Source organism: Euprymna scolopes, chromosome 36 (genome assembly GCF_053919585.1).
Source record: "Euprymna scolopes isolate OS-2025 chromosome 36, ASM5391958v1, whole genome shotgun sequence".
NCBI classification, from domain to species: domain Eukaryota; kingdom Metazoa; phylum Mollusca; class Cephalopoda; order Sepiida; family Sepiolidae; genus Euprymna; species Euprymna scolopes.
In genome coordinates this window covers 44,635,637-44,923,994 of record NC_136517.1, presented here as the reverse complement: position 1 = coordinate 44,923,994, position 288,358 = coordinate 44,635,637, and the positions used below count along the sequence as shown (strand labels likewise).

Below are 288,358 nucleotides of genomic sequence, written 5' to 3'. Positions count from 1 at the left end.
TCCTCACACACACACACAGTCTCACTATTACAGATATATAGATAATGATGAGCATTTATTTCCCCGATATTATTTTAATTAGAACGTTTTTTGCAAGTCCACGCTTATCAAGTCCCGGAAGCCACTCAAGGATATGGGTTAATGAGTGACACGTGAGACAACACTGTGATGATTGGTGATGGTGGAAATTGGATGAGTTAATTTATTTTAGAGGACGGCTCACCAAGAACTTGTTTCTTTCTAGAAAGACATCAGGTACTTACAGGAGGGACCACATGAAGGTTGCAAACATCATAAGTGAAAGTGTTTCTGTAGAACAAACTGAATTCAAACTTGGCACACCCAGGTTGTCAGTTTGTGTCGTTAACCACTTAACCAACATGAGCTCCCTGATGTGACTTATGTAGGGAACACACCTAAAGATTATATTAAAATATACCATATATATATATATATATATATATATATATATATATATATATATATATATATATATATATATATATATCAATAAAAAATCAATACGAAAAATAAATAAATGTTTATATCTTTTCTGCATGCATTTCCTATGTATTGACATGTAGGAATACAACAAAGTCTTTCAAAAAAAAAAAAACGAAAATGTTTCTTTCAAAATCACATAATTTTCAATCAATCCTTTGGTCTTTTTCAGTATGAATTTTTATATATATCAAAAGGAGTGCACGTGGATACAAAATGTAATTCATATATATATATATATATATATATATATATATATATATATATATATACATACATATATATATATTAAAAAAGCTCCATGCGCAATAGAGAGTAGAGCTTATTATAAGAGAAAGAAAATTAAAACTGGAAGTTGAACTTTACAATCAAAATTTATTGTTCGACTGAATACTCCAAAAAAAGAATTTAAAAAGTTTTTATTCCGCAGAGTGTCAAAAAATGCTATTCTTATTATTCTTCTCATCAGAGGACGTAAAGAAATCAGCAAATTATATTTGTAGCAATGCTAGAATTTGCTAGTTAAGCCATTAAGTGAAACCGCAATTGTAGTTATAAATTGCCAAATAAAAAAATTGAAAAAATATTGGATATGTAAAAAAACTAATATAAAAACAAACCACGCATGATATTTCAGCTTGAATGAAACTCCTCTAGAGTTGAACCAAAATGAAAAATAATTCTTTAGATAGAATGTATTCCAAAATAAGTCCAGCATGGCGATGCATATAATCCGATTGGAAAGTTTTCAAAAATCCGATTGGAAAGTTTACAAAACAACTGAAATAATGAAAATTGTTTTTTTTTTCCGGGCAGTGCAGTAGTCCAAAGAGAAGTCTGTCCCTAGTCAAATGGTACCTGATAGTAAGAAGATCAACTCTAGAGGAGTTTCATTCAAGCTGAAATATCATGCGCGGTTTGTTTTTATATTAGTTTTTTACATATCCAATATTTTTTCATTTTTTTATTTGGCAATTTATAACTACAATAAATTGCGGTTTCACTTAATGCCTTAACTAGCAAATTCTAGCATTGCTACAAATATAATTTGCTGATTTCTTTATGTCCTCTGATGAGAAGAATGATAAGAATAGCATTCTTTGAAACTCTGCGGAATACGGACTTTGTAAATTGTTTTTGGAGTATTCAGTCGAACAATAAATTTTGATTGTAAAGTTCAACTTCCAGTTATAATTTTCTTTCTCTTATATATATATATATATATATATATATATATATATATATATATATATATGTACTAGCAGGTCGCTCGACTTTATATATATATATATATATATATATATATATATATATATATATATATATATATATATATACTAGCAGGCCGCTCGACGTTGCCGGTTGTAAAATAAGCATAAATATTATATTTTAATTATTGCATATACGCTCAAGAGCAACACTCCAGGAAGCATCTCACTTGTGACACAATTTCTCTGTCTGTAAAAGAGCCAGAGGAGTTCTAAAATGGAGTATTGTTGTCACATTTGAAGAAGTGCCACTCAGTGTACTTCTTTTTTTACCTTAATAAAGTATAAAATCGGCTTTGAAACCTAGTGGTAAGATGTCCTCTTCTTTTCTTTACTCGACATTACTCGTCTTTCTAATAATTTCTGCAATATGGTAATTCCAAACGATACAAAATTTAGGTTTACATTAGTAAACATTTCTAAAACAAACAAAAAAATTATTTTTTGTATTATTTGGACTCTTATTCTCATCTTTTTTTTTTTTTTTTTTTTTTTTGAAACGGCCGAAACGTTGTGGTAAAGAAGAAACCAACTTAAGATAAGAACAATAGTCCAAAAATTATCAAGCCTCATCTCAAAAATATACAAACATCATATAAAAAAAATATACTCGTTAAAAAAAAAAACAAAAAAAAACAGAAGAAAACTCTGCATGATATACGGTACGGTACACAATGAAATGAAAATATCGTATTTCAAAAATCACGTAAAGTGATTAAGTAGTTTTAAAATAGAGCCCTGGGATACGGTATTAAAAATTAGTAGCAAAATACAGTACAGTTATAATACACATGTATATAATCAAATAACATTATAAATAATACCATAAGGCAGGAAAAATACCGTAACCAAGGACTGGGAAGCATTGTATTCCACATCGTAACCTGAAAAAAAAAAAAAAAACAACAAAAAAAAATATTCTAGGGATTCTATTGCGTTTTTTAATAAGAAAATACAAACTTTATAGCTAACCGAGGAGCGACTGTCTTGCGTCCTTGCGACGCCATTTTGAAAATAATTTCAAGGAACAAGAGAAATAACCTTACATAATTCAAATTTGCGAGATTTTTGTTGTATTGATTACTGATTCCGGGACTCCTTGAGCGTTGAGTTCCATGGCGACCAACACGAAAAAATAATAGTCGTCCCTTAGTTCCCCTTCCTAGTCAAGCCTGACGCATGAGCACGTAACATTTTTTTTTATTGATGTTGCCCTAGTAATTAAACCATTATTTGTCACTTTTACAAACATTTATCTATTTATTCATTTATTTATTTGGAAAAAAGTTTTACTCTTTATGAATATTAAAAGAAAAAAGTTACTAAACATTTATTAACAATTTCTCACTTTTACAAACATTTGTTTTTAAATTTCTTTTTAAATGACGACTTTTATCGACTTTTTTTTTTAAATAGTATTTGCGGATGGGTATGCTGACAACAAATATCAGTTAAATTTTGCAAACCCGAAGTTTATTACAAAAACGTTTTGTTTTCGCACCATTCAACAATATGTTGTTCATTCACGCATGTAAATTAAAAATATTTGTAAAAGTGAGAAATTCTCAGTAAATGGTTTAGTTATTTTATTTATTTATTTATTTTTTTTACATTACGTCCACCTCCACAAATATTAAGAACGGCTTTCAGAATAAACACCCTCAACCTCATCATGTTAACAACGGATTTCGGAATAAACACCATTTTTTGGAGAGGGGATAATATTTACAAAATTTAACTGATATTTGTTGTCAGCATACCCATCCGCAAATACTATTTTTTAAAAAAGTCGATAAAGGTCGTCATTTAAAAAGAAATTTAAAATCAAATTTTTGTAAAAATGAGAAATTATTAATAAATGTTTAGTAACATTTTTCTTTTAATATTCATAAAGGGTAAAACCTTTTTCAAAATAAATAAATAAATGAATAATGTTTGTAAAAGTGACAAATAATCGTTTAGTTACTATGGCAACGTAAGTAAATAAAAAAATGTTACGTGCGGGAGAGGGGAACTAAGGGAGCGACCATTATTTTTTTCCTGTTGGTCGCCATGGAACTCAACGCCCAAGGAGTGCCCTGATTCCCATTAATCACTTAAAAAGTATTTTATTTATAAAAAAATACTTAATCAATTTATGTGATTTTTGGAATGTACTATTTTATTTCTATTACGGGTACGTACACCAAGCATCTTTTTTTTTCTCTCTCTCAGAAATTTTACTTAAACCTAAATTTTGCGTCGTTTGGACTTAGTATATCGCAGAAATTATTCTATTCATACAGAAATACCGTAATCTGTACATACATCACACAGATTTTTATTTTGTTTATTTATTTTTTATTTTATTACGAATTCTGGACGAGCACCAAATGTTATTTTATTTATTTTCTTTTTCTTTTAATGTTCACTCGATTTATTGAATGTTTTCGTACATCTGCCAAAAAAATTGTAATGCCATAAAATTTGGCAAAAATCAAATCTGGAGTTCATAAACTGTTTTAAGTAGAGACAATATTACAACCAGATGTGGAGATTAGGGTTTTCTTTTTGCGTGTGTCTGGTCTTTCTAATTTTTATACATTATTTTCATATGTATGTGCGTCTTATTTTATTAATAGAATTCTTCCATGTAAAAATGTCACAGCTTCCTTCCACCAATCAGTGCTTTAATTGTTCTAAAATATATCCAACAATGAACGTTTCGTTCACATTCTGGTCTCCTTAAGATTGCATTTAGGTAAGGTATGAACTTCTAGCCTCTCAAATGTGAATAACAAAAACGTGGTTAACATTAAGCTAACAACTGTAAAAAAAATGTTGTAAGCTCTATCTTCTTCTTCTTCTTCTTCTTCTTCTTCTTCTTCTTATTATTATTATTATTATTATTCTTATTCTTCTCTAATTTATAAGATAATTTTCTGGATTGTTAATGTTAGACCCAAGTAGCATTTAAGCTGAGAAATAAAACTTTGCTTCTGACTAGCCATTTTTTCATTTGTTATTGTTGTGCCATGTTATTAGTAATATAATGACGTATTTAGTTACAATTTACCCAAGGAGGGTATCTATTGATTGTTTTTGCAGTTAATCTAAATGTATAAAGTTATCTTGCCGGGTTGTCAGTTAGATCCAAGTAGCATTTAAGCTGACAAATAAAACTTTGTTCTAACTAGCCATTTTTCATTCATTATTGTTGTGTCATGTTATTGGCAATAATTTGCTATAATTTATATTTTTTTAAATACTTAGTCTGATCCAAATTACTTATAATATGAATTTTTTTAAAGTAATCACTAACAAATAAATATCAGCAAGGGAGAAAGCTCATTTTTTTTTCAATAATATAACAATAATTGTTTTCCTTAAAACTAAGATTGTTGAGGTTTCTTGCTTTATAATTTTTAAATATGTGTAAAACAATAGAAATTAAAAACTATAATGATTTTACTGCGTCTCAGGCAAAATAGGTAAAGCTAGTTTATTATATTCTATTGCAACGAAAAATAATATTTGAGAAATTCCAATAACTACAGGGTGACCCAAATGAAATGCCACCCATAAAATCTATAATATAAATCTCAACTGTCTGTTTAAATGTGTGTATGTATGTATGTAGGTATGTATGTATGTATGTATGTATGTATGTATGTATGTATGTATGTATGTATGTTTATATGTCTGCCTAGAACTTTCGACAGAGGCGACGGATTTTCACGAGATTGGTATTATATTGAAGCTCGATGCTTCGGACAACAATATAAAAAATTGGCCAAAAACATTAATTCCTTCACCCTCAACTGGGCACATTTCTACAGTGAGCGGTCACTTTTTTCGCCGATATTTTCGAAAGTCATCGTCTTCTTTTCGATAGACTAGCCTTAATTTAAACCTATGTCACTTCCGGTTTGGTGATGGGTGCAGCAGTAAAGACGTCACTCTTTTATTTCATGTTCTTTTCCTCCTTCGCGGTATGGGTTTGAGCCTGCTTGCCTACTACCACTATTTTTTTCTCAACACACCTTAAGAATGTCAGAGGTTACATTGACTGACACATGAAAATAACCCTCAAGATGAGAACACTAATCCAAACAATTCAAATAATATGAGTATTACAATTATCTGATGAGCCACAGCAAAGGAAAATATGAATAGCAAAAATACCAAGTATGACCAATAATTTGTATCCAGCTTCGAATTCAGCTAGAATATCTGTTGAAGAAATGCAACCTATTATATTCGCCATGCATATGAAACTCTCAACCAGAGACCAAGCATTAGCATCGCACACATCAACCAGTGACATAGAAGGAACAACAACAAACAGCAGCATCCACTTGATCAAAAACTCTCAACCAGACCCCATGATTAGGGAGGTGACAGTGACTAAGTGGTTACCGACATGGACTGACAACCTGGGTGTGCCAATTTTTAATTCAATTTTTTCTACAAAAATACTTTTACTTAGGGATGTTGACAAGCCATTAAATGGTTCCCTTATATAAATACCCGATGTCGTTCTACAAATACTTTTAACTAGAAAGATATTAAGGAAATGAATGCCAATAAAAATCATCTGATTCACACGAAATGGATAAATGATGCAGCAGCAGCAGCAGCAGCAAAAACAACAACAACAACAACAACAACAACAACAGCAGCAGTAGCAGCAGCAACAACAACAACAACAACAACAACAAAAACAACAACAACAATATATGTTGCTTTTGTAGCAATAAAAACGTTGAATCTGTTATTTTGGATTTTTTTATGCTAAAAGTTGGCAAAGAAAAACTCACTATCTTTTTATAAACTAGTCTGATTTCTCCTTTTTAAAAACTGGTTGTCCAATGAATGAGATAACCAGTTTTGAAGTTGAGTCTAATGTTTCGGCATGTTTCTCTGTCTCTCACTTCCATGTTGCAAAAGTACTTACCAGAATTGCACAGAAATCTGGCATTAGGCATCCTTAGGATAGCAAGTGTGCCATAAGGAGGATACGAATTGTACTATTACTACGGTTATTACTAAAAAATAATAAACGCACCTAGGCTTCAAGACTACTTGACGAAATTCCACCAAATCTATAAATGTGTCACTGCTGCTCAAATGCATGTTGGTGTCATGAAAAGATTGAATAAGTGACGACGAACGTTCGTGCTAACGTTTAAAAAGAACTTTCTTGATTATCTTCGTCTGTAAGAGTTGAGTAAAAGGAGAAGATGGTTAGTAGTGGATTGAGGCCATGTGTATGGAAAGAGATGAAAAGTTAGGCAGTCCTATTGAAGGAAAAAAGAACTAATGTGTGTGTGTTGAAGTTAGGATTCAGCGATAGCCATGATAGATTCTTTGTCTCCTCATCTTAGTCAATCCCTAGGTCCAAGGTCTGGGCAGGTTTCGTTGCACCCCAAGAGAGAAGTGTGTTGTCTGCACCAAGAGACAAAAAGGTAGAGAGAGTTGACGCACATCTAACTTTTTTTATAAACTCTGTCACGTGATCAGCTCACCTGAGAGATGACCTCTGATTGGGCAAGCCTGAAAGGAAGTTGACTGCTAGCACCAATCAGCACAGAGTTTACAGACCAAAGATATTAAAAATTTCTAACTGCAAAGTGTCGCTGCTGCTGCTGCTGCTGTTGCAAATGTATAAACCATTATATCCAAGTCTTGGTACATCTGTTGACAACACCACTTGGAAGCTGATATTAATTCATAAAACGGTTATTATAAAAAGATGACCTCAAGACGGAAGTCAATGAAATCACATGATTGGAAAGGGGAAAAAGGTATATTAAAAAGAGAAAAACAATCACAAAAAAAAAGTTTTAATCACAAGAGGGTCGCAACTTACCAAGGCTTAAAGGTCACTCGAGGATAAGGGTTAATGAGTATCAGGAGACCAGTGAGACCACACTGTGATGATTATTGGTGGAAATTGGGTGGAAATTGGGTAGAATTTGATTATTTTACAGGGCAGCCCAACAAGAACTTTTTTTACATTGGACTTGAAAATAACTATGTTATATTTAACTGGGAAACACCTCCTCAGTATTGTGTTCCACAGTTCTAGGAAAGAAACTTTGTTTGTGGAATTTTCGTTTAGTTTTAGGAAAAGATCGAGAGTGCAAGAAATAATTAGTGGTAGTAGATAGACGAGTGTTTGTTAAGAATTCTTTACCAATCACAAAAAACTTTCTCAACGAGCGATAGCTATGACAGATAACACACTACATGAGAGCACATGTTTCAACCTCCTCAGCTTAACATTCACAAGCAACATGAATTGGAGCAAATGAATTGAGAACACTGCAAAGACCGATGCAAAGAAAGTTGACTCCTACCGTGCCAGAAATTTACTCACACAAAAGCTCATCCTATATCTTTACAAAACCACAATTTGCCCATGCATGGAGTATTGTTGCCACGTCTGAGCTGGTACATCTATCACTAGTCTCACTCTTAGACAGTGTTCAAAAAAGAGTCTCTAATCTAACAGGCCTTGCACCGTCAGCCAAGCTCCAACCTCTGTCCCATCGCTGCAATATCGCATCTCTGCCGGTTTCACAAGTACTTTAATGAACTGTGCTCTGATGAACTCATAGCACTTGTGCCCCCTTGACGTACAAACTACCGACTAACCTGATGAGCAGCAAAATTCCACCCCATTGTTGAACTACTAGACAGAATTCCCTCCCTGTTTCCTCCTACTTCCCTGATTGTACTAACCTACTGAACTTTAAATGTAATGTGAACAGACATCTCGCTGCTCAATTCCCTATTGTCCCCTGTTAGACACGATCCTTACTAGTAACCCCTTATATTTCAAGTGTTTGAATGCCTTGTTTGGGGTGAAGGAGAATAAAAAGAAAATTATGTGGTAATTGACCAGGGAAACATTACTGGTAGTTGTTATTGTTGGGAGTTATTTAGACATTATCGAATGATTATTGTTGACATTCTTTTCCCTGGTATCTTTCTAGTTAGAATTCTTTCTAGAAAGACATTGGAAGGATCATGTGAAGGTTGCTTGAGTAAAAAATATTTCTGTGGAGTGAACTGAACTCGAACTTGGCACACCCAGATTGCCAATCCGTATTGTTAACCACCTTCTTTTTTTTTTCAAGGAAGTCACCACTTATCAAGGCCTGGAAGCCACTCGGCGATAAGGGTTATTGTGTGTACAATATGTTAGTATTGGAGATTTGATAAAGTGCTTTACTTAAGGAGGCGGTTCATCAGGAATTTGTTTACATTGCACTTGAAGACATCCAGGTTGTAGTCAGGTGGGAAACAGGCAACCGGAACAGAGTTCCACAGGCGTGCACTTCTAAGAAAGAAGTTTTGTTCATAGAATCTACGTTTTGATTTTGACCCAGATAAGGACTGGGTCAAATTTTGACAGTGGTTTCAGCTAGGCGGGTGTTTATCGTGAAAGATTGGCGAGGGGGTACCAGAGATTGGAGTTCAGACGAGCACCTGCCATGGTAGTAACAATAAAACAAAGACAGGCTTGCAACATCTCTCCTGTGGGAGAGATGTTGTAGGGAAGAGAAAACTAGGCCACGAAGTCTATTTTGTACTCTGTCAAGGCAGGATAGGCTGTTTTTAGCAGCTCCTACCCAGATGTGGCAGCAGTACTCCATCCTTGGACGTACTTGGCTTTTATACAGATAGAGAATTGCATCAGTAGTGAGATATCTTCTGGAGCGGTAGAAGGATCCCACCATCTTTCCAGCTACCTTGGCAACTGACTTGATGTATGTATTCCATTTCAGGTCAGGAGTAAAAGTCAAACCCAGAAATTTATCAAAACATGAAGCTTCCCCTAGACGAAAGCCACCCATTTCAGTTGATGCCAGATGAGGATCAGAGTGTTGATGATGTAAAGATAGGAGCTTGGTTTTAGATGCATTAAAAGTAACCAGTCACCTCCTCCCCCACTGTACCACGCGCTCAAGATCAGAGGAGAGAGAATCTGAGAGAACTTTGTCATTTACGGCCTTTAATGTGTTGCCATAGATGGTCGTGTCATCAGCATAGATGTCAACGAATGATTTAAGTATGTGTTTTGGGAGATCATTGATGTATATCAGGAAGAGAGTTGGGCCTAGGATGGACCTCTGAGGAACTCCAGCATTAATATTGAGAGCCTCTGATTTCTGTCCATCAACCACTACTCTTATGAGCCAATCAGAGAGAAATGATTTAATGATAGAGAAAACATTTCCAGTTATACTGTAGCTGGAAGTCTTGTGAAGTAGGCTCTTATGCCATACCTTATCGAAGGCCTTTGATATGTCAAGAGCAATTGCCCTAGAGAGGAAGCCTTTGTCGAGAGATTCGCTAATTGTATGAAATATGACAGTTAGCACATCTGCTGTAGATCTGGCAGAACGGAAACCATATTGCATGTCACTAAGAAGGTTATTTCTGCTGAGGTGGTTGACTACTTCTCTATTTAATATGCATTCCAGCAGCTTACTCATGACACACAGGAGACTTATTGGTCTGTACTGAGAGGGAGATGACATCACCTGAATTCTTAAATACAGGGCATACTGATGAGGTTTTCCAGGGTGTTGGGAAGCACTTCTCCTTAAGGCAACACTTAAAGAGTTTTGTAAGTATGGGGGCAAGTTCTAGTTGAAGCTTTTTCAGCACAATGATTGGAATGCTGTCAGGGCTAGTTGCTTTACTGGAATCAAGGTTCTTGATTAGCTTGGCGACCTCACACACAGATATTTGTATGTTGCAGAGTGTGTTGTCCATTATAGGAGGAAATACGGGGAGTTGATGGCCTTTGTCGCATAGGGTAGAATTAGCTGCAAAGTTCTTGGCAAATAGTCTGGCCTCATCTGATGCTGACGAGATGACCTCAGGTCCATTGATGATGGTTGGGATAGAACGCACGCTTCTGTTCAGGATCCTGTTTGCTATTTGCCAAAACTGGTGGGAACCAAGCCGTTGCTCAGCTACTTTGGATTTAACAGACTGAGCATATAGCTCTCTTGCATTTTTTTTACTCTTTTGCAGTGGTTGCTGGCAGTCCTGAAGGCAGCTTTAGTCTCAGTACATCTATTATGTTGGTAGTTTTGGAAAAAGTGATTTCTGTGCACGATGGCAGCAGCACATTCTGGGGAGAACCATGGCTGGCTGTTAGGTTTTTGTTGGAATTTTTAGGATGGTATGAATCGGTCTATGCCTACAATTAGCCATTATGTCAGGTCTGATACTATGAAGGGCACATCCTTTTTAAACATGGAATGCAGTGGTAGATCGGATATAAGTATACAGAAGCTATCCCAGTCAGCGGTAGAGTATCGATATACAGTACAGTAGAGAGATACATCTGAAGACTTATTGCATTTCGTTTTTATCTTAACTGATACAACCGCGTGGTCAGAAGATCCTAGAGGAGACAGAACGGAACTTAAACATAGCTCAGGGGAAGTTGTGAGAAAAAGGTTTAGAAGGCTAGCATACTGACCAGAAGTATCGGGCACTCGGGTGGGTTCGTGGACAATCTGGGTGAGGTTATAAGCAATAGCAAAATCATGAGAGAACCTCCCCTCATCATCTGTCTTGTTATAGTGGGTCAGCCATTCCGCATTGTGGACATTGAAGTCATCGCAAATGTGGATGTTAGCTGAAGGGTAAGCAGACAGGATGTGGTCAATTTTTTCAGATATGCTCTTAAGGATAGTAACTCCGCTATTGTGGGGGCAATAGAGAGCAAATATAAATGCAGTGGTGTAAACAAGTGCAAACCGGAAGCACATATAAGGTAAATTAGGGTCTTCTCTGAAGATATCCCTACCGCACGGTAGCCACCATATCCTCCCGTTGGTGTTAGTTAATCGGGATGGGGTTTCATAAAAAGAGTTAAAGAAAAAAGAAACAACTCTTAAAATGGAGACATTTTTCTTCAATCAACCAAACAGAATAAAGGGAAGTAATCGTGTTTAATAATATTTAGTTATCTCCCTGAAGTTCTTCATACATCGATAATTGTAAATTGTGTGATTTGTTACGTTTCAATATCACAGGTTTTAATTCTAAAAGCATTTATATTTCTTATGGTACTTGTGGAGATTAGTGATTTTTTTAACTAACGCATTTCAGGTGAAAACATTATTACGTACTTCGATGTCATGGCGAAATTAGAATTTTTTTTTTTAATTACGAAAAATGAGCTCGCATAAAATGTGCTAGATGTATTTTTAACATCATCATCATCATCATCATCATCATCATCATCATCATCATCATCTCAACAACAACAACATCAACAACAACAACAACATCATCAACAATATCAACAACAACAACACCACCACCATCAACAACAACAACAACAACAACAACAACAACAACAACAACAAAAGATCATCCACAATTACGTTCTGATATTTTTTTTGTTTAAAAATGGCGGACCTTTAATTTAAGCAGATTTAAATCAAGGGCAATAAGTCCGGTTGTTCATACTGAATTGGTTGCACAACTCTTCCACAATTTAAACATATGATAAAACTCGATAATTCAATAAATTCTATAATTATTTTTCTACTGAGTCATTTTTCGTAATTTTTTGAATTTATACTAATTTATGTACGTAATAATGTTTTCACCTGAAATGCGTTAGTTTAAAAGATCACCCATCTACACAAGTACCTTTCTAACATCATCTAACACTAATCTCTTGATTTTTAATTTCATATTTCAGTTTTGGTAATTTTTCAAGAGAGATTTAGGCTTTTGTGTAATAAAAATTGGGTGCAAGTTCAGAATCCAATTTAATTTAAAAAACAACAGCAAAAAAAAATAAATAAAATAAACACAGAAAAATCTTTATAATTTACTAGATTCTTAAATTTCCAGAATAGAATTCACGTTTTTTTAATTAATTTTTTATTTATTTATTTATTTATTTATTTATTTTTTAAGATTTTCAAATTATCTTATATATTTTTTTATATTAATTAAAAAAAAAAACTGTCAAATGCGACAATTTTATTCGGTAAATTCAAGGATTTTAATCGAATAAGTTATCTTAATTATTTCATTTCCGGGCAGGGGTAGTTTAATGAAAGTGTCTCTTGGTACACCCAAGTTTTCAGTCTGCATCGTTAACTACTTAGCTATCTTCACCATCAATCGGATAAAAGTTATTGATTGTCCTTGACAGCTTTTATGTAAATTATGGGTCGGAAGATTATCAAAAATTTCCTAACTTTTTGTAGAAAAAAAAAGGGGGGGGCAGGTTGACATAATCTAATAGTCTAATGTGTTAGGATAAATTGCTTTGACTCTTCTGGAAATAAAGGATCGTAGTTATTCCCCTTGGCTGGAATTAAGATTCCGCCATATTGATTTCTCGAAAACACGTGTATACTTTTAAGTTGAGGCATTCCTGTTTACTCTTCTTTTATCTTTACTTATCATTTAAATTTTATCAACTTAAAAAAAAAAATGGACAAAATACTGCGTCCGGACAGATTCAACGTAGAACCAACAGCTCTGAATTCGGAAAAAATCTATAAACACTGGAAATTGATGTTCGAATATTACTTACGCACTTTAAACAACGGGGAAATAGAAAATAATGCACAAAATCTCTTCGTCTTGATTAATTCAGTCTCAGCGACAATATTCGAAATTATAAACGACGCTGCAGATTAAAATGGCGCCATAGAAACGCTACTGTTCGCTGTTTACATAAAACCGGCGAACGTTATATTTAACCGACATCAACTTCTGACGAATAAACAGAAACTGGCACAAACTATCGACGATTTTTTTAATATTACTTCATAATAACAAAAAGGCATTATATAACATTACAAATAATTGTTATTCTAAGAACCAAAGAATGATTGAAGTTTAAGTTACTCTTGTCATTGGTCTGAGGGAGATAACTCCATTTTACTAAGAGATTTGTTCATTTTTCATAAAATCTAGGATGCGATCTGTTCAAGGGGGATAACTAGCATCGACTAAGGAAACATTTATGTTGCAAGAGATAATTTGACCCCCCCCCCCCATAATGCGATTAGGGAACAATATGTGATATGATTTTTTTTTTTTATTAATTAACAAGTTCATTTAATTTTTGTAGCTTTAACATAGTTTCATTGTAAATATATTTACTTTTGGTTTTGTGTGCGTTAATTAACAAGTTTAATTATTTTGTTCGTAGGTTGTGGGCGGTAGCATAACTATAGGTACGGGCAAAAATGGTGGAATAAAGATAGAGGGACATAGTTTTGAAAGCCAGTTTATCATATTTTTTTTTATTTTTTTTTTTTTTGTAGATTTCCAACTACTTTTTAATTGTATTTGAAAGATTAAAGACTAAAGTTAATTTCCAAAAAAAAAAAATATTTGGGGGGGGGGAGTTATAATGAAAAATGTTTTCACGGCGACACGGCGAGCTAACAAATTCAGTTAAATTTTAACGTTAAAAAATTCATTGTAAAAATCCCTTGAAGGATAAATATTTGTTTTGTGGGTCTATTTCAAAGATAATTAGTAAAGTAAAGTCCTAAGATATTGCATTAAATTTTAAAAAATACTTTGCTTGTACAAAAAAGTTTAAGTAGCCCTTAAAAGCGAGAGATTCTCGCTTCACTCAACCAAAACAAAATGGAAGTTGTTTAAACATGAATTATACGGAAGCCCAAAATGTCAGAAAGTCGAAGGTTGAAAATGACGCCAGGTAGCTAAAGAGAGGTAGGGAGTGCTAGTTTTGTTTTTATCCCCAGCCGTGCATCCGTACATTTCTATCGTGAACATTTGTATAATTTTTACCAGTTTTTAATTTAGTTATTTTTCTATGCTCTTGCTTTTAAATGTTAAAAAAGAATTTATTTTTCAAGATTACATAAAAAATTATGTTACGCCGAAAGTTTCACATTCATTCAAGCAAGAAAATTATTAGAATCTTGCATATAAAAATTATGCAAAACCTGTAATTTAAAAAACAAAGTAAAAATATTTTTTGCAATTATAATTTTTGGTGTAGAAATATTAAATAAACAATCTTTAATTCAATGATAATATCAGTAGTTTGAGAAATTAATTTTTCTTGGAGGTATATCGAATTCATTTATACAGATTTTAGGGACTTTTTTCGTAATGTTACTCCAAAAATTAATATTTTTTTGTTTTGTAATTGTTGCACTTTACAATGCTTTATTTTTATATAAAAAAAGCAAAAATGAATTCATTTATCCTTTTTTACTGCTGAAAATCATAACTTTAGTAAAGGTGTTTTTTTTTTTGTTTAAAGAAAATGATATATTTTCACTAAGATTCCAATAAAACTAATGGATTTATTATATTTAACGTCTCCTGCAGACGGAGGTATTCTGAATATTTGCTGCTCTTGAAAAATTGAAGAGGAAACTAATTTTATTTTTGGCAGGCAAATCTTTATATACAGGCTTTCTCGAACGTCCCAGCAGGTTCGCTGTATTTCTATGCAAGAGAGCATAACATAGTTCCTTTTGTTTTATGTGTGCAGTGGTTACATCACAACGTCATATACCTACGCATTCTTCATATGAGTGGGCATTGAAATGGTGATCGCTATGAAATGTTCCTTCTGGGAATTTATTCCAGCCTGGCATTGCGGTTGCTATATATTAATCACCATTGTTTGATTTTAAATTTGTTAATTAACTTGTTTCCTTTTCGACAGAGTAACTTTTTATAATTGTGTTACAAGAACAAGTCGCCTGTTCTTGTAAGTGAGTAAATATGCGATAGGATAGCCGAGGATTCGAACCTGCGAAGCTAGGATTGGAATTGAGAATTCCGATCATAAGTTAAAATAAATAATACAGAATGTTATTGAAAATGGAATGTAGAATTACCATTGTTTAGTTCACATAAAATAGTTAGATATCTTCAAAGAATGAGAGTTCCATATAGAAACGTTGTTTTAATTTGAATAAAATAAAATATTCATCAAGTACGCTTGAAAGCCAAATCACAACGTAATTTTAGGAAAATAAACAAATATTTTACTTGTTTGAAATTTATAACAAATATATTTCGGAGGTAGACTCCATCTTCAGTGTGTTTTGTTTCTTTTTTTTATCTTATTTTGGTTAATATTATATATTCTCTCTGCTTTTGACATTCTGAGCTGATTCGGCTGGTCATTTCTGGCAGTAAGGGCTTCATACTTCCGGCCTTTGGTCAATACATTGGCTGTGTTGTAGCCTCTGGATTGGCTACAGAGTTCGTTACAGAAAGCGTCATAGGGTGTTGAAAATATGATTTCTATAAGTTTCTTGCTCAGCTCCCCATCTGTTAAGTCACATTTTTGTGCTGATGTTCTGGCTTGTGTAATGAAGTCGTCTAATGATTCAGCCAGCTTTTGACAGTATTGCGTAAGGTGAAGTCTGTGAATCCTAAAATTGACATTCACTCTAAACTGGCTTTGGAAGAAGTACCATAGGTGTTTCAGTGATTTCTTTTGTGAGGGAGGCCACTTGCATTTAAGCGTCTGAGGTTTTGATCCTCTATACCATATCAACTTTTCCTGGCTTGTTTTCTTTGGTCAGTTATTTTTTCATTTTCTATATATAAATTTATTTTTTGCTTAAAAAGTACTATGGCTTCACTCAGATCTGAGTCAGACCAGTTCATCATTGGCAGGAGACGTTCCATAATGTTTTCCAAGTTTCACATTTAAGTGATATGAATGACAAAACAATATGAACTCACTGTTTGCAATATGGCATTGCATATATTATTCACCATGTGTTGTGTCGTATGCCGTTTTATTTTATTTTATTCATGCCGTTTGGTATTTCATGCTTTGTAATGACTTTGTGTGTGTGTGTGTGTGTGTGTGTGTGTGTGTGTGTGTGTGTATATATATATATATATATATATATATATATATATATATATATATACACCAGCAAAAGTACCCGTCGTTGACTGGGTTCAAAAACAGCCTACAGAAAATGGACTCTGATTTATGAACGTATGATAGGTTATGAAAAAGAAGGGTTGTAAAGAGATAGCTTCGAATTTGGGGGTATCAAAACCAAAGCAAATATGATGAAAGTAAAAATAAAATAGATGAGCCCAATAATTTATTATACCATATATGTTCACACTGAAACACTTATCACAATATTCTGTGGATCTATATTAAAAAACCTTGTTAAACTTTGTGACATATTTCCATTCTATGGAGGCCAGGCACAAACGAACACCCCATAATTTTATTATACCATATTTCTTCAAACTGAAACATAATTATCAAAGTATACTTACGCAGATAGATATAAAAAGTCTTTATTAAAGTTTGTGCCTATTTCAATTCTATGGAGGCCAGGTGCGAACGCAGACCCCACAATTTTATCATACCATCCCTATTTAAGTTAAGCATACTTATCAACGTATTATTATGTACCTCTATATCAAAAACACTTGTAAACGTTTTTTTTTTAAATTTTTTATTTCTATACTTTGTGGACCAGGCATGTACGCAGACCCCAAAATTTTAATGAATCATCATTATGCCAGATCAAACATACTCATTCCTGTGTCTCAATACATCTATCATTATATGTGATCAGTTTTCTATAATAGTCAACCATATAGGAGCCTATTCGTGACCAGACACACACACACAGACATTCAGCTTTATATTATAGATATATATATAATATTTTTATTTATATAGGAAATATTACATAGTCGCTACACTGAAGATGCTAATTTTCAGTTAATACTATATATTCTTTCTGGCTTTGAAAGAAATCAAAAGTCACTCAGGCGATGTAATAAAGTTCATTTGCAACCAAAGGCATCTGGCTCAAAAATTGAAGGAGTTAAATTTTTTTTTTTTTTTTTTATAAAAATAAAATATTAAAACGCTAAATTTAAGTGGGAGGGTTGACATTAAGTGACATTTTAGATTTAAAATGTAAGGCAATGGGAGAAAAGAGAATGTCAAGCTTAACAGGATAAATGGGAGGAGTAGAAAGGGATAGAAAAGGAAAAGGAAAGGACAACAAAAAAGAAAGAACAGAAAAGCGGAAGAAGGACAAAAGGATCAGCATGATTTCATTACATTACTATAAGGAATGGGATGGGGTATTTGTCTATATAAATAAAAATATTATATTTTGCTCTTTTTTTATTGAGCACTCTTAATAATCTCGTTTTAATTCCTGAGTTTTTTCTCCTGATTATCTTTAACTTGGAGTATATATATATATATATATATATATATATATATATATATATATATATATTCAGTGTAGCTTAATCGCCATATATATTTTATAAATTACTATATATATATATATATATATATATATATATATATATATATATATATATATATATATATATATATATAAGAGAATTCAATTCTTCAAATCTTTTCGGTTTAAATTATCTTCTGATACCATTTTTCATCTTATTGATAAATTTGCTGAATGATGAGAAAATCTCCATCCCAATCTCTTTCAAACTAAAATTGCTTCTTTCTCAAATGGATACAGCTGAAGACCTGCACGTTTTCTTTCTTGTGGCTGATCAACAAACTTAATTTATCGATCTCTGTTTTTCTTTTTTTTTTTTATGAATGATCTTTATCAAAAAGGAAATTATCGAAATTCTACTTTAAACAACTTTGGGTTTAAATTATTCTTCTAAGACTTTCGTGTCAGTTCTCTAGAATGAAGAGGGAACTTCTTTTCCTTCTATTTTCTTCAGAAAGGAAGTTGCTTCTTTACCAAATGAAGACAGCCGAAAACCTGCTTGTTCTTTTTTTTTTCTTTCTTCTGGCCGATCGACAAAGTCCAAAAAAATACAACCGCTCATCAGGTTGAAATATCTGGAACAAGTAGCTAACTTGCTCAAGTTAATACAAATTCTTGCTCCAATACTTTTTTATTCTCTTTCGGGGACTCTTGTCTCTTGATACTTTATCAAGGGAGTCACAAAAACGCAACCCATTTCTTTGGGTGTAATTTTGAAACTGATTAGAAATGAACGAAAAAGGGTGCAGAAATTTCATCCCCCACTCCTCCCTCCTTTGGCTGTCTACTCTACTCTGTCATGTTAATAGGGGACAAGAGGGAGGGATGAGTCACAGTTGAGCTCTGACAGGTAATAAGTGCAGATCTCACACCATCACTCAGATCTGCTTAATGTTTGGAAAGTGTTGATAAAAAGAAAATTCCTAAAAGGTTTTTAAAAATTCAGTTGTAAACATTACATTAAAACAAAAAGTAGTCGTGTTACATGATAAGGGCTGTCCCCTTTTCATGTAAGTATAAATAGAGAGATTACTTAAAATGAAAATAAAATGAGAGAAAGCAGAAATCGAACCTTGGATATAAGTTTTAAAGAACAATAGGTTTAAATGGAATGTCCAGTAAATTGCTAATTCTGATGAAATAAATAATAAATAAACTATTCAATTGTTAGAAAGAATGTGGATAATAAAATATGGGTTAAATAAATTAGATATGTAGGTTGAATTCCTTTGTAAAAACATCAAAGAAAAAAATAGGTTATTGGAAAATCATAATGTCGGAAACGTGCAAAGTCGCGCATGTTGAAACACGTGAATTTTGCTCACGAGGCCGGACATGCATGGATTTCTCAATATAGGAAGTGAGAGTTAGTTAGTTAGAGAGACAGTCAGTGAGAAACTCAGAGAGAGTCTGGAGTTTGAAATTCGAACGTCTAGAAGCGAGACGATCACTTTTAAACTTAATATGTGAAGCTTTGAATTCTTGATGAGAAAACCACGGCCGGTCGTGAAGAAATAAACCCATCATGTATTTTGATAAAGCTCGTCCTTGTGTTTCTGATTCTTACAAAAAGGTAAAGTGAATTATTATTATATGTCTGTGTTATAAAATGTCTTAACATACACATCTCATATCCCCAATGTGAATCTACATCTCATATCTACACTAAGACTGTCTGAACACTATCTCCTCACCCTAAGAGCTTCACATAGCAACACATCTATTAACCTAAGAATGAACATATATTTAATATATATGAATCGTCATAACACCAACACGAAACGAACAATCTCTCTGACAACATCCCTCTCTAGAACTCTCTCTCAACAGCATCAGTGATGCTGAGCCTCAGCATCACTTGTAATAAGACTCTCTCTCAACGACAAACACTCTAATAAGACTCTTCTAAGACTGCGCGTGTAATAAGACTCTTTCTAAGCATCACTTATAATAAGACTGTCTCTTCATCTATCCTAAGACTCTTACACTTCTTAACATGTAAACAAAAGAACATTCATCATCATAAGTATAATTAGAGACTCGGTAAAATATAACAGTCGGAACTTCCTTTTCTTTTGTAAACTCTTCATTCTTTGTTTTTTAAAGTTAACATTTATTTTAAAAAAATAAAAATATATAAAAATAAAAAGCTGTCGCATCTTTTTTCTTCTTACAATGGAGTTACGCTGGTTTTAGCATCTTAAATTCTCGTATGAAAAAAAAAATGAACGGAATCTCTTAGTAAAACGGAGTTATCTCCCTTTGATCAATAAGAGGCCTACCCTCTTAGGCTTCACTTTCTCTTTGAGGAGAGGTTAGTTTATTGTTTATTCAAATTGGCACTTATGGCGGCATTTAAAGAAAATACAGAAATGTCTTTAGAATGTACATACCAGTAACGGGATGAAGATGAAAAATTTTAAAAATCGCATAATTTGATCAAATAGTTGTGTTTTTTTTATTCAAGAAAATCAAATTTTACTCTGTTTCGATGAGGCTGAAAAAAAGCGTCCAACGACTAGGTGGACAAAAGCAGACAACCCAGATGCATGAAACAGTAAAAAATAATCACTGATTACCTCCCCTTATTATGTTCTCAAAATAAACATGGTCTCATCTGTCACTTATCGGTAAAAAAGCGGCAAATTTGTTTTTCATAAATAAATAAAAATATCTGTTTGATCAATTTTTGTGATTTTTGGAATATGCCATCTTCATTCCGTGACAAGTAGGTACAAAAAGTTTTTCTTCATTTGTGTTTATCGCTATGAGTGCCAATCCAATAAGTACTGGTTAGTTTAATGCTGATCGTCCAAGCCACCCCTCCTGAAGAATGCCAACGAGGTGGGTACTGGGTGGCTGAGGCATCTTTTCTTTTTTTTTTTTTTTTTTTTTTTTTGTAGATCAGATTGCACTTATCGTAGTGCTCTTTTTTTTTTTTTTTTTTTTTTTTTTTTTTAACGATTTTGTGTCTTGCGTCCTGGAGTGGAGGTAAATAAAATGAAATACATAAACAAAATAAGACGAGTGAAAGTAATTCTTCCGACCTTGTGGAGTGAGAGGGTGACGGTAACAAATTAAAAGAAATCAATGTGATAAACTACAGATGGTTCGTGCCCCACTGCAATGTTTAAATATCGTTCTGTGCTGCGGCTGAATGGACCAAACTCACGACGATATACATTCACATGAGACCAACTGCAAAATCACTAGGTACGGGCAAAAATGGTGGAAGTTTTGAGAGCCGATTTATCATAATTTCTTTTGTAGGTTTTCGACTACTTTTTGATTGTATTGAAAGATTAAAGACTAAACTTAATTTCCAAAAGGAAAAAATCTTTGTATACATGTACAAATGTTTTCACGGCGAGTTAACCCATTCAGCTACATTTTGAAATTAAATAAATTCATTGTAAAAATCCTTTAAACGATAAATTTTAGTTTTCTGGGTTTATTTCAAAGATAATTAGTAAAGTCTTAAGATATTTAATTAAATAAAAAAAAACACCTTGTTTGTATAAAAATAGCTTAATTAGCCCCCGAAAGAAAACAAAGTCCTCATCACATGGATTATATGGAATAATAATAAATACCTAAAATTTCATTAAAATTTCATTAAAATTGGTAAATTTCCTGATTTTTTGGTGAATTTTTAAGTAAAGAGAGGGGTCAAAATGTTTCTACATTTTGAGCATCAGCTTTCATTTTTGCACGTACCTAATATTCACACCAGTGTTTGTGTAACAGAGCTGCCGACGCTAGGTTAGCAGCAGTGGCAGTGGCTATATGCAAATGATCAATCCCGGATGCGATGTGACGTCACAGCAGGGATAAAATAAAGCAACACACGTGTTCAAAGAAGCAGTGTTCAGAGGAATAGTGTTTGAGACGTGGCGAGAGAAGAACGTGTTTGAGGAGTGTCCAGTGTTCAGAAAAGCATGTGTTTGAGACACATGCGGGATGTCATAGCAGGGATGAAAAGTCACACGCGGCCGGAAAAGGAGAAATGAACTGTTTAAATATTTAGAGAAAATTGCAAGGTGTTGGAAATACTAGATATAAAGGCTTTTGCTAAAAAAAAAAAGTGAGTTGAGTTTTTTACTTTTTTTCTATTTCTAGCAATGAATGTTTACAATGTTGTAATTGCTCAGAGATGTACCGGCGATTTCCTTTTTGCATTGTGTTCCGCAGTCCTGAACGTGTTGCCTCAGAACTATGTGAATGAACATGTATCATTGTCACATTTTTGGAGTTCTGTATTGTCTAACTATCATGATTTTCCTAAGTTTTATACATTCTCTAATTAGCTAGGTCGCCCCTGTCTATTGTTAACGGATTTTATGACCTGCCTAGTACTGGATGGGTGACCATTTTGAGAATGCTAAGCACCGTATGTATTGAAGAAAACTCCTGTATCTAGTATCATGCTTGGTCGTCTTAACCTTGTCTTGTCATCAGAACCAAGTGTTTCTGGACGAGAGAGTTTGATAGATGCAAATCTTCCACACTTTAAAGTAAGTCAACCGCAAGTCACAGCAAAAAGGAAAAAGGGGAGATAACACAGCTGTTTGTAAATACAAACAACTGTGTGTAAAACTTATGGTCTACCATAGGTGAGGCAATATAATGTAATAAAAAATTGCCTAAACAAATCATCGGATTTTTAGCAAAATGCGCAATTATCGATTTTTTTTCTTTTTTGGTATCGATTCTTCAAAGCATTTTCTATTTACTGATTTAATTAGCGATATTGGGCTCATTAAAAGAAAATTATTAATTTATTTTTCAAAGATTTAAAAGTAGTGTTTTTCATAAAATAATCTTATATATATATATATATATATATATATATATATATATATATATAAATGTGTGTGTGCGTGTTGCTAATCTGAAAGATAATAATTATTAACACATTCAACGAATTTCACACTTCAAAACACAAAAGATGAAAATTAAACACATTCAAAATTCAGATTTTCAACCTTAAAATCTGATATGTGCGCAGCTGTTTTTTTTATCTACAATCCTCCCCTCCCCACAATATAATATACTTTGTTCAGTTTCGGCTGATTATTTTATATCGCATAGGATTAGCAAATCTCTCGACGGTGGCAATCTTTCTAGGGCAATTGCTCTTGACATATCTAAAGCCTTTGATAGGGTATGGCATAAAGGTTTACTTCATAAGATCGCTAGCTATGGTATAGCTGGAAAAGTCTTCTCAATAATTAAATCATTTCTTTCTGATAGGTTCATAAGAGTAGTAGTTGAGGGGCAAAAATCAGAAGCTCACAGTATTAATGCCGGTGTCCCTCAGGGATCCATCCTGGGCCCAACTCTTTTCCTGATCTACATTAATGATCTTCCAAATCATATCCTTACATCATTTGTAGACATTTATGCTGACGACACTACCATTTATGGTACCACATCTAAGACAGTAAACGACCAAGTTCTCTCCAATTCTCTCTCCTCTGATCTTGAGCACGTAGTACAATGGGGAAAGGAGTGGCTGGTTACTTTTAATGCATCTAAAACCAAGCTTCTCTCTTTACATCATCAACATTCTAATTCACATTTGTCATCAATTGAAATGAATGGCTCTTGTCTTCAGGAGGCCTCAAGTTTTGACAAGCTTCTGGGCTTGACCATTACTCCTGATCTTAAATGGAACACGTATATCAAATCTGTTGCCAAGGCCGCTGGGAAAATGGTGGGATCTTTCTATCGATCCAGTAGATATCTCACTGCTGATGCTATTCTCTACCTATATAAGAGCCAGGTACGTCCAAGGATGGAATACTGTTGCCACATCTGGGCAGGAGCTGCTAGAAAGGACTTGTCCTGCCTTGATAGAGTTCAAAATAGACTTCGTAGCCTCGTAGGAGATGTCCTTTTCTCCTCCTTGCAACCTCTATCTCACAGAAGAGATGTTGCGAGTTTGTCTCTGATGTATCGTTATTTTCATGGAAAGTGTTCAACTGAGCTTCAATCTATGGTCCCCCCTCGCCAAACTTTCACAAGAAACACTCGTCTAGCTGTAAACACTATCAATAATTTCCCCCACTCTTTATCTGTGCCTAAACCTAAACGTAGATTCCATGAACAAAGCTTCTTTCTTAGAACTGCACGCCTGTGGAATCGTCTTCCTTTTTCCTGCTTTCCGGCTGACTACAATATGGTTGTGTTCAAGTCTAAAGTAAATAAGTTCTTGATGAGCCGTTCCATATAAGTTATTAAATTTACCAAATTTTCATTACTAATGATTACTATATTGACCAATTTCTACTGTACACTCTTTAACCCTTATCCTTGAGTGGCCTCTGGGCCTTGATAATGTGGTGATGCCTTTGTAAAAAAAAAAAAAAAAAAGCATATTTGTAAACACAAATAAAAAGGTGGAGGTTTGTAGGGGAAAAAATATATATATAAATATCGATTATGAAAAAAAAAGTGCAACATTATAAAGTTCATTCTTCATTTAATAATTGGTGAAAATTTCGTATTGATTGGATAATTACTTGATTTTTGGTAAAATTTTTTAGGAGACTCCATCAAAAAAATACTTACTCCCTCCTTCCGTTTTGACCCGTACCTAATTTAAACCACAGAAGTCAGAGTTTGTTCTTATAACTAAACTAAGAAGTCAGAATTTCTATTTCTTTCCTCATACAATGCACGACTCTTATGTATTTCTGTACATAGATATTTTCTACACAACGTTAAACAATGAAAGGTCGGCTAAGAGATACTTCATGGGTTTGATAGAATCAGATAGCGCTCACCCTGAAATTTTAGAAAATGGTAAAATTTAATATGCGAGTTTCAGGTGTTCTAAAGGTATTCAGCAACGGAAATCTGCCACTGATTTTAGTTTAGATTTGTGCAAGCCTGTTCCAGTCTCACACAAAACACGCATTCACATCTCAAGCCACTTTTCTTGTCATACACATACGCGAACACAAACATACGTGCGCACGTACACACATGTACATATATTCACGTTTATGTACATACACTCACATTCATGTGCATACATACACACGCTAACGTACACACATGTACGCACACATACGCGCACACGTAAGCAAACATGGGCAAAGTCACTTCCCTTTAAAGGAAATCCACACATGCGCAAAAGACCACCGGAAACAACTACAAAAGCAAGAGACCTAAGCTTTTTCTTTCTTTTCAATTCGGCTCCCGAGCTGAGCGGTCGACGGACCAACCGCTCCCTTTGTGGGGAAAGAGCCAACAGACAGTACGTACACTTTACACACTTTCTCTCTCCATGGCCTGGATTGACTTTCTCACTCTCTCTCTCTACAACAATAGACTTTCCCTCTTACCAGCTAACAGTGAAAGACCAAACTAAACACGTGCTGTATCCTTTCTTTTATTTGTTTCTTCACGAAATAAATTCTAGTTCGTTTATTTCAATAAACGCGTTGTTCGTTTCTTTCTCAACTCAATTAATTTTTCCTATTTTGTACGACTGGGGGATATATATAATATACCACCAGTCCACTACAGATTCTGAACGTTTTGTATTTACAAAGAAAAATGGTGACACGCAACGCAACACTATAGTGGTGTTAGAGCGATATAACATTACCGAAGGGAGCTAAATCCTTTTGGTGTTTTGAACAGAGTTATCTCCCTTGCTTTAACTCTGCCGTGGGAATTCTCATATGAAGACACGAGAACGGCATAAGGGTGACGCTGGCGAGCGATATTTTATAACAGCCTGATAACTTGTATGAGAAGGTAACGAAGAAAACTATCGAACTGAAGTTGAAGGCAATCATAAAGAAAAACCGATTTTTGTTTTAAAAAAAATGTCTTTTCAACTACTTTATTTAATGTAACAAAAAATATTTTTAAAGTAAATATAATATGTAATTTTATTGTTTTTTAACCTTTTTTTACATTTACTCGAATGTTTTCTTTAAGAAAAATTGGCGATCTTGCATTTTAGATAGACTAAAATATGAGGGAACATATTTGGGGCTTCACCGTCTGTAAGAATGTAATTTAATTGGCTACTGAAATTGACGTAATTATTGTAAAAGAATTTTTTTTTTAATTATTGTTAAAGAATTGAATTAGTGTTAATTACTTAATTATCATTATAAAAAAATTATTATTGTAAAAGATTTTTTTAAAAGTTTAAATAAAAGTCATATTTAAGTAAATCCATTTGATTAGCTATTGGAAGTTAAACATTTTACTTTATTTTAAAATTAGAAAAATTGAGTAAGATCTCATTAAATCATTAATAAGCAAAAAATCGAAAATGCAACATGCAAAAGGAGGCCTAGAACAAATTGTTGATCGTGTGTAAGGGATTGGTCGATATTCACGGATGCCTGGTATCACAGCCTTGGCGTCGCATAAATAAATATCTCCCAACCCTTAAAAAAAAAAAAAAAAAAAAAAAAAAGGTGTCAGTAATTAGCAATATGAAGACCGGTTTAAACATTTAATACACAAATTTATTAAAGGGAGCATCATTTTTTATGCATGTCCGGTTTGTCGTCGCACGAAAGAAGAAATGGTAAAGTTTGTTTTTTTATTCCGGAATTAAATGAGAGAGACTTTCTGGACTGAGGAAATAAAGAAATAAAGCTAAAAAAAAAAAAATAAAATAAATAAAAAAATAAATTTCTTCTTAGAATAAATCAGATCCAATTAAGGGTAAATCCTTTCCATGCAAATATGTCTGAGTCGATTGTCAGGTAGTTGTCCTGCTCGGTTCGAAAAAGTAAATTTGAGCAGTGAAAACATATTTTTCCTTTTAGACGGGTTGTACGTGTTTGCGCCATGTTGCTAGAATGACAGGAAAAGAGAAAAAGAGGCAGTTGATTTTTGTGCGGTGTCTTATATCCCTTGGGTGGCTCCAGTGAGGCTGTCAGAAAAGATTTGAGAAATGTGTTTTTCTTTGAGTGCTGATTGGACAGAAAGTGGATATCCTCTGTCACGTGATATGTTTTATTTTACGTCGGCATGAAAAGGCAAAGTTTTACTTTTTATCTCCACAAAATTTGCGTGGGTGTATATAGCAAATGTGTGCGTAACTGAAATGTTATTTATTCATTTATTTTAATGTATCTGGTGTACCGTTACACATGTATTAACGCCACAAGAATTACATGATCTAGAATGTTTCTCATATATTATGTATCCGAGAACAATATCATTTCTAATCATGTTTATTTACTTGTTTCTGTATTTAATAAAAACCATCGGTACCTGTGCATTTTTGTTACCGTGCTGCAATAATAACTTTATTATTTTGAAAGCCATTCTTAACATGAGGAAGGGAGGGTGTTTTGTAACTATTTTGTGCTTTCATCTTACTATTTAATAATAATAATAATAATAATAATAATAATAATAATAAAAAGATATCGTGAAACTTGAATTTAACCTGAAAAACTATTTAAAAATACTATGGTATCAAAAATGCATAAGCACCAAATCATTTAATAAAAAATTTCTGTATTTAATAAAATCATTTAATAAAAAATATTAATTTCTAATATTGTTTCACTTTAATGTTATTAAGTGAATTCCAGTATTGTTTCATTTTAATTTTAAAATTCTTTTACAATAGTTACGTCAATTTCAATAGCCAATCAAATTACATTCTTACAGGCGGTGTACCCTCAAATGTGTCCCAATATTTTCTTCATATTTTGGTTTATCTAAACTGCCAATGGGCCTAATCCTGAATCTTTGAAAAAAAAAATAGTTGCATCTTAATAAATTTATCTATTTTACTTACTTTTTAATTATTTTTTTTTTGTAGCATTAAAGAAAGTAGTAGAAAAAAAATCATATTCTTAGTTGAAACAAAAAAATGGTGGCACCTTTCATGATTGCCAGTACCTTAATTTTTCGGCCCTCTGCAAAAGTATTGTAAGTTTTTTAAACAAAACATTACAGTAAATGTAAGAAAAGAAACAATAAATTATCACATCTTTCTTTTTTACAATTAGCGTGCCAAATTATTCTATGAAAAATAAACTAATCTCTTAGTAAAAGTAGAATTACGTCCTTTAGACGAATCAGTCTTTCTTTGTGATTATCAACTTATTATAAAGAATTGATTTGGAAGGAGTGTATTTCTTACAATTTAAAAAGATCATTCATAACAAGTAGTATAGAAGTTTGGTCTGTGCATAAACTAAACTGTAAGATCAACTCCTATACTATAGAAGTGAGACGAACTTCTATGTATTAGTAGTATATAACGGAAACTGTTGGACGAAATAAAAACAAAAGCTTCTTTTTTTTTTTATCTCTACAACAACGAAAATATTTATCTAATTATCTATACTGTTCAGTATACAGTTGGAACAAAGTTGGACAGTGTTCAAATGAAGAAAATGAAAAGTAGAAAGTTCTTTAGGCTGTCAAAAAGTCTATCATCAATTATCTTCAGGCGAAGATAGTCGATGCTCGAGCGGCCAATGAGCAGAAGAGAGAGAGAGAGAGAGAGAGAGAGAGAGAGAGAGAGAGAGAGAGTTTTTGTTGTTGCTTTCAGGGTTCTCTCTGCTGACCGATCATGATACCCAAAGGGTCTGAAGTAGTCTTTTTTAAAGGGCAGGTGAAATCAATGCGCCTTCTTACGAACTGATTTGTCAGTGTGTAACCAAATCACCTAGCAGGGACAGTACTTTGTATGAGAAAATAAGTCTTTATTCATGACTGCTACATTTCTTTATCTCTTCTATTATTATTATTATTATTATTATTATTATTATTTTTATTTATTTTTTTTTAAATTAAGCATTTTATATTTGTATGTACAGGATTCAGTCCTAAACTAATTAACCGATCATTATGAATTTCAGAACACATATGCTAGTCATAATGGATGGTAATGTAAGCTATATTTAGTTAAATTTAGTTTTATGCAAATTGGGTAAAACGAGAGTTGGAAGCGGTTTGTGAAAATTCAGACACTTCCGATTTTGTGAAATTTTAACAGAAAGTATTTGACATTAATTAAGAAATATTCCTCAAATTCCACTTACTTTGGAATATTTTAAAGGTTTTTTGGGAGGAGGCACAATATGGGCACAACTTGCCATTTGAAAATCTACACATTTCAGATCCGCATTGAATTTGATCCACAGTCATTAGGTACCAAGATAATCTTCTTTTGTTTCTGTTAATTCATGAAGAAAAGCCGTGGCTTTGTGGTGCAGAGAGATGCAATTCAAAAGTGACTGGTTTGAATAGCCATCCTCTTTCTTGCTCTGTTTCCTTGAGACACACTTTCTGATGATTAATTGTAAATTCGAAGATCAATAAAATCAAAAGATACCATACCTTGTTTTAAGTAAAACTGATGTTCCACACTGGAAGCTAAATTCAATAAAACAATATAGACATGTTTTTCCTTAACACAGACACAAAGCGATCACTTTAACTACATCATGGATAGAGGCACAAGTAGTGGCGCTTCTACACTATCAGAACGAAATTTCGGAAATCGTAATACTGAATTTCACATGAAAACAGTGGTATCTACGTATTCCTTGTATTTTTAAGATGATTATATCAAAAAATTATGAAAATGGATAAGATTGTGCGAGCCTGTTCTAGTCTCACACAAAACACGTGTTCACATCTGAAGCCAATTTTCTTGTCATACACATACGCGCACACAAACATACGCATGCATGTACACACACGTACATATATTCACGTTCACGTACATACACTCACATTCATGTGCATACACACATGCTCTAATATACACACATGTACGCATACTTACGCGCACGCGTACGCACACATGGACAACGTCACTTCCCTTTAAAGAAAATCCACACATGCGCAAAAGACCACCGGAAACAACTACAAAAGCAAGAGACCTGAGCTGTTTCCTTCTTTTCGATTCGGCTCCCGAGCTGAGCGGTCGACAGACCAACCGTTCTCTTTCCCACGCCTCACATCCCCTGCTACTATGTGTGGGGCAAGAGCCAACAGACAGTACGTACACCTTACACACTTTCTCTCTCCATGTCCTGGATTGACTTTCTCTCTCACTCTCTACAACAATAGACTTTCCCTCTCACCAGCTAATAGTGAGAGACGCGCGCCAAACTGAATTGACTTTCTCACTCTCTATCTCTCTCTCTCTCTACAACAATAGACTTTCCCTCCCACCAGCTAACAGCGAGAGACACACACCAAACTAACACGTGCTGTACACTTTTCTTTCATTCATTTCTTCACGAAATAAATTCTAGTTCGTTTATTTCAATAAACGTGTTGTTCGTTCCTTTCTCAATTCAATTCATTTTTCCTATTTTGTATGACTGGGGGATATATATAACATATCCACCAGTCAACTACAAATTGGCGACCCGAACGTGAGATGAACATGCATTTCCTTCTATACCACAAATCTCGCAACAAACTGGCGACCACAATGAGACGTGAAATGAACACGCATGATGACTACTTTTTTTAAATGAATTGTTCCGAGCGAGACCCACGTTTTATTTGATAAACAAAAAACGAACTTTTCAACAAAGAAAAACAACAAGTAAACTATTACCGACAAGAATCTCAACAAGCAACAATGGCATTGAACCTCCCTTTTTCCTCTTCACACTAACGGACCTCATTTTTCCAGAACTCTTTTCCTTTTCAGACAACTGGCACATCACACCGTTATTTGACTAAACACAAGCAATGTTGGGTATACAGACGGCGAGGAAAAAGAGAATTTCTCCAGCAGTGGACGAACTACAATGACAAAACCCCTCGTCAGACTCGGCTAAGATAAATAAACACAGAGCTGTCGACTTCATACCAAATTTAAAAAAATGCGAGCTCGACAAATATTTTTCACGGTTTCCTGACATTATCCTGCAACAAACGCGAGGAGCAAAATCACATAGGCCTATATACATTCTCTCCCGCACAGCAGATGCAACAACAAAGAAACAATTACAGGACATCCCTATTAACACATAGGAAAAAGTTGAATCAACAATACGAGTTGAGATGTACCACGCACACTGATAAACTCAAAACTGGAAGTTTCGTTGACAGCCGGCAACTGGACACTCACCGTTCAACGCGAACGAATGCACAACAAACGCCCATACAGACAATGTACACACACTACCGCAGACTCACTTGCGAAGACTCATGTCAACACGAACAAAATTTTCCTTCCAAACAAACAATTCACTTCATTGTCCAAGCAACTCGTTGCACATGTCAGCACAAAAAAAAACAAACAAACAAATGTCAGCCAAAAAAAAAGAGTAAACGCCTTTTCCACGCGTAAGTAAATACTTTTTTTTATGAACACATTCCGTTTTTTTTTTAAACAACCACACCAACAGCAAAAAAACAGAACGAAAAGTCAATTGCCCAAAACATTACTTATAAAAAAAAAAAAATATATACACTGCATATTTTTTCTCCTGGGAATGGGGGAGTATTGTGCGAGCCTATTCTAGTCTCACACAAAACACGCGTTCACATCTGAAGCCAATTTTCTTGTCATACACATACGCGCCACAAACATACGCGCACACGTACACACACGTACATATATTCACATTCACGTACATACACTCACATTCATATGCATACACACACACACTAACATACACACATGTACGCACATATACGCGCACACGTACGCACACATGGACAACGTCACTTCCCTTTAAAGAAAATCCACACATGCGCAAAAGACCACCGGAAACAACTATAAAAGCAAGAGACCTGAGCTGTTTCCTTCTTTTTGATTCGGCTCCTGAGCTGAGCGGTCGACGGACCAACCACTCCCTTTCGGGGGCGCACGCGCCCGCGCGCCTCACATCCCCTGCTACTATGTGTGGGGCAAGGGCCAACAGACAGTACGTACACCTTACACACTTTCTCTCTCCATGTCCTGGATTGACTTTCTCTCTCACTCTCTACAACAATAGACTTTCCCTCTCACCAGCTAACAGTGAGAGACGCGCGCCAAACTGAATTGACTTCCTCACTCTCTCTCTCTCTACAACAATAGACTTTCCCTCCCACCAGCTAACAGCGAGAGACGCGCGCCAAACTAACATGTGGTGTACACTTTTCTTTCATTTGTTTCTTCACGAAATAAATTCTAGTTCGTTTATTTCAACTTAACGCGTTGTTCGTTTCTTTTTCAACTCAATTCATTTTTCCTATTTTATACGACTGGGGGATATATTATATATATCCCCCAGTCTACTACAAGGTAGAAAATAGAATTTGGAGAAAACGATCGTATTTGTTTATGTAAGACACAAAAGGAAGGTAATTTTCCGTTTCGATTTATTTTATAAAAATAAAATGGCTGCAATTTTTCACTTGTTAACACGATTAAAGTTTTTTGGGTTTTTTTAATAATTCAGTGACATTCAGTTAATTTCGATTGCATAATTTGGAAGTTAACGTTATAATTTATTAGAATTGACAAAAAAAAAATCAGTAGAAACCATTGTTTTTTATTATGTGAAAACTCCATTTATCGACTAGAAAATTTTGTTCCAATAGTGTAGAAGGGTCCAAATAGCTCCCCTACAGGGATTTACAACAAAAGCAACTACAACAAAAATGAACTAAGAACAGATAACTCTAATTCCTTACACTATAGAACAAGGACTATCTGATCCCATTTAAAAATATGGTACAAGGGAGATAATTCTTAGCAGACTGAGAGTCACCCAAGTCAGCGTTTTCATAGGAAGGTGTTAACTCAATATTTTTCAACTAATGAAAATCGTTATAAACCCAAAATATAATAATCCGATTCAAAACCCTTGTAAAAAAAAAAAAAAAAAATGGAGAAATAGTCAGGCAAAGGGGATCAAATCCGGTGCACCTTGAAGGATCCAATAACGCATGCTGACAACACCCCCTATGCTCTGAGACAGGAGAAGCGAAATGAAAAGTACACTTCACAACTCACTTATAAGCTTCATCATCTCATGCACCGATTCATTTGTGTTAACAAGAGGTTAGGCGAACAAAAGCAGATTGACACCCAATCACATGCACTAACAGAACAAGGTAGCAACCCTCACACATGCAGTGCCACACTACCTATTACTCACACACACACACACACACACACACACACACACACACACACATAATCACACTAGCAAATATATAGACGTATGCATTCTTAGCCCTTGTGTCCAATATTCACTCAACATTTTTCTATAAAAATATGAATTTGTGTAAACTTTCCTAAATGAGCATTTCTGACTAAGAAGTACTTTTACCTTTCTTGTAAAGTTATAGTTATATAAATGTTTGGTTATTTAATCATGTTTTCTTTGATTTTTTTTTTTTTTTACAAAATGCTGTTTGTGTTAAGGTTACACTTATTAGCTGATGACCATCGTACTCCATCAATATTTCATTTATTTCCATAAACGCCCATTTAGCATACTTCATTTTCTCCCTTCATCATCAGATGACATTTATAGACAATCTATATCAATTGTTGGCATAATTTTTGACAATACTCCAAGATGTTATCGTAATCTAAAATGGTCCTATCAAGACTACTAACCATGCCACATATTATCACATCTGGCTCACCATTTTTTTTTTTTTTTTGGCGCTACTCCTGGCTTCAGATAATATATTTTGCTGATTATAACATCTTTGAAAAGTGTCACAATAAATGCTAACACATGATATAAAAACAGAATTAACACGGAAAATGAAAACGATGGATAAAAACTTGAATGTTATGAATGAGTCACCATTCAGCAAATGCTAAATTTAATGAGTTGTCATTCAGCAAATGCTAATTTTAATGAGCTGCCATTAAGCAAATGCTAAATTTCATGAGTTGCCATTCAGCAAGTGCTAATTTTAATGTGTTGCCATTTAGCAAGTGCTAAATTTAATAAACTGCCATTTAGCAAGTGCTAAATTTAATAAACTGCCATTCAGCAAATGCTAAATTTAATATGAGTTGCCATTGAGCAAGTGCTAATTGTAATGAGTTACCATTTAGCAAATGCTAAATTTAATGAGTTGCCATTTAGCAAATGCTAAATTTAATGAGTTGCCATTCAGCAAGTGCTAAATTTAATGAGTTGCTATTTAGTAAGTGCTAAATTTAATAAACTGCCATTCAGCAAATGCTAAATTTAATATGAGTTGCCATTTAGCAAGTGCTAAATTTCATGAGTTGTCATTCAGCTGGTGCTAAATTTAATCAGCTGCAATTCAGCAAGTGCTTAATCTAATGAGTTTTCATTCACCAAGTGCACAATTTATGAGCTGCCATTCATTTGGTTCTAAATTTAATGAATTGTCATTCAGCAATTGCTAAATTTAAGTAGTTGCCATTCAGCAAGTGCTAAATTTAATGAGCTGCCATTCAACAATTGCTAAATTTAATGAGCTACCATTCAGCAAGTTCTAAATTTAATGAGCTGCCATTCAGCAAGTTCTAAATTTAATGAGTTGCCATTCAGCAAGTGCACAATTTAATGACTTGAAATTCAGCAAGTGCTAAATTTAACTGTGGTATTTTACGAAGGAACGTGAGAAAACATGAGTCAAGGAACAAAACCTGTTTATATATCATCAGTTTTACAGAGATGTAAAATATGCTTGGAAAAGCCTAAGTTTGCTGAGAAAGTTTAAGATTATTGGATAAGAATTAGACACAGGCATTAGAAAATTTGTTACAAAGTTTTGTTTTGTACATGAGAGAATTTACATTCTTGGTTGGGATGATTCTTGGGTGGATATTGTTGATCCTGAGAGTCAAGGCACGCTGCAGGTGTCACCCAAAAAAAAACTCTTGGCAACGATAACCGCCATCCAAGAAATATTGCCTAGAGTGCCTCAAGCTGTAGTTCCTTTAAACCTGCTGCTTCCTCTTAAATGACAACTCAACCGTCAAGAAAGGAAACTCTCTCCTAGACACCCACACCTACCAACACCTCCCACACACAATGAAACTTAACTATATTATATTAATTGTTAGTGCTGTTCTTGGCACTTTTCAAAGATCGTCAAAATAACTCTATCTGAAGCCAGGAACTGTGCCACAACATCCTACCTTGTTTGGAAATTGTTTGGAATTGGATGTTTCCATGAAAAAAAATTAAAATTAAACAAAATTTCTTGAATTTCAATTTCTTCTTAATACCCCTTTCCTCCATTTTTTTTTTTTTTTTTTTTGACCTTTATGTATTTTTAGGGAGTTGAGTTAATGCTTTTCGGGCACTCCCTAATAAAATAAATATTTCAACACAAGCTACTGAATAAACGAACAAACGACTTCGTAAAACTTGCAAGGAAAAGGTTTATTGAAGTAAGGCAAGATGCCATTTAGATATAGCTGGGATAGAACTCGTCTGCCTTTGCCCGGTAGTTATTCCCAAGTGGGGACCGTCGATACCGATGTAGGCAAAGAGAGAGAGAGAGAGAGAGAGAGAGAGAGAGAGAGAGAGAGAGAGAGAGAGAGAGTGAGGAAACAGGTCCGCTTTCTTTGACGTCTCGCTGGAAAAGGGAAGAGTTTTTCTTGTCCGGGACGGAAGCAGTTATAGTTCTTTAAGGGGGTAAGGAAGATCCCTGCATTATGCCTCTGATTGGTCAGTATGTGCAATATCGCACAGTCAGGGGAGGCACTGACGCACAAGAAAAGAGTTCTATTTGTTTCTGCTACATATTTCTCCATCTACCTCATAGAAAAACAAGAAGGTAAAAAAGAACTTTTTTATTGTTTAGGATTTTAGTTTTTGTATAAAAATAGTATTATACATTCGTAACATAAAAATAAAGAAAATCAAATAGAAAAATTCATTTGTATTACGTTTCATAGACATGACACAATCTGAAAATAAATAATTATTTTTAAATTATCAGCTACTTCAATTATTTACCCCTGACTATATAATTTTTTTTTTTTTTTTTTTTTTTCCCCAGGAGTAAATTTATCCTTGGTTGAGAATCTCTGTCTTAAGGTTAAATCTTAATTTTAAACATTTTCTAGAATCAAAATCATGCAACGAATTTGAGGCAAAATGATGACGTCATCGATTAAAACAATTGGACTTGATGAGAAATAAAAAGGAGAAATTGCCAAATGTGAAACGAAGTAAAAGAAAATGTCCTTATTCACTGAAATCGTCTAAGAAAAGACATCAAATATAAATCCTGCCTGTTGCAAATTTGGATTCCTTTTGGAAAGCTACCATTAGGGCCGAGAATAAACGAATTTAAATTGTAAGAACTACTGTAATGGTATGTCAAAACGATTCCAACAAATGCTAAAGTGCAAATGACTTGAACACTGTTCATCATTTTCCAAAAGCAAGTAAGTTTTCACACGAACGTAGTGACTCAAAGAGTTTCAACCAACTCTAAAAGTAACAAGTTTTTGTGAAAGTAACAAGCCAGTGCGAACTTAGAAACTCTTATAAAACCTGGTCAACAAAATGAGTTTTCTTCAGAATTCTCAAGCCAGCCACACCTGGAACAGGACTCCAGAATGTTTGTTCAACACCTTGCTCCATGTCTTTGGCCAGAGGAGCCAGAAAGAATTCACAACCAGCTTTCTTCATCTCATGCACGCATTCATACACACTTACAAGAGTCAAGTGAATAGAAACGAATTGCTATTCACAGCTATACATGCAGTAACAAGAACAAGGTAAACCAACGCACACACATACACAATGCCACGCTGCCAAATACTCACATTTGTATATTACTTATATATGATTTGTGGGAATGTGCTTAGGAGTGGGACTGTGGTTTGATTAGTTCAAGTGATAATAATTATCAGTCCTCATCACAATAACATTATCTTTAATTATTATTACTATTATTATCGGCTCACGAGGAGCTTTCACACAGATGATCAAAGATCTCATTGGATACAGCCTGTGGTGTTCTCTGGAAGCTGAGTGACAACAAGTCTCCCCAGGTTTTCCAGTACTCTCCACCTCTTTTGATTACATTTGCAAATAAATTTACATTATCGCAACAGCTGCTCGCCATTGATTTCTCATTGGCAGTGACCATTAGTCTTTACTGGAATTTGAGTGGCAATAAACCTCCCCAAGGTCCCAGTTCTCTTCACACTTATACAGTGCTCACTCTTTGGTCTTTCCTTCTTCCTTGACTACTTTGCTATTCGGTCTCACTCTTTGGGGGGGGTAGTGATGTGGTAATGAGGGGATGGGGGTAGGATTAGAGAACTTATAGGTATGCAGCTTCAATGTTCTTGGTTCCATGTAGCGCTTCATGTTTTGTCTCTGTAGCAGTTTGTCTGGTCTGCATTTGTGGTTCATGTGTGTTGGTTTCCACGTTCAAGGGTTTTCCTTAATATTTTAGCTGTTTTCATTATTGTTGTTTCTTGTATTTTCCCAGTCATTCTTATGATTCCAATTTCTCCCATTCTTTTTTCAAAGTTTTTCAAGATTGTTCCTAGTGCTCTTATTATTATAGGTATTATTTTGATTTTCTTCATCTTCCATATCCCTTTCAGCTCTCTGGCTAGCTCTGTGTACTTGCTCCATTTCTCCTTTTCTTTGATATTCACCCTGTGGTCAGCTGGAACAGCAAAGTCTATGATTTGACAGGATTTTTCTTTCTTATTAATTATTATGACATTCGGTCTTCTTGCTTGGATGAGGTTATCAGTTTGTATGTCCATGTCCCATAGGATTTTGTGATTCTCGTTTTCAAGTACTGTTGCTGGCTTATGTTTGTATCACTTGTCTGTGCGTTTGAGATGCAGTTGTTTGCATACTTCCCAGTGTACTGCTCTTCCCACTTGGTCGTGTCTGTTCTTGTATTCCTTTTGGGCCAATTTCCTTCATTCACTTACTATATGGTTTATCATTTTGTCTCTTTGTCCACAGAGTCTGCATTTACTGTTTTCTTGCGTTTTATCGATCTTTGCTTTAATGTGGTTGATTTTTATTAAGTTATCTAGTGCTGCAGTTATTAGGAATTCAGTTTCTCGGCTAATGTGTCCTTTTTGCATTCATGTCCAAGTGTGTTCATTAATCTCATCTTTTGTCATCCTTATGAATCTTCCATGTAGTTGTTTTTCTACTCATTTTTCTTCTCTCGTCTTATCCTTTATCTTTCTGTTTTCTGTTATGTCGATTTTTCAGTGTCTTTTGCTGCCATGATTATCCTTTCCATGTTCTACGTTATGTATTTTTTAAATTCTTTTTTTGTATCATGTACACAGTCTTCTATACAAACTAGTCTTCTCCCGCCTCCTTTTTTTTTTCATGTAGAGTTGGTCAACATCGTCCTTTGGGTGTAGTGCATTGTGCATGGTCATGAATTTCCTGGTCTTCTGATCGAGGTGTTTCAGTTCTTCTTTTGTCCGTCCTATGAACAGTCCTGAGTATCTTATTAGTGATACTGACCATGTATTTATACCTTTTATTATATTTCTGCTATATAATTTCGTTTCTAGAAGTTTTCTTTATTATTATTATTATTATTATTATTATTATTATTTTTATTATTATTATTATTATTATTATTATTATTATTATTATTATTATTATTTTCTCACTAGGAGTAGTCACACAGGCTATCATCAAAGATTTCTCTTTGAGGAGAATTTGTGGCATTCTCTGGAGTCTGAATGACAACAAATCTCCCCACAGTTCTGTACTCTCCACCTCTTTCGATAATCTTTGCAGGTGAATTTGCGTTATCACAATGGATACTTACCATTGATTTCTCGTTGGCAGCGACCATAGTCTTCACTGAAATTTGGGTGGCAATAAGCCTCCCCAAGGTCCCAGTCCTTTTTGTACCCATTCATTTTAGGTTTGGCTAATGTTTTCTCTCCTCAGTCTTTTCATCTTCCTTGATCCTTTTCACTTATTTGGTCTGGCGCCAGTTTATGTTGACACACACACAAAAAAAGGGAGGAATGGGAGTTAACTTACAATTATACAGTTTCAGTTTTCATGATTCCATGTGATGTTCCTTTGTAGTTTACATTTGTAGCAGTTTCTGTATGCCCGGCTTATTTCTGTAGCTCATGTGTGTTAGTCTCCGCATTCAAGGGTTTTCCTTAATATTGCAGTCGTTTTCATTATTCTTATACATTGTTTATTGTTTCGTCTCTTTCTCTACAGAGTCTGCATTTGCTGTTTTCTTGTGTTTTGTCGATCCTTGCTTTGATATGGTTGGGTCTAATTGCATTATCTAGTACGGCTGTCATTAAGAATTCAGTTTCTGTTTAGGTTTCCTTTTTGTAGGCATGTCTAAGTGTTTTCATTAGTTTCATCTTTTGTCATCCTTATGAATCGTCCAAGTAGCTGTTTATCTTCCCATTTTTTTCGTTTTATCCCTTGCCTCTCTTTTTTCTGTTTTGTTAATTTTTTCAGTGTCTCTTCCTGTGGTAATTATTCTTTCGGTATTCTGCATTACGTATTTTTCTAATTCTGTTTTGTGTTATTTACACTGTCTTCTATACAAACCAGTCGTCTTCCTCTGTGTTTCCTTTTCACATAGAGTCAGTATCATTCTTTGGGTATAATGCATTGTGCATTGTCATGAGTTTCCTGGTCTTCTGGTTGAGACGCCTCAGTTCTTCTTTGCTCCAACCTATAAACAGTTCAGAGTATCTTATTACTGACACTGCCAATGTGTTTATATCTTTAATTAGGTTTCTACTATATAGTTTAGTTTTAAGGAGTTTTCTTGTTCTTCTGAGGTATTCCTTCCTAATTTTCTCTTTTATTTCTGCTGCTTTGATGGTGTCTGCTTCCAGAACTCCCAAATATTTGTAGCTATCATGTTCACCTAATGCCCTCATCTCCATTTGGTTAGATAGTACAATACCTTCCGTATTTTCCAGTTTTTCCCTTCTCATGATCAGCAGTGCACATTTTTCCATACCGAATTCCATTTAGATATCCTGGCTGAAGATTCTGGTTGTGTTTATTAGTGTCTCTAGTTTCTTCTTGGGGTTTGCAAACAGTTTCAGGTCATCCATGTACATTAGGTGGTTCATTCTTTCATCTGTATTAGTGAATTTGGCATTTTCTTAGTATATTGTTCAGGGGCATCATGGTTATGATGAACAGTAGTGGTGATAGGGAATCACCTTGGAAGATACCTCTTTGTATTTTAACCTCAGTTATGTATTGATTGTCAGCTGTCAGTTCAAGTCACCATGTTCTCATTGCATTTTCTATCAAATTGATAATCTGGTATTTTGTACATTTTCAGGCACTCTATTATTGATGCTTGCGGGATCCTGTCGTATGCTTTCTTGTAGTCGATTCATCCCATGGCTATATCCTTTTTTCTACTTTTTACCTCTTTCATGATCCTTTGGTTTATGTATAATAGGTCATGTATTCCTCTTTTTTCTTTCTGGTACCCTTTCTGTTTCTTAAGGAGTACTCCATGATTATGAAAGGAATGATAAATTTGTTCCCTCAGTTTTGCACCAGTGTGGTTCTACATTTGGTCATGCATTCTGGCATGTCTGCTTCATAAATATATCTTTTCAGGTCTTTCATGTAGTGTTTTGAAATGTTTTGAATCAGTATGGCCTGGTGCTCTCTAGTCTGCCATTTTTTTGGAGGGTTGTCGAGGGTTTCCTTGCAATTTCTTTCTCTGTCCGTTTTTTGATTTGCTGTCACTCTTCTTCTATGTGTTTCAGCCATTTGTCATTTCTATTACTATTTTTTGCTTTAATTCTCCCTGTTTCTTGTTAAGCCTCTCCCTACTACATTTCTACATTTCCATCCTCTTCTAGATGCTTTCATCTTGTTTATCATTTTTACTTCGTTTTTACGTTTGTTGATCTGGGTTTCCAGCCTCACTTCCCATCCAGGTTTTGTTGGTTCATTTTCTTCCCCTGTCTATTTGTCTGCTTTAAACTTCATACTTACTGTCTTGACACCTGCATAAATTAAATTGTTTAATTCTGTAATAGTATCTGTTGGGATGTAAGGGAAAAGTTCGTTCACTCTCTCTGTTTCTGCTTTTAATTTCTTCCACACTTGGTTCCTTAAGGATGGGAGTTTTGTTTTTTCTTTGTTCATAAGTTGTTTGATGTTTTTTACTTCAGCTGCTTCATTCTTGTTAAGTTCTGTTGTTTCTTGTGTCTGAGTTTTGCAGGTTTTCAACATATGGAGTTTCTATGTTGTGGAGTTCCAGTGAGGGGTGATTCTCCGCTTGTTCCACCATTTTTCTTTTGTTGTATTTCCATTAATTCTGGATTTGTAAGTCAACCTCTGTCGAGAATAAGTTTCGCTTGGTCCGCAATTATTTGTTCCATTGTATGGTAGTCACTGGACATGTCCTATAACGCTTTCATCTGTTTCCGATATCCTTGGTCTTTGGGGTGACTTCCGTAATAGCATTCCATTACACGTCTATTTTCCTTTGTTATCCATTTCTTCCTTTGGGTTTTTGGTCTATGTTGGTTAATTTGGTTCTCCTGTGTTTGATCTGTACTATTTTGGTACTTGAAATTAGAGTGGGTATTTACCTGTTTTATGTTTGTGATATTCTTGTTTCTAAAATTAGAAAAGGAGCCAACATTCACAGGATGATGACCAAGTCCCTCATGCTGGCCACTGAGGGAGCATCTGTCATTCATTGCACCCAGATCTTTCTTTTTGGTACCACATATATTATTTATAGGTTGTATATTTCATGTTGTGGTGTTTGTGGCAACACCAAGCCCAGAATTGTTTTACCTGTGGTTCTGTCATAAGGATAATGTTTACCTCTCACTTTTTTTAAAAATTTTATTTTACTTCAGTTGAAGTTCTCAGAAATCAAGGGGCCCACTACCTGAGGCTAACATTTGAAGTCTGTATGAGATACAAAGATATTCAAATGTTCCGTTAAAGTTCTTTATCTCTCAAAAACTGGGGAGAGGAAAATTATGTTCTCAATTTCTTTACTAACTCAGTGTTTGAGAGATAAAGAATATGAAAATGGTTAATTGGGGAGAGGAAAATTATGTTCTCAATTTCTTCACTAACTCAATTAACCATTTTCATATTCTTTCTGGCACCCCTTATGTTCCTTAAGTAGTAGTCCGCGATTATGAAGGGAATGATAAATTTGTTCCCCCAGTTGTGCTGTAGATAAATATGTTATAGGCTATGTTATATCTTTCATTTTGGTCTCTTGGTCTTACTGGATTCCAGGACAAAAAATTATCTAGTCTGGTGGAGTATCCAGCTTCGTGCTATTACTTGAGATAACATCATTTGGAGAAGGTGCACCATTTCTTGTAAAAGCTAATGTGATTTAGCCATAGTGAGGAGATCATATTTAGTGATTTTGAATACTTGGTCAGGGTTTACTTCCAGGAAAAAGTATCCTCATGCCAGGTTGTTCTGACAAATCCTTGTACAGAGAGACCTTAGACACTCGAGGATAGTGTCTAGTAGGCATTCAAGTTCTCTCCAGTAGGCATTCAAATGTGAGGTAAGGTGCACTATCACACGTACATAAAGGACATGAAGAGACATATCCTCACAAACTAAAATACACAACTGCCGCTTGTTGCAATATAGTAGCATCTAGATTCCCTTGCCATTTTGTACTTCATCTTTATCTTTTTTTTTTTCTGTATGCGTATCCCTTTACTTTGATGTAAATGAATATTTCTATTCATTATGCAAGAAAGAGTTGACAGATAGAGTTTTGTAAATATGTCGTTTTAAGCAAAAACAATATTACATACGTAATTGTTATGTCGAAAATAGTAATATATTCAAAAAATTACAAAAATTCATTGAATAGAAAAGTGTTAATAGTTAAAAGCAATTTTTATTGAAAATTGGGTAAAATTAGATTTTTCTTAGATATTATAAAGTAAATGGGGGAGAGTTCAAACACAAGCAACATAACTTGGAACGCAAAATTTGGATTACACCGTAATGGCTTGCGAAATTTGTAGCCTATAGCATTGACATTACTTTTTTTTTTTACTTAAGACACAACAGCAGTTGTTCTACTTGATAAATTTTTGTACTGTTTGGATATATTATTATTTTCGACGTGACAATTAAGTATGTAATATTGTTTTTTGCTTACAATGATGTATTTAAAAAATTGATCCGTTGACCGTATTTTAGAAGTCGACACTCGCTACAAACAGGCAGAAGATGCTTCTCATGACTTCGAGATTTGAAATCAATTTTCTTCCTGGCTTGTTCAATCATAAGCCAGCTCTCTATCAAGTGACAGAGTATATAAAAGCCAAAATCTGAAATTCTCAATCCTATTTCTCGCTGGGCTGTCCAACAGCACACATCGAATGTGAGTACAACAAGCTAACAATGGCTCTCTCCTAACTACCATTTATTTCCACATGCTGTACCCACACGAACTTTATTTGTTATTCTACAGGACTACTCTCGTCAATACAACTCACATTCACCCACGATAACACGTCAACACACTGAAGACTTTGCCCTTTCTTTCTCTTTTAACCGGCTTATTTTGCCTCGGCAACTACTAGCAATAAACACTTGTGGACTGAACTATTCTCTCCTTCAGCCAGCCGGCATTACATTAATTCTATCTCTACACAAGAACACCTCAACCTACTAACCCGTTTCTGTCTTGTATTAACGCTACTAACGAGGATAACAAATAAAGTTGTTTATTACATGTTAACATGAGACTTCCTTTCGTTGTCTTCATAATTAATTAAAGTATCTTAACAAGCACCAAATTATAATTGTTGTATAGGGGTACATATTAAGCAGATGATGCGGGGGTTCATATTGCGGAGAGATGGGGACATATATAACTATGATGAGGGGGAGAGGAGATAGAGAGAGAGAGCAAGAGAGAGGGAGAGAGAGAGAAGACATTTATACATATTACTGTTCTGTTCTGAGATGTTTGGGACTTCATATATATACTGAGGGTGATAGGGTGATAGATGCACAGTTCTTATATTTCTTATAACACATATAGAGAGGAGGAGGAGAGATACATATAGAGAGGAAGAGGAGAGATGCATAATCCTCAAAGGGTTACGCAATGTTCATAATAAGATGTTTAACACATTACCTTCTGGGTGTTGAAAGATGGCATAACACATTTACCTTTCAGTCGGTAGAATGATGACACGAAGACAAACAATTACAAAATATCGATGGTGATTCTTTATTCATTGGACCGATCGAATGATGATGACGTCAGAAATTCATATTCGGGATCTACATAGATAACCTTCTACCCCTTCGCCTCTGAGGGGACCCTCCTCTGACCATGTCAACTCTTGGCCGATCAACTCTTTCCGACCGACTCTGCTGACTGTTCTGCCTCAACTGCCCTGATCTGACTAACTCTAGCTCCTATATTGAGAATCACCCATTTGCTATGACGTCAGAAGTGTGTTTTCCAAACGTGACCAATTCACGCGTCTATGCACACGTTTTTCCAAACACACTTTTGACAACAAAAAGAATTCTCAACATATACTCTAACCTATTTTTTAACCTAACCTATTTTTTAACAATGTATTTTTAATTTGTATTGTTCATTCCTTTTAGCTGACATTTTTAATATTCAGCTTTATAAAAGAATGAACAATCAATTCTTTTTACGATATAAACAATATCTAACTATTTATAATAGAATTTAACAATAGACTTTTTAACATTCCGATTTCTAACATTCTTTTTCTTAACCTTGCTTACAAGGTTCGAGTCTCGTCTGATCCTAATCTCATTTTCACTTATCTAATGTTCTTATTTACATGGAAAGAGACAGCCCTTTTTCCTGTAACATCCCTATCCTTCCTTATCCTTCCCATCCAAACAGGACGTTAAAATGTTGAAGTGAACTCGTCTAAGTTATCTGGTGGAGTTTATAATGTTGAAGTGATTGCATCTAAATTACCTGACAAATTTGTATCTTGCTGAGAGAAATCTACTTCAAATAAATCTAAGAAATCTGTCGAGGATTTGGCAGTTAAATATGTCAGAAAAATACCAGCTTGCAGAAGAGAAGACACATGAGGGAAATATTCTCACTAGGAAAGATTGAATTGGAAGTGTTTAGCACTATAAATAGATATTTTCTTCTAAGGCCCGAAGAAAATGGATATGTCTCAAGTTGCAGTTTTTCTAAGTCAAAAGAAAAGAACATTTCTATTCTGACTGGACTCAAAGAAAGAACGAGGAAGTTTTTATTACCAGACTTCTTGCTTCTTCAGAGAACTTTATTATATGAAGAACTATGTGTATTTTTTTGTTCCAGGTTATTCCTTCAGGAAAATGAGGAGATAAATTCCTTGCTCTAAAAGAACACTCTCGGAACATTATTTCAGATAATAAGTTATCTTTGTCTGCATATATTTAAACTAATCTACTCGAGAGGACTTTTATTTTAAAAAAGACAACATTATAAAGTGTAAGCTTAAATTGCAAACAAAGGGAGCAAACTCTTTTTAACTTTGCTAATATATTTCGACCTTTCTCTAAAAAAATCCTACGTTAGTTGAAATCTCATATCACGGTAGTAAGTAAAAAAAGCCTTCTCACCTCAATCCGTCTTTCTTTCTATCTTTCGTGATTGTTATGACACAAAGGACTTTCTTTGTAGCTGAGCATATAATCTTAGCAGCAAACCGCTCGTGAGTTTTCTTTTTGGTTTTAAGTTTCTTTTTTTCTTTTCCTAAAAGAATTGTTTGATTGTTTATTTCTATCCACTAAGTCTTTTTTCTTCTCATATTTTTGTTGCTTTTCTTTGTCTTTGTATTGGTAACATTTTTATACATCGAAGTAACCTTCATTAGAAATGATGATAATAATTTCGACAAAGTCTTTATATGCAACTATTTTTTTCTCACTTCTTTTGCATACCTTTCGCGAACATAAGAGTGGGACTTGACGTTTTTTTCCGTTGACTGACACTTCATGTCTTTGTCTAATAATCATTGCATAATTCATTTTTTCTCTCCTTTTTTCGCATGGCCATGATTTGTTGAGTGTCTATCCACTGTAGCTAGCAAGCTGGAATATCATAACTTTACTTATCGCAGAAAGTTAGGCAAGAGACAGTCGAGAGTTCCCAAAGTTTATTCATGGAGAGAAATCTCATACAAAAGAGAGGGAGGGAGGGAGAGAGAAAGAGAGAGAGGGTGGGAGAGAGAGTGAGTAAATTTCTCTTCACAAATCAGTTACTAAATTCTTAAGTTACAGATGGCATTCACTACAATGTTCTTTCAACTTTTGCAACTTCAAATTTTTAAACTTATTATGACAACATATTGGCTCGCATCTGCTTTACTATGCCTCCATATGGAATTCTCTTGAAACCTTCATATTTTTATTAACTGCAATTCTGTGACATCACATGCCACACCAACCAACGTCTTTTTTTTTTACCATATTTTGGCCTGTTTAACCTTACTCATCGTTTCTTCTTGTAATCCTATCGAGGGAACAGATTCAATTTCCCAAACCTTGTGTCACCTTGATTTGCACTTAGTGCGTCTATGTCCAAATTCATACTAGCTCATTTTATTCAATATTCAACATAGGAGGACCTGTCATAATGGGACACAATCAGATGGCTTTCTCCTTTCTTGAAAACAGTATTTGTAATTTTGCTCATATGTATTTCGCCGTGTTCCGTTTGCAAGCTTCCAATGAATCGTTAATGAGAGTAATTAATGACGAGAAGTGAGAACCTACTTTCACATGCATTGATAAGGTTGCAGTTTACAGATATGGCTACACTAGTCATGACTAGAATCTTAAATGATTTATTTATATTTTATTTTTTTTAGTCTCAGACGCTAATTTTAAATAATGAATTAAGCATTTTTATTGATAGAATTTTTTTTATATTGCACGCCATGAATTGTTGCAGCTGTCATTTCACTTTGAACTACTTATCCCTCGCCTCAATGAGCCGCCATTTATGAGGTGCCTTCAATAAGTTTCCAGATTTTTTTCGTATGGGCACTTTTATTGATAGTACACACATGAAACTCTAGTCCGCTTCGAAGTAATCTCCTCTGGCTGCAATGCACTTGTTCTACTGTTCCAACAACTTCTAGAAGGCCCAATGGAAGTCCTCTTGTCTGAGCTTGTCAATAACCTTTGCCTCTTTCATCTCCTCAGTTGTCTCATAATGATAGCCTCTAAAGTTTTCCTTGAGCTTAGGGAACAGCCAAAAGTCACAAGGAGCAAGGTCTGGACTATAGGCAGAGTGAGGAACTTTGATGCTCATCTTGGTCATGACAACTTTTTTCTTTTTGATGTTTTCTAGGACGAACTTTGTGCAAATTTTCTGCATTTTTAGTTCCTCATGAATAATTGTGTGTACAGTTCCCACACTGACATCAAACTGTGCCCTTATTGTCTCTATAGATACACAACGATGCTTATCCATGAAATTCTATATTTGGCCAATCATCTCTTGTATTCTGACTTTCTTACTCTTCCCACACTTCTCATTATCCCTCACAGACTCCCTGCCTTCCTTGAATCTTTTATGTCACTCAAAACCTGATGCTTGATTCATGCAAGATAATCCAAAAGCAGTCTGAAGCATTTCATACGTTTATACAGCATTTTTTCAAGTTTAAAACAGAATTTTATTGCATATCGTTCTTCTAAAGTGTCTTCACATCCAGATTGCATTTTTGGAATTCACCAGCTGTGACAATCAGGCTTTAGTAGGGTATATTCTAATTTCTACTGTAGCTCTTCATTTGAACCTGAAATCATAAAAATTGGTCAGTCATCACATAATATGCATAACAATAACATACTGAATTTTGGCTCCCAGGCAATGTGAGAAAAAAGGTTTGGAAAATAAAATCTTTCTCTGAGCGTTGATTGGCCGAGAAGTGCACTCTTTGGTCACGTGGTATGCTTTTAACTACGTCCACCAAACAAAACGCATTTTAAGTTTTGTTCCCTGCAGAATTTGCATGGGCGTATTTAAAAAAAAAAATCTTTGCACCTCTGAAATTTATCTTTTTTTGTTTGTGCGCGTATTTGTGTTACTATTTATTTGTTTGTTATTTTTAGAACAAGGAGTTAATGTTTTTTTTTTTTTTTTTTTTGCGTGTTTGACCGCACAGCGCACAGCTTACCCACTTTGGTAAATTTTCAGATTAGGTCTACCTCCACAATTTTCTTTTAAATGACGATTCTTTCAGGTTTTCGACTATGCTGAATACGGAAATCGCATGGAAATTTTGCAGAAATAAGTAGTTATCGAGATATAAAAAGTTGTTTTATGCATTATATTCTTTGGCGGCCATCTTTTTTACGCGCGTGCGCGCGCCATAAACAAATCTATGCGTGTAACAAAGATGGCCGCCAAAGAATATAATGCACAAAACCACTTTTTATATCTCGATAACTACTTATTTCTGCAAACTTGCAATGCGATTTCCGTATTCAGCATAGTCGAAAACCAATAAAAGTCGTCATTTAAAAGAAAATTGTGGGGGTGGACTGGACCAATCTAAAAAATACCCAAACGTTTCCTCCCTAGTATTTCGCATTTTTCTTTTTAAGAGATTAACTTTAGGCTTTATTCTGTCGAACACAATCAAAAACTAATCGGAAAATTATGATAAGGCGACTTTCTAAACCATGCCCCCCTATCAATTTGAGCTATATTAATGCGCGTACTAGTTCTTAAAATATACGCCTGCAAAACAAATTGATGCATGAACCAATCATATACAACACATACGTAGGATAGGATTTCGGCATGAAACGACGGTTGGCATCCATAAAACACAACGACCGACTATTCCTTTAATAAACCGACTAACAAGAAGCGTGTAACCGGTGTGTGACTGTGCATGTGTGTAAAATACAATGCAGCTACTACACACTTTATTTACTTGGCTCCACGTGTGTTTACAGTTGACGTCATCACTAGGGTAAACAACACTTTCGTCGAAGACCCGGATGACATTTGCAATTTGCATTTATTTTTTTTTTAATTTTGACCTGAAATAAAGTTTTAATCAAACAGTACTTGAAAACCGGCAAAAAGATCAACAGAAAGGTTATTTTTTTTTTAAAACTATCCAATATTTGTCAAATCTCGTCCGTTCGAGATCGGCAGTGAGCGACAGTACGACGCCATTTTTTCTGTGTTTGTTAATGACTTGGAGGAATAAGTCGAACGGGGAATTTTTTACTGGCGATAAAAATGTCTGAAACTTATGGTGAGTAAGGATTTTGTGAAAGTAATTTCACCATGGATCGTTGCCGTGAGACTTCAGCTCCGTGCTGGTGTGCTTTTTTGGGTGTGTCACTGTGTAGAACGTCATTTTTGATGGGTTATTTTTGTTTATTATTATTTTTGTTATGTTGTGAAATGGAATCTCATCGCTACTTCCTTAAAAAAGAAAAAAAAAAAAAGAATATGACAATTAGTGAAGATTTTTTTCTTTTTAGTTTATTTAACTTATTTTTGTTGTTGTTTTAATAACAATCTGCCTCTCATTCAGCTTTCTTCACTTGTTTATATATTCTTTCTATTGCCAGATTTATTTTACTTTAAGTAGATTTTATTTATTCAACTTATTCCATTATAATGAATGTCTTTCTCTTCTGTCTCGTGTCATTGTAATATTATATTAGCCTTTCTTTTTCAATTCTTTTATTTATGTATTTGGTCGTATTTTCAACAGAATGTCTACCTGTAGATATTATTAGATTTTTATTTCTTATTTATTTCTGAATTTAAGATTTTAATTATTTAAAATAAAACTTTAATTTAAAAAGAGGCAACAAAAACTAGCACACATATATATTTTTTTCTAAAGTGAAAACTTAAAAAAAAACAACTTTATTTCTGTACTCAAGTTTCCATGTACAAACAAAATGTTATCGAAACCCTTTCTTAAATTAAGAAGATAATATCTTATAGCATCCATGTGTGAATGATAAATCTGATGTATATCACAATAGAAAAAAGCCTGCTAGCCTGACGATTCATTCGATGGAATGAAACAGATGTTTATGTGAAATAACTCGCTTGCTATAAATAACCGTTTTTATGTTACTACTAAACTCTACTCGTATATTGAGCACTGTTGAATATAGTATACCAAAACAATATCTACATGCGTGTATATATGTAAACCATATACATGAACTTCATATAATGAAGTAATACAAAATAATATATATATATATATATATATATATATAATATTACGGAAAACTATGTGTGTGTTTGTGAAACTGAAACAATAATACAAAATTAATATACATTTGCAACAATACCAAGTGTGTGTGACAATAATACAATATAATGTGTAAATATATGTTAAACAATAATACGAAATAATATGCATATATATGAAAGGGGTTGGGATTTTGTAAAAGCAACACCTGCCTGATAATGTCTCTAAGTTATAACTAGTTGACTGAAACATACTCATGAATGTGTACTGTAGCGATACCTAAATGTTCATGCAAAAATAAATAAAAAAGTATATCTTGCTCTACCTTGTATTGAGAACTCTTGTATAAACCTCGTTAAATTCATCCCCTGAATGAGCGCGGATCAGTAAGTGCATTATGCATTGCAATAATGCACTTACTGATCCGCGCTATTTTTTAAAATCGTATTTCCAAGTTTGATTAAAGTTTTCTATGTTTGTTTTTTTTATTCAATTGTAAGGTTAAAGTATAGAATAGGTACAAAACACCCTCCCCACCTCCACCTCATGTTAAGAATGGCTTTTTAAATAATAACGTTATTATTTCAGCACGGATCAATAAGTGCATGACTACTGCAGTGTATGAGTATCCCCTGAATTAATCTGGAATTAAACAATATGCAAATATATATGAAATGGTGCTAATGCAGAGAGTGATCTGATCCGCGCTATTTTTTAAATCATATTTCCACGTTTAATTAAAGTTTTATATGCTTTTTTTTTTTTTTTTTTTTTTTTATTCAATTGTAAGGTACAGAATAGGTACAAAACATCCTCCCCTCCCCATGTTAAGAATGTTTTTTTTTTAAATAATAACGTTATTATTTCAGCACGGATCACTCTCTTCATGAGTACCTTGACTTTTGTTAGCACTGAATTTTCTTGGCCTTCGGGCCAAGATCGCAGCCAGCGTAGTATCGGTTCTGATGCTATTGCTGCCTGCATTTCACCTTTTCTGTCCTCAATCAGTGGAGTAGAAATCCTTCATGACTGAGACAATGTAAATTTTTGTTCCACTCCAGAGTTTTTGGAGGAACTGGATTTTCTCCACATTAAAAACCGACCTTGTGTCTAACTCTGCCCTCGTGAGGAGGCAAGTAACTAGAAACACTGAATAATTCCATTGTTATAATAGTCTGTCTTTTAACCACATTAATAAAATCAAGACAACTTCGTACGTGTGTTTATTTTTTTCGTGTCAACGTAACTTTGATGCCAACCAATAACCATCACAAATGTCATTGAATTATTTTTTTAATTTAATTTTTTTTGGGGGGGTGGGGTGTAAAAGAGAACCCATCTACTTGATGGCGGCTATTCTGAATTCATAACGGTAACCGTCCTCGATTAGATTGTTTTTTCCACGAAATTAAATTAACCTAAATGCATTTCGGTTTCTTCCTTTTCTCCCTCTCTCGCACACAAATAATGTAAAAATCACGATATGATTTGGGAATCTTTAGTAGGACGACTCCCGGTGTGCTTGCTTGAGGTATTATGGTGAATGAAAACTTTAGCTAGAATCAGCTTAGACAAGCAAAAGTACAGTGACGAGGAAGACACCCCCCTCCCCAATTTTGAGTGGCCTTGTGCCTAATTTTTTGTTTTTCGTTGTTTCTTGTACATTTCGGAAAATAAAGAATATATAACTCAACCAGAATTTTTTTCCAATGGTGGCGATTGATTTTGTTAATTAGGGATGCACAGCAAAACACAGTTCTTCCTTCGTGTATTCTCAGGTAACGTCCGGTATTCTTTCTATTAATTATAGGTACTTCTACAGAATTTTTTATTTTTATTTTTTTACCCTAACCCTAACTTAAAATTAGTTCGGCAAAAGCCTATCAGGTTTGCTTCAAATTCTGTAGAAGCACCTACTTATAAATTTAAAGACTAAAAAACAGCTTGGGCATGCAGACATTAGGTGGCTTAAAAGTATTTATGGGATTTAAATTTTAACATTACGTAAAAAAAAAAAAAAAAACAACAACAAAAAAAAAACGGTCGATTTTATTGGAAAACCAATTAACAAACAAAGAAATTCTTGTTTGAATCATCTTTCTAAAAATGAAAAATATTTCCTACCAGAAGTTAAACAAATAAATTTAAAAAAAAAAAAAAACGTGAGGCGGAATAATGAAAAGTAAAGACTCCCTGGCAACGCCATATAGGTACAGCTAAATGTAAATACTATGCAATGAATAAAAACGATGAGGTAAGTTATCAAAAATAAAAACGGTTGATGCAGGTCCGTAGTGTAACTAGTGATAAAAATAAGGATTATTTAAAAAAAATTTTTTTAACGAAACTTTTCTTTTTTTTCTTAAGTCTATCAAAAGCTATGTGGGTCATACTATGCATATGCATATATATATATATATATATATATATATAACGCGATTAATACAATTAGTCCTTTTGTCGCAACAGACGAAACTAGTTGAGAATATTTCACACACCAACCGCTCTCAAAAATGAGATAAAAGAACATGTGTCACTGACCATTGTCGGGTTGGTGATATTCTTTAAGCGAAGAAAATCGCGATTTTAAATCTGAGACACAAAAAACAGTAAATAAAAGGATTAAATGTATTTAGTTTCTTTTGCTAGGTCGGACGATGGGACTACTATGATGCGTTTTAAATGTTTCTATGCCATTTGAGCTGGGGTAAAAGTAAATCATATATATATATATATATATATAATATTTTAAAATAAATATTATGTCTCTTACACTGACAACAAATCTCAATCACAAAGCTTGCTGAAAACATTGGGGGTGTCATACTGGAAAATACTGCCACGGTAGATAATGAACCAGTAACACTGAAGAAAAAAAGAAAGAAAGAAAGAAATACATGTAAATCGAGATAGACACAAGAAAACAAGGATGGGAACCTAAAAAAGCAGGAAAGTTCCTGGAGGAGCTTAACCAGGAGTATATAGACAGGGATGCTTCACTCCAATGGCTCAAGAGCAGAAGAATTCCATTTGATGAAGAAAGATTCATTGTAGCCAGTCAAGATCAGGGCTTACTCAATTGATTAAAAAAAAAATGGTTGGCCTACAAGCAAATGGCCAATGCAGGTTTTGCAACTCTGTGGGTGAGAGCCCAAGCCACCTAATGTCTGGATACCCAATTTTATTGGCAGATGACCTTTACACTGTTCATCACAACAAAGTATGTAAATACCTTCATTGGAAGATGTGTGGAGAGATGCAACTTGACAACTCGAACATCTGAAAACATGAACCACCACCAATAACATAAAACGGAAAAGTGACCATGTTTTATGATAAAGATATACAGGCGGGCAGATACATAAAAGACAAGGCCATCAAGCTAGATATTGTAATATGAAACAAACCCTGTGCTCATTATCGATGTCACAGTCCCAAATGATTTGGGCCTGTGAACGGGAAAAGATCAGGACCTAAAAAATTATCTAAAAACGCTATGGTCTCTGAAAGAAATAAACATTATACCGGTTGTGATAGGAGCAAGTGGCTTAATAAAAAAGAATCTTCATAAATACTTAGAAGCAATCTCTGGAAGACCAAGCTGTAACGAAATACAGATAGCAGCCATAAAGGGAACAGCGTCTATTCTTAAAAAGAGCCCTTGGATATAAATTTAAACCATAATGGAATCAAGTGTTAGCTCCAGGAGAAGTTAGCTCCCTTGATCTCTTAAAACTAACTCAAGTAAAAAAAAAAAAAGAAAAAAAAAAGGATAATTGAGCACTCTGGTCAATTTAATTTAAAAAGAAATGTATATCCTCTCTCTTTCATATGTATGCATATGTAAAGTGTCAAGACGCATTGAAAAGAAATCAATCAAGTGCTCGATCATAAATGTGAGAGCTAAAGTATAAATTATTTATATAAAACCTATGTTACACATTTCAGAGACATACCATGGTTTTATTGTAATGGAAATGCCTTTTAAAAGGCTTTTAAAAATCCAAAAAATCATCAGCAACTAACGAAATGAAAAAAAAAAAAAAAAATCAAAGAATGTTGTTCAAAACGAAGTCACCGGTGATTTTTATTTTAAGAAAACACCATTGTGCTAACAGTTTTTCTTAGTACTTGACCTCATATTGCAAATGCTATTTTTAATTTTCAAATCAAACATTGTAAACTTGATTATATTGAAAATTATGGTCGCTACCAAATTTCTTCCCCAAATAAAGCTAGATTACATGTTTTTTTTTTTTTAGCTGATGTTTAACAAAACCTATCCTTTTCCTTGAAAATGACCATGCATTATTTTTATACTCGTTATTGCACCGAGATGACCAAGAATTTGTAATAATGTGGTGAATAGTGAACAATCAACAATCCCCCCTCCCCAGCTATCCAACCACAATGATGTCGTTTGCACAACAAATGATAAAGCTGACCTACTTGCCTAGCGGTTTGTCTTGAACTCCACTTAAGACTCTGGAAATCACTCCTTCCCAAATTTCCAATTTCGGTCCAAACCCACACTTGATGACCTGATCATTGCCTCTTCCCATGCTTGGGCTATCATGAAAAGTCTTGATACCTCCAAAGCATGTGGGCTTGATCTTATCTCAGTAATAATAATAAAGAAATGTTCTGCTGAGGTGGCCCCTATCCTCTCCATACTCTAAAACAAATGCTTTACAGAATCTTCTTTTCCTGGTGACTGGAAAATTATCTTTGTGGTACCAGTCTCCAAAAATTCTAGTAATCCATAAAAATCCACAAAATTAATGCCTCATTAGTTTGCTCCTGCTCTTTGCTAAAATCTTTAAGTCCTTAATAAATCTAGCGATATTCTGCAATTTCTCTCTGACCATTAGTATGGATTTAGGCAAGCATGCTCTACTGTGAATATCCTAATGGTCATCTTTGAATGCCTTTATCATACATTTGACAAGACAGGTGAAGCTAAAGCAGTAGTGCTTGATATATCCAAAGTCTTTGACAAGGTCTGGCATCAATGTCTTATGAAAATTAATTTGTAAGTATTACTAGACGAATAATTAGTATAATTAGATCCTTCCTATCTAAAAGGTTGTCCTCAATGGCCATACAAGATATTAATGCGAATGTTGATTCTTGGACCTTTACTGTTCTTAGATTTTCATGAATGACCTCCTTGATGCAATCGAGTTTAAGATGGATATATTTGCTGATGACATCACACTTGTGGATAAAAGGAGTGATCACATTTAAGGCAATGACTGAATCCTTAGAAAATGACCTCCAAATGGATGGTGGTATTTAATGCTACTAAGACAAAACTTGGAACATATAAACCTAAAAAACTGGGTTTTTTTCCGTTAGCAACTGCAAGAAATCTTTTCAATCACTGATTACCATAGCTAATACTATCTTACTCGTGAATCCAACATTCAAACTCCTTAGCTTCACACTCACAGATAGCATAAATTAGAACAAATATATAGAAGATACTGCCAAAGCTGCTGCAAGGAAAGTGAGCCCCTTCTACCGTGCTAGAAACCTAACACTAGCCAGTATCCTGTATCTCTACAAAACCACTATCTGCTCATGCGTTGAGTATTCGTGTACCATCTGATACACCATCCACTGATCTTTCCCTCATGGACAGCATCCAAAACAGTCTCTAATTTAATAGGTCTCACACTATCCACCAAGCTCCAACTCCTGTCCCATCCCTGTGTTTGTTTTACAAATACTTCAATGGAAAGTTCTTCGAATTTGCTTCTCTGGGCGATATCCCTTTGACACCTGACCAACCCGACAATCAGCTAACTTCCATCCATTCACTGTGAAGCTCCCCAGATGACCCTTCCTCAAACTGCTATTTTTTTAATTCAATCCCTGCTCCTTGTTTCCTTGACTGTAGCGGCATGTAGAAATTTAAATGTTATCTGAACAAACATTTCAATTTGGATGTCCCTATAAATATGGACTCCATGGATTCACAGTATTCTCTCATGTCTTTGTGGTAATGTGCCTTGAGGTAAAATAAAGTAAAAAAAAAAAAAAAAAAAAATTGACAAAAGGTCTACGAGTAATTTTCCTAAGAAAATACAACTCCCCCCACACACAAAAACAAGTGTAAATAAGTAAATAAATAAATGTATTGCACAATAAAATAAAAATCTTTCAACGAACAATTAAAAATTATTTTTCAAATTAAATATAGCTTAATTTATTTTGTATATTAAAATTAACGGTTAAAGTCAAGAGTGTCAGTGTTTTTTGATTTTCGGTTTCTGCGGAGCAGACCTGACACCAGTGATGACACAGATGTGATTCCTTCTGATTAATGATTTGCACAAAGTCTTCACCACAACATAAAATCTTTGTTTGGAGGGATGGATGAATGAATGAATGAATGAATGAATAACGCATACAGAAGTATGTCGGCAAGTTGATATGCAAAAATGTTCATTTCAACTTGCCAATATATTTTTGTTACTTTTGCGCATGTGCAAATTCATTCATAGTTTTAAGTGGTTTAATGTTAAATCTTATCTATCTCCCGATAGCTCGAATGGTAGAAAACGCAGCTGGAGCGCTAAATGTTTTGGTTTCGATTCTCGCTGATGACACCCAAGCCATTTTTTTTGTAAAATCTTCTGAAATCGATACTATATTTTAAGTACAATATCATATTCAATAGAGTATTGGCTGTGTAATAATAAATACGAAATCTGCATGAATTAAAATGAGTTTGTATTAGTGTACACATAGATTCGAAAAAGTTGTCAAAAAACAAATATATAACCAATGAATGTCATCAAAGGCAAGATAAGTTACTTTTCTACCAAACTGGATATATTTTTCGTGTTTTTATTCAATGTAACATGTTTATTCAGCTTGAAAACCATACAGTGTTTACCGATGTATTGGAAAATTCAAGATAGCGTCTGACTCTCTCTTTAACACGGTAAGTTTGGGAAAAGGTGTTATAAATAAAAAAACTGGATAAAATACTGTTAAAAACTCGCTCAATATATGTTACCGTGACATAGGTTGGCATATATTCGCCGGGGTTTTAATAGTATTTTGTCCAATTTTTTATTTATAACACCTTTTCCCAAACTTACCGTGTTAAAGAGAGAGTGAGGCGCCATCTTGAATTTTCCAATACATCGGTAAACACTGTATTTTTTTTCAAGCTGAATAAACATGTTACATTGAATAAAAACACGAAAAATATATCCAGTTAGGTAGAAAAGTAACTTATCTTGCCTTTGATAACATTTATTTGTTATATATTTGTTTCTTGACAACTTTTTCGAATTTATGTGTTCAGTAATACCACCCCAAAAATGTAATACTCAAACGAATACGTCTGTTTGTCAGAATTTATTTTTTAATGCATATTAATCGTCTTATTTTATTTATTTTTGTTTAAAATCAGATTTAGAATAAAATATTAGTATAAGGGCATATTGAGTGAGACAGTCGTCTTTCTCCTAATAAAGTTTCCCGCACTCACCGGTGTATCTTGAATTTATGACCCCTGTGAAAATTGTATGTTAATTTCACAATGCAAAACATACGAAAATAAGAAAATCGTAATCCCCCCCCCCTCCCCAAATATGAATTTTTATTAGAAATTTAGTATTTTTAATTTTATAAACGCGTTGGAACGTTTTCTTAAAATATTCGAATGAATGTTTATTAAACATAAATATATATCAACGAAAATTTGTTTTTGTCCACAAAATTTGAAAAATGATTATTCTTTTTTTAATGTTTATTTAGGAAATATTAATATGTAGGGAATAGTGATTAAAAAAAAATAAATAAAATAAACTTGATGGAATATTTTCCTTCTTAGAAATACTCAAAATGAATGCTTTCATTATACATATTTATTGAAAAACGTGTCCTTGCGAAAAATTATGATTAATCAAAAGGGACATTATCTGGGTAGTCACCAGCGTCCGAAACAGGAAGTTAAAAAGAGCAGACAATCTTGGCAAATAATCTTTTTTCAACGAACAATTTTAAAAATATATATTGACTTAAATATAACTTTGTGCTTCTATACAAACCAAACTAAACAAACTTTCGCCGAACTAAACCTAAAACTTTTTTCCCCGCTAGTTTTTTTCTAACTAAAAAAAAATCAAATCAGTCTGTGTGGGCTCTTCAAAGAGTGCACTGACTAACTTTTCAGATCAATAAAATCAAATATTGTAAAAATATAAAAAGAAACAAACAAAATATCAAATTTTGCAATGATTTTTTTTTTTTTAATGAAAAAAAAAAAAAAAAAAAGGACAGCTCTCATGAAAATGATTACACGTTTAACGTGTAATCATTTTCATTTTTATATAGTATAGCAAACCCAACTCTTAAATTAAAATATATTTTATTTATTAAAACAAAATCTAGAGTCGACGTGTAATTGTACGAAAAACAAAAATAACAAAAAAAATAATAAAATTACCTGACTAATGTTTTCACGCTATAAAAACTTATTTTTATTTCATAATGAATATTATATGTTGATTCTTACTCTTATAATAATAATAATAATAATAATAATAATAATAATAATGAACACATTCTTTAGTTGTGAATGAATGTTAAGTGTTTACGGGTGATTTATTCATTCAATGAAGTGATTATTCCTATTTACTTTCCTCCCCACGAGGGCAGAGTTAGACATAAGGTCGGTTTTTCATGTGGAGAAAATCCAGTTCTACAAAAGGCGCAATCTGGATAGGAATAAAAATAAAAATTGTTTCAGTCATGAACTATTTCTACTCCACTGACCGAGAACTGAAAAGATGAAACACGGCATCAGACACTACACTGGCAGTAACACTGTAAACACTGCGATCTTGACCCGAATGAAGGAAGCGATTATTATCCTAGGATGCTGGAGGGGTAGACATGATATTGAATATCATTGATATTCAAACTCCAGAAATCGCAGGTACAGATGGCTAGTCAACATATAATTGTTATTTAGTCATTTATAGGCGATCGTTTACGGCGTTTCACGACTCCTCCGTGAAGAAAATCAATCGATTCAAAACCCGGACATTAGGCCACTACCAACCATTGGTGTCGTATGTCTTACGTGTGTGTGTAACGAAAGGTGTTAAAATACCGATTTCCAAATATTTTGTACGCGTCGCGGTCGAGAAAAGCATGTGCACGATCACATGATTGCGTTAATCGTAATTGATCTCGCCGTAACATTAAAACAATAGAGACAGAAGTACATTTATTCCAGCTTTGAATTAATAAGATTTCATTTAAACCTTTTTCAGAGATCATCAATGTATATATTTTAAGCATTGTTCCCAAAATGAAGAGGAGTAAAAAGCTTTTAATTTTCTTTGTCTTTATATCGTAAACAACAAAAAAAAAAAAGTAGATAATAATCCGTAAAATATGCAATTTCTTCTTTGTTTCATTCAACAATTTTTTAACAAGTGCGTTTTGAGTTGAAAAGAAAGAAAAAATCTTAATTATCCTATTTAGTAATACATGAATAAATATCGAGATTTTTTTATGTACTTTTACGGAATCCATATCGATACGAATGTTTGCAATCCTTTCTGATTTACGGAACAGACCGCAAATGGCCGACATTAAATGAAGGAAGCACTTTTTATGCCCGCCACCAATCACAAGTGAGGATTTTTCTTGCGTCACTCAAATTGTTAAACATTTGAAATTGAAGAAAATCGTCTGCTTTAAATATTTAAAAATAAATAAATAAATAAAATAAACAATGTTTATTTTTACGTCTGCTCTGAATATTTGCCGATCTTATATCTTTTCCGGTTTGTTGTTATTTTTAATGTTTCAAAATAGAATTAGGTTTAAGTGTAGTAGCTGTTCTATTTTCGATCAGTGGTGGAGAAATCCTGTTAGACTGTGGCAATTTTTCTTATCTCAATTTAGACATTTTGTGGAATTGAAAAATACATATTGTCATTTTAAATAAATTTTTGATTAATTAACATACAAACTAATCCGTTCTTCTCATTTATATTTTGATTGCTTAAACAATTCAAATGTAAATATATATAGTTTTTATTTGTTCTACATGAGAATTTATATGTCGCTACACATTCAGTAGCATGTTTCGGTCAACCAGTTACAAGACGATACTGCTTATACAAGAATAGAGGCGGACCCTACTTGGAAACTTATTTAGGTTATAATAGACACAGGTAAAATATGCTACAAGTAGATAAATAGGAAGAAAATGTCACATGTAAAAAAAATATAGATGAAAATCTCACAAATTCATGAAAATCTAGGGGACAATACATAAAGAGAAACCATTACAAAGTTTGTCAAGTTAAAAAAATTTAGATCTACTTAAAAAACAAAAAAACAAAAGCAAAAACAAGTGAAGCGTGCACAGTGAACGAGGCATAAAAAAATGACTAAGTTCAACATTCCCCCCTCCCCCTATTTATCCCCAAAAGTCTCCAGGGAATGTCAAATCCTGGTGAAAACGAACAAACGGTGCAGTTTTAGGCCTTAACATATGTAAATTTGAGTTTGCACCATGCAAAAAAATAAATGACTAAGTCCCCCCTCCCCCATTTAGCCTCAAAAGTCCCCAAGTGTTTTCAAACACCCAGGAGGCACTGCCGGACCGTGTGTAGTTTTTTTCTTTGTTTTTCCGATTTTTTTTTTTTTTTTAGAAGTTTTAATATTGTTTTTTTTTTATAATATTTAAACAGGGTTATTACTTCGCTTTGTTTTGATTTTACCCCCCTCCCCCACACACACATACCTCTAAACACCTGGACAACGCCAGGTACCCCCCCCCCCCACTAGTTTTATAATAAAATGGAAAAAGTGGGTGTATTGGTTTTTGCAATAAATTCCATAGAACTCCTTACGAAATGTTGAAATTTAAATCCCTTAAATACTTTCAAGTTTTTTTTCTTCCAACAACAAAATGGACATGGTACAAAATAATATTATTTCAAACAACTTTTTCATACTGGTCCGTTTTTTATATTAGATTTTTGTGGAGCTTAATTTAATTATATGATCATAGCATTAGCTGAATAAAATTGTTTAAAATACTTTAAAAGTTAATTTTGAACATGAATTAATTAAAAAAGTTATATCGATGAATGGGAATTGCTACAGACAGACGGTATGTTGTCGAATAATTCTATCTTGAGTCTAAAGTCAAATTTCCTGCATTTCAAATTCTCATTTGATTCAGATTAAAATCTTATTAAAAGTTTTATTGGCCAAATCATGAAATTGTATCCGTGTTTATTATTCGAAAATGCTTTTTCGTAACTTTATCTCTTGTCGCTTTATTACGTTTTCTTCATTGATATCAGATTTTAAAAAATATTTGGTTTATTTTTGTCTTGTCTTGGAATGTTGTAACTTGACTTTTAACGGTTACTTGTGACATAGACTCGCATATTTTGAAATGTACTTACTGTGAAACATGCATATAATAATGTGTGTGTGTGATTCTAGAATAGAAAACAAATAAAAAAAGAACTATATAAATGGTTCGCTGCAAATGTCATTTTTCTTTTAACATGGTCATGCTTTTATTAACTAGCAAAGATACCCGGACTTTGCAGTACGCTCGGGTACCCGCTTTGTGGGCACCCTTGCAGTAAGTGGATGTTGTAACAGCAACTATTACTTGAGATGTTTAAAATTTTTTAACTATTTAAGAATCATGATTTAAATTTTGGCCTATGTAAGTGACCATTATCATGCCAAATTTCATCAAGATTGGTTGAGGGAGGATGGAAGTGGAGGAGGTTAATCTGATTAAAATTCACAAAGAAGTTGGTCAGTGTCATGGTGGCGGCCCTTGGGATGGTGGTGAACCCCAACTTGGTGTGCACCATCCCTGGGTGAGCGAGTTTATCAAAAGCCACACCAAATATGACCGTGACCTTGAAAAATGGTGTGCACTATGCCTAGGCGGGGGACCATCCTCATGCCAAGTGGTGTAGGCTGGAGGAATGTTGTGCACACACACACACACAAACACACACACACACACACACACACACATATATATTTTGTTGTTGATTTTTTTTTAAACGATATTGAGGTTAGCGTCTTCACCTTGAAGATCGGATGTTTTTTTTTCATTTTAGTGAAAGTGAAACGACATATTAAATCTATTAGAAGCATGACTCTGCATTACTGGTGCTACTAGATCAGGTTATCTGAAGATACTGGGCATCCTGATTTAAATTGTACCAAAAATTGTTCTGTTTTTTCTTTTCCTTTGCCAAACTCAATCATATTCTGCAAAGCCACAAAGAAACATATTCCTCTACAAAAATACCAACTTAAACCAAACCAAACATCATAAATAAATATTTGAAGATATAAAGAATTTGAAGCATAAAATCTTTTACCAAAATAAATGGATTTAGCATGAAGTACTCCAAAAAGGATTGATACGTCATTAAACAAAACAATTAAACCAAATATCATGAATAAATACTTGCAAATATAAAAAAACTTGAAGCATTAAAACTAACTAAAGATGCTGTAAAACAAAAAAGCCAACAAATACACTGTTCAATTATTGTTCTATACAGTTCTTTGCAAATTTCATTTTTATGTTGTATTTCAATACACGACTTTCAAACAAGCCTTCACATATAATAATACATAAACTGCATATTTTCTGTTTAAATTTAATCTAATTCAAATTTTATCTTTTCTTTCACTCGACGTGCATTTAGCAATGTCATACAGATTTCATATTCTTTCTCTAAAATATACACATTGATTATACACATTATATGTAATGTTATATACATTGCATATAATGCTGCACGTATGTATACGAATGTAATAAAAATTGTGCATTTTTTTATCTACATACACATACCATTGTAATACCAAATGTACGTTTACTTTCTACATACACATACCATTGTAATACCAAATGTATGTTCACTTTCTACATACACATACCATTGTAATACCAAATGTATGTTCATTTTTTACATACACATACCATTGTAATACCAAATACACATCATCTTCCTACATACACATCACATACCATTGTAATACCAAATGTATGTTCACTTTCTACTTACACATACCATTGTAGTACCAAATGTACGTTCATATACCATTGTAGTACCAAATGTACGTTCACATACCATTGTAGTACCAAATGTACGTTCACATACCGTTGTCATATCAAATGTACGTTCACATACCGTTGTCATACCAAATGTACGTTCACATACCGTTGTCATACCAAATGTACGTTCACATACCGTTGTCATACCAAATGTACATTCACATACCATTGTCATACCAAATGTACGTTCACATACCATTGTCATACCAAATGTACGTTCACATACCATTGTCATACCAAATGTACGTTCACATACCATTGTCATACCAAATGTACGTTCACATACCATTGTCATACCAAATGTACGTTCACATACCATTGTCATACCAAATGTACGTTCACATACCATTGTCATACCAAATGTACGTTCACATACCATTGTCATACCAAATGTACGTTCACATACCATTGTCATACCAAATGTACGTTCACATACCATTGTCATACCAAATGTACGTTCACATACCATTGTCATACCAAATGTACGTTCACATACCATTGTCATACCAAATGTACGTTCACATACCATTGTCATACCAAATGTATGTTCACTTTTTACATACACATACCATTGTTATACCAAATGTACATTCTCTTCCTACATACATATACCATTGTAATACCAAATACACATCACCTTCCTACATACACATCACATACCATTGTTATACCAAATGTACATTCTCTTCCTACATACATATACCATTGTAATACCAAATGTATGTTCACTTTTTATATACACATGCCATTGTAATACCAAATGTACGTTCACTTTCTACATACACATACCATTGTAATACCAAATGTACATTCACTTTCTACATACACATACCATTGTAATACCAAATATACGTTTACTTTTTACTTAGACATACCATTTTAATACCAAATGCACAGTCCTTCTCTACATACATATACTATTTTAATACAAAATATACATTCTCTACATACGTGTATCGATGTAGGACAAATTGCATATCTGCTCTAAATAGATTTTAATATTGGTTTAAATGGCTGAAAGGTAAAAGTGTGATTTTTGGCAACTGTTGCAATAATTCAGTTTTTTGTGTTTCATTACATTTTTTTTTTCATTGCACCCGGTTTAAAACTTGTAAAGCAAAAAACTATTTTTAACTTGTTCCAGCTGACCTGCTTTCTTGATCTTGCCATAATAATAGCACTGACGACAGCTTGAAATACAGCAAACATTCTATTCGATATACTATCGTGCCACGAAAAATGACTGCATATTTTTTTTTTCTTCACTATTTCCCAACTCACAACTTTTATGATTAAAGTACACTTGATAAAAAACAGTTGTCGTCTCGTTTATTTTAAATCGATTACTAATACTGAGTCATTTGCTAATTATGCCTACATTTGATTGAATATATATTATAGATTACTTCTCTCAGTGTTACATGCAAATGATAATCTATTTATACATAGAGATATTGTAACAAAATAAAACTTGTATTATTATATTGAGGAGACTGGTGGAAGTGATGTAACATTTATTAGTGCTGACTGGACTTGCCATACTTAGTGCAAGTTCTGTATTGAGTCTAATACTTTTAGTTTGTTTTTGTTTTTTTTACAAGCATTGTCCATGTTTTGTATTGGTGGTCCAGAAGACAAGGTGTATGCTGATTATTTAGTACTCCCTTGTAAAACAATGAAAGCTCAGCTTGTTAAGTTAAAGACTTGCAGGAATGCTATAGAGAGTAAAGATCTGAGAATGAATGTTGTAAAGACCGAAGTGATGGTCAATGGTTGTAGCGTTGGAAAGCCTGCAGAAAGAGGGAATTGACTTGCTCAGTTTGTGGAAAGAGTCTGGTGCAATTCAATTTTTTTACGGTACTTGTAAGCATCGGATAAAAAAAACAAATACAGTGGAATTTTAGGTTGAGTAGTGATAACCAGTTTGTGTGCAAGAAGTGTTAAACGAATTGAGTTGGGTGAGAACTCGGATGTGAACAAAGGAAATTTGGATGGTGAGGCTATTGAAGTTGTTCAGAAGTTTTGTTACCTTGGTGACGCTACTGTTTGAAGTGCTGATGTCATTGCAAGAATTAGGAGTTATTGCATGGAGAGAAATAATGAGAATAATATGAATCTAGAATGTGAGACTTGAAGACAGGCTTACATCTGATGACCTCTGAGGAAGATTAAATTGGGACAGTATAGGGAGATGTGTGCAGAACAGGGGATTTCATTGGTATGGCCATGTTAAAACATATGACAGGTTTTTGGTTGGTAGATGTAGAACAGCTGAAGTAGTAAATTCAACTCCAAGAAGATACAAGAAAATAAGAGTAGAAGTGATAAGGATGGACTTATAAATAATAAAGACCTGGCCAGAGATCAGTTAGTTTGGTAATCAATTCCTAAAAGATGTCCAACATATGCTAACTTGTAAAATGTATGTTAAACTAAATATGACTCTCACTTTCGTTAATAGCGTTGAGAAGGGCAGGAATCCTTCTATCCCCCCTCTTACTATGGGTGAAGTAGGATGGAAGACTACGAGGCCTGTCTAAAAAGTATCTGACCTTAGGCCAGAAAAAATATTCCACATACCCAACGGAGTTTGGACCTTAATCCCCTTCAAAGTAGGCCCCTTGTGCTTGCACACACTTAGCCCACTGATCATTCCATTGCCGGAAACACCTCTGGAAGTCTTCTTTTGGAATGGTGTTCATCTCTGCTGTCGCGTTTCGCATTATTTCTTCTCTACCCTCAAAACCAGATCCTTTCAGTTACATCCTCAATTTTGGAAACAACCAGAAGTCGTGATAACTGGAGATGAATCATGGATGTATAGGTATAACTCATGAACAAAAAGACAGTCGTCGCAATGGAAGCATCCCGAATCTCCAAGGCCGAGAAACCGCGACAGGAGCGAAGCAAAATCAAGGTAATGCTGTCTTCTTTGATATCCGTGGAATTGTGCATCATGAATACGTATCGGAAGGACAGACAGTTACAAAGAAGTACTATCAAAATGTTCTCCGGCATCTCTGTGACGCAGTTCGATGCAAAAGACCAGACATGTGGACTACGGAAATTTGGCAACTGCATGACGACAACACCCCCACACATTCATCCCGTTTGATCCAACATTTCTTTGCCAAACATGGAATTCCAGTTGTTCGCCAATCTCCATACTCTCCAAACATGACTCCTTGCTACTTCTGGTTGTTTCCAAAATTGAAAAGACACTGAAATACTTTAACAATTTTAGTGTAGCTCACAGTATTAATGCTGGAGTCCCTCAAGGGTCCATCCTGGTCTCAACTCTCTTCCCAAATCACATCCTAAGATTATTCATAGACATTTATGCTGACAACACTTCCATCTATGGCAACACTTCAAAGGCCGTAAATGACCAAGTTCTCTCTGATTATCCCTCCTCTGATCTTGAGCACATGATGCAATGGAGAAAAGGGTGGCTGGTTAATTTTAATGCATCTAAAACCAACATCATCAACTTTCTGATCCCCATCTGGCATCAACTGAAATGAATGGTTCTCGTCTTTGGGAGGCTCCATGTTTTGACAAGCTCCTGATCTGAAATGGAACATGTACATCAAATCTGTTGCCAAAGTCACTGGAAAAATGATGGAATCATTCTACTGCTCCAGTAGATATCTCACTGCTGATGCAATTCCCTACCTGTATAATAGCCAAGTATGTCAAAGGATGGAGTACTGTTGCCACATCTGGGCAGGAGCTGCTAGAAACAACTTATCCTGCCTTGACAGAGTTCAAAATAGACTTCATAGCTTAGTGGAGATGCCCTTTTCTCTTCCCTGCAACCTCTTTCCCACAGAAGAGATGTTACGAACCTATCTCTGCTTTATCGTTATTTTCATGGCAAGTGCTTGTCTGAGCTCCAATCTATTGTCCCCCTTGTCAAACTGTCACAAAAAACACTCATCTAGCTGAAACCACTATCAATAATTTCTCCTACTGATTATCTGTGCCTAAACCTAAACATAGATTCCATGAGCAAAGCTTCTTTCTTAGAACTGCACGCCTGTGGAACTCTTCCATTTCCCTGCTTTCCAACTGACTACAATTTGATCGTCTTCAAGTCCAATGTGAACAAGTTCTTGATGAGCCGTCCCCTTAAGTAATCCAATTTACCAAATTTCCACTACTAATGATTATTACAATATTTTCCCCATTGACTAGTGTACACTCATTAATCCTTATCCTCGAGTGGCCTCTAGGCCTTGATAAATGGTGACTTCTTTGTAAAAAAGAAAAAGAAAGGGAGCCCATATGCCCAAAATAGTATTCAAATTATAAATATTAAAAATTAATCTTTGTAATAAACCACATATTTGTGAAATAAAAATATTTTTCTGTGATTTTATTTTCATTTAAAGTTTGCCACCTTTTTACTTTTGTCTTGCAAATAGAGAGGTTTGCTCTGATTCGACCAAAATTTAAGTACCTAGAAATGATTCAAGAGAGATTACTTATGATCTTTATTTAGTAGAACTTTTTATTTATTTATTTTTTTTAAAGTTAAGATTTATCGAATACTTCTAACAACTTTAGTGTAGATCATTTTGTTAAGGAATCTGCTAATTTCTCATCCATCGAAGATACCTCAATTTCCCCTTTTTACACTATCTCTTTCAATCTTGCTATGTGTACTTTTAATCTCATATCGTAGTATTTGGTGTGTCCAAAGTACTTGTCGGTGATCTATTGTGTAGCATTTTACTGGTGACAATATGGCAATACCAAAAGTTTATTGCACTAAACATTAAGTCAAGAATACTGCGTTTACTGCCTCACTTAATCCCAAAGTTTCAGACTTTTTGCTAATCTAACATTTTAGATTGCTAACTAATAGGTGTCTACATGTGACTCTGGACCGCTTCTGAGTTTCGTACTCCCATGGAATTTCCTCCTTTGGAGGAAGCCGGTTAAACCCTTATAGGGTTAGTGCCATTTCAATCTTTTTTTTTTTTTTTTTTTTTTTTTTTTTTAATAGGTGTCACTTCTTTGGTCTCGCCTAGAATGAAAACAGTGCTACACTCTTGAGGTTACCAGAGTGCTTTGGCTTCTTAAAATCTCAACTGACCTTGTGTCTAACCTCCTAGGAGATAAACAAAACCACCCTGAGGTAACCCATCAGGCGAACATATGTAGAGTTTTAGTACAATTTTCCTTGTCTTCAGTGTGCCTCTTGTGGCGTTTTCATGGTTTGGTGTTTTCTTGTACTGCTCATAACACGTTTCACAGCTTAGATCAGGATTTGTTCGTGAAGCAACCCACAGCGTTTGTCCACATGCGTTTTAAGTTAGCTTTCTTTTCAGTATTCAATTCATCCATCTTCCTTGTACAACTTTCAGTTATGCTAATTAATGTTATTGTGAAAATGTAAGATTCTTATTTTATTTCCATTCCTTTTGTTGTTTGCACAACTTCCAATCTCAAATACTGAAATGAATGATTTTCATGCATGCTGAACTTAAGGTTCCATTCGATATCACTAAGGATTCATTTCTGTAAAATGCTGGTAGCCATAATGGAAACTAGTTTTTGAACTGGTGATTTCTCTTTAAGTGTGCATCATTTCAATCAAAAACGATTACTGAACGACACATGGTTATGAACACCTTTTTGAGTGTCAATAAGGACCACACCTCACCCATGTTTCACATTAAGCTCTCATGGGAAGGCAATTAAGTAGGACGTTTATGTCAAAAACTGTGGCAATATATAATCATCATATCCACTTTATCTTTATTTCCCTTCGTCAGTAATCCAACAGGTTACAACCCTCGTCTCCAAGCTTGGTGGTCTTGAGGATCAATTCTGTTTTGCTCCATCCCAACTATTATCAATGGACCTGAGGTAATCTCGTCAGCATCAGACAAAGCCAAACTCTTTGTCAAGAACTTTGCAGCTAATTCTACCCTTTGCGACCAAGACCGCCAACCCCCAATATTTCCTCCTGTATCAGAAAACACGCTATGTGATATACATATATCTGTACGTGATGTTGCCAAGCTAATCAAAAACCTTGATTCCAGTAAAGCAACTGGCCCGGACGGTATTCCAATTATAGTACTCAAAAAACTTCAACCTGAACTAGCGCCCATACTTACAAAACTGTTTAAACGTTGTCTTAAGGAGAATAGTTTCCCATCTCCCTGGAAAATCTCATCAGTATGCCCTGTATTTAAGAATTCAGGTGATCGCTCATCCCCCTCTCAGTACAGGCCAATAAGTCTCCTGTGCGTCATGAGTAAGTTGCTAGAATCTGTGTTAAATACAGAAGTAATCAACCATCTCAACAAAAATAACCTTCTTAGTGACACTCAATATGGTTTCCGTTCTGCTAGATCTACAGCAGATGTCCTTACAGTTATATCGCATAGGATTAGCAAATCTCTCGACGGTGGCAATCTTTCTAGGGCAATTGCTCTTGACATATCTAAAGCCTTTGATAGGGTATGGCATAAAGGTTTACTTCATAAGATCGCTAGCTATGGTATAGCTGGAAAAGTCTTTTCAATTATTAAATCATTTCTTTCTGATAGGTTCATAAGAGTAGTAGTTGAGGGGCAAAAATCAGAAGCTCACAGTATTAATGCCGGTGTCCCTCAGGGATCCATCCTGGGCCCAACTCTTTTCCTGATCTACATTAATGATCTTCCAAATCATATCCTTACATCATTTGTAGACATTTATGCTGACGACACTACCATTTATGGTACCACATCTAAGACAGTAAACGACCAAGTTCTCTCCAATTCTCTCTCCTCTGATCTTGAGCACGTAGTACAATGGGGAAAGGAGTGGCTGGTTACTTTTAATGCATCTAAAACCAAGCTTCTCTCTTTACATCATCAACATTCTAATCCATATTTGTCATCAATTGAAATGAATGGCTCTCGTCTTCAGGAGGCCTCAAGTTTTGACAAGCTTATGGGCTTGACCATTACTCCTGATCTTAAATGGAACACGTATATCAAATCTGTTGCCAAGGCCGCTGGAAAAATGGTGGGATCTTTCTATCGATCCGGTAGATATCTCACTGCTGATGCTATTCTCTATCTATATAAGAGCCAGGTACGTCCAAGGATGGAATACTGTTGCCACATCTGGGCAGGAGCTGCTAGAAAGGACTTGTCCTGCCTTGATAGAGTTCAAAATAGACTTCGTAGCCTCGTAGGAGATGTCCTTTTCTCCTCCTTGCAACCTCTATCTCACAGAAGAAATGTTGCGAGTTTGTCTCTGATGTATCGTTATTTTCATGGAAAGTGTTCAACTGAGCTTCAATCTATGGTCCCCCCTCGTCTAGCTGTAAACACTATCAATAATTTCCCCCACTCTTTATCTGTGCCTAAACCTAAACGTAGATTCCATGAACAAAGCTTCTTTCTTAGAACTGCACGCCTGTGGAATTGTCTTCCGTTTTCCTGCTTTCCGGCTGACTACAATATGGTTATCTTCAAGTCTAAAGTAAATAAGTTCTTGATGAGCCGTTCCATATAAGTTATCAAATTTACCAAATTTTCATTACTAATGATTACTATATTGTCCAATTTCTACTGTACACTCTTTAACCCTTATCCTTGAGTGGCCTCTGGGCCTTGATAATGTGGTGATGCCTATGTAAAAAAAAAAAAAAAAATTCCATTATTGAAGGTCCCTGCTGATGGCTTGTATCCAAGTTTTCTTGAGTCATCTTACTTTCCCCAGTCACATAAAGACATCTGCATTTTTTCGTCTAAGGATCCCTCTACATAACATAGTTGAACTAATGTAGCCAAATGACCACCTTCACCAACTGTGTCCACAGAGCTCATATGCTGAGTCTGATCTGATCCAACATTTGAGTATTACTGTCTCATTATTTTGAAGATGGGCTATTGGGGACAGAGCAGTATACAATGTCAGGCCAGATCAGATACCCTGTTGGCTAGGTTGAATTTACACGTGAGAAAATTTAATTGTATAGAAGGAATAACATGAAAATCTGTTGACTGGTTTGTCCTACTGTTTAAAATGGCATTTTTAAAAACATCCATAGATCTGTCATAGCAGACAGCTTCTTGAGATTTTTAATCATTAGGTTTTGTTTCAGTCTTTATTAGTAAGTTCCTTACATCAAGTGCTTTCATGCCTTGTGTGGAGCAATTTCCATAAAAAAAAGCATCAATAACGATGAGAAAAAAAAAAAAAAATGAAAATATGTTTTTTCTTGTGATAATGCTATTGATGTTCAAAAGTTTTGTTACCTTACTATTGTTGACACGTTTAAATATTGTATGCTTTTTATTAAATCGCCAGCAAAATTACCCGCCGTTGCCCAGCTGACAAATTTACAGAATTGAATATTATATAATTTAATTATCTTCATTATATGACCTTTGTTGAGGTATGCATTGCAAACGATTTCATTGAAAGAATCTACAGTGGAATACTAAATTTTCCTCTGGGATACACATGTCATGATTGGAATCCTTCCACAGGAGCAGAGGAGGAGAGTCTCAACACTTAACTTTTGCTATCATACCATGCTATCATATCTCCCCTATGTGCTTCAATGGCATCACCAAGGTAACAAAACATCTAAACAACCTCAGTAGCGATGTCATTCAATTATAGAGAGTAGAAAATGGACTTTATCAGCCTCATAATTCTCGTTTCCTTTATTTTATCCTTTAGTTAACATTCCATAATTGATGTTTCTGACAGGGAGGGTGGTGTTTTCAGGGTTCGAATCTATCCATATAACATTTATTGTTGACTAGTTTTTGATCTTGCAGTGATATTTTTTAGCTCCTTATATTAAGTGGCTTCATGCCTTGTATGTAATGATATCCATAATATATATATATATATATATATATATATATATATATATATATATATATACTTTCTCCACTTCTGATTTCTCATCCTTTTCTATTGTCTTAAAAAAAAAGAAAATTTGCATAGAAAAAATGTGTTACTGGAAAAATAGTTTTGATAAGGTTCTGTTCAATCAGAGTATTTCTGATACTATCTGAAAACTTGTTTGTATTTATTACATTTTTTTTTAAAGATATATTTTTGTATTAATCGGACTCTTCTACATGAATAACGTTTATAGAAATATTCCCCTCCCTGAATGCAAGCAGATGAAATAATTTCCGTTACTTAAAGCATTGTTAGGAATTTTTCCAGTTGACTGAACCCCATGAAAGAAAATGCCAATTTTGATAGGATGCTGAGGATGCACTTGAGCATAATCTGCAGAGATGATGCACACAAAAACGTGCTCTTACTAGTTTCATTTGCTTCTGAAAAGATCAACCTTGATTTGAGTCATTCAGTTATTTTATAGTATTGCTATACTTTTTGACTTTTGCACTTATATTTAGATATACTAGGTGCGTTCAATAAGTTTCCAGACTTTTTTCATATGGACACTTTTATTGATAGTACAAACATGAAACTCTAGTCTCCTTCGAAGTAATCTCTTCTGTACTTGTACCATTTCAACAACTTCTGAAAGATCCCTTCATAGTCCTTGTGTGAGCGTATCAGTGACCTTCTTTGATCTCCTCAATTATCTTATAATGATAGTCTCTAAGGTTTTCCTTGAGCTTGGGGAATAATCAAAAATCACAGGGAACAAGGTTTGAACTATAGGGAGGGTGAGGAACTGTCTTGATGCCCATCTTGGTCAAATAGTCTGTGACAAAGATGGAGCACCCTTTGGACAAACTTTGCGCAAATCTTCCTCATCTTCAGTTCCTTGCGAATAATTGTATGTGCAGTTCCCACACTGACATCAAACTACACTTATTGTCTCTATAGACACAAGACGGTCCTCATCCATGAAATTCTTTATTTGACCAATCAACTCTGGTGTTCTGACTTCCTTACTCCTTCCACATCTCTCATCACCACTCACAGGCTCCCTGCCTTCCTTGAATCTCTTATGCCACTCACAAATTGATGCTCATTTCATGCAAGATGGCCCAAAAGCAGTCTGAAGCATTTCATACGTTTCTGTGGCATTTTTTCAAGTTTAAAACAGAATTTTATTGCATATCGTTTTTCTAAAGTATCCTTAAGTCCAGATTGCATTTTTGAAATTCATCAGCTGTAAGAATTAAGCTTTAGTAGGGTGTATTCCAATTCCTGCTGTAGTTGTTCATTTGAACCTGAAATAAAAAAATAAAAAATTGGTCTCATAAGATGTATAGCAATAACATACTAAATTTTCAAGAGTCATGACAATTGTAAATTCTTGTACAAAAACAGTATGAAGACTTATTAAAAACACCTCATATATTACTGAGAAAAAGCATTTTGTAGCATTTACAATAGTGTATTGTGGATTCGGTGTGCTGGGTCCACGTTGTGTCAGGGCTATTGCATCACATTTTACTGATACGCCTGTGGAAGTATAAATTCATCCAGCTATGGATTAAATAGTAGGACAGACTAGACTATCAAGCCTTGGTTGTGCAACTATTGGAGAAGAAACAAAACGAACTAAAATAGCATCAGTTTTTCTCTGCTTATTGTTTCCAGTCCTGGACTTCTTTTTATCGCAGAACTTAAGCAATGCTGATTCAGAAGAGGTACAGTTAAGAGATTGCGTAATTCTTACTTCACTATAGATTCTCTGCTCAGATACCCTAACATGAGGTATTCATTATCTCTCAAGACTCAAATGAGGCTTTTTTTTTTTTTTTTAATTTCATCTTATTTATACATTACTAGCTGTACTTATCCGGCGTTACTTGGGAGTATTTGCACTTTCATTTTTATTTATTTATTTTTTTTAAACAGAGTCGTTATTTTCGTTTTTAAAAGTAAGATTTTGAAAGCTAAATTTAATTATTGCATTATCTTTTAGGCATGCAATTGTTAATTGAATCACATTCTAATAAAACTATAACTAATTTTAAGATAGTTTTTTTTTTTTTTTTTTTTTTTTTTTAATTTTTATTGTATCACTATTGTACAAAAGAACCTCCGTTGCATAATCATTATATTCAAACTGGATGGGAGAAATCAATTGAAGTTGGGTAGTTATCAAATTAAGAAGAAAGTGTCTATGGCTTGTTGGTTTTCGTAATTATTTTATATCAATTCAGACGTCTGACTCTGGTTGGCTGGGTTTTGAGAGGTTTCGTTTTTAAATTGCCACAGAAGAACTTTGTAACAACTTGAACAAGCGAAAATGGATTTTTTTTTTTTTACCCCACCTCCACTCATACATGCACTTGCGCTCTGCAATTACATGTCTGCCAAAACTCAACTACCAAATTTCAAATTTTCAACTGAAAAATTTGGTTACATAATAATAATGCCGACTCCACTCCACTTACATTTTTTCTGAACAGTAAATCTATTGACCCTCATGACACTGCCTATCACTCAAATCTGCAAGTGTATCCAAGAATACACGAATCTCAAAAGATTTGGCTACACTTTATTTAACATGCGATTGAAGGGTGAGGTGTTAGCGAACAGTAGTTTTGTACAAAGATTAGAATTGGGTGTGTAAAAAAATAATGTTAAAATCGGTATTTTTGCATAAGGTTAGAATAAGCAAGAAAGTGGAAATTTCCATTAGAAATTAAACGATTATAACTGAAGCTATCGGCCAGTCAGTCTGTCTCTTGATCTGTTGTTTAAATAGCAATTACTTCACTAAATACTTTTTATTCTCAGAAACGTCTGCACATCTTTGTAGGAGGCATCAGGCTGTGATCAAGTGTAGTATCTGTTCTGTCCACAGAAAAAGATAAGTCCTTCTGAACCAAAGCAAATTTTATTTTTTTCCCAATCCAGAGTAATCCTTTTGGGGAGCTGGATTTTCCTTTTATTGGAAACCAACCTTGTGTCTAGCTTTGCTCTCTTCTCTATAACCCATTTTTCACAGAAGAGATGTTGCTAATCCTTATTTACTTGCCTCTCCACGAGGGCAGAGTTAGACACAAGGTCAGTTTTGAATGTAAGGAAAATCAAATTCCTTAAAAAAGGAAAACTCTGTATTGGAATTAAAATAAGTTACCTCAGTCTAGAAGGATTTTTCATTTAATGATCGAGGACAGAATAGATGAAGTGTAGTATCAAAACAGATACTACACTTTTATCGTAGTCAAAGGGCCAACATTACTAGTCTTTCCCTCCTCCATGGAAGATGATCAATTGAGCTTCAATCAATGATCCCTCTTTGTAAATTTTAAGGGCAAGAACTCATGATACCACCACTAACTTTCCTTTCTTCCTCCATGTGCCTAATATCAAATGGAATTCTATAAATTTTATTTCTAAGAAGTTGCCATCTATGAAACACATTGCCACAAGAGTGCTTCCCTGAGAGCTACAACAGGGTTATTTTTAAATTTAATGTCAATAAGCACGTATTATAAACTGTTCTCATAAGTTAGGTATGGGCAATTATGACTACTTTGGTAGGGGGTATGGTTTTTAACGCTGGTTAATCATAATAATTTAAAAAATTTTTGAGTACTTTTTTTTATTGTATTTGAAAGATTATAGTTTAAAGTTAATTTCTCAAAGAAAAAAGTGTGTGAAATAAAAAAATACATGGAAAAATTTTATCTGAAATCTGAAAAACCGTAGATTTCACGTAAAAATTCATTATGACAAAAATCGCGTTTACATTTTTCTGGCAAGAAAAATATAAGTTTTCTGGAATTATTTCTAAGTTAAGTATTAAGTTTAAGTCTTACAATAATGAATTAATAGAATAAATGTACTTAACTTTTGCAAAAAAAAAAAAAAAGTAATTATCCAAAAATATATCACTGGTAACAACGAGTCGTTCATTGTATCAAAATAAAATCTGGCAAAAATGAAATATGTATGGAAGGACAAATTAGACATAATTTATGTCTTTATTCCGGCATACCAAGCGACTTTTTTTTTTTTTTTTTTTTTTTTTTAGTCAAAGACCCCCCTTCCTTAATTTAAAAATGCATAAAAGTTAATTAAATCCATTAATTATACTACTGACAATTTATTCTTTGTAAAAAAAAAGTTAGCACCATTATAGCAGTATTATTGGATTAATACAGAATTACAATTGGTTAAGAAAACAATTTATAATCATTGAAAAAATTACACACGAAAAAATACACACTTACGTCAAAATTTATCATAATGTTTACGTTAAATTTAAAGTTGATAAACACAAACAGGCATGTAGCTGAAAAGAGGAGGAGGGTGGGCAAAACAGACTGGTTTTCTTTTCAACTGTGCGCATCCGTACTTACCGAGATGGAACGTTCGTATAATTTTTGCCATTTTTAAATTAAATTATTTTTCTATGTTCCTGTTTTTTTTTTTTTTTACTTTATTTTCCAAGATTATATGAACATTATTTTACGTTGATAATTATGTTCTTGCGTGCAATCGAAATATTAGAATCTTACATGTAAAGATTACATTAAAAATGTAAGTGTAAAAAAAAAGTAGAAATACTTTTTGCAATTATAATTTTTTTTTGTGTGAAAATATTAAATAAACAATGTTGAATTCTATGATAATATTGGTAGTTCAAGAAATTAATTTTTCTTCGAGTTATATCATAATGTTCCTGTAAAAATTATTTTATTTTTATTTTATCGTTACAAATTACGATGCTTTATTTACATAAAAAAAAGCAAAAATAAATTCTTGCGTTTTTTATTTACTATGTAAAACCATAACTTTAGTAAAGGTATTTTTTGTTTAAACAAAATAATACATTTTCACTAAAATATAAATAAAAATAATTAGTTCATTATATTCCACGATCATTATTTGATAAATACTGACATTTTCATTAAAATTGGTTAATTTCCTGATTGTTGGTGAATTTTTAAGTAAAGGGAGGGGTCAAAATGTTTATACATTTTGAGCATCGGTGTTCATTTTGTCCGTACCTACATAAGTTATCAAATTTTATTCATTCCATTCATTATTTTCAGTCTTTTCATAATATTCGTTATCATTTAACTGTCGATCTAACCATCTTGCTAACCCTTATCCTTGAGTGACTTTTAACTTTTATAAGAGGTGATACCTGTGTTAAAAACAAAGCTATGTGTCAAAATATGATGTTATAGATATGAAATCCCAAGAAACATGGATTAATGAAGCGAGAAAAGTTCAACGAAGATGCTGCTTGAAACATATTTGTAACTGATGACTAATGGACAGAACCTCTTACAGAAATGCATGGATAGACACATCTAAAGTTTTATAAATCTTACGAAATCAATTGATCATTTTTATTTATTTTCTTTTCTACTTTGTTTCTTTTTCTCATTTAGTGGAGGACCAAGAAAACAGGTGCTTTTTAATTGTGATGTCTTGAAGTGTTGTTTTTGTTTTGTTATTGTTTCTTTTTGCTCTCTGTTTTGGCCTAAAGCCAAACCACTTGACCATCTAGGGCAAGGTTAAGTGTCTGTTTCTTTCCTCTGAAATATTTTTTTTTTTTTTTTTATAAACTATGTTCTAATCTTATACTTTATACTAGATCAAATGTTTGGTATTCGATATGACCATAAATTCCATCCAGTGGTGAAGCCTGAATTTGGGAGTTTTGGGGAGTATGGAGTCACTCCTTAATTGCCGTTACTCTCACGACATTTTGACTCTGGAGTAATAGTAGTTATCAGATTCCTATGAATGATATTGCAACAGCCTTCACCTTGGTTGCCTAAAGCAAGCATCTTCTCTCTTTTACCACATCCTGAACAATGGCTGATCATGTTCAATCCAAATCAATAGCTATCCCACTGTTAAAGGTTACCACTTGTGAATATGAAAGCTCAGCAAAGTCCTCTTTGATGGATATTGTTAGGGCCCTCGGTTGACCACAATACATTTGCAGCATCCAGGTAAAAAAAGTAAAAAGGATTGCATCGTAAATTATCCTTTATGAGTAGCTGCCGTTCATGTGAGAGTTCAGCTGAGGTCAACTTGGTGACATCAAGATTTAAATTGATAGTCTGCGGAAACAATAGAAATGAATATGGCATGACATGGCTTAAAGAGAGGGTGTAATAGAGAACAGCAGAGTCAATTTAGGAATACACAAAACAGGAACAGAAGTTACACTTACCCTAGGCGGGTTGAACTGGCTTCCTCCCAAAGAAGAAAGTTTTATGGGAATATGAAATTCACAAATAGTCTTCAATCACTTGTAGAACAAGTATATAACAATAATACACAGTGCATGAATGTATGTGGGTTGAAAAATATAATTAATTAGTAATTTCATTTTCTCTCTCTCTCTCTCTCTCTCTCTCTCTCTCTCTCTCTCTCTCTCCTCCACAAACACACTAGTCAGTTATTTGGAACAAAGATAAAGTTGAATAAATGTCTGTTGCCTTCTATCAGTTTTTTCTTTAGTTAGTTTCTTTTAAAGTTACAAAAGAGGCTTTAAGTAGCATTCCTTTGATCTGGAAGGATAATGCAGAAATGCATACGAGGAGAACATGCAACTATCTTAGTATGTATATAATTTGTGAACTTGAATGCTTCTGTAACGTGTTTTCTGCATCTGTTTCCTGTATCTGTTTGATAATTTGCAGCATACAGAATTTTTTTTTCTTTTACAAGAGAATCATTGCTTATTAAGCCCCAGAAGCCAATCGAGGATTAGGGTTAAGGAGAGAACACTGGGATAATTGGTAATGGTGGAAATTGGGTAGAAATTGAATATTTACAAGGATAGCTCAGCAAAAACTTGTTTACATTGGACTTGAAAATGGTTGTGTTATAGTCAGCTGGGAAACATTCTTGTGGTATTGTTTTACAGATGAGTAGCTCTAGGAAAAAAAAAATTTGCCCATGGAATATTTGTTTATTTTTACGGAGTAAGTGAAATTGTTGGCTAGGTGGGTGTTTGCTGTGAATGTTTCAAGTCATAGAGCAGAAATATACTCACTATGTCTCTTCTGTGATAAAGAAGTAGCAAGGAGGAGAAGAAACATCCACCACCAAATTTAGAAGCTGGTTTTGTACCCTTTGTTACAGAAAGATAGGCTCTTCGTTCAAATATATTGTCGAGATACTTCCAATCTATAAATTAGATTTCGATCATGTATGTTGAAATGTAGTAACGCTAAAAGTTAAATAGAATCTAATTTTTACAGCCTTTTTATTTACAAAATAATCTGATCTACAAATCATTTCTTTATGAAACATACATTTACAACATGAATAAATTTCTGAAAATATTCCAAATTTGGCCGCATAAAAAGTTTTCACCAAAATTATTTGATTCAGCATTAAATATCCTAAAAGGATTACAGTGTTGTAAAACAACCACAAATTTTCAAACTGAGTCTGTGAAAATTGTCTGACTCCGAAATGTTGCTCAATTGATGTCACAGGTGAGTAAAAGTAGCTTGAACACATTCTTGTCAATTAGACATTGGACAAAGTAAAGCCGCTGTATAAAAAGGGTGCTTGCAAAGCTCCCTAACTCAACAGGGTTGTGGGAGAGGTTGAAGTTGGGTAGGATAAATTGGCTGATTGAAAAAACACAAAATGTTTTCTCATGCCGGTGGATAATAAAGGAATTGAATCATCTATTGTGTTGAGTAGTGTTTAAGATTCTTTTGATTGATTTAACCACCTGATGATGAATGAAGATGTTATGATGCACATGATAGATCATCGAAGACTGCGTTGAGGGAAGCTGAGCAAAGAATATGCAATGGATGGAAAAAAAGGATGGAAATACCAGTGAAGTACTAAAAGACTTCAAACAATCTCAAAGGAAAAAGATGGTTTTCTTTTACTGATAACTATTATCTGTCTGAAACCGAAACTATACTATTAATTCTATTGATTGTACTATTTTTAATGCTCATTTCAGTTTACTATTACAGATTAATGTGCTATCTTTCAACGTTCAATTCCAGAGTGTGCCAGTATTGTCCCTCTAAGTGCAATTATTTGAATATCTCTTGCACTTTGTTCATCAAGTATATTTGCCAGGTGATTTTTTTAATTCTTTTTCATTAGTGCAGTCGCTCCTATGATTACTGGAAGGATAGAGATCTTCCTAAGATTCCAGTTTCTTTTCATATAAAAGTCAGTTGTGTATGTGTGTGTGTCCAGCTGCATGACATATCCACAAAGCTGATGTATTCTTTTACAGCATTTTCTCAGAATGTGGGTGCTTCTTTTTTTTTGGGGGGGGGGGGGTGCGGTGTGTGTGGGGGAGGGGTCACCAGGAACAAAATTAGTCAGTGGTAGTAGCGAGTCAACATTTATAGTGATCCCCCCCCCTCTTCTGTATCGACTTTTAGTCTTAAACTCAAACTAAAATATACTTTATTGGCTTTATTGGCTAAAATATACTTTATTGGCCTTTAGGCTAGAATAAAAGTGTATTATTTGTTTTATCTTCGGTTAGAGGAGTGGGGGGCCTTTTTGACTAGAGAGGGGTAGAGATAAAGAGAGAGAAAAAGAGATAGGTAAAGAAGAATTTTAAAAGAAAGATGTTACACTTTTTAACTTCTATTTTGTTGCTTATGCCCCCCTCCCCCCGGTCCAACACTGGGTAACCATGTTAGTATTAAATAGTCAATGATTTAAGTTTTAACTGCACAACGAAGCTAATATTTTGCTGTATAATTAAATTATTATTGGTGGAAAGAAACAGATCGTTATTATTGGTTAGAAGAAAGAATGTTTATTTTTTCATTGTGAAGAATTGTTAGTTTTCTTTAATTACTTCAACTTTAATTCTATTTCCAATCATAAGAAACTGAAATTGATCAACCATCGGCTGCACAAATATTCTACTCCAATTCTGGCTCCTAAAATTTATAAAAGTTGAAAATCTTTTTCTTTTTCACAAGTAATAATTTATATATAATGAAATTTGCTACAGAACAATAGCAAAAACTTCCTATGAAGAAAGCAGATAAAAAATATTGTGTTTTGAAAGAAACAACTTACATTGTAGGCTTGTATATGATTTTGTTTATCAGCTGTTTTCACTTGTGGAGTATTTCATTTTGGTTTCCAGATAATGTCGGGCCATCAGGAGAGCATAGTGACCCTTTTTTGACCTTTGATTCCGAACTGGACTATAAGTTGATATAGAAAACCCTTTGCTCCAATTTCAACAGCTTGAACAATTACAGTATAACTTTTGCGGCTCAGGTCTCTTTTTCGATCTTTGTATTTCTCTATCTTGCATTAATGTTGTTTTTTTTTTCTTACCCAACTCTCATAAGCTACTGTCTATTCAACCAAGATGAGCCTTGTGCTTGTTTTTGATGATAGAACAATATTTGGCTGTTGCCCTTTTTTCTTATCTTATGTATAGTAAAATGCGGAATACCCATGTTGTACAGTTCTATCAAAAAGCTACATATAAAAATCGACTTCATCACTTACGCCAATTACTGGTACATGTTTTTTGTTTTTTTCATTAAAATTTTTTGATTTTCATTTTTTTTTTTTTTAATCTGATCAGCAGTTTCTCCATTGATGCTAATGTCAGAGGAGATATCTCTCTGTCAGTCACAGGCCCTCTTATTGCAACTCTAGGATTCAAATGCTTTGTAGGCTACATAATGTTCCCTTCACCGCTTGCTATTATTTATAGCAGTTTTAATTTTAAAGTGTCATAAGTGTGTTTTTCAAGGCTTTATGAACAAAGTTTTTGTTTTTTTAATTTTTAGATGAGGATTTATAATTTGTATTATTTATTTTATTCAGACTAATGCTCTGGTCTTGGTTGTTGTTTTTGCAACGTTTCAGCTGATGTAACCTCTGAACATCATTTTGAACTTGCGAAGGTATACAGGATTTTGAAGTGAACCCTTTGTTTAATCTGTGAACTCACATTATAATGGTTCAAAGCTTTGATTAACAATCAATTTTAAGTGACAGTCTTTTGGAGATGAAAAATCCAGTTCTTACTACAAGCGATACAAATCAAAAAACATAATTAACACTCTTACATAGTTTTAGCTGACAAGACTAAAAGAATTTACTCTCATGAGTTAAATGAAGGGTTCAGTTTGTAATTCGGTATAGGTTCCCAAAGGCCCTAAAATATTATCCATATGGGCTCAAAAGAGTACTTTTCACAAATATTTCAAATTTTTTAAAAGCTTCATTTAAAATGCACCAAAAGTTATAATTAGGGCTATGACAACAGCATATTCTTTTCATTATTTTGACTCTCGAGTATATATCCAATGCAGTTAGACATAATTAATCAATCGAGAACCACATCAGTCTACATAAAAACACATAAGATATCAATGGAATCAGAGAATCAAAACAAGGAAAAGAATATGCTGTTGTCATAGCCCTAGTTATTATTAATAGTTATTCACATGAAACAAACAATGGTGAGCTCCCAGGAAAATTCTGTTTTTTCCCCTCATCCCCCAAAGATGGCTGAAAAATTACCCTCTACCAAACTAGCAGCAATTGCACTTTTTCACAAATATGTAACTCATGTTTTTTTTATATACACATAAGTATATAATATAAGTTTTCTTTTTTCTTTTCTCAAAACTAGTATTTATTTTGCTCATTCCAGATTTTGGTTCCCCATACTATGCTTTGAGGAATATCTCATTGATTGAAATATCAGTTATACAAGTCAATCAAGATGATTTTAAAATTTGAATAGTTTTTTCCCCCTTTTAATAGAATAGATATTCTATTACTGACCATATGTACCGTTTTAATTTCAAAGAAATTGTTCTGAATGAATATAGCGACTTCTCTAATTCCAACAACCTCCAGAATTCCTTCCTACACAGACTCTTGTAGCCTTGGTTGCTGTTACGTTGATTGACTGAAACGATTTTCCCTCGTTACCAATGCAACCAAAAGTAAAGTAAATTAGAATGAATATGAGAAGGACATCTTGTTTTGTCTCAATCTAATTGCTTAATCAGTGTAAAATTATCTGGAATCTTTTATTTGTAAACTAGCAGATGTCCAGAATAAAAGTGGTCATTTTTATATTAGACTAGATATACCTAACCGTCATTGCTAGAGAGTTTTTTTATTTTCATGTTTTTTTTTTTAAATTTCATAAATACTTTTTTTTTTTTTTTTTTTTTTTTACAGTATCTAAATGTATAAATAACTAGTGATAGAATCATTCCAATAGTTGTCCTGGATTCCGATAGTTACCAACTCTCTTCTAAATTCTCGATTCCGATACAATTACTAATTCCAATTCCATAAATATACCAAAGTAAAGATTAAATATTGAGCAGAACTAAATGTTAAAATTGAAATTTTTTGGAAAAGAAAAATGTTTCTTTTTCACAAAAATTCTATGAGCAAAGTTTCTTTTGTAGAACTCTCAGTATGTGGAACAAGATTCTGTGCGGCTGCTTCCCAGCTGACTACAATGTGGCTGTTTTCAAGTCTAATGTAAATAAGTTCTTATTGAGCCATACTCTAATATAATCAAACCCTACCCAGGTTCCACCATTACTAATCATCACAGTGCTGTTTCACCATCTTCCTAACATTCATTAACCCTTATCTGGACCTTGATAAGAGGTGACTCCCAACTTTAAAGAGAAACCAAAAAATCGACAAAAAATCAGGCAAACATTTTCAATTAAATTTGTTTCAATTTGTTTTACTCGTGGCCTTGATAAGTCGTGCCTCTCCCACCCCTGTAAAAAAAAAAAATAAATAATATATGGAGCAATATTTGACATATAAGTCTAACAAAAGAGATTGTTTTATCTACCTTGTGTTATTAAAGCTATTTCGGTCAATCAAATAGGTGAAAATCTCAGTTTACTTTATATATAACTAGCAAAAGTACCCGTCGTTGACTGGGTTCAAAAACAGCCTAAAGAAAATGGACTCTGATTTATGAAAGTACTAGCGGGGGGGGGGGGGTACCCGGCGATGCCCGGGTGTTTTGAGTAAATAAAAACTCCGGGGGGGGGGGGGGTTAAAATAATAAAAAAAAAAGTTTTTGTAGGTGAGTATGAAGATCGAACCTGAACCCTTGAGGCAAAGTTGGAAATTAAAGTGTGAAAAAAAGACATATGGACGACTGGGCCATGGAGACATACAAGAGAAAGATGTTTGAATTTATTTATTTAACTGTTGACAGATGGCAGCAATAAAAGTTAACTCTGCTGCTTCTATTTAACCTAATTATTGAGGTCAAATAGAAGTCATGCAGTTAACTTGGGTTTGTTTACCCAACTTTGACTGTTTTTTTTTCCCCAAGATGTTGGGCAGGGGGCCCCATTGTCCAGATTGATTAGCAATTGTCTGATATGAGAGGAGTTTGTCCCCACATTGATTAAAGCTGATTGCTTCTGGACGTTTCCCGGCGCGATGCTGAGAACAGTCTGTTAGCTTTTGAATTAGTTTCCCTTTTTATACGAAAAAGCCGAATCAACATGTGAGAAGCCAAAATAGCAATAATTTTGTAAAAGTCGATGTAAATAAATCTAGACGTGACGCGCTTTCCCAAATCCTAGATATTATTATCTAGGGCGTATATAAACACTTGTAAGCGATCGTTACCCCCCCCTCCTGGGACCATGTGCGAGAAAAGCCTTTGCGAAACATACACGAAATGGTCACACACATTTTGCCTTTTATATATATAGACTGGCCTGGGTGCTTGGCGTTGCTTGGGTTTTTGGAGATGTGTGTGGGAGAAAAAAAAAAAAAAGTGGTAATAAATAGGCAGTCTCGAAACCGTACCATGAAGGAGGAAAGGAATGTGAAAAAAAAACCCAAAAAACATGACGTCTTTGCCGTTGCGTCCATCGCCAAACCGGAAGTGGCGAAGGCTTAAATTAAGGCTAGTCAGTCGAAAAGAGGAGATGACTTTCGAAAATATTGGCGAAAAATGTGACCCCCTCCTTGTAGAAAAGTGCACAGTTGAGAGTGAAGGAATTGATGTTTTTAGTCAATTTTTCTATATATGTCGTCTGAAGGGTTGTATTTCAAGATGATACCAATCTCGTGAAAATCAGTCGCCTCTGTCGAAAGTTTTAAGTAGAGATACAAACATACATACATGCATACATTTAAACAGACAGGTGAGATTTATATTATAGATAAGAAGCCAGACGTGTCAAATAAGCAAGCAACTTAATAGACTAGTGCTAACTATTTGATGAATACAGGGAGGGTGAAATTGACTACACAGTATCAGCCTCTGAGGAGAGAAGATTGGATATTAATGAAGCTGGAAATCGGAATTTAAAATAAAATTTGTTTTATTACATTTTCGATTTGAATAAATAGTCAATTAATAGTAAACAAATGAAATAATAATTCAGTGCGTAATTATCAAAGTAACGTTAGGAGGAGAAAAACACAAGTGAAGTTGTCTGACAATGTTATTTGATATAGAGGAAGTCAGCCACAAGCTCGGAGTACTAAGCAGCTTTGCTTGCTATATGAAGTTTGAATCCTCTGATGTTGAGCAGAGTGATTTTGATGGAGCTGGACACAGTAAGCTACCTATGTGCAAACATGACCACTGATCGAACATTTATATTGAATCACAAATAGTCTATATAGACAGTAACTGTGTGTGTGTGTATACCTTCTTATTCAATAGATTTTTATGCAAATATGATTCAATTCATCTTTGTAGTTTCTTTTAATACACTAATCTGTAAAATTTATTGTATAATTTGCGAACCTCTTTCCTTTGATGAGAAGAATTATATTTTTCAAAACTCTGCGGAATAAGGTCTTTCCAGTTTATTTGTACTCCTTGTTGGATAATTAAAAATTCTGTATACCTTTTTTACAGGTTTTTAATGTTTTTTTTTTTTTTTTGTTGAGAATTTGAATTAATTTTCAATAAGATTTTTCTATGATATATGTATGTTTGCTCCGGCCGCATATTCATTTTTCCTTGCACGGGAGGGTGATATGGTGAATGCCTCTAAAAGAGGAGGTAATGACCAAGATGATGGTACCATGACAATCTCCTACCCTCAAAGGAGAAGTAAATGTCTGGGAGGATAATCATAACAGAACAGATAGTATGCTCCCCCAAACCCCGCAGAAGATGAGCATGAAAGAATGCTAGTATGAGGAACAAATATATATTTGCCTCCATCCCCAAAGGAGGAAGTAATATTTGTCGGGATCACTCCATAAAAGGAGAAGGTAATGCCTATGAGTATGGCATCATGGCAGCAGAACAGATATTATTATACCCCCCCCCAAGAAAAAAAGATGTTAGTCTCTGGGAAGATGGCTTTATGACAACAGAACAGACACTACATTACTTCCTCCTCTAACTGAGGATCCAATACCTGGTGGTGAGGGGGGGGGGGGTTACTCCGACCCCTTAAACAGGAGGAGGTAATTCCTAGGAGAACAGTCTTATGATAACAGAACCGATACTTCACTACTACACTATCCACCCTCTTAAAAGATAATACGATGACAGATTAAATTATTTTTTGTTATTCATTTAAAAATACCTAACCATAAAAACCTTATTTTTATGGTTCTTTGGCTTTTTGGCTAAGATAAAAAAAAAAAAAAAAAGAGAACGATTTGGAATTTTAAGTAGTAAATGTGGTATACTATCATGGTGATTGAGGATTCTAGCTAGGAACAGCATAGACAAATCTTAGGTAAAGTGACAAGGATGACCATAACCTTCCCCCTTCCCACACTTTTGAATGGCCTCATGCCTGATTTATTTCAACTGTATTATTCCTTCTAAAATAAATACATTTTTCAAAGTATAGTATCTTTTCTCAGCATCCCGGCAACATCAGACGTTTTGATATCGATAAAAATATTGTGTAGCTATAAGAAAATGCAAGATTGTAAATCGGACATATCTGAATTTTTATGAAGGGCTTCCAAACCCTTTTTACTTCCTTTGCATAAAGTTAAATTAAACTAGCCCAGATTTGGACTCCTAGCAGCTGCGTTCCAAAATCCATAACAATTTGTTAATTATTTCAAGCGTGAATATTGTATATACAAATATTAAAACACATAAACATACTTTACATAGATAGATTTGTGTGAATACTCGCAAAGTATATATTTTTTTTTCTTTCAGTTTTCTTATTTTGTTCTAGCTGGGTAATAGGGCATTCTATTAAATGTCGGACATTCACCTGATATCTCATGCATTCCATTTAAGATTCTTATTGTTCCTTTAAATGCAATTGTTTGTATCTCTCTTGCATTTGGTTCGTCGGGTATATTTGTTAGGTAGTTTTTGAAATTCTTTTTTCATAAGTCCGGTTGCTCCTATAATTACTGGAATGATGGAGATCTTCCTAAGATTCCGGTTTCGCTCCTTGTATATAAGACCTTGGTATTTTGTTATCTTTTTCCCCCTCAGCTCTGTTTAATGCAGCATCATTGGAGAAACTAACTTCTACTAAGGTTGCTTCTTTCTCCTCCTTGTCCCCTCATTTTTGATGGAGTTTGCGTTCGTAAATGCTAAAATATTACTATTGAAATTCATAGTTTAATTCATCTTTAGATCATTCTTATTATTTTTTTAATTTGGCACAAAGCTAAGCTTTTTATTGTGGTCTCTGATAAACAATGGAGTTTGTTGATTGTTTTGTTGAATGAGAGATTCTTGTCTACTTAATATTTTCATAGAAGAACCTTTGTTAGATGCATTTAGAACTCCTACTTCTCATCTCATTCTTACAACAATGGTTTGTATGTTGAGCTAATAAAAACAAAAAAATTATATAGAATCTCTCAAATGATGGAGAAAGTATATGTATTGACCATTAATAAGTATAAGTCTGTCACTCACAGGTGTTCTTTTAGTCTTGATGGTCTCGATAAAAACACTAGTCTCTCATTAGCTCATTGGGTTGGTGTCAGGAAGGGTGTTCAATTTACACAAATTTTGCCTCAATTAAGGAAATGATCTCCAAAGAAAAATTTATCAAACTTCTCAACTTTATTTTTAGGAACTCTGGAGTGTTTCATTTAAAACACCAAAGTTAATTAAAAAAAAAACAAAACACCATGCTGATTTTTTACTTCAGAGATGGGGAGTTGGCTAGGGGGGGGGGGAACATTTCTCATCTTCACAGTCCGTTTGTTTATTAAAAAAGAAAAAAAAGAAAAGAAAATACTCTGATCCATGACAAAATTTACAAAGGTAACTTTCCCCATCTCTGTGATGGACAGTCTGATAAAAATGGAATCTTAGAGAGATATCGATCATACCAGTTATTATAGTTGCCACAGGGCTTATGAAGAACCTGAAGTCCTACCTAACTAATATTCCTGGTGAACCAAATGCAAAAGAGATCCAGACAGTTGCACTTAAGGGAAGAACGAGGATACTAAAAAGAGCTCTCGGTTTGTTTCATTAAAAAGCAGGGGTATGGTTGGTAGCTGGTTTGGCTGCCCCATACCCAGCGTTACAATCTTCACAGGAAGAAAATTAATAAAATAAATAAATAAAAATTAAAAATAAAATAAATGTACTTCCAACTTTGAAGCTTCGGGCTGGAAAGTTGGACGAAAAAAGAAATATTATTTGGATTCTCATTTTGAATGTTGTTTTCACTTTCGGTTGATGTAACCTTTGACCGTCTTCAGGTTTATCTTGTCAAACTCAGAAATTTGCACAGAATTTCAAACGAAACCCTTTATTTAATCCACGGGGGTAACATGCTCTTGTTCCACCAGTCATGACTGGGCAGAAGTCTTAAATACTTTGCAATTGGATATTACAAAATACAATTACAAATTACTTGGGATTTAGGAACGAGAACAAGCTACCCCCGTGGATTAAATCAAGGTTTCTGTTTGAAATTCCGTGCAGGTTACCGAGTTCATCAGAAAGATTCCCGAGTTCGGCAAGATACGCATGAAGGTCAGAAGGTAGGTTGCTCGAAAAGTTAAAATATTACACAAAATGAGAACAGTAGTTTGAAGAGTCCAAATAATATAAATAATAAATCGTCATCTAAAAAATTCAGAAACATAATAAGACATCAATCTACTACCCCCCCCCCTTCCCTTAAAAAATGCACGGATTAAATGGACGCATGTTAAGAATATCCGGTCTTGTTTTAAGTTGATTTGCAAAACACCTCGTAGATAGTTACTTCAGCTAGTCTTCTATGTAATTGGTGTTGCATATTGTGATCTGAGACGTTCTCTATCATGTGATACAGGTGTCACATTTAATTCCAGATAACAGAGTATAAAGTTTTTTAAATTTTTTTTTTCTATTATTCTGCTGTATAATTTATATGCAATTTTTTCATTCTCAGTTTTGAATTATAGTTTTTATTTTTATTTTTAGACTTATCAATTATTGATAAGAATATTTTTGAAACCCGTATCTGAATTTAAAATTTTGTTAAATTAATCACATTTGTAATTTATTTAATTTTTTTTTTGTGTCTTTGAAATGTTATAGTTAAAAATTATTTTTAATTAATTTTTTTATAATTTACTAATCACTTATTATCAAGGCTAAAAGTCACTTGATAGATGAATTCTCAGTTGTATGCTCAAAAATATTTTCAGGCGATTGAATTAATTACTGCAATGAGAAAAATTTAATTACATATAAGGGCGATTTCTTACAAGTATTTGTTGACGTTGGATTTGACGACGACAGCGTTGTAATCTACAAGGTAGCAGCTTCATTGTAATGTGTTCTACAGAACGGAAGTTCTGTTTGAAGAAGAAAAAAGTTCTTAGTAGTTATGCTAAAAGAACTCGCCCTTTTAGCCAATCTCCTACAAAAAGGAAGTGGGGATTGAAGAAGGAAAACAAACGAAGCAGCATTCTATCCCAGGAATATTGATCTCCCTTTCTCCAAAGGAAGTTTCTAGGGAATATTAAATTCACAAGCAGTCCCCAGTCGCATGTATAACCAATTGAGCATCTTCCATAGAAATAACGAATTGAACACTTGTGTTAGGTGGTCCCTCTTAATATTTAATATTAATATTCAATTTTACATCAACCTATGTATCACTATTCACACTGAAAGCTCTGGAAATGCCGATAGCAGGTTTTCAGCTCGAGTCTAACAGGATTCTGGAGTTGGGAACCCAAACCTTAACTCTGATTCCGACTTCAGATATTAAAAAAAAAATTAAAACACTGATTAAGTTTTTCTCTTTTAGTAATAATTTATATTATTTGGATTATTAAGTTTTGAGACATTTATGTTGAACAAAGATGGCGGCGAAGTTTAGATCAGTAACCAAGATGGCGACCAAGAATCAAATGCGGTCCATCGCGTAGTTAACCTCTTAAGTTCTGAGATATTATGTTGAACAAAGATGGCGGCGTAGTTCAGATCAGTAACCAAGATGGCGGTGAAGAATTAAATGCTGTCCGTGACGTAGCAAATGGCGAACTGATTGAATCCAAAATTCGACGATTTTTATAATAATTTTGCGACGTTTTGATTGGTTGTTTAGTACAGCCGTTGGTTATAAAAATGATTGGCGAATCCATTCGTCTCATACCCCCCATCACAAGTCAAAAACATTTTACATTTCTTATCTTGAATATTATTCTCACAACGTTTTGGCTAATGGAAGCTCCAACCTTCTTCAGGTGTGCCTTTTTGAATTCTGGAATCAAGATGGAGTTTTAATTTTTTTTTTTTTTTTCTCGTTCTATATATTTATTAATTTATTATCTAAATACAAATACGTTTCATCCATGCAGAATCATCAGTGTAGGTATAATCTCCAAGCCAGTTGAATGATTCATACTCCGGGAACAAGAGTTACCATTAACTTGATTCTGAAGGCTATTTCAATGGCCATAGACGAGATGAGAAACAAACAAACAAACAAAAACACACACACACACACACACACACACACACACACACACACACACACACACACACACACACACACACACACACACACACATATAAAATTATAATTAAATAATAATTATTCTTTTATATCTACAAATATTAGTGTTTCATGCTTATGCAATCATCAGTGTAGGATAACAATTGATGGCAGTCGGAAGGTTTGAATCCAGCTACAAAGCCACCTTTGACTCCATTTACTCAGCCTCTACCTCCGGGCCACCAAACAATTGCCACGAGGACGAAGGGAATTAATAACTAAGAATAAATGCTCAATTCCGGTACTAATATTAGACAATCCAGAATCTTCAAACGATGGAAGTCATAAACGTTGCATAAACGCTAGTTGACTGCCTCTTAGTTTATACTTTCCAGACAATGCCCATCCTTGATAATTATAGTTAAATAATTCTTTCTTTTTTGCATTAAGGATATATATATATATATATATATATATATATATATATATATATATATATATATCTCCTTAATGCACAAGAATTTATTGAGAATTCTAAAGCCATAAATAAATTTTCTGTTTGATAGTTTAAATAAATGCTTTCAAATTTCGAAGGCTTATTCTCTTTTTTGTTCCTCCCACTATTAACACAAGATTTAAAATTTTAAATAGCTGACTTGTTTACGAGCAAACCAAAATGCATTCTGGTGGATTTAATTTTGTAATTAAATTAATTTTCAAAAATTATTTAAAAAAACAGTTTTGTACTTTACACTGTTGTTTTTTTAATTGCAATAAATATTCGATTAATAGTAAATAAAAATGTGTAAGTTATGTAGTTGTGTGAAACCACCCTCTCAGGCATTACTCTGGGGGGAGAATCATATGTTCATTCCTCATATATACACTAGCAGAAATATGCCACTGGAGGGAGCATATTTTTACTACTTTTATTATTAATATAGAGATATGTTGTATAATAATAATAATAATAATAATAATAATAATAAGCAACTTTGTGTGTGTATGAGTTCATTCCTTAAAGATGGCTGAGATGATATTTTTTTTAAATTTCACACGAACGTGCCTGATGTGTCTGGGAGTGTTCTTGCATAGGCTTTATATTGGAATGTGTCTGATAAGTATTGATAATCGAAAAAGTCCAATTACAGAAGGAAGTCCAATTTTGACCAAAGTTAACACTTTTATACAACCTAACATAACAAATGCATTTGAGAAGTTTCATAACCGCACAAGCAGAAAGGCCCAGCCTATAAAATCAACTGTAGATTTTTTTATAAGACAGAGATGCATTCGAAATTAATGTTTCTTTTTAGAGCACAATTGAACCATAATACTTAGCATTAACCATTAAACTTAGCAGTAGATTCTCTACAGTGCAATGTAGACTACAATGTGTTGTGGATTAAGTCACTGCAGGGAGGCAGGTGAAGCTTCCTCCTGGTACACTGAGAGGGGGGGAGTGTACCTAACTAGAGCAGGCAATCAATCGATTTGATTAAAAAATGGGCGATTTCACTGATTTTGATGACAAAAGTATGAGAGGGTGGAACATTTGTTGATCCTCATTCAGTCCCGGACAACATCAGGTCTCCCTGCTAGTAATATATATATATATATATATATATTTACAAAGGAGTCATCATATATCAAGGCCCGGAGGCCAATCGAGGATAAGGATTAATGAGTGTACAGTAGTCAGTGGGAAAATGTTTAGTTGTGAAAATTTGGTAAATTGTATTGCTTAAGGGGATGGCTCATCAAAAACTTGTTCATGTTAAATTTGAAGACAACCATATTATAGTCAGTTAGAAAGTAGGAAAACGGAATAGTTTCACAGGCATGAAGTCCTAAGAAAGAAGCTTTGTTTATGGAATCTATATTTAGGTTTATCTGTATAAAGACTGGGAAAAATTATTGATAGTGGTTTCAGCTAGACGAGTGTTTTTTGTGAAAATCAAGCCGGGGGGGGGGCATAGATTGGAGCTCAGATGAGCACTTGCCATGAAAATAACGAGAAAGCAGAAATAGGCTCTTTTGCGGGAAAAAGGTTGCAGGGAAGAGAAAAGGGCATCCCCCACTAGGCTACGAAGTCTATGTTGAACTTTGTCAAGGCAGGATAAGCTGCTTCTCACAGATCCTGCCCAGATATGGCAACAGTACATACACCCTTTTTTGTATCTGATTGTATTAATACTGCCTTTTTGCATCATATTAAAAAGCAAACGTCTTTCTTTTTTCCATATGTGAGCGATAAAATCAGCTGACTGCATTTGCCAATGTTTCTATATTGATATTGGTTGCTAGGATCACTCGCTCAGTTATTGACCACAAAACAAATATGTTAGGTCAACTATTTGAGGTTTTCAGTTTTATAATGGTTACTTAATAATAATGAGAAATATTGGTGAGTGGGAGGGACAGAAACAAGGCAACCTTTTCTTGTGTGTGTGTGTGTGTGTGTGTGTGTGTGTGTGTGTGTAGAAGATATGTACCTGTGACCCGTTGGATCACAACCACTTCCATTATTTTTTCCTACTTTGATTTTATTTTAAAAATAATAATTCTCTCTACTCTTATATTATTCTAATTATTTATTCACTAGGAGTTTGTCCAAGTTATCAGTTATTATTATCACTGACAATAAGTAGTGGTGTTTCCTGTAGTCTGAATGACAAGTCTACTAAGATTTCCAGTATTCTCCACCTCTTTTCAATAAGCAATGCAAATTATTTTGTGTTATCGCAACACCAATTTACCATTGATTTCTTGCTGATACTGATCATTGGTCTTATTTGGAATTTAAGTGGCAATAAACCTCCCTAAGCTTCTAGTAATCTTTGCAACATTTCAATGAAGGTCTGGTTGGTCCTCTTTCGCTTTGATTTTTCCGTTTTCCTAGAATCTTCATGACCATTTTGTGTGGTACCATCTGGAGCTCATGCTACCGTATGTGCTTATCGGAAAAGCTCAGTTTATGAGATTTTGAACAGTTTTAGTTTCCTTCGACTCGTGTTGTTGCTGTTATTATTATTACTTGTACCCATTAGGAGTTTTCACACAGACCATCATCAAAGATTACACTCTGTCAACAACCTGTGGTGTTCCCTGAAGTCTGGGTAACAGCAAGTCTCCCCAGATTTTCAGTATCTCCACCCCTTTTTATGTAAATGAATTTGTGCTATTGCAACAGCCTTTTTACTATTGATTTCTCACTGGCAAGGACCATTGGCCTTCATTAAAATTTAGATGGCAATAAGCCTCCCCAAGGTTCCAGTCTTCTTTGTACTTATCCAGTGAAGGTCTGGTTAGTGCTTTCTCTCCTCAGTCTTTCTCCTTGACCCTTCATGTGGTTCCAGTTGATGCAGACACTACAATTTTTTGGGTGGGGGTGGGGGTTAACTTACAATTATGTTTTCAGTTTTCTTGATTTCATATAGTACTCCTCTATCTTTTTGTTTTTAAAATTCTGTTGCAGTTTCTGTATATCCAGTTAGCATTTGTAGCTCATGTGTATTAGTCTCTGCATACAAGAGTTCTCCTTAATATTTCAGCCATTTTCATTATTGTTATTTATGGTATTTTCTCAGGCATTCCTCTGATTCCACTCTCTTCCATTTTTTTTTTTTTTTTCCAAAGTTTTTCGGGACTGTCCCTTGTGCTCCTGCTATTATTGGTGTTATCTTGATTGACTTCATCTTCTATATCACTTTCAGCTCTCTGGTCAGTTTCATATATTTGCTTTGCTTCTCCATCTCTTTGATATTTACTCTGTGGTTCACTGGAACAGTGAAATCTATGATCTAGCAGGACTTTTCCTTCTTGTTAACTATTATAATATTCGGTCTTCTAGCTTGGATAAGTTAATCTTTTTGTATGTCCATGTCCCATAGGATTGTGTGATTTCTATTTTTGAAGTACTGCTTCTGGTTTGTGCCTGTATCATTTGCTTGCGTGTACTGCCTTCCCGACTTAATTATGCTTGTTTATATTGTTTTTGAGTTAGTTTGCTGCATTCACTTATGTAGTTTATTGTTTCATCTCTTTGTCCACTGTCTGCATTTGCTCTTTTCTTGTATTTTGTCAATCTTTGCTTTGATATAGTTGGTTCCAATCATATTAACTTGTACAATTGTTATTAAGGATTCAGTTTTCCTGTTTAGGTGTCCTTTTTAGCCATGTCCAAGTATTTTCATGAATCTCTTCTTTTGTCATCCTGATGAATCATCCATATAGCTGTTTTTCTTCCCATTTTTCTTTTCTTGCCTTATCTATTGCCTCTCTGTTCTCCATATTTTTCATTTTTATAGTGTCTCTTGCTGTGGTTATTAACCTTTCCATGTTCTGCATGTTATGTATTTTTGTAGTTCATAGTCTTCTCTACAAACCAGTCCTCTTCCTCCATTTTTCTTTTTCATGTAGCATCATCCTTTGGGTGCAGTGCATTATGCATGATCATATGTTTCCTGGTCTTCTGGTTGAGATGTCTCGGTTCTTTGGAGGAATGGCCCAGAGTAACTTCCTAGTAACTTGATACTGTCGATGTGTTTATACCTTTTATTAGATTCCTACTATATAGTTTAGTTCCTACGAGTTTTCTTGTGAATTTCCATATTTTCTCTTTCATTTCTGTTGATTTGATGGTGTCTGCTTCCAAAATTCCCAAATATTTGTAGGTGTAATGTTCACCTAGTATCCCCATCTCCGCTTGGTTGAGTAGTTCTTTCCCTTCCATTGCATCCAGTTTTTCTCTTATAAGTAGCAGTGCACACTTTTCCATGCCAAATTCCATTCTTATATCCTAGCTGAAGATTCTGGTTTTGTTTTTTTATGACAGTAGACACTTATTTTGCCATGTAATTTACATACATGTTTGTGATGTGTACAGGCACACATATGTAAATTAGATAACTATGTTTAAAGAGTTATTCTCTAAATGCTCACAGAAACATTAAGAAATATTGGTGAGTAGTTGAATCAACATCGAAAGAGAGAGAAGGAGAAGGGATGAGAGAAATACATAGATAGCTAAGAGAGAGAGATGGCGGTCTTGTTCAGTTAGTTATGAATTATGGCTAATTAGAACAATTAAAATGTAATTTTTTTTCAAACGTAATTCCATCCTAGAACTAAGGTATATTTTAACATGCATTTTGTGTTATCTATAATATAAATCTCACCTGTCTGTTAAAATGTATGTATGTATGTATGTTTGTATGTCTACCTAAAACTTTCAACAGAGGCAACGGATTTTCACGAGATCGGTATCGTTTTAAAGCTTGACCCTTTGGATGACAGATATAGAAAAATTGGCTAAATAGTAATTCCTTCATCCTTAACTGGGCACTTTTATTCAAGGAGGGGGTCGCTTTTTTCACCAATATTTTCGAACGTGATCCCCTCTTTTCGATTGACTAGCCTTAATTTAAACCTTCACCACTTCTGATTTGGCGATGGATGCAACGGAAAAGATGTCATGTTTTTTTTTTCACATTCTTTTCCTCCTTTGTGGTACTTGCCTGCCTACTACAACTTTTTCTTTTTGCTTAACACAGCTCCAAACACCCGGGCACCCTGGCTAGTTAAATATATTAGAAAAAATGGCCCAATTCAAGTTAAGAAGAAGCATCTTCAATTATGTACAGCCCGTAAAAACAAGAAATCCTTTCTGCAATCTTACTATATTTGGTACAAATAAACTTCAGTATATGCCTGACTTGTCCACCAAGTTTCTGTTATAAATGTCCAACAATCTTTATTTATTGCCGTTTAACTCACATTTAGTATAATGATAGATATGCACATAAATCAGGTCTGAACTCTGATGTCAATATTTTTAATATGCATAATTATTTTATAGAAATTTTTAAATGAAACGTTTATTGGCTCAAATAGTTATTTACTCTTAATTTTTATTCCTGATGAGCGTGCATATGTTCACTTAAAATAATAACAGGTTTTCTTGGTCATTCAGTGGAGAAACTTTGTATGGATCAAATTGCATGTTGAGACAAAGTTGAAAATGTACAGTTTTTCATAATAGTTTCATATTCATTCAATTTTTATTTTAAAAAAATATAATTTTTGATAAAGAGCAAAGGACAGCTTGAAATATTTAAATTATAATAACACTTATAATTGATATATGTTCATGATTTCCATACAGCTATATTTTTTATTGAATGTGAATAACTTTTAAATTTTAAGCTAAGAAACCCATCCATCCATCGCCTTGAGCCCCTGGAGGGGCATAGGCCATCCACAACTTTGTAGATGCTTTTACAGCGAGGAGTTCTTTTTTCGAGGTGAGGATGCTGACCCCGTGCCCAACCTTCTCAGAAGGTATATACAGTGCTTAGCCTTCCCAAATAGTCACCCATCTGGTACTAGCCAGGCTCATCGTTGCTTAACTTCTGTGATCTGGCGAGAACCGGTGTGTCAACGTGATTGTACCATACTATATATATATATATATATATGTGTATATATATATGTATATATTATATATATATATATATACTAGCAAAAGTACCCGTCGTTGACTGGGTCCAAAAACTGCCTACAGAAAATGGACTCTGATTTATGAAAGTATGATAGGTTATGAAAAGGAAGGGTTGTAATGAGATAGCTTCGAATTTGGGGGTATCAAAATCAAAGCACAATATGATGAAAGTAAAAATGAAATAGATAAACCCCATAATTTATTATACCATACCTGTTCACACTGAAACACTTATCACAATATTCTGTGGATCTATATTAAAAAACCTTGTTAAACTTTGTGACATATTTCTATTCTATGGAGGTCAGGCGCGAACGAACACCCCATAATTTTATTATATCATATTTCTTCAAACTGAAACATAATTATCAAAGTATACTTATGTAGATAGATATAAAAAATCTTTATTAAAGTTTGTGCCTATTTTCATTCTATGGAGGCCAGGCGCGAACGCAGACCCACAATTTTATTATACCATCCCTATTTAAGTTAAAACATACTTATCAAAGTATTATGTACATCTATATCAAAAACACTTGTAAAGGTTTTTTTTTTATTTTAAAATTTTTTATTTCCATACTTTGTGGACCAGGCGCATAGGAAGACCCCACAATTTTAATGAATCATCATTATGCCAGATCAAACATACCCATTGCTGTGTCTCGATACATCTTCTATCATTATGTGATCAGTTTTCTATAATAGTCAACCATATAGGAGCCTATACGTGACCAGATACACACACAGACGTTCAGTTTTATATTATAGATAGATTATAGCCCGACGAATCCTCACGAGAATGAAACTTGGAAAATTCTGTGTAGCTTAATTGCAAAATATATTTTCAAACTTTCTATATATATATACACACACACACACACACATAATGTTATAAGGAGATATGGTGTGTAGATTTTCAATATTTACTTTAACAGTGCTACGTGAGTACGGCTAGCTAATTGGGTATGAAAATATTTTCATACCTTTCTCTCATTATACCGATGCTTCTATTGTAGTAAAATTAATCTCAGTATTTGTACATGCATACCAGTGCATCTCACTATGGCTATTGGACATTAAGAAACGGTTTCTTAAACAAAATTGGAGGAAATTGTTGATCTTCGGCTACGCTTTAAGATCTTGACAAAGATAAAAAAAAAAAAAAAAAAAAAAAAACTGTATCACATAAGAAAGGCTTGGATTAACAAAAAAAAAAAATATTTCATTTGTTTGAAAAAAATCCTGCATTGTGTTATCAGGCTTCTTAACGCATTTTTAAATTTGTCACTATACTATATCGTTAATAAATATATATATATATATATATATATATATATACATATACAGGGTGACCCCCCCCCCCAAGAAAAACGGGCCCCAACTCTATTTAGGCCCCGTTTCTTAGTGTTTTGTTCGAATGAAATGAAACTTTGGTCCTAACTAGTTTATTATATTCAAAACATAACATCAAAACACTAGGGTCTTTTGGCCTTTTTTTCTCTGTTCTACGGCATATGTTCTAGATATACTTTCTATGTTTTCTGGGTTTTTTTTTTGGGGGGGGGTCACCCTGTATATATATATATATATATATATATATATATATATTATAAGTGAATGGAAAAGGTAAATACACTGATATAATTCCAGCAAATCAACTCCTGCAGAGCTAAATATGTCGTCTTTATCATTCAAAAGACTTGGTCAGGAATTTGTTAAAATTTGAAATATTTACAAATCTGTAACAAAACGTAGGCATGAAAAAAAAAAAAAAAAAACTAAGGAGGGAGGAAAGTAGAATTTAATAAACACATAGATGTTTCAAAACGGTTTAAAAATTGTCTGATCATGTGTCGAGTGGAAAATCGATCATGTCGGAAGAAAGAAAGACAGGAAAATAGGAACGTTTTGTGTCACATGTCTGTTGATCTCGTAGACATCCGAGGGAAGCTATGAAATACTTTCCTCCTTCTTCGTTCTGTCTTTGTCACTTTCTTTCTATTTCTTCCTCCCTTGTCTTCTTGTGTCTGCATTTTTCAAATTTATAACTCATTTCTGATGAAGTAATAATGGCAAAATATTAAACAGTCCACATGCGCTAATTCGATTGTGTTGTGTCGGTAAATCTGATTGTTCTATTTATTGTCTTCATAGACAGGTCAATGCACCAACTGACACAAAAAAAATGGCAACATTTTCTTTTTTTAATGGTTTTTGGTTGGGTCTACTCTATATACATACCAGATTAACTGATTCAGATGATTCATTGCAACTGTTTGGAAGGGTGCAGTACCCTAAGGTGTACCTGCAGAAGACATAGACTAGAATGTATTAGTGCATGTGGACATTGCCAAGATGGCAACTGTGACAATGTGAAAAGTACTTCAGTCATAAATGATGAGGATGGGGAGGAAGAACAACTTTGAAGAAACATTATGACTTATGTGAAGCGGGGAGGGGTAGGGATAACCATAGATATAGTGTAAGGGGGGTATTCAACATTACTGGCAATCATTTCATGTGAAAGATGGACCCTGAAAATATAGATAAAAATACAAGATTTATTTGTTTATCCCCTTACACTATCATCATGGAATTTATCATGAAAACTGACCGTCGAGTTAGTGTTTTAAGACCTAATAGAAAAATAACTTGTAAGTCGAAAATGTTCAACTTCGAAATTTAAAACTTTCTCACGGTTAGTATGCTGTAGAGTTGATCCAACCTGACATAGAACCACAAAAAAAATGTTGCAATATTTTTGTGGTTGGTGTACTTTGGTGTTATATTGGCTAGCATATCGTACATACCTCAAGCGTGAATTTTAATGTGAATGGTTTTAATATGAACAAATTTTTTACAAACTGAAAAAAAATCTCACTTTAGAAAAATATTCTGTTAATGACGGTAATGAGAACATGATAGATGCATATGATAAAGAGTCGATATTAACAAGAAACTTTGTTCACGCGTACAGTTTCATTTGGGGTCAGGGTATATGTCTTGGCATGGGAAAACTGTCAAACGACAGTTGGAGATCTAGTTGGTCCTCATAGTTGAAAATGTTTAGTTTTTCATAAGTTTCATATTCATTTTTTTTTTTCTAAAAAATACATTTTTGATAAAGGGCAGAAGACTATCCAATAATTTAACAGTGAATGCTCCAACGAACTGTAAGCACTTGTGCCCTCTCGACATAAATACCCCGCCAAACCCGAAAAGCAGCTAAATCCCACCCTTTCCTAGCTGTAAGAGAGCCTTCTACTCCAGTAGTTTTTTTTCCCCAGAACCGCTAGACTTTGGAATTCCCTTCCAGGTCCCTGCTTTCTCAACTGTACTGACATGCAGAAGTTCAAGTGTGACATGAACCGACATCTTGCTGTCCAACTCCCTACATAGTACCCCTGTAGCTTATGCCCCTGATAGTAGCCCCCTACATCAAAGTGCCAATATGCTTTGTTTAAGGCGAAAATGTAATAAAAAAAAAAAAAAAAAAAAAACTTTGTTCAAGCATACAGTTTCATTTTAGGTCAGTGGATATGTCTTGGCATGGGAAAACTGCCAAACGACAGTTAGAGGTCTAGTTGGTCCTCCTAGTTGAAAATGTTTAGTTTTTCATAAGTGTCATATTTTTTTTTTTTTTTTTTTTCCTAAAGAATACATATTTTGATAAAGGGCAGGAGACTATCCAAAATATTACATATGTTAATATCTATAATTTACATGCTTTTATATTTTTCATGAGATTAATTTTTTACTTCTCAAATGTAAAGAAATTAAGGATTTTTTATCTGAGAAACACATTTATAACACTTGACACTAATTTTATTTGGCTGTAGCCTGGTGGTTAGGTTTTGTATTTTGGTGCAGATACAGCTGCTATATCTAACCACACTGAACAGTCAGCTTATGACGAAACAGCTGCCCATGGATAACTATATTAATGTTGATAGACTGTAATATAGACAAACCAAACTTTAGCTGTAACTTTATCACTGATTGCAAGTAGAGATCACAAAGGTTACCACAGATTGACACCCATGGATACAAGCCTCAACCCAACAACTGAAGTCAAGGAGGAGCTTCTTCAGCCATGTACAGCCTGTAAAAACAAAAAATCCTTTCTGCAGTTTAACTGTATTTGGTACAAATAAACTTCAGTCTATACCTGATTGTCCACCAAGTTTCTGTTATAAATGCCCAACAGTGTTTAACACGATCCAATGAGAAGCATATATAGATATGCCATGCAAAATTATCAATATGTCTGATACACTCCCCTCTTGGCACTACTCTGATTTGGTCTGTGAATGTCCTTTTCAGCAAACGAATGCTCTGGGGGCTATTTTGATAGACATTATCTTTGAGATCACCCCACCGGTAGAAATATTGAGATTTAAAGTCAAGTGAGAGTGAAGCCCATTTAGGATCACGCTTCCTACTGATGAAACAATCACTAAAGTGTCCCTGCAGCCACTCAAACAACTTATTTGAAGTATGGGAAATTGCTCCTTCTTGTTGAAAGCATTATTCATCCTTCACAACACTTTGTTCTGGCCAAACTTTCGTCATTGGTGGTATTTTTGTCAGATCACCGTGTATTATTGCTTGCAGAATAATATTTGTGTTTTTAATTATCAGCAAATTTCAAAGATAATTTTAATATTTTTATCTATTCGTAATTAAAATGCATTCAGAATTGAAGAAATTGAGCAACGAAAAATCTCAATATAAAATCATTTGTTCTTTGCTGTTTCTATTTTGTATATTTACAAAAGAAATATCAAAGTTTTAATGATGTTTTAATTAAAAATTCATGAAACAAAAGACTAACGGGGGGGGGGGAGTTAAACATTTGCTCTTGTATAATTAACAGAATAATGGTAATAATAATTAACAGAATAATGGTAATAATGATAAATAATAATGGTAATGAAATACAGATCTTGATTAAGGTTGTCACTCTATCGGAATTTTAAAGTCAATCTTATGTGACATATTAGACTACAGTAGTATATAAAAAAGTTCATTACTTGTTTATTATTAAAATATGCAGATTCTAATGTTGTTTATAACAGCGATTGTAATCTCTATCTTGCTGAGGTAGATTTTTGCTATTTAACAGATTTCAGCAACTTACTCATGACACTGGTCTATACTGAGGGGGAGATGACTAATCACCTGAATTTTTAAATACAGGGTGGACTGATGAGGTTTTCTAAGGTGTTGGGAAGCACTTCTTCTTAAGACAATGCTTAAACAGCTTTGTAAGTATGGGAGCTAGTTCTGGTTAAAGCTTTTTGAGCATTATAATAGGAATGCCATCAGGACCAGTTGCTTAACTGGAATCAAGGTTTTTGATCAGCTTGGCAACATCATGCACAGATATTTTTATGTCAATATAGCGTGTTTTCAATCAGGGGAGGGAATAGGGGGAGGGAGATAAATGACTTGGATCATAAAGAGTAGAATTTACTGCAAAGTGCTTAGCAAAGAGTTGGGCATATCAGATGCTGACGAGATTACCTCAGGTACATAGATGATGGTTGATACAGAGAACATGCCTCTGTTCAGGGCCCTGTTTGTTATTCGCCAAAACACGTGGGAACCCAACTGCCGCTCAGCTACTTTGAACATGACGGATTGAACATATAACTCTCTTGCATTCTTTATTACTTTTTTACAGTGGTTGCTGGAAGTCCTAAAGGTGGCTTTAGTCTCAGTACATCTATTTCATTGAAAGCAATGGTAAAAGTAGTTTCTGTGCGCAATGGTAGTGCCACATTCTGGAGAGAATCATGGCTGGCTGTTAGGATTTTGCTGAAATTTCTTGGAGAGTATGAAGTGGTCAATACTGACAGTAAAACCATTCAGTCAAGTCTGATACTACAGAGGACACATTTATTTTAAACATGGAATACAGAGGTATATCTGATATAAATGTATAGAAGCTATCTCAGTCAGCCATAGAGTATCGATATACTGTATGATAGAGAGGTACATTTGAGGAATTATTACATTTTGTTTTTATCTTAACTGAGACAACTTAGCAGTCAGAACATTCCAATAAGCACAGTTATGGGTAAGTTGTAAGAAAAAGGTCTAGGAGATTTGCATACTGTCCGTCAATGTCAGGCACATGTGTCTGTGTTAGGTCATAAGTAGGGCTATGACAAGAGAATATTCTTATCATTGTTTTGACTCTCTAGTATATATCCATCACAGTTAGACAGAATTAATCAATCGAGAACCACATCAGTCTATCTAAAAACATATAAGATATTAACTGATATATACTCGAGAGTCAAAATAATGAAAAGAATATTCTCTTGTCATAGCCCTAGTCATAAGCAATGAAGAAATAATGACAGAACTTCCCCTCATCATCCATTTTGTTTAAGTGGGCTAGCCATTCAACATTGTGAACATTGAAGTCTCTACATGAATGTTAACCGAGGGATGAGAAAACAGGATGTGGTCAATTTTTTCAGAGATGCTTTTAAAGATAGTAACTCTGTTGTTGTGGGAGCGATAGAGGACAAATATGAATGCGATGCTATTGAGAAAGTGCTACCCGGAAACACATATAGGGCAATGTTGAATCTTCTCTGGAGGTGTCCCTACCACATGGAAACCCACTGTTTTATGTAACAGTGATTCTCCTGCCGTATGTAATGGTAATTCTAGTGGCGTATATAACAGTGATATATATTAATATGGAAAAGCAAAAAAAGTGATAATAGACTTGAGAGAAAGAGAGATAAATAAAAGCCTGAACAGAGATAGGTTAGTTTGGAAGTTATTGTCTAAAAGCCGCCCAACACATGCCAGCATGTAAAATGAATATTGAACAAAATATGATGATGATATTTTTTTCTTTTCTTTTTTTTTTTTTTTTTTTTTTTGGTCTTTAGAAATCAGGATGTCTGAAGATACTAGCTTCATGACTTAAAATGCACCAAATATTGATGTTATTATTTTTTCCTTTCTCTTTGCAAACTCAAAACTAATTTTCCACTACAAAACAATCAAACCAAGCATTATGAATAAATATTTGAAGATATAAAGAACTTGAAGCATAAAATCTTTTTCAAAAATTACTGGATTCAACATTAAATAACCTGAAAAGGGTTGATATGCCATAACCCCCCCCCCCCCAAAAAAAAACAAAAAACAAACAAACATCTCTGCAATAAACTGTCAAAATTCAACTTCAGCAAGAAATACATAATTTGGTATTATAAGATGAGTCATTCTACTGGCAGATCTCATTCTATTTAATAATTCATTCTGGATAAAATGTGACCTTTTTCCTTCTCTCTGCGTTAGTGTATAAATGTATAATCTTTTTATAACACATACTGCCTTTTATCGGATTATCCTGTATTTTAGGTAAAACACAAATTAATGGGTTAGGTTATATCTTGTGCACACTTATTTAATTAGTTGAGCATTGTGCATAATATTCAACTCTGTGGGAAAGTGGGTTGCAGAGATGATGGAAATGACATATGTATTTTGTGTCAGGCATCACGTCAATGCAGATTTGCACAAATGAAGTGATGAGAAAAACAATACTCCGCATCATTTAACACTCTGGGAGATGTACTTTAGGTTTTGATTGCACAGGGGCTAGATGTGGCACTAGTTTGAGCTTAATATGAAGTGTAGCTATTATTGAATGCTAAAAGGGTGCTCATACTTGAATGCTGAATTTTTTTTTTTTTTTTTTTTTTGACAATTTAACATCATCATAGCTGTCAGAATGAGAACAATCTACCCATGTGTATTAAATAAAGGGATCTTTTAGAAATTCTTTGTTGGTTTCTAATTTGGACATAAAGATTCCCAAGTTAAAAAAAATGCATTTCAAGGTTATATTGCCTGAAATATTGTGAAAATAACAATCAAAATGAGAATAGTAGTCTGAATTTACGAATAATACAAGTTATCAATCATCATTTCAAAAATTCCAAAATGGAATATGTTTGTTTATCTAATTTATATCGAAGATAGCCAAAATCTCTGACTCATCACTATGTGATTATTTCAACTGATCTTACACAAAATAATAACAGTTAATTTCTTTTTTTTTTTCTTTTCTATTTACTCCAATGTCTGAGATTTGTTTTTATGTCTTTTATGTTTAATCATGCATAAAACGTAATTCTAAACTGGTTTCATGAGATTAGATTTCGGTCTTGGATTTCATTTTATTGCATGCGGATAAAAAATCTGTCGAGAAAATTGTGATGAGTGCGAAAATTACCTGCCTCAATGTATCTGCGTTTCTTGTAGGGTTCATCTGCTGAATAATAGGAAAAATCACAATGGTGAGCCTAGTTAATTTTATCTTCAACAATTGCACAAACTAACGCAAATTCTCACCATTCATATGCAAATGAGATGCTGCCGGTTTAAATTTAAAAAAAAAAAAAAAAGTTTATCAAAGACTGATCCTATTCAGATTTTGGAGTAGTGAGCTTTGCTACAGTGTATCAAATTTAATCCTAGACATCATTAGTTGAAAGTGCAGAATAGTTAACAATGGATAATTTGTACAGAGGTTCAAATGGAAGCATAATTCACAAGAGTTACTTAATCTCGTTCTGCCAAGCATGACCGGATAATCAATAATTGTATTTTTACTATTGCCCATACACCATCATGACTGATGGAATGAGAGCAGACTATCCCCATAGATTAAATAAAGAGTACCATTCGAAATTCTGTACAGATTACAGAGTTCAACAAGATGCACCTGAAGAAAGTCAGAGGTTACATTGGCTGAAACGTTATGAGAATAGTAATCCGAATAATCCAAATTATGAATCCTTATCTCAAAAATTCTGAAACACTATTTGTTATCACTTGATCATTACGAAATGAGCAAATGGCAAAGGAAGATATCTACTCTCATATGTGGAAATGCATGCCTGCCTACTGCTATCCCTATCAAAAAGTAACAATAAAGAAACAAGCAATACAACAATGTTCTGAATTCTGTTTATTCACTTTCATTAACAGTCACATGCCCACACACAATGTTTTTATAAAAAAAATATAAGAGCAATTAATACAGAAATACAAAACATATGTCCTAGATTTTGTTTATGAACGTTAAGAACAGTAAGACAAAATAAGAACATTAGAACAATAAGTAATCTGTTATATAAAGTGTAGTTCAGCTAAAACTACAAAACAAACAATCACAAAGTTGTTATTTTCTTGATTGGTGTTGCCCCGAATGAATAATATCTGAAATGTGAGAGAAATTATTCATTCTCTAAATTGGTGGAGATTTTGTCAGGGGGAGGAGGGGGGGGGTCCAACCATTTTATGTACTTACTAAAGGGAATTAACTGCGATCTTTTTCTTTTTTTTCTATAAATTATTTCTGCTACATCAACTTGTTACTTGAGTAATTTATGTGTATGTCCAGAGAGAGAGAGAGAGAGAGATGGGGAAATGGAGGAGAAAGAGATGGAAGTTTTAATAGAAGTATGTTACATTTTTGCACAGGAACAATGCTAAGTACCGTAATAGAAAAGAACATGTAATGAATTCATTTATTCACTTTTATTGACACAAAATGATGCAGCACTATGACCTTTGCGATATTTTACAAAGTTCTGCTTTGGTGGTTGTTGTTCTATTAATATTACATTTTTTTGTCGGGATAGCAAGACTATTTTACCATCCTGTCATCTCCAAATTGTCACCGATGCGATTATTTACTTAGCAAAACTCAATTCTTCAATCGGCACAAAACCATACCTTTTTTTATCATGGCTGTAGTGCATGTGTATTGCTTTCCTCCAATGATCGAATTTTGTTGTTCACTAAAACAAAGGCTACAGTGTACTTTTCACATTAGTTATAATTATGCAGTTAATTAATTGAACACAGGATCTATTAGAAGGTGAATGATTTATTCATATCTGTTGCACCTGATCGTCCAGTGAGTTGGAAAGTCAAGGAAAGGGAACAGAGCGAAAACGATGGAAACCCTAATTACTTATTTTATAAGTGTACACCTTACTTATTATCATTTTGTTAAACATATCTTGTTGATCCGAGCTCCCACACAAGACTCTCAAGATTAATCTCTTAATTATATCTAATGTCATTTCCAACCAATTATAACTTTTTGGAACCCTGACAGAAGGATGGTGGACCTGTAAATTCACCCTCGTCCGTTCGTCTGTCCGCACTTTTCTCAATAAGTATACCTTGGAATTTTTTGAAATTTTTCACAAACATTAAACATGATATGAGTAAAAAAGTAACAGAACGGATTTTTCGGGAAAACTTCAGTTGTGCCCCTAGGGGTGCCTTTCAGGTTAAAATGGCTAAAGTTGACACTTTTATACTTATTAAACAAAAAAAATTGATACCTTGGATTTTTATAAGACTTTCTGAAAATTTATGACTAACTGATTTCTATAGAATTTTGTTTGTCTATACTATGCGATAACTCTTGGGTGTGCCATAGGGGCTCTTTTAGGGCTAATAAAAACACTCCATTTTTGGGACTATTTTATCATATTTGTCCAAAGTTTTCTGTGTATGTCTATTTAGCAGTTTTGCATGGTGTTGAACTCAAATTTAAATACGTTAAGGCCTTGGGGACTTTGGGAGCTAAATGGTGTTGGTGTTGGGGGGCAAATGCTGAACTTAGTCATTTTTTTTATGCCTTGTTCACTGTGGACTCACAGGGGACCATGCATGCTTCACTTGTTTTCTCATGAATCCCAGCTTATTTCTGTGTGGGATTGATCCTGTAACCTCTTTATGATTTTTGGCTACAACATATGCTAGATCCATCTGAACAAATATATTTTAACTGATATTTATACTAGTAGCATTCTCACCAATATTTAACATCTGTACATTAGGCAGATATGCTTTTGAAATTTCCACGTCAAGAAGATATATTTAAAAAAAATGTCCACCATACTTAGAAGTGCCATTAATCAGTTTATAAAATTTCTAATTGATCGCATTTCATTCTTCTTTCTAGTAAAGTAGTTAATTCTAATTTTTCCAATTTTTCGTATGACTGTAATCTATATATATCTATAAAAGTGAGAATGTGTGTGTGTGAGAACACTTCTCAGCCTATATACTCAACAAATTTTTGATTTACAAACTTGAAATTTGGTATGTTGGATATTCAGATATGTGAACCCCTTTTTAATCGGTTTTCATCTGGAAAAAAGGGATACTGAGGGGTAAAAATTGAAAAAGATGGTACGTAATTGTCACCAGATTTTTATCTGTTTGTCAACTGTTCCACAAATGCGCATGCATGAATGGTTCACGTGACAGATTCCTTATATTAAGAATAAGTATGTTTGAAAACACTCTTTAAAGATCATGTCATGGTGGCCTGATGGTTATTGTACTTGACTCACTGTCTTTAGGTTTTGGTTTTGATCTCAGTTTGAATTTTTTTTTTTTTTTTTGAACTGACAAGAAGTGAACTGTTTAGAAAAACATAATACTCACATGCACATGTGTCAGTTTCTGTATGAATTAAAATATAATATTTATGCATATTTTACAACCGGGCAATGCTGGGTGGCCTGCTAATTGTTTTTATATTTCTAAATTTTTTACATGATTAGTTATTCGTATTATTATAAGGCTAGTAAAATTCTAAAACTAGAATTGTCTGCAAGGACCTGTGGCGCAGTGATTAAAATACTTTGAAAAGTTCCATTTTAAAATGACCTTCTCCTGAAGGTTAAAAGTTCAATCCTCAATGTTGGCGATCAAAAAATACAATTGCAAATTACTTAGGATCTCTGCCCAGTCATGGCTGACAGAACGAGAGCATGCTACTCCCGTGAAGTAAATAAATGGTTCCATTTGAAATTCTGTGCAGATTCCTGAGTTCGACAAGATACACCTGAAGAAAGTTGGAAGTTACATCGTCCGAAACGTTGTAAAAATGGCATTTAAAATGAGAACAGTAGTCTGAAGAATCCAAATAATATGTGTGATCTTTTTATTTTTTCTTATGATCCGACACTTACGACAATGGATTTTCTCCAGCTCTATCAAACCTGTTTGGATGAAACTTTTATCATTAGGTGTAACCTCTGTTATTGTAAAGATAACATTTTTTTAAATTTTTATTTTAAAGTTTTGGGTTTTGCAAAACTGTGCAATCATTAAGTATTTATGGTCTATTTAAAACGTGTATTAAAATTAATATTAATTTACAAAAAAAATGCAGTCGTTTGGGATTTTTTTTAATCAAAAATGTTATTGGTGTCTTTATTTTATTGTTTTTATTAAAAGATAATTATGTTTTGCTTAAGCCAATTGCTATTTTTAATTAAAGAAACATTTTTATTTAATTTATTTTTCATTTCAATTATATTCTATCCTTCAGCGATTGATGCATTCTTAATACGTTTTGTTGGCTTGAATCGATGGTTATAAAGGAAAACTTTTGAAGGTTAAAAAATGTTGACATTGAAAAGATTATTTTAAAATTCATTTTAGTTTTGTTTTGGTGCGGTATTCATCCCGGTTGGGTTGAGCCACCACCACCGAGAGAGTAGGCCAGTGAACATGACAGCGTAACGTCACTTCCTGATTAACTTGTAGGTATAGAAAGTTTCTGGTATTCAACCACGTGGTCACGCTAACAGGCATAAAAAAATATGGCTACCGATTGTGTTACCTATTGTCCATGGCTACCAATATGTGTTACCGATTGTCTATGTATGTTCTAAAGAGAAAGAACAATTCTCCATTTGGATAATAATTATTATGATTGCACATTGAGATAATTTTAATCTAACAAAAAATATAGTAAGTGAACTCGTTTTAAACCTTGTTTTCTATCGGAGAAAGTCGAATATTCTATTTATTTATTTTTTTTACTGCAAAACAAACAATTTTTATATAATATTTTCCAGTCCGTTCTTTTAATAATAAATAAAACTTTTCACTGAGTATTTCTAAATATTTTAAAGCTAGCATTTTTCATGGCAGTTTTTTTTTTTTTTTTTTTTTTTTTTTTACGGTCGGAGAATTTTCAATATTTTAGCACCGGGCGTAATTTATTTCTTTGAAATATATTTAAAACTTAAAGTTTTTGTTTTTTTATAACATTTTAACTATAAATAATTTACATGACAGGTTTGTTTTACTATACACATAAATTCGAAAAAGTTGTCAAAAAACAAATATATAACAAATAAATGTTATCCAAGGCAAGATAAGTTACTTTTCTACCAAACTGGATATTATTTTTTTATTTAATGTAAAGTGTTTATTCGGTTCAAAAAACATACAGTGTTTACCGATGTATTTGAAAAATGCAAATGGCAGCATGTTTGCTGTTGCACACGGTAAGTTTGGGAAAACGAGTTTAAACAAAAAAATTATACAAAATATTGTTAGAATCTCGCTCAATATATGTTACCGTGACATAGGCGGACATATATTTGGTGGGTTTCTAACAGTATTTTGTATAATTTGTTTGTTTTAACTCATTTTACCAAACTTAACAAGTTCAATAGCGAGCATGCCGACATTTTTCTTTTAAAAATATATCAATAAACATTGTATGATTTTTGAAGCGATTACATGTTTTAAAGTGAGTAAAATCACTAAAACCCTTTCCAGATAGGTAGAAGAGTAACTTATCTTTCCTTTGATAACATTTATTTATTATATATTTGTTTGTTGACCACTTTTTTGAATCTATGTATACAGTAATACAAACCCAAAATTTAATTTAACTTGGAAATAATATTTAAAATATACGTACGTACACTGCACAAGCACCCTTATTATTATCATAATAATAATAGTAATAATAATAAAAAACTGGCGTAGATGATATCGGCTGCCACCACACCAACTAGTTGTGAAAGGTCAGGGAGGATGGAAAGACCGAGGTGGGAGAGTACTAACCAAATCTCCACTGGAAGTGTGCAGTTCAAATCTGGTACCTTGGGGAGGCATTTTGTCACCCAAACCCCAGGAAACACCAATGACAACGAGAAATCAGTGACAACGGCTGTTGCGATAACATGTAATCATCTGCACAAGTGGTCAAGAGGTGGAGAACACCGGAAATCTGGGGAGACTTGTTGTCACTTGGTTTCCAGGGAACACTACAGGTTACTGCCAGTGAGCGATCACTGATGATGGCCTGTGAGACAACTAATATGCTACACATGAAAAACATGGGAAAAAAATGGACATAGAAGAACAGAAAACCAAAACTTTAAATACAATTTCTGTATTTAAAGTAATAGTTATTTAAATATTTCAACATATAATCTTGTGGGCAAACTCCAGCTTCCCAATAAGGAGCACTCTGGATAGGAACAAAAATAATCTTAGTCATGGAAGATTTCTCCTCCACCGACCGAGGACAGAAAAAGTAAAGTGTAGCATCAAAACAGATACTACACTGTGATCTTGTTCCGAAGGCCAAAAAATATTTGTGTTTAATGTTTCTTTAATTGTTTGTTCCCTAAATTCATAATTCAGTTTTATCAGTATTAAATTGTATATTGCTTTAAAATTACTTAATTTTACATAGATAATATTTATATTTTATAAAGTTCGGTTTCAGTATTAATCGAACTGTGTTTCTTTTTTTTTTTTTTTTTTTTTAAATGTTTTATTGCTCTTTTTCAAATGGCCCTCATATAGTACCAATAGTCTGACAAATCTTACTTACATTGCCTGCAGACATTTGTCAGTTAACAGACCTTCTTACTCTCGGTAACCGTGGTTGAGCTGGTTTCCTCATTTGCCCATACTCATCTCTCACTGTAGCAATCCATGCAAAGCACTACTGTGCAAGTTCTATGCTGAGATGACAAGCCAGTCCTTATTCTATCAACAAAGACCAACAACCTGCAGCTGATAGAAGTCCGAAGTAATTCGCAAGAACTCATGGTGCAGCGGATAAAATACTTGGTGAAATTCAATTGCAAATTACCTTCTTCTCGAGGTTAAAGGTTCAATCCTCAGTGTACCAACATTAAAACTTACAATTGCAAATTACTTAGGACTTCTATCTGGTCATGGTTCATCCATCATAATACCCAGGCATTACCAGTACATTTTGGGGGTGGTGGAGAATCCTCCCCGACTTTACCTACTTTTTTGGCCAAGATCAAAGTGTAGTATCTGTTCTTCGGATGCTGCACTTCAATTTCTCGTTCTCTCTCAGTGGAGAAGCAATCCTTTATGATTGAGACAATTTTTATTTTTGTTCCTTTCCTTCACGTTAAAAAACTACCTTGGTGTTCTAACTCTGTCATGTGGGGAGGCATTGTAAATAGTTACTCTTTTGGCATCGAGGGTCATAGCATAGTATATTTTCATTCATCATGATACATTCCACCCAAGCGTTTCCTCCTTTTTTTGAAGGGAAGGGGGCAGTATAGTAGTTTAGCATACGTTTGTTCCTCAAAATATAATCCTCCCAGGATTACCTTGTCCCCCCCCTTTTTTAAACACGTGTGTGCGTGTGGGGGGGGGGAGATGTATGTTCTGTGGTCATATCATCTCCAAGGCATTACCTTATCCTTTGGAGATTAGTGTAGTATGTTTGTTTATTATTGTATCATACTCCCAGGTTAGCAAAAATACTTAACTGAAGGACCAGATTTTTGCTGGTTTAATTATTTAAATGAAAATTCCAATTCTGTGTATGTTTTCTTAAAAGTCAAAAATTGCACAAAATACGTTACATCATTATATTCATATTGAAATTTTAGATATAGGTTCCTTGGACATGGATCTAACTTAATTATTTGATTTGAGCCCCAAACAATAAATGTTAAGGGGTCATAATAGGGGTTAAAGTTAAAAAAATTGACCGCTTTTTTTTTTTTTTTTTTTCTCCAAACACCCGGGCAACGCCGGGCTGAAATGCTAGTATAATATAAAATAATAAATACAAAATCTGCATTAATCAAAATATCATACTTAAGCACATTTTATGACCAGGCAATGCCGGACGGCCTGCTAGTATTGAAATAAACTTTAAAGCACTTTCAGAAGATCGAATCTATACAGGTCGATAAATTAATTTTCTTATGGGAAAAAATTATTTGTTGTATAATAAAAATTTATAATGTTTTGATTTTAAAGAGAATGTGTATATTTTTCAGAGTTTTATGAATTTCATGATTTTTCTTTTATCCTGAACAAAATCTAAGTAATTTAATGACTCGGATTGTACTAAAGCAATAAACTTGCCCAAACTCTGACTCTATTTCTCTTCCTTGTCCCCCTGATGATATTTTCATATTTAGGGTGTTGTGAGTCTTGGACTCTAAGGTGGGCAACACCAGGTCATGTTTCATGCCCACTCTTCATGTTGTCTAATCTAAAGGACTGATATCATCCAGATTGCTGTTATATCACGCACTAAAGTTAAGTCTTGCTTGGCATACCATGCTCTCTAATGCCTTGGATATATTTATGTTATAGTGTTGATCCAAGAGGTGGTACACTGTACATGGCTGGATCATCTTAGCATCGATAATTCCACTAATACTAAGTTCCTGCTGAAATACAGTTGAATGGATTTTTTCCTCCAGTTTGCAGCTGCACAATGACACAATCATTATACCGAAGCCATTGCAGATCAGAAGTGTTTGGGATCATGCAAGATGTTATACACAAGACCTTCAACCAATTGAAAAAAAATAATAATTTGATAAAGTTCTCAATTTTAGAAAAACACAATTTTGTGCATTCATTCTTTTTATGGACTGTTATCCTCATCTTCATAGTTGTTGTTTTCACCATGTTCTGGCCAACTCGTCATCTGGCCTTCTTCAGGTGATTTACCGCAGCAGGGTAGGAATGCTGAATCTTGTAACTTATCCCCAGTAATTACTGCCTTCCATAGTTGTTGCTTCACCATGTTTTGGTCAACTAATCCTCTGGCCTGCTTGGGTAAGATTGAAACTGCTATCTGCAGACAATGCTCACCTGGAACCGTAGCTGGCCGAAACGTGGTGAAACAGCAACAACAACTATGGAGATGAGGATAACGGTTTGCAAAACAAATCAATGTTCAAATCCAAACAAAAAAATAAAACATAATTTTGTTTAAAATATGAACAATTTAATTATGTTATCAATATTTCTTATTGTCGTTTAAAAGTTGAGTCCTTCCAAAATTCCAACTCTGCAACATTGCAATCAACTGAATATTATGATTATGATACACACGCACACATGCCTGTTTTTCATCCGGCTGTAGTGCGTTCAACCTGGCATTGATTATGCCCCTAGGGGGTCAGGCATGGTTCCCACCTGGCTTTGTTGGCGTTGTAATCATATAATAGGCACGTGAAATCCATGCCAACATACTTTCTCCACACTCTTGTATCTTAATATAATTTGCCTTTTTCTATTGAAGACGGTCCAATTTTACTTTCCTCTCCTCTTCATTCCCCTATTTCCTCCCCTTCCTTTTCCCTAATTTCCTTTTCTCTTCCTTCCCCAATTTCCTTTCCCCTTCCTATTTCCTCTCCTCTTCCTTCCTCCTATTTTCCCTCCTCTTCCTTCCTCCTATTTTCTCTCCTCTTCCTTCCCATTTTTTCTTACTTTCCTCTTTCCCCTTCCTCTTTTTTCCTCTTCTAACCCCCCTCTCCCTTCGCCCTTGCATCTATTCTATTCCCTTCTTTCTTCCTTTTTACTTTCTTCACTACCTCCTTTTTCTTTCCTTTCCCTCTCCTCCTCCTCCCCTCATACACCTCCACTACTTTCTGCCATGGTTGAATTGGCAACAAATCTTTTTGACACCTAAGCAAGATATTTATTCTTCACACCTTTTGTATCCACCTGTTTTACCGTAGCTTTGATAAGCAATAAAACCTAATAGCTGTACGTAGTGTTGCCTGGGATGCAGTGAAATAATTTTAGTTTAAAATTTTTCTTTCCACATCTTTTGAAAACTCATACAGAAAAAAATAAGATTTTATGTTCTGCAATTAAAATATGTTACTGCCTTTACTGTTTTTTTTTTTTTTTTCTGGTGTTAATCGAAAAATATTCCCATATTACCAGGTAGGGTTGGATTATTTTGAAAAATGTAGTGAACTACGCTATTATAGTGCCAATAATATTGTACAACAATAACAAACGAAAATTCTTCCTTAGATTTTTGGGTAGGAGCAAAGTGTAGTATCTGTTCTGATGCTACACTTCACTTTTTGGTAATCTCCAAAAATACCGTTAGGGCTTACAACATGGCCGCCAGAAGAGTCACGTGATCCGGTTGATCCAAAACATGAATCGTGCAAATGGAAAACGCAGCCTTGAAGGCAAACTTTGACAAACAACCACAATTTGTTTGTATTTAATTTTTTGTTGATATAATGTTGTTATAAAAATAGGCAAACTTTGAGAAACAATCTTAGGTTGTTTTTAGTTAAAACAGTGTTTATAAAAAGTATTTTATTCAGAACAAACAAGTGGTCGACTAGGTGTATCAGAATTTTAGGCGGAATTTTTGACACCCCCCAACAAAAAACTGCGAATAAAATATATAAAACTCGTAATTTCTGTTTTTAAAGTGGGTTGTCAATTTTCTTTATGAAATATACTTCCAAAATAAACTATTACAGTCGTTTAAAACATAATAGAAGTATTATTTTTTATTTTTTAAAAACAATGTTTACAAAATGTCTACGCACGTGAAAGAGTCGGCCCAAATAAATTTTGTGAGCTAATTTGTTGCATCGCCTCCATCTATTGTCTAAATTTATAAAATGAAAATTAAAAATATAAACTGTTTTTTTTTACATCATATATTTATAACATTACATCTTAAAAAAATGAACACCTTGTTTTAAATACCATTTTTATGAAAAACTCTGAATAAAATATTTTTTATAAACACTGTTTTAAAAAACAAACTGTGATTGTTTCTAAACAAAAAATTAAATGACCGTTCTAAATAAATTATTTATTATTATGATATTGAAAAACTGTTTTTGTACTTAATTATTATGCTTGTTTGTCAAAGTTTGCTTTAAATTTGCGTTTTCCGGTTTCGTAATACGGCGATTCATGTTTTGGATCAACCGGATCACGTGACTCTTCTGGCGGCCATGTTGTAAGCCCTAACGGTATTTTTGGAGATTACCCACTTTTTCTACCCTTGATCAGTGGAGGAAAAATCCTTCTAGATGTTACACAAAGGGCATAATACAAAAGGTTCATAATATAACATAGATTGAAGCAATTTTTATTTTTGTTCCTATCCAGAGCACGCACCCCTTCTTGGGCAGATGGATTTTCCCCACATTAAAATCCGTCCTTGTGTCTAACTCTGCCCTCTTGGGGAGGAAAGTAAATAGGAATAATAACAAACAAAAATTGTCTAATCAGAATCTAAGTTCGATATAACAGCATGTCTAAATTTTAGCATCTCAATATCTAATTTCATATGTTAGATGGTACATTTTAACATTGCTATCGTTTCAATTACTTAAAATAGTCTGACTCTAGATTAAAAAAAAAAAATTAAAAAATATTTAAATAAAAAATAACATACATAAAAAATTTCTGAAAAAAAAAAATCCAAATCTTTGTGTCATTATTGTTAAAAAAATATTTTTACAATTCAAGTTTCCGGTTGCCCCTTCCTATGTTAAGAATGCATTTTTTTAATGATAACTTTATTATTTAGAAAAAAAAAGCCTTTCTTAATATAGGAAGGGAAGAGCTGAGCTTCCTTTATCTATTCTGTACTTTCACCTAACAATTTAATAAACAAAGGATAAAATTCAATTAAATCGAGGCAGCAACTGGTAGTGAAGTGGAAACTTTACTTGTAAAGCTACCCCCCCTCCAAAAAAAATTCAGTAAAATCACGTTTTATTAGTTAACTAGCGGTGGGTTACCTGGCGTTGCCCGGGTGTTTGTAGGTGTGTGTATGGGGGGTAAGTAATAACCTTGCTTAAATGATATAAAAAAGACGATGTTAAAAAAATCGGAAAAACCAAAACGGAAAAAAATGGCATAAGTAAACCTGTCGGATCGAACCTGCAATCTTAAGATAACAACGCTGTGTGTATAGGGGGTAGGGGAGGTAAACTGTTGCCCGGGTGTTTAAAGATGTAAAAGAAAAAAAAATAGTTTTCGCCGGGAAGCGGGATTGAACCCGGAAGTTTTGATGTGGAGGTGGAAACAAAAGCCAACTACTTAACCGTCTCGACCACGAGTGAGAGTAATTGATTAGCGTGTTAAATTAAGGCTTATAAAGCGAGTGAAAGAGGTTTGATTGACAGGAAGACGCTAAATGAGGTCATCACGGGATCGTTAAGATGACGTGGCAGTATTTTTAGTTTTCGCTTCCCCCAGATGATGCGGGGAGGGGAGGAGAGCAGCTTCCCATTGTCCAAATCGGATAGCAATTGTCTGATATAAGGAGAAACTCTACATTGATCAAAAGCTGATTGCTTTCTGGACATTACGGCACAAAAGCCGAGAACAATGTTGTGTTTGAATTGGTTTCGCTTTTTATACGAAAAAGCCGAATCAACACGTGAGAAGCCAAAATAGCAATAATTTTGTAAAAGTCGCTGTAAATAAATCTAGACGTGACCCGCATTCCCAAATCGTAGATATTATTATCTAGGGGCTATATAAACAGTTGTAAGCGATAGTTACCCCCCCCCTCGGGAAAAAAAAACCTTTTTGAGACATACAAAAAATGCACGCGTGCATTTGCCTTTTATATATATAGATTAGCGGGGGGGGGGGGGTACCTGGCGTTGCCCGGTTGTTTGCAGGTGTGTGTGTTTTTGGGTAAATGAAAAGAAACATCGGTTGTTATAAAAAAAATGAAGCCTTGACGCGCAGTTGGAAAATAGTAAAGTGTGAAAAAAAAAATATAGGTGCCCGTTTTTGACGAGTTATTGACTTGAACTTTGAGTGCGGGGACAGTGTTTTATTTATTTATTTTATATGAAAAAGCTTAATGCACATGCGACGATCGTAAGCAATAGCTATTCAGCAGTTAACATTTTCTGCAGGACAGTTTTTAATGAGGTTTGTTTGTTTTTAACTAACGTTGGGGAAAATCAGCTCCCTGTTAATTAGGGACGAAGCCGACATTGACCAAACATTACATAGCTTTCTAGAGACCACTGGCCATGAGCCAGTAATTCGAATCGAGTTTCGCTTTTATTTTATACCGAAAAAAGGAATGCAACACGTGCCGATCTGAAAATGTCGAATAATTAACGTTTCAAAGTCGGGCAAATTAAATAGAGAGGCGACCACCGTTGTTAAGTCGTAGATATTATCATTTAAACGTGATATAAAAAGTTTTAAAAATGAGTGCCGGCCTCGAGAATCCGCCGGAAAAAAAGCCTTTCTTGGACATACACAAAAAGCGAACATACATACAGACATTTTCGCTTTTATATATGTAGATAGAAGATATTTTATTTTTCTATTTTTGTTAAACTATACTTTTTTTATCAAAAATATTTGTCTCTCGTTTCAAAGAAAAGTAACTCTTCATGAACGAATAAAAGTTAAGTCCCTAAGGCAGCTATTCCTTCTCTTCTGCCTTCTTTTTATTTTCTCCTTCTCTCTCCTCTTCTTTTCTCCTTCCTCCTCCCCTCTGCTTTCTACTATCCCCTTCCATATTTCTCTTCCAGTTCTCCTCTCATGCCTTTCTTTCCTTTCCTCTTTCTCCTCCTTGCTCCTCTCCCTCCCTTCTACTCCTCCTTATCTCCTTCCCATCTTCTTGTTTCCCTCCTCCATCCTCCTCTCCCTCCCTTCTACTCCTCCTTATCTTCTTCCCATCTTCTTGTTTCCCCTCCTCCTGTTCATTTTCCTTTTCCTTTCTTTCCTTCCTTTATACAATTTTTAGTTGTCAATTTTTTTATTTTCAGAACCAATGTGATCGTGTTGTTAGGTGACTTTCTCAACAAATGCAAACATTTCAATAGGATATGAAAGAATGTTATTCCTATTTTCGTATAATAATGTCATTCACTTGGAATAATATTTCTAATCATCTATTATGATATGTGGAAAAAAAAAATGGCTACAGCAGGTAAGAATGAAAAGAGAAGCGCGTGATACAAAATAGGAACAAATTCATTTTTTTCTCTTTACAATTGAGACCATTCCAAAAAATTTCTTCCAAAAGTGATATTCTGAAAGTATCACTTTTATTTCTTCTTTTACTAGGGTGTGGAGGAGGTCACTGTTTATCAAGGCCTGAAGGCCACTCAAGAATAAAATTTCAAAGTTGATTTTGAACCCTTTCAAAGGAGGAAAGGGTACTCTTAGAAGTTCCTCCCTAGATATGGCATCTAAGGATGTGTTTGCCTCTTATTGCCAGAAGGAGAGGGTGCTGACTAGTACACGTGGAATGAATCCTAAATTTCCATAGATAACTCAGGTGTTTGCAAATCAGCATCATTTAAATTTTGGATAAAACCGTTATCTTGCTTTAAATGTTGATGAACAAAGAATTTGCTTGGATCCCTATTTGTTGCCAAGAATATGTCTTCGATAACAGCTGCCTGGACAAGAGATGAAGGGGGTGTGTGTGGCCATGGTATGATAATCGCCAAACATGAATGATGTTCTTAATGTTAAATAGAAATTGATTCCCCTATTGAGGCGTGTTTTTTTTTTTTCTTACCTTGCAAAGTTATTGGAGCAAATCTCTGAAAACAGACAAAAGATCTCGATTACATTATCCGTTGATGCCTGAAAGTCAACATCAGCCAATGTACGGTTCCCATAATTCTGTCATATTCGGTTCATATTCTTTATTGGTCGCCTTTGTGTGGAAATGTTCATCTTGTTATTATTGTAGCAATAGTTAGATGCAGGTGTGTAAAAATAAGCACTGTTATTGTGAAGATTCCAATTTTAGAACCTTCCTTTTATCCCAAATTAATATCGTATTTTCTCATCGTGTGATTGAATGCACTTGTTTTTTTGAAGGATGCAAGATGATTCCAAAACACAACTTTAATCCAAACAACATAAAAAAGAAAAAGAATATTTCCTACGGGAGGGGTGGGGGTAGCAAAAACTCTGTGAAATGAGCGACTAAAAGAAGATATTGTTGTTTGGAAGAAAAAGCTTACTTTGTAAACTTATATATAATCGTGTTTATTGGCTGTTTTCACGTGGAGTATTTTATTCCAGCCTCCAGATAATGTTGAGTCATCAGGAGAGAATATGCACCATTTCGGGGTCTTCCTTTCGACAGCTTTTCTGTGTATTGGCTCTCCTTATTGATGTGGGGCTCCATTATCTGAATTGCATTTAAATCAAACTGTTCAATATAATCAAAGCTGGAAGTTTAATGACTTAACGCTTCTCTGTTGTTCTGACAGCTTAACGTTTCACATCTTTGTTGTGTAAAAATGAAAAAAATGTCTATAAAGATATATAATAAATAAAAAAGAAAATAAAAATACAAGAATAAAAATGAAGAAATAATATAAAAATATATTTTAATGATGCATATAAACTCGCCTTTTGATCATAAAAACACTTTTAAAGACAAGAGATGAAAGAAAATTACATCTATATCTATAAAGATGTAGTTCATGTCTATCTTCATAGATAGTCCTTCATAACCATATATATATATATATATATATATATATATATATATATATATATATATATTCCAAAACTACATTACCCTGAGTACTATTTTGATCAAAGGGGTTAGAGGTACAACATTATTGTGAGATCTGTGTTTTAAAAAATAAGAATAGAAATGTTAATAAGAGGTGCAGGGCTTGGAGCCAACTTTAGAAATTCAATAAAGAAACAAAGAAAGAGGTAGAGGAACATATGGTGACAATTCAATTTCAAGCTCTGCTGGATCTTCTTAGTGTAATATAAAACTTATAAGCAACATTTTTAAATTTAAAAGAGAAAGAGATTTGCATCAATGTTCTTGCCATCTAATATCTCAATTAAAGTCTGTTACTTCCTCTATTTTTGTCATTGATCATGAATTTGTAGGAAGAAAAAGCTACCTTTCTGGTTTGTCAGTATTTTTGGTGAATCACATTGCTAAAAGCAATAACGTGCAATCTTATTTAATTCCATCCAGGGAATGTTTTGACCAAGTTTGAATTATTTTCATATGAACAGGGACATAATTTTGTATTTGTCAATACAGAGTTGCTTAACCTTTGTAACATGGAAATAATGTTTTGGAAACTTAAAAAAAAAAAAAAAAAAAAAATTGCAACTAAAAATGCTACCGTAAATATTGGATTTTAAATGGGAAACAATTTTCCTCTGACTGAATTAAGGAATCCCGTAATGTTTAAAGACCACTGAGGAAGGGATCATATTATTGGAACATGCAGAAATCTGGCCCTAGGTGCAGGGGTATATTTTGGCTTGGTACACAAATCCTTTTTTTTTTTTTTTTCAAACACACCCTTTGAGGTGGCAGGTATGAAGTGGATGACCATTGTCATACCTTATGAATTTACTAAAATGTACCCTAAATTCAGATTTTTTTTTCTGGTCTGTTTTTTTTTTTTTTTAACAAAATCTGGATTTTGTTTCTTAGTTACCGTTTTTTTTTTTTTTTTTTTTTTTTTTTTAACGACTGGGACCACTTATGACTCTGATATTCCCATGAAACTTCCTTCTTTGAAGGAATACAGTTCAGCATGCATAGGGTACATGCTGCTTCAATACAGTATTCAGCCTCAGTTTATATTAAAAAAATGTTAAAATGGACACTTTGAGGAGATTCTTTTCCACTTAATACAACTAATTAGTTCTTATGAATCTCGTCCTTCTTTTCGCGTGTTAATTAGGCAGGCATAACTGGGTTTTAAAATACATTAGTCTTCATTATAAAAATTCTGAAATAAATGGACGCATTGATCAACAACAAAAACTTGCTTGTTGTAAAATATAACAGCAAAAAAAAAAAAAAAAATGCGAAATGTGCGCCTTTGCATTTTTGTGTCAGGTTTTGTCTGTCCAACAATTGGTGAAGCTTCAGTTTCTGAAATAGCATTTCAATTGCTAAATATGCAGATTAAAGGAAAAAAGTCACTTTCCATCGGTTAGTCTGTCACACTTAAGTTTGAAATATCATTTTAATTGGTCGATCACACTTAAATTTAAACATCATGTTCATTGGTCTGCTACACTTAAATTTAAACATCATGTTCATTGGTCTACCACACTTAAAATATCATGTTCATTGGTCTGTAACACTTCAGTTTGAAATATCATGTTCATTGGTCTGTCATGCTTAAACTGAAATATCATGTTCACTGGTCCGTCACGCTTAAATTGAAATATCATGTTAATTGGTCTGTCATGCTTAAGTTTGAAATATCATTTTCTGTTATCAGAATTAGTGATGCCATTGGAACACAGGAGGAGCTTTTGCTGCTGTGACTATAAAAGTTACAGGTGGATGAAGTTACTGACCAGTAGAGCGTTACCATTGTTGACCAAAGGGAATGTTTATCAGGCATGGGTGCACACTGTGTTGATGTATTGTGAAGATTAAGGATATGCGTTGCATGGAGAGAAATGATATGAGAATGATACAGCGGATGTGTAATGTGAGTCTTAAAAGACCAACTTAGATCTGATGATCTCGGAGGAAAATTAAATCTGCTCAGTATGTAGAGATGTGTGAAGGACAGGAGATTTCGTTGGTATGATTACATTTAAATAATGCATGAGGGTGCTTGAGTCAGTAGATGTAAAACAGTTGAGTTAGCAGGAGGAAATAATAAAGATTGATTCGAGAGAAATAGGTATTGCAGCAGTTACAAAGAACTACTTTCTCTGTGGAATCAATGCCCCCCCCCCTCTCTGAATTCTTCGGCCATAGGTTGACCATTGACCAATCAGCTAACAAGGCGCATTGATTCATCCGCTCCCTAAAGTCTTGAGGGAACGTCAGGCAGTCAGGATTGGACCTTCAGCCTAGCAACACCTCTTCTCTCTCGTCCCCTGTCCACCAGACATCTTCACCTAGCATCAACGGCTTTTAATGGAAACAACTGTTAACTGGGGACAACACAGAAAATATCCTAACTGACCGATACCAACCCCTAAAGAACTTTCGATTCCTTCTTCTTCTATCTCAGTTCGACCTTCAACTTCTGCTGCAAATAAATACCCTTTTACGTTGTTACTGTTGAAAAGAAGTTTGTTGTTCATTTCGGGCTGTATGCAGTAAATATATTTTATTAGTGGGTACAAACCATCTTACTAAAGTACAAAAACAAAAGAAACTAAACAGAGATTAGTTAGTTTTAAAGTCAGTTTCTTAAAGCCGTCCAACACATGCCAGCATGTAAAACAAATGCTAAACCAAATATGATGCTGCTGCTGATGATGATCAATTTGCCACTGTCAAATTTGAAAGAGAATTTCCGTCAGTTTGTCACGTATAAAATTAAAATAGCATTTAACCCTGTTTTATTAAAAGAGGATTGTCATGTAACATGACTCAGTTGTAAGATCCAGGATTGACCAATGCAATATTGGATTACAAAAAAAAAAAAATAACTAAATAACAATTGCAATTTCAAAAGTAAATCCTGTTTGAATTGAATCTCAAAAAGTAAACATGTGCCTCTGTGGCTTTTTGAGTTGGTTCTGTTATATACTTGTACTAGCCTGGGTGCCCGGCGTTGCCCGGAGGTGTGTTGAGCAAAAAAAAAAAAAAAAAAAGTGGTAATAGGCAGGCAGGCAGGCAGGCTCGAACCTGTACTGCGAAGAATAAAAAGAACATTAAAAAAATATGATGTCGTTACCGTTGCGTCCATCGCCAAACCCGAAGTGGCGAAGGTTTAAATTAAGACTAGTCAATCGAAAAGAGGGGTGACTTTCGAAAATATCGGCAAAAAAAGTAACCTCTCCTTGTAGAAAAGTGCCCAGTTGAGGGTGAAGGAATTAACGCTTTTAGCCAATTTTTTTATATTTGTCGCCTGAAGGATCAGGCTTCAAAACGATACTGATCTTGTGAAAATCCGTCGCCTATGTCGAAAATTTTAGGCAGACATACATATATACATACATTTAAACAGGCAGGTGAGATTTATATTATAGATGCAAATATTTTGAAAATGTTGTTTAACGAAAAAGTATAATTTACTAATCTACAATATACACAACTAAAAACTTAAGTAATATATAGGGAAAACCAGTTTAGATTTTTTTTAAAAAATCTATAATCATAAAAGTTCGTTCAATAACATAATAATAAAAATATAGATAGAGCACATCACTTGTATTAATTTAGACAATTCAAAGTTAGCAGAGATATTTCAGTCATTAAGCTGTAAACCTTAGCATGTGTTAGGCCATGTAGATTTTTAGATGACGCATGTATGGATGTAAAAAAAAGAATTGCCAAACTGGAGAAGTGAGATTATAGACAAAAATAAATTTCACATTGGGATAGGTATATATATATATATATATATATATATATATTAGCAGTTCAGCCCAGCGTTGCTCGGGCCCTATGTACTGTTCATAACTTTATGTGCATATATATATTAAAAAGTTTGACTCCTGTCCAGGTAACCTACATTGAAAATTTCGAGTGTTTAGACCCAAAATTGGTGGAGGAGTTTGGTAGAATTTACAACGGTCAACTCTTTCAACTTTGACCTCTTGGCAGCCAAATTTTCGCCTAAAAAACTGATTAAAAGGCTTGCTGTGTGTCTGAATACCCTTTATGTAAAATTTCAAATGTTTAGACCCAAAATTGGCTGAAAAGTTTGCTAGAGACTGCAAAGGTCAAATCTTTTGAACTTTGACCCCTTGGTAGCCAAATTTTCAGCCAAAAATCGATTTAAAAAGCTTGCCCTATGTCTGAATACACTTTATGTAAAATTTCAAATGTTTAGACTAAAAATTGGATGAGTAATTTGGTAGAGACCGCAGAGGTCAAATTTTTTTTAACTTTGACCCTAATTTTGACCCCTTAACATTTATTGTTTTACACAACAGACTGACCAGACATAACCATGTAAATTTTTACTCACTCTATTTATGAGCCTGCCTGCTTGCATTCAAGCCAGGCTACGAAAAACAAGGAAATCCTATTATTTTGGTGATTTTTGTTTTAGTTTTCTAACAGTGTATTCAATGATCAAACAATATCATTATAATTAAAATCAATTTTCAAAATTATGTTAAAAAAATAATTCAGAAGAAACCAGAAACAAAAATTTAAACAAAAAATAAAAAGTATATATGGAGTTAAAGACATTTGATTTGAAAAAAAATCTGTTTTGCATTAGCAAAGCCAGTTTATTTATTTGTTTATTTATTTATTTTGAATTATCTTTTCAAAAATGTAAATATTTTCTTACAGTAAATTAAATTAGAAGGGAGTGCTAAAAACTCTTGAGAAACGCCAGTAGATACAACTATTTTTTTTTTCATCCTATTGACTTCATTTCTCATCTAATAATTTTTTTATACCAACGGATGTTTCTTTTTTTTTTTTTTTTTTCTTTTTTTTTTTTTATATACATATGCAGAATACGGACCACGCTGAAATAATAGCATTATTATCAAGAAATCCATTCTTAAACTGTTTTGCTTTATTTTTAAACCTATATTCTGTATTTTAATCTAACAATTTAATAAAAGAAAATCTTCGGGCTGGGATCAAAGTGTAGTATCTGTTCTGTAGATGCTGCACTTAAGATAATTTGTACCAGTCAATGAAGGGGAAACCCTCTATACTGGGACAATTATTATTTTTGGTAACCAGAGTGCCCCCTTTTTGCCTACTTTTAGGGGAGCTAGTTTTTACCCCACATTAAAAACGGCCTTGTGCCTAATTTGCTTTGGTGGGGAAGCAAATAAATACTTTAAAATCCTATCTAAAAATAATAGCACGGTTTATATTCTGCATAAGTACCCCCTTTTTTTAATACACTTTTTACTTTGTCTTGTTGTTCATTTTCTGGCTCTTATGTGCCATCATCTATTTATTTATTTTTTCAATTGTAAATCTTACAATTCTTCTGCCATATGAAATCAAATCAGTGATTCTAAATTAAAATGAAGGTCATTAACTCCTTGCAGCTTTAACCCTCGAGATATATCATATTTTGATTGTTTATTTTGCTTTTTGGTAGAGGCATACAGACATCGCAAATACTCATGTTAGAGAATTCACTGGTAACCTGACATCTGGTTTTTCTAGCTTGCATCACTCTGACACACACCAGCTATATTGTTGCGACAACGTTAACTCTAATTCAGCTTCTTCCATGTCCTGCACTACACCCCGAATCATGGTTACCCGTGCACAGTAGTCTTAAGAGATGGTTAACCAATTGTGATTTCATCGTCAAAGATTGACTAGCTGTAGACCTAAGAGGTCAGTCAAGTTCTATTTGATGATTGCTATCCAGATACTCAGCTGTCCACCAATACGCTTGTGCCACCCAGGCAGACAAATGGGGATGATTATTGACTCAACTTGATTACTGATTACATCTGGAAATGACTTAATGTTACTGCTTTTAATCTTATCACGAATATGCATGTTATGTCTAGCCAAACTGATGAGATGAATCAGTTGTTTTTGAATGATATATATATATACTAAAACAAACAAACCATATAAAAATAGAAATACAATAAATAAAAAATAACAATAACCTACCGTAAATTTACTGAAATATATATATATATATATATATGTATGTATATATCTTCAAGAAAAGTTGCACTTTGTATTGTTTATTCACTTTTATTTTCTTTTGCAACTTTTTATCTACAAAAGTTTTTTTTTTTTTTTTTTTTTTTTTTTTTCAAGAAAAATTCGATTTTGGGGGATTTTTTTAAAAGAAAAATTGCAATAAAGGTTTTTCTTTGTAAACAGAAGTTTGGTTTTTTTATAAGAAAAGATGAATGCTTTTTATGAAAACCGTAAATTGTTAGGTGAAAGTACAGAAAAGTCTTTTTTTAAGAAAATTTACAAATTATTTTTTCTCAACAAATGTTAAAAAATAAATAGAAAATATATCCCCAGCCCCACATCACCCCAAAAATAATTTAAAAATTACAATTTTTACACAAAAAAAACTAAAAAATAATATCGATTTAACATTTAAATATTTAAACAACGCTTGGCTAAATCCGGTGATTGCCAGTCAAGCCCGAGCCATAATTGACAGAAAATCCCGAGAATCCAGGTCAAATTCTGCATGAGTGCTGTCAATTTAGTCAGTGTTGCTAGAAATAGGCAGGTGCTTTAAACTGTTTTGAAAGCTGATCTGTGTTGAGAAACATAACTGTTACTCCATCAATTACTTCTAAGTCTAAGGAAAATCTATAAATGCTTATATATTTGTAAATATCGCCTACCTAAATACTCTTTTCTCGCAGGAAGAGATATATATTTAGGCTTAGTGGGAGCCAGAGAACTGACCCCACAAGGTGTGCAGAATAAATTTTTATACATGTAATCATCCACAGACAGACTATTTTTTTGTATCATAGCTCTTTGCTATGGCTAGACAGGTAAGTAATTCAAGCCAGGATCGAAACTCAACCGTTTTGTTGACAATTCTAACCATTCAGCTATCAGGCACAAGCCACACATGAATTCTTCCTCTGGGCGACAAGCTGCATGCCCAACCCATTGACGATGTCACAGCAACAAGAAGACAGAGATTTTTGATATAGGTGTGTATTGAAAACAACAGTTGGAACAAAGTGTTGATTTGCCAGCAATACAAAATGCAGTAATGGGAACCATTACCAAAAACTTCTAGTTTCCACCAATCAACCATGGAGGAGGATCTACCGAATGACAGATAGGTAGACTTCTTGAGTTGGAAGCCATGTTTAGTTTCAGAAGAGTTTCCGATGGTTAGTTTTTCTATAGAACAACTAACCATCGGAAACTCTTGTATACAAGTCCTGGAGATGATGAGTTCTCAGTAGACAGCTGTTCTGTACAGGTTCCGGACTTTATAATTTTGTAGCCAAAGAGCAAAAGATTCTTCCCATGTTGACATGAAGAAAACGTATGCAAGGTTGCTAAAAAAAAAAGGGTTTAATTTTTATGGAGCAATTGTGGTTTCTGATTGGTTGGTAGCAGAATGTGAATTAATTTGATTCGTCAGTTCCTAGCAGCAGCATTTATAAATAGAATCTCCCGGTTCATTACAAGTCCATTGTGATGGGATGTGTCTCCTAGCGGCTTCGGCTGCAGTGAGACAGGGTAGTACATGTCAAGGATTCGTCACTTGACACTCAGCCCGACAGGTGAGGAGCCAGGAACCGGCCCAGTACCTGTTGGACTTAGGTACACCGCCTGGGTAATACCTAGGAGGTCCACCCTCCCAGGCCTTGCCACCGGGCTTTCCAGTGAGGCAAGTTTATTGCTTGCTGCCTGAGGCGCCCCGACCGGGGAATGCTGACGGGGTTACTCAGGCAATTTTTAAAATTGCAGGAGTGCCCCTTCTTTAGGGGAGCCTGCAGGGTCCCCACTTTCCGGCCTTGTGCCACATTTTGCTGTGGTGGGCAGCAATTAAATATTTACCCCCCCCCCCATTATGAGTCAAAAATATAGCAACACACCTCTTTGTTGATATTGGGATCTTCTGACAGTCAACCTCTACCATATCTGCCTGGACAGAACAAAGGTAGATCCATGAATGACTTCATACTATTTCTCTTCCATATGACAAGCATGACATGAGCTGCTTTGAGATTTTCTGGTAGCACAGCTGTTTTTTTTTTCTTCAATTTCTACTTTAATTTAACAAAAAATCTTATTGAAAATGAAACATTTTCCCAGAAATCATTAATCTAGAAATTATACTTCCTCTCCACTGTCTGAAATGATTTTGAAAAGAAATTCTTCATTCGATTTCCTTAAGACATTTTTATTCTCCCCTATGCTTTTTTATGCTGGTTCATGTTTTTTGGTGTTTTTTTAACTTCCCAGTTTAAAACGTTTTCTTACTGTACTTATTATTTATCTTAGTGTACTTTATTTTATTTCACTGATTGAGATGTTATTTTATATTTATATGACAATGAATATTAGGGTGAACACTGGCAAAGAATTGGTTTGTCGTCAAACTGAAGCGCTTAAAGCTCGATAAGTATTAAACTATTCTAAGGTTTTAATAAGTAATTTCAGAGCAATCATAAATTAAAATGTTTTCTGACAAAACAAAAAAAATCTTGTATCAAGAAAATTGTTTTTTAATTCAAAATAATGACTGTTTCCTCACTACCACCACCACCACCACCACCACCACCACCACCACACAATTGAATTTTGCAACCATTATTTTTTGTTTTAATTTAACATTCTCTCTCCACTAGAGTTTTTAGTAACTCTTGATGCAATTCTATACCTGTACAAGAGCCAAATACATCCTAAGATAGAGTATCTTGGGAAGACCTGCTCACGGCACAATTTCCTGCCTTAACAGAGTTCAAAACCGTCTTCGAAATCTAGTAGGTGAGGGCCTTTTCACCTCCCTACTTCCTTTTTCTCACAGAGATGTTGCTAGCCTATCTCTGCTATATCATTATTTTTATGGCAGGTGCTCGACTGAGCTTCACTCTATGCCCCTTCCCCCGCTCGGCAAAACATTCACAACAGATACTCCTATAGCTACAACAGTTGTCAGTAATTTCTCTTAATCTCTGTCAGTGCCTAAAACTAAAGAAAATTCCATGATCAAAGTTTCTTACCTAGAATTGTTCGTTTGTGGAATACAGTACTGCAGGGCTGTTTTTCAGCTGACTATAACATGGTTGTTTTCAAATCTAATGTAAATAACTTCTTGTTGAGCCGTCTTAAATAATTAAACCCTACCCAAGTTCCACCATTACCGATTATCATATTTTACAGTTTACCCGATACTCATTAATCCTTATCCTCAAGTAGTCCTTGGGCTTTGATAAGTGGTAATCTTCTAGTAAAAAAATGTAGTATTAGCAGTAGTAATAGTGTTGGTTGGAAGAAACTATTTTCACTTGTATGAATGTGAAAACATGATGAGTGGATACTTTGTGTTTCGCTCTCGCTTCCCCACCCTCTCTAGTCAATGTAACTTGTAGTAACTGTTCAAAGTATAGATTAAAAATGTTAACGTGTTTTAAAGAATTTAAATGTTATGTGTTTACCCCTATTGTGAGTTAATTTGATATCAGATTGTTTTGTTTGTAAGAGAAAGTGGATTTAGTTTGGAATGATTAGTATTGTATGTATGCGTTTTAAAGAAAGACACCAGTTTTTAGGGAAAAAGTAGTTAAGAAGATTATAAAGTTATCATAACCATGAATAACTAATTATGAATGAGACCAAAAAGCCACTTGTATAATTACATGTAGATCACAGTATAAAATCGTGTAATGAATACATTTTCTTGTGCCTACTACTGTGATATACAAATAATTTTAAACAAATCTTGTAAACATATTTAATTGCTTGTTAATACTGTCATAGACAAAACAATAAAAGATTTTTTGTAAATAATGCTACCAACCGAAGCTGTGAATGTGTTAAAAAATGTTCTGAGCTGGAATTTATCAAAATAACAAAAACAATATGTTTGATCACTTACCTTCCCTCTCTCAGGACGATATGTCACAAATATCTGAAAAGGTCAAGTGATCAGCACTCACAATTTACCAATTTTTTTTTTCTCTCCATTCATCGATTCATCTTTAAAAACATTTGTTTTCCTCATATCAGTTTATTCTCCACATCCACTTAACTCTCTTTTTCTTCTTCAGTGCACTTCCTGACTATGACCTGCTTACCCTCTTCCATAAATATCCCTTCTGTATAAAAGTGACCGAAAAATGTTTTGTTTTTTATGTTGGTTTAGATTTTTTGGGATAAAAGAGAGAAAATATTAGTAAAACCAAAGTATTATGTTTTTGAATTTTTGACATGAGGATTGATGATTCATATTATTTGGATTCTTCATACTGCTGTTCTCATCTTGAGTGTTATTTTCACAATATTTCAGTCGATGTAACCTCCGTGTCGAACGCTGGAATCTTTCTGTCAAACTCTGGAATCTTTCTGTCAAACTCTGGGATCTTTCTGTCAAACTCTGGGATCTTTCTGTCAAACTCTGGGATCTTTCTGTCAAACTCTGGAATCTTTCTGTCAAACCTTGGAATCATTCTGTCAAACTCTGCAATCTTTCTGTCAAATTTTGGGATCTGCACAGAATTTCAAACCCTTTAATCCCAAAGAGTAGCATGCTCTCGTTAGGTCAGTCATGACTGGGTAAATAATTTGCAATTGTATTTTGAGTGTCGCTCGCAATGGGGACTGAATCTTCAACTTATAACTGAATTTACCAAGTATTTTATCCACTACGCCAAGATTCCTAAGTTCAAACAAAATATACCTGGAGAAGATCGGAGGTTACATCGACTGAAACATTGTGAAAATAACGCTCAAGTTGAGAACAGTAGTCTGAAGAATCCAAATAACAGGAATAAAACAAAGTTTTCTTGTTTTTTTTTTTTAATTTGTTTAATGTATTTGGCGCTTATTCACTTTTCCATTTATTCTTTTCCCCTAGCTTTCTATCCATATCACACACACACACACACACACACACACACGTATGTTGAGTTCATTCATTTCCATTGTTCTACTATTAATTTTTTCCCCCTTAACCTGGACAGAACTTTCTTTTTTTTTTTTCATTTATTTTTCTATTTTCTCTGCGCATTTTCATTTTCATTCATTTTTTTTTCCTCATGATTTTACATTTCATTTTATTTATTTTTTCAAAAGCTGCATTACCCCAAGGGAGAGAACAGGACTATAAAGGTAGGCCCCCATACCATTTTGTAGCATCATCTCATTGTCTGTCTTTTTTGTATCTGTCATGATCAACTCAACAACAAACAAAAAAAAACAAAACAAACATTACTTGTCATGAAGATCATCTGATTGATACACAATTAAAACAATCACTTTATTCACAATTCACCTGTGGCATGCTCAAGTTAATATTTCAGTTCAATAATTTTATGCAATTAACTTTTTATTTAGTTTGTATTCTTTTTATTTTCAAAATGTTTTCTTTTCATTTTATTTTAAAATTATTTTTTATTTTTAGATATTAAACAATTTTGTGTGCAAAAAAAAAAATGTAAACATAAATAAGTGTTAAAGGAGAAATCGAAAAATGTCTTCATCAGGAGCAATTGAATGATTTTTTTTTTTTTTTTAATGGAAACTGCTCCAGACAAAACATGAAGCCACTTGATGTAAGAAGCTAAATATATATATATATATATATATATATATATATATATATATATATATATATATGTATTCAAAAATGAGTGTTAGATGGATAGATTCCAAAACATCGCTCATGGAATGAGAGGACCAGGGGATAAAATAAGGGGAGCGAGAATTGTGCAGCTGCCAAAAATAAACGAAAGTTCCACTTTCTACTCTCCTTATTATTAGGCATCAAGTTTAAATAAAAAAAAATTGAAACTATTTTTTTTTTCTTTTAAAAAATTTATTTTTCACTTTCTCATTTATTTTTTTTTTCAATTTTTAAATCCAGTTATTTTTTATTTATTTTTTTGATACATCAATATTTGTAAATCCACATACAAATAAGAAAAAAATTAAAATCAGAGGTAGGTAAGTTGGTTGAAAAAAAAATAAAATTTTGGAGTCATTTTTTTTTTTTTTTTTTCTTTTAACAAAAAAAAAAACTGTAACTCCTTCAAAATTTGCTGACTTTAGACTGTATATCATGGAGCTGTGAAGTCAACTGGGGTAAAATATGATTCCTGACACTAAAGCTATTTAAAAAAGAAAAAAAATCGCTATCTCCTACCCCCTCCACACACTTTCTTTTAAAGTTATTATTTTAAGGTTTTAACTTTCGGAAATATGGTGCAATTCAAATAATTGCATATAATTATTACTTTTAGCTGCTTTGAATTGTGACTGACATTCTATAAAAGCTAAATTTATATGAATCAGCATGGTACAACTTTTTTGCTTTTATTCTGTTGTTGGCATTAGTTTTCCTAATTCTTTCTAGAATCAGGTACTTAAAGGGGGGACCACATGAAGGTTTCCAACATCTGTAAGTTAAGTGATTATATGGAATTACCTGGACTTGCATGTGGCATAGACAGTCAATGTTGTTCCTATTTACTTTACCTCCCCACGAGAGCAGAGTTAGGCACCAGGGTCGTTTTTTAATGTTGATAAAAGGAACAAAAATTAAAAATTGTCTCAGTCGTGAAGGATTTCTCCTCCACTAAATGAGAACAAAAAATTGAAGTGTAGTATCAGAACAGATACTACACTTTGATCTTGGCCTGGAGACCAAGAGTCTATGTTGTTATCCACTTCACATCCATCACTCTCAGGCTTTGCCTTCTCTCTTTGAGAAGGGCTTAGTTCATTGCTAATCGCCTGAGGCGCCCTTACCGAAAAATATGCAGGTCAGGGTGCCGCTGACTTCTCAATCTCGCTTTCCGACCTTGATGTCACTTGATTTAATTATGATGTAACTATCAATATTATAAAAAGGTAAAGAAATGAATACAAGGTTCTATGTTTCTGAATTTTTTAGATGAGGATTCTATTATTCTCATTATTTGGACTACTGTTCTCCCATCTTCTTCAGAATGTAGGGTGATATTGGATTTGTATTGAACCGGGAAGCAGGAAAGCGGAACAGTGTTCTACAGGCAGGCAGTTGTAGGGAAAGAAGCTTTGTTCATGGAATCTGCGTTTAGATTTAAGCACACATAGAGAATGGGGAAAATCGCATATAGTGGTTAATCATTCCAAAACCAGATGCATTTATTTTATACTCATAGGATTTTATATATATGTTAATGCATGTCTTACACGTGTTTCGTTGAAAGTGGAAATTCATCAAACAACTCATCATTTATGTGTTCTTCGGGGGGGGGGGGAACAGTTGGCGAATTTTTATTTTTTTCATTCGAATAAAAATGATATGATGAAGAAAAAATGTCAATAAAAAGAAATGGAGATCTTTTAAAATTCGCAAAATCATGAGAATAAAAAATAAACTCTTATTGTAGGAACCCTAATAGTGTCTTCCCTCGAACAGCTAGACTTTGGAATTCCTTTCCTGCTGCCTACTTCCCTGGCTGTACTGATATGCAGAAGTTTAAATGTAATATGAACAAACATCTTATTAATCTTTCCTATACATGGCTCCAAATAGTAGCCCCTTACGTCCAAGTGGCGATATGCTTTGTAAGGGGTGAACATGAGTAAAAAAAAAATGTATATATAATATCTAATGACGTAATATATTTTGAGTATACAGTTTGTTATAATTATAAAAAATAACCTTTTCATTTGTTTAAATTTCAAACAGAAATTTAATAAACTTTTGTAATTATTGTATACTAGCATGGGTGCCCGGCGTTGCCCAGGTGTTTGGAGGTGTATGCTTAGCAAAAAACAAAAAAAAAACGGTCAATTTTTTTAAACTTTGATCCCTATTATGACCCGTTAACATTAATTGTTTTGGGCTCAAATCAAGTTATTAAGTTAGATCCATGTCCAAGGAACCTATATCTAAAATTTCAAGTGTTTAGACCCAAAATTGTCGGAGGAGTTTGGTAGAGTTCTCAAAGGTCAACTCGTTGAACTTTAACCCCATAACAGCCAAATTTCTCGCCAAAAACTGATCAGAAAGATTTTCACAAATCACAGTACCCTGTATATCAAATTTCGAGTCTGTAGACTAAAAATTGACAGTTATTGCATAGGGAAATGTACACAGACAGACACACAGACACGTTCACTTTTATAGATATATAGCTTTAATATGTAGAGGTTATTTGTAAGCGCTAAAATTAAGCTCAATAGCTTGCACAAAAGAACTAACAAGTGATGAAAAACATAATAAAGAAAATTAGTAAAGTCTTCACTTCAAATGGCAAAAGATCTTCAAAAGAACCATTGAACAATCAAGAAAAATATTCAAAATGTAATTCAACTGAGGTAGCAAAAGTCCTAAGCCGAATTCATAACTCTTAACAAATCGAGATCTGTCATATATATATCTGAAGAGAAAACATTAAATGTCTGCATGCCAGTAGTTCATTCATATTTAAGGCCGATGGAATTCCTATGGTTTTAAAAGAAACAAGATGCAAAACATTAAATTTGCTGATGTAAAGAATTGAATAATATACCCATGATGGCAATCTTCTGTCTCATGGCAATCTGCATCTAGTCTGGTGCACTGCAGCATCTTCTGTGGTTATACAATTTAAGCTGGTTGCCTATTCAGATGTAGGCCTGAGTAGGTGATAAGGAGATCTATGTTTGCCCAGTTACCAGGATCCTCATCTCGGCGTTGCAGACAAAGACTGACAGAAAGGCAAGCCAATATGGTCGCAGCCAGCATAGCTATAAGAAAGGTGTTGCAGTGCTTTACCATCCACCTAATAGGATTCCAAACAAGATTCATATCTATACACAAATAATAAAGTGATACAATATATTGTGTATGGATTTGCAGTATTTATTCAACAGTGTTCAATACATAACTAGAACTTAGTCATAGTATCAAAATATATCTAAAGCAAGTAAGCTACATGAAGGCCGTTATGTTCACCATCTTAATGAATCACCAAAAGAATATATATATATATATCAATTGGAATTTCAGAAATTAATGTCACACTTATGTCTTTATTTATTTATTTCCAATTGTATATTGGATCATCTGTTCTTGAATATCAATTTTTTGTGCTACGCTTTTCATATAACATGAGTAATACTACCAGTAAATGTGTGTGTGTATATATATATATATATATGAAAAGGTTAGTAATTACAATTAAGAATAGGAAATTGGGGAAAAAAAAAAAAAAAAAAAAAATTTTTGTAACTTGTCTTCTTCCTAAGATTAAGGGTGGTGGTGTTTGATCAACACTGCTGGGGAGCCATGATGTAATACACTGTTTTGTTTTTAAATCCCCGAAACAGTGTTTCATGGTAAACAACTGATGATCCCTTAAAAAATATAAAAATTGGTATTATAGTAAATTTGAGAGTTGATGCAGTGATTGCAGGTGATTAAATGACTTACTGACTAGATGTTTTTTTTTTTTTTTTTTTTTTTTTTAATGAATGATAAAAAATAATTTTTTGTGTGGTTTCAAATGTTAAAAACTTCAAAGACTATATATATATATATATATATATATATATATATATATATATATATAAATCCACACATAATTGTTTTATCAGATCATGGTTCTTCAGCGTGTCCAGGCATAGCAAGTCTTTCAAACTGAGATTCAAAACCCAACTGTTTTATTAAGTCAGAATTCTTATATGCTATTATGCTTGCCATAAAAATAAGAGACAATTGTATTTATATATTTGCATTACCAACTGCCCAGAGATCTCAATTCTTTTACAAAGAGCTATGCTTTATGCTAAATGGCAACTATTTAGTCCCTTACTAAAGACCATAATCTACCCACTTATGTGTGTTTGTGTGTCATCCACTGATAAACTGTTTTGCTGTATCACAGCTCCTGTCTGAAGCTGGGATCAAAACTCGACACCCTGATTGACAGTCAGCATTTCTAACCTCTATGCCATTTGGTTGCTGCTATGTGAAATTACAAATGATAAACATGCTGGAAGTTCCATTTGTTTACACAAAGAACATTACATTATCTTAATTTATCTTTAGTCAACCTTTCACAACTAAATATTTTCGTTTACTAACCAAATAGAAAAGTTACTAGCTAAAGCTACATGATTTTTAGAATATGACATTTTAGTTCTGTGACGAGTATATACATCATGAAGATATTTTGTGTTTTTTTTTTTAATAAGTGTAATTCTAAATATACAACAAATTTTATATTGATACTTGAAGGTATAATTACTTCAGATACTTTTTCAAATAGTCTTCGTTAAAAAAAAAAAAAGAGTATATTGTTCTATTAAACTTTTATTGTTTAAATAATTTAACTTTGTTCGTTTTATAAAAAAAGAAAAGTTGAAAAAGATGTTTTTCACTCAGTAGTGAGCTTTGGAAGATTGTCAGTGAAAGAAATGCAATCGCCAAAAGATTAGCATTTCATTATTTCTAGTTGCCACTTTGAAAAATCACTTTCAAATGCGACTGTTTCACTCGCAATGTAGAGACCTGTATAATCAGACGTATCTTAGATATATACGAAAATAGATTTTGAACGCTTTCTTGCTTTTCCAGTTGAGATCATAATTAACTATCCAATAATTTTCTATTGTCATCTGGTCTGTTAACTGGAAAACAGTTTTATTGAATTAGTATTTCTCTCAGAAGAAATTCTTGTCTAGACGCATTAGCAGAAATTGTACAACTGTGGAAACTTTGTAACTGCTTTTCTTAATTGTTATTCATGTTTTTTTATGATGCAAATTAAATGTCAGTTAACCATTTTCCTAAATACAAAACCCAGCAGAACTAAAACTTCTCCTCCTCATACGTCTATCTCGTATGCGTTTTTATTTGTATCAATCTCGTATTTTTTTGTTTTTTTTCGTCTATATCAAATAATAGAAGAGTCTATCAGACATATCTACACAGTGTGATGATGTATAGAAGTGAAACCTGGCCAGTTAGCTTTGAGGATGTGTGTGGCATGGAGAGAAATGATATGACAGTGATATGTGTAATTTAGATCTGATAACCTTAGAGAAAGATTAAATCTAGACAGTATAAGGAAATAATTACATGAGACTACGTTAGTTTGGTCACACTGAAGAATGGATGAGATTACTTGGGTTAGTAGAGATAGAACAGTTGAGGTAGTAGGATCAGTTAAGGAAAGCCAAGGAAAACATGGGAGGGCATGATGAAAATCAATTTAAGAGAAACGTAGATAAATCTGAGTAGAAATAGGTTTGTTTGAAAATCAATTCCTAAAAGCTACACGGTACATGACAACATGTAAAACAGATGTTAAATCAAATATGATGATAATAACTAAATACAAAAAAAAAAAGAAACTATTTATAACAATTCAGAATTGACCCACATTCTTTTGACATGGCAGGTCTTAAAATAAATACTATATTTTTCAGGACCAAATTCTAAACTCGAAACTCAACTCACTAGGGGAGATACAAAAGAATGAGATTAGCATGAAATCGTATTTGATGTCATTGAAAAAAATGTCACACGTTCTCAAACGAAAACTGAACATTTGTTTTCTAAATAACATTTTTTTCCATCAACAAATATAAAACTATATTTACTTTTATGTAAAAAAAAAAAAAAAAAAAATACTCATACTTATTTAAGATTGCTTGGGATGCAATGTTATAATTTTTATTTGTTTGTAAAAAGTTTTTAAAACTTTTTTTTTTTTTACATAGGAGTCACCACTTATCAAGGCCCAGAGGCCACTCGAGGATAAAGGTTATAGAGTGTACAGTAGTCAATGGGATAATATTGTAGTAATCGTTAGTAATGGAAATTTGGTAAATTGGATTACTTAATGGGGGGCAGCTCATTAAGAATTTGTTTATGTTGGACTTGAAGACCACCAAGTTATAGTCAGCTGGGAAACGGGCTAATGGAAGAGAGTTCCACAGGCGTGCAGTTCTAAGAAAGAAGCTTTGTTCATGGAATCAACGTTTTGATTTAGCCACAAATAAAGAGTGGGGAAAATTAATGACAGTGGTTTCAGCTAGATGGGTGTTTTTAGAAAAAGATGTAAAGTTTTAATTGTAAGGGAGACAACATTTTTCTTTTTAATATTCTTCAATTAAAAATGTTTTTTTTTTTGCTGATTTTGATTTTTCAGTCATAATTGAGAAATATTTTCATATTACCGGTTGTGCAGATGGAACTCATAATTTTTTAAATAAACTGTAGTGAAATACATTATTATAGTGCTAATAATATCGTACCGCAATAGCAGATGAAAATTCTTAAGTCAGAATCAGAGTTTAATATCAGGTTTATTGCTATTTAGATCCCACTTTTAAAATTCGACAAGATAACTTTATATGTTAGATATATGATTGTATTTATTACTTAAATATATTTGTGAACATTGTAGCTTGCTTGAATCATTGTGATTATATGTAAGAATATATGTGTTAAATGCTGTGACGAGGTATCTATAATATAAAAGCAAAAATGTGTGTTAGTGTGTGCACTTTTTTTGTATGTCTGGCAAAGGTTTTTTCTGGGGAGAGATGGCAAGGGGATATCATTTGTTAGAACTTTTTATATACTCCCTAGATTATAATATCTACGATTTGCGAATGGACTTCGTGTATCTTTTTATTTGAGCGACTTTATTTAATAAAATTCCCACTATTCTGTCTTCTCGCGTGTTTGTTTGTGTTTTTTGTATAAATAAAGCAAAAGTATTCGAAGAAATTGTGTTTCCCTAGCACTCTTCCCAGAGACGTCCAGAAAGCAATAAGATTTGATCAATGTGGGAAACCCCTGTCATATCAGACAATTGCTACTCATTTGGACACTCCCCTTTTTATGGGGAGCTGGTTTTCCCCAACATCTTGGGGAAACAAATGTGCAGAAACTGGCTTGCAGCCAAAGTTAACTGTGTGATGTTTGACATTGTTAAATGCACCTGTGTCAACTCATTCACTTAATTTTTTAATCGTTTAATTTCAACGATTCTTGCTTCCTCTGTCCTCTTTGCCTCGCGGTAAAATGTCACATTTTCTTTCACTTTCTTTTCCGCCTTAAGGCTTCAGGTTCAAGCCTACCTGCCTACCAAAACTTTTTTTTTCCTACACACATACATACAAACACCCAGGCAACGCCATGCACCCCAGCTAGTTAGATATAAACTTAAAGTTTCAATTTTTTTAATATATGTTTTAAATCACCAGTACTTAAAGATAAATGTCATCTTCCAAGAAAAATTAAGGATTTTGATGAGAATTTATTTTTATTTTTGCATCTGTTATTATTGGATGTCATTTCAAATCGTGTCTTTTTTTTTTTTTAATTGAGACTGTTGGTTGAATGAATGTCATCATAGGTGTGAAGATGATAAGAAAATAATTTATTCAATTCTCAGCATAGTGTTCTATACATATGTGTGTATCTGTGTAACAGTTATGTACAAGTGTTAAATTAAGAATTCTGTAAGTTTTAATCTGTTGCTAATTATATATTTGTATCTATCTACAATATAGAGTGTGTGTGTATGTTTGTATGTGCAGCTAAAACTAAAAAAAATTAAAAAGAAACACCCACAAAGTTCATATTTTCTTCATTAGAGTTGCCTTGGATGAATATCTAAAATTTATGAAAAAAATTACTCCTTTGATTTTTAATTGGTGTACATTTTCCAGCCAAATTATGTACTAACTAAAGGGGAGTAAGTCTGATTTATTTATCAAGGAGTTAATTCCCTTATGTCAACTCATTTCCCAAGGAATCTCTAAAAAAACAATTATCTGTGTGTATATCCAGCAAGAAGAATGAGCTGGGTGGAGATAAAAGAGGATGTGGGTAGAAGAAGAGGGACGCTAAGGGGAAAGAGAGACAGAGAGAGATGATAAAGAGATAGAAGCTTTAATAGAAATGTTACAATTTTGCCCGAGTAACGCTAGGTACATCTGCTAGTTTCTAATATAAAGAATATTCAGTTTTAGTTGCCAAATTTTATATAATCAAAACCTGATTATACCAGTTTTTTTCATTAAAAAAAAAATGCAGAAAAATGTCTCAGCATGACAAGAAAACTGTTTATTTTTCTGCAGAAATCTCTGTTTATATACTCCTTCATGAGAACGAAGTTACACACAAGGTCAATTTTTTATGTGGACAGATATCTAATTGCACAAAAATAAAAATTGCTCCAGTCAAGAATGATTTCTATACTGATTGAGGACAGAACAGATGCTACACATTGATCCTTAACATTGAGTTCTTTTTTTTTCTTTACATTTTGAACGTTATTGCTCATGTAAAATATGTAGAATGCATCAACTGATCACCTGAAAAACATCTCCATGTGCATGATCAGTATTCTTTGTGTGCTGTCAGCAATAATGCACACGTGTGTTGAAAAAGAAGAATAGAAAGAAACTTGGATTTAATAGCATATACATTTATTAGTTTGTCGAAGACAAACATAAAGGAGGTTAAGATACGTGTAATATAGAATCAGTACACTTAAGTTACTTTAGAAATGAGTATTAGACAAAGAATACAATCCTTTTCATTCCAATCAAACCCCAAAAAACACACGGCTAGAGAAGCAATAAAAAGGAGCATATGTGCGATAGAAAACAATCTGTAAATTATACTTACATTAAATTTGTATTCGGTGGTGACACAGCACAGAGAAAATGTATAACAAAACTGTTTGGGTCTTTTTAAATCTATTGGTCATGTGACTTGAATTCGTCTCCAAAAGAGACACGATATGGGAGAAAATGTATGACAGTTGTTTGGTTCTTTGATCAGTATTTAAGAAACAAGTTATATATGGCGCAGAAGGACAGCAGTAAACAACGTCCATGCACCTTGAAAGTCATGCCAGAAAGAGGAAGTGTCTCTTTTTGAATTTTCCACACGTGAGTAGAATAAGATTACAGACTTTCATACTAAAAAACACTGTTTATGATGTTACTGAAAATGTCTATTCAAAGGGAGATAATTCTTGTCTAACAACAAGAAAGTAATGACATTTTGGAGTAAAAATAATAATTACATTCAATCCCCAAAAAGGTGGTGGTGTCAGTAAATTCTGAAAAACGAACAACTCATGAATACCTATTTTTTTTTTTTTTTTTTTTTTGTAAATATGCTTGCTATGTCTAGCCATACCAATGAGTCATAGACAACAAAACAACTCTTTGTGAATGACATTCTGAAGTAACCAGCTCTGTTTACGCAAAGTCTTAAATACAGAAAATGAAATTTTTGAAACGATTTTCATTGATTTATGTTGAGCGTCCGTATCACATATCTATTTTTCAGTCATAGCCATTTTATCAGGGGTAGATGGTCCATGTTAAGAACAATAAAATATTTGAATTAATTTTTTCCAGAAAATGATTTATTCAGTTGGATTTATTTTCTTATAGCCGATATTTTTTATTTTTATTTTAAAGAGAGGTAACTTTACTGATTTACTTCTCTTTCTTGGGGAGAAAAAAAAAAAACACATAGTTAAAAAAAAAAAAAAAAAAAAAAGGCGAAACAAATTGGAAGTAAATATACTACAGGGTAATGCCTGATAGAAACAATTGATACATACTTAAATATCTGCTTAAAGGATGGCACGTTTTGTGTTATATATGGTGTCAATTTTTACCATTCCTGAAGGATGAAAGGAATAGTCCATCTTTTTTATGAACAAAGAAAGAGGTGCTTAATCTTAAAAATAACTGATAATAATATGATTAAAGTAATATAAAGGGAAGCATATTCCTGTATTATTAGTAGTATTGTTATATGTAATAATTCATGAACAACTTTTTTTCCAGTTGAAAGCAAGGGAAGGGGATATAGCAATTAGGAGAGAGAGAGAGAGAGAGAGAGAGAGAGAGAGAGAGAGAGAGAGAGAGAGAGAGAGAGAGAGAGAGAGAGAGAGAGAGAGAGAGAGAGAGAGAGAGAGAGAAGTTTTTAAAAAAATGATGTTACACAAACTTTTTAACTCTTCTATTTTTTTGTTCATGACTTCGGGCAATGCCAGGTAGCTGTGCTTATATTAAATGTTTTTGAAATTTACATTTTTTTTTTTCACCCCGATTTGAAATCTTGTGCATCTTGTGACTTTGTCTCATTCATTATTATTATAATTATTATTATAAGTGTTCGCTTTTTTTGTTTCTTTTGTTGCACTCAATGGAATTATTTCTGCATGCCTCTACTTATATTTTCTCTTCTTGTTTCTTTTGTTTACTTTTTGTCAACAGTGGGAAGACAAACAAATTTTTTTTTTTTCTTTATTTTTTTAAAAAATAATTCCAAAGTCACTTTGAAAAACAACACAAAAACAAAACCACGCACTTCCGGTGTAGAGAATAAAAAGACATAACACCAATTTGGATTATTCGGACTACTATCCTCATCTTACTTGTTATATGAACGTTTCAGCACCTTTTCAAACTTGGTAATTTTTCTAGAAGAACCTGGATGCTTTATTGAATACACAAGGGTAGATTTTAGTGCTAATTTATGTTATTGTTAGTCATTATTGTCTGTAGTAAAGCTCAAACCTTCAACCTCCCGAAAACTCACTTAGAACTGATCGTTAAGCAACACTTTCAACCATTAGGCTATGTCTATGTTAGCAATTCTAATATGGATTTTGGGAGCATTAAACTTAATCGTGTCTAAATATGTAGTATTACTAATTATTAGTGAAGGGACGATTCCAATATTTTTCCCGATTCCGATACAATCACCGATTCCACACTAATTCCTGATTCTGATACAATTATCGATTCTGATTCCGATTCTTTGTAAATCTCTAGATATTTAACTATATAGCTGTATTTTTCTCTGATTATCGTAGAAAAACACATGTTAAATGTGCAGATATTTTCCTAAACGTAAAAATATATTTGTGGGGGAAAATCTATCGATTTTAGCTTCACTGGTAGTTTAAAATCAATATATATTTGTTATTTTATCATTATTACCAGCAATGGAAGATTTTGTTTTAAACAAAGTCAAATAAAAAGGACAATTAAAAGAATCGTTTTGGCATCAGAAAATCGGTAAAAAATTTTCTGATACCGATTCCGATATCCTTAAATATTCCGATTTTTCCGATTCCGATTAATCGTCCCAACACTACTAATTATTACTGTCGAATTTAGTTTTTTTTTTTCTATTTATATAATTTTACTTGCATAATTACCATAACTTGTATTGCAATTGTCTTAATGCTGTTCTAATCTATTTATAATTATTGGTTCCTATATTGTATTTCATTTCTACACTTGGTCTACTTTGGAGCCCACTGTTAGCTAATATATGTTCTTCTTTGATATGGTTTAGTCTTCACTGTTCTTTTATCTACAGTTTTTACTTAATTATAAATTTAACAACCAAAGTCAGAATAGTAGTTTGAACAATCCAAATAGTACTAATCATCAATTTTTCAGCTTAAAAACTCTAAAAGACATCAACTTCTGCAAAAATTGTAAACTCCCTACTCGTAATTCCCAACTGTGACTCCCTTCCACATCAGCTTTCTTTATTTGTTTTTATTTATTTACTAGCAGGGGGTACCCGGCGTTGCCCGGGTGTTTCGAGGTGTGTGTGTGCCCGGGCGGGGTTGGGGGGGGGGGTGTTAATCAAAACATAAGAATAAACGAAGTAAATATTTAAAAAAAAAACACAAAAAAACTAACGTAAGGCAAATAAACGATGTTAAATGTAAAAATCGGAAAAACAAAAAAAGAAAACGCGAAACAGAAAAACGAACATTAAAACTTTGTTAAAAAATCTGAAAAATAAAAACCAAAAAAAAAAAAAAAAACACGTGAAAAATGGCTTAAATAACCGTTTCAATATTAAAATTTAAAAAATCAAAAAAAAAAAAAAAGAAGACATTTCACACCAAAGACATCTCGAAACCAAAACCTTTAGATAATGATCCCGTGCTCTAAGCAACTGAGCTAAGACGACATCAACGAAATTGTGTCGCTTTTTTTTTTTTTTTTCATATTTAAAGTAAATCATGTTCTGACGTCATATGGCGCATGCGTAGAAGCGAACTTGTCATGAGAGGACGGTTTTTGCTACACCCTCCCTGTAGAAAACTGATGATTTTAGGATGAAGAAATTAATGTTTTTGGCCAATTTTTCGATATTTGTCGGGCGAAGGTTGGAACTTTAAAATGATACCGATCTCGTAAAAATCGATGACCCGTGTCGAAAGTTTTTGCGAGACATACAAACACACACACATACATACATACAAACAAACATACATACATACATACATACACACATTTTCGCTTTTATATATATAGATTTATTTTATAAGCATGTTTGTTTTGTTATCTTTTATTTATTTTTTTAATTTTTTTTCCAACATCACTTTACACAATATATGCATGCACCAACATTTCACTTTGCTTTGTTAAATATTTTTTGGCAAATTCAATTTGATGTGTGTATATATATATATATATATATATATATATATATATATATATATATATATAAGCTTAGTGGGGGAAAAACCCCAGCAGAGTGATTGATTATTAACAAAATATAAAAACAATAAGAGCTTAATATTTATTCATATATCTATAATTGTGTAGACTTCCCCCCCCCCCCGATTCACTAGTATTAATTCATATTTCAAGCGTTTTGATTGGCTGATTGACATATTTTACCAATTACTACATTGTTCCAAATTAGTAGTGGGGGGTGGGAGAAAAAGTAAACAAAATGTTAAAAACAGCAAGGCGGAAAGAAAAAGTAGATGACATACTTGAACTACACATATGCAAAAATGCGTGTTTTTTTTTTTTTTCTTATAGCTATGACCAGATAAGCAAAACATTTAGAATATTTCAAATAATTTTTGAACAGCTAAAAATTAATCTTAGATTTTTAGTTTATTTTGTTTGCAAGTAATACCAGTAGAAGAAAAACATATCTGAGTTTTACTTTAGATAATTTCTGTGACTAAAAAAGAATTGAACGCAAAAACTTTTATCGTTAACAAATCAGCAATTTTAATGGTTTATTAATAAATTAAAAAAAATTAATTACTTTGTGATTCTTTAAAATTTGGAAGGAATTTAAATTGTTGAATGGAAAGTTAATGCTAGCGATAAATAGAATTTATCAGCAAATCATCATGTATAAATTTTTTTTTTATAAATAGAAATTAAAACATAACCTTGACAAATTATAGTTTTCTAACAATTTGGTTCAATTAATAATTTAACGACGAAACACTACCGTAATAATTAAATTTAACTTTTAAAATCCTAATCCTACTTAATATGAAAAAAAAAGTTACAAAAAGTGTAATAAATATGAAAATTAGACTCCCAGACAGCGCCGAGAAGATACAATTAGTTAATAATTAAAATTCAAGCCAGACTTATTGCTCTGACAATCGGTTGAACTGTAACCCAATTCTGTAGTCAAGTAGGCGTTATTTTATTTATTTATTTATTTATTTATCAATAACTATTGTCAATTTTCTGTTGATCACTTGCTTAATAAGTATTACTCAATCCTTGGAGTTTAATCCTTTGACTTTGTAATTTCTGGTGAGCTAATTTATTTATTCATTATTCACCTCTTTAGTGGACACTTTTCTTGGCTTGTTATTTTATAGGGAGGGAGGGAGGGAGGGAGAGAGAGAGAGAGAGAGAGAGAGAGAGAGCGCAGTAGGACAGTTGAATGTAATGCGTTTTGTTTGTCTGGAGAAAGATATACATATATATGTACAAAGGGAAACGTTTTGAAAAGTTTTTTTTATTTTAACGTTTTGTATGACTTGATCTTGCTAAAGAACATATTTTCTCTGGATAAAAATTAATAATAGATCATCAAAAGATGACTCGACTTCAACATACTCAGCCTGGTAAGTGTTTGTTTCTCATTTTGTATCTTTTTTTTTTTTTTTTTTTTGACTACTATTCTCATCTTGGTTTCGGCCAGTGTAACTTCTGCAAACTCAGAAACCTTTATCAAACCAAACCAATGCAGTACTCGCTCTAAGCGGGTTGAACCGACTTGCTCCAAAGGAGGAAGTTTCATGGTAATATCAAATTCACAAGCAAGTACCCAGTCGCTTGTATATCCCCTGTCAAATGAGATAACAATGTTAGATTTTACAGTCTTTGCAAGGCAGATTCTACATTCGCCTACATACAGCACCTGGTATTGCCAAATGGTCACCCAATTGGTACTAACCAGGCTCCATGTTGTTTAACTTATGTGATCTAATGAGATCCAATGTGTCAGCATTATTACGCTGTATATTACCGGTATAGAATTTCCAAGTGAACCTTTTATTTAATCCACAGAGGCATATTATTCCCATTCTATCAGCCTTGACCATAAATAATAATTAAGATTTAGAATGATATTAATAAAAACTTTTACTTGGTCCTGACTGACGGAATGAAGACCATATACTTTTAAGGGATTAAATAATGAGTTCATATTCCTGAGTTTGTGGAGGTTATATCAGCTGAAACGTGAAAATAACTACCAAGATGCAAATAATAATCTGAATAATAGTTTTATTTATTTACTTATTTATTATTCCTCTTTGAGTTTGCAATAAAATTGACAGGAAATCTTACAAATTTTTTAAATTTAAATCCCACAAGTATGTGTCCGTCTGTGGAACACAATACCGTGGGGCTGCTTCCCAGCTGACTATAACATGGTAATTTTCAAGTGTAATGTAAATAACCAAACCCTACCATTACTGGTCATGTTGGCTCACCATCTACCTAAAATTTATTAACCTTTATCCTAGAATGGCATCCGGGCCTTCATAAGCGGTAACCCCTCCCCTCCAAGTACAAAAAAAAAAAAATGTTTTTTTTTTCCCCCCTTTTTAACGATGGGATAGATAAAGTATGAAATAACATATATTTAAAAAATAACTTTCGTATTGCCGTCTTTCTCATGTATTATCAAATCGGATTTTTACAAATTTTAATTAAATTAATTATGCTGTCATTTAATCGTTACATTAGCTGTATAATTTTATTTTCTTTTTTAGTATTATATACCGTAGAAAGGTTGATTTTTAAAAAAGTTACGTTTCAATATAAATTGCCACAGACAGATATGTTGCTCGAGATTTTTTTATAGATATAAAAATATATATAAAATGTATAAAAATAGCTGTTCATTTTTTTCTTAACAAGGAACATAGTGTAGTATCAGGTCTGATGCTCCACTTAGTCTATTCCGTCTTCAGATAGTGAATAAGAAAAGTGTTTTCGATAGAGTCAATTTTAATTTTTGCTCCAATTCAGAGTTGCCCTTTTGGAGGAGCTGAATTTTCCCCCCCACATTAAAAATCAACCTTGAGTCTAACGTTACTCTTGTGGGAAGGAAAGTAAATAGGAATATGCTGCAATGATCCACGAGAAGTAGTGATTTACTTGGATCAAATATTGATTTTATAAAAAGAAAGCTATTGATGAAAAAGAAACGATGAAGAAACTGACTTAATTTTATATATTAGATTAGCATGTGTATATTCATTTAAACAAAACACATGCATTTTCCATGTAGCAATTTTTCTGAATAAAAAATTAAAAAAAAAAAAAGAAAAAAAAAGCAAGCATCTTACTATCCAACTTCCCACTTAGGTTGTTTTCCGACAAAACTGTTCCCAGGCATAATACTTCCTTAAGTTTCAGTGGGAATATGCTTATCTGAGCTTTCGATGGACATTAGCATGGTATGTTTTTCATGACAAAACTGTACAATTTTAATGTCCTTTTGGTCCTCTGACGAAGGAGGGATTGGACCTAGTAATTGACTCCCATTTGTCCGTTCGCACTTTTTTTCAATAATCATATCTTGGAATTTTCAAAATTTTGCACAAATATTAGTCATGGTGAAAATAAATTTTTCTCTCATGGAGAGGGACCCTGCATGCTCAGCTTGTTTTTTTTTCACTAATTATTATAAAAAACACCCTTTTTACAAAATAAATATAGTTGTATTTTGTTTACTTCTATTTTATTATATCTTTTAAACTTTCATTGGAACTTTTATTATTTATGTTAAAAAAAAAAAAGAAAACACAGTTTGAATTTATTATTTGTTAACAATTGTTTGTTCTTCTTCTTGTAGTTCCATATCATATTACATGATCTGCAGATGTTATTTGTCCTTCAATTTCCTTCGGTTATATGCCTGATCGGAGTGCACACCAGTGATTTTCAAGTCCTGGTGAAGTGTGTCTGCCAACACTGTTCTTTTGTCTGCTGCCCCCCCCCAACTGTACACTTATTTGTCTCCTTTATGCAAAGCTGTCATTGGCTCAAAGAACATAAGATTCACAGAAGTTGTTGACGATTAGTACCACTTTATATCGCCAATGGATGCTGCCATTGGTGGTTTGGTGAAGTAGGGTAACACCCAGTATATAACGCTGCATCCTCATCTGCATGACCCTGAGACAGTTCTCCAGCCCCCGTATGGCTGGCCAATATTCAACACCATAAATTGCGACTGATCAAATGACTTGTATTTCATTGATCTTTTTATTACACGTCATTGTTTTGGTTCTCCACTTCAGCCAGGCTGCATTCGTGCATGCTGTGACCTTAGATTTCAGGTTTCCATCAGCAATGGTTCCTGACTCTAAATACCTGAAGACATCTGTTCTGAGAAGCTTGCTATTGTCTGTGATAATGGAATCCTACATTTTTACATCAGCTACTAAATATTCGGTTTTATTGATGTAGAGTTGTAGACTAAATTGCACAAAATGATTGCTCCATGTTTAAATTTGATGTTCGAATTGTTATAACACGATCAGCCGGTCACTGGGGTGTGACCGACACATGTGTTAAACTAAATGTCTTAGAAACGGTCCCATGATGATGTGAAGATGGGCCAGTCATTAGGGCCTGAATATCAATAAATTAGTAAAATCATAATTGGGATGTTGGCTGTAAGTGTGTGGCTCCTTCATTCTCTCAAGATCACTCTGGTGGCATTCTGGCTGGAATCTTCTTCCTTCAATCTTCAGGACCGCCTCATTTGACTTAAAACATTTATGGCAGACACAAAAAAACGACACACGACACAATTGTAATATATATTATATAATCTTAACTATTTATTTTACAAAAATATATATTACAATACAATATACAAATTATAATTAATTTTTACAATTAAATCTAGACAATAGGCTCTTCAAAACTAATTAACCTACCTTAACTAGTGTTGAAGGAAGGATACCCCCCCCCCCCCGTTTATGGAGAGACAGAAATATGCATTCTCACCTCATGACGGTCCAGACAGAAAGAGGTCGATAGAAGAAAGGGAATTATGGAGCTGCATTTCTGTGTATTCCTCCGCCTACGGCCAAATCACCACCTGGCCATGTAGGGGGAGGGTGTTTAAGCAATACCAAAACCATGCCACTACAATATAGTTCCACATCGTGGGAACATGTTTTTGCTCATGTATTTGCAAGCAAGGTTTGTTATGGTAGACAGTTGAAGTCAGCCTATCAGAAAGGAGTAGGTTAAACATATAGGGAATAAGCTTGACCATTACTCCTGATCTTAAATGGAACACGTACATCAAATCTGTTGCCAAGGCCGCTGGAAAAATGGTGGGATCTTTCTATCGATCCGGTAGATATCTCACTGCTGATGCTATTCTCTATCTATATAAGAGCCAGGTACGTCCAAGGATGGAATACTGTTGCCACATCTGGGCAGGAGCTGCTAGAAAGGACTTGGCCTGCCTTGATAGAGTTCAAAATAGACTTCGTAGCCTCGTAGGAGATGTCCTTTTCTCTTCCTTGCAACCTCTATCTTACAGAAGAGATGTTGCGAGTTTGTCTCTGATGTATCGTTATTTTCATGGAAAGTGTTCGACTGAGCTTCAATCTATGGTCCCCCCTCGCCAAACTTTCACAAGAAACACTCGTCTAGCTGTAAACACTATCAATAATTCCCCCCACTCTTTATCTGTGCCTAAACCTAAACGTAGATTCCATGAACAAAGCTTCTTTCTTAGAACTGCACGCCTGTGGAATTGTCTTCCGTTTTCCTGCTTTCCGGCTGACTACAATATGGTTGTGTTCAAGTCTAACGTAAATAAGTTCTTGATGAGCCGTTCCATATAAGTTATCAAATTTACCAAATTTTCATTACTAATCATTACTATATTGTCCAATTTCTAGTGTACACTCTTAAACCCTTATCCTTGAGTGGCCTCTTGGCCTTGATAATGTGGTGATGCCTATGTAAAAAAAAAAAAAAAAAAAAAAAAGAAGTACATAATAAGAAGTTAGATATCTACCTACTAATTAAGACAATTCTTTGAAATGTTAAATGCTCAACTGCAAAAAAATTAGATTTAAGTGGAGGAATCAGTGGTGAAACTAGAGCATTAACTAAACCTCTGTACCTAGCCTATTTGTACCGGTTCACTATCAGTACCCATATGTGATTTTTTTTCTTTTTAGAGAGATCTTTCCAATGTTACTAGAATTCACATCATTTAAATAGCCCCGTAGTGCTTGAGCTCCATGCCCAGTTTAAAAATCTAAGAACTTAGTGAGATTTTCAGAATTAAAACCCTGACTAAAGAACAGAACTTTCAGAACTAACCCTGAAAAGTCTTTGGAAAGGTGTTTTTCATACAAATTGTATTGGTGTTCTGTACATAAATTAATTAACAATTACACTGTTGCTGTGTTGAAACTTTCTCCTTGAATCCTTCTTTGTGCTCAACAATCTACACATTCCAGATCATGAGTCAATGATTTGCAGCCTTCGGTGATCAAATAACACAACATGGATAGCAGGATACTCGTTGTATATATGAATCGTTGACCAAAACTAACAACAAAAAAAGACAAACAACAATTGGGGGTGTGGGTTTAGAAGTTTATAATGCAATTTAATTATTCTTTAATGTACAAAGTTAGATCTCTAAAGAGGCGAATCTGGTTAAAAAAGACATTTAATCAAAGTAAGTAACTTTGATTCTAGGGATGATTTGGCTTAGAATCATATTTATGTAATTTGTATTGAAGATAGCCAAAACCTTATTTTGTGGGTGGTTAAGCTGATCTTACATAAAATATTTATGCAAAAGGTTGATTGTCTTTTTTTTATTTTGTCTTTTTTAAATTAATGATAACTATATGCTACAATGTCATAAATTTCGTTTTATATCTTTCTTGTTTAATCATGTTTAAAACATGAATGTAAACTGGTTTCATGAGGTTAGATTTTGATCTTTGACTTAATGTTATTGGATGTGGCTAAAAATTCATGATTGCATACAACCGATGGAAAACAATAGCAATTAGACTTTTTATCTATTTTTAAATTATATATGAAAAACTATTTGTTATCGCGGCATTAAGAAAATTATGTGACAACTTTATGTATATTTCTTATGTAAACATAATTTTGGTTTTATGTTTTATGGCATGTACATCTTTTTAGATTATTTAATGACGAATCTAGTAATTTGGGAAAAACTCTGGATGCTTCAAGTTTCTTATATCTTCAAATATTTGTTCACAGTGTTTGGTTTGGTTGTTTTGTTTTAACCATTTTGTTTAAATATGATTGTTTTGTTACTTACATTAAAAAGTTTTGTGTAAATAGAAAAAAAAAATTTTTAATTCTTAAAAGTTTTGTAAATATTTAATATTAAAAAAAATCTTTTGTAAATATATATTTTTTCTTTTAAATCTTAAAAAGTTTTGTAAATATATTTAAAAAAATATCTTGCTCACGAACATTCAACCATGTCTGCTATTTGACATGTTTACAAACAACCAACGGCAATGTTAAGGTCGAACAACCCGTGTCACTTGAAATGTGCGCCAGTCTTTGTCTTCTACTACAGGGTATCTATTCTTTACTTGGTCCAGTTTTTAAATAAACAATTTGTATTTTAGTTCTCACATTTGTGATCGAGCACTTTATTGATTTCTTTTCAACAGCTCTCTCTCTCTCTCTCTCTCTCTCTCTCTCTCTCTCTCTCTCTCTCTCTCTCTCTGTGTGTATGTATGTGTGAAAAAGGCAAAAGGAAAAACATTAAAACAGGAAGAAATCATAAAATATGATATATTTACTGGTTTCATTTGGATCAACAAACATCTTTAAAAAATGAATTATTAAAGAAATTTGTTGATCCAAACAAAACCAGTAAATTATCTATTTTTGATGATTTCTTTGTGTTTAATGTGTTTTTCCTTTTGTCTGGGATAGCAAATATTATGTGTCAAGAAAATATGACATCGTCTATTTCTGCATTCTGTCAACCTTGTAATTATATGCTGGTTCCTTTTTACCTCTTCTGGCATAAAATGACTTTTACTCATTACATGAGACTTTTATCTGATATCTTTGTTGACAACATTTCAGATTGTTTCTTTTTGATACACAGTGTTCCTTTGCAAATTAACCTTATGGGTATTTTAAGATTACCACTAATGGTGTGCTGTATTTGCAGAATAAATTCAGGTGTTCTAATGCCACCATTGGGTCGAATGTCTTTTATATTTTGATGATTGTCGTACTTTTCCATGATTATCAAGACGTAAGAAACATTCTAATGTTATGTGGTTAAAAGTGTAACAAAATAAATAAGAAATTCAATAATAAAAACAAGGAAATTGGTTTTCCACTAGAGTGGTTATAATACAGCGAGTAGACTATGCAAAGTTGACTTAAGTCATGAAAGGTTTGTCTTGAATTATCAATTTTATGATGAGCTTTGGAGATTCCCAATATACAACACTACACGAGAAACAAAATGGCTGACTTATCGTCTATTGTTAGCTAATCGACACCATTTCCTGTGTGTGTTCGATAATGCAGCTTATAATAACAAATTTAAAGATAATACATCTTACAATTAGTTTTTACACTTTAAAAGTGTACAAGTCGGTAGAAAATGAAATTGTAATACATTTATAGTGATAGGGTAAGAATTCATCTTTTTATTGTTATTAATTTTAGGCAAAACCTCAAAAGTTGTCATAAATAATAAACAAAGTAAAGTGTTTGCTCGTTCTAGACTAATCCAACTATTGCATGGATTTCAACTACACTTAGCATGTACATTGATTGTGACACAGGGAGTTTTGTATACTATTGTTACATCATATTTAGATGTCTAACAAAATAAGAAATTATTACAGAAAAACAAGGAGATAAATTTAAATATAATCTTTATTTAACACACACACATACACACACTAGCATTTTACATAAACGAAAAACAGAATCCAAAAAAATCTTACTTAAGCTAACAACGTAATCAGTAAAGCTAGTGTCAAGGAAATAGATGAGGGTATTGGGAGAAGGAGGTTAGAGTATGTTGAATAGTTTAACTATTCAAATAAAAAAATCTCAAGATTTTTTTTATTTATGATACCTTTGGTCAAAGAAATATTTCCAAAGAAGTTACTTTTTGCTACCAGGAAGTTTTAAAGGGGATTCTTTCAGCTGGATTTATAACCCTGGAATCCTGTCGGAGTAGAGATTGTACTCACCATGTTGACAAACCAACAACTGTCGGGTTAACGCAATAAAACAATTTTAATAGAGAGCGCCTCCCAGAATTAGAATATTCTAGAACCCCCTCAGTCTTTCTTGAAGGTTCTGGAAAATTCTGGGACCTTCTGGAGTTTTCTAAATCTTTCTATTTCTTTTTTTCCATTATCTTTCTTAAATGACAGACAAACCCCTCTATATATAAAGGGAAGTTAAAGTAGCCCTCATAAGACTGAACATACTCCATTATGCAATCAACTGATTCAAAATACACTTAAAAACAAAAACATGGTCCGATCTGCACCAGTTGTTTATTGTGAAACACTTCCGACCGGGTAGTATCTGTTCTGTTATTTGTTCTTAGTCAATGTAGAGGAAACCCTTCGTACTGAGACGATTGCTATTTATTTGTAAACTACCAGCGCGCCTCGTTTTCCCCCACATTAAAACGACCTTGTGTCTAATTTGCTTTCGTAGGGAAGCAAATAAATAAACCAACTAGAAAAAAAAAAAATAGTTGGCAGGCATAATAATAGACATCCTTATGCATCATGGTAATGCCTGAGTTTGGGATGGCGTCCGTTGTGTTTGTATATACATGTTTACATGTGTGAAAACTTTTTTAAAAGAAAAAAGAAATATCCAACATAATAAAGTAATGAGTAAACAGATTAAATAGAACAAACAAAAAAAAATTAACACAAAATCATGTTCTTTTAATATTTCGTTTCAATTCTAAAAGTTAGTCATAGAATCAACATTTATTAAAAACAAGTCAGATTAAATATGCAGAAATTTAGGAGTGGTAGTTGATAATGGATAGAAAATCAAATGGAATATGAAATTGTGTCATTGGATTTTTGTCTAAATTCAAAAATTATATTTTGTTGATCTGACACTTATGTGTGCGCACACATACACACACACATTTCTACATATATATTCATGTATTTGTTTGTGTGAGACCAAAATTAATTGGTCCAAGCATTATGAAATTTGGAACACAACTATTAGGCGTAAATGTGGGTAATATGTGTTACATTTAATTTAATTTGATGCAAAACTAGGTGCCTTTTGTAAATATTCAGATGCATCCAATTCTGATGAAATTTTAACCAGACCTAAATTAATAAATTTCAGTTTCTTGGGAGTATTTGAAAGCGTTGCTAGGGGAAGTATTATGTGGATATAACTTTCTATTTGAAAATTCAGTTATTTCTGATTTGCATGAAATTTGATCTCTTAATAACTATTTTATCTAAATAAATATAATAAACAACAAATATGTGTGTGTATGTATATGTATATATATATTTATATATGTATATTGTGGAAATATATATATATATATATATATATATATATTGTGGAAATATGGGAATTAAGCTACAAGAATTTTGTGTTTCAGTCACATGAGGATTCGTCAGGCTCTTGTATGGAATTGATATTACTGCTCATTATTATATATACATGTTGTGTTAAGTTTGCTAGTTAGCCAATCAGATTCTTTGTTATTCTCGCTCCCATTTTTTTACAGCTAATTGTTATGTTTATTAGGCAAAGGTACACTTGACCTGTAATTCATTTTTTCTTCGTTCATTCTTGGTGGGAATGAGCCAACTGTCTTTATGTATTAAAAAGGTGATCTAGTTTGATCTTGTGTGTGTTTAGATACATTGTCTTTTTGGGGGTGGGGGTCGGGGAGAAGGTTTATACAAGTTATTTATTATTATCGTTATTATATAGACATTATTTTTGTTATTTTAAGGTAAAATTTAGTTTGTGTATGCATACATTTGCTATTTTGGTTCCGCATTTAATAAATTTTAATTTTCTTTAAAATTAAGAATAGTGAATTCTTCATTCAGACATAGTTTACACAGGTTGTGTAAATTTCTACACACACGCTCACACCACATATACATACACTTGTCTCTAAAAATGGGGCGATAATGTATATGTAGGGAAGAAAACTCATGCATATATAATGGGAGGCAACTTTTCAAGGTTCAGGGAAGCTACTAATTCCAGTAATGAAGTTATTAAAAAAAGTAACAACAAAATATTATCACACACGTGTGTGTGCGTATATCTCTCTCTCTCTCTCTCTCTCTCTCTCTCTCTCTCTCTCTCTCATATATATATATATATATGACTATTTCATTTAATCACATAAATTAATATACGAAGTATAGATCTATGCATAAACTTTAAGTATTTACTTCAACAGTGCTCAATACGTAGGTAGAGCTAGGTAGTAAATTATAAAATATATATGGCGATTAAGCTACACAGAATATCCTGCGTTTCATCCACGCTAGGATTCATCAGGCTTATGCATAAACCTGATGAATCCTACCCTGAATAAAACGTGGAATATTCTGTGTAGCTTAATCGCCATATATATTTTATAACTTACTATATATATATATATATATATATATATACACACACACACACACATAATGTATGTGGGTGTGTGTGTGTGTGTGTATCATTACTTAATTATGAAAGTGATAGTAAATCACAATTTCTTTTAGGAGAAGAAACGTACACACATATTGACCTAATATTTTATTAAGTAGATATTAACAGTTCTGCAGTACACTGTTCCATTAAGATATTAACAATTCTATTGAATTTTATGAAGGTTAAAAGCCTTGACATTTTTCTTTAATTAAATATGGGGTTGCCGACTATAAATGTAGGTAGTTATTCCAGAGACATGCTATCTATATTCTAATAACGTGAAAACTTCTCTCTTTGACGTTTGTTTCTCCTTTCCATATTACTCTCCTCCCAGGTGTTCCATCAACATGCACATTTAAGGATCGATATCCTATTTAAAACTTGAATGAGCCAGAGATGGATCAAGAGGCAGAGCATCATGTCTAAAGATAAGACACATTCATTCAATCTGCATGTTTAGCATTCAAACTTCTATTTCTGACTGACATATGGCATACAGTCTTTTGGCTGGGTGTAGTATGAAAACAGATACTGATCTTCATCTTTTCTCTCCTCAGCCAGTTGAGCAGAAATCTTTGTAGACTCAGGAAATTTTTTATTTTTGTCCCAATCCAGAGTGCGCCTTTTTGGAGAGCTGGACTTTTCTGCACACTAAAAACTGACTTTGTCTCTAAATCAGCCCTTATGGGAAGGCAAATAAACAGATCCACACGATGGACAGAGTACACATGTAAAAAATCTATAATGTGTCATGTTCAGCTAAGCAAGCTAATCACAGCGATGATTGATTGTGGTTTGTGATTAGAAATCCGAGCAGCTTTTCCACTACATTGATTTCATTATCAAACCGATGACAAGACAGATGCATTGTAAGATAAACAAAGATCATCTATAGCAATCCGGGAGGTAAATCATGTGAAAAATATATAAGATCACAGAAGTTAAGCAACGTTGAGTCTATTCAATGCTTAGATTAGTGACCATCTGAGAATACTATGTGCTGTATGTAAAACATGGCCTTAGTGGAATTTCAGATTGGGTTATTTTTGTGATCGGCGCTCACCAGATAATAGCTGAAAATAATAGATCAATTTCAGAATTATTTTTACGTTTTATTGTAACTTGTTACGATTTTCCTGTAAGTTTACCATATTTTGAATTTTGGAAAACATAAAAAGAAAATAACTATACTCGTCTATGAAATTCAAACAGGGAAATAAAATCTCATAACTTAAAGGGAAATAGCTCATAGGTTAAATGAAAAGTAACTTCTGTTTTTAAACACAGCTGATATTGGTTATACTAATAATTAAAAATGAAATAAATTAACTTTATATGTAATATTTCTAAACTGAATATTTAACACAATTCTATTATTAATTTCCATTAAAAATTTAGAGCTAATAAAACAGATCTTTTAATAATGTAACATGCAAATGAGACAGCCATGAAACTGTCCGAATTTAAATGATAACGTCTATATATACTCATGAGAAAAATCATAAAAATTTCGGGTTTTACTCTGATGTACATAGTAATAATAAAGATTTTTCGAAATGAACGTACCAATGGATAAGTTTTAAGTGTTGATTTTGAAGCTTGATTCTAAAATATTAATTATCTTATAAATTTTGTAACCTACTGAATTACATATATGAGTACAAAAATAAATATAAATATTGTTTTAAGATTGGAACCTATCAACATAATAAAAAGCTCAATATATTAGATAGAGCAATTAAAGGAATAGGAAAGATGATGAAAATAAAATTGAATAAATCATAATATTTATTGATCCATCAAATTCAAACATGGAATTATAATAACGAAAATTTTTGATCCATGGATTTTCAAAGATGTGCTCTATTCGTCAGGGTATAAACATTAGTAAAAACAATGCATATATATATATATATATATATATATATATATATATATATATTCTCCACGCAAGCAAATTAGACACAAGGTCGTTTTTAATGTGGGGAAAAACCAGCTCCACCAAAAAAGGGCACTCTGGCAGTTTCCAAATAAATAGTAATTGTCTCAAGATGAAGGATTTCCTTTATAATGAGCAAGGACAAATTATAGAACAGATACTACCCGGCCAGAAGGACAGAATACAAAAAAGCTCAATGGATCTATTTATATATTTTTTATGTAAATACATTCATATCTTGCTACGATGTGCAGATCATTTCGATCATAATAGATCTCATCAGGCAAGAGAAATTCAAAATGGTTCAGGCCATTTTCAATTTTAGAGGAGATAAACTTAGCTATGACTGGAGCGGAGCAAATTACTCTTCGTTTTTTTATATCTCCCAACCTGGAATCAATATATATATATATATAATATTATTCACTTTCTACGGAGAAACTTTTGTTCCAAAAATGTATTTATTTTTGCCCCATGATCTATGCTGGTGTAGTTTAGTTTTACAAAAAAATTTTTTTTTTTTTAGATTCCGCCAAAGTTCACTGATAATCAATAAATTTATCTTAAAAGATGAGAAGAAAAGTGAAGGACTTTTTAAAACAAGTCTTTCATAATATGCACCATTAGTTTTTTTTTTTTCTTCTTCATTCTCCTGAAATATGACGCTATTTTAAGTGTAAGCACCGATCAGTGTGCGTGCTGAGTGTTGTCTAAAAGAGATTTCACCTTTACAAAGGAAAGTTATCAGGTTTTTTTTGTTTTTTTGTTTTTTCATGGCTGCAAACTTATGTTCGAGCATTGGCATTGCTTAAACAATGTAAATTTTTTAAACAAAAATTTACAAAGAGTTACAGGTTTAATATGAACAGATATCATAAGAGACACCAATAGCATTTTGAATACTTGAATTTAGTCAATAAATGTCTGTGCATGAAACTATCGTAACTCTCGTTTTGCTTATTTTGTCTTTTACTCCTCACATTTTATGAGCGATGTTTCTGACAAAAGGGGAAGAATTACTGTTTTCTCGATCAGAATCTATGCATCTCACACTTATCACTTATTACCTTGAGTAGTACTTTCATTTTTTTCTTTAGCTCCTTGCATCAAGTGGCTTCATGCTTTGGAGCGATTTCCATTAAAAAAAAAAAAAAAAAAAAACAAATGTGGAAAAAGGCTTTGCCTAAAATCAATCCCACTCCAAGCGATTGTAACCTCTGACCCATAATGAAGAACAGATTTGCATAATTAGAAACAACTTCACTACAGGTGTTATATATCAGTTTTTCTTCTTCTAAGATCCTACCTTAACGAGGGCTGAAGAGAACCTCTCAGCCACCAATCTGAGCTGAGATTTTTTCCCTTGGCACTAAAATCAACCAAATCAATGCCATTTCTGAAATGGCAGTTTCCTTGTCGATTGCAGTATGTTGCTCGAGGCTCACTCTCTTAGGCTTTCCTTTCTCTCTTTGAGAAGGGGGTTAGTTTATTATTAATCACCTGAAGTGCCTCTACCAGGGAATGCTGATGGAGTTATCCAAGCATCTTTTGCAAGTCAGAGTGCTGCTCCTCAGGAGCGCTGACTTTTCAATCCCACTTTCGAAGCCTTGTGTTACATTACTCACTGTGGGAGAGAAATAAATATCTTCTCTGTTCCAGCTTACCTGTCTGCATGCACACACACACACACACACACACACACACACACACACACACACACACACACACACACACACACACACATATTTCTTAAAGATACTACTTTACAAGAAACATAATTATTTTAGCTCAATATTGACATACAAGTATATATTAATTCATTAATTATAATTTTGCAAAACTGGGCAACTCATCAATGCACAGAAAAATCCAATTTTTCAAAAGTTTCCACAGCCTATGAACTTTTGAAAAATTGGATTTTTCTATGCGCTGATGAGCTGCCCAGTTGTACAAAATTATAAATAATGGACTACTATATACTTGTATGCCAATAATGGGTAAAACAATTGTATGCATATTGTTACTTAGTAAAGCCTAACATTTTGAAAATGAGCAACGATATGAGTGTCTGTTCCTTGTAAAATGGTAATTTGAAGAAATATTTATAGCTCTAGTATTGCACTATTGAGCTATCTAAATGAGAACTTTGTTATTTGTTTATATGTAAATTCTAACCCAAGTAGTAAAATTATATATTTAAACACATATATGTGTGTGTATGTGTGTGTGTGTATTTATATGAATAAAAATAGATACGATGGTATGACGTTATGGGAAAGAGGAAAGAAAAAAACTAAAGCATTAGAAAAATATCAACGTTTCATCCCCATTTTGGAGGGACTTCTTTGAGATGATAAAATGATTAAGGAAAATTAAATTAAAATCATGATGAGCTGAAAGAATTTTGTGCTACCTTTCTTTAAAGGTGATCATTTATAATGGGCGGAAAAAGTATATCCATAAAAGTGAAATTGTCTGTGTGTATGTCTGTGTGTGTACATTTCCCTACCAAACTATTGTCAATTTTCAGTCTACAGACTCGAGATTTGACATTTGGGAAAATCTTTTTAATCAGTTTTTGGCCAGAAATTTGGCTGCAAATATATAAGTATAAAAGATTTGACCTTTGCAGCCTTTAGCAAAATATTCAGCCAATTTTAAGTCTAAACATTTGAAATTTTGCATAAAGACATGTAGCAAGCGTTTTAATCAGTTTGGGGGCAAAAATTTGACTGCTAAGAGGTCAAAGTTGAAAGAGTTGACCTTTAAAAACTCTACCAAACTCCTCCACCAATTTGGGGTCCAAACACTTGAAATTTTAGATGTAGGTTATCTGGACATGAGTCAAACTTTTTAATATATGTATACATATACACATAAAGTTATGAACAGTACATAGGGCCCAAGCAAAGCCGAGCTGAACTGCTAGTATGTATATATATATATATATATATATATATATATATATATATATATATATATATATATATATTCATTTATTTTTGTTTATGTACAGGAGAATAGCGACTGAAAAGGTGTGAATTTACTAACCAGGTTCTAAATTTATATTCTGTTCCTTAATTATTAATTTGCTGATGATGGGGAGATAAATTAAAGAAACAGTTTCTCTGTTTTATGTTGTCGGAATCTAAATTTAGATTTCCTCTAAACGTAGAATACTTCAGATATCCTCATTTTTCTCCTCGAAGGTGCACAGATAGAAGAACTAAAGAACAAATTAAACACAGTTGAACCCTCCATAAAATTTATCCACAAAACAAAACAAAACAACTCCATACCATTTCTAGACATACTTATTACAAAATCAGAAAATTACATACTGTTTAAAGTACATAAAAAACACACACAAGCACAACATACTACATACACTTTTACTCACACCATAATGACAAAATAAAAACTGGTACGATAATTGGTTTCTTCTTACATGCTTTCAGGATTTGTAGCCCTCAATATCTCGATGAAGAACTCCAACATATTACTAACTTACTAAAAGTATTACAATATCCCACATGTTTCATGCGAAGAAAAAAGCCATAAAAATATTTTCCAATATAAATGCGCAAAAACATGGCACACCCAATACTTCCCTATTAAACAGATTTTCTCGTACCCACCCATACCGACAATACAGCAATTTGTAACCCCCTGAACAGACTAGGAATACAAACGATACAAACCATATCATTGACTATAAATCGAGCATTAAAACTACAAAGCACTCTTTCAAAACCTCTAATTCCTACGTCAGTATATACACTATCCTCTGTAATGGCTGCCATTAAGTGTATAGAAGAGAAACACCATGCGAATTAAATAAGACTCGCCGAACATGAGAGAGATATAAGAAATGGCAACCCTCTGAATGCACTTTTTTTACCCACATCTTGCAGCAGAATCACTCTTATTTTCACAAAAGCTAAAATAATTAAATTTGCACATAGTGAAGCCTGACAGAGAGTCCTCGGATCGGCGCTTATTCTAGATTCTGACACCATAAAATAGAAACGGTTTTTATGATTTATCTCCCATCATCAGCAAATAATCAAGGAACAGAGCATAAATTTAGAACCTGATTAGTTAATTCACACCTTTTCAGTCTCTTTTTTCCTGTACATAATATATATATATATTATACAACAAATGAAAATGCACACAATTAATGTGACTACAAAAGTTGAACCATTTTTAAAAGGGGCCCAATCTTTTGTTTACAAGATTTGCAAAGAGTTAAAGGTTTAAGATGAAAAGTTATCATAAAATAAGCGACACTGATAGCATTCAACAAATATAGCACACCGTAGAAAATCCATGAGGGTAATTGCAAAACAAATATTGTCCACAAAGACATCAGAAATAAATTGTATGCAATAAGTAAAGGTAATGTTAAGGCAGAAAAGGTAAAAGTGTAATGGAATGCAGAAATTGATTGTGGAAAACTGTCAAGACCACATGACTCTCTAGCATTTGATCTCTTAGATCCCTAGGTCTCAATCTTTTGGACTACAATGGATGGAGCATAGTTGAATAAAATTGTAATGGTACTAAATAATCTCCTAATAGTCTCCCCAGAGTAATGTGGACACTTTTTCAGAAGAGTAGAAAATTAATATTGGATTTGCTTTTGGCAGCCTCATAACTCTCGCTTCCTTTATTTTGTTCTTTAGTTCTCTCCTTTCATGTGCAATGTCTCTTTCAAAGGAGGAAGAATTGCTGTTTTCTGAGTCGGAACCTAACATTTATCATTAACTAATTTTTGACCTTGAAATAATTTTCTGTTTTATTTTAACTCTTTACATCAGGTGAGTTCATGTAGTGTCTGGAGCAATTTCCATTAAAAAAAAAGAAAGAAAAGGACTGAAGCAAAGCTGAGTCTCATTGATACATAAACACATCTACAAAACTAAAAATAAATTATTCCTAAATAATATTCAAATCTTTTCCTGGTTTTAATAATGCAATTTTCTGGTCAGTGTTATTGACAGTTTTCATTGGCCTGATTTAATCTAGACATTGGTGTCTTACCAAACAACCTGTGTATGTTGACTCACAGGTAGTTTTAGGTATGCAACTTTTTAGTGTTTTGGGTGTGGGTATTTTATAGATATAAAGGTGATAATAAAACTTCTCCCCTCCATTTGGTAAGTTTGATAAATTTAGAATGTGTGTGTGTGTTTTCTCTAATGACTCATCATTTGCGGTCGTTTTGATGGCATTTAATCTGGGAATTGTCATTTACCTCTTACAGAAAACATCAAAAGCTATTTGATCTTTATGGCAGGATTTCTAAACCTTTCTGAATCATAACCACCATTTTGCTTCTTTTTTTTTTTTTTTTTATTTTTTTTTTTTACAGAAACTATAAGACTACGCGTCTCAAGAGAATCTAAAATTAATTTGACAAACAAAAGTCTTTCGCCACATGTTCTCTTACGAAGATTGAAGTCAATGTATAATGATACTAAACTTTAGGTCTAGAATACTCATTCTAATTTTGATCAAAATGATTTTCATTCTTGAAAATGTCTAAATTTAAGAGGTTTTGATAAGGAATTGAAATTCAGGGAATCTTGCATAGTTGGTGTCTAATGACTATAGATCAAAATCCATGCAAAATCTGATTCATTTGAATATCCAAATGGGAGATTATACTCCTACAATGTCCTCCGCCCCCTAAAAATTTTAAATACTCCAAAGAAGCTAAAATTTAAGGAATATTTATTAATTGATGTCTAATACTTACAATCACATTGACACACCGGTTCTCACCAGATCACCGAAATAAAGCAACAATGAGCCTGGCCAGTACCAGATGGGTAACCACTGGGGAAGGTTAGGTGCTGTATGTACCACACCAAATCATATAAATTCTCAGGTTGGTATCTGGGGGCGCGTTTAACTCGTGGGGGGAAATGCACCCCCTGAATCAAGACGGAAAGCAATGAGAAACTACCATCTTTACTTGCCTTCCTAAGATTACCATGGCTTTACACTTTGGAGAGCCATGGTCGCCGACGTTAAAACACGCATGCAATATTTATTTGACAAAAATCGGAGGTACTGTTTATCTTCAAGAATAAAAGCTGTCTAGTGGGATTAAGAGGTCAAAATCAGATATATATGAAATAGTGATGAGATAATTCCAATATTTTTCCCCCGGTTTCAATACAATTACTGACTCCGTATTAAGTTCCTAATTCTGATACAATTACCGATTCCGATTCTTTATAAATCTCTAGGTATTTAACTATAAAGTTATTCCCCCCCCCCGATTACTATAAAACCATATCGAATGTGCATATATTTTCTCAAACGTAAAAACACACTTGCATGTGTGGGAGTAATATATACATTTTAGTTTTATTAGTAGTTTAAAATCAATATTATTTCATTATTACTATCATCAGTGAAAGATTTTGTTTTGAACAAAATCAAATGAAAAAAGATAATTAAAGGAATCGTTTTTGGTATCGGAAAATAGGCACAAATTTTCCCGATTCCGATATCCTCAAAAGTCCCAATTTTTCTGATTCCCGTTTCCGATTAATCGTCTCAACACTAGTGTGAAAACAAAAATAGTAGTCCGATTAATACAAATAAAACAAATGTCATTTTTAAGAATTATATTTATGACATCTTCGATTTTGGAACAATTTATTTTTAGATTTAATCCAGCAAAAAGGTACTTGTACAGTTTAATGAAGACATTAAAAAATGAAAATATCGAAAAAGGGTTATATTGTATGTATCTGTTTTGGACTGAAGATCGCTGAAAAAATATTCACTTAATTTGATTGAGTATTTTTTTTTTTTTTTTTACAGCGGAAAAACATGTTTTATGACAGTGCATTGAAGGTAGCCATCTTTGAATTTTTTTTAACATGGCACGGGCAGATAACTCAGTTTAAAGCGCCGACACTCCCTCCCCAACTTTAATACTAGCTTTTCCTCCTAAAAATCAAACCTTTTGCTCGGTATCATAAGAGATTGTTTTTTCACTGTAAAAAAACAACTACTAGATGAAATTAGGTGAATTTAAAAAAAAATTTTTTTTAAGAACTTCATTCCATAACAGATACGTACGATATAACCATTTTTTTTTTTTTTTTTTTTTTCGATATTTTCATTTTTTAATGTCTTTATTAAACTGTACAAGTACCAACAAAAATTGTATACTTTATTGAAATTTATACAGAGGATGTAAATCAGCCAAATTACATTTTACGCTTAAATGATAAACATTATTTAGATTTTTTTTTTTAGTTCTTAAGGCTTATTCTACATCTATTGTAATAAAGGAAACTAATTGTTATATTGACAGCTATTATCAGCGGGTGATACATGAAAAAGAAAATAACGTTTCTCATCTGAATAATTGACTGTATTGTTCCGAGATCCATTGGTATTGACTTTTTTTTGTGTTCAATCTATTGATTGGAATTTACACTTTCAGAAGAAAATCGATTCTGTCACTTTGTTGAGCACCATTTCTTTAAAAGATATTTCTGTTAATATTGAAATTGATTTTTTTTTCTCTCGATCCTTCCCCCTCCCATTTTTCTGAGCAGGGACACACTTGAAAACAGAATTTTGTGTCAATCATTCTTTTAGTTTCAATCCATTCAATAGCATTACATAAGTGTATGTGTGTATATATATATATATATATATATATATATATATATATATATATATATATATATATATATAGTGGCACCAAAAAGAAAGTTTGCACTTGCTATTTTTTCCAAAACCGCAAATTTAAGATAAATTGAATGTAACTGTTTAAACAACCTATACCTCATTTAATTTGTCTTTTATTCCTCTATAATTGTACCTGTTCATATATGACTTTTTTTTAGTATCCTAATGTTCACATCAATTTAAAGAAATAACTTCAAATTGAGAAGGCAAAAAGAAACTCTGCAACAACAAATGAGCTTAAAACCAGCTTAAAATATCCACCTTTTAGGCAACAAAGCATCTCTAATCGTAATTGTTGTATATATAACGTAACATTTAGTTCATATGCCTCAATTTTCTCTTAGTGATCATCAGGAGCTCATTAATCTCCACCTTTCTGGTTTATCCAATCGAGAAATCGGCCAGAATTGAAATATGATGAGCAAATGATACGAATGACTGTGCAAAAGCAGCAAAACACCAGCAGTGTTCGTGATGCCTCTAAATCTGGTCATCCTAGAGTTACTTCTTACAGGGAAGACAATGCTATCAAGATCCGCAGCCTCAGAAACAGATTTAAAATAGCTCCCCAAATCTAACGACAGTATAATCTTGCTAAAAAGTGCTTTCTCTCTCTACAGTTAAGAACAGATTGAACAAATTTAATTTGAGAGGCTGTGTTGCAAGACACAAGCCAATGATTTTTTGTAAAGAACAGAAAGTGTCATCTGGACTTCATCACATGCAATAAAGATCATAACTCTTCATATTAGTTGAAAGTGATTTTTAACAACAAAAGCAAGTTCAATAGGCTAGGCAGTGATGGTAGGCAGTACGTCCGTTAAAGGAAGGACGAAGAATTTAATCCTAGGTGCACAGTTTCAATGCTGCAAGGTGGTGGAGGTTCATTTTTGGTGTGGAGCGTTATTAATGCCAATGGTCTATGGCCTATAGTTCGCTTGCAAGGTCGAATTTATTCGACCAAGTACATTAATATGTTGACTGTGTATTTTCTACCCTAGTTTGGCCGGAATTTGGATGATAATCCTATCTTCATGCAGGATAATGCTCCCATTCACACAGCTGGCAATGTCAAGAGATTCCTTGAAGAGCATGAGATTCCATGTTTTGATCGGCCTGCACAATCTTCAGACCTCAATCCTATCGAAAACATATGGCATTACATCAAGCAACAGTTACGCAATGATAAAATTTCAAATCTGGGAGAAATTTGGACAAAAATTAAAGAGAAGTGGGATGCCCTTTTACTGGAGTATTGCTGCAGACTAATTCAAAGAATGCCCAAAAGATTGCAGGCTGTCATATTGCAGAAAGGCTATACTACTAAATATTAATTAATTCATTGTGTTTCTGTTGTATTGGTGTTGCATTATTGTTGTTCTAAAGTTACATTTAAATAAAACATTTTCAATTGTGCAGTGTTTCTTTCTGCCTTCTTGATTTGAAGTTAATTTTTTAAATTTACGTGAACACTAGGATACTTCAATTAAAAGTCAAATATAAACAGGTAAAATTATAGAGGAATAAAAGGCGAATCAAATGGGGTATTGGTTGTTTAAACAGTTACATTCAACTTAGCTTAAATTTATGGTTTTTGAAAAAATGATATGGGTAGACTTTCTTTTTGGCATGATTGTATATACATAGTCCTCTTAGTTTTTTTTTGTTTTTTTTAAGATGACTTGTTCTCTGTTGGTATAAGGTATGGTCTTGGTCAGTTCTAAGAGGTCTGCCTTCCCAGACTTTACTTTCTCATCCTTTGAGAAGGAGTTAGCAATAAATGCTAATTACCTGAGGTGATCTTACTGAGGAATGCTTATTGGGCTTCTCAGGAAATTTTTATTAGGTCAAAGTGTTCTTCCTCTAGGGTGCTTGCTTTTCAAATCCCACTTTACCTGACCTTGTGTCTAATCTTCCCACTGTAGGAAAAAGATAAATAAAATCTATCACTTTGTCTTTTGTTTCGGAGCAAAGTGTAGTATCCATTCCGATACTACACTTGATTTTTTTTTTATTTTCAGTCAGTGAAGGAGAAATCCTTTTAGACTAAGACAAAAAATTTTACAATCCAAACTTTAACATAAGGAATCAGAATTTTTTTTAAATTAGAAGTTAGAGTTAGATTTTATGCCTTCTGACTCTGCAATTCTGCTCCAAAGTATGAATTAATGCATCAGCATCACTATAAACTTGTATTGCATGTGTTTATTCGATTATTTTTTTTATTCCAACTAGGAAGATTATTACAATGGAGATTTTAGAAAAAAAATCAATAACTTCTAAAATCTAAAAAATATGAATTAAAGCAGCATCATCACTATAAACCTCTATTGTATGTAGTCACTCAATCATTTGTATCAATAATTGATAGAAGACTATGATTAAGATTTTTGTTCACAAAGTTTAGAAGGGATGATAGAATGATTAGCCTTGTAAATTGGCTATGCAATATCTTATAAATTAAGATAGATTTTTCTCCTGTGTTTTGTGATTAATTGCTTTGTTACTACAAGCTTCATAAAAAAATCTGTTTCATTAGCGTTTTCCAGCACATACTGGTGCGTGTTATTCAAAGAAAACTTTCATTTTCAGTTGATTTCATCGATTTTAATATTTAATCCTGATTAATATTTTATCTCTTATTCATCATAAACTGTGGAAAACGGTAGGACTTCCACTCTCACAGTTAGAAGTCTTTATATTGCTACCCAAATTATCAAGTACTGATTTTATAACAAATATTTGGATATTATTAACTGGTGAAAAAGAAGGAAAGGATGTCTTCATTTGTCCTTTTCACTTTCCTTTTTTTCTTTCTTTCATTGCTAAATTATACAATGTGCAGGTGATGTTTGTAAGGTTACTGTTTAGAGAAAAATAACAGTAGTTTAATTTTTTTTTTTTTTTTTTACATTTATTTGCTACTTATATAGAATAAGGTCCAAATTTTTTGGTCAGTTTGCATAAAATGCTGAAAGGTGCTGAAACTCTAAGTCAGTGAAATCACAGTAATCGTCATTTAAGAAAGCATTTATTTGCTATCATTTAGTTTAATAATCATTAGTAAAACAGGCACAGGGATACAACACTGTCGTGATGGGACAGAGGTTGAAGCTTGGTCGATAGTGCAATTTGAGGCTCTTTTTTTGGGATCCTGTCTAAGAGTGAGAGACTAGAAGTGGATGCACCAGCCCAGATAGTGAACAAATTTTGCGTGCACCTTGTATATTAAATACATGTATGGACAAATTGTGGCTTTGTAAAGATATAGTTTCTAAGATATTCTCTGGTGTGAATAATTTTCTAGCATAGTAGAGGGAGCCCATCTTCTTTGCAGCATCTCTGGCAATACCCTGAATGTATTTGTTCCAATTTATGTTGCCTGTGAATGTTAATCCGAAGAGCTTGATGGATGAGTTTTCAGGTAGGGTGCTATTTATCATAATTATTCATTAAAAAATATGGAAATGTAGTCACTGTTTTCATGAATTCCAAAGTAACAATAAACAGTTTAAAATAGTGAACACCTTGTATATTAAATATTTATAAAATATACTTATATATATATATATATATATTAGTGTATTTTATAAATAAATATATATATATATATATATATATATATATATATATATATATATATTGATGGCTACATATAGACCAATATACATAATGATTATTTAAAAAATAAAAAATGAAAATAAAGGCCAGCTAACTCAGTTTCGATCCTCGCTCAACAGAGCCAAATCGAGGACAATACGATTAAAAAAATAAATAAATAAAGTCATGAATATGGCAAGGGAAAGGAGAAAAAAAAAATATCAAAAATAAACAGGGGAAACAAAATTACATAGAGACCAAATTAAGTCCAAGAAGATTTTCTTTTTGCTTGCAAAGAGAAGGTCTCATCGACTTAATATAAATAGTCTCTAGAATTTTTAAATGATATGGAGAGTGCGACCTGCTCAAAATAGTGAACATGTCGACACTGAAATTTATTTATAAGGTGGTCGCAAATCGCAGAACCATAAGTATTATTTAAAACATCCGACGGCGAGAAATTTGCATTACGAATTCTCGAAGGCACATGCTGTTTCAAACGAAAATCTAATCTTTGTGATGTTCGCCCAACATAGTACGCACTGCAACTACATTTAAATAAATAAATAAATAAGAGAATTATTATGGTGGGGGGGAAGAACATCTTTGCGAATAGTCGGCAACATAGGCCTGGTTGAAAAAACAACACGAGGATTAGATGCAAAATAACAGCGTTGTACAGACACAGAAATTTGCTTGGCAAAACGGTCACTAATGTTTCCCAGCCAAGGTAGATGTAGGTAAACAGGACATCTATTAACCGTAAATTCTTTAAGTTTATAGAAATTAGAAACCTTCTTATTAATAACAGTTTCAACAATATCCAATGGTTAACCGTTATTACAGAGGGTCCTTGTAATAAACTTAAACTCATCATCCAGTTTACCCCCTAGAACAAATCATCAAGGCCCTATGTGTTAATGTCTTAATCAAATTATATTTTTGGTTTATAGGGCAAAAAGAGTCCCAACGAGTATAGAGACCCGTAAAGGTTGGTTTACGATAAATCGAAGTAAGAAAACACGAAGATGTCTTAGACACAAGTACATCTAAGAATGGAAGAGTAGAATTCGTTTCCTTATCTACCGTAAACTTAAGGGCTGGATGAACGTTATTAAGAGACACAAAAATAGCATCCGCATTCGTCTCGTTGTCAAATGAGCAAAAGGTATCATCAACGTAACGAAAATAAATGTCTGGTTTATGCAAACCAGACAATAGATCCTGTTCATGAAAACCCACAAAAATATTAGCCAACGCTGGTCCCAATGGGGAACCATGGCCACACCATCTGTCTGTCTGTACATAACATCGTTAAAACTAAATTCTACCGACATAGTGGAGAACTTCATCAATTCTACAAAAATATTTTCTGTAATTGGAGGAGTCGGAAGTTTACTTCGATATAAGGCGTCAGCACAAATATTAATCGTCTCTAACAAAGGAATGCATGTAAAAAGACTAGAAATATCAAAGGAACACATAAATTTATTTGAATGAGTGTAATTTTGCATAAAGTTAGCAAAGCTAAAAGAGTCTTTAATGCAAAATGAACTGAAACGTTCCAAAACAGGTTCTAAAATACTTGTCAACCATTTTGCTAAATTATGTTGACAGGACCCAATCATTGATAGTATGGGTCTCAACGGTACCCCCTCTTTATGGGTCTTAGGCAAACCATACAATCGAGGGCGGATGGAACCCGTGGGACGAATTAAATTAGAAATGGAAGTGGGAAGAACACCACTTTTGACCCATTTGACAAGTTGCTTTTGGAACTTGGTCTCGATAGAATTAGTAGAATCATGAGTATCTACCGGACCTAATTTAACAAATTTAGAGGTGTCCCCAAGGATGGTCATCATTTTGTTGACATAATCCTGATGATCCATTATGACTACGCCAGAACCTTTATCGGGTTTTGTGATGACTAAAGATTTATTATGACGAAGTGCTTTAATTGTACGATAATGTTCACTTCGCAATTTAGGAATGGTCTTTTTGTTGCCAAGGAGAAGTTCATTATGCAAATTTCTCGCCGTCGGATGTTTTGAATAATACTTATGGTTCTGCGATTTGCGACCACCTTATAAATAACCATGCGTGTGCCACGAATTTCAGTGTCGACATGTTCACTATTTTGAGCAGGTCGCACTCTCCATATCATTTAAAAATTCTAGAGACTATTTATATTAAGTCGATGAGACCTTCTCTTTGCAAGCAAAAAGAAAATCTTCTTGGACTTAATTTGGTCTCTATGTAATTTTGTTTCCCCTGTTTATTTTTGATATTTTTTTTTCTCCTTTCCCTTGCCATATTCATGACTTTATTTATTTATTTTTTTAATCGTATTGTCCTCGATTTGGCTCTGTTGAGCGAGGATCGAAACTGGGTTAGCTGGCCTTTATTTTCATTTTTTATTTTTTAAATAATCATTATGTATATTGGTCTATATGTAGCCATCATTAAATTCTGTACCCCTCGAAAGATTTTCATATATATATATATATATATATATATATATATATATATATATATATATATATATATATAATGTGTGTGTGTTAGAGAGATTATTTAGAAGAAATGGAAACGTCTAAGATATATTTCATCCTTTCTGGATAAAAATTGCTGGAAATAATCACTTGCACTTGGTTGACTTATCTATGAATAAAAAAAAAAATCTTTTTCTTTAATCTTTGATGTTTTAAGCATCATGGCCGATCAAACATGATTCCATTCTTTTATTTATTAAAAAAAAAAAAAGAAAGTATTTTCTATTTTGCTTCTTCTTGTTCATTTATAAGATGATATTGTTGTTACTCAGAAAACTTATATACTAGCTGTCCCTATCTGGTATTGCCCAGTGGTTTATTGAGTTTCTTATGTCAAAACTATGCCATTTTATTTTTCCCCATTTCTTTTTGAATGAAAGGAAAATTAGTTTATTTGTAATAGATGAAGGCAGTCACATAATTTTTTTTTTCCCCAAAAAAATATTTTTTCTTCTGAACAATAGAAAGTAAGTCTTCCTTTTTTTAAAATACAAAAATAAATAGATTATTTTTCCAAATAAATTAAATCAGACTACTTATTTTTCTTAACAAAACTAACCAACATCAACTAAATAAACTGGACATTTTATTTAGTTGATGTTGGTCAGTGTTGTTTGCAAAATAAAATTAAATAGAATTAAATATTGATTTTGTAGGATGGAAGCTATCGATAACAAAAATTAAGATTCCGACAAACTTAATTTTATATATGATATATTTATTTATTTCAATCTTTTTATCCATTTAAAATCCTATTTTATAAAATTAAGAATGTTGCGTCTGAGGATGTTAGATGAAAAAGTGCGTGTCATGTATACGTCGGGTCTCCTTGCTAATTTAATAATAAATTTAACTTATTTGACAATTTTTCTGCAATTTTATGTATTGTCCATTATCGATACATATTATATTTCTTATTGTTATGCATTTGACTAAAGGAAGAATGAAAAAAACATAAAACTGCAGTGAGTTGTTGAGATACGTCAAATTTTTTCTTGTTATAAAACTCTATCTGAAAAAATATTGAACTCTTTATGCGTACAAAATCTGCAGGTTTGGTTCAATGCTTGAACTTATATCTGAACAACCGTTTTTGACAATTTGCTTGTTAGGTTATTGTAAGAGACCCAACTTTATAGATATACGGGGTGTCTCAAAAATGTACTTACGCTTTAACTGTTATCAGTTTTTTTCTGGACAATAATGATCATCAATCTGAACATTTGCAAACATGATTCTTCAATGATGTTTTTCTTCTGCATTCGAAGTTCTTCCATTTCACTCTGTTCATAAACGTTTTCTCATCGTTTAAAGTGTGAGTACATCTTTTGAGACACCTTGCTTGTTCGTGTGTATACATATATTAATGATTATTTTTTTTACATTTGTCTTCTGTAGTTAAAGTTGTTCATTTCACTCTTCGTTCATAAATAAAGTTTTTTTTTTATCATCATTTGAAGTGTGAGTGCATTTTTAGACACCCTGTATATGGCTCTGCTTTTGAATACTTTGTGGCGAAAGACTTTATATGCTTTTTTCTGAGACATGCCACCATTAATAATGAATACATAAATGATAGGCTTTTCATTTGCATCTTCGTTACTACCTAAGTAACAGAATCTGTAAGATAAAAAACAAAATCGATCCCCTTCATGTTATATTTGAGCTAAAGAAGCAAGATTTGGTGAATGGGGATGTAACTGCACAATAGCATTGATGTGACATCACTGAACTTAAATGTCGTCACATCTTAGGTCATCAAAATATTGAGTTGAATATTCTCTCTCTGCTGATGAAGACTGATAACATTGAAACGTCTCTGCTGATCAGTCTGAAACTACTCCCTCATGATTAGAATCAGAAGCCTGGAATCTGATGCAGTCGGTAGAGTTTATCATCACTCTAGAGAACGGAAGCAAAATGGAGCAAAATGAAAACCACTGAAATATATTTTTTTAGTAGAAAAAGAAATATATGCATTATCAGCATATAAAAAAAACTTAACTGTACATGAATTAACATCAATTTGTATTTTGGAATTAATTTCCTCTTTTGGACTTGGACTCAGAGTTTATCTGAAGGTTTTCAGTAATTCTAGTCCAAATGTAGTTATAAAAAGTTGTTATAAGTCTAATGACTCAGTTGGTAATTCCAGTACAGTTTAATTCTAGAGTTCTATATCTCTTGGTTCCATCTGGCATGAATTTCCTGGGCAAGTAGAAAGGAGTAGCTGAGTTTTAAAAAAATGCAACACATTATTTTGAGATTTGAGCCCAACAAGGTAATCTTGTATTGTTCGATTTTCCCGACTTATTCTTTCCCTACAGCATAATCACGTTAATACACCGGTTCCCGCTGAATCACTAAAGTTAAGCAACGTTGAACCTGGTCAATACTAAATGAGTGACCATTTGGGAGTTTTAGGTGCTGTATGTGCCCTCTGCTTATCTCGGCATTGTTTCCAGTCATCCTGGACTCTCCTTGCCACTGGACTCAAATAGTGACGATTAAGGAGAGATGTGGTTGGGGATTGCGCAACCCTTGCCTCACAGTTACATGTGCAGTTGCCCCTACAGGGGTATCCTTTGTCTTTTGGGACTGAATGGAGGCATTGATTGATTCTTTCCCGTCATTCAGTCGGTAGTGCTGTCTCAATTAGACCTCCTACCTTGTATTGTAACATTTTTATACACAAACAAATGTTAAACAAAAGTAAGCACATAGTCCTTTCAGACAAATGCGCACTCGCTGCACTTGGAGGGGTGTTAGCCGTAAGCGATCAAGAAACAAATTCATTAATAAGTCTTTTTTTTACATAAATGCGGTTTGATCTTCATTTCTTGATTGTCGCTTCCCCATGTGTGTGGCTGTTGATATGAATAAAACTCATGCATAGAAACACTTGTTGATGGTTTTATTGGGGAGGGATAGGAACTCTGAATCTCCTGACTGCATTCACTGCAATTACTGCCTTCCGTAGTTGTTGTTGTCTCACCACGTTTTGGCCAAGTAAGCCTCTGGCTGGCTTTGGGTACGATTGAAACTGCTATCTTCAGACAATTCTCACCTGGAACCGTAGAGATTCAACGTTTCTATCAACTGCGCCACGGGTCCCGAAGGGTGATCAAGGTTAAATTTTTTGGTCTTATAAATTCATGTTTATTTATTATCTGATCTTCCATGGTCGGATCCATACCGAATGGTATATATTATTTAATTGGAATTCATTATTGAGATGAGTATCATTTATTAATTTTATTTATTGTGGACTATTATCCTCATCTTTTCTAATAGTCCGTAATAAATAAAATTAATAAATGATACTCATCTCAATAATGAATTCCGATTAAATAATATAATTAATTCCTTATATAACAATAATTAATTCTTTATTTAATTTTCTTACTTAGCCTTAAAATGATGGTCGATAAACAGTCTCGAGGACATATCCCTACATTTTTTAGCATGTTTAGTGTGATTGCCTTCTTGCCGCGAACTGTCAAACATGTGATAATATTTTTATCTCATTATTCGATACTTACTTCAAGTGTATTTTGTTTAAGGAGCTAACCCTTAATTCCTATCGTTTCACTCGCTGGGTGCATTGGGTCTATTTCTGTCAGCCGCCAGGCTGTCCTGACATGTATTTAATGAAACACTTTCGAAATTCATACTAGTTAACATAGTTTCTATTTGCTGACATAGGGTCTCAATATATAACAGTATTTTTATTTGTCCATTCAGCTGTCAATCAATTTTATGGTTGGCCTTATCTCTTTGTGACAAAATATTGGAGTATCTTTAGCAGTTTGCTTTTAAATTGTTAAAAAAATTTTTTTTTATTTTCATGATGTTCCCTTATATTATATTTGTATGATCATCAACGTAAATACCCCCGACAAACCCGACAAGCAGCTAAATCCCACCTTTACACAGTAGAGATCTCTAGGTGTAAGAAAGCCTTCTACTTCAATAGTTTCTTCCCAGAACTACTAGACTTCCGGGATTCTGCTTTCCCAACTGTACTGACATGCAGAAGTGCAAGTGTAATATGAACAGACATCTTGCTGCTCGTCTCCCTACATAATGTCCCTGCAACTTATGTCCCCGATAATAGCCCCCTACTTCAAAGTGGCACTGTGCCTTGTTTGGGGTGAAAATTGAATAAAAAAAAAAAAACCACAAAAAAAAACAAATAAAAAAAAACGGTTCACCTTTTTCGCCTCTCTAACCTGACCGCAGTCATCCTTATTAACGACTACAGTTTTGATTTGACTGTAAGAAATAAAATTTCTTCCTTTTTTGTTTGTTTAATATTCTTCGACTTTGCCAAAAACAAAAATGCAGTTCTCCATATGATTTTATTTATTTATTTATTTTTTCATTTCTTTTAACACACTCCTCTCCTTCGTGGTCACAAGCTACCTTTTCAGAAGAGATTGTTCTAGTATGGCAATGCTCTTCTCAGCCGGTAATTACCCAATGTTCATGGCATTATGAGTAGGTGCATTGTCATGGTGAACATGTGGAGGAGGGGCGCATGTTACAAAAGTATGTGAAAAAAATGTAATGGCTGCAAGAAGTCAAGATATATTACGAATATATTATTGTCATCTTATGTAGCATAATTAGATTTAAAAATTCCGCATAAGATTAAATTAATCTTATGTAGCATAATTAGATTTAAAAATTCCGCATAAGATTAAATTAAGCAGAGGAATGGAAAATTCCTTTAGAAGTCAAAATATTAGGAGCAACGTTGCCGTGTGAGGGAATCTGAGATTTTGGAAGCAGTCTGTCAGACTATTTAAGAATGCTTAAAGTCAAAGTTACATTTTTAAAATCTCGAAAAAATCAACTGACAGTCTGAATATTGGAAGCTTTTTAAATAGGGACTTTGGGACTGGAATGTTAGAATTCTAGAAGTCAGTTGATGAGAGGTTAAACTGGCATGTACTGGTAGAGGGCATCTGTTACTGTTAAAGGTTGCTATGAAAAGTAAAACTAAATTTCAGAGTAAATATTGGAGTTATTTGTTGTTCTATTTAGTTGCTTGGATTACTTTAGTCACTAAGAGAGGGAAGAAGAAGAGATAAACATCTTAGCAATTTCTATTATCACTATTGATGATGTTGTATATGGAAGGGGGACAAATCTCGGTAATTAGAGAAACGAAGTAAATAAGATTGAAAATAATATTTATTATAAGGAAAATGCCAGAATCAAACCCAGTAATCAAAGGTTAAAAAGAATACATATTGCAAGTTTGATGCAATTCTAGGAATGTGGAGAATTGTCTATTACATTAGAAATAACTATACAACTAGTTAGGTCAGAAGTAGAATGAACAATCAATTTAGGAATGTTCTTTTTGTCGCCAAAAACGTGTTGGAGACATATGTAATATGTAGAATCCACGTGAGAAGACATTCACATGTTTGAGCATGATCTGACGTCACAAAGAAAGATAGATTACAATATGTACAGTTAAGTTAGGGTTCGAAATGAGTCAGTCAGGGGCAGTCAGAAGAGATTGGAGTTGACAGTTAGTCAGGAGAGTTAACTAAGCTCCTTTCAGAAGTGAGGCAGAAAGGGAGACAAACAATGTGGAAATCTAAAAGACATCGAATACCTGGCCATTCTCATCCAGCTGGAATAAATGTCATCATGTTATGTGTAAGCCTTTATCTTCGTTGTCATTTCAACAAGGTAATGTGTGTCTTCTATTATATAACATCACGCTGTCCCGTCATCTTGAATATTGAACTTTGTGTAAACCCCTTCTAAAAGTGTTAACTGTCTGTCCCCAATCATCAATAATGAATTCCCTTCTCTGTGTTAAGAATAACTGTCCACTACGTCATCTCTTCACATCTATATCTCTCTTATTAATAAAATGAACTCAACAAGTGATTGCTACATCACCGTTGTCGCTGTATATGCCGTTATATAAATGTTTCATCCTCTGTTATAAATGTCGCTGCCGATATGTACACCCCACTATTAAACAATGAGAACGCTACTCATTCGTTGTTCATCCGTTGGAACACCGAAAGCCATCTGATCATCCTAGGGATTCGTTTAAAGTGAAGCTGGTTTGTGCTAGCCTGGTCCAGTGGCAGGACAAGGCCAAGGACAGCTGGAGGTCAGGTAGGATCCAAGAGCTGTTGGAAGTGTTGACATTTTCCTATATACAGTGCCTGATATTCCCAAATGGTCACTTATCTGGTCAAAATCAACATTGCTTAACTTTGGTGATCTAATGAGTACTGGTGTGTCAACGTGATCATACCGAAGAACGTCATTATCCAATGAGCGAACTACTATGTATCAATGAGAAAGACAAACAGCTGTTTCTGTCCACAACACAATGGTAATCACTTGTTCACAATGCGGATTGAATAACACTCCGCGCATTTTTACAAAATTGTTTATTGTATAACTATGTTACAGTTAGGTGATAACTCCATCTGTGGTCCCTTTTTTCCCATAGCTCACAAAACACACGATCTCGGTACTTTTCAGACTGATCTTGTAGAAGCTTTTGAATGAAGTATCGTGAATTGAATATTTATAAAAGAATTGATTAATGAATATTAGATGTTTTTTCATGGTTGCTGCTAGTATAAATAATGCATTTTTTTTTATCACGTATCATTGCATCAGAACGCAGGCGACCCCCCACCCACACACACACACACACACACATACTCCTCTCTCTCTCAACTCTCGTTCAAAAAAGAACTGAAAACAAAAAAAAAAACCTTGAGAAAGGACAAATATGTAGGTAACGTGTTAAATTTTACATTAACTCACAAGACTTGAGAAATTTCAAACTGCAAATCAAATATTTATAAATCTTGCCAGCAGGAAAAATTATTTAATTTGATTAATCTAATTTGATATTTCTTAACCAACTATGTGTGTGAATGTGTGTGGGGGCATGTGTAATTGCAGATAGGTGCAAACAAACTCGATGACCGAGGTGAGGGTAAATTTTGTATAGAAAAACATTTTGCTGATAACAATAAAAGATGGTCTTAATTTTACAAAGTGCAAGTGTATTATTATACAGACTAGTGGGACCTGTTGAAATTCCAGTTATATTCTTCATCTGTTGTATATTGTTACCGTGCTTAAAAATATTTCCATTCTATGGACGTCTAGTGCCAACACAGATCCCATTATATTATTGTACCATATTGGTCCAAACTGAAACACTTTCTTTTGTCTTTTTTTTATTCTTTATGATCACTTATCAAATTCTGAAGGCCACTCTAGGATAAGGGTTAATGAGTGTTAGGTAGAGGTGAGACAACACTGTGATGATCAGTAATGGTGGAACTAGGGTATGATTTGATTATTTAAGAGGATGGTTCAACAAGAACTTATTTGCATTAGACTTGAAAACGACCATGTTATGGTCAACTGGGAAGCATCTTTACTGTATTGTGTTCCACAGGTGGACGGTTCTAGGAGAGAAACTTTGCTCATAAAATTTTTGTTTGATTTTAGGCATAGATAGAAAGTGAGGGAAACTGTTGACAGTTGTTGTAGCTAAACGGGTATTTGTTGCAACTGTTTTACAGTAGGGACCATAGATTGAAGCTCAGTCCAGCATTTATTATGAAAATAACGATAGAACATAGACTCACAATCTCTCTTCTGTGAGAAGAGGAAGTAGGGAGGTGAAAATGTTGATTTTGGGGCCGATTTTGAACCTTGTCAAGGCAGAAAAATGGTACTCTTAGCAGTTTCTCCCTAGATTTGGCAACATTATTTCATCTTAGGACATATTTGGCTCTTGTATAGGTAGTGATTGCATTGAGAGTGAGATACTTTCTGGAGCAGTTGCATGATTCAACTATTTTTCCATCAATGGATCTGATGTAAGACTACCATTTAAGGTCAGGAGTAAAGGCCAGTCCCAGACGTTTGTCAAATTAAGGTACTTCCTCAAGACGAAAGCTGTTCATTTTAATTGGAGCCAAGTGAGGATTAGTGCATTGGCGGTGAAAAGATGCAGAAGTACTGTGATTAATCTTGCTTCAGTAGTATCTGGTTATAAAGGTCTATTTCTAAAATCTTTGTAGAAATTTGTGACATATTTCCATTATTATATCGTCTTTGACGGGAGATCAAGAAAGTGTATTTTAGTTAGAATTCCATGTTCAAAATGACATTACATTGCATTGCATCTCAAATGATTTGGTAATCCCAACTTTTAAAAAAGAAGTGGAGAAATTGTTTTAGCATATTATCAATAGATGAATATCCAAAAATATAATAAACAAGTTGATGCTGTAAGGTGTTGCCCAGTAATAATCTTACATGATATTTGTTTTTGTTTTATCTTATAAATTATGATATTCATTTTTTTTTTCAAAAATATTTTTGTTTAAAAAAAAAAAAAAATGGGAAGTAACTGTATTAACAAATACAAAATTATGTCTTTTTTAATATGGTGTCTAGATGAAAATAATTTAACTCAAAATATTTTTTGGAAGGAACTATCGAATTACATTTTATTGTCCTTAACATGCAGCAACAATCCATAAGAAAAACTAACACACCAGCATTGATTTTATAGGAAGAAAGCTATACATGACAAAAATTATAAAAAAGACTGTCTAACTTTATATATAATATCTCTACTATTATATAAAAGGAATTTTGTGTGTGAGTTCATTCGTTCCTTATGGACTCTTGAAACGATCGGGCTGAGTTTTAAAAAAATTAACACAAATGTACTTTACATATCTGGTAATGTTCTTAGATAGGTTTTTTTTATCGGAATGTCTTTGATAAATATCGATAATCGAAAAAATCCGATGAAAGAATCAGCCAATTTTGATCAAAGTTAACACCTTCTACAGCTTAACATCAGAAGTACATTTGAGAAGTTTTATTACCACACAAGCAGAAAGACCCGCCATATAAAATCAACAGTAAGTTCTTTGATATGACAGGGGCGTGTTCGAAATGAATATTCTGTTTAAAGCACAATTGGACCATGATATCTGACTTTTTCATTATACACTTAAATTAAAACCATTACCACAGCACAAGCAGGAAGGTCCACCATATAAAATCAACAGCAGGTTCTTTTATATGACAGGGACACATCTGAAATGAATGTTTCTGTTTAGAGCACAATTATCTATCATCCTTGTTTTTTGCATTTTAAACCTTAATTCAAGCCATTATATAGAAAAAAATTTGATAAACTCAATAGTAGGTTCTCTACAGTGCAATAACTAGACTACAATGTATTGTGGACCAAGTCACTGCGGGGAGGCATGTGAAGCTTCCTCTCAGTGTACCATGATAGGTCCCCAACTAGAGCAGTCAATCAATCAATTTGTTTAAAAAATGGACGATTTAACCGATTTTGATGAGAATAAAGATATGAGTGTGTGATGCATTCATTGATCATCATTCAATCCTGAGCAACATTGGGTTTCCCTACTAGTTAATATTAAAAAGAAACATATTTAACACCTTCAAATATATTAAGGAAATGTCTTCACCCCCCACCCCACCCCCCACCCGCCGCAAGAAAAAAAATTAGATAGTGTTGCGTTTCTGAATTTTTTAGATGCGGATTGGTTATTCGTATTTGGATTTATCAGACTACTGTTCTCATCTTGAATGTCATTTTTTGCAAGGACTCGTGGCGCAGTGGTTAGAGTAGTTGGAAAAATAAATTGTAAAAGTGATATTCTCCTGAAGGTTGAAGGTTCAATTTTCAGTGTAAGCGACTGAAAAATACAATTGTGAATTATTTCGGAACTCTATCTAGTCATGACTGATGGAACAAGAACATGCTACCTCCGTGAAGTAAATAAAGGGTTCTGTTCAAAACCCCTATTTAGACAGCATTTTTGAGTTCGAAAGAAAGCATTCCGAGTTCGACAAGATACTCCTGAAGAAGGTCAGAGGTGACATCGACCGAAACATTGTGAAAATGACACTCAAGATGAGAACAGTAGTCCAGTGAATCCAAATAATACAAATTAGTTTTGCAAATAAACTTAGAAGAAGCACATAATGACTAGTACATTTTTTTTTTTAATGAAATGGAAAATGAATTACTTTAGTAAAATATGTTAGGCATTGAGATTTTAATCTATTGTGTAAGGGAAAGTCATATCTCTGTCTCTTAAAACTCAGAAACTGCTAAGATACCTTTAGAAGCCTTACATATTTTGCTTCAGTCTAACCCCAAACTGGTTAGGCTAAAATAAGAAAAAAAAAATGCTCTAACATTTATTCACTTGTGAGATTACTATAGATGAAATCAGTGCATAAAGAGTTAAAAAAAACAAAAATGTCTCTTATTATTAGTAAATGTTTGAGAGAAAAAAACATTTGAAACTAGGTTAAGCTTTCGTTTTCTGATGACTCTTTTCTTTCTTGCTTTCTTCTTTCTTTTCTATTGAATCAGTTGCAAAAGTTGTTTTTTTTTTATATATCACTTTAATAAATTTGGCAAAAACTAAAAGGAGCATGCTTCAGTTTTCATGTAGAGAAAGGGTGGTAGAAATTTACATAGAAGAGGATGCAGTGATCCCACACCTAGACAGAATTTCCTCTTAAATTGCTATATCGTTGTCGCATTTATTACAAACCCTGGAAATCAATGCCAAGGTCCAGGGATCTCAAATGAGAACGTTATGTCGAAATCTTCAGTGAAGCAGTTTGTGAAGTTTAGGCATCAATTGAAACAGTGACAGCCAGAGGGATTTTTCCCCTCTCTTGCCTCAAAATCAACAGAGTAGACCATTCCTGTAATGACCTGTTCCCTGTTGATTGCAATGTAATGCCAGTTCTGTGCAGTTCTAGGAGGTCCACTCTCCCAGGTTTTACCTTTCTTTGAGAAGAGGTTAGTTTATTGCTAATTGCTGGAGGAGCTTCTGCCAAGGAATAGCAACGGGGCTGCACAGGCATCTTTTCCAGGGTCAGAGTGCTCTTCCTCTGGGGTGCTGACTTGTTATTACCACTTTTTGAGCCTAGTGTCCTATCTCTTACGGTGGGAGAGAAATAAATATCATGAAACAGAGTGACAGACATAGACAGGTAGAGGGAGATATATGTTGAAAACGTCGCATGATTGAGGATGAAGAGAGAGGGGGGGGATAAAAAAAAAAGTCCTACTTTCTTTTTTCTTAACTTTTATTTTCTTATCCATGTTCCTGATCGTAGCTAATAATGACATATACCCTTAATATTTCTTTCTACTAAAACCTGATTTTAAGTAAAAGTAGAATGTTTATATTTACTATAAATAATTTTCACCTGTAAACTAAGAAATGACGCAATGTTGACCTTTTTAACGGTTGTTATATTTCAAAGCTAATTTATGTATCGATTTAGTATGTGTTCACTTCTGAAAATTATGAATGACTAACAGTCGTTTATGTGTGACACACGGAACAATGGATACATCTAAAAGTCTCGATTATTTCCAAAATGTTTGGGCCCTGTCGGTGGGGCATTAGAATACGCCGACTGCTTCCCTGCAGAGGGTAAAAGTCCCTCAATGGGGGTCCTGGATATGACCTTGAACTATATCCAGTGGTGAGGCCCCAACTTGAGGGCTTTGGGAAGTGTAGAGCCACCCTTTAATTACCATTGCTCCCAGGACCACTCTGACCCAGAGTGGTAGTATCTGTTAGGGTCCCAACTATGGGTTAAATAGAAACCGACTTGAAAACAACAAAAATATTCTATTAAAAAAAAATTTCTTCAAAATCACTGGATTCGGCATTAAATAACCCGAAAAGGGTTGATATGCCGTAAAACAAAAACAACCAACAACCAACCAACCAAAATGTTTGAAAAGTGATTGGAAATTTTATTTTATTTATAATTTTTTCTTAGCTTTCTGCTTTTTTTTTTCTTCTTTTAATTTGTTTTTTTTTTCTTTTCTATACACACGTCCAGTGTAGTCTTTCTTTCTTTGCATCATTTTCTTCTTTTTTTTTTTTAATCTTTATTTTAGAAACATAAATACTGTCTCTTTAAAAAAACATGATCCATTATGATTTTTCATGAGATAAAAAAAAAATCATACTTTTTAATAGTGAATCAACGTCTTAAATATTTTTGTACAGTTTTCATTTATAGGATTTTTCACAGATTTAAAAATAAATTTGGTGCGCTCAATGGCAAATTTCTTTGTTCTACTTTTAGTTGATTAAAAAAGGCTTTTATTAGTTAAATTTCGGAGAAGTTAAATAAAAGAATTAGATTTTTTTTATTGTAATGTTTTCAAAAACCCTTTTTAGATGTTGATATTCTTGACCCAATAATTGAAGCTAAGATAAAAAAATAATAATAATAATAATAATCCATATATTAATACGATAACGTGTGTGTTATTTTCTGTCTCACGCTTATATCCGGGTTATGTAATTGTTATGTACTTCCATTTCTTGTAATAATTTTACCAAGAAATCTTCATAAGTTTTGGTTTCGATTTCGATTAAAGCTGATGGCACTTAAGTCATCTGTTTTTGTTTATAAATAATTTCACCAAGAATTCCTCATAAGTTTTGGTCTCGGTTTCGATTATAGTCATGACACTCTAATAATCTATTTTTTTAAATAATTTTATCAAGAATTCTTCATAAGTTTTGGTTTTGGTTATAGCTGAAGGAACTAAAGTTATATATGTATGTATATATATATATATATATATATATATATATATAAGTTTGGGATTCGGTTTTGATTCAAACGGATGAACCCAAGTCATATAGATATAATATTTTTTATTTTTGAAATCGCAACTTTATAATATATAAAAATCGATAGAACATTAACTCTATAATAATATATACAAAATCTGCAAGAAGTAAAATATATTTAAAGTGTATGGTTACACCTGGTATCCTTGCTAACGTGGATAGATACTTTTGCAGCTTTAACAAAATAGCTACAATAATATCAGAGCATATCCATTTACGTTGAATATCTACAGAATGACAACATCAATATATTACATATGAATCAGTGCCCTGTGGAATTTCCACAGGTCCCGCTAATAATCTATAAATATGATAAGAAATTTATGGGACTTCTGCCATTGACTTAACCAGCAAAGCATTACCTCTGTTGACTAAGAGAAGAGTCTATCAAGAATGTTTATGTAGAATGATGATATATGGAAGTGAAACCTGACTAGTGAGGGTTGAGGACATGTGTTGCATAGAGAGAAATGATATGAGAATAATACAATGGATGTGTAATATGAGTCTTAAAGATAGGCTTAGATCTAATGACCTTAGATGAAGATTAAATTTAGACAGTATAGCGAGATGTGTGCAGAACAGATTTCGATGGTGTGGTCATGTTGAAAACGTGTTAGTGTTTGTGAAGTTAGTAAATGTAGAACAGTCGAGTTAGCAAAGTTAATTAGTTGGGAAAAGCCAAGAGAAAAGATGGGAGGAAGTGATAAGTATGAATTTAAGCTAAATGAAGACCTGGTCAGAGATAGGTTAGTTTGGAAATCAGTTTCTAAAAGCTGTTTAACACATGGCAACATGTAAAACAGGCATTAAACCGACGACGACTGTTGTTGTTGTTATTATTATTATTATTATTATTATTTATTTATTTAGTTATTTTTAGTTAAAAAACAACAACAAAAAAACAACAAGTAGTTTGCATTTGTTAGTGGTCACTTGTTCCTAATTGCTTGAGTCCCAGATCATATGACCACAGGATGGTTAATCATCGGTTAATTTAGTGATTAATTTTTTACCAACTATTAACGTTAGATTAAAGTGACTGATTTATTTTTATTTCGGACTATTATTATCATCTTTATTAGTTGTTGTTTTTGATCTTTTGATATATAATGCTCATCTCAAAAAAAAAAAAAAAAAAAAAAATGAATTCCAATTAAGGAATAATATATATATATATATATATATACATATACATATATATATATATATATATATATATATATATATATATATATATATATATATATATATATATAAGTGACTGACTTGTTTATTAAGAAACGGAAATGCATTGTGGAGAATTTAATTTCATAATTCAATCATTTTCTAAATAGGATTTTTTGAAAAGCTATTTTGGATACTTTGCGCTATTGTATTTTTTATTTTGGTAAATAATTGATTAATAATAAATAAAAAAAATATGATGTGTAGGTCCGATAGAACCAAGTACACTGGTCAAACATTTTTATTTATATAACTAGCAAGATCCATGTCTCAGCATTGCCCGGGTGGAATATAAAGAATGATTTAACAATATGGGATATCCATATGTCTCATTGGATTATTTAATGATGATGTTGCTAAATTGGAAAAAGTTTTAATTTACATTGTTTTTGTTGCTTCTTTTTTTTTTTTTTGTACTTGCTGTATTCAGTAGAGAATTATTTAGGAAACTATTTCAATGGCAAATATTAAATAGAATTTTTAATATACGGAAGTAAGTAAAGTACCTGAATTGTAGTTTAAAAAGTAATGGTTTATTAAAATCTGTTCTCTGTTTTAAAACTAAATAAACGGGCTATGTAAACGTATGATTAACATAAAGTAGTAAAATATATCATGTCATCATGTTTAAATGAATATGGAAAAATGCTTATCAATGTTTGTTTATTATCATATGGGGCATCCATACATCTCTGTGCCTAATTTAGTGGTAACATTGCTAAATTGGAGTAGGTTTTATTTTATTTTATTTTTTGTGATAGCATGAATTACACCATGTGGTAACAGCGTAAATTAATGATTAATTGTAGTTAGGAAAATGATGGTTTATTAAAATCCGTGCTTCATTCCGAAAATAAACTTTGTAAATCTATGGATGGCAATAATCGTAGTAATATTTTCTGTTATTATGTTTAAATATATATATATATATATATATATATATATATATATATATATATATATATATATATAGAAGAAAGTGTATTAATGTATGCTTATTACAGTATGAGCTATCCATAATTCTCAGAATTATATTATTGCTATGGAATGTGTCAGTGCTCTGAAATTGTCACCTATATAAAAATTTTGAACCAGTGTTAATTGTTGGCTTGGGAGGAGATAAATTATATGAGTTCACAGGAGATACAATAGGATGTGAGGTAGATTAATCCCTACTGAAACTATCTCTGTGGAAGGTCAAGTTTTGTGTGCTTCTTCCCATCTTCATCTGTCCTTCACTCTCACTTGTTACTCGAGGTTAAGTTTGCAACATCTATTATGTCCGTAGTACCATGTTATATGCAAGTGAATGCTGGGGCTTCCGCTCACTTGGTCTTCCTGAGGATGCAGATAAATGATATGGTTATAGTTTGGTAGATTTGTCATGTGTATCTTGATGACAGTTCTGACTCTCCGCTATTGAAACTGCGTGTGCCCAAACTAGAGTGAGCTCTGTGTTGCAACCTCTGTGGTGATGTGGACATGTTGAACAAAGCTCTGGATAAACAAATGTACACATGCCTCAAACAAAGCAGAATGCTGCGGCGATGTAATGGGTAACTGTGATTAAGGGCTAGATTTATAGGGGACATCCAGCAAGATATTTGTTCACATTATATTTAAATTTCTTCATGCTGGTACAGTCAAAGAAACAGGGAGCAGGAAAGGAATTCCAAGACCTGCAGGAAAGGAAAAAAGCTATTAGAGTAGAAAGTTTTTTGGCATCCTAGAATTCCTACAGTGAAGAAGTGACATTTTGCTGCTAGTCAGGTTTGTCAGCAGTATTTACATTGAGGGAAACAAGTTCGGAAAGTTTATCGGAGCACAATCAGTGGAAGCACATTGCTGTGATGAGACAGGAGCTGGAGCTTGGTAGACAGTGTGGAAGGTTAGGTTAGAGACTCTTTTTTGTACCCTGTCCAACAGGGAGATACTAGTGGTTGGTGCACCAGCCAAGATATGGCAACAATATTTCATGCATAAGTGAATGGTGGCTTTATAGAGACGTAGAATTTGTGTTAGCGTTCAAATATTTTGTGGCCTCTAGCACTTATTAAAACCTCAAAATCTTTATCAATGTCATGAACTCCTCCTGTGATGAGTATTTCAACTAGTATTTGTATAAATTAGGTTGACTAACTTTTTGGTTATCAGACCATGTCTGCTGGTGCCATGATTCTTAACTTATGACAATATCTGACTTTGTGCCTCTAACTAAATTATTTTAGACATTTGTTTTCATAAATTAAAATTATTTTTATTTATTTAAATTTAAAGTAATTTATTTCTATGCATGTGAGCATATAAACGAGAGAAGGAATGTATCACAAGTGTTTTAATGTTTCACTATTGACTGGTTCCAAGGACGGGTCATAATTGATTATGAAAACTTTTTCATATGATTTTTTTTTTTAAATTAGATTTAAAAAAATGCCAAAGAATTAAGAACAATGTGTCTTCTACCAAATTTAATTAAAGAAAACGAGAAAAAAATTTCTCTAAAATAAATATTAATTTTCTTTCTTTTTTTTTTTTGAATTCTTGAAAATATTCTTGAATTCAAAGATGATGTTTTTTTTTTGTTTTTTTTTTCATTTTTCAGCTACTTAAATGTGCTTTTATTTAATAACATTCTTTTTTAGATACATGCAAAACCTGAAACTGTTTCTTAAATCTAATAACTTTACAAGTGATAATATTTGAAAAAAAATCATCTTGATCTATAAATATGTAAATAACCTTTAAAAAAAGAGAAAAAGTTCCATCAATTCTGTACGAAAATTTTTTTTTTATTTTTATTTATATTTTATTAACTTGTTTCAATTTTAAGTAATATTTTTTATGAGTTGCCTTTTTATTATTTTTTTGCTTAATGTAAGATACTTTTCGAGCATTTATCTTTCTACAAATGAAATCATTTTAAAACAGAAATATCTTTTTTAGGGTAAGCTTCATCAAATAAATGAAGGGGGAGAGAGAGTGACAATAAATTTCATCGTAATATTTGTAATACAAATAATTTGCTTATTAATGAAGAAGTATCAAATTCTTTTTACTGAAATTCAATACTTCTCTGATATTTTTTCTGCTTTTACTATTTTTTTTTTTTATTGATTTATAAATTTTAAGAATATTTCAAATTTCTTCCCGTTCGTTCAGTATGGAGGTATATCATTTGATCACATTTAAATGCTCTAAGAGTCTAAATCTAATGTCTAAAGTATTTCTCAACCTTATTTTGGTCATGGCTCCCTGAAGTCCACTGCAATTTCTTGATGGGTTCTTTCATGTCAACTTCAGTCCTTATCTGTCCCTTCATCCGGTCTCTCAACATAAATGCATCTAAGCTTGTAGTGTGGATAGTACCGTGACATCGAAATACTAATTTCAGTTATAAAACAAAGAATATTTATTATTTTGATAAATATCTATTTTATTTGAAATAAACTAATTTTTTTATATTGAAAATGTAACTTTAAAAAAACAATTTAACGCAGATATTTAAAAAAAAAATTTTATTTTTTATTTTTTTAATTATTGAATTGGCTTTTTAAATTATTGAATTGTTTTCAATTTTAAATTTTCAATTTTCAATTTAAACAATACATTTTCAATTTTCAATTTAAACAACGCTTTTATCGCAGAGAAAACATATGTCAAAAAGATATCTTCATAATTTTTTTATATAATACAGATTTTACGGTAACTGATGGTCCAGCATCACTTTTAATCTGAACAAGATCATGTAGGGAAAACTTGATAATCCCACTGCTGTGAAACTATTTTACTGGACAGCCAGCAGTCAGATCTGTGTTTGGTGCACTATCAATTTGTTTGTTTACACTGCATCTGCTGATGGTAGCCTTTGTTTATTTTAAGGTTATATCTTATAGTTATGGCTTCCCATGCAAATTCAAGTGCCAACTTTGGTGTTAGATGTAAATGACAGTCTATTTTCATCAATTTCATTTCATCTATTTATATTTAATGCTTGTTTCTTACGATGCTTGTTGGTTTAGAGAGATTTTAAATCATTATTAATTATCAAATACTCCATATCTATAACTCTGTGCTTCCTAAAATTCCTTTTACCCTCTCGTGCCCACCCATCACTTTCAAATTTGGTCTTGTGGTCTCTGAAAATCTCACCAACCTAAGTGTTTATCCTAGTATGCTGACTTTTCAAAACCACACGTAACTTTATGTCTAACCTCATCAAGAGAAGGTAAATCAACACTATTAACTTGAGTGATAGTCCAACAGTCTATGGTCCTGGATATGATCCGATATGATATATATCAGATGGTGAGGCCGCAGCTTGCGAGCTTTGAGGAGTGTGGAGCCACCCTTTAATTGCCATTGCTCCCAGGTCCACTCTTACCCAGACTGGTAGTACCTGTTAGGGTTCCAACTATGGGTTAAATAGAAATCGACTTAAAAAAACCAAAAAAAAAAACCGCATATACTCTATTAAAAATTTTTTCTTCAAACTCACTGGATTCGGCATTAAATAACCTGAAAAGGGTTGATATGCCATAAAACAAAAACAACCAACCAACTAACCAACAGTATTTTCATCGATTAATTTCATTTATATTATTGGGATCCTTTTACGATTATCAATTTATACATTTATTTTATTTGCTCGAAGGTCAAAGGAATAGTTGGCCGAAACGTTGTGAAATAACAACTAGAAGATAAGGCTAACAGTCTGCAATAAATAAAATGAATGTAATTTCATTTCATATGTTCATTTATATTTATTGCTTAATTCCTTGCTCGTTTAGAGACATTTTAAATAATTATTAATTACCAGATACTTCATATCTGTATTTTTGTGCTTCCTAAATTTTCATTCAACCTCTCGTGCCCTCCCCCCATTTTCAAATTTCTTTATAGGCTCTAAAAAATCTCACCCACCCAGTGGGGAACGGTACATGGTCCCCAGTGAGAAACCTTTGTCTGATCTTACTTTTTATGGCACCTTTTCAAATTTATATTCATTTAACAAGATTTATTTATGACTCTGAAGTTTATATTGTACTGTTCTGTACAATGCAAGCATTTGCTGTTACTATGTATGTATTCTTATATATATATATATATATATATATATATATATATATATATATATATATATATATATATATTTTAAAGGAGATTAGAACAATAGTCTAAAGAGCTGAGTGTATTTTAATGTAACAGTGAAATTACTAGTTTTATTAAAATACAGGAAAGAAAAAGTGCTCGTTGTAATTTAGATATATAATAAGCTCGATAGGTAAATATCCTAGAGCTAATTCAATATTAAGTAATGTGATTGATAATTTCAAATTTAAAAATCAAATTATAATTAAATTAAAAATTAAATTAAAAATCAGTTTCACAAGAAGGAACAACAACAAAATCAATTATCTGTACGATCGTTTCGGAAAACCGTGTTTTTATTGTGGTAGACATCAAGTTACGGACAATAATTATTACATATAGTTTTTTAATAAACAAGGTCTCCTCCTCAGCAAACTATGGTTAAAACCATAGTTCCTGATTTCAAAAGGCGAAAAACTAAAAGATACATCTGCCTTACTTTTAATGCTAGGTTTATTTATAGTGTCTTTTAGATTTAATAAAAACCCTTTAAAATTTGCTGACGAGGAGACCTTGTTTATTAAAAACCTATATGTAATAATTATTGTCCGTAACTTGATCTCTACCACAATAAAAACACGGTTTTCTGAAACGATCGTACAGATAATTGATTTTGTTGTTGTTCCTTCTTGTGAAATTGATTTTTAATTTAATTTTTAATTTAATTATAATTTGATTTTTACATTTTAAATTATCAATCACATTACTTAATATATATATATATATATATATATATATATATATATATATATATATATATAAGAACAAGTAGTTAATAAAACATGTTAAAAAATATATTTCATTTTAAAAAGGAAGCACAAAATAAGCGGATAGTCCTTAATCCGCCGAGTTTCAAAGAAATATTTTCCTTCTCATCAGAGGGTAGGATTTAGCAAAATGAGGGATCGGATTTTACTTGCAAAAGGACGGAATCTGAAAAATCGGAGCTTTTTGGGATATCGAAATCGGTATCGGAATCAGAAAAATTTTATCCTATTTTCCAATGCCAAAACTAATTCCTTGAATTATCTTTTTTATTTGATTTTGATTTAAGAAACATCTTCCAATGATTGTAGTAAAAATAAAATAATAAATATTTATTGATTTAAACTTCCAATAAGACTAAAATATCAGATCACCCCTTCACAAGTGTTTTTTTTTACCTTTGAGAAAGTATAAGCACATTTAAAATGTGTTTTTACGGTAATCAGGACAAAATAACATTTTTATAGTTAAATATTTAGAGATTTATAAAGAATCGGAATCAGTAATTTTATCAAAATCGAGGAAAATATTGGAATCGTCCCTCACTAATATATATATATATATATATATATATATATATATTCATTTATCAAGCATTTATATGTCACTATACATTCATGAGTGTAGCAAACAATTTTAACCAACATGCCTGAACAATTTCAATATGAATGCTGTCTCTCGTTGGTGGGGGAGATGTAGCAGATACTCTTATAATTTTTATTCCTGTTTCAGCCAATGTAACCTTTGACCTTTCTCTATTATAAAACGGGGAATCTTTCTGTCAAACTTGAGAATGGGCACAAAATTTCAAATGGAACCCTTTATTCAATTCACGGGAGTAAATTTCCATCAGCCATGACTGGGTAGAATTTGAAGTAATTGACAATTGTATGCCTGAAACATAAATAACAAATATAAGAAGATTGTCTGTAATGAGTATGTTTCCGTCAGTAACTAGAAACCTAATTTTTCCCCTCTCTATTTTAATATATACTTTTTCTTTTTTTTTCTTCCTTCTCTTCCCTTTCAAATATATTAGGTGCCGTTAGCTTGCTTTATTCTGAATATCACGTGATGTGACCTGCTGATTATCCTGTGTTGGAAACTCCTGTAAAATTTTCATTATGGACTTCACTTTTGTATAACTTATACAAAAGCAATATCGTCTGAAGAGGTCTCTAGTTACTTGTAACTGGCTGACCGAAACATACTCATGAATGTGTAGCGGCATATGTAAAACAAATAAATAGTATATCTTGCCGTACTTAGGTATTGAGCACTCTTGCATTAGCCTCGTTAAAATTTCATTTGTTGCTGGAATTATATATATATATATATACAGTGATGATCATATTTATTGGCACGGTAAAATAAAAGTTAAATTTTGTCTAATAAATTCTAAAAAAGGGATTAAATTACAGAAAATAACAAAGTATATTATGTATTTTTAACTGGCCTTTCCGATGCAGCAATCGGATTTTAGAAAAAATAAATAACAAAGGAACAACAAACATAATTGCAAAAAACCCTTGTTCAAAATTATTGGCACGATTTATTTAATAATCAATTGTATAGCCTTTGGCCTTGATTACCTTCCTCAGTCGCTTTTCATAGTTTACAACCAAGTTGTTGCACTCTTCAGTAGTAATTTTAGCCCACTCTTCCTGACAATAATCCTCCAATTGAATAAGATTCTTAGGCTTCCTTTGCATTACCCTCAATTTTAATGTTCTCCATAAATTTTCAATTGGATTAAGGTCTGGGCTTTGTGATGGCCACTCCAAAACATTAATATGATTGTCCTCAAGCCATTTCTTAGTCAGTTTAGCCGAATGCTTTGGGTCATTATCTTGCATGAACCACTAACGACGACCAAGTGAGAGCTCTTTAGCAGAGTCTTTCAGGTTTTCATCCAATATTTTAACATAATCTTCCTTTTTTATGCTACCTGTGACCTTAACAAGTCGCCCTGGTCCAGAGGCAGCAAAGGATCCCCAAAACATCAAACTGCCTCCACCGTGCTTCACTGTGGGTATGGTGTTCTTAGGCAGGAAAGCTTCGCCAGATTTTCTGTAAATATAAGACACTTTATTATGGCCAAATAACTCTATTTTCGTTTCGTCAGTCCATAGAACACGTTTCCAGAATGCAACATCTTTATCAATATGACGTTTTGCAAAGGCTAGCCTTGCTTTCAGGTGCATAGGCTTCAATAAGGGAGTCTTTCTCGGACGACATGCTTTTAAACCAGCTCTCTTCAAAACTCTACCAACTGTATGTCGAGATACATTCACTCCAGAGGTGCTCTGTTCATCAACAATCTCCCCAACAGAGATCCTTGGGTTTTGTTTTACTTGTCGAACAATTTTCCGTTCATCTCTTGGGGAAAGAATCCTTTTTCTCCCTCTACCCTCTAAACTCATAACGTGGCCTTGCGATTTGAACTTGTTTATTATGGCTCTAACAATGGATTTGGGAAGGTTTAGCTTCTTTGAAATCTTATCATAACCCTCCCCATTGGTATGGCATGCTACAACAAGCTTCCTGACGTCTTCGCTGTGTTCCTTAGTTTTAACCATGGCGATTGAAAATTATCACTTATAATAGTTTAAATAAATCGCTATCTAAAAATTATCTGAAAAAAATTATTCACTGAATTAGCGTTAAACAAGCATAATATGGCTATAAAAAAGTTCAGAAAGCACGTAAACCGGAAATTGATTGATATTATACTGATACTAAAAGAAAAACAAAGCCGTGCCAATAATTTTGAACAAGGGTTTTTTGCAATTATGTTTGTTGTTCCTTTGTTATTTATTTTTTCTAAAATCCGATTGCTGCATCGGAAAGGCCAGTTAAAATACATAATATACTTTGTTATTTTCTTTAATTTAATCCCTTTTTTAGAATTTATTAGACAAAATTTAACTTTTATTTTACCGTGCCAATAAATATGATCATCACTGTATATATATATATATATATTCATTTGTAACCTGGAATTTTATATATATATATATATATATATATATATATATATATATATATATATATATATATATATATATATATATATATATATATATAATCTTTTGAATTTATACTTTTGAAATGTATTTCAGTCTTTTTGTTTTCTGACGAATCTTGGATAGGCTAAATATAAACTACAAATTTCATTTTGTTTGTACATTTTATCGATCATAAACAATAAAAAATGTAACATAAAGCTCTTTGTACTAGGATTCTTCATTATCTACAACAAAATATTTTGTATCTATTTTGGAAAGCCTATGGAGCTAACTTGTTTGCGAGATTACCTTGCTAAAAATTAATTACAGTCAAACTGAAATATATATTTCTTAGATTATAAAATAATATATTATGTATATATTTTTCCAAATTTACTTCAACACTGCTCAATACATGTGCAGAGCTTAGTAGTAATATACAAATATACCTATGGCAAGTAAGCTATGCAGAAACTTTTGTTTGATTCCTGATGATTTCCCTTGGGAATGAAACACAAACATTTTTGTGAATCTTATTTTTTCCATAAGTATATTTTTTCGTACTATTGCACATATATTAATCAAACTTTTTCTTCTTAACCTTTTTTTTTTTTTTTTTTTTTACTATTATTCTTACAGCTAGCCTCCGTTTTGAGAACTTTTCATGTTTCTTCTTCACAGATTGCAAGACAACAGATGATGATGGTTTGGGGTCACTTAGCACCCTCAGGATCCAGCTGGGAAAATGTGACCGCAATTTTAAATAATACTTTGCCTAAGCCTATCTTTAAAAAAAAAAAATCCCTGGGGCCATTTTCATAACTTTTGAGACAGAAATTAAATTAATTTATATAAAACAGATTTCATCCATTAATTAATTTATATAAAACAGATTTCATCCATTAATTAATTTATATAAAACAGCTTTCATCCTTTTTTTTATTTTTGTCCCCCACCTTTTTTAAAATCTAAATTTTACAGAAAACCATACTTTAAAAAAAGTCTTATTTTCAGACTTTATGCTATTGGTTAGATGAAACTGCTTTAATCAGAGTCCCGCTCCCCTCCTTTGAATACATCATGTTCTCCATAGTTTTAAATGGCCCAAGAGAAAGCTTCTTAAGCATTCATCAAATAGCTTCAAGGAGTTAAGACAGAAGACTACAGAGGATAATGCTTTTTCTGCTATTATGATATATATATATATATATATATATATATATATATATATATATATATATATATATAATCATTTATGTTAAGTTGAGGGGGAAAATGTGAGTGTGTGTCCTGTTTAAATGCTGATTTATTCAAGAATCTATTCAAAGACAACCTTTCTTCAAAGGAAAAAGGCATCACATTTCTAATATGAAGATTGATAAATTTGATTATTCACACTACTATTTACATCCTGGTTACCATTCACAATGTAAAGGTGATATTAAGAAAAAAATTACGAGTTATTAAAATCTACTCAGTCCTGACTTTTTTTTTTTTTTTTTTTTTTTGAATAAATTTGTTTTATTCTTTTTCGCCCCCAAGCAAGATATATTGCCACTTGGAACGTAAGGAGCTACTATTTGGGATAATGTCTAACGGAACTGTTAGTAGTTGAGATGCGAGATGTCTGCTCATGGTACATTTAAACCTTTGTGGGTTAGTGCAGCCAGGGAAGCAGGAAACAGAGGAAATTCTAGTATTCCGAGGGAATAAACTATTAGTGTACAAGACATTCTGGCATCTAGAGACCTCAACAATCAAGGGGCTAATAGAACGAGAGCAAGTTTCCCCTGTGTATTAAAAAAAAGTCAAAGGTTACATTTTTTTTTTTTTTTTTTTACACAGTGGTCACCACTTATCAAGGCCCGGAAGCCACTCAGGGATAGGGGTTATTGCGAGTACATTACGTTAGTGTGGAGATTTGATGAAGTGTTTACTTAAGGGGGCGGTTCATTAGGAATTTGTTAACGTTGGACTTGAAGACATCCAAGTTGTAGTCCGGTGGGAAGCAGGCAGAGGGAACAGAGTTCCACAGGCGTGCAGTTCTAAGAAAGAAGCTTTGTTCATGGAATCCACGTTTTGATTTAGGCACAGATAAAAAGTGGGGGAAATTTTTCACAGTGGATTCAGCTAGACGGGTGTTTTTCGTGAAAGATTGGCGAGGGGGGACCAGAGATTGGAGTTCAGACGAGCACCTGCCATGGAAATAACGATAAAACAAGGATAGGCTTGCAACGTCTCTTCTGTGGGAGAGAGGTTGCAGGGTAGATAAAAGGGCATCCCCCACTAAGCCACGGAGTCTATTTTGTACTCTGTCAAGGCAGGATAGGCTGTTTTTAGCAGATCCTGCGCAGATATGGCAGCAGTATTCCATCCTTGGTAAAAATCTGAGAATAAGATCTAAGATGATAAGTGTAGTCCAAGTAATACTTGATCATAACTGTCCATGGTCTGTAAATTTTTATTTCTATTTTTTTTTTTTTTCTGGGATTTTATCAAAGTATCAATCTTTCAGTTTTGAATCAAAAATATTCATGATAGATTTTTTTTACAAAAAATATATGACTAAAATTATGACCGGCCAATATACGACTGACTGCTCCTGCTGTTTGTCATATAGAAACAATGTGTAAATTTTTCTTGAATCAGCAAGAATCGATCATACATTTTAGTTGTGTTGAAATTTAGTTGTACATAACAAGCTTTTTTAAAAATGTATGACTAAATTATGTACAACTGTTTGCTCCTGCTGCTGATTTCCTATTAAAGCAACTTTGACACAGACAAACTACTGAGTTTGTCAGTGTGAAATATTGTAAAAATCTGTTGTGGTATTAAAATAAATAATAAAATGAATTTACTCCAAACTTTCAGTTGAGAGGTTATTTTTGACAAATATCTTCTTTTTTTTTTTTTTTTTTTTTTCAATTAATATAAAAAGTATTTATAAAAAAATTTTTTTTTTTTTTTTTTTAAATATTCTCTCTTAAGGCAAGAAGTGTGGATACATAAGTATTTATATAATGAAATCCTAAAGACTGAAACAATTATGTTCTCCAATTCTGTGTGCAATTTTTTATTTATTTATTTATTTTTTGTTAAAAATCTTTATAAAAAAATAAACAAGTTGATTTTTAAGATTAGTCGTGCTTTGGTTTTACTAATTATGCATGACTAAAAATTAAACACAATTTATGTACGTCTAATTAAATCCTTAAAGACTGTGACAATTATTTGGCACACTGTTTTGGGAAAAAAATAATTGTCTCAGTCATTAAGAGTTTAATTAGTCAAAGCAACTTCGACAGTTTCGAGTTAAATTTAAAAAAACAAAACAAACAAAAAACAAGCAGTAGTCGATAATAATGATAACTTAAAAAAGTATTTGAGAAAACTTTTTAAAAAATGCCTTTTTTTTTCTTTTTTTTTTTTTTTTGAGAAATGAATTGGAGTCACGTTATAAAACGGAGCTTTATGCAATATTATTTATTTTTAAAGAAAGAAGGAAGAAAAAATACAGAAAAGAATTACAAAAAAAGAAAAGAAAAAATAGTTATCTACTTGCCTCCCCACAAAGGCATTTAGACACTAATGTTTATATGTGGGGAAAAGTAGTTCTTCCAAAAGAGACACACGGAAACCTGGCCTCAGTCTTTATGGATTTCTACTTCTTACAAAGATTTTCTAGTGTTTACGTTGTTATTGTGTTACAACATTAAAATTTAAAAAAAAAAGGTCACTTGAAAAATTTAATTTGGCAAAAAAAATAAATAAATAAATAAATAAACTATAGGCTGAAAGTTGTGACTTTGACGAAATTCATTTTGTTTTTTATTTCAATAATAAAGAAATAAACTTGTTTATTTTATTTTATTTATTTTTTTATTTTTTTTTACAAAGATAAAAAAAAAAAAAAGTGGCACCCTGGATTGAGAAAAAAAATGTCTTGGTCTTTAAGAATTTACCAAATATAATCTCTTGACTACGTTTTATTCGTTTTATTGTTTATTTTAGTAACATAAGATTTTTTGTGCTGACAGACTCAGTAGATCGCCCATGTGAGAGGGAACATTTAATAAAAATCGGGAGTTTTCATTAGTAAATATCTTTTTAGGCATAGATTTCTTTTTATTTGCTAAAAATAACCTCTGGAAACTTCTGAGTACATTCGTTTTATTTTTTGTTACAAGATTGTTTTACGATATTTTATGCTGACGGACTCCTCAATCGCCTGTCTGGAGTTGCTTTAATTAGCAGCAGCGACAATTAGTGGTACATTAGTCGTGCCTAATTTTTAGTCATATATTTTTAGTAAAACCGAGAGTATTCAACTTCACTGAATCACTTGAATAGGCAAATCTTCATATAGTACTGTATGGATCAGAGTAGATTGCAGTCAGATGGAGCAATGTCTGAACGGGGGACTGAGTTTGTCAGAATTGCTGCACGCTTGCTCGATCTTATTGCTCGCACGTAGTTGGCAGAAGGTCGTACAGACTGATGGCCTTTATTTTGAAGAACGGTTGCTTCTAGGTAAATTCTTGTATAATAAATGATTATTTTAACATGTTGGGCATATTTTTCTTCAACCTTTTATTATTATTATCATCAATACAGTGATCTCCTGATTGATTTTGAACAAAGAATTTCTACATTAATGTGCCAAAATATTTTTGACATGGTTTTGGATTATTCAGACAGCTGTTATTGTCTTGGATGTTATTCTCACAACGTTTCAGCCGATGTAACCTCTAGCCTTCTTCAGATGCATCTTGTTGAATTCAGGAATCTGTACAGAATTTCGAATAGGACCTTTTATTTAATCCATGAGTGTAGCGTGGTAATGATGTTGACAGGCATAACAATAAGGGCATACGGTTGGTATCTGCTCCCTATAGGGAAGCAGTAACGTGCAAATCTGGAACGCTTCAGGTAAAGAATAATATGATTATGCAGATGTAAACAGTGTTGGGAATACAAGGTGGCAGAATAAAAAAGACGGGAGTTTTTTAGTTTTTGGATGCTGCCTCATTTGCATATGATTTTATTGTTGGTTAGAAGAGAAAAAAAAAAGGACTGCTGCTGCTGCTGCTTAGGTGAAAAAGCTAACATCTTCATTATAGGAAAAAGCGAGCATAAAATAATCCGACTCATATTTTCTTTTCAACTTAAAATAATTTATGTGACTGAAATAGGAATTAATTTCATAAAATACATCTTTCTGTCATGTCAATTATAAATAATCTTTCAGGTAGCTTGCTCTTGTTCCATTAGCCATGATTGGGCAGAAGTCTTAAGTAATTTGTAATTGTAGCAAGTTCACTTCACAAGAGAATGCAAAGGAAAACACAGAAGGAAGTTATAAAACTGAACTTGAGGGATAGATAATGACCTGACCAGAGATAGGTTACTTCAGAAGTCAATTTCTTAAAGCCGTCCAATGCATGCCAGCATGTAAGATGGACGTTAAACAAACATGATGATGATGCTCATACTAAGGATTGAATTTTCAACACACAAGATTGTCACTTATAACTGACTAGCATGGATATCCAGCATTGCCCGGGTTCACATTAAGTTCCGTTTGGGCACACCTGCCATACTGAGCAGTTTTTAATTATTATATGTCAACTCCATCATGGGTAACGTTGATACCCCCACTTAAAAATGGATAAAAACATGAAAATGTAGTTGCCCCAAAAAAGAAGTATGTGACAACCTCCCCATCAGATATTTTGGCAGAAGGGATACACAGAGAAGAAGCTATTCTCCGGATATTGAGCACTTTTTGTTGTTCGTGCACTGGAAAAAAACTCCCTCTCCTCTCCCAAAAATAAATAAATCAAAACAACTTATCTTTCAATCAAAATAGCAGGGAGTGCCTGTGTGACTGAAAAAAAATGAGTCATGGTGTCCGGGCTCAAACGTGAAATACAAAAGAGGGGAAGAAGGCAAAAATTTACAGCCAAACGCTTTTACTCACATGGCCATGAGTTCTTATGACATCATGACGTTGCAAAATAAGTATTTTAAACCTAGTTTTAGTTTCATACGCGTGCATGACTTACGAAGAAAGTAACGTGAAAAAGGGGACCCCCTCCCTTCCAAAAAGTGATTAAGTTGATCGCCATAGAATGAATTTTTAAAAAAACTTTTCACATATTATGCATCCGAGGCATTACCCATTCAGATGATACTAATTTTGATCTGGTTGGATGTGGATGACAAAAGTTTTAGCAGACATACAAATACACACAAACACACATCTCTCCTTTATATAATAGATTTCCACTTGTTTATGCCTAACAGAATTTCTCTGGATTGAATATAGGGTTCCGTTTGAAATTCCATAACGATTTCAGTTTGACAAGATGCATTTGAAGACCGGTCAGGGGTTACTTGAGCTGAAACATGAGAAAACATCCAAGATGAAAACAGTAGTGCAAATAATTAAAAAAAAATACAAAAATATCAATCTTCATTTCAAAAATTCTGAAACATTCTCAACATTATTGTATTTAATAATTAGAAATTTGCTTGCAATTCTGTTTATTCATGCTAATGTCCTCATCTTTTTGCATTCCTGCTTTTTACCGTTCCGTTCAATTGGAGATGAAGATGACGAATCAGAATCGGGAGTTTTCAACTTTTGTAAGAGTCGATAAAAAAAAAAAGTCATTCTCTTAACTAATACAAAGTGACCCCCTCCCCACTAAAAAACAAAGAAAAAAAAAAAAAAATCATTAATTTTGAAACACAGCTTCTAGACGTAAGGGATCATACTGTGGACTATATTTAATTTGATTTTGTTTTATGTAAAAAAGGTGTGGAAACCTTTTGTGAAAACTCGGATGCAACATGAATTAATATGAAATTTTCAGATTTCATTTTCTTTGAAATATTTTCTAGGGTTTTAGGGAGCATAATAAGAGTAAAACCTCCTAATTCAAATATTTCAGATTTGCATTGAATTTGATCCATGGTTATCAGACACTAATTAAGCAAGGATCACAGAATTTCAATTTCTTAATGCTTCCTTAAGCTTATGCGTTAAAATTGAGATATTCTTCAGAATCCAAATCATGTAATGGATTTTGATCAAAATTTGAATAAATATTCTAAATATGTGGTTTAGTATAATATCTTGGTTTTAATGTTTGTAAGGGAACATAAAATTGGTGCAAAAACTGTTTTATACAGAGAATTTTATCAGTGTTGGGATAAGTATTCTTCCAGTTTATGTGTTGTTTATATATTTAATATATTTAAATTTTCAAAATAATTTCTGACGAGGACGCATCAGACCGTCTGAAACGTACGTAAACGATTTCAATGACTTAAAAACATTATTACAATGATCCAAACATAATTCTCAATGAAAAACCAAGACACGGAATAATAAAATAATGTTAAAAAATACACATTGTTGGTGACTACTCCCTTATTTAAATATACATCTTTCTTTCGTTGGAATTTATTAACCCATTTTATATATACATATATATATATATATATATATATATATATATATATATATATATATATATAATGTGTGTGTATAATAATTATTATTAATCAGAAAATATTCTCGATTTCATCCTAAAACACTTTATGAAAGAATTTTTTCTGTCGATTCCAAAAATATGCATTTTTATGATAGACAAAATATCATAATCATTTATAAAAAGGTTTCATCAGTGTATATTTATCACAATGAAATTGAAGAAAAAAAATCAAAATGCAACCATATTCATTTAATTTATATATTATTTTTTCTTTACATTTCGACCAAAGCGAAATTCTTTAACTCCTTATATATAACTAGCGAGGGTATCCGGCGTTGCCCAGGTGTTTGGAGGTGTAAAAGAAAAAAAAAGTATTAGTAGGCAGACTTGAACCCGTGACGCGAAGGTGGAAAAGAAAGTGAAAGAAAACATGACATCTTACCGCTATGATACGAGGCCATAGGAAGTGAAAAGCGTTCAAATTTAGTGATGTCAATCAAAAAGTTGGCTGGAGGCCAGATCAGCTTTCCGCCATTTGATTTATTTGTTTCCCCACGATGTTGGGGAAAACCAACTCACCACAAAAAAGTGAGTGTCCGAATGAATAGCAGTTGTCTGATATGAGGGGTTTCTCCCACAGTGATCAAAGCTAATTGCTTTCTGGACGTCCTGGCAGGAAAGGCCAAGAAGCTGCCTTTGCTTTTGATTTAATAGAGGGCTGTACGAACAAATTTATCTTTAGTTGACCTTTGACAACTAAATATTTTCGTTTATTAGCCAAATAGAAAAGTTACTAGCCAAACTCATGTGATTTTTAGAATATGACAGCTTCATTCCGTGACAAGAACGTACATCATAAAGATTTTTCTGTATTTTTTTTTTTTTTGTAAATAAGTGTAATTTTAAATATGCACTGAATTTTATGTTGAGAATCGAAGGTATAAACATTTAAATTTCTTCAGATGTTTTTTAAACAGCCTTCATTAAAAAAAGAAAAGAGTATATTGTTCTATTAAACCTTTTATTGTTTTAAATGTTGAAAAGATGAACTTTGGAAGATTGTCGATAAAAAAAAAACACAATCGCCAAAAGTGTTTTATTATTTCTAGTTGCCACTTGCAAAAAAAATCTCTCCCAAATGCGACTGTTTCACTCGCAATGTAAAGCCCTGTAATATACATTTGCTTGGAGTCAGTAGAAAGCAAAATTATGGATCAAATGTTGGAGGAAAATACTTTTAATCTTCATTCCGTGGTGCTGAGTGACAGTTCACTTCTACCAGTCAGTCACAGTATTCAGTCTCATAGAGCAGGCCTAGTAGTATGCATTTAAGCAAACAACAACAACATCCTTCTCAATTTTATTCTTACTTGTAAATCTTCGAAAATGAACACTGAAACTAGGTCAAACTGTCAGTCAGCATTTGATGTTTTTTTTCTTCTCTTTTTAATCTTGGTTTCTTTCTCTTAAACTAGTTGCAAAAGTTTACGTATGAATGAGAGAAGTAAGGGTCAGTCAGAAAAAGAGGCATGTTCAAAAAGCAACATGATAGAATGAGACAAGTTTTAAAAGAAAGGAAGATGTTGCATGCAGTTTTATTAACTTTCTTATTCATGGTCCCTGGGCAATGCCTTGTAGGTCTGCTAGTAGTTTTTATTTCAACATTCAAGGATGCGCACAGTCTGTCAAAGAAGAAAGGTTTCTAGTAGTTTTGTTGATCATCAATGGGGTGTTATAAGTAGGATTTTTTGTAAAAGCCATACCAGGAGTCAGATTTGTTTTTTCAGTCAACTTCTTGCCTCTTGTATATTAGATAATATTATTTTTCATATAATATTTATTTTTTTATTCTTTGATTGATTTGTCATCGCTGGCCATTCCATGGTGAATACAGATCACAATAAATGAACCCTGATTGTGTACTGCATGACAGCTCGCTTCTGCCAGTCAGACATGGTAATCAAGGTCCTGAATATGACCTTAAACTATATCCGATGGTGAGGCCCCAGCTTGCAGGCTTTCGGGAGTGTGGAGCCACCCCTTAATTGCCATTGCTCCCAGGTCCACTCTGACCTGGAGTGGTAATACCTGTTAGAGTTTCAACTATGGATTAAATAGAAACCGACTTGGGAAAAGAAAAACCAAATATATTCTATTGAAATTTTTTCTTCAAAATCACTGGATTCGGCATTAAATAACCTGAAAAGGGTTGATATGCCATAAAACAACCCACCAAACCAACATGGCAATCAATCTGATCTCTGACCCATAGAGCAAGCCCATTGGTATGCTGCTGTAGAACAGGTTAGCTTTGATATCCAGATCGATCATCTTATTGTTGGACGCCTCCATGATTTAGGTGAAAAATATATTTGAAATTTTATTTCATCAAGATTAGCAACACATGGGTAGAGAATTTAAAATAATTGAATTTTATTTGACCTACTTACACAATGTTTCCATAGCATGTTTTATAATCTTGACATCAATGACCACCATTCATTAAGGCGACGTGTTAGATTGTCTTACTCGATTATTGTAGGCAAGACTCCTCAGCTACTGCAAACAAATATATCCCTTTTTGGGATATATCGCACAAAAAAAAATATCATTTCCAATTGATTTCATTAAATTTCATATTTAATCCAATCAACAATTTTCGTTTTCATTACTCTTATACCTTAGAGAGAATTGGAGAAGCTAACCCATCAACAGCCGAGAGTTCTCTTCCTGCCACCAATGACACTGTGAAAAAATCTAATTAGAGTTAATTTTTCAAATTTCAACTCTATTACTCTTCCTCTTCTCTATTTGGTAAACGATTTCCCTCAGTTGAACGTTACTTAAGGAAAAAAATTTCCATAACATTAATAACACGAGTTGATAAGACATCAGTCTGCTAAGATATGAATCCAAGTTCAATTCCCATCTGAGGATGTGAAATTTTTTTTTTTTTTACATTAAATCATCTTTTTAAATAACCTTTTTTCTTTCATAGAGTAAGAGAGAAAATATATGGTCGACATATTAATTTTTTATGTTTATTTATAACGCAAATAACATTTAGTTTGCAAGCAAAGAAGTCTTATTTTAGTCACATAAATTATTTATGAAAATAAAAAGACTCCTGAGCAATGCCAAGTAGAGACAGCGAGTAGATAATATATTACAGGTTTAATCTCATAAATTACATCTTTGCATTTCTTCAGAGATCTTTATCAGACAGTGTAGCCACCTTCATTAACTGAAGTTGGCACCTCAAGAGGAGACAGGTCTTGAATTATTATTTTTTCTTTTTGTATTAATGAAACACTGCTTATCAAGGCCTAATGACTACTCGAGGATAGGGATTAATAAGTTTGTTAGGTGGATGATGAAACAATACATTGAGGAGTGGAAACGATGGTTGAAACTGGGTAGCATTGAATTATTTAAAAGGATGGCTCAACAAGAATTTAACATTGAACTTGAAAATGACTATGTTGCAGTCAGTTGGGAAGCAGCTCTATGTTATTGCATTCCACAAATGGGTGATTCTTGTAAAGAAACTCTGCTTATGGCAGTTATGTATAGCTACAAGTACAGAGACTGAAAGGAAAATTATTTACAATGGTTGTAGCTAGACAAGTTTGGGTTTTGAATATTTTATGGATGGGTGGGTGTGGTAGAGATTGGAGTTTAGTTGAGCACCTACCATGAAAATAAAAATAAAGTAGAGAAAGATTAGCAACGTTTCTTTTGTGGAACATCTTTGATTAGATTTCAAAGTCGATTTTGTACTCTGCCAAGACGGGAAAGAGTGGCACTTCCCCAAATGTGACAGCATGCATTTGAGTGACCGCCGAATGAATGCAACGACCATAATGAGGATTTTAGTAAAAATAAATTTACAAAGTTGTCATACATACAAACATTTTGATCTGCAAAGACCTATGGCATAGTGGATAAGGTACTTGGTAAAATCCAGTTGTAAAAGTTACTCTTCTGGAGATTAAAGGTTCAATCCTAAGTGCAAGTGACACTGAGGACTTCTACCCAGTCATGTCTGATGAAATAAGAGCATGCTACCCTAAAGTGTTCCGATTGAAATGCCGTGCAGATTTTAGAGTTTGACAGAAAGATTCCCAAGTTTGACAAGATGCACCTGAAGAAGAACAGAGGTTACATCGGCCGAAACGCTGTGAAAATATCACTCAAGATGAGAACAGTAGTTTGAAGAATCCAAATAATACGAATAATCAATCCTCAGCTAAAAAATTCAGAAACGTTTGCTTAATCAAAAGGGGGGGGGATCTCCAACTTTTTTTTTCTGAGAAACATAAATCTGTGTCTGATGAATTATTTGATGAATTTCCACCGTTCAACGAAATACGTGTAAGACACACCATATTAAAATAAAACACTATGAGTGAATGTGAAATAAATACATCTTTGGCTTTTGGAATATCTACTACCGATATATATATATATATATATATATATATATATATATATATATATATATATATATAATGAATAAATGGCAAAAGTCTATATTCCAAAATGGCGTAATATAAGCAAACAATAAGGTAATTGCAACTTCTCTTCCAATTTTCAGATTTTTTAATCATGCCTAAACGCATTTTATTTTCTTTTGGTGGATTGATAGTTGCTATTTCTTCTGATGGGTTGAGGGCAAAATAGATTCATTGATTGATATAATTAAGTGATTGATTTTGTGCTACGAAACGGATACTGTCAAGAATTGTAAATGTCAATTGAATTAAAGGAATAAATTGTAAGATGGTCAATATCATGAAATTTAGAATATAGACATTTGTCATTTGTTCATTATATTCTCTGTAATTACATTGAGCTTATTAAATAAGGATTGGTATAGTTAAAAAGGAAATATAAGTGAATAAACAATATTTCCACAGTAAATAAATAAATAAATATATATATATATATATATATATATATATATATATAATTTTTAATACTTACAGACACTAGTGTTTCATCCTTTTGGGAATCATCAATGCAGGGAATCTCTGATTTTATATATATATATATATATATATATATATAATCAGTATATTTTTTACTTCAAGTTGCATATTATGACAAAAAAAAAACTTGGATAACCGATATATGAGTGTCTTAAATATCAAAATAATTATAATTTATGTTTTTATCTTTTTTTTCCGTAAAATGAGTATGCAAAACTATTGTATTAGGGGAATTCATTTTACATGTCCCAGGACGGATATTCTTCTAGTCTGCGTATGTATGTGTATATGCATAAATTTTTTAGATGTACACACAAATATTTAACTGATATCGTCTTAAAAATATTTCACAATGATGCCCTTTATTTGCATCTCCTCATGTGAAAGGTTTAGGCCAGGTCAGTTTAATGTGAAGTGTCCATCATCCCGAGACACTCGAAGCGAATTAAATAGAAATAATATCAGTAAATCTTTGACACTCTTAAATTCTGAATGTTACACAGACATCATGGAATGGCATTGAACTTCCTCTTTTTAAGTAATAGACGAAATACTACTCTATTGGTGGGGAGTGGGGTGGATCTCTCCAAGAAGTTGGCCATAATATATTATTTTTAAAGGGACAGGTAAGTATGCACTTGTAATAGAAGGTTCAAAAGCAGTTAATTCTGGGTAGTTTATTATTCGCCCTGCTATACCGTGCCTCACCATTTTTTTAAAGGTAGAATATGGTAAATTTTAATTAGCTGATGGATTGCTTTTTATGCCTTTGGGGAACTGAAGAAATAAAAGCTTGAACAATCGCCTTGAAAGCCGCCTTTTTTTTTTTTTTTTTTTACATTTCGATATTCTTATATAATCATATACTTAGTTGTATGCTTTTATTTATCACTAGCCTGAATGCCCGGCGTTGCCCGGGTGTTTGGAAGTGTGTGTTGAGCCAAAAATAAAAAAAGTGGTAGTAGGCAGGCTGACAGACTTAAACCCATACCGCAAAAGAGGAAAAGAATGTGAAAAAAAGCAAAAAAAAGTCACGTCTTTGCCGTTGTGTCCATTGCAAAACCGGAAGTGGCGAAGGTTTAAATTAAGACTAGTCAATCAAAAAGAGGGGATGACTTTCGAAAATATCAGTGAAAAAAGCGACCCCTCCTTGTAAAAAAAAGTGCCCAGTTGAGGGTGAAGGAATTAATGTTTTGGGCCAATTTTTCGATATTTATCGTCCGAAGGGTGAAGCTTAAAAACGATATCGATCTCGTGAAAATCCGTCGCCTCTGTCAAAAGTTTTAGGCAGAGATACAAACATACATACATTTAAACAGACAGGTGAGATGTATATTATAGATTAGTCTTTTTGTTGTTGTTGTTGTTTTTTACTCACTAGGAATTCTCACACAGGTCATCCTTAGATATTACTCACTGATAGTAACCAGTGGTGTTCCCTGGAGTCTAAGTGACAACAAGTTTCCCTAGATTTTCTGTTCACTACACCTCTTTTGATAATCTTTTGCAAATCACTTTATACTTCGATAACCATTACAAAGTACTTTGCATTATTGCAACAGCTGTTTACCATTGATTTATTTTTTATTGATAATGACCATTGGTCTTCTTGGGAAAGCCTCCAAAGTTCCAGTACTCTCTGCACACCCTTTCAATGGAAATATGGTTGGTGTTATCCCTCCTCAGTCTGTCCATCCACGTTGACCCTTCACAATCTTTTTTGTGTAACACCAACCGAGGCTGGTATGTGCATGTTTTTTTTTTTTTTTGTTGTTGTTTGTTTGTTTTTTGGGGGAGGGGGTATTATTATTATTATTATTATTATTATTATTATTATTATTATTATTATTATTATTACTATATTCTTTAAATTCTCATCTTTTTATTCTTACTGTATTATTCCTATTTTTCTTATTATTCTCATTCTTCTTCTTCTCCTTATTATTATTATTATTATTATTACTATATTCTTTAAATTCTCATCTTTTTATTCTTACTGTATTATTCCTATTTTTCTTATTATTCTCATTCTTCTTCTTCTCCTTAATATTATTATTATTATTATTATTATTATTATTATTATTATCATCATCAGTCTTATTCTTATTCTTCTTATTCTTATTTTTCTTATTCTTCGTATTCTTTTATTCTTGTTCTTTTTCTTATTATTCCTGTTTAGATTATTCTCATTCTTTTGATTCTCATGACCTTTGCTAAGTGCCACCAATGGCTAAAGTAAACAAAGAGACCAAATCAAAATGGCCTTTCATACGATCGACTATATTCCTCAGAGTAAATCCTGTCTTTATTCTGCTTTCTTTATCTTGGTTGAATAAACACACGCACGCCCCCCCCCCAAAAAAAAAATGAACCTTTTTAATACAATTGAACTAATTCTTAAAATGGTACATTTTCATTGCTAGACTAGACATAAAAAATTATCACATCCACTTGAATGAAAGAAGCGCAATTCTATTTATTAAGGTGCATCCAAGCATCTCAATATGAGGCTCTGTCGTTTGTCACATTTAATTTTCAAATAGCAATTTCACCGCAAAATGCACAGATTGAAATAGACATATCTGAAGAATACTTGTTCCTGTTTTTCTTTACTGGACTATGTTTTTAGGATCAATGTGTAGTGTCTGTCACTCCCACGAGGCCATCCTATTAAGCATTACCTTCTCTAGAAGGAGGAAGTAATGCATGGAACACCATATTCCTGGAAGAGTATCTGATATACTTATTTTTGTTTCCAATCAAAAGTTCCTCTTTTTCAGGAAGTTGGATTTAACCCCACATTAAAAACAGATATTGTGTACTATAATTGCGATGACTAGTTCTCATTAGTTCACCAAAGTTAAGTGATGTGTGGCCTAGTCAGTACCAGATGGATTACCTTTTTGGAATGCTAGGCATTGTGTGTCATCTTCCCATGACCATTTGATATTCCTTATAAACTTCCTTTTCCAGAGGAAGCCAGCCTAACCCACCCAAGGCTGATATCACATCAGGTATTACCATTTTTTTATTTTTTTGTATGAGGTGGGAGGGGAGGGATCCTGTTGCAGATAAAGTACTGACACACCCTTCCCTTATACAATGAACTATTCAGTGCTAGTAATACATGCTAAAATATAATTTAGTTCTGGGATTTAATTATGTTCGAAAAAAAAGTTCTGTTCTAATTGTAACTAGTTGTAATTTAAAATTAACTGAGCAAGTCATCGATTTTTCTCTCTCTTTCTCTCAGCTTACTGTATGCTGATTCAACTACTACATTAATATTTGTTAATGTCTATGTGAACATAAAGAGAAAGAGTGTCTCTTTTTTTTTTTTTTTGACCATTGCCATCTAATTTACCTGGTGTCTCTACAGACCACAAACACGCATGTAAATTATATGACAAAATAACAAGTCTCTATTTCTATATTATCCATAAGGATGTAAATCGAAGTACAGTTATTTGTAATTATGCTAGGAGAATATCCTAACAGACATGTTACAGTTTATGAATTTCCAAAAGAAAGTAAAGTAGAATAAATAGTGATGATGGTTATGACCCAACGGGTCACGGATACGTCTACTAGATTTATTATACTTAAATAGATCCATTTTTTTTAATTCACAGTTGCTTTTAACAGAATTATATCACACAGTGGGATGAGCCATGAACTTTACAAAGGCCATAGATAAGCACCCCTGCTCTATCTTAACTCTACGTTTGGCATTGTTAATTCTATTCTAAATTCTTCTATTACATGACCTAACTCAACCATCGAAGAATCTACATTTTTCGATGGTTTTCCAAAATAGCCAACAAAGTAGAAAAAAGCGTGGAAAAAATAAATACACAACAAATAAATGTTCCTATTTACAATGCCTCCCCACAGGACAGAGTTAGACACCAGGGTCATTTTTTAATGTAGAGAAAAGGAACAAAAATAAAAATTGTCTCAATCGTGAAGGATTTCTCCTCCACTGACAGAGAACAAGAAATTGAAGTGCAGCATCTGAAGAACAGATACTACACTTTGATCTTGTCACCAAAGGCAAGATAAGTAACTCCTTTATCTACCTGGATTAGATTTTTTTTTGTGAGTTTTAATTTATTTTAAAGTGTCTTTTTATTTATAATGTAAGGTAGCGCAAAGCCTGTCGAGTTACAAAAAATAGCAAAATAAAAACAAAAAAAAAACAAATAGTGGCTTAATTCAAGTCGTGAGAATCGATCAAAATTTGAAAATCAAACAAAATACAGGTGGAACATTACATTTTCACATGATTGGTGGTGACATTTATTGAATGTGTTTCTATCAGTATTTTGTTTTAAGATGAACTTGTTTTGTATGTTTTTTTTTTGTTTTTTTTTTACCTATCTTTTATATTGTTGGCTATTATTGAAAATTAGCCCTTTTTTCTTTTTATATATGGGGACATTTTAAGCATCAGCGAAACCATATAGATGATACTGAAGCAACTTTTCGGTATTTGGCAAATTATCCTACCTTTAACTTCAAAAATGTTGCTACCAAGTCGTGCATAACACTCATGTCTTCATCTTCACTGCATATTCGTTTATTTAGGTATAATCAGGCTAACACATCAATTCTCATTAGATCATCAAAGTTAAGCATTGTTAAGCCTGGCCAATACTAAAATGGGTGACCATTTGGGAATAATAGGTGCTGTATATATTCTCCACTTATCATGGTATTGTTTCTAGTCATCCTAAACTTCTCTTTCCCACTGGAATAAGGCAGTACCGATTCAGGAGAGATGTGATTGGAATTGTGCAACCCTTGCTTCACAGTTACATGCACAAGCACTCTTATAAGAGTATCCATTGTCTCTCGAGACAGAACGGGCGATTTAAGATCACACTGTTTGCAACAGATTTCTGTTGAAATACCTAATTTTGAGGATTCTGATGGTTTTTCTTTTTTCAAGGTGGAAGTCTGCTAATAATTTGATGCCTTTTATCACTTTGTCGAGCCATGTCAGCGTTAACCGTCCTGATGGTCGCCTGTAAAGTTTTATAAAGATTTGATGTGCAGATGTTTCTGGCAGCAATTTCATTAAATGGGCGAACGCTCATACGTATTTTCTTATTTAGAAAAAGTGTTTTAGTCGTTTTATTTATTTATTATTATTATTTTGTTGTTGTTGTTTATTCTTTTAATTTTTAAACAAATAATACTTATTAATTTTCTTTATTAAATAAATATTATGTTCCATGCATTCAAAAGGATTTTCAAAGAAAGGTATTTTTTTTTTTTTTTTTTTTTACAATTGATTATTCCGTTTTGCCTGGTCTTCATTCTTGGAAATATGGTATCTATCCTAATCATACATGAAGATTTTATTTTTATATATATATATATATATATATATATATTCGCAAAATCAAGACAACCAAATATAAAATGAGAACATCATATGTTGTATTTCCTTATGCGTTACAATTGTTTCGTAACCATTTGGACAAGTTCAAATACATCATTTAAAAATATTCCAAAAATATATGCATGTTCGATTATGAAAACTGATAATCATGAAGCTTAATTAATTAAATCAATTAATTTTGACTTTGATTTTATTGGTATATGAACATTACCGAATTTTAATTAAATTATATTAAATTTTTTTTTAATATTAATTATATATATATATAATTCTTCTAGTTCGAGTGTGTGAAAAGAAATCCAATAGAGTGCTTGATTATTGGCTTAAGAGGATAATATTTATTCATAAAAAAGAAATGTACAGGATTTCCCCGAGAAATTTAAATATGATGTGAACAAACATCTTGCTACCCAATTTCCTATCCAGGTTGTCACCTATAAATCTGTCCTGGATCGCAATAACCTCTTCCATTTTCAGAGGCAATGTTTTATTTGGTGGTGAATAAAAGTATTTATTTTATTTTATTTTTTTTAAATACTGCACTTTTGTGAGAAAGAGATCAACCAGCAAGGAAACTAAATGGACAAGGATCACCTATTAGTTCATCTATCCAAAAATTCCTGAGGTGAAAAAAAAAAAAGACAGGAAGTGAAGCCAAGCAACCAAAATGGAACGCTGGGTATTATTGAAGGGAAGATTGTTTAAAATGGTCAATATTATAGCCTAATACTTATTAAACTTAGTTAATATTGACCATTTTAAATAACAACAATCATATAATAATTCTATGAACAGGGTCTTTTTTTTTTAAAACATAAAATAGTATACTCGAAAAATAGAAAAAAGGGTTTTTGGCCTTCGGGTCAGGATCAAAGTGTAGTATCTATCTAATGTTGCACTTCACTTTTTTTCACTTCATTTTTTGGTCTCAATTAGTGGAGGAGAAAACCTTCATGACTGATACAGTTTTTCTTTTTGTTACTGACCAGAGTGTCCCTTTTTGAGGAGCTGGTTTTCCCCCACATTAAAAACTGACCTTGTGTCTAATTCAGCCCTCGTGGGGAGGCAATAAACAAACAAAAAAGAAGAAAGAAATAGTATACTCGACATACTAAGTGTTCGATCTTGTTTTTTTTTTTTTTTCACTTCTTTTTCTTGTGTGTTATTTATGTATTATTATTTTTGTTTCTTAAACAATTAGGTCATCCCCATTTCAACTGGTTTCCTTGCTGGTAGATTCCTTTCTGAGGAAGCAGTATTAAAAAAAAATTGTTCTAAGTCCTGTGCGTTTCTTTTATAAATGATCAAAACAAGAATATTCGTTCTAGGATGGGTAAAATGAATTAACCAAACAGAATAGCTTTGTACCATGTTTATATCCACTCATAAAAATTTTAATCAAGATATACAGGGTGACCCCAAAAAAAGCAAAAGCTAAATGGAGGCCATCTAGAACATATGCTGTAGAACGGAGAAAAAAAGGCCAAAAACCCTAGTGTTTTGATGTGATGTTTTTGAATATAATAAACTAGTTATGACCAAAGTTTCATTTCATTCGGACAAAACACTAAGCAACGGGGCCTAATTAGAGTTAGGGCCCGTTTTTTTTGGGGGGGTCACCCTGTATTACCACTAAGCTTTATGTCTAGAGTCCTTATTCAAATTTTGATCAAAATCCATCACATAAATTTTATTCTAGAAAACCTCTAAATTATAGAGAAAAGAAGAAAATAAAATTCAGGGAATCTTGCTTAATTCGTGTCTTAATAACTTTAAATCAAATTCAATGCAAATCTGAAATATTTTAATTTTCGAATGAAACCTTTAAAATGCTCCAAAAAACTGAAATTTGGGAAAAATTTAGTAATTATTGTTTAGTACCTTTTTCACAAAGGGCTCTCAATTTTTACAAAAGATTTCCATCTTCTTTTAAATAAAACTAAATCAAACTAAATATTGCCCACATTACAAAGCTATACGCCTAGCAGCTGTGTTCCAAAATTCATAATTGATTAATTAGTTTACAAGTGCATCCTGTACATACAAATATATAAATATACCTAACTTTTACATAAACCGTGTCAATCGCTTCATTGAAGGTCAGTTTTTTGGGTTTTTTTTAATTTGGAAATTAATATAAACCATAGAGAAGTGAAAAGTTTGTACACTGGAAGAGCATAACAAGGTGCGTTATTTCCATAATGTTGGTGGAATTTTCAAATATATTTTTTAAATTATGGTCACTTTTCTGTTTTCAGATAATATTAACTGCTCATCGCTTTACTGCAAGTAAATGTATATTTTAGTTAATAAAACGATATTATCGCTTCATAATTCTACTTTAATGAAACAAAGAACAAAAATCAATAATAATATTAACAAAAACAAAGGACGACATTCCTATTGATTATGTTAACGAAACCATTTACTCGTCAACATAAATTCCATTTTTCAAAATGACATTGAACTCTTATCAATGGATAAAGTCAGCGGATTTGAGATGTTATACCACCAGCAACTTCCGTAATCCTCCTCCGAAGTGCACCTTTCAGAAAAAATTGAACTCCTCTTTCATAAACTTATATATATATTTATAATTGATCAGAGCTGTGCAATAGGGTTGAGATCTGAAGAATAAGGTGACCATGTCATCATGAGATTATCTCCACTGATGCATAGAGATCTTAGAAAGGCTGTCATAGTCTTGGCTAAATGGGATGGGGCATTTTTTAGCATGAAATCATTTGGCGGCGATACAACAATGGGAAATCATCAAACAGTGGCGATAAATACACATTTAAAAATGCAGTATAAGATTGGCTTGTCAGTTTAGCACCTTCTGGCACTTGAAAACATCCAATTAGTGCATTGCAAATTATTCCAGCCCAAAATATGACACCTCCACCTCCCTGTTGGCAACGAAATCAATGAGGGGTAGGAACTTCAAGAGGTTTCCAAACTTTGGCCCATGTATCTTGTCGATTAAAGGTTGCTCTGGCCTCATCGATGAAAAGGACATTTTGGAAGTTTGTTTTCATGTATTTTTTAGCCCAATTGCTACAGTTTTCTTTATGGATTTTGTTTAAAATGATGGACTTCATGTTCCTTGCAATATCATTCAATATATATTATAGTAGCAGGCAATCATCCTTTTCTTGGCATTTTGGAGATTTGGAATAAAACGATAAACAGTTAAAATTACATTAAAATAGAAAAGTCATCATAACTTAAAAAATATATTTGGAAATTCCACAAAAATTATGGAAATAAGTGGGTAATTTATATCAATTATTTTCTCACTTGATCATCCTTCGTGGTGCCTTTGGTAATTATTGGCGATGTTCATGGTGGAAACGCTTCTCTTTGTATTTTTATTTTGGTGTTGCTAAATCACAATTCAAGTTTGCACTTTCTTTTGGGATTTTTTTTTTTTAATATTTTTATTATTATTTTTATTAATTCCGTTTTCTCTTGAGTGGTGACAGTGATATGATGAATACCATCATGGACTGTCATGTTGGCATACCATGACAGGTCTGTCGAACCACTTTCACAGGAAATGTTGGCAATCTTCATGTGCTGGTTCCTGTGAGCACTTGATCCTGGAAAAAAATCATTGTCATATCGTTTGAATCTGAATATTCTATTGTTGGCATTGGTTGCCTCGATATTTTTCTAGTCAGTTTCTTTCTAGAAAGACATTGGGTACTTACAGGAGGGGCCATGTGAAGGTTATAAATATTCCAAGTGAAACAAGTTCTTGATGAACCGTCCCCCATAGTAATCCAATTAACAAAATTTCCACTACTTACGATTACTATGCTATAATCCCATTGACTAATGTACACTCATTAACCCTTATCCTCAAGTGACCTCCAGGTGACCCCTATGTAAAAAAGAAAAAAAAGAAAGAAAAAAAAGTGATTTTTGTGAAATGAACTGGATTTGAACTTGGAACACCTAGGTCATCAGTCCGTGTTGTTAACCACTTGACAACCGTCACCTCCGCCTCTCACCCCCTCAAAAAAAGGAATGAGAGAAAACTAATGCCAGCACCTGCATCAAGCAGAAAAAAAAAATTAAAGGAAAGATAACTGATTCATATGAGAATTTATTTTTCCTGGTCAAAGAATCAAGAAAATTGTTGACAGTTTTTTTTTCTTATTTTAATAATGGATTATAACTTTTTTCAGGTTCCATGATTACAACTTCTAAGTTTTCAATTTTGATACTGTCCAAAAAAATGAAGACAATATTTGTCCTTGGATTATATTTGCTCATAATTAATTTTATCTTCTTCCCCATTCCAGCAATCAGTTTCCACAACCACAAATTCTTAAGTTTTGAATTTTTATGTTGTTCTAAAAATGTTTCTAAATTTTTGAAACTCAGTGGATTAAAGAATAATTTCCAATTTATTCCTTATATTAGCGTTGAACATTTGATGGTTCAATAAATGTAAAATTTTTATCCGTCATCAGTTAATTTTCCTAGTTTATTAATCCCCTATTTAGAATATTGAGTATCGCTTTTAAGATAAGATTTATTCGATAATACTCATATTTTCAAAATATATATATACAGGGTGACCCCCCCCCCAAAAAAAAGAAGCTAAATGGAGGCCATCTAGAACATATGCTGTAGAACGGAGAAAAAAAGGCCAAAGACCCTAGTGTTTTGATTGATGTGATGTTTTGAATATAATAGACTAGTTATGACCAAAGTTTCATTTCATTCGGACAAAACACTAAGAAACGGGGCCTAATTAGAGTTAGGGCCCGTTTTTTTAGTCACCCTGTATATATGCCGGCAAAATTAAAAAAAAATATTAATTATTTTTAAACTTACAAACACGTGTTTCGAACTTATGTTCTTATCAGTGTCAGAAGTGATTCATATATATATATATATATATATATATATATATATATATATATATATATATATATATTGTAGCGTTGCTTTTCACGTAAAAATCTATCTCTAAAATAGATCATAAGTATTGGCTTTTAAGAGCAATACAAAGAACAAATTAATCATAAAAACCTGCAACTCATTGTTTTTGTTTTTTAATATTTTTAAGCTCCCTCTAACTTTTTTTTTTTTTTTTATAAACAAAAAAGTGTTTCCTCTTTTTTTGGATGAGTAATATATCGTTTGTCGTATTGCGATCATCAATGTAGAAACCGTTTAAAATTCTTCCATTTGTTAAAAACGCTTGCATTTAAGACTAAGTGCATATGTTTAGAAATATACAGATCTAAACTGTAATTTCTTTTAGGAAGGGGTGGGTGGGAGATATGCAAGACTTGAAATACGTTTATGTAACGTTTTGCCCAGATTTTTGTTTCTCTTAAAAGTCAATACTAATTTATACAAAGAACATTACAAGAAATCATTACAAAGTTTTAGCTAAAATTGTCATCAATAGTGATGCGGCGATCCGGATTTTTTTTTTTTTTCCAGAATCTGATACAATTACCAATTGCGATTCTTTTTAAATCTATAAATAATTATAAAGTTTGTTTTAATTTTCAGATTATATTAAAAGCAATTCTAATATATGAATATATTTTCTCGAATGCAAATTGATTTTAAACTACTAGCAAAACTTATATCTACATAGTCTGATATAAGTTTTGCAAGTAGTTTAAAATCAATGAATACTAGCGGGACCTGTGGAAATTCCACAGCGGCATCTTTCTGTGGACATTCAGCATGAATGGAGACACTGTGATATTATTGTAGTCCTGTTTTTAAAACTGTAAAATTATTTATCTAAGTAATATGGTTAACGTACAGTCAGAATATAGCTCGTTATTATGGTTTATTGCGAATATCCTTATAGAAGTATGTGACATATTTCCATTGTATGGACGCTCGGCGGTAATGGAAACCCCACAATATCATTTGATCATCTTTAGACAGAACAGATACTATCTTTGGATCCTAGCCAGAAGACTAAGCAGGTATATTTTAGTTTCACGTATAACCCAAAAGCGACATCATTTTTTTTTTTTATTATTTAAAACTAGCAGGGGTGCCCAGCGTTGCCCGGGTGTTTGTAGGTGTTAAAAAAAGGCTGGAAAAAAGAGTTGGTAATTATCTTTTGCCCGAGTGACGAAAGACGAAATAAAAAACTAAAAAAAAAAAAGATAGAGGAAGAGTTGGTAATTAAGTTAAAAATCACATATCCACAGAAATGAACGTTGCTTTTTAAATCTGGCTGGAGGCCTGATGAGCTTCCCACTTTCTGCCCTTTTATTTATTTGTTTCCCCACGATGTTGGGGAAAATCAACTCCCTCCAAAAAGGGGGGGGGCACTCTGGCAGTATCCAATTAAATAGCAATTGTCTGATGAAGGGTCAAACCTAATTGACTTCAAAACATCCTGGCCCGGAAGGCCAGGCAGATGCCATTATTTATTTGCTTCCCCATGAGAGCAAATTAGACACAAGGTCGTTTTTTAATGGGGGTAGGGGACCAATTCCCCTAAGGGGGCACTCTGGCAGGATCAAAATTTTCTGGTATGAAGGATTTCCCCCACATTGACCAAACACTGATTGCTTCAAAAGCAATTGTCTGATATGAGGGGTTACCCTCATATATTACTTTGATTGCAGCATCTGAAGAACAGATACTTCACTTTGATCCCGGGTCAAGAAGCCCAGGCGGATAACTTTGCTTTGATTATTTCACTTTATTTATATGAGAAAGACAAACAAATACTCAAAACGAGAGAATTTTTTAAAACTCGATCAAAACAGGATGGTGACAATGTCTGCTTGCAAATCGGAGATATTACGATATAGAAAGTATGAGGAAACTTCTCCCAGAATGTAACCGATGCGAGAAGCCCGACAAAAAAAAAAATAAAGAAGCCTTTTGCGGACATACACAAACGCTCATGCCCGTTTTGCCTTTTATATAATAGACTAGCGTGGGTGCCCAGCATTGCCCGCCGGAGGTGTGAAAGAAGGGGAAAAAAATGTTAGTAGACAGGAAGGCTTGAACCCGTGACGAACATGTGATGCGAAGGCGGAAAAGAAAGTGAAAGAAAACATGACAACTTACTGCTACGCTAAGAAGAACATAGGAAGTGAACAGCGTTCAAATTTAACAATGCCAATCAAAAGTTGACTTGCTAAGTGAAGGAGTTCACATGGGTGCAGAAATGAACGGGTGCAGAAATGAACGTTGGCTGAAATCCGCCAATTTTTTCCCCATGATTTTGGGGAAACCAAGCTCCCCCGAAAAAAAGGAAACTCTCAAATGAATAGCAATTGTCTGATATGAAAGGTTTTCTCCACATTGATCAAAGCTAATTGCTTTTAAGATGTCCCGGCACGAAAGGCCGCTAATGCCTTTACATCAATGACTTTTGCTTTATTTATACGAAAAAGCTGAACAAACATGTGACAGAACAAAATAGCGTGAATTTTGTAAAAGTCGCTCAAATAAAAAAATATAGATCTCCATTCGCTAATCGTAGATATTACAATCTAGGGAGTATATAAAAAGTTTTAAGAAATAGTAACCTTCCCGAGGCAAAGTTGGAAAAAAAAGAGTGCGACGGTTTTAACCATTGGGCCACCGCGAGATGCTAATGGAAACACGTTTGAATTTATTTAATTACTTGGATTTGGCAGGTGCACGTTTTAATGACTTAATGAGGTCAAGTTTGACTGCGGGATAGTATTTCATTTACTGCGGGAACGCTGTTTTTATTTTTATTTTACCGAGATGTTGGTGGGAAGGGGGACCAGCTCCCCTTGTCCAAATTGAATAGCAATTGTTTGATATATGGAAAATATTTCCATATTGATCAAAGCTGATTGCTTTCGGATATTTCCGGCGATAGGCGGAAAATACCGCCAGAATTAGTGGTGCTTTTATTATAAGAAAAAGACTAATCTACAGGCGGCAAGCGACAAATGTTGAATATTTATCTTCCCGGAGTCGAGCAAATTAAATAGACAGGCGAGCTCCGTTGTTACCTCTGAGATATTACGATTTACATGTAATATAAAAAGTTTTTAAAAGTTGTGAACCGACTGACCGCTTCTTTGAAAAAAGCCTTTTGTAGACATAGAAAAAAAGCGAACACACATACATACATTTTCGCTTTTATATTTATAGATTAATTTTTTTTTTTTTTTACATTGTGTTTTCGGTGATCAGGAGATCCTATTTATTAAAAAGGAGGCTAGAAGTTGATAACATAGTATGAACATTAAATTAGCGTATCCATATATTAATTTAATGTTCGTAGTGTTTTTTTTTCTTTTTTTTTTTACATAGGCGTCACCACTTATCAAGGCCGATAGGCCACTCAAGGATAAGGGTTAAAGAGTGTAGAGTAGTCAAAAGGGCAATATAGTAATCGATAGTAATGGAAGTTCAGTAAATTTGTTAACTTAAGTGGAACGGCTCATCAGAAACTTGTTCACGTTGGACTTGAAGACAACCATATTATAGACAGCTGGGAAGCAGGAAAACGGAAGACAATTCCACAGGCGTGCAGTTCTAAGAAAGAAGCTTTGATCATGGAATCTATGTTTAGGTTTAGGCACAGATAAAGAGTGTGGAAAATTATTCATAATGTTTTCAGCTAGTCTAGTGTTTCTTGTGAAAGTTTGACGAGGGGGGACCATAGATTGGAGCTCAGTCGAACACTTTCCATGAAAATAACGATAAAGCAGAGACAAACTCGCAACATCTCTTCTGTGAGATAGAGATTGCAGCGAAGAGAAAAGGACATCTCCCACCAGGCCACGAAGTCTATTTTGAACCCTATCAAGGCAGGACAAGTCCTTTCTAGCAGCTCCTGCCCATATGTGGTAACAGTATTCTATCCTTGGACGTATCTGGCTCTTATATAGATAGAGAATTGCATCAGCAGTGAGATATCTACTGGATCGATAGAAGGATCCGACCATTTTTCCAGCAGCCTTGGCAACAGATTTGATGTACGTATTCCATTTAAGATCAGGAGTAACGGTCAAGCCCAGAAGCTTGTCAAAACTTGAGGCCTCCCCAAGACGAGGGCCATTCATTTTAATTGATGCCAGATGTGGATCAGAACGTTGATGATGTAAAGATAGAAGCTTGGTTTTAGATGCATTAAAATTAACCAGCCACTCCTTTCCCCATTGTACAACGTGATCAAGATCAGAGGAGAGAGAATCGGAGAGAACTTGGTCGTTTACTGTCTTAGATGTGCTACCATAGATGGTAGTGTCATCAGCAAAAATGTCTACGAATGATGTAAGGATGTGATTTGGAAGATCATATCACCTAAGTTAACACCTCCTTTTTAATAAATAGGATCTCCTGATCGAATAATTCATAATCTGGAAACTGTGACACACGTACGTATGTACGTACAGTGTTAATATAAAAATTCATCGTTCTATTATTACCAACAAAGTAAAATTTTTGTTTTAAACAAAAACAAATAATTAAAGAAAAATAAGGACGAAGGAATCGTTTTTGGAATTGGAAAATAGGCACACTTTTTTTTCCGATACCGCTTAAAAGTTTTGATTTTTCTGGTTTCCAATTCCAATTAATCATTCCAACACTAGTTATGAACCCTGTATTCTTACTAGAAAACGAAAATACCATCTGAAATTTTTACATTTCGTATTTTGAAATTTAAAAAGAAATTATTTCAGTGGCGAAAACAACTGTGAAATTTCCATGAAAATCTTGTGAGTATGAAAAAATAATGGCAGAAAAAAAAATCTATGATCTACGTGTTAGATAATTGGAATTTCTGTTATTGAAGTCATCCAATCATTTTCTGTATTTGTCGGTATCTATTGTGTCGTAAAAAAAATTGGTCATCCAATCTTCTATTGATTATATTTGATGGCAGAGGTTTTTATTTTTATTTTTTTTTCCTTCGTTTTTGTTGTTTTTTTTTTTTTTTTTCTCTCTGATTCTGTCTGATTGTATAATAAGTCATTTTATAATAAACTGTTATAAAGTGTCATATATCTGTATGTCTCTGTATTTTAAAGTTAGGTATATATATATATATATATATATATATATATATATATATATATAGTGTTAAAATAGAGGTGGAGAGACCTAAAAACTCAACGACGTTTTGTCCGTTTAGTGCGGGCTTTTGGAAGAGTAAAAAATAACTCTTGAGAAAGCTCGCACTAAACAGGCAAAACGTCATCAAGTTTTTATGTCGGATTTTTATCCTTTTTCATATGAGGATAAACTACACATTATATCATAAAATGAAAAGCTGTGTAGACAGGACGTATGAAAAAAGATAAAAAGGAGAAAAAATAAAACACAGGCCGAAATTATCCAATGAGATTGATTGGTTTCGTTTAAATCAATAAATGTCTTCTGAAAAAGTAAAGATTTAGAATTTATTAAAAAAGAAAAACAACAACAAAACATTGGAAATCATCCAAAACTGGATACTTTTTTTTTCATTTCTTTTCTCAATTTGCATTATGGTCACATGCCACGCATAGTTTTTTTTAACATAGTTAACAGATGCCCCAAAAATATTGTATAAAAAGGTTCTGGAATTGACTTTGCACTGCTGCATGAAACTGCAGTAAAATTTTAAAATAATCCATGTTTAATATATAGCTTATATATGAAGCAAAGACAACACACCATCCATACATGTGCAATTAATTTTTTTTTTTTTATTACAAGCTAGATAATTAAATCTCATTTGCAAGCGATTTTATGACAAATAGAGGTTCATGCTATTAAAAATAAAAATATTATTTTCAATCGATTTAATCGATTTTAATATTTAATCCTGATCATTGTATTATTTGTTTTAGGCATACTTAGAGGAGAGTGATGGAGTTATTATCACAGTAAAAAGTTCTAACATTATCACTCAAATCAATCAGTACTAATTTTATAATAGACTTTTTTTCTTTCTTTTTTTTCGATTTTAACCATTTGATTGGCTATTCCTCTCCTCCTTTTTAGATAAACTGCTGATCTGCATTCGATTCTAAACAGTGAGAAAGTAAAAGACAGTCTGGTTCATGTATTTAATAATCATGTTATATTTTCTCCTGTCGGTCAATCGGTTAGAATACCGTTCTTAGCAGAAAATGTTGTAAGTTAAAGCCTCATTCAAAGCATAATTATTTTTAATCTGATTTTGTCCCAAAGTTAACTCAGACATTTCAATTTACATTATTAAGCAAATTTTTTTCTTGCAAAGTTTGTAATTTACAAAAATTAGAATCTTGTGCAATATCAAATATCCCTGCTTGTGTGTGTATATATATATATATATATATATATATATATATATATATATCTATTAGACTATATAGAGATGCTGAAGACGTACACAGTAAAACAATATGTTTTATTGTTGCTTTCATTATTTATTTGTAACGCAATTTTAAAAAAAACATATTTTTAGGATGATTTATTTATGTTGGTAGTGTAGAAGAAAATGTATGAATGTTTTTTAAGAAATGTGTAATAAAAAAGGAGAATAAATTTAAAAAAAAAGGAAGGCAGTGGGCAAATCGCCATTGTAAAATGCTCTTATGGTTGTCAACAGGTTAAAGTAGACTTATTTGTAAGAAAATTACGTTAAAATAACTTAAACGTAATATGGAAATGAACGACGTAAAAAAAAAAAAGCAGAAAGTATAACAATTGTTTATTTGGATAATTTAAACGCGAAAAAAAAAATTGGGACGCTGAAAACGTACAGAGTAAAACAATGCGTTTTATTGTCGCGTTGATTATTTAGTATAATATATATCATATATATGAAGCAGATTGGTGATTATACATATTATTTGTAATCACTTTTTGCGTCTGCTTCCTATATCTTGAAGTTTTTTATTCAATAAATTTAAGATATTCGATTTTCTAAGGACGTCTATTTGTTCAAACGAAACTGGTCCAGCGATTTCTGTTTATTTGTTTATGCTGTTATGGGTTTATGTTTGTGTATGCATACGCAACCGGAAGTCGTAAACTAGATGTTGGCTTACAACACCTGTTACTGTTCATTTGAATTTATATATATATAAAATAAAATAATTTTATTAATATTATTGGAATTTTCCCCTTTTTCCTTGTACATATTTGTGAATTATTCCATGGATTTCAGCCTTTTGGATTATTTTGGACCATCTTCCAATTACGTGATTTCCTTGGATTTTACTTGTGGAAATTCAATTAACTTTCTTGGAGTTATATTTTTGGATTTTACCTTTCACCTTTTTTCTTCGCCATATTCCCTCTGCTTCACTTTTTGTTATCAAGTAAGATCTTTGACTTGCAGTTTCATCAAATACTTTTGTATGCAAAATCCGATCCCGCAATTTGCTAAGTCCTACCCTCTGATGAGAAGGAAAGTATTTCTTTGAAACTCCGCGGATTAAGGACTATCCACTTATTAAGTGTTTCCTTTTCAGATTAAATATGTTTTTAACTCTTTTTCAAAGTGTTTTTAACATGTTTTATTAACTGTTTGCTCTTATATATATATATATATATATATATATATATATATATATAAAACCAATGATAAAATTAAAAATGGCATAATAAAAGATAAAATAAAAGGTAATTGCAGCTTCTCTTCCAATCTTCAGATTTTTTAATCATGCCCATCTGCATTTTGTTTTCTTTTGGTGGATTGATAGTTGCTGTTTCTTCTGATGAGTTATGGGCAAAAAAGATTCAGTGATTGATATAATAATTAAGTGAATTATTTTGCCCTACAAAACAGTTGCTGTCAAGAATTGCAAATGTCTACGGAATTAAAGGAATAAATTGTAAGATGGTCAACATCATGAAATTTGGAATATAGACTTTCGTCATTTGTTTGTTATATGCCCTGTAATTACATCGATTAATTAAGGATTAGTATATTAAAAAAAAGACATATAATTGAAAAAAATCATATTTCCACAGAAATATATATATATATATATATATATATATGCGTGTGTGTGGACCTTATTAATTCACTTGTATTTCTGCTTTATTCTTTCGTAAATGTCCTCTGATAAGAAAATGGCCATCTGCTATCCTTTTACAATCCGCCATTAGTGCTTTCATTATATTAAACTCTGTTTCCATGGTTACATTGTCTCTCTTTCTGATTCTATCTTTCATGATTTGAAGATGCGTCCATTCAATATACCTATTTTAAAATGTGCTATAAACTGAGAGAACCTCCTATAATGTTGTGCGGGTGCATTTGATACTAGTCTTGTGGACTAGAGCGTTACAGACAAGTTGTCAGAACCCACTTAGAGATGCCTGAATGCATGTGAATTAAGATTAAAATAATAGGTGCTTCTACACTATTGGAACGAAATTTTGCAGTCGATAAATGGAGTTTTTAGATACTAGTTCAGGCTTCATCATAACTGACAGACCAAGCCCTTTTAAAGGATGCATAGACACATCTAAAACTATTTCAAATTTAATTGTGACAGGCTGACTGACAAAGCTCTGCATGCATAAACAAGCCCTATATGCCACTGATAAAGCTTTGAAATTAGATTCAAGCCAAGTGTCATTTTATATCTAAAATAATTGCATAACTGCCTCCGAAAACGACAACAGTGAGATTGAAAGAGAGAGAGAGGGGGGATAATGTCAAATGGATGCAACTTGAGAATGGTGTTACTCGTTCCAGGCTATCAGTGTTATATAGTACCAAATGAATAATTCATATATGTAACTAGAATAAAAGGTGATGCGTTGAGCCACCTATTAAGATCGATTTAGATTGTTTCAATCAGAAAAAATGAGTTTGCAAAGCCAGGTAAATATAAAAAAGATAAAGACAAAATCCAAAATTAGCCTCTTTCTGCTTGCTATTACTCTACCTCTCTCTCTCATGTAAGCTGACTCATTAAAAACACAATCCAGTAATAATTATATATATATATATATATATATATATATATATATATATATATATATATATATATATATATATATAAGGGTTTAGGCTCATTACCGTTGGGTCCCGATTTCGAATCTCGCTAGATACAGCCACTCTGATGAGTTGTAGATGACGAAACACGTGTCAGTGGATAATTACATTTTAAAACTAATATATATATCTTGGAAGTTTTTTTTTTAACCTTTAAAACTAAATTTAAAAAAATATATATTTATATTTTTTATCATTCGATGGAAGACTATTTAATCGGCAAGTCATTTAATCACCTGCAATCATTGCATCAACTTGCTCTCTCAAATTCACAACAGTCCTAATGTTAATTTAAGGGATCATCAGTTGTTTACCATGAAACAGTGTTTCGGGGAATTAAAAACAAAACAGTATATTAAATCATGGCTCCCCAGCAGTGTTGATCAAACACCACCTCCTTTAATCATAAGAACAAAATAATGTTCCAGATATTGGATCTAGTTACCTACTCATAATTAATATGGCTAACCTATTTATGTTATAAAAAAAATTACTACAATTGTCTGCAAAGATTTATGACATAATGGATGTAAGTGCTAAATAATAACCAGTGATAAGTCTTTTTTTTTTTTTTTCTTTTTTTTTTTTACATAGGCGTCACCACTTAACAAGGCTTGGAAGCCACTTGAGGTTAAGGGTTAATGAGTGTACGGTAGTCACTGAAACAAAAGTGTATTAATAGTTAATGGGGGAAATGGGGTAAAAATGGATTATTTGGGGGGGAGGCTAAACAAGAACTTGTTTACATTGACTTGGAGTCTTCTGGAGATTGAAGGTTTAATACTTAATGCAGGCGATACTAAGAATACAATTATAAATTAAGACTTTTACCCAGTTATGGCTGATGGAACAAGAGCAAGCTACCCCAGTAGATTAAATAAAGGGCTCCATTTAAAGTTCTGTACAGGTTCCCAAGTTCGACAGAAAGATTCCCAAGTTCAACAAGATGCAACTGAAGAAAGTTGAAGGTTATAGCGTCTGAAACATTGTGAGAATATCATCCAAGATGAGAACAGTAGTCAGAATAATCCAAATAATACAACTCTTTTCATGTTTTTTAAATGAAATTATGAGTTGTTCCCCTTGCTGATTTATATTTTTTGGCGATAATTACAAAATATTTCCTTATCAGTTGTCTGGGTGGGACTACATAATTTTTTTAAATAAACTGTACCGTATTACGTTATCTTATCCTAGAACAGTTGTTTAATCTTGTTGCAGGACTTTGTTTATAAATAAAATAAAATGTTTTCTTTGCTGTTTATGGATGCAGACCTTAGAACATTATTAGTAATCTGCGATAATCTCTGGAATGAGGACAAGAAGCAGATGTAGTTTCTTCATCTTTTATTAATCATCCCTAAAGATGATGGAAGCAGGTTTCCTAAGGAAACAATACAAATAGAACATATATTACTTATTCATTCAATATATACATCGACATATGACAACAGATTACAATGGCTGCCCCTAACACACATCGATAGACATATTGAAACATATCTAATTATTGTAAAAAGATAAAAAACAAAAAAAACTTTACAATTATATAAAAGAGTCTGTGTGTGTTCGTGTATGAGTTTGTTCCATATAGACTCGAAAACGGCTAGGTCGATTTTTATGAAATTTCACACAAAAGGTACTTTATGTACCTGGCAATATTCTTAGGTAGGTTTCTCATTTTAAGCTTCAATTTAAGCCATATTACTGCACAAATAGTAAGGCTAGGTATATAAAATCAACAGTAGGTTCTTTGATATGACAGATGAAGTTGAAATTAATGTTTCTGTTTATAGCACTATGGAAACATGATACTTGACTTTTGCATTTTAAACTTTAATTCAAGCCGTTATATATAAAAATAGTTTTATAAACTCAACAATAGGTTCTCTACAGTGCATAGTAGAGTACAATATATTGTGGATTAAGGTACTATGGGGAGGCATTTGAAGCTTCCTCCCAGTGCACCACAATGGGTCCCTAACTAGAGCAGGCAATTAATTGATTTGATTGAAAAGTGGGCTATTTCACCAATTTCAATGGCAATAAAAATATGGGAGTGTGAAACATTCATTGATCATTATTCAATCCCAAGCAATGTCGGGTCTCCCTACTAGTATAGAACTAATACCATTATTAGATTCCTCATAAAAGTTTACACCAGAAAGGTTGTTTATAAAGTTTCTTTTTTTTTTTTTTTTAATTGCCCCCCCCCCCCGATCAGAGAGACAAAAATACCACAAATATAGTACAGCCCATTTGGTTAATGTTGGTATATTGTATATTATTCAATATATTTAGTTTTTTCTACTTCTTTATTTATGTCATCCTCTTACTCTGCCCTCCTTTTCTTTATTTGCATCATTTATTTATCTACATCGTCCTCTGTCTTGTTATTTTGTTACTGCTCAAACTACTCTACTTTTTCTCTATTCGCCTCCTTCCATCAGCACTCTTCCTACTACAACCTGCTTGTTCTTCTTTCCACTTACCTCATTCGTCCTTTCTCCCACCATTTGAAAATTTTATGAGCAAACAAATCAAACCAGATTAGTTTTATACATATAAGTGTTATACTAGCTGTACCTATCCAGCGTTGGCCGGTAGTGTATCCCCCCCCCCGCAATTTTTTTTTTTTTTTTCTTTATTTAAATTATACCATTTTTGTATATGTGAGTGGGGTCAAAATAATTTTTATTACAATAAAAGGGAAGTAATTCTGTATGGTCAAGCATGAAATTATATTTTTTTAAGATAGTGGTCATTTGAAAATAATTCCAACTTAGAAAAATTGTTCTTAAGAACATGTAACGACTCACCAAAAGAACTGACAAACCAAAATCAAATCAAAGTACATTTTATTACAATATTCTGTCACAATCCACAAGACAAACTGACAGACTAGAATCAATGATCAATTTTGTGGGAAGATACCTATTGATGACAAAGAAATGATAAAGAGACTGACTTTATATATTAGATCATCATCACCATGTCGTATGAATCCAAAGATTCTATTGTTGGCATTAGTTTTCCCAATATTTTTTTTGCCAAAATTCTTTCTAGAAAGATATCTGGTACTTACAGGAGAAGGTTCCCAACATCCTAAGTGAAAGTTACTTTTGTGGAATGAGCTGGATTCGAACTTGGAACACCCAGATTGTCAGTCCATGTCATGAACCACTAGCCACAGTCACTTCTTGACTGACTTTACTTTATATATTAGATAGAAGAAACAAAGCCAGGTCAGCCATAAATGTAAGAAAAGATTCTTTTATGATATTTTGAGTTAAAGAGAATCTTTGAGACTCTTCTAGGCATTTCTCTACATTTAACATCAATCATTTGATAATGGTTATCTGTTCTTCTCTCAGAATTATCTCATGTAGAATTCTGTGATATATTCGGTAAATGTGAAGCTATGGAATTTTTGTGATGTTTTATTTTGCCACCCTGTTTTTATTTTATTTAAGCAATTCCAATTTTCTTTCAAGTCTTTAATTATCTGAAGACATGCAATTCTTTGTTGTCTGGTGCCTTGATGTTTACAAGCATTGGCCATTTACGCTTCTGAAATCTGACTAAGAATTTTTTTTTTTTTTTAAATTTCCAACCTCTTTGAATGGCAGATAATTAAAGAGGGATATTTATTTTGTCTTTTAATTTGTGATTGGGAAGTGGCCGTGATGAAGTGGATACCAATGAGACCTGACAACTTATGCTATGTTCGAATCCTGTCGGATCCATAGAACTTCACCATGGATGTTGACAACCTTCACATGGTCACTCTTGTGAATGCCTGATTATTTTACTGAAGTTTTGTCAGTTGCCAAGGCTTTTGAGATGCAGTTCAAAATAAAAAAAAAAATAATTGTGTTGCATCATGGTGAAACAATTCTCCGATCCCAGTAGATTATCCAGATGATAGCTCATCACATAGTCTTGGAGTCTAAGTGGTCTAGCAGTATTTCATTCTTTCTTCTTTTTCATTGTTATGTAGATGAAAAATAACAGCACTTAGCTATCTCTCCTTTTCTTACTCGTTGTCATCTTCTTTGTCTTTTTAATCACTTATCACTTGTAAAAATTATTAAAACTTGCAGCATAAAATCATTTGGGTTTAACAATGCATTTGAAGGTTTTTTTTGTTTGTTTGTTTCAGTATACATACATAATACATAATAAGTCTGAAATAGCATTTTCTTTGGAATGTCGGGTTTATATTTCAAAGAGCATTTTTAGGTGCAACGATGCATGTCTATAAAAGACGGTCTGTTTGAAGTTTATTTATATATAATTGCAAGTAGTCTCTGAAACGATCGTATGCTAGGTCATTGTTGACCTGAATTCTAGGAACAATAACAATAAAAAAATGTTGTAAAACTATTCATTCTCTTTCTTTCTCTTTCTCGCACTCTCTCTCTCTACACACACACACACACACACACACACACACACACACACACACATATATATATATATATATATATATATATATATATATTGTTACTATGACTGAGTGTGTATACCATTACGCTATGAGCCCCAGCTAAAACTAAGTACTATTTTTATCATTTTAAAGTTATGTCGATTTTTTTTGTTTTTGTTTTCTTTTTTGTTAACTTTTTAACGATAATTAAATATTCAGTATCAGCGTCTCCTTCCTAGGGTGATCTTTCTAAACACTCTTCTCTTGGCACTAATGGTGCCCATAGTTTAACTGTTTTTTGTCTCGATATTAATGACATTGTAATTACACCATTAACGATTACTATACTTCCATCTTACATTCATTATCCTTTATCCTCGAGTAGCCGGCTTCGGGCCTTGATAAGTGGTGACTTCCAAGTAAAAAAAACAAAAATTCTCTTTAAGCATGCTTGCACAGTAAATATTGGTTTTGTTTTTTCTGTCCTAGACATTTTGAAACTACTCTAGTTTAATATTGCACTGATTCTTCATAAACTTGAAATATTCAAGCAATGAGAGATTTACGAACGTTTTCGTGGGTGGCAATTATATGGGGAGGTATCCTTTATAGTATAAATATATGTATATATATATGATATACTAAACATACCCATGAACCCTTACGTCACAAACACTATCACTATTTATTCTACTTTGATTTGATTCGAAAAGCTATAATTCCGAGTTGATATGTATATATATATATATATATATATATATATATATTTTATCATTAAAATTTTTTTATTGAACTTAATTGTAAATTTTTCAATTTTTTTTTTAATCTTTGAAAATTTTAACTTTTTGAAGATTTAAAAAAACAAGGCCGATAGCCATTAGTTGCGTGCTCTCGTGTAATGAATGAATGCGTGAATGTAGAATTGACATGAAATTCTTAAAGATAAACTAAAATGACCGAAAAATGGGTTGAAATAACTTAAATAAATAAAAAGTAAATAACTTTAATGAACTTAAGGATGAATTGAATGACCTTAAGAATGACTTGAATGCTTAAAAAATAACTGGAATCCTTCAAAAACAACTTGAATGATCTGGAGAATGACTTGAATGGCTTTGAGACTGACTGGTTGTAAAGTGGGTGATCATTTTACATTAAATTAATACAGAAAAGTGATCCCCCACTTTATATCACAAAGTTACAAACATAAGTACAGCATGTAGGGCGGGGGGGGGGGGTGATTAGTAGGACCCTCCCAACCCGGTCTAGTTGATAGACTGCCCGTTCCACTAGGTTTGTAAAAGGAACCTCGCTTCTACGGGTCAGTCTCTAAGTAGGGATGCTCTCTAGATGGGGGTGAATGGAGAAAAGAAAATTTTGTCGGTAAGGAATGGGGGTTAGTTTGTATTTCTTTCTCTCCAAGATGGGTGAAATTTAGAGGAGGGGGTGGAAACAAAAATTGGGAATCTTGGAGACTTCCTAATCAGGTAGGGATAGAACACACACTCAGCTAACTGAGAGGCTATTTGTTAAATTTTACTTTACGGAACTGTGCGTTTCACACCTAGGCGGGGAACACGTATTCAAATTTGGCTCCTCTTCATACACACAGACTTGCTATCTGTATCCATCTTCTGTCAAATGCCGCGCGATGCAGCCTTCTATCACATCTGATTTTACCCGTAGTTGGTGTTTACAGAAAGCGATCAGATCCTGATCAGAAAAAGACAACAATCTCCCGGCAACCTTGCAGACGTGACGTCCAAATCACTATTCTCGCCACGGCCAGGATCGTAACGTAGACCATTTGCCTTTCCCGGTCCCACGGTGGCCTCACATTGTCCACGACATTGGATACGGTAATTGGGCGAGGATGCTCTGAATCGATGCGAGCCGTCACCTCGCTGACATACGACCAGTACCGGCAGAGTTCGCGGCAATTGAAGAAAGTATGATCAGTCGTTTCTACGGCCGTTGTCCTACAACGGGGACAATCAAGCGACTCCAAAAACCCGGAACTGCAGATACTACACTTTGATCCTGGCCAAAAGGCTAAGAAAAGCTTAAAAAGCTAAGAACAGCATCTATTAACAACAGACCTTTGATCTTAACCAAAAAGGCCAAGCACAAAAGTGTTATGGACAGACCGACCGACAGACCAACCGACGGAGTGACTTATAGAGTCGCTTGCACGCGACTAAAAACTTATGTTTAAAATTTTTTTAAATATTTTTATAAACTAAAAAAAAAAATTCTTATTTCATTTTCTTATATATTGTTTTGTATATTTTTTTTTTAGCCTTTTATTATTTTTTTTTCCTGTCCCTTCTTTTATCCCCATCATATCATCCTCTCCTATAAATTTTTTTTTTTCCAATTCTGATCTGAATATTTTTAAAGTTGATGATGTCATTTTGTATAATGTCGGCTTTTCTCCTCTTCTGACGAGAAGCATTTAGCTTCGAAATGCCATAGCCTAAAGAGGTTTCTCCTTTATTCCTCTTTCTATTACCCTTATTGACTTGATAATGTAATAAAGTTCTTATGCAACTTTACTATTTATCTTAATTTATTCTAGTGTTTGCTCCTCTTAACCGAATAGAGCTTATTTATCCAGATATGTTTGCCTTGCCATTGAAAATTTATTTTTCAGCTTAATTTTATTACTATATATATATATATATATATATATATATAATTATTTTATTTGATTTATATAGTAGTTAAATAGTAATTAGATTGTATATATGTTTTGTTATTGAGGAAGTGGTATTTTCCACTGGAGAGCCATGAGTTCAACAGCTGTCCTAGTTTTACATCTTCGAAACAGCCACATGGTAAACAGCATATAATATCCATTTTGTATTTAACAATTTAAGTTAAGATTTCTTGTTTATTTTTCACTTTTATATAGTTGAGAACCTCTTTTGTAATGGTGATTTTTCTAGCAGTAAGGTGATTTATGCAATTGCTAAGTGAGCTTAGTGTCACTAGGAAGTTAAACTACACTTTCTTATATAAAATACTCAAAGCCTGTTTAGAATATATATATATATATATATATACTAGCGGGGGTACCCGGCGTTGCCCGAGTGTTTGTTTCCGGGACGGAGGGGGGGGAGTTTTAAAAAATGTTATGGTAGGTAAATAGGAAGGATCAAACCCGGATTCATGAGTAAAAGTAGGAAAATAAAGTGTGAAAAAAAAAACAAAAAAAAAACATCTGCAACGTTAACAGTTCGGCCACCAAGAAAAGTCCATTCCAGTTGTTTAGGAAAAAAAAAAAAAAAAAAAAACGACTACGGTAGGTCGGCGCGAACGTGAAAATATAACGTGAATTGTCCAGCATGCTAACCACTACGCCACAGAGCACTGCAGCTTAGTTTAGTGATTTTAAATAACTTCACATGAAAGAACTACGAAGCCAAACCGGTGTTCTCTTCTCAACTGTTCCTTGTGAACGATCCCCAAACGGTGTTAAGTGGTGGCAGGGGGGAGGAGGAATTTATTAGAGAGAAAATATTTTACCACTTCCATTGATCTTAACCGATTTTGGCCGTGACTTCTCAGCAGAAAAAGTATAGAAATCTAAGATTATCGAGGAATTTGAGAAATAATAAGCCTATAACACACCTCAGATATTGTTCTGCCGTTTGTGCATATTATATTTGCATGAAATATCTTGATTTTTAATCCTATTAATGTCAAAATCAGACGGGAAAAAATGAGTTCATTTTATTTATATAGAGATATAGCTTAGTGCATTAGAAGAAAAGAGTGAGCTTAATTCTATAAGAGAAGACTTATCTGGACAATATAAAGCTCAACAAGTATCATTGGAGCTTATAGAGGAGAACAATAGGAATGGGAAATGAAGTCACAAAAGCTATATATTGGTGAATATAGGGTGCTTATGTCAACGGATCATTAAATCTAAGGGAGATAACCAGCATAAACATAGCAAAAATAAGCATATTTTGCAAGATATAATTTGGGACGCTGAATAATCAGTAGAACGATGAAAGAATGTTAAATGGGGGAAAAAAATGATTACACGATTACTGTAGCCGAGTTCGGGAAATTGCTGAAGCAGTTTATGAAAAGGAAATAAGTTAGCGAAGTTAATCAACAAACTTAAAAATATAACAATGTTAAGTAATAAAATAAACTTATTAATTAATGTACACAAAAGTAAACAACCTGTTACAATGAAACGATGGTAATTAATCAACAAAAATTAAATAAACTTGTTAATTAATCAATAAGTTGTTGTCCAATTAGCCCCCCCCCCAAAAAAAAAATGCTTCCCTTATTTAAGAGAAAAAAAAAAAACACTTTATATTGTGCAGAACTGCAGAATCTTTGAACGTTGTAATTTCCCTCTTTTTTAAAAATAGATTTGTACATAATAGTAAAAGAAAAGAAAATGAACTTTAATCATAGACAAAAATGACTGATTACCTAAAATAAAGAAAAACAAATTTCTTATTTTTTATTTTTTTATTTTCGTTTAAAAAAAAATTACATTGACGGTTTAAATACTTCAAAATTTCCTTCAAAAACGTTTTCTATTTTCGTTGTTTTGTGTACGTTAATTATTATACCTTGCCAAATAGAATAGTAGATAAATGATAAATTATCATACCTTGCCAAATAGAATAGTAAATAAATAAATAAATAAAAAAAATTAAATTAAACTTTAATCATTATTATTAATTATTAAAATTAATGGTTTAAATACTTCAAAATCTCCTTCAAAATTATTTTTAATCATGCTGACGCTGACTGATTACCAAAAATTAGGAAAAACAAATTTCTTTTCTTTTTTTTCGTATAATCTTTTTTTTTTTCATTTAACATTCTTTCATTGTTCTACTGATTATTTCAGCGTCCCAAATTATATCTTGCAAAATATGCTTATTTTAGCTATGTTATCTCCCTTAGATTTAATGATCCGTTGACATAAGCGCCAAATATAGATTGGTTCATTTATTCAATAAGGGAATATCCCCCAACTAATTGTTTGTATTCCCTTACTGATTAATGAACAAATCTATATTCACCAATATATAGCTTTTGTGACTTCATTTCCCATCCCTATTGCTCTTATATATATATATATATATATATATATATATATATATATATATATATATATATATATATATATATAATTGAAGATAATTGCATATATAAATTGATACATTTTGAAAGCGAAAAACAACGAATTTTTTTTATATAAACACAGTTATTTGCTTATATCAGATATATTTCGATGCTACACATCTTTATAAATGAAAAGTCTGGTTTTTCTTCTTCTTTTTTTTTTTTTCTTGTCCGCATCGTGGAATTCTGCATGCGAGAGCGTTATTGTTAGTCCATGGGCCTTGCTAACGACTCAATATTTAAAAATAAAAAACAATGGCGCTAGCCACGTAAAATTGAAATAATGAAAGAAAATCTTTTTCGTCTTTGCCTGCACTTGAAGCGTTGTGTTAATTGAAAATAATTACGTATATAAATAGATACGTTCTGAAGGCTAAAAACAACGCGTTTTTATATAAACAAATTTATTTGCTTATATCAGATATATTTATATATACATGCATACAGAGAGAGAGAGAGAGAGTGTGTATCCACAGACATCGGTTTCTCTGTACCACGGCTCTGTAGCTTGGCATGGCAAGAGTTTCAATCTAAGATTCAAAACCCAACTGATTATTCAGTAGTTATGACATCTCACCCACACACCATTACACTCTCTACAAAGAGAATTTATAGTTCTTATGTTTGTTTACATCGGCCAATACAGATTGCCTAGAGAGCTCTATTTTATAAGAGAGAGAAAGGGAGTGATTGGTTTGTTGGCCGTAATCACAGGATTAAACTTGATCCGTATGTGAATCAATAAATGTACTGTTTACCTTATTATTGACCAACCGGATTATGAGAGAGAGAAGGGGGCGAATAAATATATCTTAAAGTGGACTTTACTCTTCAAGTAATTGGTTTAATCAAACACTTAAGTAACAGATTAACCTAATTCTTCATGGCACTGTAAATCATTTAATGAACTGGAATTTATATATATATATAGCTGTTGTATTGCACTATCAAGCTATGTAAATGAGTTTTGTGTTATTAATATCCATATTTGAATACAAAATTGTAAAAAAATTTATTTAAATATTTTTTAAGTATAATATAGTTGAATACCTATATCTTTTCCATGTTTTGCTATGATAGAATATATATATATATATATATATATGGGGTGGAACGATAAATTTCTCACCCTAAAGAAAATAACACTATAACTTTATTTTAAGACTTTTATTGAAAAAAATCTATTCAGGTAACCTGATTATGTAGTAGAGCTAACATCTATTCAATGTAGATGCCTTCAGCCTCAATTACCACCTCATTAGAGGTCTGGAACTGGGAACATGCCTTTTCCACAAGCACCGACGGGAACTTGGCAGATACTTGAATAATGGCTTGCTTTGGAATTGTGGGAGGTCATGTTGGTGATGTTCTTGATGTATAACCAAACGAAGTAGGCCAACAGGTTCAGGTCGGGGGAGGCCAGTGAGAGAAGGGTACAAAGCCATAGCACACCTTTTGAAGCCAAGCTTGGGTCTCTTTGGACTTATGGGCTGGCGCTGAATCCTGTTGCCACACCCAGGGGCTGCTAGCGACCACCTGATTTACACCAGGGGATCACCACTCTCATTATCTAACATTTCACATTTTTAATAATAGTAAATGTTCTAAATCGACTATCAGCAAGACAACCTGATGTTGCCCTGCCATAATATAACAATACCTTGAAAAACAAATTAAAAGGAAACTTTTTTTTTTTTTTGCTCTAGACCACGAAAAGCCAAATAGAAAATGCAAACAAACCTATACTGTTGTAGACCGAACAAAAGTAGTTCTCCTCTAACAAGAAACACAAACCAAGAAACCAAAATCAGGCAGGGTAATCTATTGCTAGTTTTAAAGTATTAAAGATAATTTTTATACAAATGTATTTATCTTTTAAATGTGACTTTAAAGGAAAGAAAGAAGAAATCAATTTGCCTGTTTACTTGCAATTTAGAAATAGATCACAACTTATTAAAAAATCAAGTAAAAAAAATTGAACACAAATACTAAATATTTGTCTTAGAAACAAAACAGTATTTCAAAAGAATCATTAAATTAAAAAAAGATAATAGTCAATTAATAAAATGTAATTCTTCAAAACCAATATGCAAATTAGTTAACCTTGCAACTGATATCACATTTGCATAAACAGTATATAAAAAAGGTTGAGTAAAGTTGAATTGACTTGAAATTTAATTTATGTTAGTAATCTTTTTAGTCATGTGTACAAAACAACTCAGCTTTTCAAAACACATCATATTATGTATTTAATATTTTATTGTATATTACTTATTCATCATTAGAATATTTATGCAAATTTAAGCAAATTGAAAGTACTTTATTCTATACTCATAGAATTATTCCTCAATTTCAAAGAATAATGCATCTGAAATATTAAAGACTTTATCGTTTATTTGCAAAATCGGCTTCACTTTTACATTTATTCATTTATACACTAATATAAATGACAAAAATGTTTTAAAAATGTCAATGATAGAAAAGAAATATGTTTCTGAATTTTTAAGATAAGGATGGATTATTCATATTATTTGGATTCTTTGAATTTATAATGAAATATTTGGATTCTTTATTCATATTATTTGGGTTAGTTGGATTCTTTGGATTGATTATATTATTGGAATTCTTTGGATTGATTATTCGTATTATTTGGATTAATTTGATTGATTATGAATGTTGTTTGAATTCTTTTGATTAATTATTCGTATTATTTGGATTCTTTGAATTGATTATTAATATTATTTGGATTAATTTGATTCTTTGGATTGATTATTGATATTATTTGGATTCTTTGAATCCTCTGGATTGATTATTTTTATTCTTTGGATTTATTATTAATATTGTTTAGATAAATTTGATTCTTTGAATTATTCATATTATTTGGATTGATTATTAATATTGTTTGGATTAGTTGGATTCTTTGGATTGATTATTCATGTTATTTGGATGCTTTGGATTGATTATTCGTATTATTTGGATTAATTTGATTCTTTGAATCTATTATCAATATTGTTTGGATTCTTTGAATTGATTATTCGTATTGGATTAATTGGATTCTTTGGATTTGTTATATTATTTGGATTAATGTAATTCTTGGGATTTATTATTAATATTGTTTTGATTAATTTAATTCTTTCGATTTATTTGTATTATTTGGATTAATTAGATTCCTTGGATTGATTATTAATATTATTTGGATTTTTTTGATTCTTTGGATTGATTATTCATATTATTTAGAATTATTGAATTCTTTGGATTGATTATTTATATTATTTGGATTATTGAATTCTTTGGATTGATTAATGATATTTTTTGGATTCTTTGAATTTTTTGGATTTATTATTTGTATTATTCGAATTCGTTGGATTTATTATTAATATTGTTTCACTTAATTTAATTCTTTGGATTGATTATTCATATTATTTGGATTCTTTGAAATCTTTGGATTTATTATTAATATTATTTGGATAAATTGGATTCTTTGGATGGATTATTTGCATTTGAATTATTTGGACTTTTTGGATTGATTATTCGTATTATTTAGATTAATTGGATTCTTTGGATTGATTATTCATATTATTTGCATTATTTGGATTCTTTGAATTCTTTGGATTGATTATTCGTATTATTTGGATTAATTGAATTCTTTGGATTGATATTTAATATTGTTTTGAGAAATTTGATTCGTTGGATTGATTATTCATATTATTTGCATTAATTGAATTCTTTGGATTGATTATTAATATTGTTTGGATTCTTTGGATTGTTTATTAATATTATTTGACTTTTTTGGATTGATTATTAATATTATTTGGATTCTTTGGATTGATTATTCGTATTTGAATTAATTGAATTCTTTGGATTGATTATTAATATTGTTTTGAGAAATTAGATTCTTTGGATTGATTTTTCATATTTGGATTAATTGGATTGATTATTAATATTATTTGAATTCTTTGGATTGATTATTCGCATTATTTGGATTAATTGGATTCTTTGAATGGATAATGTGAATTTGAATTATTTGATTTTTGGATTGATTATTCATATTATTTGGATTATTTTCATGTTTTGTTTTGGTTGATTTAACTTTCTTCTGCAAGGCCCTGTGGCACAGTGGATAGAGTACTTTGTAAAATTCAGTTGTAATCCCATTTTTATGGGAACTGAAGGTTCAATCCTTAGTGGAGGCAATACTCAAAATAAATTGCAAATTACTTAGGACTTCTACTCAATCATGTCTGACAGAACAAGAGCATTCTACTTTCATGGATTAAATAAAGAGTTCCATTCGAAATTCCATGCAGATTCCTGGGTTCAACAAAATACTCTTAAAGAAAATTGGCGATTACATCGACCAAAACATTGTGAAAATAGCACTCAAGATAAAAACAGTTGTCTGAAGAATTCAAATAATATAAAAAAAATATTGCTTCACCAGTGTTCTCACTCACTATTTATCTAGATATGTTACTGAAGTATTTATATAAAATTATAGTATTATACCAGTAATTTAATTTTTCATATATAAATTAATTTCTGATGACCTAAAGAAAATTTTAAAGCACTTGTTAACTTATAGAGTGGAGGATTTTTTTTTCCTGAATTCATTTCAGGTAGTAAAGTAAGCCTCAGGTTGTTGCCCTTCAACACTTGAAATGGTTTTGTCCAGAGTCTACAAAAGTCATGTATTTTATATTACATAAGCATTGGATACACAAGAAGTGCATTACTGTTAGGTTTAGAGAGGATAACCAATTTTGCAGATTAAGATGAAATCTGGACAGTATAAAAAGATGTGTGCAAAAGAGTAGATTTTGGTGGTATGAGCACGTTGAAAGAATAGATTAAAGTTCTTGGTTAGTAGATGTAGAACAGTTGAGATAGTAGGTTCAGTTCATTGAGAAAGGCCAAGGAAAACATGGGAGGAAGTAATAAAATTGAATTTAAGGGATAAATAAAGATCTGATTAAAAACAGGTTATTTTGGATATAAATTTCTTAAAGCCATCTAACACATGCCAGCATATAAAATAGACGTTAAACCAAATATGATGATGATGATGATGCACCATGATGTCATTACGGACATACATACACATTCTACTCATTAGATTAGATATAATTTTATCTTGAATAAATCATTTCAACTCCCCAAACAAAATGCAAGTTTAAAAATTGTCATTCGTTTTCCACTTTGCAAATGAAGGTCATCTGTTTAAAAGTAATTGGATTTGTCAGAATTCCATCATATCTCCATCTTACCATTGTCAAATCTCTTATCTTGTAAAGATGGTAATCAGATTCTCCTGAGGAAGAAAGGATGTCGACTTTTCTTTCTCTTCACTACCAAGCGCCAACACGTTGCTATCATCACTCGTAAAATTAGTGAAAGCAAATTCTGTTAGTGATATTTTGAATTGTATTCTTTGTGGGTATCTTCAGTGTTTCTTCATTTTTACATATTTACCTAACATTTATTTATTTTTGTCGCTGGGAATAACTTACAAGTTGCCTTAAATAAGTTTCCAGACTTTTTTTTCGTGTGGGCACTTTTATTGATAATACACACATGAAACTCTAGTCCCCTTCAAAGTAATCTCCTCCGGCTGCAATGTACTTGTATTGTTCCAACAACTCCTGAAAGGCTCATGGAAGTCATCTTGTGTGAGCGTGTCAATGCCCCTTGTCACAGCCTCTTTCGTCTCCTCAATTGTATCATAACAACATCCTCTAAGGTTTTCCTTGAGCTTAGGGAATAACCAAAAGTCACAGGGAGCAAGGCCTGAACTATAGGGAGGGTGAGGAAGTGTCTTCATGCCCATCTTGGTCAAATAGTTATCTTCTCTGAGCACCCTTGGGACAAACTTTGTGCAAATCTTTCGCATCTTCAATCCCTGCGAATAATTGTGTGTACAGTTCCCACATTGACATCAAACTGTGCACTTATTGTCTCCATAGACACACGATGGTCCTTATCCATGAAATTCTTTATTTGGCCAATCAACTCTGGTGTTCTAATTTCCTTTCTCCTCCCACACCTCTCATCATCCCCCACAGACTCACTGCCTTCTTTGAATCTCTTATGCCACTCAAAAACTTATGCCCGGTTCATGCAAGATGGACCAAAAGCAGTCTAAAGCATTCCATACGTTTCTGTGGCATTTTTTCCAAGTTTTAAACAGAATTTTATTGCATATCGTTCTTCTAAAGTTTCCTCACATTCAGATTGCATTATTGAAATTCACTAGCTATGACAATCGGGCTTTAGTAAGGTGTATTCTAATTCCTGCTGTAGCTGTTCATTTGAAATTGAAATCATAAAAATTAGTCAGTCATCTTATAAGATGTATAGCAATAACATACTGAATTTTCAAGAGTGTATGACAATTTTAAATGCCTGTACAAAAATGTCTGGAAACTGAAGGCACCTCGGAGCTATCTCATAAGTTTGATATATTGTGTTTTATTCTGTGTGGCAAAAACCTCTCTACAGGAGGAAAGATAAGGAAAAGAGACGATGGTATATTTTTTTATTTTGTGTGTATGCCTCCACAGAGATCACGTATTGACATTAGTTTGAAGAACTTCTTAAAAGGTACATTTAAATTTTTGTTTATGACATTGTTTACCAGAATCAGGTCCCAAGTGAGAACAGATTTAGTCTTCAAATCTATTCTTTGTAGGCAAGCGTAACAAATCCTGTTTGCCAACTGCTGAACATGCAGGAATCCTGGAATGGAAATTGATTTAAATGTGTCCTCACATCTCTAAGAGAAGTTCTGTTGGTCGGTCTGTCATGTCTAATGTTTGCATCGGTAATTTTTTTTTTTTTTTTTTTATAAAAATCACTTCAGACAAGACATGCAGCTACTTTATGTAAGGAGCTAAAAAATACTACTTCAAAGTAAAAAAAAAAAAAAAAAAAAAAAAAAAAAAAAAAATTAGCCAACCTTAGGTGTTATATGAATAGATTCCAATCCAGAAAACAGCAATTTTTCTCCCTTTATCAGAAACCTTACTCATAAAATGTGAGAACTAGAGAACAAAATAATAAAAGTGAAAGTTATGAGGCAGTTGAAAGTAAATCCAAGCTCCACTTTATACTCTCCTTGCTGTCTGTAGATCAAATTTTAACGCAATTCTAAGATATTTGGATGTTCAAATTGGTGATTGTGTCCATATTATACAACCTAAAATACTTTAAAATATCTCGAAACGAAACTGAAATTTGGGTAATGTTTATTAATTGACGTCTGATATCATTTATTAAAGTTAGAGTTATCTGAATTTTTATAAAGGGCTTCCATCTCTTTTTTTTTTTTACTCCTTTTGCCTGCAACAAAGTTATAAAAGAAATGTTCTTTATTTCAAGTAGTGAAATTTCTGAAGTTATAGTCAGCAAAGCCAACCATACTATCTTAAAGGATAACTACAAAAATTGTGCTCATTTTACACACTAACGGTGAGGAGACCAAAACGCCGTATTTCAAATTAATTCAAGTTTACACAATAGCAACCTCTTATCTGCTTTATGTATTGTTAATGTATATGCAATCTCAATAATAAAGTTAACTGTTCAGATGGACACATCTTAAAGTATGTATGCAAGTGGCATTCACCCTAGGCGGGTCGAACTATCTTCCTCCAAAGGAGGAAGTGTCAAGGGAATATTAAATTCACAAGTGGTCCTTAGTCGCATGTATATCCCGGTGAGGGGAAATAAAGGTGTTCAGTTTTTTTTTTTTTTGTTTTTTTTTTGCAGTTCTTGCAGAAAAGTGTCGACGTCTTCCTACATACAGTGTTTGGTATTCCTAAATGGTCGCCTATCTGATATTGACCAGGCTGAAGGCTGCTTAACTTTGGTGTGTCAATACGATTATGCCATATAGGCATCGTAAAGACTCTAATTAATAATAATATCTTCATGTATAATGAGCGAGTGTTAATTTTAATGTCAATTGGAGTTTGAGGTGGAGATTATTGATCTATAGAAAGTTCTGTTTCCGATTTTGTATATTTGATTAGTTTCACTTGTCGGTCTTTCCAAATGGATATTCCATGCAGGGAGGCTGCAATGGATGCCTCTTCTTGTGTTACTAATGTCTTTTCTACCTGCTGTTTCATCAGGTAGAATAATGTGCGTTGGCAATATGTGAATTAATTACGATTAATGCAAAATGCTTCTCAAAGATTGGAAGAAACTAAAACAATTTCATTACTGTCTCTCCTTTTCCTCTCTTCTCTCGCACCTCTTTTTTATCCTCCATTCTTCTATCTTCCTCTTTCTCCTCTATCTTTTCCCCTCTCCTCTATCTACCCCCTCTTTTATCTTCCCCCTCTTTTATCTTCCCCCTCTTTTATCTTCCCCCATCTTTTCTTTATCCATCTCCCCCCCCCCTCTTTTCTTCTCTATTCCCCATGCTTTTTCATTCTTTATCTCCTTTGCTCTTTTTTTATTCTCCATCTTCCCCATTTTTTATTTTCTATGTCACCCCATCTTTTATTTTCTATCCCCCTCCTCATCTTTTCTATCTCCCCTCCTCATCTTTTCTTCTCTATCCCTTCCTCCCATCTTTTATTCTCTATCCCCTCCTCCCATCTTTTATTCTCTATCCCCTCCTCCCATCTTTTATTCTCTACCTCCTCTTCCCATCTTGTATTCTGTATCCCTCCTCGTCTTTTATTCTCTATCTCTTCCTCCCATCTTTTATTCTGTATCCCTCTTACCCTTTTATATTTCTTGTATCCTCCTCTTTTATTCTCTATTTCCCCCTTGATTGTTTTATTTTATACAGTTCATTACACTCCTCTCTTCACTTCTTTCCATATATATATATATATATATATATATATATATATATATATATATATATATATGTATATACACACAAATAAGTGCATATTGGTTTTTAATTTAGAGTTTAGAATGACAGTCACCAGCAAAGAATTTTCCATATATATAGTGTAAGTCATAGTACACTTGAACCTATTTAGTCATAATTCTTTTATTGATATTTGATTTGAAATTTCCCCACCATCACACCCGATCATATTGACATTTCTTTAATCCAGTCCTTTGTTGTCTGTCTCTTCCTTGATCTCTCTCCTTCCCTCCCTCTCTCTCTCTCTCTCTTTCTCCATCATCATTATCTCTCTCTCTCTCTCTCTCTCTCTCTCTCTCTCTCTCTCTCTCTCTCTCTCTCTCTCCGGTCATTCTCCATCTCACATCTATGACAATAGTGACAGCTGCTGCCATTACTATTATCGCTCAGAATGCAAGAAACTTCATACAATAAATCTTGTTGTGGAAATGCTGAGAAGAATGTTGGCATGCAATTGCTTATATCGTGTTTACAGAACTTGAGCAGGATTACCAAATCAAACTTATGTCGTGAGAGACGATCCCTGCCTTCTCACCCATTCTAAAAGAAAAATATCTAAAATGTTGCTAAAATGAACAAAAATATAGCATGTATTTTATGAATTTAGTATCCGTTCCAAGAAAAATGATGCAGAGAAATGTTATATTTTTCAAACAAGTAATCCAGCATTAAAAAAAATAGGTAACCGTTTTATCTCACAGAAATGTATTTCGCTTTAAACCAGGGTTTTGGAACCAGAGATTTTGGAAGGATTCCGAGTCTGACTTGTAAGAATAAGTAGTGGGATGATTCCAATACATTTTTCCAATTCCGATACAATTACCGATTTTGTTTGAAATTCCCAATTCTGATACAATTACTAATTGTAATTCTAAAATCTAAATCTTGGGGGGGGGGGGTAGGATAATTTAGCAGAGAGCTCCCACTTGCTTTTCAATGTAGATATAATTTTTTTTCTAATTTGACAAACTTCTTAATGTTTTCTCTTTTATGTATTGTATCCAAGATTCTAATGAACTTATTGTGAGCTTTTCATCTATTTTTTTCACTTGGGCCATTTTTCTTTTCTTTTCTTATTTATCCATTCATGCCATTTTTACCAGGTCATTTTTTTCTTTTTTGTGCCATTTTTATCTGAATTAGTTATTATTATCCATAAATGTTAGTTTTATTAGCAGTTAAAAATCAACATGTATTTATCATTTTATCATTATTACTAGCAATGGAAAGTTACGTTTTAAACAACAAAAAAAAAAATTAGAATTGTTTTTTGGTATCAGAAATTAGGCTACAATTTTTCCGATTCTGATACCTTAAAAAGTTCAGATTTTCTAATTCTCGGTTCTAATTAACCCTTTAATGACCTGGTTGAACTAATTCGTTCAGTCATAAATAAATGAATATAATGGCATAAATAAAGTGGGAATTGATTCAAACACGCCTTGTACATATTAGTTCAGTATCTGGATAGATGCCAGATACCTCCAGATTGCAACTGTTCATTGCTTACACCCAGTGTACCGCCATCTAAAATTTAACAATAAATAATTTTTTTAATCATCTACATCATAATTCAGGTCATAAAGGGTTAATTGTTCAAACACTAGTAATAATACTCAAAGTCAGAGTCGGATTTTTAATCTCTGAAGAATCAACAGACAGTCTAAATATTGGAAGACTTTAAAATAAGAAATTATTGGATATTTTAAAATCAAAATGATAAGAAAAAAAATGTCGAAAAATCTTCCATACCGTTTGGATCTGTTATAGAAAAGTTAAAATATGCCCAAAGGTTGCTGTCTTAATCCAGATAAAACTTTTTTTTTTTATTATTATATTTTCACCCCAAACAAGGCACATTGCCACTTTGATGTAGGGGGCTACTATTAGGGACATAAGCATCAGAGGTACTGTGTGGGGAGTTGGGCAGCAAGATGTCACTTCACGTTACACTTGAACTTCTGCATGTCAGTACAGTTGGGGAAGTAGGAACCCTGAAGGGAATTCCAAAGTCTAGCAGTTCTGGAGAAGAAACTACTGGAATAGAAGGCCCTCTTACATCGAGGGATCTCTACTGTGAAGAGGTGGGATTTAGCTGCTTGTCGGGTTTGTCGGGGGTATTTACATTGAGGAGGTACGAGTGTTTGTAGTTCGTCGGAGCATTCACCGTTAAAGTACTTGTAGAACAGGCAGAGGGATGCTACATTTCATCGATGGGACAGAGGCTGAAGCTTAGATGACAGTTCAGGACCTATCAGGTTGGCGACTCTCTTTTGAACCTTGTCTGGGAGCGAGACACTAGTAGCAGATGCACCAGCCCAAATATGACAACAATACTTCATACATGGGCGAATGGTGGCCTTATAGAGGTACAGGATACTTTTGGGCATTAGTAGCTTTCTAGTACGGTAGAAAGAACCTACCTTCTTCGCAGCAGTTCTGGCAATGCTCTCAATGTAATTGTTCCAACTCATGTTTCCTGTGAACTTTAGGCCAAGGAGTTTAAAAGATGTACTTTCAGATAACGAGTCTTTGGCCATTGCTATTGGTGGTAGAGAAGGTTTCTTGTAATTATTGAAGGAAACAAGTTAGCATTGAATGTGACCATCCATTTTTGTCCCCATTCCATTACAGATTGGAGGTCATCCTCTAGTGTTTCTGCCATTTCTTTAGATATGTGTTCATTTGTTTTCCTGTTGTGTCTGTTATAGAGCGTGATGTCATCAGCATATATACCCATCTCGCAGACAATTTTGTCAGGGAGGTAATTTATGAATATTAGGAATAATAGAGGTCCAAGGATAAACCCTTGAAGCACTCCCACATTTATATCATATTGTTTAGATGTACGACCGTCAAGGACAATCTGAATTTTTCTCTTATCTAAGAAGGATTTAATTATGTTAAGTATTCTTCCAGTGATACCGTATGATCTGATTTTCCTAAGAAGACCTTCATGCCATACCCTGCCAAAAGCCTTAGATATATCTAAGAGCTATTGCTCTACCCTCCTCTGCTTTGTCCAGTGAATGGTATATATGTTCAGAGATTACAGTGAGGATGTCTGTTGTGGAATGGGCTTGCCTAAATCCGTATTGTTGGTCAGTCAGAAGTTTAGCATCTGTAAGGTGATGAACTAGAGCTTGGTTGATTATGGACTGAAATATTTTGGCAAAAATTGGGAGGAGGCTAATAGGGCGATAATTTACTGGGTCAGTTCTTTTGCCAGAATTCTTGAAAACTGGTACCACAGAAGCAGTTTTTTAACAGGCAGGAAAGCAAGATTCATTAAGGCATTTGTTGTAAAGTTTGGAGAGAACTGGAGCTACTTCGGCAGAGCACTTTTTTAATAGCACAGCCAGGATGAGATCAGGTCCACATGCTTTTAAAGTGTCAAGATTTTTCATGATAGCATGCACCTGAGCAGGGGTGATTTTCAGATCGTCTAGTGTGGCGTCTGTCTGCAAAGGAAAGTCTGGGAGGGGGTGGTTAGCAGGGTCCAGTGTGGAGTTGGAGGCAAACCGACTGGCAAGCATGTTAGCCTTCTCGGTTGCTGAGCAAAAAACCTCATGATTGTTGGATAGTGGGGGAATTGTTGATTGCCCATTATTTACTACACTGTTGTAGATTTTCTAGAAGTCACGGGTTCCTAATTTCTGTGCTTTGATGCATTTTTTGGTGGTTTCAGTAAATTCTCTCTTAGCTGTCGCTATTTCTTTCTTACAGTTACTTTTGGCTTCTATATACTTCTGTCTGTTTGAACTGGACTTATGTTGGTTAAATCTGCAGTACGCATGCTGCCTTTGCGCAATGGCAGTTGCACAAGTTGAAGTAAACCATTGGGGAGCGTGGGGCTTGCTATAAAATTTCCGCCTTAAATTGCCTGGTAGTCTTCTTACTTTTATATTTTTATTTATTTTTTTTCTCTCTCTCTCTTTTTATTTTCCTTTTTATTTTTCCTAGATTAAAAAAAATAGGTGCTTGTACAGGTTGCGGTCCTTTTCGGATATGATTTTCAAATAGCATTCGATTTTTACGGTATCTTTTGTTTATTAAATTAGGTGAAAATACAGAATAGTTAAAAAAAAGAAAAAAATCTCTACCTTCTCGATTTTAAGAATGGCTTTCTAAATAATAACATTATTATTTCAGTATGGTTTGTAAGCTGCACAAGTACCAAAAAAATAAGTTTAAAAATAACTGTGTAACATTTTTTAGAATGTTCTAAGTCGTGTTACTCTTTGAATGCACTTCTCCCTCCAACTCTCTGTCTATTCCTCTCTCTCTCTCTCTGATATGCAAACTTGTAACAGTTAACTATTTACTATAAGCGGATCAATGCCCGGTGCCAAAATGATTCAACCACACTGACCAATCGGTTGGAAGGGCGCATTGATTTGAGCTGTGCCTGTAAGGACTATTTTTAGCCCTTTGGGATCTCAGGTGCGATCGCCAGAGAGACGCCAGCAAGCAACCTATACAGACATCTCTCACTCACCCCTCCCACTGCTACTTGTTGACGACTGCAGTCTGATGGCAGATGACACCTTCAAACAGACATTTACACTTTCTTTCTTTCTCTCCAGTTTAAGATACAATCTCGCCTTTTTTTAAATAAACCCTTTATTTATTTTGTTAAAAGCAATGTCGTTTGGCCTTGTGTTTATTTAAGTAATTATTAGGAGAGAAATGCACAACATTTCCTTTCTATAAACTTTTGCAACTGTTTCAATATAATAAAAAGAAAGAAAGAAAAAATGATCAGTAACTGTTTAACCTAGTGTTTTTAAAACTTAAAAATGAAAGGAATTTTTTTCTGACTATGCAATAATTTAGTTTGTGATCACTAGAAAATGAATAGTAGAGTTTTTGTTTTTGTTTTTTTATCTGTTTTTATTTATTTATTTTACAATAATCTATTCAGCCGAACCATTAATATATAAAGTATGTCAATGTATCTTTGATAGTTTTCTCAGTTATAGCTGGACACACAATGTTTACTTATTAAGATTATTCTTTACTATTTTCTTCCCTTTTATTTTTTTTTTAAAGCTGAAGTTGGTAGTTTTATATTTCAGAATTTTTGTGATGAGGATTGATGATTTGAATTATTCAAACTAGGATTCTCATCTTGGTTTGTTCTCATTCCATTAGCCGTTATTAATTTAACAATCTACATCATGGATTAAATAAAGGATTCTGTTCGGAATGGTGTATAGGTTCCAGAGTTGGAAAAGATGTACCTGAAGAAGATCGGAGATTACATCAGCCAAAACATTGCAAAAATGACAACCAAGATGAGAATAGTAGTCCGAATAATTTTAATAATACTATATTAATATACTTGGGTCTTTCAAAGGCATTAATTTACCACTTTAAATATATCATCTACGTTATTGTAATCGACTTTGAAAATGCTAACATTTTCTCTTTTTTTTTTTTTTTTTTTCAGATTTCTTATTCAAGTTTCTCGTCATTGGAAGCGCAGGCACTGGAAAATCTTGTATCTTACATCAGTTTATTGAGAATAAATGTAAGTGTTTTTAATTAAAATTATCCTACCCCAACAAATAATAGTTAATTAATAAAATGTCCTTGTTCAAAACAAATATGCAAATATCAGGAAGTTTCATCAACTAGTATTTTAATTAAAAGCAAGAAAGGACAAATTACTTTTTTTTTTTTTTACCAATGAATCCCCACTTACCAAGGCGAAAAGCCACTCAAGGATAAAGGTTAATAAGTTTGCTAGTGGGATCATAAGAATGTACTATGAGAGGATTGTAAATGATAGCGGAAATAGACATAATTTGACTACTTAAGAAACGACAGCTCGACAGGTATTTCTTTACATTGGACTTGAAGATGTTCACGTTGTAGTCTGTAGAGAAGCAGTTCCACAGCAACATGTTCCACAGATGGAAAGTTTTTGGAAAGAAATTCTGTTTATGAAAGTTCCTTTTGGTTTTACGATGAAAACTTAAAAAATAATGGCTCTTTTTTTTTTAATTCCGTCAAAATGGATCAGAGGGTATTACAAAATGGCATGGTTATGATGACTAAACTTATGCATTCATGACTTGAAAGTTTTATGTGTCTGTTGCAGATATTGACAGTGAGACTTTAAAAACAGCAACTCCTGTCATGGATGTGCATCAGAAGCCGAGGTGTGTCATTGAATTTCTCCATGCAGAAAAAAATTGAGCTGATCAACATTCACTGTCAGCCGTTGAACATTTAGAAAGCCAATGCAGTTGATGTCAGCACAGTTAGAAGATGAGTTCATTGATTTCAGAGTGTCAACAAAGATGTGTGTGACAAGGTGCGCTCCTAACTTTTACAACCAAGGCATCAAAAAAGGCTGGCAAAAGTATATTGAGAATGGTGGTGACTATGTAGAAAAATAAATTCTGAGCACAAAAGGTTGCTCGTTTTAACAGTACTACTCTCGTCTTCATAGTTCTTTAATGTTTTAGTTTTTGAGTTAAAAAATAGGAGGCCTTGCTTTTGGAACGACCCTCGTAGATATGCAGGAAGAAAAGAAAGTCCTTTGCAGTCTTGGTAGAAAGACAGTTGTGAATGTTTGCCAATAGGAAACCAGAGATTGAGGCTCAGTCAACCACCTATCATGGAAAAGGCAATAGAATAGAGAAAGATTAGCAGTGTCTTGTCTACATTTCAGAGATGAAGAAGTCTCAGTGCTGACATTTTCTTTGGACTTGTTTCCTTGCAGTTGCTATTTATTTTTCAAGCACATTTCAACCTTTGTGCTTTCTAGCCTTTCACGAAGTGTATTGTTTGTGCATGATATTTTGCTTGCATTTAATAAATATTATTGTTTTTGATTGTGTGTGCTCGTCTTTTATAGGTACTTAGGTCTTATATACATGGAAAATATTAACTGATATTAGATACACGCAAAAATAGGGGGACCTAGTTTTGAAAGCTGATTTATCATAATTTTTTTGTAGGTTTCCGACTACTTTTTGATTGTATTTGAAAGATTAAGGACTAAACTTAATTTCCAAAAGGAAAAATATATTTATACACGTGAAAAAAAAAAAAAGTTTAACCCTTATCCCTGAGTGGCTTCTGGGCCTTGATAAGTGGTGACCATCTTGTAGTAAAAAAAAAAAAAAAAAAAATGTTATGAAAAATGTTTTCATGGTGAGCTACTCCAGTCAGCTAAATTTTGGAGTTAAATAAATTCATTGTAAAAATCCTTTGAAAGATAAATATTAGTTTTCTGGGTCTATTTCAAAAATAATTAGTAAAGTCCTAAGATTTAATTAATTAAATAAAAATAAAACACCTTGTTTGTACGAAACATACATTAATTAGCTCCAAAACCAAGTGATTTTTGTATACATGGAATATATGGAGGCCCAAAATTTCAGGCAGTCGAAAGACTGTGAACATGACGTCATGTAATTAAAAGGGAGGAAGGGGTGTGATATTTTTCTTTTTTTCCCCAGATGTGCATCCATAGATTCCTATTCTGAATGTTTCTATAAATTTTTCCAGTTTTTAATTTTTTTTATGTTCCTGTTTTTAAATTAATTTTTTTAAAAATTATTGTTCAATATTATATAAAAAATATGTTACGCCGAAAGTTTCACATTCTTGCGAGCAAGGAAATTATAAAAATCTTGCAAAACCTGTAATTTAAAAAAAAATCTAGAAATACTTTTTGCGATTATAAGTTTTTGTGTGAAAATATTAAATAAACAATGCTTAATTCAATGGTTTGAGAAATTCATTTTTCTTCGAGTTATATCAAATTCATTAATACAGACTTTAGGGGCTTTTTTCATAAAGTCCCTGTAAAAGTTATTTTATTTTATTGTTACAAATTACGATGCTTTATTTATATAAAAAAAGCAAAATTAAATTCTTGCGTCTTTTATTTACTACTGAAAACGATAACTTTAGTAAAGCTATTTTTTTTTGTTTAAACAAAGTAATACATTTCCACTAAGATTTAAATAAAAATAATTAGTTCATTATATTCCGTGGTCATTATTTGATAAATACTGAAAATTTCATTAAAATTGGTAAATTACCTGATTTTTGGTGATTTTTTTTTTTTTTTTTTTTTTAATAAAAGGAGGAGTGAAAATGTTTATACATTTTGAGCATCGGCATTCATTTTGCCTGTACCTAACTGATATGATGCATAGGCCAATCAGCTATTATAATAAAGTCGTATTCCTGTCTGTTTATTCACAACTAGTGGGGAGGCGCCTGACTTTGTCCAGTCGTAAAATACACTTAAAAATGATATTTTAATTTGTCTAGATTTCATATATATTATTATAGAGTCGTGATTTCAAAAGTAAATAGAACGTATTTGGGTGCCATCAACTAAAATCGAAACTGAAAATAAAACTGTAGCATTCAAAGCTATACCAATGTGACACGCATGTGAATTGATTAAAAATTAAAAATAAACTAAGATGAATGTACAAAATGTATAATGATTTTTTTCAATTTTGACCCATTTTTGATCCCTTAAAAAGTATTTTAACCAGCTAAAGACCCATAAAAGAATAATCCGTAAAAAATACAATCATTTGAGGCCCCTAATGCCACTCTGCAACTTTTAGTTTCAGAAGAGATTGTTTGAAAATATGAAGACAGACAGACAGACAACCTTTTATATATTAGATTTGATTAATACAGAGTGGAACGATAAAGTTGTCGGCCAACACTACAGCTTTATTTTGAAACTTTTATTGAAAAAATAAATTCAGGTAACTTGATTATGTAGTAGAGCTGACATCTATTCAATGTAGCCACCTTCAGCCTCAATCACTGTCTCCATACGGGTCTGAAACTGGGAGCATGCCTTTTTCAGAAGCGCCTACAGGAGCTTGATGAATACTCGGCAGTTGGTAGCGATTAGGCTGGCTTTGGTGTTGTGGGAGGTCATGTTGGTGATGTTCTCGATGTATGTCCAAACGAAGTAGTCTAGCAGGTTCAGGTTGGGGAGGAGGAGGGGTCAGTGAGAAAAGGGTACAAAGTTATAGCACACCTTCTGAAGCAAAGCCTGGGTCTCTTTGGACTTGTGAGGTGGCGCTGAATCCTTCTGCCAAATCCAGAGCCTGCCAACAGTCACCTGATTGCACCAGGTGTTGACTTTAGGCCGACTTTGAAGATGTGATGTGGCATGATGTGGCCTTCATTTGAAACCACACCAAAGATCATAACCGTGGCCGGAAACTTTGTTTTCCTCACCCTGTTATTCGTGGCAATCCAGTGATGCATTTTGAGGATGCTGGCAATGGTCCTGTTGTCATAACTTGGATCGGTAGAGAGAATGAGTTGTACAGCAGCACATCTCTGATCTTGCTCATTAGACATTGTGTCACTTTCAGACATGATAGAAGTGTCCTATCACTCTTGCGATTTGTACGCAACTAGCCAACTAGTACATGGTCTGCAACGAAAAAAGAAAACCAGTTTTCATCAAACAGAAATGGAATCATGTCATCTTTTCTAGAGCAACAATTTTATCATTCTACTTTGTATGTACAAAACGCACACTGTTTCACAAATTAATTGTCATACTGAAAATGGATGTTTACACACTTTCATTCCATCATTATTTCTATGTATACTATTTATTCAAAGGAAATCTACATTCAAGAAGTAACCTCATTTGCATATTGCATTAAAGAAAATCTATTTTAATAATTATCTCCATGTTATTAATTGTTTGTTGTAATAGAATTGTTTTAATTGTTCTATTTAAAAATATTATTTAAAGTTGATTTATTTAATTTATTTTTAATTATTATAAGCCAACAGCAGTTGCCTTTAAAAATGAAAGTAAGTTTATTCATTTAAGCTGTGTGAGTTATTTCCCCCTTATGCTATGAGAGTAATTTCTCATTTAATTTTCATATACAAAAATGGATGTGTTTTATGCTTCCATGAATCTAATGTGATTCACTTTCAGGAAAATTGTAAGAAGTTACAAGTAGTTTACTTATAAAATATTATTTGCAATTAATACTTAAATCAACTTAAAATAATACTTTGTTTTTTGTAATGAATGCATATGATGCAGAGCCCTAGCCAGACTAGTGACAATTTTTTTACTGTAGAAACTCCTCTGACATACTTTTCACATGAATTATTTAATTCAACACAGAATCGTCCAGTAAGCTTCAAATTCAACGGGGGAAGAGATACAATGAGAGAGATATATGTTAAGCTTAATCGCTCAACTATTTTGCATTGTGTGAGCCCATTTGAAAAACGCATCTTGTCTCATTCAAGTTTCTATTAAAACCCCCCAGAAATTGGCATCTATTACTCTCTCACTTGTATGTCTGCTGTCATTTTCACCTAATTTTGATGTATTTTTCTTACAGATCTTAGCTTACAAGGTGCCTTCAATAAGTTTCCAGATTTTTTTCATATGGGCACGTTTATTGATAGTACACACATGAAACTCTAGTCCCCTTCGAAGTAATCTCCTCCAGCTGCAATACATTTGTTGTACCGTTCCAATAACTTCTGGAAGGCCCCATGGAAGTCCTCTTGTGTGAGTGTGTCAATGACCCTCGTCATAGTTTCTTTCATCTCCTCAATTGTCTTAGAAAATAGTCAAAAGTTATAGGGAGCAAGGTCTGGACTAAAGGGAGGGTGAAAAACGGTCTTGATACTCATCTTGGTCAAATAGTCTATGACAAGGATGTAGTTGTGGACTGTTACATTGTCCTGATGGAAATGCCACTGACCTGATTTGAAGAGTGTTGGACTTTTCTGACAGAATCTCTTCCTGAACTCCCTTAAAACCTCAACATAGTATTCCTTGTCGACTGTCTGTTGAGCAGGAACCTAGTGCATGTAGATCATGCTCATGCTGTAAAAAAAAAAGGGATCATCATAAGTTTCTCTTGGTCATAGCAGTAGATCCAGCTTTTATGGCAGGTTATCAGAGCATCAAGAACTGTGGGATCTGAATTGATCAGCTCGGCCATCTCCCTGTTGTCATGACAACGTCTTTCTTTCTGATCTTCTCTGAGCACCCTTGAGACAAACTTTGCACAAATCTTCCGCATCTTCAGTTCTTCACAAATAATTGGGTGTACAGTTCCTACACTGACATCAAACTGTGCACTTATTGTTTCTATAGACACACGATGGTCCTTATCTATGAAATTCTTGATTTGGCTAATGAACTCTGATGTTCTGATTTCCTTACTCCTCCTACACTTCTCATGATCCCCACAGACTCCCTACCTCTCTTGAATCTCTTATGCCACTCAAAAACTGATGCTCGATTTATGCAAGGTAGTCTAAAAGCAGCCTGCAGCATTTCATATGTTTCTGTGGCATTTTTCCAAGTTTAAAACAGAATTTTATTGCATATCGTTTTTCTAAAGTGTCTTCATGTCCAGATTGCATTTGTGAAATACACCAGCTATGACAATTAGGCTTTAGTAGAGTGTATTCCAATTCCTACTGTAGCTGTTCATTTGAATCTGAAATCATAAAAATTGGTCAGTCATCTTATAAGATGTATGATAATAGCATACTGAATTTTCAAGAGTCTATGACAATTGCCTATACAAAAAAGTCTGGAAACTTCCAAGCAAGGTTGTGACCTCCTCATGATCATTGTCAAGAACATATCCTGTTTAGAATGTAATACCAAATTTATCTGAACAAATGTATTTAGTTAATATTTATGCAAACAAAAATACCCACAAATATTTTAACGGCAAGGTATAATTGAATATCTGAAACTCTTCATTGTGGATAAAAAATACATCTGAGAAAGGCCAAAGTGCACATTGGTTGAAAAGTAGTCAAAAATAAGAAATGATGGTGAAGACAATAGTCCAAAGATAATGCAATTAAAGCAGTTGAGTTACAATAGTAGATGAGTATGAAATATTTGTCAATAAATAAATCTTTGTGTCCCAGAATATGGAATAAAAAAGCAATGAAAAAACATAAAGCTAACAATGCCAACTTAAGCCTGTAAGCCAGAGTCTCAGAACCTGGCAGGCTGGTAAGCCAGAGTCTCGAAACCTGGCAGGCTGGTAAGCCAGAGTCTTAGAACCTGGCAGATTGGTATAAGCCAGTCTCAGAATCTAGCAGACTTCTTTAATTTTGATGATGATCCTCTTCCACCTTGTGTTTTATCTATGTTTTGAAGATCAAATATAAGTAATTTGAATTATATATCACTATCACTCACAGGAATATGTAGGAGGGATTTATACTAATGAACACTCTTGGACTCTTTAGTAATGAGAGGTTGGATGGCACAATCAAAAACATTGATTGAAATAGTGAATATTGTGAAAACAAAAAAATTAGAACTTACATACTGAAGTTATGGTTGTGAGAAACAATTCATTTATTTCTTTTACGTTATTGCAATCCTAAAATGATTAAACATCACTCAAATGCAATAATAACAATGGTTTAAATTTCATTAAAATCAAAAGCTAAGCATGTTTAGTTTGTGACTTTTTTTAATAAAAATAAATCAAAAGAGTAGACCCCCTTAAATATTTCAATTACATACAGCCAGGATTATATTGTTGAAGTTATGGGTTTAGAAAAGTATTAAATTTTTTTAGAGTCAAACCACAATTAGAGTCTCACTCAATCAGGTAGAAAATTCTTTTCAGAATTTTTTAGTTTGCTCCTTCCAGAAACTGCCATTTTTATTTTTATGACATCTATGTGTGCCACTATTATAGACGCATTATGTTTCACATGGCAAACATGGAATGGTATTATATCCCAAAAAGAGATGCTGGCTAAGATCAAGGCTGCACTGATTTGTTAGCAGGAAAATATGACTTGCTTCAACATAGAGGATTGGTGCCTGGTCGTCTTGTTGGTGCTGATCTGCTTGTCTGATGCAATTGTCTTGGTTTTTATAAATGTTCACATTGAACATTCTGAAAGTTTTCCTTTTATGTGTAATATGCTAATTTTTTGTGTCTTTTGTTTGTGCTTGCACATTGTGATATTTTTTGTGTTCTGTAGTTCGACTGATAAAGTTTCAAATTGTGATTCCAACACTGCTGTGTGTGTGTGTGTGTGTGTGTGTGCGCGCGCATGTGTGGTAATCCACAGAAAGGTTTGCTGTGTCACAGTTCTTCAGTGTGTCTAGACAAGCAAATTCTTTAAGGTGAGATCAAGCCAGAATGTTTTGATAACAGGCGGCTATCTTAGTCATTTTCACTATCAGTACAAACTTAAGTAAAATCTAAATGTTTATCTTGAGTATTTTCAGTAGCTTAAAGTAGTCCATTTTTAAAAAGAAAAGATTTTTGATACCCACCCGACAAAAGGAGGGTGGACCTATAAATTCACCCTTGTCCGTTCGTCCGTCCGCACTTTTCTCAATAACTATGCCTTGGAACTTTTTGAAATTTTGCACAAACATTAAACATGATATGAGTAAAAAAAAAAGTAACAGAACAGATTTTCCAGGAAAACTCTGGTTGCCTTTTGGGTTAAAATGGCTAAAATTGAAACTTTTGTGCTTATTAAAAAAATTGATGCCTTGGATTTTTATAAAATTTTCTGAAAAGTTGTAACTAACTGATTTCTATATAATTTTGTTTGTCTATACTTGCAATAACTCTTGGGTGTGCTCCAGGGGCTCTTTTAGGGCTAATAAAAACACTCCATTTTTGGGACTATGTTACCATATTTGTCAAATTTTCTGTGTATGTCTATTTAGCACTTTTGCATGGTGCTGAACTCAAATTTAAATATGTTAAGACTTTGGGGACTTTTGGCACTAAATAGGGGGTGGGGGCAATGCTGAACTTCGTCATTTTTTTATGCCTCGTTCACTATGCACTCACTTGTTTTCTTCTAATTCTATATAAAAAAAAGTTAATAATGTTTATGATTAACTAGTTTCTTTCCTGTTTTTTTTTCATCACTTCGCCTTTTTTTCTCAAAAAAACATAATTTTAGTCTATTTGATTGATCTTTGTGTTCACCTTATCAACATCCCACTGATTAAGGATACTCTTTCTCTCTCTCTCTCTCTCATTTTTCTCTCCTTATTACATTTCTCTCTTCTTTTTTCTCTCTTCCTTTCTCTCCTTTCCACTCTCTCTCTCTCTCTCCTGTGATCTATATGTTTTACTTCATCTTTGCTTCAGTTAAACAAGACTCAAATCACACTATTGGAGTTGAATTCGGAAGTAAAGTTGTGAATGTAGGCGGAAAGTCGGTGAAGCTACAGATCTGGGATACAGCTGGACAAGAACGGTTCCGGTAAGAAACACCATTTTCTTTTTTCTGAAATTATCTGTAAACGTTTTGACAAAATTGAAAATTATAACATTTTAAATTCAAAGGATTTAAAAATCTCCAGTTATTATTTTAAAAAAACAAACAAAAAACACAAAAGCCAGTTACATTTGATAAATTTTTGTTGCATGGCTGGTAAGATACTCCTTCACAAATATCTATTGGCTTTATCTGAGCCCCAAATATAGACCATGTTGCTATCTTGGTGTTGACTAATGTCTGATTCGGTGCTTCGTTTCAACAATGGTCATAGTGTTAATTATGTGATCTCAGTCACTGTTATCTCTGGTGTGATCAGATCAGGCTGTCTGAAAATACTCGTTTCTTGACCTAAAATGCACCAAACATTGATGTTATGGTTTTTTTCTTCTTCTTCTTTTTCCTTTGCAAAACTTAATTATGTTCTGCAAAATCAAAAGCAAAACAATTTTCCACTACAGAACAAACAAACAAAACTCCATTGGCACCCCCTTCTGTAATTTTTTTTATTTTCATCTTTTTTTCATTTCATCTGCTGGAAATTTTCCAGCTGATTATTATTATTGAATAATCGCTAACCTACCAGATTATCAAGAAAAAATAATTCAAAAATTAAAAAAAAATCAATATTTAACATTTTATAAAAGGGTGTTCTATATCTAATACAACGTTCAAGTAAATCGATTCCCCATTTTGGAAGCATCGACTTATTTTGGCCAAATTTCATTAATCTAGCCTTTCTTACCCCTTTTTTTTAAAGGTCTAGCTGCTTTAAGAAAAAGCTAAATTCACAAAGTTTGGACGAAATATGCCGATGTTTCCAAAATGGGGGATCGATTTACTGTAAATTTTTTTTAATAATCTGGTAGATTAGCGATCATTCAATAATAATCTGCTGAAAAAAATGAAAATATAAAAAAAGGTGGGTATCAATTCCATATGTGTGCCAGAATTTTAAACAAAAACTTTTGCCAAAATTACTGAATTACAAAAAGAGTTGATATGCCATAAAACAAAACAACCAAATCAGTCACTGCTATCAAAGGATTTTCCCTCCAAACAAGTTTGCAATCCCAGTTTGAAACAAGTTATTTGGAAAGCTTCAAAATGATACTTGGTTTCTCTACAAAAATTACTCAAATTCCAATTCTCCCTTTTCCATGTGTTGCTCAGAATATATATATATATATATAGAGAGAGAGAGAGATAGATAGATAGATAGATAGAGAAGGAGATGAAAAAGGAACAAACCAAAATTATGTTCATCAACATTTTGTCTTTATTTCAAGTCTTCTTCAGGATGATTACTTTGAAGAAATAAAACACCAGTACAATATTTGAAAATATATTTTTTGCATGTGTTATGTTAAATGGATGTTTTTGTTCTATTTCTTAACGAAAAAAAATAGCTGTTAGCATTCAAAATGTGTACAGCTTTCATGACATGGAGTGAATGATTTTTTTTTTTTTTTAATCAACATATAGCCATTAGAATTTAAAAAGATATGTTCTTTTTTTTGGAATGAATATAATTGTTAGAATTCAAAATCTTGGATGTGTACATGAAATGCGTGTTTCTTTATTTTTATTGATTGATTGATAAACAGAAAAACCAAGAAACACTCATTTTATATGCACATTCAACATTTTGAATTCTAACGATTATATTCATTCTAAAAAAAGAACAGAATAGCATCATATCTTTTTAAATTCTAACAACTATATGTCGTTTAAAAATAAAGATTCACTCACTCCTTGCCAGGAATGCTATATACACTTTGAATGTTAACGGCTATTTTCTTCATTCGGAAATAAAACAAAAACACACACGTATATATAAAGAGAAAGAAAGAGTCATCAACAGACAGATTGTTTTGCTGTATCACAGCTCTTCAGTGCAGCTAGACCATCCAAAGCTAGGAATCAAACCTACAACAATCTAGTTGATAACTGACAGTTCTACCTCCAAGTCACAAGATCGGCATTCGTAAATCATATCTCTGATGTCTTTATATAAACATTTACTGTGACTTTTAAAATGCTCCATTTGTTTATTTACAAAGAGCTTTGCATTACACTAAGTAAGCAGCTGGTAATATAATTTAACAAAAGTGCTCTACTAAACAAATGGGGGAGCTTATATAGTCATTTACAGATAAAGTGTTCTTCAGTGTGGCTAGACTAGCACTCATCCCAAGCCCAGAATCAAACCTGAGAATCCTGTTGGGACCACATACAGACCACTTGAGAATTATCAGCTGTTTCATCACTGGACATAAAAACTGACATACCAGAGAATCTATAAGTTGAAGTAGTCAGAATTTCTGTAAAAATCTCAAATGGTCTGCTTTCTCAGTATGAATCGTAATTTTTAAAAAGCCATCATTTTTTTTTTTTTAAAGGTTAACGAATTTCTTAGGTCTCCTCTCTTAGCTAAGTATTTTCTACCATTGCAGGCTTGCTGCTTATAACACGCATCTATGCACCCTCCGCTCACTACTCATGTAGCTTCACATTGGAATTAACTTCTCATAGATGAAAGATAATTTTGAGATTGATAGACACACATGAAAAATCCACAGTGTAAATTTATTTATCATTCCACCAAGTTCCTCAACCGTATAAATTAATCACGGAATAGATTCCTAGAAACCTTTTGGTTAGCATTTCCTTTTGAAGTTTTGTTTTCATGATTGACCAATTCTTTGTCGTTAGCACATTATTTAGACTGCAGCACATCACATAAATTGATATGTAGTAACGTCTCTCTGCAGTAGTGGCTTAGATAATATCTGATTCTGATGATTCCAAAAATTCGGACTTTGGCTTTTAGAATTTCCAAATATCCAAGTCCAATTCTTTATTTTAAAGTCTTACCATATTCAGTAATGACCAGAGTTGGAATTTTTAATCCAACTAGCATTTTTATGAGTCCATCTCTAACTCTTTCAAAACTTTAGCCTCTCACCTCACAACCTTGGAAATGACAACAATGACTGTCGTAGTGTGCCAATTATTTCCTTTTTCATTCTTTGTACCTTTAATAATCTTTAAATTAAACAATACACATATTTTTCTCTGAGACTTCCATTTGTGTTTATTTTTATTTTTACAAATACATTTATATCAAGTTCATTTTGATGATTATGTAGTATTGATCTGTTCTTGGTTATTTCACAAAGGACTTGGAGGAAGAGTTCCAAAAAACATGTCTGTTCAAGTTGATGTTGAGCTCCCAAGAGATCGGATCTCTCTCACTTTTATGTTGTATAAATAAGTACATCAAATACCACTGATATTGATTATCTTGTGTTGAAATTTTGTCTTTTTTTTTTTCTTTTTTTCAGATCGGTGACCAGAAGTTATTATAGAGGAGCTGCTGGTGCTTTGTTGGTTTATGACATCACAAGGTATGTTAAAACCACTTTACAAACGCATTCACTTCTTTGGTTGGAAAAGGGGGGGGGGTATTGATAGTTTATTTTGATTTCATATTTTGTTCCCTTTTAGGGGCTAAACTGGAGGTAGGAAGTGCAAAGGATTTCTATTGGTCAGGATCATTTAAAAAAATTAATACTGGCATTGTTTGGGAGTGAAAATTTAAAAATTAAAGGCAATTTTTTTATCTCATTAATTTTTTCTTGCTCCTTTTTTATATTTTTACTAAATGTACCTAATTAACATTAACCAAGAGTGTTTTTACTTTTATCTTGTTTTGAATTTTTTTTTTTATTTGTTTTATTAAATTATGCTGGGGATTTTTAACATTAATTTTTGTTTGTTTTTAAATCTAAGTTTGAAAGTTAAATTTTATTAAGACAGCATAATTAGCTTATTGAATTATTGACTAAAATTCCTATAAAACTATAAATATTTTTTTTTTTTTTACACGGTGGTCACGACTTATCAAGGCTCGGAAGCCACTCAGGGATAAGGGTTATTGCAAGTACAGTACGTTAGTATGGAGATTTGATGAAGTGTTTACTTCAGGGGCGGTTCATTGTTGTTTAGATAATGTTTTAATCTATTAATGATGAAGTATATGTTTAATGAATAAAATTAAGCAAAGACTAATTACTAAAATTAGGATCATTAGATCTTCAATCTGAGCTCTCTCGACTAAGCTATTGTACTGCCTTAGGGACAGAAAGAGGAACAATGTTATTTGTACAAGGCTAATGTAAGAGAGTTGCTGCTGCTGCTGCTGCTATATAGATTCTTATCAAAAATGTTCCTAGCCGGATAAAATACTTTTTAATAAAATTTAATCAAAATAAATTCTTTGTTCTTAAATTACTAATGATTAACTGACAAATAAGAATCCAAAAATTGGTCTTGGGGTAAAAAAACTATTAGTTACAAAGATTAAAGAAAAAGACTTGTTTTACTTTGTTATATATTTATTTCAAGATTTTATGAAGTGATCTTTAAATTCCTGACTTTAAGTTTTTGGTTTCTGTATAGCAAATGCACGAATGTTCCTTTTGAAAATGCTATATCAAACACAGCATCTCCATCAGTCTGTTATGCTATTTCAAACATAAATGTAACAGGCTGATGAAGATACTATTTCAAACTTGAATGTGACATACTAATTGATGGACAGTTTCTTATTGAGATTTTTAGTGGAATCTAACATCAGATGTGTTTATTGAATTTGCTATTTCAAACCATATGACAGACTAATGCAGAAAAGTGATAGACAGACTGATAAGGCCCCTCGTAGAGATGTGAAAAAAGAAGAAAAAAATCACATTACAAGAATTATGTTTCCATATTTAAAGATGAAACTTGATAATTTTGATTATTCACACTATTATTTCTGTACTTATGCTACCAGATCAGGTTGTCTGAAGATATCGGCTTCCTGACTTAAATGCAACAAACATTTTTGTTATTGACTTTTTTTTCCTCTTTCTCTTTCCCTTTTGTAAAACTCAATCATTTTCTGCAAAGCCAAAAACAAAAACATTTTTTCTCTACAAAACAACCAAACTAAACACCATGAAAAAATATTTGAAGAACTTAAAGTATAAAACCTTCTCCCCCCTCCCTCACCAAAAACAAAATACCGAATTCGGCATTAAATATTGAAAAAATAAATTATTGAAGGTATAAATAATTTGAAGCATAAAACTTCTTTTTTTTTCCTCCAAAAATTACTGGATTCTGCATTAAAAGCTTGAAAAAGGTTGATATGTCATAAAACAAAACAACCAGATCAAACTATTTCCATTTTAGTTGTTATATTGACAATGTTTTTGATGTAATTCCTCACATTCTTGCAGCAGATTTTTCAAATTTGTCAAACTTGGAAACCTATACAAAATTTCGAACTGAATTCTTAATTTAATCCGCAGGGTTAGATTGTTCTCATTCTATCAACCATGACCGTGTAGAAATGTGAATTTTATGTTGTTCTTTGTTATTATTGCCTGTAGTAAGGATGCAACCTTCGACCTCCAAAAGGCTGTCACTTAGAATTGATTGTTAATCAATACATGTCACTTAGAATTGATTGTTAATCAATACATTAACTCTTATGCCACAGATCAATCTATATTACAGGTGATAATAGATAAGAATAATGTTATATAGGCAAGGATAAAACGTGTTATATATTGGGTGAAATATTAGAAGGATGATATTTTTTGTTCTACGAACGGCACCAGATTATAAACGTATGAATTGTATGTATGTTGTTTAGTTAGAGGATATGATATCAACGTATAAACTGAGTCATGTTGTAACAGAGAGTTATCACACAAGTATATATTACAGTTCATATATAAGAAGAATAATATATACTTCATACCTTTCTTTCTTCAAGAGTTCTTCTATCTTCACTTGCTTAGCTCCGCGATGAAACATGAAATGACCAACATTATAACCAATTTAGACCTCTGTTCTTTCTTCTTTTGTGAAACCACAGAACAACACTTTATATTTCTTTAATATTAATTTATTCCAATTATCTAAAATGGTCTTCACATAGTCTGCATTTCTTGTCTACATGTTTGTTCTACTCAGCCTCGCTTCCTGGCCGTCTGTTCACTCCCTTGACCAAGCTCCAACTCTCCCATCCGTTCACTCTCATGATCAAACTCCAACTCTCCTCGACTGATTAAAACTCCCGACCTCTTGACCTCAGTTCCGGTGACGTAACCGATTAAAAGACCTTTCCACGTCTGCTTGCCCAAGGTTATTTTGTTTATATTTGACCTAGCTAATTTATGTAAACATCCTCAGCTAAAACCCATTGCTACACTTTATTCTATAAATAATAAATAACTCCCAATATAAACTATTTTAAGAATATCATTGAATAGATAAATAAATAGACAGATAGATAAATGATAACTAATTAACCTTTAACAATGTTAATTACCCAACAATAATACAGGATTAAAAAATGTAATTCACCCACAGCACAACGAATAAAGACATTGCTTCACAATCTGTTCTATGTGACAGTTTTCTGAGTCGAAAGTTCAATCTTTACTACAGACAATAATAATCTTTCTATATATCTATAAAAATGAGAATATGCATGTGTGGGTGAGTGTAACACTAAAGAGAGGCAACATCAGACCTGTAGGGTTGATGTGACATTTATTTTGGTTAAAAGTAATTTTTTGTTCCCGGACGATGATCGGGTTGAAGTAATAAAAATTATTATTAATTTTTATTTGTGAATAAATTCTGAGCTAAGTCTGTTGTTGAAATAGCGGCGGCAAGAGTGCCTTTGTAGCGAAAAGTTAAATTACATTCTAGACATCAAAAGCGAAAAAGAATGCATAAAATATGTTAGCCAAAATACACAGGCGTTTGATCTCCAAGGGCCGAAATCATAGTGTACATGAGCCGGAGGGGTGGGGATTTCACACCCGCAATTGGCAAAACTGAGCCAAAGTTGACCTGTGAATTTGACAAGTTGAAAAGTCGGGTTGTTTTTGATCTAAGAGAAACACACGCAGTGACTCAGCATTATGTTTAGAACAAAGAAGAGGAAAAAAAATGAATTGTCCGAAATTTCAAAACAATAAGATAACGTATCGAGAATTGTCATTTGGTGAATCAGGTCGAACGAAAAAAGGGAATTTATGAAATATTTTTGCTCGGATGGGAAAATGTGTTGCCCGATAAGTTCAAAGCGACAAATGCATTCTTGGTCTTTTGACGTAAACAAAATGTCTGATATAATAAAATGGCCGACAACCAGAACTTAATTCAAAGATAAACTAAAATCCCTTTGAATTATCAAAGCGAAAGGTGAGATCAATAGATAATTTTAAAACAAATAAAATCGCGTGATTTGCTTTAAGTAAAAGGAAAAATAATTTTCCTGTATATGAAAAATTCCATTAGTAAGCCAGGGAGGAGTTAATTAATACAACGTGTAAGTTGGGCGTTAATTAAGGGAGGAGTCAAACCAATTTTGGAAATGGACCAATGAAAAAGGGCCCTGTCGAAGTATAATCAACCAATGAGAAAAGGCCCCGTCGAATTATAATCAAGCAATTTGATTGGTCGATGACGAACATGGGTGTCGTCATCATTCCATAATTGTATTATAAAAGAAATGAAAAATTAGAGATTAAGTCAGTAAGAAGAACAGTGAAGAAGGAAAAGAGTAGTAAGAGTCAGAAGAAGAGAGATAAGTCTCGGCAGAATCACCTCTCTCTCTCTCTCCCCCTCGCTTGTTGCCTGATAACTCAACGCTTATAACGTGTCGATCACTTAACAAGAATTACGCAAAGTCCGCAATACCGACCAGGTATTTCAACAACAGAAGCTCAGTTGTAGAACTAACTGCTTGCTTGAATTAATTGTCAACTCTATGTATATGCTGTAAATACTTCTTTTATGAATTTCCGAAATATATATTATATTAACTAACCTCCGGAGTTTTGTTGCTGATGTGCATTGATCCGTATATATGTACATTCTTTATTTGCCATTTGTGACACCGTATCCGTCAACGAATACCCAGGATAACTAGACGATCCACGGAGAACAGGCCTTGAGGACCGAGCATCCGAGAAGAGTCCCCAACGCCTTAACGAAGAACTCTCTGGGTGACGCGACGTACTAACGGTTGGCAGACCTGGTTGCCCAGTCGACATATCATAACTGTACCGACCAGGGTACAGATCATAACTGGGCAGCGATCAGGGGTCAAGGGCGTGTAAGGCACACGGTCCAAAGGTCACATGAGGACAATTCTCAACCTATATGCAGCGAATTCTTGGTCTATAACCCTAACACCTCTCTGTCCGAGGGCCAGGCCGCATCCGTCGCTATCCTGGTTCACGGGAGCATACTTGTGATGTACTTCTGGCCATGTTCGTCGCTCCCAGCTCACAGATGCAACCCAGCAGGGCTACATTCTTACTTGTCTAGTGGTGGACCCCTCAAGGGTGACCAGACTCTCACTGGTCACTGGAAAATATCTCTCTGCTGCTTAAGGCACGCAAAATGTGCATGACCCTAAGTCCGTGTGGCAACATTGTCGATTTCGGACGTCACTCTGGCTTTGTGCTGGATCCAGTCTGTCTCCTTCATCATCTGGCGTCAGGGCATACCTGAAATAAACTGCATCTTCATTCAGGCTGGCAAATCGAGAAACAAGGAAAAACTCTGGGACATTTTTATATAACGAAACAAAATAATTATTCATAAATCGTTTTACACGTGTTTAGTCGAGTTCTTTGATTCAAGCTTCATGATGCAGGTTGCATACTTAAGTTCCACTAATCAATTTCCCAGCTAAGAACAAGAGCTTTTCAACTTAACTCTTATGAGGGTTTTGCTGCCCCCCCCCCCCCAGGCGGGGTGAGAGCGATGTGGACGCTTCGATGCCAACCAGTAGAAGCACCCTAATTCTAAAAAGCCAATCGTTTTTATCAAATCAGAAATTCCCCCCTCTACCTTTTTGGAGTTATTCTTTCTTTTCTCTTTCCTTTCTCTCTTTCTCTTCGTTCCCTATTAATTTACTCCCCTTCTCTCTTTCTTTTGTCCTGAACCTTCTCCCTCATTAATGACCATATCTCTCCCTAGGTTCAATTTATTTATTTATCTGTCCAACTAACTTATCACTTGGCTTGGTGGTCTGGTAGTTAAATACAACAGGTGAATCTAAATGACAACATCTCCCAGACCCCAAAGCAGACCTTTTGAACCCAAGTCATTGTACCTGTCTCACTCAATTAGCAGTTAAAATTCATTTTTTACCAAATCCAACTAGAAAAACAATCTCTTGTTCCACGAATCATATTATCAGATTTTATATTTTCTTTTCTCATTGAAATATTTACTCTTTTCTGGTGGACAGGAATCTCATAAACATCTGTTTTTCCTTGACCAAGTGTCAGCATGCCCCCCCTAACCATACCTCATCCTCTCCCATCTTCTCTTCCTTTATTTGAAAAGCAAGATCATCTGGTGTCGCCAGGGATCTCGTCATAGATCTACAGACTTGAAATTTGGTATATAGAGTATTCAGACATGTGGAAAACTTTTTAATTGGTTTTCATCCAGAAAAAAGAACTGCTAAGGTGTCAAAATTGAAAAATTGGTATGTTTATCACCGGATTTTTATCTGTTTATCAACTGTTTTTTACGGCTGCATATGCGTGAATCGTTCATATTATGTTAAGAATAAATAGGTTTGAAAACACTTTTTAAAGATTGTGACCTAATGGTTATCGTATTGAACTCACTGTCTTTAGGTTTTGGTTTCGATCTCAGCTTGAGTATTTTTTTTTTACTTAAAAGAAGTGACTTGTTTATAAAAAAAAACATAACACTCGCATGTACATGTCTGTTTCATTTCGATTTTCTTAATTAATTTTTTTTAAAGGAATTTAACATTACGTTTAATACTGGACAACACCGGGAACATCTATTAGTATATCTAGAATGTGTATGTGTGAGGACACATCTCAACCTATATATTCAATGAATTTTTGATTTACAGACTTGAAATTTGGTATATAAAGTGTCAAGCTGGCCTAATGGTTATCATACTTGGCTCAGTGGCTCACTGTCTTTAAGTATTGGGTTTGATCTCAGCTTGAGTATTTTTTTTTTTTTTACTTACAAGAAGTGAACTGTTTAGAAAAACATAATACTTGCATGTAGATTTTTTTCCGTTTTTTTTTTTTGTTTTACTTTTCTAACTTAATTTTTTTTTTTTTAAAAAAAGGAATTAAACATTACGTTTAATACCTACGATATTTCTGTTTATAATAAATAAGGATTCTGCATTAATTAAAATATAATATTTTTTAGTATTTTACGTCCAGGCAATGCTGGGCGGTCTGCTAGTATAGAATAAACTAATAATTAACACTTATATCTAGTCATAGCTGAAAGAATGAGAACAATCTACCCCATAGATTAAATAAAGAGTCCAGCTAAAAAATCCACGCAGGTTTCCAACTATCGAGATAAAAATTCACAAGTTTGAAAAGATGCAGCTGAGAAAGGTCAGGGTCACATCAACGGAAATGTTATTAAAGTAACCGCCAAGATGAGAATACTAGTCCGAATATTCGAAATAATGCAAATTGCTAGATTTTTTCTTTCTTTAAATTCTTTCTCTGAATAATTTCCAATCTGTATAGATTCGTTCTTTCTTGCAGTGTAATGTGAATTATACGTCGATTATTAAGAAGAAAAATGTTGGCTCTCCACGTGCATAGCGAGATGTGTGCGTTTTAATTCTTTGCCAAATCGGTGTTCAAGCCGCCACATAATATTGACGTGTCTGGCCATGTGTACACACACACACACACACACACACACACACACAGCAGATTTACTTTTGTATGCATTATGCGTACGCCTGCCTGCTGTGAGTTTCTGTTCTATCGCTGCTGCAAGAATATTGATCAGCTGGTTGCCATTAAAACGTAAGAATAATGCGCTATTGACGTCTTCTCGTGCGGTGATGTTTTCGTTGTTTGGAAACCGCTCGGCTGTTAGAAGCTGCTGAGAAAAGTAATTATGGATAATATCGCAGGATTTTTCACAACTCGTCTTTTTTGTCACTAGTGAATTTTTTTTTTTCTTTTTTTCTCGCACCATCATTTTTCACACCATTGGCCAAAATATTTTACTGTTACTTTTTTAACTTTTTTTTTTTTTTTTTTTAATTATTCATATCTCTCTCTCTCTCTCTCTCTCTCTCTCTCTCTCTCTCTCTCTCTCATAATATTAGCTTCTTTTTCACTGAGTATTTTTTGGTTCTATATATTTTTTTATCTCTTCTCTCTCTTGCTCCTTATTATCTACTTTTTTCTTCTATATCTTTCTCTTGTTTCACTTTTCTGCTCCCTTTCTCTCTCTCTCTCTCCCCTCCTCCTCTTCTCTCTTTGCATTGAGCATGCTCTCTGTTTCATACCTTCATCATCAGACCTGTAAAACCCTAGAAAATGCTGGCATCAACTTGGATAACAAATGAAACCTTTTGGCTAAAAACAAAGTGTAGTATTTGTTCTCATACTACACTTCACGTTTTCTGTTCTCAGTCAGTGGGGAGAGAAATCCTTCCAAACTGAGACAATTTTTATTTTTGTTCCTATCCAGAGTGCCCCTTTTTGGAGAGCTGTATTTTCCCTACATTAAAAACCGACCTTGTATCTAACTCTGCTCTCGTGGGGAGACAAGTAAATAGGAACACAAATGAAGGTGTTGGATGAAACGAAATGAAAGAGAAATTTTTTTTTTCAATCTGCTAAATTTTGCATAGCTGAAAATGTTATAATTGGAAGTAAAAAATGAATAAATTGCATACATTTAATTTGTTACATTGAATATATGCACACATGATGGATCCTGACGAAACCAGTTTCGTTTTAAACCTTGGTCCTTTGGATGACAAATATCGAAAAATTGTCGAAAAACATTAATTCTTTCACCGTCAACTGGGCCATTTTTTACCAGGAGGGGGTCACTTTTTTTAGTTGACACTTTTGCAAGTCATTTAAACCTTGCGTCAACGACATCGCATAAAAAACGTCATTTCGACCGCCTGTGATGTCACAATCACGGTGGGCGCATCAATAAGACCGTTTGCTTTTTTTCACCTCCCTTTCCTCTTGCATGTTATAGCCTGCCTACTACTCCTAATTTTTTTTTGTTTGCTCAACCAACACCACACACCCAGACAATGCCGGGTACCCACGCTAGTCTTCTAATACATAAAAGGCAAAATGTGTGTGTTTGTATGTCTGCCAAAAACTTTCGACACATGGAACAGATTCTGACAAAATTGGTATCGTTACGAAGCTCTGTCTCTTAGATCACAAATATCCAGAAATTAGCCAAAAACATTAATTCCTTCACCCTCAACTGGGCCGTTTTTTGCAAGGAGGGGTCGTTTTTGTGTCAACGTTTTTCTAAGTCATCAATGCTCGTGACTTCGAGTTTCTGCGATGGATGCCTCAGCTTAGACATTAGGTTTTTTTCATCTTCTTTTCCTCCTTCGTGTTACAGGTTTGAGCCTGCCTACTACCACTTTTTTCTTTTAACACCTCTCTCCACCCGGGCTGCCTGCTGTTGTTTGGATCCCCCACTCCACCTCTCCACACCCAGGCAACGCCAGGGACCCCCCACTACTACCACTTTTTTTTTTTTTTAAAACATCTTTCTAGCCGAGCTGCCTACTGTTGTTTTGTCCCCCCTACCACATCCCGGGTTCCTTACAAAACCACTCCCACTAGTTAGTATATAAAAACAAATGTACAGATTGATTAAAACTTAATTTTTCAATTGTACTAGCATATCTTAATATTTTCCAATAAAAAGAGTAGAAAGCTGAACTTTGATTTAATTTCGGCAACCTCGTAACTCCTGCTTCCCTTATTTTGTCCTTTAGTTCTCACATACCATAGCGATATTTCTGACAAAGGAAGAAAAATTGCTGTTTATTTGAGTCGGAATCCATCATTAGTTACATTTTAAACTTGAAGTAGTGTCTTTTTTTTTTATTTGCTCCTCACATCAAGTGGCTTTATGCCTTGTTTGGAGTAATTTCCATTAAAGAAAAAATTCTTTCTGCTACCAATTACTTCCTATATCATTGATTCAAATGATTACCAGACAGGTAATATTACTGTCTGGCGAAACACTTCCATCAGTGATCAATACTTGTCCAGAAAGGACCTTGTGCTACTCAGTCTGTTCACCTTAATTTTATGATATTGTGAAAATGGGATCAGTCATCGTAATCCAATCTGCCACATGCTAAAGGTTACTGTCATCCGCAAAGGTGCAAGTTTTCTGCCACCTCCAGGTTTTGCTTTTACTGCCACCAACTATGCAGCAGCAGTGCACAAAAAAAAATCAAACCAAAGAGTCAATTACAAGAACACACCATGTGCATGTCATCTGTTCTCCGTTTCACAAAAAGCTGCTTGACTCTACCTTGATCTTGTTATCATTAAAATCATTGACAGACAACAGTTCCTGCACACTCAATAATACCTAATTGATCCTGCTATTTTCATCTCAAAGTTTAAACCATGTAAATTGTAAGCTCATTACACGAAATGGAATGAGCGAAACTGCGAATGGCTAAAGAACCAGAACTTACCTTTGGGGCGGTATTCCTCCTCAGAGGCAATGAATAAAATTGTGGCAATTCTATTCATGTGACACAGGTCACAATCAGTCAGCATAATTTGTTGTCACCTTGCCTTGCACTATGGCACTACATATTAGACTGTGACCAATGCATTTCATTTTAGTGGTGAGGCCCATAGGTCAATATGCTCTGTTTTGGTAACTCTGGATAACTGATCAGTTGCATAGACTTTCTTAACTGCCGATAGATCTCACAAGGGTCAACCGTATTAACTGTTGATCGTTGGTTAAATGCCTGACAGGGTTACTAGGAATAACAGGGAATCTGAGTTGGATTCCAGAGAGGGATCATGCAATATTGCCATCATGCTCAAATAAGGTAGCATGTGACCAACAGAGACCAACTAGAGTGCAGGTCTGGTGCTAACACTCACATAAATTCAAGCTCCAGTAGCAATAAATATAAAAGTTATTGTGGTTAAAAAACTTGTAGGTCTTGGATGGTGAGGCCCCAGCTTGTGGGCTCTGGGGAGTGTAGAGCCCCCCTTTAATTGCCATTGCTCCCAGGTCCACTGACCCGGAGTGGTAGTACCTGTTAGGGTTCCAACTGTGGAAACCAACTTGCAAAAAACAAATATATTCTATTAAAAAAAATTTCTTCAAAATCACCGGATTCGGCATTAAATAACCTGAAAAGGGTTGATATGCTGTAAAACAAAAACAACCAACCAAAAAACTTGTAGTTTAAACCTAGTTTTGTGCATGCAGTTCTGGTGCGGTGACACCATTGCCTATCTTTGACTTGGGTCGTCTATAAGCATTCCTGACTTTTTCAATTTGTGTCAACAGCTAACATGCTTGTGGTCCTGCCAGCAACCAGGTTGAGTTAGGATCTAGAAGTGCTGTTGGGTGGAGAAATGAATCGTAAACAGTGGTGTTCGATCGAAAGTAGACAAAATGGCAATTGTTTTCCCCTTCCTGTCCCATATCAGTTATTCTTCCTTATTCCTTCTCTCCTTTCCCTCCTCTGGAAATATTCAAGGTTCCTGCTTCCTATTAGTCTGCAGATTCTCCTTCAAGAGTGCTCTTAACAAAGTGTCTGCAGTAGTTAATAAACTCGCTTTGAAAGAATTATAGTGCTTTGAGTGGGTTATTTGTACTGCACAATCACGTTGACACACCGGTTCTCGCCAGATCACCAAAGTTAAGCAACGTTGAGCCTGGCCAGTACCGGATAGGTGACCATTTGGGAAGGCTAGGCGCTATATGTATCTTCTGGGAAGGTTGGACATGGGGCCAGCACCCTCACCCTGTAAAAAGAACTCCTCGCTACAAAAACATCTACAGAAGTTGTAGATGACCTATGCCCCTCCAGGGGCTCAAGGGCTATGGATGGAATGGGTTATTCAAACTTGCACATGATAACGATAGAAGATGCCTCATAAACATCTTTCTATCTATGGTAAGACAATGACCAAATGAAGCAATTTGAGCCATTTGTATTGCAATATTAGAGGTAAAAAACATGTTATCTTGTTAACCTATTTGTGTTTATGTATTTTGTATTCATTTAATGTGTGTGACATCTTCCAATATGTTATCATCTGGTGTATAAATGTTTTTCTTGTTGATGTGTGTATAATGTGTATCTGTACATGTCGACATACTAAACAGTTTATCGAGGAAGGACAGATAAGCATATTTTACATCTTTGCTGAACAAAGAATGACATACCTTAAATCACAACCATTTTCGTCCGTTCCAACATGCTTCTGAATTGTAATCATGTCTCACAAACAAAAAACTTAAACGACCTAATTGTTTCATATTTACATTCATTGTGGTTGCCAGTTGTTAGTGCTGAGATGGCATGCCATTTTCTTCTCCACAACTACAGTCCAGTGCTTTCATAACTGCCATTCGTCTGTCTCTACTCCACAACAATTTTTTTTTTTTTTTAACATGGAGGTCACCACTTATCAAGGCCCGGAAGCCACTTGGGGATAAGGGTTATTGCGTGTACAGTAATCAATGGGATAATGTTGTAGTAATCGTTAGTATTGGAGACTTGATAAAGTGTCTTACTTAAGGGGGTGGTTCATCAGGAATTTGTTTATGTTGGACTTGAAGACGTCCAAGTTGTAGTCAGGTGGGAAACAGGTAAGCGGAAGAGTGTTCCACAGGTGTGCAGTTCTAAGAAAGAAGCTTTGTTCATAGAATCTACGTTTTGATTTAGGCACAGATAAGGAGTTTAACTCTCTACTTTCTACGTGTAACCTAAAACTCACTTCCGTTCCTGACGTCACTCTCTACATAGCATCAAAATACATCGCCTGTTTTTCCAAAATGTATTTCGTTTACCCATTTTTTCTTTGTCCTAAATTCTTAAAACTATTAAATGTAAATATTTCTACTGTAAATATTAATTACCCTTCGATAACATTTTTCTATCTAACAATTATAATAATCGATTTTTATAATTTGATCATAATAATACAAGGATCTTAATACTTTCCGGCGTTTTCCAGTCAACTAACAACATAACACTTGTACAGTTTTAGAACTTGATATCCATTTTAGCATCACCAAAATTCTCGTGTAGATTTTTGTTTATATTTTTGCTTTTTATTTTTCAGTCGTGAAACATACAATGCCTTAACAAATTGGTTAACAGATGCCCGAACACTTGCCAGTCCAAACATTGTGATAATTTTGGTGGGAAATAAAAAAGATCTGGAAGCTGATAGAGAAGTTACCTTTTTGGAAGCTAGCCGATTTGCACAAGAAAATGGTGAGTTCTCTTTCATTGTCTGCAGATCCTTCTCTCAAAAAAAAAAAATAAAGGCATCACAAATGAAACCAAACGAGACTTTGTGATATGTAAGGTTTGAATCAAACACGTGAAAGTCGAATGTTGTACGTTTTTAGAATACAACAAAGTTTCACAATTGTTTTTATCTAATTTGCCTTCTCGACAAGGTAAAGTTAGACACAAGGTTGTTTTTTAAAAGATATAGTTAGATTGCAAGAAGGGGGTTATAGTCAGCTAACATACTTCCTATCTTCTTCCAATAGCAGCCATAACATACTTCCTAACTGCTTCCAATAGCAACCATGCTGGAAGTATGTTAGCTTACTATAACTCAAGAAGGATTCTGAATTTTGTTAATGATTTTATGGGTGGCAGGTTCTGGGTTTCACCCTGTACCATCGAAGTAGAACTTATTTAAGATATAAAAAAAAAAGTGGTTCTTGTTTAGAATACTCTCTGTATTAAAAAAAAAACAAAAATAAATAAAAATCTGTATTATGTCTGTATTCGTGACAAAACGAAAATATCATATTCTAAAAATCACATAAATTGATCAAGTAGTTGTATTTTTATAAAGTAAATCATTTTTAAGCGATTAATGGGAATTCGTAGGCATTTCAACATAAATTTAGTAAGTATTGTTGAATTGTCTTCCCTTTCTTTTTTTTAAAGTATTTTTCAAAATGGCAGGTGAGATAGTCACTTCTTTAGATACACATAAGATTTGATTTTCTTTTTTTTTTTTAAATAAAACTATTTGATCAATTTACATTATTTTGGAATGTCAAAATTTTGTTTTGTTGCAGTTATGTCATATAGATTATTCTTTAATTTGTTTTTTTAATATAGAGGGAATTCTGGACAAGAACCCAACAAGTAAAGTTATAAATATAAGATTTGTTCGATTAAATTTGGATTTGGCACTGCATATATGTTAGAATCAGATAACAGGTTTAAAGTGACACTTTTTTTTACTTTACTCAAATAATACACTTTTCTATAAACGTATATTTTCCTTTTGATTTAGTTTTTTTTAATAACATTTTTATTTTTTCAGTTCTTGTCCAGAATTCTTCCTATATTAAGAAAACAAAAAATTTAAAAAAATCTGAATGACATACATACCTGTTACGAAAAGAAAATATATTCTAAAAAATCATGCAAATTAAGTAGTTTTATTTTTAAATAAGAAAATTTAAATTTATGAGTAACCAAAGAACAGCTGTCTTGTCCACCATTTTGAAAATCTAAAAAAAAAAAAGAAAAAACAAAGGGAGATAACTCAATCATCCAAACTTGCGATTTTATATTATAATGCTTATGAATTCCCATTAATCGCTCAAAAATGATTTGCTTCATAAAATTAAGGTACTTGATCCATTTATGTAATTTTTTAAATATAAAATTTTTGTTTCGTCATGGGTACGTAGATCGTACATATTTTTCTTTGTTTTTAGTCTAAGGGAACTCTTTTCCCAATTAAAAAAATGTTGGAATAGAATTGTAAAAGCCACAGTTATCTCCCTTTAAAGAGTAAAAAATGTAATGTCATTGTCTGTCTCAGATTTTTGTCATCTTTTACTTTTACACGTGTACGTAGCCAAAGTAACACTGTGTTATGCTCAGGGTTCATTTTAATGGCGGGTGTCACTAATGTAATGATATTTATGTGTATCCAATGTCTGTCTATGTCAATATCGTATCAGTGACGTGAACACGGATCAAGATTGCTCACACCTCACCGTAAACAAAAAAAAAAAAAATAATGCCAGAATTCTGCATAATAGTCAAACGAATTTAAAAGTTCATAATATGGTTTTATTTAACAATAAAAATAAATCAAATCACTTTTTTGTGTTGTATTTTAATACGTGTGTCAATTCAACACGCGAGAAAAAGATTATATCGTTCAATATTTAACAAGATGTTGAATGTTCTGAAAATAATGTTAGTATTTTAGAACTATGTATAGTCGCGAGGACTTTATATATTTTTCTCTTAAATAGAGTCTAATAGAACTGTAGCAAAAGAGAAAAAAAAATGAGGAATTCTTCTTCGACTGAGGCAATCATGTTTTTCTTTAGAGAAAAATGTTTCTTTTCTAAACAAAGGAAATAATTTTTTTTTTATGCGTGAGTTCCAGTAATGTGATAATTTTACTCCATACGTGTCTGATGCGACACAAGGTCATTGGGGGGGGGGGGTAATCCAGTGAGATTCAAACATTAATACAAGAGACAAAAAGAAGCAAAAAAGGAAAATATTAATTCTCGTAGATGTATGATTCATGCAAAGTTATGTTGGTGGTTTTATATTGAATCTCAACAGAGTCAGCTGACGAGTTGCTTACTCTATCTTGAACTAAACTGATTTGGGTTTGGCACGCAGTGTCTTTATATAGGTTTTTGACCGGATCCAGGAAAAGGCTATCAGAAAAAGAATTTAATAAGTGTTTTCTTTTGAGCACTGATTGGATAAAAAGCAGACATCCTGTCACATAATATAGTGTTGAGAATTCATTTAAATAGCAATACACACAGACGATAAAACAGTTTGGATAATCACAGATTTCAAAGGAGTTCTGCTAAAATAGTTATATTTTAAAAATCAAAGCACTTTAAGCCCTCAAAATACAACTGTTTTGTTTGGAAATTAATATACTTTCAAATGAATTAATAAATATGTACATTATATATTTTAAGAGCTTTAAGCAAATAAATTGATAAAAATGTGAATGTCATAAAACAGCATTTTCAGTAAGATTTTGTAAAGACCACCCCTGGTTTGTAAATGCTCATACTGCGTTTGTATTAAGAATTTTATGAAATTTGGAAACTAACCAAAAGAGACATGACTTTTAATAGTTTGGGGTGTCCGAAATACTTTTGACCACTCGGATTTTGTTGCATTGAAAAAAAAAAAAAAAAAAACTTCAACATGACAAGTATTAAAAGTTTTGAAAAAAAATTTTCTTTGGACATCCACTATCAAGTAAATCGATCTTTTTACTGTTTTTATCCATTAAAAGTATTATTGTATATTGTTTTCTCTTATGGTAGCTAGCAATTTAAAATGATGATACTTGGAAAAAAATTGTTTCTATTTGACTTTGTATGGAAGATTGTCTTGTAATATTGGTAGCAGCAGTAATAGCACGGCTGTAAACAACAGACTTTTTTTTGTTGATTTTTATTCTAGAACGAATTTACTGTATTATTTTTTCCTTGTTTCTTGCGAACAAACATTGTCAGCACCCTGTATAAATTGATAAGTCTCACCCTGCACTTGTAAAACCCCAAAATGATGGCTTGTTTTGTTGTAGTTTTATATGGCATTTCTTTTCTTTTTCAGAATTAATGTTTTTGGAAACAAGTGCTTTGACCGGAGAAAATGTGGAAGAAACATTTTTGAAATGCGCTCGATCGATACTTACAAAGATTGAATCGGGTAAGTTGTTTTTTGCAAAATACATTCATCAGTTTCCATATTTGTCCTTTACCTGAATTCTTATCAGACTTGCTGATTTTTCCTTTTGATTTTGTTTTTATGTGAGACCTTATCCATCAAAGTTTGTTTTACTTACCATTTTGATTCAGATGATCAAACACCATTGAAATACTGACATCAAGTGCTTTAGACATTTCTTTGATATGGGTTTTATTCAATACTTGATGTTAAACCTTCATTGTCAAAAGGGCATAGCCATCCCCAACTTTTCTCTTCAATGCTCTCATTATCACTGTAAAATTGCTGAAACCAAAATTGTCTGATAATTTGTGAAACCTTCTCCCCATTGCTATTGGCAGCTGTTTGGGAAGCATTATGATCAATTTTTAACTCATCTTAAAGAAATTAAGAAAAATTAAAGCATATACAATAATTATTAAGCATGTAAAATGTGTAAAACACTGCAAAAATAGCAACTTTAGTGAACTTTTTTAAAAAATGAGTCAGAAAATTAGTTTTTTTTTTTTTTTTTTTTTTAAATGAAAACTATTCCAGACCAGGCATAAAGCATTTGATTCAAGGAACGAAAAAAAAATGCTACATCAAGGTCAAAAACTAGCCAATAATAAGTGTTAGATGGATAGATTATGATGTAGAAAACAGCAATTCTTCCACTTTAGTCAGAAACATTGCTCATGAATTGTGAGGACTAAATGACAAAAGTAAGTGGACACAAAAGTTATTACCCTCTTTTCTGTTTCTGAACAATCTAATATAATGGAAGTAACGATATTGCAATAATCATTGGCACATATAATGAGTGCCATATTTTGTTTGCAGAATTATGTGTACTATAGTAATTTCTATTTAAAACTATCAGGACCTGTGTCTTGGCATTGCCTAGAAAAAGTTATCAAGCTAAGGCTCGCAACCTCCAAAAAGGATCAAAAAGACTATGTAGGGGCTTTGTATTTAATTTATAATTTAACAAGAGAATAAAATGATTGATTTGTTTATGGTGAAAATTAATATTGTAATGAAATTAATGTCATTAAGAATATTCACTGACTTGTTTGCATGATCGCAGTTTGTGTAAAAGGGTAGGTCTTTGTCTTTAAGTTACAATGTAGAACCAAATCATAGTCCTCAGAAGTAAATTGAACTATCTACAATATAAAAAATATATGCGCTTGTCCAGAAATCTATGAAAAAATAAAGTCTGTATGATGTATGTACTCATGATAGAAAGAAAATGTTGTATTCCAGAAATCACATAAGTTAAGCAGTTTTATTTTTATAAAGAAAATCATTTTTAAGCAATTCTGAGTTTTTTAATGTCTCTCTCCTCATGTTAAGAATAGCTTTCTTAAATCTCTCGAATTTGAATTGTCTGGAGTCATCTCCTTTGTTCCTTCAGATTGTTGTCAAAATGATGTCGCAAGACAGTCACCTTTCATTTAGCTATAAAATTTGATTTTTTTTTTTATTTAAAAATTATACTACTTGATAAATTTACATAATTTTTGGAATATAATATTTTCTTTCCGTCACAGGTACATACATCATACAGATTTTTTTTTATTTTTTGTTTTTTTCTTTGGAGAGAACTCTGGACAAGCACCAAAATATGCATAATTAAGGAGTTATAACAAAAACAATCATTATAGTAGAAACCAATAAAAACAAATTGTGAATTAATGGGATGTTCTTTTGCAAAGCAATATGTAAATTAGTTTAAACATAGTACATCGATTGCATAGACATGATCAGTATATTAAAAAGGTAAATTCTTCTATTTTAAATATTCTTTCAGTGCCCTAATCTCATTGTAAGGCCAAACTTTATGAATTTAGGTTGCATTGTCAAATCTTTCAAATAATATATTAGGATGTTAAGTAGTTATTAATATTATTTAACTTGAAATATACTCCAACAGAACAGTTTTGTACTGCTTTTATGTCTCCTTATAAAGATAAGATAAAATGATACTATGCCCTATATCTAGAATCCTTATTCCAGTATTGATTAAAATCCATGACCTAATTTTAATGATGGAAAATATCTAAAATTTCAAAAGTGAAATTATGGAAATTTTCCTTAATTTGTGTTCCATGACTATAGATTAGATTCAGTACAAATCCGAAATTTTCAAATGAGAGATGGTGGCCATATTACATTCCCTAAAATATCTTTAAAATACTCCAAAGAAACTGATATTTCAGGAATATTTATTAATTGATGTCTATTACCAGTTGTTAAAATTTCACAAAAGTCGGAAGTATCCGAATTTCACAAAGGTTTCCATCATTGCCCTTTTTACCCTTTTTAAATAAAACTTGATCGTTTTTTTTTTATTTATATGCGCATCTTAATTTCGCCTTCAGATCTAAACTAAAATTTTATAACAGCAGCATGTCATCCACACTGCTATGTCGAAGTAAAACTTGGCAACTCAAAATCAGTCCGTAGAAGAAATTAGACACATTTGATTCCAAATGCCTTAGAAAAATTCTAGAGCAATTGAATTACCAAACCAGAAGTCAGAGATCGCACTAACCAACAGGTAGTATCATTAATAATCTGCAAACAACTTCTAGGCTGGCTTGGACATTCCCCACAGAGAATTGCCAACCAAGTTTTCCAGTGAACCCCTGATGAAAAAAGAAGACGAGGAAGACCAAAAATTAACTGGAAGCAGACAATCAAGAAAAATTTGATTGCAACAGGGAGAAACTGTGGGTCTGTCTTCAGATCGAAAGTGATGGAAAATGATTGCTTCATGCATCGCAGTGTTAGATATTGACGCCAGGTAATCTGGTTTATTATTATTAGAAAAGTAAAACAATTAGATTTTGGAAAATGTGTATTTACAGCTGGGAATGTTTAGTCAGAAATTTAAACAGAAATTAAATAAACAAAATTGATTTAGAAATTTTCAGAGTAGTTGTGGAATTTGGTTAGAAGTAAATAAATTTAGGCTTACATGAGAGATCACCTGTTTCGTGTCCTTGAACGTGTGGTTGAAGTTTACTGATATAATAGTTAGTAGAGATCAAACGAGTGAACATGTAGAAAAAAACTCAGTGTGCCAAACTCCGACAAGGGAATCTATAAGACGAATAAAACCCATGTAAAATATAAATCATTGTTATGGCGTTCTTTTAGGAGTTTGGACAAGTAAGAAGGTATGTGATTCTTTTGGTCCGAGACAAGCAGACATACTGTTATCGTTTGATTGTAAGAAAAGTTGTCTATGAAAGTTTATGTGTCATGTCTGTTAACTACATGTTTGTGAAGAAGCAGCCATACACACAATGAAAATTTTACACACGTACGACAATTGAAGAACTAGACGATACACAAATTCAGATACATAAATATACAAGATACGCGTATATATGTTATGCTCCCACCGGCTACATAACAGCAGGACGCAGGAGTTCTTAAGTCTAAATATCTTTTATGGATTCATCATTTTTAAATGGAGAAAGTTTTGTCATTTAAATGCTGTTTTGTAACCATTTGATTGTCATATGTATTGTCATATCACATCTATGACGTCATTATTCCGACAAATAAATGGCTACAAATCATCTGATGTCCTTTTCTCTAATGTTTGTTTTATTTTTAATCCAGGTGAACTTGATCCCGAGAGGATGGGTTCCGGAATACAGTACGGTGATGCCTCTCTGCGCCGCCTGCATCGGCAACAACAACAGACACGGCGACCGGATTGTGCTTGCTGAGGGGGGGTCAGTACCCCCCCAACATTGCCACGCCCTCTCTCTCTTTTTTTTTCTTCTAACCTATCTACTTACCTACCTATTACCAACCTGGGGGTGGTGGACCCTGGAGGCTCATTCATTCTTTAATGCTCCTTCTCCTTACTAATTTTACAAGACAATATAAAGAAAAAAGAAAGAAAGAAAAAAAAAAAAAATATATATATATATACCAATGCTGACTCAGCCCAGTGTTGATGATGATGATATTACAAGATGATGATGATGACAAAAAAGAAGTAAAAAAAAAGCAGCAGCAGCAGCTCCTTCTCTGTGTAGCCTGTCACAGTTTGCAAGAGTTTTTATTGGTTCAGTGCTTTTTTGTTTTCATTTTGTAATTCTATATTTTCCACTTCTCACTATTTCTACTTTTTTTCAACCACTCCATGTCTCAGTCTAATTATCTCTTCTACTTTATCTCTCTCTCATCTCTAACTTTCTTTCATCCTTTAACTGTCTCTCTCAATCTGCTTCAAACTCTCTCTCTCTCTCTCTCTCTCTCTGCCCTCTTCAAACTCTCTTTCTCTCTCTCTTTCTCTCTCTCTCTCTCTGCCCTCTTAAAACTCTCTTTTTCTCTCTCTGCCCTCTTAAAACCCTCTATTTTTCCTCTATTTAATTCTCTCTCTCTCTCTCTCTCTCTCTCTCTCCCTTTCTCTAATTCTCTCCCTTCCTCCCTCTTTCTCTTTGCCCTCCCTTAACTCTCTCTCTCTGCCTACATCTTACTCTCTCTCTCTATCTGCTCTCTTATCACTCTTTCTCTCTAAAGCTCTCTCTTTCTCTACCCCTTCTAACTCTTGCTCTTCCTTTCTTTCTCTTTCCTCTTCCTTTCAATAAAATAGTCTATCATACTGCATTTAATATATAGGCTCATTGGCTCCTTTGTTTTTAATGCTAATATAACAACAAATGAATTCATTTTGATTTTATTTTTACCCCTCCCCACCACAACTCTCTTCTTGGGTGATACTTTCTCTTTCTCTCTCTTTTACTTTATGAGACGCAGGACTCTGATTTAGGCTGGAGGCACAGTGTGAGAAAAGCCATGAAGAGCAAACAAAAAATCTTCCCTATTACCAACAACAACAACCACCTCTCCCCCAATATATTGAGACAAACATATATATGGTGCAATTAAATAAATTATAGAAAGCTTTTTTTTGCATTGTCACCTTAAGCTATTTTGTTGTATCATTATCATGGTGTTCTATACTACAGGTCACTTGCTGGTACAGCTGATAAGCATGTTTGGAGCCCTATTGACATATGTTTGATGTTTTTTCAGAGATTTTTTAATCAAATTAATTCAACTACATTTGAAAATACAATAACATTCAAACCCTATACATGAGAATAATAATAATCTGTTGAAAGATAAATGAAATATATGTGGATCATATCTTTTTTTTTTTTTTTTTTTTTTTTTTTTATTACATTTTCACCCCAAACAAGGCACATTGCCACTCAGGTGTAGGGGGCTACTATCAGGGTCAGCAACTACGGGGGCACTATGTAGGGATTTGGGCAGCAAGATGTCGGTTCACGTTGCACTTGAACTTCTGCATGTCAGTACAGTTAGGGAAGCATGATCCTGGAATGGAATTCCAGAGTCTAGCAGTTCTGGGGAAGAAACTACTGGAGTAGAAGGATCTTTTGCATCTAGGGATCTCTACTGTGTGGGGGTGGGATTTAGCTGCCTGTCGGGTTTGTCGAGGGTGTCTGCGACGTGGCGCCACAAGTGTCTGCAGTTCGTCAGAGCACTCACCATTAAAATACTTGTAGAACAAGCAGAGGGATGCAACGTTTCGTCGATGGGACAGAGGCTGAAGCTTAGATGCCAGTTCAGGGCCTATCAGATTGGCGACTCTTTTTTGAACCTTGTCTAGGAGCGAGAGACTAGTAGTAGACGCACCAGCCCTGATGTGACAACAATACTCCATACATGGGCGAATGGTGGCCTTATAGAGATACAGGATACTTTCAGGTGTCAGTAGTTTTCTAACTTGAAAGTTTACATAACAAAAATATTTTTGTTTATTTATCGTTAAACACATTTTATTATCTTCAGATATGCATCAGAAGATCAATTCTATGAATATTTAAATATACTTGACTTAATCGTCTGATCTATTCCCTGCTTCTTTTGTTCCAGTTCGTTTGACTCGTTCGTCTAGTGATCTTCATCAAGTCACGGTTTTGATACCACATTTTAATACAGCTTCTTATTTAAAAAACCGCAGCTTTTTCTGCTCACCATTTTCTTCCTACCTATAATCTTGATCTATTCAAGACTTAGGTAAATAAGCATTACTCGTCTTTTCTATAATCTTCTTTCGTTTTATTAGTTCCTTAAATCAAGTGGCTTCATACTTAATCTCGAACAATTTCTATAAAAGAAACGTTACATTTTTTAATCAAATTAATTCAACTACATTTGGAAATAGAACAACATTCTAACCTTATACCTGATAATGTGTTGTAAGATAAATTAAAAATATATGGATCATATCTGTTACCAGACATCTTAAATAACTTTTGTTTAATACCTGAAAGTTTACAAAAATATTTCCATTTATTTATCCACGTTTTATTTTCTCCAGATATACATCAGAATGTTATTCTATACGTATTCAAATATACTTAATGTGCTCCAAAAATGCGTGAAACATCAAACATTTGTCAATAAGCCTCAAGCTTTACTTAGAGGCTGCACTTTGAAGTGACCTGTACCAGCTTTCTATTCCAGTAGTTTCTTTCCGAGAACTGCACGCTTATGGAACTCTCTTCCTCCTGACTGCGTTCCCTCTACTTTTAACCTTATTCTTTTCAAACTAAGGTTAATAGGCATCTATCTTTTCAATAATCATCTTTCTATCTTTTTAGTAGTTTATTATGTCAAGTGGCTTCACGCCTCATCTGGAGCAATTATCATAAAAAATGTTTGATTTTCAAAGAATTTTTAATCAAATTAATTCAACTACATTTGAAAATAGAACAACATTCAAACCCTATATTGATAATGTATTGCAAGATAAAGTAAACATATGTGGATATCTTTTACCAGACATCTTAAATAACTTTTGTTTAATACTTGAAAGTTTAAACAACAAAAATATTTTCATTTATTTATCAACACATTTTATTATCTTCAGATATTCATCAGAATGTTATTCTATACGTATTCAAATATACTTGACTTAATGTGCTTCAAAAATGTGTGAAAAATCAAACATTTGTCTATAGGTCTCGAGTTGTACTTCTCGGCTGCACTTTGAAGTGACCTGCTGTAGTATAAAATGCCATGAAAATTACAAATACATTTTTATATTCACATAGATATTTATATATAATAAAATATGGTGAAAAAGTATACAAATGCAGTTTTATTTCCATCATAGATATTGTGCTAATTTATTTTTGTCAATATTATTATAAAGCTCTAATAATCACAAGTAAAATAAATACTAGAAATCCTCCAACCACATTTCAAACTAAATCTTATTTGGAATGGATATATATATATATATATATATATATAAAATCTCCAAAACAGTTTTTTTTTATATAGTAAACAACTGATGACCCTAAAATAATATTAGGACTAGAATAAATTCTTTAAGTCAGACTAATGCAGTCATTGTAAATGATTAATGGATTTATAAACAAAGGAGTTTTCTGATCATGAAAGACTTGGGACTAAAAAATTTTTTTGATATATAGTTTTAAAGATTGAGAAACTTTGAAAACTATATATAAATGTATACATAATACATACATACATATATATATATATATATATATATATATATATATATATATATATATATATATATATATATTAGTGAATGAATGACAAAAGTCTATATT

General features: G+C 33.1%; 1 protein-coding gene across 6 annotated transcripts; it reads left to right on the top strand.

Moving 5' to 3' along the window:
* The first annotated feature begins 48,970 nt into the window (after positions 1-48,970).
* On the top strand, positions 48,971-284,617 carry LOC145260440 (ras-related protein Rab-4B). Of its 6 annotated transcripts, XM_080118449.1 has the most exons (9): positions 49,172-49,286; positions 132,560-132,595; positions 196,896-196,961; positions 252,030-252,110; positions 260,734-260,848; positions 264,211-264,273; positions 277,090-277,244; positions 280,617-280,712; positions 284,349-284,617. In XM_080118449.1, exons 1-9 carry the CDS (start codon positions 49,271-49,273, stop codon positions 284,456-284,458), a joined length of 738 nt encoding a protein of 245 aa, XP_079974575.1. In that variant the 5' UTR covers positions 49,172-49,270; the 3' UTR covers positions 284,459-284,617. The 6 variants fall into 6 exon arrangements, with proteins under 6 accessions (XP_079974577.1, XP_079974579.1, XP_079974581.1 ...); XM_080118451.1 differs by lacking the exon at positions 132,560-132,595 and having other exon boundaries at positions 48,971-49,286; XM_080118453.1 differs by lacking the exon at positions 196,896-196,961 and having other exon boundaries at positions 49,167-49,286.
* Positions 284,618-288,358: the final 3,741 nt, after the last annotated feature.

Coding starts and splice junctions, on each gene's coding strand:
- LOC145260440 (XM_080118449.1), top strand. Junction 252,111..260,733: donor TCAGTTTATTGAGAATAAAT/GTAAGTGTTTTT, acceptor TCTTTGCTTCAG/TTAAACAAGACTCAAATCAC. Junction 277,245..280,616: donor CCGATTTGCACAAGAAAATG/GTGAGTTCTCTT, acceptor TTTCTTTTTCAG/AATTAATGTTTTTGGAAACA.